The sequence below is a fragment of the Tenrec ecaudatus genome, chromosome 4 (genome assembly GCF_050624435.1).
Source record: "Tenrec ecaudatus isolate mTenEca1 chromosome 4, mTenEca1.hap1, whole genome shotgun sequence".
Lineage (NCBI taxonomy): Eukaryota > Metazoa > Chordata > Mammalia > Afrosoricida > Tenrecidae > Tenrec > Tenrec ecaudatus.
In genome coordinates this window covers 176,594,663-176,814,684 of record NC_134533.1, presented here as the reverse complement: position 1 = coordinate 176,814,684, position 220,022 = coordinate 176,594,663, and the positions used below count along the sequence as shown (strand labels likewise).

The following is a 220,022-nucleotide window of genomic DNA, read 5'->3' as shown; positions in this document are numbered from 1 at the left end:
GAGTCAGGTCATGTACACCCATTGGAGTTTCGTTACTTCTCTGTGTTTAGAATGAGGAATGACCTTTTTGCCAGATCCATCTGGAGAAAGAAAATGAGAACAGTTTTCCTGGGAGAAAAGATAGAAGTGAAGATGTAGAACTTGAAGATGCTATCCATCTTCAAGATGAGCTTTGGGGAACAAACAAAAGACAACCCCCAAACTCGCTGCCAATGCCGTCTATTCTGACAGCAACCTTATAGGGCAGGGTAAAACTAAGCTTTGAGTTTTGGAGACTGTAATTTTTTCCTGGAGTCGAAAGCCTCACTTTTTTGCTGAGAAGTGGATGGTGGTTTTAAACTGTCGACCTTGCAGTTAGCCCAGTGGAAAACCCACTCTACCACCAGGGGTCCTGCTTTGGGGGCAAACAGCAGAATTATAAAACAGAAGTTACATATGCGGTGCCGTTGCAAGACTTATTCTAACTGAAGGGAAGGATTGCCACCCCATGACTGCTGCCAGATCATGAGAAAATGACTGAATCGTCTGGGATTTCAGAGATCCTTTCCACCCTGGTGGCGGTGTAACTGATTATGCATTGGGCTGCGTCGGCCAGCAGTTCAAAACCACCAGCCACTCTAAGGGAGAAAGATGAAGTTTTCTAAGCCCATAAAGCAGTTCTCAACCAGTGGGTCATAACCCCTTTGGTGGTTGAACGACCCTTTCACAGGGGTTGCCTGATTCATAACAGTAGCAAAACTACAGTTATGAAGTAGCAGCGAAAATAATTTTAGGGTTGGGGGGTCACCACAACATGAGGAACCATATACATGGGTTGTGGCATGAGGAAGGTTGAGAACCACTGCAATAAAGAGTTGTAGTCTTAGAAACTGACAGGCAGTTCCACCTTGCTTTATAGGGTCTCTGAGAGTCAGAACTGACTCCGTGGCAGAGTTTGGTTTGGGCTTTTATTTATTCTTTTTTAAAGATTACTTTTATTGGGGCTCTTACATCTATCACAATCGATACATTCCTCTAGTGTCAAGCACGTCTGCAAACATGCTGCCATCATTTTCATTCTCTTTCCTCTTGAGCCCGATATCTACTCTCCAATTCTTCGCCTCACGAACCAGTGATACATTATAGATGATCTCTTCCAATATCTTCCATCATCTTCTATCGCCCCTCACCCACTTTTCCATTATTTGTCCCCCTTGGAGGAGGTTCTAGATTGAGCGTTATGTATTCTTAAACATGTTTAAATTAGCTGGTCCGATGGTAGTGGGTTCTCAGAATTTATTAACATTAGTGTCACTAAAGTTGGTATACAAACCCCCCACTGCTGAATTTGACTGGCTTTAAAAAATGTTTAAATTATGTTTTGTTTTTTAGTTTTTTTACATACTTATTTCCACACCGATTCAATAGCAGTGAGGTTTTTGTTTTTAAATCTCTTCATGGTTTACTGAGTTGTTTTTCAAATGAAACACATCATAATTATTAAAATAGAAAAAAGAATCTAGTTCTTAAACTCTGTATTGCTTTTTCATTAGTCTCTCTGATCTTGAAGTACTACATTCTAATATTTACTATATTTTTTCAAGACAAGCATAGACAAATAAACCACTCAATAGAAGGCACCTTATCCCAGAGGGAAAGTGGGGAGAGTGCCCTTACACTGAGGGGATTGCAACCAATGTGCACAAATGGCTGAGTGCAAAACCAAACTCGACTCTGCAAACTTTCACCCAGACTAGGAATAAAACACACAAAACGGGGGTCATGGAGAGAGGGAGGTGGGGGGAAAGGAAGTGGTGTGAACAAACCCAGAGACAAGGGAACAACAAGTGATCCAAATAGGTGATGAGGAGGGTGTAGGAGGCATGTGGGGCGTGATCAAGGGTAATATAACCAAGAGGAATTGCTGAAACCCAGGTGGGGACTGAGCATGATAGTGGGACAGGAGGAAAGTCAAGGGAAATAAGGAGGGAACTGGGAGGCAAAGGGCATCTATAGAGGTCTAAATAAAGGCATGTACATATGTAAATATATTTGGATGGGGAAATAGACCTATGTGCATATATTTATAGGTTTAGTATTACGGTAGCAGATGGACATTGGGCCTACACTCAAGTATTCCCTCAGTGCAAGAAAGAATACTTTGTTCTATTTTTTTTACTTTGTTCTATTAAACTGGCATTCCATGATGCTCAACTTCCCAACACGATCACTGAAGACAAAGTGGGTGCATAAGCAAATGTGGTGAAGAAAGCTGATGGAACCCAGCTATCAAAAGATATAGCGTCTAGGGTCTTAAAGGCTTGAAGGTAAACAAGCAGCCATCTAGAGCAGAAGCAACAAAGCCCAAATGGAAGAAGCATACCAGCCTGTAACTATCGAAGGGATGAGGTATCAGGCTTCAAAGAACCAAAAATCCTATCATTGTGAATGAGGGGGAGTGCGGAGTAGGGACACAAAGTCCATCTGTAGGCAACTGGACATCCCCTTACGGAAGGGTTACTGGGAGGAGACGAGCCAGTCAGGGTACAGTATAGCCATGATGAAACATATAACTTTCCTCTAGTTCCTAAATGCTCTCCCCACCCCCACTATCATGATCCCAATTCTACCTTACAAATCTGGCTAGACCAGATAATGTACACTGGAACAGATAGGAACTGGAAATGCAGGGAATCCAGGACAGATGATCCCTTCAGGACCAGTGGTGAGAGTGAAGATTCCAGGAGGGTGGAGTGCAAAGGGGGAACTGATTACAAGGATCTACATATAACCTCCTCCCTGGGGGATGGACAACAGTAAAGTGGGTGAAGGGAGATGTTGGACAGGGCAAGATATGGCAATAATTTATAAATTATCAAGGGTTCATAAGGGAAGGGGGAGTGGGAAGAAAGGGGAGAAAATGAGGAACTGATGCCAGGGGCTTAAGTGGAGAGCAAATGTTTTGAGAATGATGAGGACAATGAATGTACAAGTGTGCTTTACACAATTGATGTGTGTATAGATTTTTATAAGAGTTGTAGAGAATTAAAATAAACAGCGAGGAGGACATAGAGATCCTGGGGGTGTTGGAGTAACAGCAATCTCGCAGAGAAGAACTAAGAGGCAGAACAAGGGTATAGAGGTATAAACATAGGTGTGCACATATGCCAATACATTAAATCATAAAAATAGAGGTATTAGCCTATGTACATATATTTATATGCCAATACACTGAGGTAGTGGACAGACTTTGGACCTCTGCTCAAGCCGTGCCTCAACGTAAGAGTACTTTGTTCTAACAACCTGGCATTCTGTGGTGCTCACCCTCCCAGCACGATCAATCACTGAAGACAAAATGGGTGCATACACAAATGTGGTGAAGAAAGCTGATGGTGCCTGGCTATCAAAAGATCTAGCGTCTGGGGTCTTAAAGGCTTGGTTAAACACGCGGCCTTGTAGCTAAGAAGCAACAAGCCCATATGGAAGAAGCACACCAGCCTGTGCAATCATGAGGTATCGAGAGGATCGGGTAACAGGCATTAGAAGACCCCAAATAAAACTCCCACACTATTGAGAATGAAGGGGGTCTGAGCAGAGACCCAAAAGCCATCTGTAGACAATGAGACATCCCCTCACAGAAGGGCCACAAGGAAGGAATGTGTCAATCTGGGTACAGGATAGCACCAATGAGACACATGATACTCTGGTCCCTTGAGGCTTCCCCACCCTCCATTGTCATGACCCCAGTCCTGCCTTTCACTTGGGGCTAGACCGGAGCATGTACCTAGGTACACATAAGAGGTAAGAGCTCAGGACACATGGAATCCAGGAACAGGAATGGAAGTAGCGATCCCAGGAGGGCAGTGGGAAAGTGGGAAGAGGAAGAAGGAAACAAACACAATGACTGACACATAACCCCGCCCCCACCCCAGGGGGACAAACAGAAATCATTGGGGAAGGGAGACAGTGGTATTATGAAAATAATTTATAATTTATCAAGGGGTCACGAAGGTCAGAAGGGGGAGGGAGGGAAGGAAGAGGAGCTGATACTAAGGGCTCAAATAGGAAGTAAATGTGTAGATGATGGCAACATGTACAAAAAGGCTTGATACAATTGATGTATTGTTATAAGACCTGTAGAAGCACCCAATACAATGATCTATTAAAATAAAAGTCTATGTAGCCTAAGCTGAAGCCTAGGTGGTGCAGTGGTTAGAGTGCTTGACTGCTAACTGAAAGGTTTATAGTTCAAACCTGTCCTCTGCTCTGTGGGACGAAGTTGTGGCAGTCTGCTTCCATAAGACGAGGAACCCCATGAGGCAGTTCCACTCAGTCCTACCGTGTGTCGTTGAGTTGCAGTCACCGGAATAGCAAAGTGTGTTTTTTTGTCTGTACAATAACCAGAGTATAGGGATTAAGTTTTCTGGTTGCGGACAGTTCGGAGGTAACATTCTGGTTACATAGTGTCTCAGCTAACCTTTCTCAGGCTGTTCCGTTTTCTGTAAACTGGGCATGGTGACAGTAATGCTAATTCCAACCTGTTTGCTTACGACAAGGTTCTCGACACAATTAGCGTGGCCGTTGGTTCATTATTTCTGGTGGGGACTGTCTAGGGGAGGGTTCTCAAACTTTTTAAACAGGGGGCCAGTTCACTGTCCCTCAGACCCATTGGAGGGCCGGTTTGTAGTTTAAAAAAATACTATTAGCAAATCCTATGCACACTGCACATATTTTGTAATTTAAAAAAAAGGGCAAAAACACCCGGCGGGCCGGATAAATGTCCTTGGCGGGCCGCATGTGGCCCGTGGGGCCGTACTTTGAGGATCCCTGGTCTGGGGCATTACATACAGGATGTTCAGCAACATCCTTGCCTCTGACCCATAGAAGCCAGTCCCCACGGGGACCAGTAAAAACACCGCCAGATGGTGGCAGTTATCTCCGGGAAATCACCACCAGCCTCCATTGAGAACCACTGCTTTGAGAGAATGGAAAAGGAACACATGCTTGCTGGAGTGCATGAACCTGAGCCAGATTCTTAGTTTCTACTTGTACCTGAAGTGATTAACATACACACTTCTTAAGGAGACGTTACTGCCCTGAGAGTCAGAGATAAACCGTGAAGGAACCGAGCCCAGGAGCAGCAGGCATGCTGGTGAGGCTGGCTGCACAGAGCAGCTCCAGTGGGTCCTTTCCTACCCTTGCAGGCTGGCTGCTCGATCACACCGCCCATGTCTGAAGATGCCTTCGTGCACGGCTCCCGTTACTCAGTACACAATGATGGATGTGCCACACACGTTTTAGGGGTGTATCAGGGAAATCAATAACTTAGAAGACAGAAAAGTCCTAAAACATCATAGTCTAAAAATACCGATCAAGGAAGATTAAAGAGTTCATGATGTTAATTCTAATCACATTCTTCTTCTGCTTAAGTCCCAAATTAACAATCAAAGGATTCATCTGAATTTACATCCTAGGGTTATTTTGGGAACAGCCATCGTAGAATGATTACTGCATCATCTTGGGACATTTCTTTTGCTGGAGCCTGTATTTCAGCCACATGGTCAGCGGGAGAGGCACACAGGGATAGTGTGTTTGCTGGTATACTAGGGAAACATTTTGAAATACTAACTAGAACGAGCCATATCTGAATTTTCTTGGATGTGAGGGTGCATTGTTTGGTTGCAGACATTCTTAAGGGAGCGGGGCCCCGACCCTTATGAGAAGCGGCTGTGACTGACCAGGCTTCAGGGAAATCTCCCGATCCTTGTTCCCGTTTTAAGCAGCTGCACTTTGCCACCTTGGCTTCGCTTTGCTCTCTCAACTCTATCACCCCTGGGTGCCTGGGCAGCTGACTACATGGCTGACATTTAAGCAGCGCCTCCTCTAGGAAGCCTTCCAAGACTACCTCCACCTTCTGTTCCCATCATAGCACCTGTGTTTCAATCTGACCACTAACCACTGCTTTGTAGTGATTGGCTATGCTCTGTCTCACTGAAGGCAATATTCAAGTCTGCTGCATTGATGAAGGAGGTAAACTAGAAATATTGATATTCTGTGGCTTAAGTAAAAGCATCTTATTTCCTTGTTCTATTATAGATTATGAACACCAGGAGTCTATTTTTAAGGCAGCAGGATTTTCTATATTTAGCAATTTCAAATGGTCTGCAATTAAATAATTAATGGTGGCAAAGACGTAGCTGCTTCTTATGATTTTCAGCGAAGGTTAGCAATCCCAGATTCTGCTGCGCACAGATGAGGCATACTCGCCTGCCGTCCGAAGTCACCTCTGAAGACGGGGCAAAGGATGGCTAGAAGCGTACACACCTTCCTGGAAAAACAAGCGGTCTGTGAGTTCTAGGCCACCGCTCCTCTGGGAGCGCCTTGGCACTCCGTCATGGCAACATCCCTGCTCTTTACGTGGTGACCATTTGGTTGTTCTGCTTGGGCTCCTCATCATTTTACTGAAGTTTATAATAAAGATGGACACGTTTTTACTTGTTTTTAACAACTGAATTGTATAATCCGGGTCCCCATAGCTGCTAAACACTACTAATTAAAAAAAAAAAAGGGGGGGGGAGACTAAAATCAATGCAGGAAGCAAAGACGGCAGAGAATAAGGAAACCTGCATACTGAGGAGCTACTACACTAACTCTCATGTCCACTTACTGTAAATATTACTCTAAATTAACTAGCAAAGGATACATTTGAATTTATAATTAGATCTGATCTGATGGCGGGGTGGCAGTATTTTACTCTGAGCTATAACTTGATAGGGGGAAGAAACCCAACTTAACCATACGTCTGTAGAAATAACGCACGAGGCAGCTCAACATATCCATGTGAAATGAAGCCGCAGGTTCACCCCAGCCCTACTTTACAATAGCTGAGGCCTGCTCTAGACGCTGCCAGCCCAGAGGGAACAAACACGTCTTAGAGTCCTGAACGTAAGTGCTTTGAATGACCTTAATCTTGAGCACCACAGTAAATGAATGACACTGACAAGCTGTTCAGGGAAGAAAAGCAGGAGGAAAAAATTTAAACAGTAGCTTTTTTTTAAATGACTATTCTTTAATAGCTCACATCTAAATATGTTTCTGAAATGAACAAATTAAAGGTCTGTTGCATATATTGATTTGAATAATCAGTAACAACTTTCTTATGGTCCCATGAACTGAAATAATAGCATTTTAAACAAGAAGTTTCCCTCAGGTTTTTATATATTAGGTTTCACTGAGTTTCGTCACAGTATGCCATACGTTTCTGTTACTTAGTACATTCATTTCGTGAGTACCTCCCTTTAGATGCCCGGTGCTTGATCTAATTTTTCAGTGATTAAAAAATTATTGTTCAGCGTAAGTCACTCTACTTAGTTGTCAACAGTCGTTAAAGCATGTCCTTAAAGCAGAGGCCAAAATTAATTTTAAACCATTATTTTGATTTCAACAGATTAAAAATATCCCAAAGGGCATGGTACATAAAACGGTAGTGAGAATCCAATGTTTAAAATTTTTTTCTTATTTAAGATAGGCTATGATATATACAGGCTTATATAGCTATATACATTTGATTGTTGTTGTTACTCCTGATAAATCTTTTCTCCTTAGATGTACTTATAAAATTCCTAAGAGAACACCATTAATACAAGACCTTTCAAAGTTAGAAACAACAACAAAAAACCCTAGTTATTAAAGTGAATTTTTTTTATACTGTGAGACAGAAAAACAGGGGATATACATTATCCATTTTTCAAGTAATGTTATGTACAGTTTTATTGCCAGTATATGCACAACAGTAAGCATAGAACTCTAAATACACAATGTAACAGTAGAAAACAAAGCTGTAACAGGTAAGGGACGAAGGGATGTTGAGAGACCGTTTTCCTGCTGCTAGAGCAGAAACAAAGGCAGGTAAAAGCCAATGACAGATTACCCATTCAGGACTCTTGCCTGGGATTCTTTACATACATTTTCTACACTTTTTTTCAATAGACAAAGGAAGTATAGATACTATGCCACAGCAAAATGCCTCCTTAATAGCTCTTTGCTTTCCAGTTAAATTCACTTGATGTTAGGATTAAAAAAAGAAAGAAGATGAGAAATCATTAGTAGCCTATTTCCAAATCAATGCGATTTGCCTTTCACCAAAACGTATGCTTTTTGAAAGGTGGCTGCGCAGGAAGAAAATGGGTGTAGTAAAAGGTGATTTTAAAACCAGCCAGAGAATCACCCCTTTAAGTAGTTTTCCAGAAGACACATAGGCAGCAGCTCAGTCGAAAGTCTTAGCCCTGAAGAGGTAGAGAATTTGAGCTGTTACAGAAAGATCGCCGAGGCACCATCTTCTCTCTCATCAGGATCAATGTTTTCAAGTAAGACGACATCATGGTGAAAGGAAACCAGGTTCCACCATTTAAAGAGAAGGTGTTGTTGACTCCATGTCTGTCTAATAATTGGCTTGTTTATTATGCGAGAAACAGAAGACTGCCAAGGACACACATGGACTTGATTTTTTTCCTGTCTGTTTCCATTATCGAGTTTATTCATAAGTGAATTTGATATTAATAAATTAAAAAACCATAAAACATCATTCACAACCTAGATAAACAAACCAAAAACCCTGCAATAAAAACCTCCTATTTTGATAAGTATCAAGGAAACAAAAAGTAAAAACAAACAAAAAACAGGCAGATAATTTGGTGCAGCTTTCTTAAAGGATGATGGAAAGATGATTTTAAATAAAAATGGCAAGATCAAGAACCAATACACAGTATCTGCTTTACATTTCTTTTCTGAGGTCTTCGTTTACAAGCTATAGATTACTTCAAGAAGTTGCAACTAACGGCATGTCTCACCATCACACGACAGAGTCCAGCTGTAGTTCAGGTTAGTCCTGGTTTGTGTTCACATCATTTCAATATTTCTAGCATAGGACATGATACGTAACAAAACTCAAAGTAGCAATAAAATATTATTTTGCAGTTGAATAAAGGCCAAAAAAAAAGAGGTTTTTAGACTGTTAAACTTATAAAGCTTTAAGCATTCCTGTTTAACCAGCACTTAAAAAAAAGTGTACAATCATAACACTGGCAAAGATTATGGGACAATAAAGAAGTACAACGTGTAAGATGACGAATTAGACTAAAAAAGTCCGCTGTATTGATCAACCGGTGTTAATACTGCATCTTGAATTTGGGATAAGCTATTATAAAAGTTACATGCAGACCGAGGGGAGCCCTCTGTTACAGAAAATACAAAACAAAAAAGAAAACTGCAACTGGGGAACAATGGTTATGTTCTAAAAGATGTACTGAAATTTCCTTTCCTTGATGAGGGTGGTCTTTCTGTCCTTTCTGTGGGAGGCCTGTTCCATGTCAATCGGCTTCACTAGCTTTGCCCAGGAACGTCAGCAGTGGGATCAGCTCCTCCTGAACCTGTCTGTGCACGTTTGATGTAGAGATTCAGTAGCTTCATCTGCAGATTGAAGCCGAACATATGACATTTAAGAGGAAACTGTGAAGACTGCAAGTTACTCCCAATTAAGAGAGGCTGATTATTAAAAAGATTATACACATCCACATGAAATTGGAGAGATAAACATTAGACTAGGGAATCATTGTTACGTTATTGCTGATAAGTTATGAAAAAGGTTTCTTAAATTTCAGAATTTATATAGCATATACACTCATGTATAAACCGAGTTTTTCAGCACATTTTTAATGCAGTTTTTGGGGTGAAATTAGGTGCCTCAGCTGATATTTGGGTTGGCGTATACTCGAGTATATATGGTATGATTGACATGCTCCTTAAAAAAAAGTGGTAACAACAACGTAGGAAACATGAAAGCCAACATAAAAATGAGACACCACTGAAACAGCAATGACGCAGTGGAGGACTGTGACCTGCACCTGTGGGCACCTCTTTCCCTGCGTACAGATGAGGAGAGGGAGTGGGACGTCCTCATGTAAGGTCACAGTTGAGGCGAGAAGTAGACTGGCCTGGAGACTCAGGACTTTGGTCACAGAGCCACTACTGTCCTAACCTAAGAAGGTTTTTGATTTCTCAGGGCCTTTTTCTGGTGGTGTCATGGCTAAGCTCTGGGCTCATTCTAAGCCCACCAGCTGCTTCGTGGGAAAAAGATGATTCCTTCTACTTCTTTAAAGAGTCAGAATCTCAGAAATCCACAGGGCGGTCCCCCTTGTTCTGCAGGGCCACACAATTGTGGGAATTGACTAGCGAGCTGGCAGGGAATCTGATTTAGTGTGGTTACTCCTATGAGATTTTCTTTTTTTAGGAGGCTATAATTGGTACACATAAAATTCTGTGTTCTACCTTTTTTCACCCAATATTATTCGCACCTATTATTTGACCATTTTTAGGATTCTAGAGAACTCTTTAAAGGGAGAAGAATGCTTCCTGCTAATAACAAATAATAGTGGAGTGCGTCTTCCAGATCCAAGCTCTTTGCACAGTGAACCTCCTGGATCCAGAAGACAGCTATGCATCAAGAACCAGGAGCCAGAGCAAGTAAAGCTGAGTGTTTCTGTGCAGGAGGCTGGCTTGTGGAGTGAGGTGCCTCTGTACACTGCACTGGGGAAGTTGGGCCTGTTGACCCATGGCCTTTGGTCTGCAGCTTACAGCAGTAATATGACCCTGCCTTGACGTATATTTATTAGCAGCCCTGAAAGAACTCTGTAATGTGTCCTGATAAACAACAACTCAAGTACGAGCATTTCTCACCAGCATTGCAACTTGTTCACTTCCTTAATAAACCACTTAATCATGATTTTGTCTGTGAGTTCTATTTAGCCATTGAAATGGTTATTAAAACCCATAGATCAAGTATAATATTAGTGAAAATAGTCCTTGGGAGTAAAGAAGTGTTCATGCCAAGTGGCCATAAATTACCAGAAGCTGTAGGCATTTTTTGCCTAAAGAAGGGCATATTAAATGCTCAAAAGCAGGACTTAATAAAAGTCAAAGGTGACTAATAAAGTTAACTTTCAGCATACACAGTGAACTACATTTTTAAGAACTTTATCATGGCCATTGCTTTAACACTAGACTTAGGAACGTTTCTTCTATCTCATATACCTCTGTGGACACATGTTAAATTGACACAGGTACGAAACCATCTTATTTAAAAAACACACTATTATAAAAAAAACTGTTAACTATATATTTATATAAAGTATACAATATTTAACATTATACAACATTTGAGTCTGGATTCGACGTATCTAAGCATCTCTTGTCAGTCAGTATGACAATTTCTGCTGCCTCGTCTATCTTTCCATTTGATGTTTACTAAGAACCTTTGACTACACTTATTACTGAAGTAATGCTTTCATGAATGAAACTGACTTACTGGGATTAATACTCAATTTACATTCACATCAAATTGACTTATATCCATAGAGCGAGGTATACCACATAGAATTTCGAGATGTAGAAGATTAAGAATTTGGATAAATATTTGTCTCACTAAATGGATAAAAGCATACATAGGAAGTAAATGTAAATGGTTTCTGTAATTTTCATTGAAGAAGTCAGAAATCAACATGTCAAAATGCCCCATCCTATAAGCTTAATGTTGAAAGTAGTATTACTTACTTTACTGCCCGTGAGTTGACTGAGATGAGGCTTTAGTTCATCACCAATTACCGCATGAACAGCCACGAGGCAGAAGACACAAGCTTTCCGAACGCTGCTCTCTGAATTATCATAGCCCTGGAGAGAAAGGCCCACGGTTAGCATTAGTGGGGCATCTGAGAAAGCGACCTTTCCAGCAGGGACTGAAGATGACCTCAGACAAGCCCTCAAGTGCTCTAAGAAAAGGTTCTGGCGATGTAAGATTATCTTTACAAACAGTTTAGGCATAAAAATGCTCTTTCTGTCCACTTCTCTGTCCCTTTCCTGCCCACCCCGTCCTTTCTGCCTTCAGCTGCCACTCTTCCTTCTCCTTCCCAGGCTCTTTCATATTTATTTCTAGACAGGTGTTCTCTGATGCAGGGCAGTTCCCTTGCTCAGCTCCCCCTTAACACGTCTCGTGATTAATCTCCCCAAAGCATCTTGCTTTCAGGCATCCCGCAGCTTGAAAACTCTTGGCTCTGGCAGCCGAGGCCTTCCCGTAGTTGTCTACGAACGGAAACTTTGGAAGTCTGCGTACAGCAGGCGCCTCAGAAGAAAGGTGACTCAGGTTCGAGCCTCGGAAACCCCAAGAATGGTACTCGGCACACATGGACTGCCCCAAGTTGAAGCTGACTCCACAGCAAGAGAGAACAGTTTTTCAAAGTGCTTATCATCTTCACACTCATGATTACACTAACGTTCAAGGTTGCCTGAGGAATCCACTAGTGTGTGCCTGATTTAACTGTGCTCGACTGCTGGCCCCGTGGTCAAGGGCCTCACTGTTAACAAAAGGGGTGGTGGTTTGTACCTACACCAAATGCTCTGAGGCAGAAAGACGTGGCAATCTCTGTTTGTAAAGATTCAAATTCACAGCCTTGGAAAATCTCTTATCAAAACTGCTGGATAGTGTTGTATCATGACAAACTAGGTATTATAAAGAATGGGAATTCTAGTATCGTGCGCATATAGAAAAATGCGCATGTACTGAACGAGAGCTGTTCAAACAGGACAAAGGGCTACTGTTGAGAATGAAAAAGCATGAACAACAGGGCTATGTCACGTCATCTTATTCAATGTGTACACTGAACAAATACTCTGAGAAGCGAGACTACATGGAGATGGCATCAGGATTGCTAATACTCATTAACAAGCTGAAACATGCAGATGACACCACCCAGCTTGTTGATAATAAGGACAAACTGAAGCACTCGTTGCTGAAGGTCAAGGACTGCATAGCTTACACCTGAATGTGAAGAATATTGGGAGACAGGTGAGGCTGTTTGCTCCTGTAAGATTGACAGCCCAGGAAACCCTCTGGAAGGTCGCTGTACTTCTGAGCTGACTTGATTGATGTTAGGGTTGTTTTTTTTTGTTGACCCTTGGTGAAGCAAATGAAAAATTTTCACAACTAGATCACTAACAATATCATGAAAAATGAAGAGGAAACTGAAGTTGTCAGTGATTCCGTTCCACATGGACCAACTGTCAATGCCTATAGAGGCAAAAGTCAAGAAATCAAATCACATACTGTATAAATCTGCTGTTAAACATTTCCTGAGAGTCTTAAAAAGCAAAGACGTCAGTTTGATGGCTAAGGTGCAGAATACAAGTCGGTATTTTCAATTGCCTCGTGGGCACAGGAAAGCCAGACAATCAGAAAGACAGAAAAGAACTGATGCATTCAAACTGACGAATAGTGTACATAATGTACTTCCAGGAGGACAAACAAACCAGTCTCACAAGAAATACAACCAGAATGTGCCATCAAAGCAAGGATGGCGAAACTTGGTTCACCTACTTACGACATGTTTTAGGAAAGACCCATTGCTGGTAAAAGACATCACGGATGTAAAGCAGAGAGTCGGTGGGAAGAAACTGCTAGTGAGAGGACTTGTACACAACAGCCACAGCAGTGAACTCGGCCTGGATGGCACAGGACTAGCAACATTTCACTGTGTCCTACACAAGGCATCATGAGTCAGAGGCGACATGAGGACAACTAACAACAGAAAGTGTTTAAGCTTGAGATCTTCCCATTACAAGCAACACTGAAAAAACCCTGAGACATTTCCTTGTGGTTTGGGTGAAAGTTTACAGAGCAAATTACACTCGTTACCTATTCAACAAAATTCTTATGAAAGAACTTCAGAAATTTTGAAAATGATGATGGCAACGTATGTACAAATGTGTTTGATACAACCGATGTATGGATTGTTATAAGATCTTTAAGAGGCCCCAATAAAATGATTTAAAAAAAACCTTCAAAAAGTTCATGGAAATTTTTGTTATCTTGTAATCTTCTTTTACATTAACTTCTTACAGCTTTTGATACACATTTTATTCCCTTATTTGCAATCTCCTGAAAGCAGCAGAACCTGTCTCATTCCCTCCCTGGGGTCCCTGTTTACCTTTGTCCACAATTTCTGCCACTTCGGTCTTGTACAGGTATTTTGAGGCCCGCATTCCTCATGGGTGTTACTGTTGGCTTTGTAGGTCTAGTGTTGGGCTGAGAGGTGATCTCTGGGACTGTTTAAATTGCAGGTAGGAAGGGTGCTCAAAGGCCAGCGTCTTAGTGGTCACACCATTTTATCAGACCAGGCTCTTTTCTACGACTCTGATCCACTCTTCTCCTCTGTGCAGGGCTTCCTACTGTGGTCCCAGTCAGAATGGTTGGTAGTTGAGTGGGCACTAGATAGTCTTCTTGTCTCAGGCTAGTGCAGCCTGTGGTCTGCATGGGCCCATCAGTCCTTTGGAGCAATTGCTTGCATCAGTCTTCTATTTTCTTCACTTTTCTTTGCTCTGGACTGTATGTCAGAGATCATTGCTTGTATCTTAGATGGCTACTCACAAACTTTAGGTACCCAGTTATTTACTACTCACCAAAGTAGTATGTAGAACATTATCATACAGATCACATGATGCCAGCTGACCTAGATGTTCCTCCAGCCCAGTGACTCCCCCCGTCTCTCAAGGCATTTGGCTATGGCAGAGATACTTGCAGAGCTTGTGCCTCAGTCGATTTGCAGCACATACAAACAGACATGTTGATAGATCCTCTGCCGAGCCTACATACCCTCCTGGATGTACTCCCATTCACGATCGCACACTTGTTCCACTTTGACATCTGCCTAGGTATCTACTTGTAAGTTCTCGTTTGTTATTACTGCTGTTCCATGATTATTTATAATAGCATTTACTGATGCTACCTTTTCTTGCACTACAAAGAATATTGTATTCATTGTTCAGATGTTTAGGTGCACCAAGTATGACAGGAAAGATCCAATTTTTTTTACCAAGTGCCTACCAAGATACACACTGTACCTTCCACAACAGGACAGTTATAGAATCACAGTGCGGGAGCAGGTACTGTGGGTGAGGGGGGTGGGGTAGCAAATGACAGTCAGAAACCACTTCCCTGAGAAAGGGCTGTTTAAACTTTTTAGACCTAAAAGATGATAATAAACCAAGAGGAAGGAGGTGAGGTGGCGATGAATGTATCAAACAGAAGTGCTTACACAGGGGCCCCCATATGAGAGAAATCTTAGGGTTTTCTATGAATAAAGTTTGTTTTAGTTGGAGTAAATATAGTGGGACAGAAGAGATAGGTTAAGTAGGGCCAAGTTGGGCAAACCTCAGCCAGGCATTGGGGTTTATTTTTCCAGCAAACCCCCCTGAAAGGAGTCAAGAAGGGAGTGACATAACCGGACTTGTATTCAAGAACGAGACTCTGGCAGCAAGAGAAATAAAGGATTCGGAGGGGTGGCAGGAGGCAGGCAGGTGGTACAGAAAGTTACGAATTGTGCAGCTAGCACAAGGTCAGCAGCTGAAACCACCAGCTGCTCCTAGGGAGAAAGAGGAGGCTCTCTGCTCCGTCAGAGCTACATGCAGTCGCGAGGAGTCAGAGGAGATGAGGTGGCAGTGAGGGACAAGCGACGGTTGGTAGAAGGACAATAATGGCCTGGGCTAAAGTAGTACAAGCAGTTAGGAGGTACTAGGTAGTAGAATAGAGATGAACTGATGAATGAGGATTTTTAAAAAGGGGGATTGAAAGGTCTGTTTATGCTTAAAAATAGGAAAAATTTGTTTCATCAATTTCTCCCAAGTTTAGTATTTTAAGCAGTCACTTGTTTCATGTATTATTAATCTTATTTTTCTCTTCTCCATCAACTGATGTCACATTTTAAAGCAAATCCCTCACATCTTTTCATTTTCTCCAGAAGTATTCAGCGTAACATACCTCTAAGTTAGATTCTTAAAAAAAACAAAACAGAATTTGGAAACTGATTGTGGTAGCAACTGTACAATACTGCTAGACATGATTGAACTATGGAATAATCTATGTATTAACTCCCAATTATATATATATATATATGACATCAGTTTGGAAAAAGCTCCAATCACAAAAAACAAGAACCCTGCTTAAATTAAATGTAAGAGCAAGCAACAAATCTATGGTGAATGTGACTGCACAACTCATTCTGAAGGCGACTTAACCACGGGAAGGGTAAGCGCTGAGATAAATGTGGCGCTGGCTGTACAATCCCTTGATATGACTGAATGATGGAACTATTCAATTGTATGATGTGTAAATTGTGCCAATAAAAATGTTGGGGAAAAAAACCAAAAAAGCAGAATAGGACTCATACATAAAAAAATGACAATACCTCATCAGCCTGTGCTTAAATTAGGCAACCCTGATGGCACAAGGGTTAAAGAACTCAAAGGCTAACCAAACGGTTAGTGGTGCACCTCTACCAGCAGGAGAAATATGTAGTCGCTACTTCTGTCAAAATTCACAGCCGTGGAGACCGTTTGTGGGTAGTTCTACTATGCTAATGAGTCACTATGGGACTGATTCGCTGGCAGTGGGCATGGATTTTTTGTTTCTGTTTTAGTGTTTGCATTTCTCCAAGTGCCTCAAATTGACTTTTTGCAGTGTGTGAAACAAGCTCCACATATTACATTTGGTTGATACGCCTTTCTCTTTTTTTGGGCAACAGCCTTTTGGAGATATAAATCACATACTCCAAAATTTACCCATTTAAAGTATGCTTTCAATGATGTTTAGGGTTATCTACAGTTTTGAGTAAAGGCCATAATTTTAGAACCGTGCTGAAGGGATTGCCTCATTATTTTCAAGCTTCAGCCATGCTGTACTATATAGCAGTACTTCTTTTCTATTACCAAGTCAATATTTTATTAAAGAACCCTGTGGCACAGTGGGTTATGTATTAGGCTGTTAACTGCAAGGTCAGTGGTTCAAACCCACCAGCTACTCTGTGGAGAAACGTCAGGTTTTCTGTAAAGAATTAGTTTCAGAAGCCTCATGGAGCAATTCGACTCTGTCTCATAGGGTCGCTCTGAGTTGGAATTTAATCAACGGCTGTGGATTTGTGTTTACTATTCCACTATAAAGATACAAACACACACTTGTCATTGGGGTTGTATCTGTGTCTTTTGATTACCATGAATGCTGCTGCTATGAACATTAGTATGTGAGGTTTTGCATAGAAATATGTTTCCATTTCCCTTGGATAGGTACCTGGGAGTGGAATCACTTGGCAAGTTCATATATATATATATATATATATATATATATATATATATATATATATATATATATATATATATGAAACCTTTCTAGAAACTAGCAGACTATTAGACAAAGCATTCAAGTATCTTAAATTGCAACCAGCAAATATTTGTTATTTTCTGTTCTTTTGATTATAGTCATCTAGTGAGTATGCAACGGTATCGCATTATGGTTTTGATATGCATTACTTTAATGACCGACATCTTTAAGCATCTTTTCATTTGTACAGATTCCTAGAAACATGTCTATTCAATTTTAAAATTGGTTTTTATGTCCCTTTATGGTTGAAATGTAAAGGTTACTTACATATTTGGCATTAGAGATTATTTTTTAAGTTTCTTAATAATGTCCTTTGATGTACAAAATTTAAGCTTGCTGAAGTTCACTTTAGCTCTGCTGCTTTGCTGCTTGTGTTGTGTTAAGCCTAATAATCTATCGCTAATCCAAGGTCACGAAGATTTACACTTTTGCATACTTCTATGAGTTTTAGAGTTTTAACTTTTACATTTGAGTCTTTCATCCATTTTTAGACAATTCTGTGTATTGTATGAGGGAAGAGATCCAACGTCACTGTTCAAGGTTGCTATCCTAGTTCCCATAAACATTTGTTGAAGAGATTTTTCTTTCTTCATTCAATGGTCTTGACATTGTCGAAAACTGACCATAGATATAAATAAGTTTGTATCTAGATTTTCAATTATGCTCCATTGGTTTATATGTCTCCAATTATGCTAGCACCTAACTGTACTGATTACGGAAACCTTGTGCTAAGTCTGAAATGGTAAGTGTCTACTTCTGTAAGGATTATAGCCTTAGGAACCCTGAAGGGCAGCTCTACTCTGTCCTGCTGGGTTGCTCAGAGCTGGCATCTGCTCGACAGCATGAAACACCAACCATCAAAAACCAGTGAATGGAACTCTCCGCTGTGAACACTGCAGACAGAAGGAAGCCGTGAACGCACTACTAGCAGGGCTTGGAAAGTTCCTAAAATCACGGCATGACAAGCATATCAGAGTTTATTTCTTCAAGCTTTAGGGCTTACCTGGATCAGCCCTGGCATAATCTCCGGCAAAAGCAGGTTAAGGGTTTCCTTGGACACTCTCTCTATCACCTTTGTTTGCATTTTGATTGCAGCCAGATTAATGGGGTAGTCTGCAGTTTGGATGATTGGACAAAGCACTTTGATGCACTGCTCTGGACTAATTGAGGTGGCCAACACTGACGCAGCTTCTTCCGCAGCTCTCACCACCTAAAACCAACGAGAAATTAAGCCAAAAAGTAATTTTTCCAATTACACTGGGTCCCGGAAGTACACAATTCATCAAGTATATTACAAGGCACGCACAGTACATGGGACTTGCCTTGAAAATACTCGAGTCAATCAACACTTAAACATAAAAAATCAGGATACAGATATACGACAGGATTTCGGTAACATGCCCATTAACCATTGCCGTTCGAGGATGCATACATATGGCTTTACTACAGTACTGTATACAGTGATACATGATTTAAATTTCCAAAAGAAAATGAAGACCAGCAACAGTGTTACTGCTGGCTGCAGTAATTGTTGCAACTGTAATCTAGTTTGGGCCGAGTGTTCGAGCACACGGGATGGAGCTGGAGCGGGCTAAGGCGAGGCCTGCTCAAGTCCAGGGGTGCTCCTACCTGCTGGAGGATAGGAATGCAAAAGCAAGTAAAAACCCCACCAGTACTGTGTTATCAGAAAATTAACATGCTGTCCCTCCCTTTGTTCCTAAGGATAGTCTTCCCGTCTCATTGGGGATGGGAAGGGGAAGACACAGGTGTCTCAGTGAACAGAAGAAATGGTTATCTTATACAGACGCTTTAATACTAAAGATGGTCTACTAGCTCTTACAGTAACATGCAGAATTTCTTGCTTTTGATTCTACGTTTATAATTTCTCATGAGCCCAATTTGTGAGAATTGCTTAGAAAGGTACTGTATAAAACACCCAGAGGACTTTCAGCTGTAAAGTCACAAGAATGCCCGTCTTTCTTTTGCACAGATAGGGAGGTTACAGGCATTACGTGGGTTATAAAGTTGAAAACTAAACTGCAAGTATTAAGCAGTGAGAATGTGATACAAAGATGTGCCACCACAAACCCAGCTGATGTGCAAAATTCATAGCCAAATCTTTTAAGCAGCAAATTATATGATGCTTTCATTTCTCCGTATCTTCCCACACACATGCAGATTATCTGCCTTATTTATTTCAGCTGTTTTATTTAGTGTGAGTGGCATCTCCATATGGTTTGCATTTCCCAGATGACTAAAAATGCTGAACTTTTGTTCATGTATTTGTTGGCATGATTTTAAAATGTTACTTGTCTTTTTACTGGTGAGCTGTAAGGATTCTTTATATATTCTGGATCCTAGGCCCGTATCAGATATGATTTTGTAAAATTTTCTCAAATTCTGTGGGTTGTCTTTTTTCATACAGTACCTCATGGTTCCCCCAAAATGTTTAATTTTGAAGCCCAGTTCATGTGTTTTGTTGTTGTTGTCGTCGGTGGTGGTGGTAGCTGCTTGTTCTTTTGGTGCTGTATCTAAGAAACCATTGTCCAATTCATTGTAACAAAGAGTTACATTTATTTTCTTCTGCTAAGAGTCTTATAGTTTTAGCTCAGACAAGGGGAAGTCAAAAGTATTGCTAGTGGGTTCCAGGTTCATATATGCACAGGTTTATTCCAAACAAAATCTGTGTAAATATGTCTCTGTGATCATGGGATGATCACAGACAGGTCTGCTTACTAACATGCTCACCTTAGTCTCATTAGAGTGCCTACAGAGAGACAACAAAACACCAAATAAACAAATTTTTATGTCATGGAATAAAATGATTTTGAGATCAGGGTTAGTAAATTTTTTTTTTAAACAAAATTAAAAAGCGAAAATGTCCTCAAGTCATTGAAGCATAGCAGTAAGTTTATGGGAAAGCTGCTCCACATGAAACAAGGCTTTAGAAAAGCAGTTCTCAACCTGTGGGTCGCGACCCCTTTGGGAGGTGTCAAATGACCCTTTCACAGGGGTCGCCCGATTCTTAACAGTACCAAAATTACAGTGATGAAGTAGCAACGAAAATGATGTTATGGTTGGGGGGTCACCACCACATGAGGAACTGTATGAAAGGGTCGTGGCATGAGGAAGGTTGGGAACCACTGCTCTAGAAGAGTCGAGCATTCTAAGGAAGGTTGAGTAGAACTCAAAGACGATTCAAGAGTGGGAAGTCAACTGGGGTGGCAGAGACTAGAATCATCACTAATGTGGTAGCAACTTAAGTTCGGGATCTTCATCTTGACCGCAGCAAGCTTTCAGGTTAATGGGGGCCTAACTAGTCAGCTAATCCAAAGACTTGATCTTTCCATTTAGTTTATTAAGCACGACTGAAACTAATGAAGATGAGTTTTTGGAATGAATCAGAACTGGAGATGAGTCTTGGATTTACCAATATGATCCAGAAAGCAAGGCCCAACTAAAACAGTGGCTTCCCAAGAGAATCTGCTGGGCCAGGTAAATTCAAGGCCGAGAGGTCAGTACAGAGCTTTACGGCAACAAATCCTCAGACCAGGAGCACTGAAGTAAAAACACCTGGGCACCTGTGACGACGGTCCTTAGCACCTTTTGGGTCTGGAACTGAACTCACCTGTGTTAGACTCACACATTGACGATAAAGAGGGTAGCTTTTACCCGATGAAAAAGTTGGGATAAGTGATGGATTATTTAAGGGATTGAAATGGATGAGATGAAACAAAATGTGTATAAATTGTTGAATGCAGAACTGACGATCTGTTCTGTAAACCTTCACCTAATTCACGATGAAAAGTTCAAACAAACCAAAAAATCCAACCTATCAAACAAAAACTTTAGGGCAACTCTTGGGCTTCTAAGGGGTAATACTGGCAGATGTTATTGATGGACACAGGAGAAACACAGGCGTAGCCTGAAGAAACTAAAAACTGCACTGGAGAGAAGCAGCCCAGGAGAGTTACACGGAAGAATGGTTTTCCATCAAGACCATAATGCACTTGCTTGTTGTTTGAAGGTGTCGGGGACTGTCCTTGGGAAACCTTGTTCCATCTACCCTGCAGCCCTGGTCATACCGCTTTGGACTTCTTCATGTTCCTGCACCTCAAACAACAGTTACAAGGAACACAATCTGAGTCCCGTAACGACGCCACAGTAGTCATCTTGCCATGGTGTCTGCTGACCAGTGCAGCATTCTTCGGGAAGGGTTACAGTCTGGGAGCACCAGCTTTTATGAGGCCCAAATGAAGGATATGTCAAGAAACGACAGCGTCACTATATCATTTTTTTAAAAATAAAGATTTCTATAATTTTGTAGCAGTACTTTCTGACCTACCTTTGTTTTTAACTTTGATGCTGTTGTGTATGTCTTAGTTCTGGCTGAGACATTGAATGCTACCAGTTGGGTGCTTTCTCTTAGAAATACAGTCCTTATTTAAAATGATCTTTTCTAATTAATCCTGAGATTTTAAATAAAAATCACGAGGGTGACCAAATCATTGTCACAGGGGGAGGGCGAAATACCACATCTATAAGGCAGGTTTCCAGGGCTCTGGTGAATATTGTCCTCATTATTGACATACCAGTAAAAGATATACGGGGGTTCTTACAAACAATTTATGATATTAAAGTAACAGTAAGTTCTTTTCCTCCCATTAGTTATTTAAAAAGTCAAATATTTAGCACTAAATGAAATGTTAAGATTATGGGGAGCAGGGAAGCAGGGGGAAAAATGAGAAGCTGATACCAAGGGCTCAAACAGAAAGAAAATGTTTTGAGAATGATGAGGGCAACAAATGTACAAATGTGCTTGACACAATGGATGTATATATGGATTGTGACAAGAGTTGTATGAGCCTTTAATAAAATAATTTTCTTTAAAGTTAAGATTATGAGAAAGAAAAGGCAATTAACTAAACATGATTCCTGGAACTGGCCCAATAGCATCGTATTTAATAGGAAAAATAATACATGCTGACATCTCAATCAGTTATTATTCTGAATCCCATGGTAAGTGTTCACTATGGAAATAATGTTTATATACTTCATGTGACAACATTAGAAGTACCGACACTATGTTATAACATACCTCCTTATGAGGATCTTTATGTGCTTCCAATGTTTTCATGACGGTTAGTTCTGCATAGTTTTTAAATCTTGCGGGTTGATGCCTTAGGATTTCTCTTAAAACTTTTAGTGCCAAAGCCCTGATCGTCGGCTACAAAAAAAGTTAAAAGTTTTAATGTTTTGGGGTTGCACACAATCTTTTCAATTGCTGTAACTTAAGGTTAATATTGGGGGGAAATAATATACAACTGCCTAAAATACATGAAATAATTTTTATCTTTAGTTGAAAACTTGAATCATACTCTCCTACTTATAAGAAATCAGGAACTTATTTTGAATATGGACAAGGAAGTTATACTTCTGAAAAGCTCATTTAAATATGCAAACCAAGTCATCTATGTTTTCCTATAACCTTTCATTTTTCTGTGTCAATTATCCAAATTGTCAGGCTTCTTTCTCATTGATACAATTGAGTTTTTATTAAAAAGGGGAAATTTTATAGCGAAAAATCCATGCAGAAGCAAGCAACAGGAGAGCCTGACCAATGCTTGATTCATAGGCATAAGCAATAAAAAAAACAAACCAAGTTATTGTTTAAATTTTCTGCTATTTTACCTCTTTATCCCCAAGGGTTTCAAGCAATAACAATAATATCGTTTTAAAGTGTTCATCCCAAACACTGAAAGATTCTTCTTGTGTCAGTTTCATAAGTTCATAGAGGGCAATCTTTCTTTCCTCTACTCGTTCATTATGATTAGACAGCTCCTTCAACAACTCTGCAACCAGGTCAGAATGATCAAGGGAAAGATCTGTCAAAGGAACATGAAATTATTCGTTACTTTAACGATCAACTCTTATAAGAATTGAGATGTCAACTTTTATAACATTATAAAACAGATATACCTTTCAGATTGTAGTCCAACTTATAACCACTACACCACTAGGGCTCCTTGAACACAGATATATCTAAAGTTGGTTGTAAACCGACAACCAACCAACCACAAATGGGCAATGGACTTGAATAGACAGTTCACCAAAGAGAACATTTAAGGGGCCACCAAACACATGAAAAGATGTTCAGCCTCATTAGCAACTAGGGAAATGCAGATCAAAATCACAATGAGATACCATGTCATTCCCATAGGATGGCTAAGAAAAACAAAATATAAAACACTAAAACAGCCCCAGTAAATAACTGTTGATGAGAATCTGTGAGAAAATCAGTGGACATTTTGTATTGGTGGGACGATAAAACGATCCTGCTATCATGGAAACAGTGTGGTGGTACTTCCAAAGCAAGCAAACAAAAATAAAGGCACCATGTGACCCAGCAATTCCATTGCTAAGTACATACCCCAAACACAGTAATGCAGAAACTCAAAGACACTTGTACACCTATGCTCACCGCAGCGGCACACACAACATCTACAAGATGGAAACAGCCCAAAGGTCCATCAACCAATAAATGGAGAAATGAGCGTGATGTGTCTACACAACAGACTGCTACTCGGCCAGGAGAAATCGAGTCTTGATATATGCTATGGTATGGATGGAGTTTGAAGACAGCATGCTGAGTAAAATAAGTCAGCCACAAAAGAACAAACACGGCATTATTTGACTGGTGTGTACAGAGACCTGTGCTTCTTAGTGGTTAGCTGGGCAGGAGAGTGGCAGGGAAATGAACTGACTGATAGGAAAACTGCATTAAGGGAAGGGCTGTACATTAATGGAACTGCTGTGGATCAGTTGTGCACTATATAAAGTGGAATCAGCAAAAGTTTTGTGACGTATTTGCAACAATAATAAAAAAGCATAGCTGGTGAGATGCTTATGTACAATTAAAAAAAAAACTAGTAAAAGTACATACTTAAATCCCAAATCGGTCATTTCACCTCCTCACTTATCAATGTGTGCTGTGTCAAGAGGGTCACGATGTCTGGGAGCCTGACTTTTGGTCATACTGGACTTAAGTGCTGGTGGCTTGAACAGACCTTTGTAGAGTTCCCCATCAATCTTTTAACTAATAGTTCCATTCATTAATTCTTGCTGAATTACCTTACTAGAGTTAAAGGCGGTATTTGGATAAATGATTATCGAAGAATTTAGACATTTTTAAAAGGCAAAATTATGAACTCATAAATTCTATGAATATTATTAAAGAGCTCTTATTGCTTATTTTTCAAATACAGTAATTAGATGCAGCTTTTAATAATTTCTTCCATAGAATTAAATTTAAATGTTCAAATTAAAGTCTACTTTGTCAAATCAGATGTGACAAAATACATAAATTTCTTACACCCTTCTGAATAAAGATATGATAAATTTACATTGTGAATGACTTGGGAAGTGGTAAACTGAGATTGTCCCATACATTCATTTTCTTCTCATTCTTTTTCTGGAATAAGAGAACACCTGGAGGGTATGCCTAGGGCTCCATCTCTCTCAGGTCTCCAGGAGTCTGCTGGCATGTTGGTCAGATTTGGAAGGGCTGATCTTTGTGGACCCAGCACCGAGAAGAGGAATGCTGCCTACAAAAACCAAAGGGTCAAAAAAAAAACAAAAAACAAACAAACCCAAACATACCAAAGGGTCTGTGAAACCCAGGTTGGGTGAATCTATAGAGACAATAAATAGATTGGGTGCCTGGGGAAGGAGGGGGGCATGAAGTAATGGCAGGGGAGTGGAGGTAATGGGGAGCAGATGTCAAAGAGTCCAAGAAGAAAGAAAATGCTTTAAAAGTGGCTGCGGTAACAATTGTACAACACTGCTTGATAAGACTGAACTACTAAATGGTACGGTCCTAACAGAATGGTTTGAAAAAGAAACAAACAGGTCAAAAGGATAGAGAACTCTTCCCAAAGCTGAATCTGGAGGTTCTGGTTTGCCAGACATCTCATCAACGACCTTAGTACACAGAAGCTACTGTGTCTCACACCCAACTTGCTAGTTGGTCTGTGGGAACCCTTCACTCTAAGTAGGGAAAGAAACGTCTGTTTAAATTATCAGGATTCAGAAACTGAGGAAAAGAATCAAGCTGAACAATTAAAACAAATTAGGGGGTTGGAAGATCAAGAAGGACCCCTAAAACCATGAAAAAGATAAAAACAAAACAACTCCCCATCCTCCCCCTGCACAAAAACAAAATGTGAGTGTGAAGATTAGCTTCTTGACTTGAGAATAAAGATTGCCTAGGAAAAAGCCCTCAATTTCTATAGATGAACACTGTTAGCATGATAAGAACTAATGAGAACGATTGAGCCAGGATTACTAGAAATCCCAGAAAAATCACTCTTGGGAAATTATGGTTATCGGATTCTCCCAGATGGCCAGAGATCATTCTCATAAGAGAAGCTTTCATTTCAGTGGAAAAAGGGCGTTCACAAGAAAGCCCTTTAAAAAGAACCCATTCTCTTCCCTATGAATGTAGGCTCTGAAATTGCTCCAAGGGGTAATTCAAAATGACTTGACCAATCACGATCTGAACAGATGCCTGACAGGAAAATAATTTCCACCCATGAAAGTAAAAAACTGAACTGTTTATAGCATACAAATGATAAACCTGAGGTACTGAATTAATCACGGCAAAATGTCATCGAGTGTAGTTCCTCTTCTGACACAGCGAGGCTTTGTGGTCTAGTAAAAAGAACAGGAGCTTGGCGTCTCACCCGACCTCTGCCTCTTGCCCTCTGGGCAGCTCCTCAGTCACTGTGGCCCAGGCTCAGTTTTCTTAGCAGTGATATGGGAAATTTAACTACCACATCCTGGGGTCCTGGTGAAATCTTGGTTCTAGAATATAGTAAATTCACTGATACTGATTTTCTTGCATCCTTATGACAAACAGTGGCATAATTTTGATAAATAAAGAATAGTCTTTCAACTTGGCAAAGTTTGAAGAACAGTATCACCCTCACTGGAGATACTAGCCTCAAGTTCTTCAGCCTCTGGTAAGCTTTATAAAGGTTATCATCATTGTATGTGGACAAATGGTTTTGTTTGAATTTAATGGGGATCAGCTTATTGTTTATGTGTCTATCTGTAATTTACATAGAACGATCTTCTCATAAAACAATGATTAAATACAAAGAGAGAAGGAGTCACTTCACAATGAGGAGGCCTGGCAGAGAGCACCACAATCAAGTGATCAGAGTAAGCACGAAGCAAGGGCAAGGTCAAATTGTATGTAACTTGGTCGCTGCCACCAGGAACGCAGCACACTTGGACAACTCTTCCTGATCCGCCTGAATCACTGAATTGTAGGACATTTGGAAGAAGTGCTAATAAAACTTTAAAAAGGAACAACAACCCCCAAACTGAATACATCATGAGCTCTGTGATACTAAGGTGAACAATGTGTAACTTTGAGTCCAATCCTAAGGAAACATCAGACAAACCCACAGAGGGAAAGGCTGCAAAGTAAGTGGATTTTAACCTTCACAGCGACAAACATGAAGAACTGTTCCTCCGTGAAGAAGAATGAGGAGCAAGAATGATTAAATGCAATGTGTGATTCTGACCTGGATCTTCTGACTATAAGATATAACCAAGACAGCTAGCAAAACTCGAATGGTACTTGAGATTAAATGGTTATTAGTGTACTAATGACAATTTCCTGATTTTGATGAGTGCACTGTTTGTAGGACATATCCTGAAGTACTTGAGTTGATGGAGCATGTTGGCAACTTTACATTCAAATGGTTTAGAAAAAATAGTCCTTTAACTTGTACCCCACCTTTTAAGGTTTTGATTACTTTAAAATTATATAAATATACACTTGGTACAATTGAGACAAGGAATGTCAGTGGATCTGATTTAGCTGGCTAGTCTGTGACCTCAGAACACATATACATTTTAGTTATTTATTTTTAAAATCATATATACATTTTAAATGAATAAAGATGCTTACTAAAGTCTTAATTTACTGGGCTGTTACCACTACCCAGGGTTCCAAAAAATACTTTTATGCTTGGTCTAAATTTATTTACTATATGGCTACACTATCATGTATCTGTTACACTGTCGTGACAAAACCTAAGCAACAGAGCCAACTACTTGGGGTGGATTAAAATATACCAAAGGACATAATTGTGACTTTCTCAATCTGTAGATATTTATGCAATTTATCGTTTGATTGCTATGATGTCATAGTTTTGGCTTTGTGATATATTAAGTCCTATGAAAAGCTGATCAATAAATCCATAATTGACCTCACTTGCAAGCAAGAAAACACAAATATATTTTTCATGGTATTGTGTGAGAGGATTTTATTATTATAGTATAAAAATTAGCAACCAAAGGAACTGTGTCTAGAGAAAGTAAGCTAATTAAATCCATGAACTCTAAGTGAACACTGGTTTTCCTTGCTTCTACGAGGTTATGAAGGATTTCTTCTCTTTCAAGGATGATCTCAGGATGACTATTTCATTTAGGGGGAAAAATTCCAAATTTCTAGAAATGAGCCCCGAGAAGACAGGGGAAATTCTCATCCCAAGGATTCTTACTTTTAAAAGAGGTTATAATATTACACACCTTTCTTTTGCTTCACTGATTACCAGGTACAGCAGGGAATTAATTACCCAGTTATTAGTAGCATGACTTCATAACCGGTACATACCATCAGGAAACTGGTCTGCGTCATCATCAAACATGGCTTCTTTGAGGGCTGACTTATTGAAGGGACTGATGCCATCTGAATAATTATACGGATTATAGTCTCGGGAGCGTGGAGAGGAGTGGGCAGGCAGTGAGTGGAGCAAAGAAACCTTACTGTCAAGGACACTTTGGCTTGAGTCAGTAGCATCGCCTCCTGCTCTTGGGTCGGATATCCCAGGACCGCCACATACCTACAGGGAAGACGTAGCAAATTAGTTCCTTTTCCATTTCAATCTACATTCTAAAAGGCTGTTTCTCTACGGTTGGAAGACACATTTAAAAAAAGAAATAAGTAAGTTACAGCAATCAACATGAGTAAAGTTCATAATACAGTTCACAGGTACGAAGACAAGAACTACATAGGAATGCTGCTTCGAATGATCATTGCAGAACTCTTGGCAGTGGCGTGACCAAAGGACAGATGCAGTCTGCGTAGCAATCATGAGTCTATCAAACATGTCCTGTAACTGCTGACTGTGCATCATTATTTGGAGAGTATTATTTTTGGCATTATGGGTCTATTAGTGAACAAAAAGGAAAACGCTGCTTGCTTTCATTGAGTTTATGTTCCAGTGGAGGGGAAGAGACAATAAAAGGTGTCTAATACATGAATAGAAGCCTGGTGGCCTAGTGTCTACCTGTTGGGCTGCAATAAGGAAGGTCAGCAGTTTAGAATCACCTCAGGAGACAGATGAGGCTTTCTACTCCTGTATAGAGGGACAGCCTAGGAAACTCACGGGGCAGTGAGTGAGGCCTGTCCTATAAGGGTCACTCTGAATTGGCATCAACTTGATGGCGGTGAGTGAAGAGTATATAGTATTTAGAAGTATATAGTACTTTAGAAGGTGATAAACCAGGTAGTGCATTATCAAAAGCACTCAAGTGGGAGGGGGAGCAGCCGTTTAAATGGAGCGAGCAGAGAAAGATTTACTGAGAAGTCTTTGAGCAAAGACGTGAGGGAATTACTTTGGAGCTATATGAAGGACCAGTGTGTCAGAAGCCCTTTTCTAGACTCTAAGGTGGGAAAGTGCCTGGAAATTTTAAGGAGTAAGGAGGCAGCAGCAGTGACAAAGACAGGAGGATGTTAAGGCGTCATACTGTGTAGACTGGCCTTTACACTGAAGCAGCTTTAGGAAGAGACTACGGGAGATCCAGGACATCAGTCAAGGAGGCCAGGGAGAGCCCTATCTTCGAAACCTTGGTGAAAGAGTGGATGATGACTTGGACAGGAAAAGTCAGGGTGAGAAATGACAATTTCTAAAGGCAGAGACAACAAATTTCTAGCACACAGGGGGGGAAGACAAAGAGAGGAGCCAAGGAACAACTCTTCTGCACCAAGTTTTTCTGGCTGAGCAACTTTGTTGTTTTAGGTGCCATTACGTCTATTCCGAGTCCTAGTGTCCCAGAGTCCATCAGAACAAAACACCGCCGGGGCCTGCACCACCCTTACAATGGCTATGTCTGAGCCCACGGTTGCAGCCACGGTGCCAATCCATGGCCTTGAGGACCTTCCTGTTTTACACGGAAGCATGATGCCAAAAACTGAGATAAGGCAGAGCAGTTATAGGGGTGAAATCAGGAATACTAATAAGCAGCTGGCTGGGTGACTCTGGGGTTCAGGAGAGAGGTTTGGGCCAGAGGGAGTCATGTAGCTTATTAGGAAATACAGTAACTTTTGTGGTGATAAATATCCATATTTTCCTCGAAGTGGTAGCCTGTCTAGCTAGTAACTGCTGGGAACCAGGATTAAAACTCATTTCTGTCAAAATCCCCCACTTGAGCTTCCTGCATTGTGTCCTGCTCTCTCTGGAAGAAAAAAGAAAAAACAAACAGGTGAGTCTCAACTAAGTACTGACTCTCACTGTCCTGTTACTGCCAGGACAGGGGAGTTTTGGGAGGTTGTTGTTTTCACTCAGTGATCCTTACAGAACAAGTAAAACTTCCCCATGGGGTTTCTGGGCTGTTTTTACCGTAAGGGATTGTCAGGCCCCTTTTCTCTTGTGAAGGGGCCCGAAGGTTTAATCCACTGACCGTTCGGTTAGCAGAGTGCTTTTACCATTGTACTACCAGGGCGGAGAACCCAGGAGAGGTAAGGTGGGTCTTGGCCCAGGACCAGTTGCTCTGCCAGACTGGACCCGCAGAGAAAGCAGTGGCAGGAAGGAGCCAGCCAGAGGGCAGAGGAGGGAGCCCTGAAGAGAAGCGCTGACGGCACTACAATCTTCTGCCTTTTCACACATCAGAAACAGGAGTGCAGAGAATGCTCACAGGGCTGCTTTGAGCAGTCCTTAAGATGTTAGAAAGAACAACAAAAAGTGAACAATGTCACAAAGAATGGGCTCGAATGTTCTCCATTAGAGTCACACAAAATAAAGATGGAAGCAGTATCACTGTGCGCAAGAGGGAAATAAACTCTCCTCAGATCCATGTGAGGTGGCCATGTTCCACTCTACTTGTCCCTAAGGCTCTAAGCACATGGATGTTCTTCCGGGGTCTCAATCAAACCAAGTGTGCTTGCGGTTTCTTTCATGGAATTCTGCTCTCCTAGATCTTACATGGGCAGCCTTCTTAGTCTCCCTCCATCTCTTACTAATGATATATATACAATCATTGTATTAAGGGCTTATACAACTCATCACAATCCATACATACATCAGTTGTGTAAAGCACATCTGTACATTCATTGCCCTCATCATTCTCAAAACATTTGATCTCTCCTTAAGCCCCTGGCTCTTCATCTTACCCCTCCCCCTCCCTCCCTCCCTTAAGAGCCCTTGATAATTTATAAATTATTATTTTGTAATACCTTTCACTGTCCAACATCTCCCTTCACCCACTTTTCTGTTGTTTGTCCCCCAGGGAGGAGGCTATATGTAGATCCTGCACCCTCCTGGTATCGTCACTCACACCACTGGCACTGAAGGGATCATCTGCCCTGGATTCCGTGTATTTCCGATTCCTATCAGTACCAGTGTACATCATCTGGTCTAGTCAGATTTGTAAGGTAGAATTGGGATCATGATGGGGAGGGGGGAGAAGCATATAGGAACTAGAGGAAAGTTACATGTTTCATTGTTGCTACACAGCACCCTGACTGGCTCATCTCCTCCCTGCAACCCTTCCGTGAGGGGATGTCCAACTGCCTACAGATGGGCTTTGTGTCTCTACTCTGCACTCCCACCGCCCCATTTACAACGATATGAATTTTTGTTCTTTGATGCCTGATACCTGATCCTTTTGACATCTCGTGATCTCACAGGCTAGTGTGCTTCTTCCATGTGGGCTTTGTTGCTTCTGAGCTAGATGGCTGCTTGTTTACTTCAAGCCTTTTAAGACCCCAGATGCTGTATCTTTTGATAGCTGGGCACCATCAACTTTCTTTAATGATATTTTAAAAAACTAGTATGATATGCGACATATAAAATTTGCAATTTTAATCATTTTTTTACACTCATGATGCGGTTTCCAAAACTTTTCCATCACCCTACATAGAAACTCTGTACCCGAAGCAGCACTTCCTCATTCCCCTCTTCAGTGAGGCCCTGGTTTCCATTAATCTACTTTCTAGGTCTAGGCATTTTTCTGTTCCCAGTATTTAATATAAATGAGATCGTACAATATTTGTCCTTTTGTGCCTGGCTTATTTCACTTGGGATGTTTTAAAAGTTCATCCATGTTACAATATATATTAACCCACATTTCTTGTTATGGAAGAGTAACATCCACTTCCCAAAAGACCCACTGCGACCGAGTTGGCTTCCGACTCACAGGGACCCTTATGTAGTAAGGTTTTTGAGACAGTACATCTTTTAGAGAGCAGACCGCCTCACCTGGAGTGGTTGCTGGGTTTGAACAACTGACCGTGCAGCTAGCAGGCCAATGCTTACCTGAAAGCACCACTAATGCCCCATTACATTTATCCATTGTCCCTCTATTTAGGTTTTCATGTAGCTGTCACCTTGTAAAAGAGGTGTTCTCTGGTTTTTCGATCCAAAATATTTCCCCAAAGCATTTCTAACTTCAACCCCACAAGCCTCATCTCTATCAGAAATCCTTTTGTTTGCTTGTTTTGGCTTGTCTTTGTCCCCACCAGAGCACTAGGAACCCGAGTGCAGAAACTTCGTCTTGAGAATCCGATGGCTAGAACGTGGCCTGGCATATAGGAGATACAAGTAAAGGCAAGTGACGGGACTCTACAAAGTTGTCATATGAAAATGACATGAAAGCCAAGGCTTAAAAACACTCGTTACGAAACAGAAAGTGCAATGTAAGGGCTTTCCAATACTCACCGAGTCGCCATCATCTTTTTTAGAATCCCTTTTCAACGGCTCATTCATGTCTTCTTGACTACGGAAGCTGAAATTCTGAATTGCTTCAGTAACTCCTCTAAGTGAGCTGTAAATATCTTCAGAATTCATGTTTTCTGTGTCATAATCAAATGCACTATGAAAGAGAATACCTCACTTTTACTTACTTGCCGTTATATGAAATGCCAACATTTGAAGAAATTATGGAAGATGTTTATAAGGACAGGATTCCTTATAAGCCACCCACTGCCATCCAGTTGATAACACTCCATAAAGTCTTAGACGCTGCAAGTCTTTACAGGAACAGGCAGTTTCCTTGTTCTTCTGCAGGGTCACTAGTGGGTTTGAACCACTGACCTGGTGGGTAGCAGTCTAATACCTAGCTCACAGACTCACAAGGGCTCCTTAAAGAATGCATATTCCAAAGCACAATTAGCAAAACTAAACCCGGCAGCTCTCAGTGGTTTAAGTACAAGAACTCTGCTGTCTGAAGAACTTTTTAGGACCTCTTTCTATCTTCCGATATAGAATGTCTCAGTTACGGGAAGGGCAGTGCAGCCAGGTAAAGCAGGTCAGAGAGAGGTGGTTCAGGTTCCACCACTACTGCCACTCCCACAGGAATTTCGTTCCTCTCTGCGAGAAGCTTCCGCTTCTCATTGGTTAAGACGGGTGCAACGAAACCCAACACTTTACAAAGGAGCTTCAGAAAGTCCGTAGGGGACAAAGTTCAGGAAAAACTGGAGTGATAAATAATAGATTTTGTCCATGAACTTTTTAGAGCTCTCTCGTGTGGTTGTATATCTTCTAATTTTAACAAATAATCCCAGGACACATGCTATAGTAGGCTATAACTAACAAAAATCAAATTAATATGTAAAAATAGTAATAACGATACGTAATATATTAAGGGTTCGCGAGGATGGCAGGTTGGGAGAGGGAAGGAATTAAGAGGAGCTGATATCAAAGGGCCCAGAAGGAAGATAATGTCTTGAAATTGCTGATGGCACTATTTGTACATGTCCACTTGATATATGGATGTATGAATCATACGTAAGAACCCTCAATAAAATGATGTGTTAATTTAAAGATCAAAGTAATAATTATAAATAAGAATGATTAAGTTTTTTTTACTAAGTCCAGAAAAAGGAAGAAATAATAGTTCCTTAATAAGTTAAGAACTTCATCTGAAATACAGTCCATCCGTGAATTGCACAAGACTGCGAGACTTACACGTGCCGTAACTTTGTAATTACAATCAACCTTAGTCACATTTTTGCCTTAAAAATATATGCAATATGCCATTTTGATTAATTCTTCCCTATTTTCATCTACAAGTTTATTTTTTCCTCTGCTTTTAGTGGTAGTTGTTCAGTATTAGAAATAAAATCCATCACTATAATTTGACCTATTGATATCGGAGAATATAATATATATTAAAGACAAAACATATGCTTTCTCTCCATAGCTTTTTACTATTTACTTGATTTATACAGCATGTCAGAAACCTAAGTATGCCATTCTATGCAAATAAGCAATCTTTACAAAGCTAGGTCAGCAGATTTCCTACTCGCTCACAAAAAGATTTTTCATATCCTACTTTACCATGTAGAATTAGTTTTGAAATAAACTTGATAATATTTAAATCTGCTAAGTTTCTACTTGTCTAAGACATTTGCAGTCAAAGAAGAACTTGATTAGAATTACAGTAATATATTTGTCTTAAGAACTGAAATTTGTAAATAGAAGCCATAATAGAAGATTACCCTTTTATTACCTTGGAGATAAAGTGTGCTGTGACGTGTTGGTAGGAGAGGTGAGAGGACTGGACCAGCTGGCTGGTGAACGCGATGCGGGTCTTGTCAAAGGGCTCCCCACGGAGCTCTGGGAGGGAGACAGTAAGTGTGACAGGGACTTATCTCAGGACCCGCGCTTCAGGAAAACAGCGTCATTAGGCTGCATTGCATGAACGAGTCATAGTAGTAGGTCAGTATATTAAATGTCTAAGTATTTATTTCTGGTGGGGAAAACTTCCCCTCCATTAAGACATGGAACTCTTAGGCGTTTCCTGTTCTCCTCCGCTTCTTTCTGTGCTCAAATATTATCAATACCTTTTTCCTCAAGGACTCACAGATCTCAAACTATCAATTTCCTTTTTTACTCAAGTGCGATTCCTCCTTGAGTTTGCTTTTTAACTCCAAGGGAATAAACTCTGGTTATATTTTAAGAGATAATGAAACAAACCCTTTTCTAGTTAGAGATCTTTATTTCTCAAGGAATTCCCAAAATGATTTTTTTTACTGCTAAAATTTCACCGTAAGTCTGCTTGTCTTCTCTTTTACCTACCACCAAAGGTATGCTTGTCTGTCTTATAGAACCTAAATTCACTTCTTTATGCATATGGTGCAAATTATTCCGCACAAATCAGAAAGTATACAACACTTCAATCTTTCTTTACTCAGCTCTTACTTCTCCAAAATAACATCCCGTCTACCAAACACATACAGCCCAACATGTCTGTAATCTCATGTGAACAATCCTTCTGAACACGACCCACCAGAACCTCATTGTTAGCGCTGCAGTAAGCCATCCGGCTAGTCCTGACGGTAGAGGTGGTTCCTCTAAAGAACATTTGCTTCATGAACATCACGTTCTACAACAGCCAAATAAAGAAGTGAGAAGTACCTGGGTTCCATTGCCCGTGTTTCGAAGGTGATTATGAAGAAGCTTGGTAGCACCATCCTGAAAAGTTTTTGGTAAAGCTCCTAATAACATTGTAAACTCTGGAGTATTGAGTTCAAATAAGGAAATTAGCACTGACTGTGCTGCCTAGAAAACAAAGACACATAGGATGAAGATGAATAAATATACTTTGGTTAGCCAAAGGAGATCTTATGCCTATTTCAACACTTCTGTTGCTATATCTTTTGAATATTTCTTCTATGCTAAAAAATTAATGTCATATTTATTTCACTAGACAGTAGAAAAGGTATAATTCTCAATTTCCCTGTTTAGTTCCTTTTTTTAATTTTTAGAATTATCACATGGCAAGGATTTTATTGAACTCACTAATTAACGAGAATTTGAGAAGATGTCACAACCGGTCTTTTTTTTTTTTGGTCACAACTGGTCTTAAGGAGAACTCAAACAACGTAAATATATTGCCAAACAGTAATGACTATATCAACTGACCAAAAACAAAACAAAATACAAAATTGGATAAATTCCACAGAAGAACAATCAATTGCACTTGCCTGGATACAATTAATTTACATCTCACTGAATTAGCATCAAGTGCACCATTATCAACTTTCTAGACTTCAGTGTTGTTGTTTTTTTCTGATAGTTGGCATTAAATGGCTTATTGAATTATTTAATAGCTTGATATTTTCTAACGATTTCCTACCAAAACAGATGAAGATTTTAGGTTTCTTTTAATATCAGCCCTTTCATTCTCACCTTTCCTATTACCCATCCCACCAGCAGCTGTTTTGTCATTGGAAAACAGAACGAATGGGGCCAAATGAAGCCATTGCTAAAGCCATCCTAAGCCATCCCAAGAGTCCTTGGAATATTGGAAGCTCATTCTTCAATGAAGATGTTGGTGTGCTCTATTATTCTTCTATCCTAATCCAACTGGCTCTTTACCAGTTGTCTACAGACAATCATACAGTTTTGATTAGTCTCCTGACAACATTTATATCTCATTCCCTTTTCTTACTATACTGGACATGGACTCAAGCTCAATTATTAAAGAGTAATTTTATTAGACACTCATGTCTTGTCCCTAGCTTTGGTAGGAATCGTAATACTTGCTCTTATAAACACTGGCTATGGGCTCCTTTTATTGGGCTCTCGAGGTACCCTTTATTCTGTACTTTCAAAAAAAGATTAAATCAGACAATTTCAATCATAGGAAACAACAGTTTACCAGTCCGAGTGCAGGACACACCACCAGTGGGAGGGAGGCAGTGGTGCTGAGCACTGACCCTCGGGTCTGCCCGGTCCTGGGGGAGGTGAAGGCTAGGGGGCAGGAACCAGGGCACAGAAGTCCCTGCCACACTCACCTCATCATCAGGAAGGGGGTGAAGTGGCTATTGGGAAGGGGATCAGAGGCAGCACATCTTTGGTAAGACAACTCTCCCCAAGCCACTGGGTCACACCTGGCAAGTTGTACACACACACACACACACACACACACACACACACACACACGGCACACTGGTCACGAGTGAGGGCCACAGGGGGAGGTGGGTGCACTGCTGGCTCCAGTCGTCCCTGGTCACTGCCTTAGCAGGAAGGGCCCTGGTGCTGTGGGGTGGACGTGGAAGGCAGAGGGGAGGGCCCACACCAGCCCTCTAAGAGTTACACACAGCCTTTTACAAATCCCGAACCCTGTGGTATCGAGGGGCGGGACGTGGGGGAAGGGTGTAGGGGTGGGGAGAAGGACGAAAAGAGGGGCCTCATAAAAAGTCTATGCCAAATTACTGATAAAATTGCAAAATGAGCCCAGGTTCAAGAGTGTCTTGCTGCCTTCCCTCTTGGCTCCACAGGTCCATCTCAGGGGTGGCCAGACCAAGGCAGGTGGTGGCGTCATGTCAGGTTCCTGTGACCAACAAGCCTCAGTGCCTACCAGCAGCAGAGGGAGGAAGACATAACTTCTTTTAAAAATGGACTCCTGTGGAGAGGTATTGCTTTCCCTGTGGCGATCAGGAGGCGCTGGGCAGCTAGTGGGCCAGGGCCGCACCTCTAGGGCCCGCGCCTTCTTCCGCCTCTTCAGTAGCAGCAGGTTGGAGGCATCTTCAATCGGCTTTATCTGGATTTGCTCATAGTCCACACGCATCGTGGCTAAGGCACTGGCCATCTCCTCCTTGACACCTTCCCACCGCTCCTTGTCTTCCTTCTGGATGCGGCTGTTGTGCAGCGAGGTTTGACGGATCTTCGTTGATTGCATGATGCAGGGATGGTTCATAAACTCTGTCACGGTCACCCTCTGAGTTGGCTACGTCCGTCCTCAGCAGGTTCCAGAGGTGCATCTTCCCTTCTCCCGATACTTCTGACCACTCTGGGTTGGGGACTTCATACTGGCCCATTTGGATGCGACTTCTTCATGCCCGGAGATAGCGAGGCCGTGGTTGGAACAGAAAAGGGGGGCGGAGGTGGTACTCACACAGCAGAAGGTACAAGGTCTTTTCTAATTTAAAAACCTTTTCTTTCTGCTCATTCCACTATTGTTCATAGTTTAGATTTTCCCTGAGTCTAAGACTTACTTGCTTATTTCCAATTAAACTTCTAAACTTTACATTAAAACCTACCTTCCGAACATCAGAACTTTTGGGTTCTGTTGTCCAAGTAATGACCCGAGACACTGCCAGACGAGTTTCACTGGAATTTATAAAATCTCCTGGGTCCATCTGCTTGGCTAGAGTTTCTATGTATTTAAGAATAGCAACCTTTACCTGTAGAGGTAAGCACAATGAGGAAGGACAGTTAAATGGTCAATGGAAGGAGACACTGGAGAACAACTTCAGAAACAAGGAGAAGATTATTTCTAGTAAATGGGAAATGAAATGATAGCAACAACATAAAAACAAGTTATATAACCACCTACCTACCTGAGCGACAAGCATCTAATAATGTGTGTGAACAACTGGGGAAGACTTACTCTTCTCTGCCTTAGAAATCTATAGCTGACTCTTGTTTAGCTTCACTGGGTGCCAGTCTTTAGCTCAGTGAACTTCTCCTTGTCGGAGGAGAAAACAAAACACAATAACTAAAGCATTTGTAAGTGAGGCATGGTAAATCAAGTGGGTAATCAAAGTGGCCAATGTACAGGTGTTCTGGTGAAACATGCATTAGTGCCACGAAATGAGAGGTTTCCTTTACAAGTCCATCAGTTGCTAGCACTGCCTTCCAAAAGAAAAGTGTCACAAAAATGTCTAATGCACAGGTGTGACGGAAGGGAGTACTTATTTGTATAAAAGAGTTAGGGTGTGCGGGTCTAAAAAGAATCTCAATTACTCTCCCAGGATTTTTTATGTCTGTGTGGCTAGTGGGCGGTGGGTGGCAGCAAGCAGGCTTCAAAATTAGCAAAGGAAAAGACTGTTTCCTAAGTGTATTTGCTTCTTGCTTAGACTCAGCTTTTCTACTCTGTACAGTAGGCCATGCTCAGGGCCCTCCCTGCTCTCAGTGACGCGGGGGCAGGAAAAAGAGGTGAAGTCACATCTTCCAACATTCTAGGATTTCTAAGTAACAGTTCTTTTAGACTTCACCTTTGCATTTTAGAAATGGCACGTGGCAGAGCACACAGTCCTTGCATCTAGACAAGCACTATATACGTTAAATGCTGATTTGCTAAATAATTAAAAATGATTAAGATGTCAAGTTGGAAAGATATTACTAAAGATTAAGGTAATTAGGTTTTAAATTGCTCATTTGTCCTTTATGATTGATCTTATGGTCATTTTTTTCCTCGTTCACAATAAGGAAATGCTATGCCAGGTAAATATTTAGGAAGTAAGCCATTAAAATAAGGTCCAGAATCTTTCACCACTTCTGCTTCCTACTTCCAGTTAAAAAAAAAAACAAAACAAAAAAGAGAGAGTAGACCAAATTACCTTCTTCATTTCATAATGAACCAAATTTTACAAAGCAATACTGAAATGAGAGAAATGGGTCAGCCATGCTGGGTGAAATATACAGTGAACTGGGGAAGACACTTCAGGTTAGCTTTGAAGTAGCAGATCCCATTAAAGTAAGCAACACACAACACCCTGGATTCTTGGAGCCATGTCACCTGCTATAAGCGGAAATAGTTGAAGGGTGACTATATTAAATCTAAAAAATGACCATCAGTGTATTTTGTTTTTAACTTGTCACAGTAATTGATTATATTTATCTGTCCTATGTGACAGTCAATCAGGGGAGTGACTGGTAAATAGAGGAACACAAAGTTTTCAGTTTCAAGTGTGTTTACTATGCTCACAGGCAAAATAGCCACGATGCGCATAAAATAAGTGTTTTTATTTTAGCAAAATATCACACAAAGTTACAAATCAAAGCCCACTGCTGCTGAGCTGACTCAGACGCACAGTAACCCTACAGAGCCAGTGGCACTGCCCGGAGGACTTCCGAGACGGCACACCTGTGCAAGACGAGGCCAGGCCACAGGCCTCCCCGCTCAGCAGCTCCATGCCTAGCTCTCCACACCACGAGGACTCAGCACAAGGTATACGTGTTCATAATCTTAATAAGGTAATCAACATATTCTCTTTTTCAAATTAGCAAATAAAGCATTATTTTAAGTTCTGTAATCCTTCAATGTATTTGTGAAACCCAGAAAAGGAGACCAAGAAAAAAAATCTAATCTTTACTTAAAGAATATTACTTGTTCAAATAGTCATTTTGTATTGCCATTTCCCCCTAGTCTAGTATTTCCTTTCTGACATTAAATCACATGACACTCTTTTTCTCAAGGTCCTCAGCAAATTCAGTCCCTTCCTCAACTCACCCCACATCTTTAGTTCTTACGGTGGTTCAAACTTCCCTTTCCGCTAGACCATGAAACATCTCTATGTATGGTTTCAACAGCACTTGACAGTATTAATATAACTGTCAGAAGAGTATAACACTAATCATGTTATGGGGAATGATGTACAATATTGAATTCAATGCATATTTATCAATATACAAAGTAAGTTTTATGGTCGGCAAGTCACTTTTCAAAATCAAAACAGATGAAACTTCTTTCATGAAGCAGCTTTGAAAAGACAGTAATTAACATGTTGACGCTAAGTGAATCCTGGTAGGAAGCATAATCGTAACTTCGAGGCATAATCAAATTCAGCCATAAAGGGAAAGCTAAATCAATCTGGGTAATAATGCTTGTGTAAATATATTTCGTGCAGAATAGAGCAGAAAAATATAAGGCTTGTATAGGTATATATGCTTGTTATTTCCCTGACTTTTGATTTCACTTAAAACTCACTAAAAAATATCTTGTATATAACTCACATGAATTCTTTAGAAAAGAATTCAGGACTCATCTTTTATTTCAAAATATTTTTTCTTCTGTCATTCAATCATAAATTCACTAGAAAATGTATGCAAGATATGATTGACAGTCAATTCTCATTGAAAATTTATGCACATATCCAAAATACACCACTTTAAAAAAAGAAAAAGCGCTACTGTTTCACAGATGAGAACTAAAAATAAAATCAAACTAAAATCAAACTTAAATCTTTTCCTTAATAAATTACACAACACTGAAATTTGGCCGAAATATTAAAATTCTTAAAATAAAAATTATTTTAAAGTACAAGTGTTGGGGAAATCACAAACATAGGAGTAGGTAAGGCTTTAAAGAGCGTGTTTGCATTCCTCGCTTAGGGTTAGGTGGCCAGACTGTGATGCCTGATTCTACACAGGACTCCCAGGACGCCTCTCCAAAGGGCAGCCTGGCATTTGGCTAGTATTTAAAGACAAGTCTCTGCACATGCTTGGAAGGCTTACAAAGGTTAGTGGTTGAAAATAGGTGCAGACACACATTATCTGAAACACTGCAGAGGTTGCAAAGACAGTTAAGAAATAATGCAGATTGAAATAAAACCAAAAACCTTGGGGCTCCCGAAAGAGTGCAGCTGGTCCCGAAGTGCTGGCTTGGCTGTCTGAAAGTTTATGAAAACAAAATCCACTGATTGAACAACTTCTTGTGCAGCAGCAACACAATCATTAACTTCAATTTATTTTAAAAGTGAATCATTTCTTTTAAAGTTTTCAGGACTACTAATTATTACCTTTAAGCTTGGTGTTTGGGTCTGATCAACTGTAAATCTCATTAGAATATTGAACTGAAGATCATTTGGAAAAGATTCTCTGAGTGAGGAAAAGAGCAGAAGAGAGAAAAAGTCAAAAACAAGTCTGCAGCAAATGTAAGGACAGAAGCCTACGCTGAGTACCAAAGCAGGTGTCATGGCAAAAACAAGCCCTCAAGAATGTCAGTATGGGTGCACAATAAAAGTGATTCCCCAAAGAACAGAAACAGCTGAGTTGAAACCCAGTATGGTATTAAAAAGCAACAGTACACTAAGTAATAGCTTATTTTGTCTTAACTACAGAAAAATCCATTACATACAAAGTTCCTTTTCAGAGATGCTTTCCTATGCCCAAATTCTGAATCCTAGATGCACTTCAACTTAGTAAATGGATAGTATACATAAATTATGTCAGCAACCTACAGAAGAAAGCAGCAATATATCTATCACTGGTTGAGAAAGAATTGAATATTTCTATGCTATATATTCTTCTTATACTCAGGGAAATGCTTTTTTTTAAAAATTAGACTGGATACAATCTTCAACTCTATTTTGCAGATGTATTTTAATGGAAATAATATACTAACGTGAAATGTTAATAACATTTTTACCAAAAAATGCAGTTTTATCCCAAGACCAATGCTGCATTAAATATGCCATGTAAAGTTAGAATCCAAATGGAATCATACAGTCTAAATAATTCTAAATGATTAAGAACTTTCTATTTTTGACACCCAAACTAAGCACATTTGATACATACAAAGAAAAACAAATACCTCGTAACATCCAGGGCTTTCTGAACTTTTGCCTGAACAGACCCAAGCAAATCGGCACCCATTTTTTTTAGCAGTTGCGTCAGCAGTACGAATAACCAATCTTGAAGATCGTCTTTGTGGACCTGTATGAAGTCCACCAGAGTCTCCAAAAACATGCTGAACACCTGCAGTTGATAAGAAGGGAGAAGGGAAGGTAAAGAGGGGACGGGAGGAGAAAAAGGAGGAAATGTTGACCTCTATGTTTAAGCCAAAACCGCAACAGAAAGGAATACAGGAATCAGAGGCACAGCGATTGGCAGCCAAGCGGAAAAATAATCTCTTTTGCTTTTCTTTGGACTCTGTGATACAAGAGTACATTGAATTGTAATCCAACTTCTGCAGAAGTTCGACATTAGCTATCCCATGCAGCATCACTCGGTAAAGAAACTGGCCATAGGACTGGCACACCTAAATGTTTTCAATGATGTCAACAGCGTACGCTGGCTGAACTGTAATTCAGAGCGGGTACTATCTATATCCTCCCTGGCCCTCAGCTTTTTGGAAGAGTGGCAATGAGTAAACCAGAGGACGGCTACAGTGACAACGACGGTACTTTAAAGTATAAAATTTATACGACACTGTTGTCAAAAAATTTTTTGGCATATGATGCATTATTACAAAAACTGCCCCAAAGGTAATCTGAAAAGATTTGGAATAATTATAACTAAACCTAAATGAAATAAACTCAAGATAAAAATCTGTACCTAAATTTTAATGCTTTAAAAAACGTTCTTGAGCAAGATAGGGCAAGATATGACAAAATAACAATCTATAAATTATCAAGGGCTCACGAGGGAGGGGGGAGTGGGGAGGGAGGGGAAAAAAAGAGGACCTGACGCAAAGGGCTTAAGTGGAGAGCAAATGCTTTGAGAGTGATTAGGGCAAAGAATGTACAATTGATGTATGTATATGTATGGATTGTGATAAGAGTTGTATGGGCCCCTGATAAAATGTAAAAAAAAATTGGATGAGCCCCCAATAAAATGATTTTTTTAAATATTAAAAAAAAGTTTTTGATGGCATTTCTATGGGTGGGGCTTAATATTAACATACTTGGTTCTAATTATTAACCTACATGATAAAAAATGTATTAAAAACATGTAAGCCTTCTACTAATCAGAAGTTGATATATCTCATTAAAACACTTACCAATAAGTGATCAACAAAGTTATGACACTTTACAAGAAATTTAACAACATTCTGGAAAATTTGCTTCTAGATGAATAATTATCTTAAGACAATGTTATAAGACAAATTATAACCCCTAATGAATACAAAAATATTTTTAAATTGTTTTTTAAAGTAGTTGATAATCCTAAAAGTAACCATGCTAATTTTTGAGTTAACAGTGTTGTTTTCAATGTTATTTTATTTCTTGAATTTCCTTTATACTATTATACATTAATTCAATTTTTTCCTCCTATGTAAGAAGTGGAATTTTTATCAGAAATGTAACTAAGTCGACTATTTGAATCCAAGTAAAAAAAAAATTCACATTTTAGCAATTTTCTCCAGATACTCTTTACTTGTGAAAGCAGAGACTGCGAGTCCTTTCCACATTCTCTGACTTTCTGGACCCCTTGTCCCGTGTGCATCAACACTGTCATCATCACTCATAAAGTAGGTTCTCTTAACTCCCACCCAATTAGAAAAAGTTCTAGGCCAAAGACTCAATCAAGGGTTATTAGGTGGATGTGCAGGGGAGATGTCTTTTAAAAAAATTTGTTTTCCCTTTATTTTAGGCGGTGTTATTTGCCCTGTACTGTCAGGGAAGATGTAAAACTGTTTTCCTTCATTTCAGCCAAAACACATTTCTTTCTCTTTCCTATAAACTTTTTGGCATTCCCCAACTTCTCTCTCTGGGCTCATATTGGCTATTCTGTGCACAAATCAAAAGATTATATCCCTGTTTTAACTATTTCTGAACTATTTCCTCCAAAAAAGAGTTCTGTAGGAAGCATTTTCTTTTGGTTAGACACAGTGTGAATATGGCGCACTACAAAAGGTGGGCATGCTGTTTAATGCATTCCCCATATAGGAGAAGATTATTTAAAAAGTCTATCGGGTCAATAAACGCACTGCCATCGAGTTGATTTTGAATCACAGTGGCCTGTAGAGCAGAGCGGAGAGCCTCATCTTTCTCCTGTCGAGCAGCCGGGGCCTCACACAGGTCACCCCTGCGGTCAGCAGCCCAGTGGAGCCCATTGTGGCACCAGGGTCCCACCTTGTTGATGGACTCAATAGAGTCTCATGTAGTAAAATTCATACATGGCATACATATGTAGTGTATCTTCAAATGACACAGTTGGAGGGGATTTCACACAAAAGTTCCCACTTCATTGTTCTCGCACAGTTCATGCCACATGCTGCCATTTCCCAATTTCCTTGTATGCTAATCCTGGGGATAGAAACTACTTCAGAATAGAAAGCTGAGCATCACTGCACATAAACTGCTCTGTCTCTTATGGATGAATAACATTAATAGAAAGCGTATGGGAGGGTCAGAGGCTAACTTAAAAAAAGAGGGGGGCAATGCAGGAAATGCATGTAAATAACTTTCCATGAAGTCAAGTTTTAATTCCATAAACCTCACAGCTGTATTTTAGTAGAACAGAATTAAAATATTTGAGATATTACAATTGAGGCAGTTTTTCCCCTTTAACTTTCTTATATCTTAGGTGTGCCAGTCATCAACTACAGAACAGAAGAACATAATCAAATTAGATTAATTAGTAGATTAAGAAAGCACATCTCCAAACAGAATGACAGTTTGCATAACTGCAAATAGCGTTTCGTGGATTGCAAAGGGTCCAGCACTGCATGAACTCTTTAGGAGAGAAAACAGAGAAAAAGGGTTAATTTCACAGTCATGCAGTAAAGTTAGGTTTCCAACAAATATTGAACCAACTTACTCTCTATTGAGAGTTCCAACACAGGGGACAGCATGCAAAAAGGAAAAAAGAAAAAAAGAAAAACACACAAATTAGTCGCCATCAATGCAAAGTTCCTGTACGGAAGAAAAACACTTAGAAAATAAAAGTGACAAATGCTTTTCAAGGTTTTATGATAAAATTAAAATACTGTAAAACAAGAGTTAAATGAGTATGAGGAAGAGGGGCATGAGGCTTTCCTATGCTTCCCTCACATCCTTGTCAAGAAAATGAAACAACCGTGTTGTCCCGAGCCTTTCATCTCTGAGTCTCTGCTGTGCTTGGGCTCCGTAAAGAGCCCAACACTAACCCTCACTCCCTGTTCTCAAGAGGCCAACGTCTAGTTCAAGGCACGGAATCCAAAATGGCGTCTGTCCTTTCCTTTCCTTATTTTCCCGTCAGAAGCACTTTTATTTTCACAAGTTACCGTTTGCTATGAGGAAGGTAAAGATTGTAACTGTTGATAGCACAACCTTAATTCCCCGATGAGGCTGCAGCCACTAAGGCCTCGTTGGCAGACCAGATGCGACCCTCTGAGAGCAGGGCACTCACTTGTGCCCACGGAAGTGCAAGCTGTAGATGTTACTCCCACTCTGGCGTCCGAGGCTCACACACGGATGTTTCAAAAGGTCGACGCAAGGGCCATAAAATGTCAAGACACAGCGTGCACCACCGTGAAGACTTAGTGTCACGTGCTACAACCACATGGGGTACACATTCTGAAATGTCTCATTTTATATATTGAAAAATTTACGTTAAAAACGTTTCAAACTTATATAGTGTTTGGTATGTTTGCAGGCTTTACTCGTTTAATTTCCATGCCCAGCTTATAAGGTAGGTATGACTGATTACTAATTGTGTTTTACAGGTCCAGAAACCAAGGCACACACTACCAGTATGTAGTAGCGCAAAGCTGGAACTTGACCCAAGCAATCTAAGTCCACTATTCATGCCCAGAAAAAGGGGCCGGACGGCACTGGCCAGTAAGCATTCAAGTGCGAGCCACAAGTTTGGTGGCTCCCGCTCTGCGGGAGAAAAATAAGGCTACTTGTTCCCAGAGAGATTTCCAGTCTGGGAAGCCTTATGCACAGTTGCGATGAGGTGGAGCTGATTTGATGATAGTTTGCTCTCTGTATCACTGAGGACTATTTTGCACTACCTTTTGAAAACATGGTAAAAAGCTTTACATCATGTATTTGCTACTTTATGTTCTAAATTGCTATTGGTTGCAATACCATTGAAAAATGGTTATAGGTTCAACTTGAAAGTATGTCCTCCACTTGATTTAAACTTTTAGCTAGATTTTAGTATAAAGTAGGTTTTTAATATGTTTAAGCAGTGTTGTACGTAATGGACATATAAAAAATGGGAAACATGAAGAAATGATGTATGTGAGAGTAAAGTGAAGACCAAAATAAACCAGAACAGTACAGAAATTTGACGTTTTTCTGAAAATGTCCCTTCTATATCTCCTCACATTTAGGTTGGCGCACCCCTGCAAATGCTTGATATCCTAAGGGAAGATACTGATAATGCTGTACCATTGTCCAACACAATGCTAGAAAACAGAACAAGTGAATACATTTTTATATAGGAATCTCTAGAAATACCAAACAAAATTATCAAATACACATGCAGATCACAAGTGAAGTATTTAATCAAATGAATTTTAATAGCCATTAAAGCCAAGTTTTCAGTCTTTATCAACTATATCTAATGTGCAAAATGCTTCTTTTGTAATACTACCAAACTATGACGAGAACCATAGTTTTTTATTGTTTTCTATTTACCGCAAATGATTTCCTTTACAAATCGTACAAAACTCTTAGTAATACGCAATTACATCCACCCTTGAGTTAAAATGCAGGATAATTTATTGCATGCCTCCCGAGAGTAGTGCTTGTTGTTCTACCCTTCAGCTTCTCCGGTTGGACAATCTACTACTGGACAAGGCTGAAAGGCTTTCAGAGAGCAATTGCTAAAACGCGCCCTGTCACACACTTACTTCCAATCATGTTTGAAAATGTTAGCACCATTCTGAGACAATGATAAAGGAGAGGGAAAAAAAGGCTTCCTGGTTTTTTGGTTACTCTTTTTTTGTAAGGAAGGGGCGAGTAACACAAAGGATATATGAGTAAATAATCTTAAATACCAAAACATACCTTGCCATGAGGATCAGCAAACATCCTTGTAAAAATCTCACATAGTCTTTTCAGTTCAACTCGACTGTCAAAATAATAAGGTGACTAATTAGTATCTTGTTGTAGGAAAAAGCCAAACAATGGTGACCTTACATGTATTTAGAGTTCTTTAAAACATGAAAATAAAAAGAGTAAAAATATTAGCCCTCAATACTGATAATTAAAAAAACATTTAATAGGGCTAAATGGACAGTCTATTAAAACAATGACAATAACAATCTGTTGTAAACCACATTATGTTAAAAGTTGTATGAAAAAAAAGTACCATGACATTTCCCTAATGTAGAACAAGGTCGTTTACAAGTGACCTCTCCAGGACACGACTCTTCTCCTTAGTAAGTTCTAGGATGTTTTCTTAAATTTTGCCATCTAGATTCTGAAGTCTTCTAAAATAGGAGGTCTAGTCCCTTTGCCATTTAAAATGTACACTGAAGCTAATATTATCCTAATCCTGATGGAGTTGTGAACAATATTTTGATGATTTATTTAGTCAGTAATTCCTTGAGTGGAATATGCACACATGAATTTGCACTGGATATTACACAGACAAGCACTTCTTTTAAATTATATAGGTATCATAAGAGTTGTATGAGTCCCTAATAAAATGTTTATAAAAAATTATATAGGTATAATACTCCTTGAAATAAACACACAGCTAGTAATTCAAACTCTGATTTAAAAAGAATAGCAAGTCAGGAAGGAGTCCTCCATATTTCGCCACATTCAAATTGGTTTATTTGCATTATTTGAAAGTAGGTCCTTTTAATAAAACTTGAGAAAAGTTCAATGTTAACAGCATTTTAAATAAAGGTATGCTTCCTTTCACACATGCATTTAAGTATTTTAAAATCCAGCAAACAGTCAAACAATTCATGCAATGTTTTTGTTTGATGAGGTTGATGTCCGCTCACAGGACACTTGATGACAGAGTGGAGCTGCCCTGCAGTTTCCTAGGCAGTCATTCTCACAGGACTAGATTGGCAGGTTCTTTCTCTACAGAGAGCAGTGTGTGGGTTCAAACCAATCATCTTTTGTTAAGAGGCCAAGAGCTAATGCACTGTGCTTTGATATCTCCTTGTATATATGAGGGGAATTCAAAGGGTTGATGGAAAGCACCATTATCTTTTAATTCCATTTTCCACAAATTTTCTTCATGCAGGGCCTTAGTATAGTTAACTCTCATACTGTACAAGTCCTTTGAAAAAACAGTGATACATCTAGCAGTAACGTGTTTTCGTTTCATGATACTAGCAGTTAATGTGTTTTCGTTTCATAAAACATCACTAAAACCCAGTCCAGACAATCACTTAATGGTCTGGCACACAATGATCTATCTGGAAGGTGAGTGTCAGTCACAGAGAGCTTAAACGGAAGCAGTTTCCTCAACTAGGGACTTCAAGAGTGAATAACAGAGGCTTTAAACATTCCACAGGTAATAGTAACGACAATGCTGGATGATGTAGGAGAGCAAAGCAAGCAAAAGACACACACACACACACACACACACACACACACACACACACACACACCTTCCTTCTGTCCTTAAGCAAATTCACTCCAATTTCATCTTCTCTCATATATCCAGTATTATTTCAACACTGAGAACACAGCTTTGTTTCCAAAGAGTGTACACATGGTCCTCTGTGGAAACTTTACCAGAAAGGGACTTCAATAAACCAGCTTTATTATAATCTTTTGAGAGAATAATTTTTAACTTCTATTTAGGAATAAAAAAATTTCCTTAAATATATTTCTTTAAACAGAGCCAATGAATTAATATGCAATTTAGTAAACTATAGTGTAGCTATTCTAAAGGTCTAAAGCAGGCATCCTCAAACTGCGGCCCGCTGAGAACTCTGATCCGGCCCACTGGGTGTTTTTGCCCTGTTTTGTTTTTTGACTTCAAAGTAAGATATGTGCAGTGTGCATAGGAATTTGTTCATAGTTGTTTTTTAAACAATAGTCCGGCCCTCCAATGGGTCTGAGGGACAGTGAACTGGCCCCCTATTAAAAAAGCTTGAGGACCCCTGGACTAAAGCCTAGGAAAAACAACTAGATTGCACTTTCAGAATTTAAGACAAGCCAGAGACGTTTGTCCAACAAGCACCACTGCTTGGGGTCAATGACGACACATAGCAATACTACAGGGCAGGGTAGAACGGCTTCCTAGGGTTTCTGAGACCAAAAATCTTTTATTTTTATCATTTTATTAGGGGCTCATACAGCTCTTATCACAATCCATACATACATCAATTGTGCAAATCACATCTGTACATTCATTGCCCTCATCATTCTCAAAACATTTGCTCTCCACTTAAGCCCCTGGCATCAGCTCCTCATTCTTTCCCCTCCTTCCCCACTACCTCCTCCCTCATGAGTCCTTGATAATTTATAAATTATTATTTTGTCATATCTTGCCCTGTCCGACGTCTCCCTTCACCCACTTTTCTGTTTTCCATCCTCCAGGGAGGAGGTCACATGTAGATCCTTGTAACCAGTTCCCTCTTTCCAACCCACTCTCCCTCTACCGACACTCACACCACTGGTCCTGAAGGGATCACCTGCCCTGGATTCCCTGTGTTTCCAGTTCCTATCTGTACCAGTGTACATCCTCTGGTCTAGCTAGACTTGCAAGGTAGAATTTGGATCATGAGAGTTTGGGGGTGGGGGTGGGAGAGAAAGCATTCAGGAACTAGAGGAAAGTTGTATTTTTCATCGTTGCTACATCGCACCTTGAATGGCTCATCTCCTCCCCTAGACCCTTGTGCAAGGGGATTTCCAGTGGTCAACAAATGGGCTTTGGGTCTCCGCTCTGCACTTCCCTTCCCTCATTCACTACGGTAAGATTTTTTTGTTCTGATGATGCCTTATAACTGATTCCTTCGACATCCCGTGATCGCACAGGCTGGTGTGCTTCTTCCATGTGGGCTTTGTTGCCTCTGAGCTAGATGGCCGCTTGTTTACCTTCAAGCCTTTAAGACCCCAGATGCTATACTTTTTGATAGCCGGGCACCATCAGCTTTCTTCACCACATTTGCTTATTCACTGGCTTTGTCTTCAGTTGTGTCAGGAAGGTGAGCATCATAGAATGCCAATTTAATAGAAGAAAACGTTCTTGCATTGAGGGAGTACTTGCGTGGAGGCCCAATGTCCTTCTGCTACCTTAATACTAAACCTATAAATATATGCACATAGATCTATTTCCCCATCCTCATATATAAATATATTTGCATAGGTACATGTCGTTATCTAGATCTCTATAAATACCCTTTGCCTCCCAGCTTTTTGCTCTATTTCCCTTGACTTTACTCATGTCCCACTATCATGCTCAGTCCCCACCTGGGTTTCAGCAATTCCAACTGGTTACATTACCCTTGATCATGCCCTACCAGGCCTCCCACACCCACCACCTCACCACCAACTTGGATCACTTGTTGTTCCCTTGTCCCTGGGTTTGTTAACACCACTTCCTTTCCCCCCAACTCCCTCTATCCCATGTCCCCCAAACTGTCGGTCCTGTTGTTTTCTCCTCCAGATCGTTCATTCAGCCTATCATATTTAGACAGACCTGTGGAGATATTAACATGCACAAAAACAAGACAGAGCAAAACCAAGCAACAATATACAACCAAACAACAAACCATTGACAAAGAACAAAACACAAGAAAGAAAAGCTTGTAGTTAAGCTCAAGGATCGTTTGTTGGCCCTTAGGAGTGTTTTCCAGTCCAGTCTGTTGGGGCACCCCGCCCTGGCCCCAAAGTCCACCTTCAGCATTCCCTGGGGACCTTGTCACTCCATTCCCTTGCTGTTCTGCTACACTCCCCCAGTGGTTTCCCTCGGTGTGGCTGGATCAGATGGGGCACAATTCCCACACTGGACCACAAATCTTTACGGGAGTTGACAACCTCATCATTCTACCAGGGAGTAGCTGGCAGGTGAGCTCAAACGGCTAACCTGACGGTTAGCAGCCCAACTCCGCCACAAGCGGTCCATTAGCTCTCCATTGTTTGAGTGACAAAATCGAGTCCAAGCATGCAAACATGGGTAGGCCAACTGTTTTAAGACAATACACCTTACCTCAATGTTCTCTGATTTTTGAGTAAATTTTGCAGACCCAGAAGGCCTTCTTTCCTTTCTGACCAGTTGGAACTGGCACATCGGTTGAGGACCTCTGCCACATCTTCGGTCTGCCTCATGTACGTGGGCACGCTCCCGTTGCGGGAGCTGTGCGAGCGCTCCGAGCAGGCGCTGGACGCGTCGCTGTTGGCGTCGTCGTCTGAGCACAGCCCATAGGACTCGCGTCTTCTCCTGGCTGGCTTTCTCTGTCACACACAGAGGATCTCATTAGCGGTGACTTAAACAACTGTTTGCTCAGCAATTTCTACCACCAAAAAGGATGGATTTTTTGCTTTAAAATCAGTGCAAAGCATGCTGCTAATAATTACAATACAGTGTCAATATTTAGTTTTTCTTCAGAAAACGTGATTTAGAAGTTAGTCAAGGTGAAGTATTCTTTCACTACGGAGAGTGGGAGAAGTAGATTAAGACTATATGGAAGTTCACGTATGTGGAACTGAAAATGTGGGCCTTTTCCTTTTTTCACGGAGGGCAAAGAATTGTTGTCTGGTGTCCTCTTGCCGATTACAAGTCCTAGAGACTCTACAGGCCAGAGCAGAACTGCCCCTACGGCCTCCCAGGCTGTAAGTCTTTACGAGATACACTGCCACAGCTCCCATCCACACAACAGCTGGTAGCTTCGGGCTGCTAGGTTTTTGGTTAGCAGAATTACTAGGATGTAAATTAGCAAAATGTAAAGGAAGAGAAACTGTAAGAGAAAATAACATGAACTTTTAAAGGGATGAGCCAGCGGATTGAAAAACTCCTATTTTTCCCTGTGTGAGCTCCTACTTCTCCCTTTTCTCAAGTAAGCCCTGGTGGTGGAGATTCGCATGGAACTGCTCATCACAAGGTCTGTGACTCAAGCCCACCAGCTGCTCCCCAGGAGAAAGATGAGACTGTCTGCTCCGGTAAAGAGTTAAAGGATTGGAAACCCACAGCAGTGATGTTTCGTGTTTTTTCTGACGGCAGTACATTTTGGTGTTTTCAACCTTCTCTTCCCTTTATTCTCCTTTCGCTTTTCTACCACTCTTCTTGCTATTCATCGTTCTCTGTACCCAACTTTAAGGCGTCCGAGAAGTAAACCACAGACAAAGAATGATCTGAGAACCTTCTCTGCTTACTATTATTTTTGGCCTGAAACTGCTTTAGATCTAGTGTATCTGCCTGTTTCTGTACTGTCTACTTCAATAAACATTAGAAAGCATATTCGGATTCCTCTTTTTCTTTATACCTAAGGGTGTTACTTACACCAACCTTATCTTATTTTCACCATGAAGGTGATCAGAGAAAAACATCTTCAAGATCTCCTTGGAAGAGAGGGACATACACTTTTACATGACCTGATACAGGTTTAGGAGGCCTGGCGGCATAGTGGGCTATATGCTGAGCTGCCTGTATCAGGTCACAGTTTGAATCCTCCAGCTGCTCTGCGTGGCACAAAGATGAGGCTGGCCGCTCCAAGAAAGACTGGTGGTCTTGGGAAACCACAAGGAGTGGTTCTACTGTCCTACTGGGTCACTCTGGGTTGGACTCGGCTCAATAGCAGGGAGTTAAATGAAGTAGTTACAAACTCTCCAAAGTCTACAATCAAACAGCAACATGATTTGAACTTAATTTTTGGTAATTCTACAATGATGCTTCTATTACTAAATGCCTGAGATGGAATTAGAGAATGCATTTCAATTTTCTTGGCAGACTCAGGTGTCCAAATTTAGAAAGATAATGCTGTCGTGTTTCTGTCCTAGACTCCAGGATCAGTTTTGTTATGCACTTCAGTGTTAAAGACTTCACCACGCTGATAAGACAGATTCAACAGCCAAGGACCAGCAAGCCCACCGGACACTCTGTTAAAGCCATATCTCCTTATTGATAATTAGATGTGCAAAAAAACAGACGTATGTCTAAGAATGATTACTTCCACTTAAAGTTTTACACAGGACTATCATCTGTTAAACTGAGGAAGCAAAAGAAATAAAATTATGTAATCGAAAGATGTCAGAAAATATCAATGTCTATACCTTAGTCCGTATGTCTCCTAAGAGCTGAGAGCAGTAAATTTTTAAGGAGAAAAATTGAAAATAATGAAGAACATTTTGCCAAACAGCACAGTGAAACAGGCATTACCAACAATGCCCATGATCAGAAACATTTTTTTAGCACAGTGGTACAAACGAATTGCTTTTAGCAAGAGGAATTTTTAATCTTGCCAGTATACTTTAGTCCAAAGAGAAATACTTAAGTGACAAACTAATCCCATAACCAGTTTTCCCAAAGAAGCTCAGGTCTTCTCCGGTTTGGTTTCTTTTGCTGTTTCTGAAGTTCATTTTCAGTCTTATGATTATCTTTTCCTAAACATTGGTAGCTATAACTGGAGTATGCAAACAACAATTATCAGAATCTGTTACTGGAGTGCAGACTTTAACTTTCATGGTCCAATGTCCCTCATATAGTTCACACACACCATTTTAATAGATAATTAACACTGGAAGAATTGCCCATTCAAATCATACAACTGTGTGTAAGCCAGAAATGTAACTGCTAAGCACCCATTTAGAACACAAACAATCTAGAACATTGTTAGTTGAGAAATGTCTTTATGAGGAAAAAGACACCTGACCAATTTTACGTCAGATAACGGCGTGACCCGTGTATCTCATGCCTCAGAGAATGACCATGTCCTTGCTTATATTAATTTATATATTTAAAAAACATCAAATGGCTATGGTAAAGAGGCATAGGATATTAGAGCAGAAACAAATGTCATTATATAAGACCCATTTTTTGACTAGTTTCTTTAAAAGCTTGCTTATCAAATTTATGTGGTAAAAATTATATCAACACTGGTTAAGATGTGAACTACAGTTCTAAAAGGCATAATAAATTTTCAAAATTTCAAAATAAACACAATCTTTAATAAGTCTGCTTCAGAGACTGAGTAAATTCTACTGAAAGTCTAAGTCAAGAGGAAATATACGGAACTGATGGGAACTGGTGAAAATCAAATCTATATATTATTTGAAATGATACTACTTTCATAATAAAGTGTGAATAAATTACAGCGACCTACAGTTCTCTTTAGATAAATGATCATAAATGGCTTTTAAGCCTCAGTGTTTTCTTTATGTGTGTTGGACACAGAGAACCAGGGAGTTATCTTAATTATAATTTGTGAGCTTTGAAACTACAAATTATTGGGGCAAAACAAAATTGTTCCTCACGAGAAAATACTTAACCACTGGTTAAGCTAGCCTGAACTTACATACCTCAAAGGGTGCCTATCCACACACCTTTGCGGTGCAGAACACAGGATTACCACGTGAAAAAGTCACCATTTATACTCCTGACATTTCCCATCAGTTAGTATTGGTCCTGGGTTAAAATCTTAACTAATCAATAAAGATCAATACTTAATTATTATGCTCTGCTTTTTATATTGCAAAAATCTGATGACAGTACACTTTCTCATCTTAGATCTAATCTACGGCAATTCTTCGATCTTCTTCCCCAAACTGGTTAAATGGTTTACTTACACATTAGTTTCCTAATTAGGATATTTAAAATGATAAAGAAATATAGAAAAATACCAAAGCATCTGCTACAGCCTCTTCCACGTCAGAACCTGTGTTCAGGACGCGCATGGCACTGACGGAGGATGACAGTCGGCTTGATTGGCTGATTCCATACCCTGGACCTGTTTCATAGGAAAAAGGAAGTGATCTGTGAGAGAGCCATAAATGTAACAGGGTCAGGTTGGGACACTTTAAGACCTTTAAGAGGGAGAGGAAAAATAAAAATCACAAAAAACAAAAACCAATGGGGCAAAGCATTTTAAAAGCAGTATTGTATTATTCCCTGGGCACATTTAATTTTTTTTGGGGGGGGACCTTTAATTTTTGGCAAAATGAAAAGCTAAGTACAAGTAAGATTTTTAACAATGTGGAAAACAAATTTAAAGAAAAACTCCCTGCCACTGAGTCAATGCTACCCCACAGCAAAGCTGCAGGACGGAGTGGAGCTCCCCTGTGGGCTGTCCATCTTTATGAGAGCAGAACACCGCACCTTTCTCTTATGGAGCAGCTGGGAGTTCAAACTGCTGACCCTGGGCTCGCAGGCAAATGTGCCACTTACTACGCCATCAAGGCTCCTTGGATTTAAAGAACAGCCGCTGTGGTACATTTATGACCAGGAAGATGGAAGAAAGAATAGCTGGCCAAGCAAGGGCATACAAGTCCACAGCCCTGTACTTTATCCAGTGGTTTCAGTCAGGCTAATCCCATCTCTCTGGGGAAGCCAGAGAGGGACCCGGGACAAAAATCAATGCGCATATGGATGAAGATTAGGGAGTTCCCTGAAGCCACAGCAAGAATTGACAAGGACAAAAAGTTCCTTATTATCTTTTCTTCTACAAATTAAGGTGATTTTAATTTCTGTAAATAAGAGATACCATTTGGTGTTTATTCAAAGTGCCTATGTGCCCGGCATTCTAAGACAAACCAGAGATGAATTCTGTTCCCCATTATTTTCTCTATCATAACTTACTATTAAAACACTTCATCCACCATTTTGGTTTTTCTTTTTCATTTTTTAAACACATGTATAGAGATGAAGCACATAACTAAGAACATAAAACAAGTCTAAATTTTAAAGAAACATAAGTTAGGTTATACAAAAGAATAATGTTCATCTGCCAGTGAGGAAAATATTCAAATAAGATTGCTCAGGGGGAAAAAGTTACTTGAAGGGTTAAAAAAATCACAAATGATTTGCTGTGCAATAAATTAATTTAAAAAATGAAAACATGACTATTATTCAATGGAAACTGAAAAGGACAAAAATCTGGGATGGATGCACAGACAGCGAAAATGTAGTCATCCTTCACCTGCAGCCCCGGACACATCGGGGGCGTAGAGGGCACCAGTAGATCTGGAATGGTGTCTGGAGGCTGGAATAACAGGACCACACAAACCTCGTCTGTCACCACAGAAACAGGGAACAGTGGCAGCACTACAGTCAGGAGGGGGAGCTAGCCAACGAGCTGGGGTGACTGTCAACAGTGAAGGGCCAGAATCCTGCTCCATAGGCGACTGAGCATTAGCACTGCAACATTATCCTTCACACACACACACACACACACACACCTTAACACCTGAGTGGACAGACAGAGCCTTCAGAAGACAAAGAAGCAAGTATTCAAATGGAAGGAAATGTCAAAAGTACACATGCGGAACAAAAAAAACGAAAGTCAGTTTAAAAACAAACAAACAAAACAAAACCACTATGGTAATTAGTAACTAACGATATCCTTATCTCCTTTAATCCTGGAACCAAATGAGGCAGTTACTAAGACAGCTCTTAAAAGATGGAGAAACTAAAGCCTAGAAAAGTTAATTAATGTGAACAAAGCCACACTCCCCGTAACTGTTACAGCTCAGCAGCTGTACACTTCCAGGGTACACATCATGCCTTCCTGTTACTCAAAGGGTCATACACTTTGTTTATGTAAACATTCACCTTTCCCACAGCAGTCATAAAAATAAACCTCGCACCTAGTAGATGAAATATTAAAGGATATTTAAATATAAGGGGGAAAAGAGAAGTAATGGGTAACTGTCCCCCTAAAAAGTAAACAAAAAAACCACCCCAAAAACCTCGAAGTGTGCGATGTACTCTCTTGTATATTGCAGTAGAGCCTAAATCCAATATATTTTGCGTTTTAGATTTGAATTGATTTGCATAAAACATAAATCAATTTTTCTCTTAATATAGAAATAAGCCAGGAAATTTTTTATACCTAAGAAACATTATTTTTATTCAAGTTACTTTTCCTCAGATATTTAAATTAGAATGGTCAAAATTCTTTTATAATAAAAATCATTTATTGTCTATAGGAAAAATCTTAATGAGCAGTAAAATGATGAAAAGATTGAAAGAAGGATTAATAGAATGATGCAATAATTTTTAAATCAATCCCTAAATGAGTACTTTAACAAAATAGGCCTCATTTTGAATGTTGGCATCAGAAATAAAAAGGTTAGTTACAGAGAAGTTCAGCTCTGCTCACATTTGCTTTATTTTTGATAGTTTGGGGTTATGACTGACTGCACAGATGACAAGGTGTGGGATTCATCTGCAGAAGAGTAACAATGGGATATGCCAGCAAACACACAGTCAGGACAGCAGCCTGCAGGCACATAGAGCAGAGGACTGGAATCGAGCAGACAATTGAGTCTCAGGGAACGTGACGTTTCACATCTGTGAAGCAGGACAAATCTTTGCTCCATCAACAGTATGTAAGGTAAGTAAAAGAGCTACAGAAATAAATTCAAAGTTTATGTTTTTAAAAGGTTTCAGTATCTTTAGCCCAAACAAGAAGATAGATGCAAATGGAGAAAACCTGCTTCCTCTGGTAATAAAATTTAAGTAACTTAAAACTGTCAAATGGAGGTTTTTTGAGATGAATTTAGAAAACAAATGGCTACATGGCTGATTCTTTTTAAGAAATAAGCACACTAAACATATCTACTTTTTATTAGTATGTGCTTACGTTTTTTCTCTAAGTTTCTGTCCATATACACGCATCAGAGGTTAAAATAAAACAGCCCCCAAGCCCACATTTTGGCTTCTTCTGGAGATTTCACCTTTATTTGATAACGATATAGTATTAGCCTGATACAAATATACGTGTTCTGCCATGCAAAGCTCCTGAGGTTGGTGCCAGCAATGTTTAAAATGGCTGCTTGGGTCAAGATCTGTGCCTTAGGAGGAGGGGCAGCAGCAGCAGTGGCACCCAGGTATTGACTCGCCAATGGGGGGTAGTGGGGGATGAAGAAGGCACAGGCAGCGGTGCTGCTCTGGTGAATTTGTCCTGTGTGCTCTCATTTACAGTCTTCAGGACAATTCTAAGCCACGGCACGGCCACTATCTTCATTTTGCGGCTGGGGAAGTGAGTTGATTATAAACTAAATACCGCTGGCAAAATAGAGATGCAAACAGGCCTTTTTACCCTGGCATCTTCCCACTTGGGAGAGGGAAAGAGGAACAACATGTTGAGGACAGTCCTGTCTCTAGCTTCATGCGATATTCTAGGCTACCACAGGACAGCCGAGAATATATTTCAGCTAAATGGACCAGAGAACAAACAAATTAAGAAATTCTATACTAACATGCTTAAGGTGAAGAAGATTGGATGTGCCATGGCTGTCAGAACAATAAATAAATCTGTCTTGAAAGAAGTACAGTGAGAATAGTTCTTGGAAGTGAGGATGGCAAAACTTTGTCTTAGATACTTTGCACATCATCAGGAGATAAACCAGTCCCTGGAGAAGAACATCCTGCTTGGTAGAGATTTAGGGACAAAGAGGAAGACCCTCAAAGAGATGAATTGAAACACAGGACCACCAGCGATAATGGCACTGAACAGGCTTTGTTTCTGTTGAACAGAACACGGTTGCTAGAAGTTGGAGCTGACCTGATGGCACTTAACAAGAACGTACTAACATGTCTGTCTGGGAAACAAGACTTCAATGATTCTCTTCCTTTTGAGACGTCCAAGGAGAGTCCTTATTCTCTTCGTGGGCACTCTAGAGAAGCAGCTGCTACTTCAAAGACAGTAAGTAGAGCACGTCATTCTATTATCCAATGTACCAACATCTGACGAGCAACTAATACTATCATAAATGGTTTTGTGGAATTAAATGTAAGATTAAGGAATAGCTTCAGGTATGTGTATATAATAACTAAAAATCCAATGCCATTGAGTCAATTCTGACTCTTAGTGGCCTTAAAGGGCAGTGTAGAACTGTCCCTGTGGGGTTCCGAGAGTGTAACTCTTTATAGGAGTACAAAGCCTCATCTCTCTCCTGATAGTTAAAATATTGCAAGATTATACAAAAGTTGTAAGTTCTCAATGTACAAATTTTGTTGCTCAGTTATAGAGGGACTAAAGATAGAAAAGATCCATATTTTTAGAGCTGAGATACTTAAGAGGATCAAAAAGTTGGTGGAAAAACTTTGTCTTAGTTCAATGTTTTCCATGAACTTTTGGAAGCTCCACTGCATAATAGTATAATCAAGTATATAATATATTCTCTATTATCAGGGACAAACAAGTTTTCTATCACTGATGTGACATGAATTAACTTATGAAAAATGACTGTTTAATTATAAAATACTATTAGGATGTTAATCATATTCTTCAAATAGCAGTTCACATGTTTCCTAGCACTTTTTCTGATCACCTAATTTAAGTGGTTTTAGTTAGAATGTCAATCTCTCAGCTGAAAAGCACTTTTTCCGCATGAAATAATGCTTTATTTTAAAAAATTATTATTAATTGGGAATGAACACAGGTATCATGGAAAGATATTTTATTGTACTTGTTTATATTCCTTGAGACTACAATTTTAAACATTAGCTTTATATTTTTACAAGTTTATTTGTTGAGAAAAATATTGAATTTAATAGTCTACAGTTTAAGTCCATGAGATATTTACTTGATTATGAAGTCATTTCTTGTATAAAATGACTGACTTGCTCATTAAGACAAGTAAATGTCAAAAATAATTTCCCAAACATATAATTTCATTCTGAAGTAGGTGAATTCCCAATTATGTTGAGATGAGACGACGTTGAAAACACAGGGGGAAGCAATGTACCTCACACCTGCCCACGTACTCACCGAGAGGCTGAAAAGAGCGAACAGGACTTGTGTCTCTGCTGCTCTCTCGACTAGCTTCCCGGCTGCACCCCTGACTCACACTTGGTCGAGGAATACGGCTGCTTCGGGCTGACGTGAAGCAACAGCAGCAGAGAAAAGGAAAAAACAGAAGGCACAGGTTGTATTTTTTGATATGTGGGCTTTATTTTCTTCTTTCTTGATGAGGCATTACAACAGTGCAACTACATTTCTTGATGGTGGTCCTCTAGCTTCTATGCAAGAAGGGCAAAGTAGTATTTTATTTAAACAAAATGTTAAAATAGATTGAAAATACTGATCTACCTACTCAAATTCAATGGTCTTTGATGGTGACTAAGTTTTATCTAGCACCCCTTTGAAATCGTAGGTCCAGATTTTTATTTCTTTTAACATTATCATAACTTTTATTTGAATAGAAATGTCTGTTCATACAAACTATTAACCCAAAGTACAAAACTGCTCCTTAAGTTTTCACGTCAAGATAAAGAGGGATAAATGAAGCAATAGCTTTTGTTTTTAACTTATATCCCTCTCCTTTTTCCTCACAAATAAACACTCACAAACACAAGTACTAATGAGTGACTAAAACTGGAATTTAAAATAATGCCTGTAAAATGAACAGGAGAAAAGTCATCCTAGATAAAAAAGTTCAGAGGGTCTGGGCATGTATATATAATTATATATATAATATATATCGTATTTATATTCCATCTCCTGGTAAACAACTATCAGGAGAGCACCTATGAAAAGCACTCCCAAGGAAAGGGCCCAAATTCAAAGTATGAAGGGCTACAGGAAATCTATGGCACCTACTAGGTAAAGACATTCTCAGACAAGTGAGGCCCATCCCCTGCCCCCAAAGCTCACTCCCCACACCCAATCTTAGGAATCTGGGGATGTGTCTGAGGACGACAAGGGAGTAAATCAAGAAAAAAGACAGAGGACCCAAGAAAGAATGGGAGAGAGAGGAGGATGACAATAAGCACTGGGTCTCTGAAGGCAAGGCTGATCAATCAATCCCTGCATCAATCGACCATGGCTTAAGCTGGCTTCAATAGCAATGTTATCTGAAATTAAAAGTATTCTACCTGATACACAGAGAAAAAAGTTAATATCTGAACAAGGTTGATCTGGAATTATCTGATACAAGCAGTTAATATATGTACATATAAATATATGTGTATACGCACATAATACGGCAAATGCATTGTTACTTAATAATTCCATGCTTTAAAATGCTAGCTCTATTTTTAAAGCTCTTTATGAATTACACTTTCAAGGTACCTAATTCAGATCATCACCTCTATTTCAACCAATTCTCAAGTTTTTGTTTTCCCAACTTCTCAGTGCCTGATTGTATTCCAAATTCTTCAACACTACCAAAGCTTGAAATAAAAAACAAATTTAAAAAACTGAAGTCACACAGAGAAAAATCTTACCCACAGAGAGCCTTGACGGGCTCGCCTCTCTGCTGCAGCCCTGGCTCCTTGGTATCTTGCTTCTCTTCTGTGCCGAGGCGGAATTAACCAGGACTCTCTGAACACCGGAACTCACAGTGGAGAGGGCAGTCGTGGTCAGAACTCTTCCTGGTGACCCAGACCGGCTGCCAGCTGAACACCAAACACACAAACAATTAACATGAGTTCCAGGAGGACTGCTGAGAGGTGGCTGGAAATGAAAGCCAGACATCCGAAGAAGTGGGATAGAATGGCAGGTTCTGAGTTCTAAGGAAATGGATTGAGGAAGATTCATATAAAATCACAACCTGGGGGGGGGGGACCCCAAAGAAAATGGCATACAGTGAAACCTGTGCAAGTCAGAATGTGATGCAACTGTCTTGTTTTCCCCAAGTCTCGTGAAATTCTCACCTCTGATATGGTGGGATCTTACCATTTTTTCATTGTTCTTCATCAGTGGGAAAAAAATAGTTCCTATAGATTCCCGCATTACACAGATTCTGCCTTTTGCAGGTTTTACTGTACTACATTCTTAAGGATTGAGTAAGTTATGTCAATGATATTTTCAGTTGGGGTATGTTATAAGATACTAAGCTTAATAAGGGCAAAATTTTAATTTTCAGAACACAGAGTATAAAAGATCTCCAAACAAACTATTTATCTCAAAATACAGCTAACGTGTTCTGTATTGAAAAGCTACATATTCAAAAGGGGGGAAATCTGATTAATAAAATTACCAATAATGGTAATATGCTTCATGACAAACTATTTGCCAGAAGCAATAAGTTGAAGTGCGTGGTTAAAAGTTTATCTTACTACTACATACATTAAAATTTTTTATATTAAATTTTCAACTGTTAACAACATTAGACCACCTGGAAAAGAAAATGGAAGGAGATTGTAGCTGCTTTCAAATACAAAAGGTACCTAGGTGGTCACAGTCTGGGATACAGAAGCACTGAGTAGAGACCAGAACTAAAGGTCAACTGCCAAAGATGACAAACCACTTTTGAATAAGTGATTTCAGTTTTGGAAGGGAGGAGCGATGTGGCCAGGTAGAGGAGAGGGGAGGGGACTGATCACTATTGAGTCATCTTGAGTCACGGTGATCCCATATGTGTCAGAGTAGACTGTGCTCGACTGGGCTTTCAAGAGCCAACTTTGGGGGATGTAGACTGCTAGGACTTTCTCCTGGGGCCTCTGCGTGCAAGTGAACCTCCGCTGTTTGTCAGCATTCAGTGTTGCACCCATCCTACAGGGACTCCTTGAAAAGGCAGAATAGGGCAAAACTCTCACAGCCGGAGATGAAGAGTTTAAAACAGGGGGGAGGGGGAAGAAAGACACTTGGTTTTAAACCAGTTACAGTGTGGGTTGGGCGTTGGGCTAACTGTGAGATGGGCAGTTCAAAACCACCAGTTATTCTGTGGGAGAAAAATCAGACTATAGGTTCCAGGGGAGATTTACCGTTTTGGAAACTTGAATAGGATGCTGCGATTGGGAATCGACTAAATGTCCTTGGGTTTTTGGAAACCTTTTAAGGATGGGTCTTGCCAATCAAAGCATTTATGTCTGTATTAGAAAACAGGTAATATAATTCCAAGGTATAATCTAGTCCCAGATTCTGAATTACAACTTTATAGAAAAAAAAAAGCACTTTGCACTAAATGAGTCTCCGTGAAAGCTACGTGGTCTCTTCACAGCACACCGCTTTTTCTACCTAGCAGGACAGTCACTGTTCACCTTGTATGGTCGTACCCAATCATGCTTCAGTTCCATTGAGCAAAGACCCAATACATAGGGGAAAAACAAGAATGTCAATTAAGGCGGGAGCTGAGAGAAGGCGGGGTGTGCCTACCCCTTCCCTGCAGGAGAGGCATTTTCCTAAGGCAAAACCAACCGAGTCTTGAGATGTTTTTAAAATGAAAGCTTCCTGAGTTCAAGGTGTGGTAGGCCCAATCTTCCATCAATGTAAGTAAGCTGTAGAAAGCCAATCTGTAATTTTTGCTATTGTTTTTTTTGCCACGAACTTTTTGAGAACTATTTAGAGTCATGTCTAATTCCTAAACTCTACCAGCAAACAATAAAACATCTCTTATTAGGTACAGTAATATTAACAAAGTAATGGTTTCTGACAAAATTAATCATTCATATTTAAACAGAAGGAAATCTATAAAATTATAAGAAAAATAGGCTACTTGAAATGATGGCTCATTTGAATGTTCCGTGATATTTCTGTGAGAATATTTAAACAGGATTCCTTCAGTTGTAACTTTAATGATACTCATATCTATTTTCTCCATGCAGTGTCTAAACTAAACACACACACGCACAAACACAAACACACACACCAAAACATCCAAAGACTCAACATGCCACAAACTCACAATGCAAGATAAGCTAACGGGATATTTATGGGCAAATCCGCAATAATATAAAAAAGTACAAACAATGAACCGAGCAAACACAATATGGAATTCTGTTACAACCAACAGAAAGTTGGAGGAGAGGGGCTCGTAGAAGAGTGGAGAGTTCTCTGAACCGCGGGTCTATTCAGCAGATAGGTGGCATGTGGTAGAAAAACAAAAGTAACTCCATCTACTTGAGATGTATGGAATTGATCAAAAGTATGCAAGCTGACCGCAGAGCCATTTAAATGTGTTCATGTCTCCCCCCAGGAAAACAATTGGCACAGTCATCCTGCTTCAGTCATCATGATCTTCTCTCAAAGGCGCCCTGGTCTCCACCAATGGTGTGAAAATTCCAATGCCTGTCATTCATTGGGGAACTATGTACATAAACGTGGAATACCAAGGTTCTTTCCACAGCAGAGAACCACCAAAGCTGGAAAACAGTGCTAATTCTTTCTTTGCGAGAAAAGGGAATAGTACATGACTAGAAAATATGCGGATTTGCAAAACTTGAAATTGAGTAATATCTCATTTCTCTTCCTCTGGTTAAAGCTTTCATTTTACGAGCTCTTTCCAAAGCATTACGAATGGTCCTTTGCTTTCATTTCAACTTCCAGAGTTTTGATAATTAAATAAGAAGAGGCCAAAGAAAATGAAAATCGATCAGTTTTGCCTCCGTATGACAACAAAATTATGAAATATTATATATTAAGAATTTCTGCTGAATAGAACCCATAATTTAAAAATGAAAATAGGTGACCAAACATTAGAGATACACATAAAGTCTATAGATTCTTACCACCAATGGTATTAGCAGATTGTGATCCTGAACAAGTGCAAAGGCAGAATGAGGGTAAGGGTTATATTCCATGAAGAGGGAAGGAGCAGATTTTAAATGGGTGGCAAATGGAAATAAGAAACTTTAGTCAGTTCTCAAAAAATAAAAAGCCCTAAGGCAAAAAAGCAAACTTTAAAAACCCCAAACCACAAAGGTGTGTGATAAAAGCAGTTACATTTCGCAGTTTTTGCAGCTGGTAAACTGAAATCAGACATTCATATAAAAAGCAGATGAAATGAAGTTGCAAGAGTAAACGCACATTCTTCAGCTTTTCAACTAGGGATAGTGCAAAATCCAAATAATTAAATGTTTAAGTTTTTATTTTTTAAACATTTAATTTAAAGCAATAGGTTAGGAAGATCTCTATCATTTTACAGCTGAAGAAATAGTACATCAAAAAGCTACAAATTTTATCTTTCTCAAGACAAAGACAGAAACGAGGGGAATAAAAACAAACAAACAAACGGAGGTGGGGTGAGGGACAAGGCTGTGACAGGCTGTGCCATCATTTGGGCGCTGGGCGCTCTGAAGCAAATATGCCTGTCTTACAGAAGTCTCGCCTTGGGCCTGGCTTTCAGACACCTGCTCTGATCCAAGAGATTTCTGTCCCCCTGCTGGTGGTAATATTAAAATTTGAAATGACCCATGCAAACCCTAATGAATCCCCACACAACAAAGTAAAGGAGGCAATACAGTAATATATCTGTGAAAATATGCTGCAGAGAAACTTACATAGGGCCACAATTTCTAGCTAAAAAGCAATTTGGAATGCAACATACAGTTATTTAGATAAACAAGCAACTAAGAAAGCCCATTCTGATATTTAAGCCCTAATTGATTTTTATACTGAGAAAGTCTGATCTTAAAGCCCTACAAGCTCTGAAGGTTCAATCACTATGTTAAGTCTCATGGAGTGAGTCTCAAAGTGAAAACACATACAGACGTGCTTCTAAGAAACCATATAGATGCATGTTTTATTATTTTATCATGGAATAATTTTATACTGTTTGGATCTGGAGTTACTATGTAAATGGGGGCTTCAAAAAGTTAGTGGAAAGATGGAATGAAAAGTTAATGAAAGATTTCCACGAACTTTAAAAAACAATCTTGTACCTAAGAGGGAGGTTCATAAGTCATACACTAAAAATAACATATAAAAAGCACTCTGCCCTGGGTTCAATCTTTAATATTATTATTCGAGAAGCAAACAAAATTAGAAATCTTACATACAATTTACTTCTTTGCCTAATATACTTGTACAAAACCCGTTTCTCACTGCCATTTTTCTTCTTTTAGTCCTTTAAATTCCCTAACTTCATCACTACTTATTTCCTGGATGCCGTAAGAGTAACAGGCAGAAAGAAAGACACAAATAGGAATATAAAATTCAATCCACATAAATGAAGACTAGTGTTTAGGAGAATTATATCCCAGGCATTTTTTCTAAGCTAGGCACTGCTTAAGTATTAAATACACTGCACCATGTAATAGTCATAATGACCCTATGAGGTACAAAGTTTCACTGACGTACATAGGAAATACGGGGTTTAAATAACCCGGAGAGGTAGGACTCACACCTGACAGTATGACTCCGGGATCAGTCTGTCTCAAACGGGTGAGAGACAAAGTATTGGGTGATCTTGTTCAGTAGGAGGGGGTTCTGCTTTGGAAGCTCTGGAGTGGGGCATGAGGGTGTGTATTTCTAACAAGTCCCCAGGTGGCGGTGCTCATCTATAGGCTACAGAGGGAACAACAGGAGCAAGGCTCTCACTGACTACGCTATAATGGTTTTTAGTAGAAAAACTGTTACTATAAAAATTATTGTGACAAACACAAGACTATGGCAAAATGTGATATGGGCAACTCTTAATTGGGTTGCGAGAAAAGGCCTTGGCTAGATGCCATTTTTCCTATTTGCAAACTGATTTTAATTAAGTTTACTGACTATTTGTGCTTCTGTGACAGGACTCTTGCTGGCTGCTCCCATGGATACCTTGCTCAAGCTCTCTGATGCTGGAAAGATCACGATCCTACCTGCCGAGCCTCCGCTCTTCTCACTAGTTTTAAACCAGAGGCTCAAAGTGTCAAGAACCCAGCTACAGAACAGATAAACAGGGCATTCACAGTTTGATCAATCACCTTTTCAGTGGAAGATGTTAAATCCACTTCTTTCCATTACTGAAGTATGTAGAATAATCCTTGCACAAACACTTCCCTAGAAAATTTTCCTTTTCTTTATTTAAAAAAAAATATATGTTCATGAAAATCTCTTGGTAAAGAAGGGATGGGAACAAAAGCTTTAAAATTAATCATGTAAAAATATATATGTTACTATTCTGGAACATGTAGAGATGGGTCATTCATTTTACCTAGACCTCAAAATTGTGCTTTTTAATAATTGTGCTTAATAAGGAAGTCAGCTTCCAATGAAGCAGCAAAAACAGAAATCTTAAATTTAAGAAGGAATACAATAGAAGTAGCCATTTCAATTTATGTTTCTTCCTTATGAACCAGTATTTATCTGTCAATAATGCTGATGCAAAAGGAGGCGTTTGTAAAACCTTTGGGGGAGAGAAAGAAAATGCCATGTATCTGTCCTTGAATAGCATTAATTAGACACAGCCAGATTTTGATGCTAATACATAGAAATTATTTTGCCTCTAAAAAGCACAATTTTTTACATTTGCAAATTTCTGAGTAGACGGTGGAAACCCTAATGCTGAGGATATGTTGTGCTATTTAAAGTATCTCCATGCAAAGGATTTTACAGTAGATGAAGTTTTCTTTCTAGGTGGCAGGAATCAATGATGCAGCCCTAATAACACATCAAAGACAAGACAACACCCACTCCAAAGGATTCCAAAACATGCACAACAACTGACCCCAAACATTGAAAAAATACCTTCATTTTTGTCAGGTGATGATGAACCTAAAGTATAGAACAAGAACTCAGTATGTGGCTCGTCTTTTTTGAAATTAGCTCTCTCTTTATCCATTGGTCAATTTCCCAACACAGTAATATACAAGCAACATGTCATCCAACCATGTTGACAAATACAGGGGGACTGATAACCAATACATACGCTGTGACTGAGACACCATTTTTGTTCGGCTTCGTCCTCTGGAATCTCCCTTAGCACTTCCCACGCCAGCAAGTGGTGTTGAAAGCTTTGCTCTCACCCGGCCTGAGGAGTAAAATGACAAGAGTTCCAGGATTAAAGACAGTTTTCTATTATATTTAGAATTGAGGGGAGAATCGCTGTATTTTCTGATTGAGTGTGCATTTCAAGCATGTGTCAAATTCTGTAACAAAGTAAGTATCAATCAAGTTGCATTTCTTTTAAAATTTTAAAATGCACACTATTTTTTACATGTTGTATAAGCTTCGTTTTCTTTAAGGGTAAGAATATAGTCCAACTAAAAGCTGTCCATTCTCAGTTTCACATTATTAATCCAGTGAAGTGGAATTGCCCACTCTAGCCTAGAATTTTAAATATTAGCCTATTTTTAGAAGCTAAATGCTAAATAACTCTTTTGACCAAAAGGTATACTTCTAAATGGACTACAGAAAGAAACATTAGCAGGTAGTACAATTCATCTTTTGATATGGTATCAAACGCCGGATGGTTTAGATTTATGTGGATGTGTCTATTACTCTTTTCCTCCAAGCAGTCAGTTTCATTTACGATTTGAGGGGTTCTCCAACAGTTGGCACTTTGTTCAATGCATTTTCTCCATTGTTCTGTTCGTCTTCCCTTACTATTTTGTGACCCACCTCCATCAGGCCAGGCCAATTTTAATCTTATTTCTAGAGCACTTGAACTAATGGAGGTAATGCTTATCAAGGTTCTTAAATCATTTGTCATAGATAAACAAATTAAAAACCCCAAACAAACAAGAACCAAGAAAGTTGTGGCACTCTGCTTCCATAAAGAGAGAAACTCGAAACCCTCCAGGGCAGTTGGACCATGTCCTACTGGGTTGCTTTGAAACAGAATCCACTGACAGCAGTGTGGTCAGCTAGTAATCCCGAGATCGCCTAAGGAGCTCTGGAAGTACGGTCAGGTTGTTCAAACCCACCAGCTGCCCATCAGCTTTTCAGAGGGAGCAAAAAGAGGCTAGCTTTTGTAAAGATTTATGGCTTTGGAAACACTCTACATGATTACTGTTTTGGAACTGACTCAATGACAATGGGATATTTTTTTGTTTTGGTATGGGGTTTCCAAAAACAATAATCTCAACCCCTATTAAATTAGGACCAGTATCAAACATAAACCAAGAGCAGGGCTCAGAACCTTTCTAGTTAAATTCAGTTCAATTTATAACACCCACCTAAAATAGTTTGATATAGCTATATTCATAAGAAGGAATACACCAGAAGGGTGAGAAGTTACAAAATGAAGAAGGATGTGATGAAAGATAGGAAAATATGAAGCACGAACAGACAGAGGCAAACTCAAAGTGTAGTTGGTAGAGCTTTAGTATTCCACCACCTTCTTCAAGTCCCCTAATGAGCCCAAAATTCAGGCCTCCTGCCCTCTTATATAGTCTATTTAGAATAGGATAAAATGTTTTTCTGAGTAAGAATAAAATAGAAAGACCATGTTGCTATTTTTGAAATGGAGAAATTATCCACATAAATTCTCTAGATAACCATGAAATTTGGATACGACTGGTACTTTAATATTAAAATTTCTAAATTATAGTGCTACAAATCATGGTTCTAATAGGAGTACTTCATTTAAAACTTTAAATATTAGGATAAAAAATAATTCCATTTAGTTTTACACTGAAAGAAAAAAGTGTCACCCATGTAAAATTTCAAGGGGGATAATATAGCCTCAGGTGGGGTAACTATAAAGATTATATTTCTCTACAAATTCAAAGGCAACCAATAATTATTCTGAAAAGCATTCTGGCTCAGCAAAGGAAGGTCTTATGTACAGTCATTTTGTTGTTATCCTAAACTCAAATAAAATAGCTTAATCCCCTGTCACTAAATCAAAACATAAAAGACATTCAGAGCAGACTAACTTTTAAACTCGAAAATGATATCATTATTAATCAATGGTGCATGCTCTCCCAAAGTACAAATGAATTGGTATAAATTAAAAAACTAAAAACAGAAAATCAAAAGGAAGGCATAAATATCAATACAGAAAAAAATGAAATGATGTTGTAATTTTATATGACTTTGTTATTATTAAACATATTAAGCAATTGTTTTAAAGCATGCGATGATCCGAGATGTAAAGCAAATCAACAAATGAAAAAAAAAATCCACAAAAACACATACATATAACATAAAACTAAACATAAAAATATAGATACAAGCTATTGCACCTTGCAAATTATTTAGATTTGCAAAGATATTAGCCTTTTAAAATATTTAATTCCTACTAATGAAAATATTAATGCAGAGGTATTTATATTACTAGCAAAATATATCATTCTTACCATCTTCAGATGCTGTTCCTAAATAAGAGAAATAAAATAATAGTATTTCAACAAATTCTGCCAAGGTTGATGTTAAGACCTACCTCGAGACCCTCCCCCAAGACTAAATTTAAAGGATGGAAACAAAAGAGCTTTGGTTTGATAAGCCTTACAGTTCGTGTTGAGAAATGGAAATTTCAAGCACTTGACTCTGAGCACACACATAAACACAAGTTAGCATCAGAGAACTGAAAATGGTAAAATTCTAGTGATCCCTTTTATCTACTTTATTTCATTCTTAAAATCTAAAATTGTGATGAAAATGAAAAATTAATCATTTAAGGAAGAGGTAAGGCTATCAGTATGCTTCTTTGAAAATGAAGATTTATAGAAACCTTTACAGAGCAGAAGTAGAAACTCTGCATTTTTACAAGGCAGTCTGTAAGGGAAACAAATGCTAAACAACAAGCACAAAATGAACCCACGACCTTGGCCTTACTAGCCGGCATTTTCCTCAGAGCCAGGGAACTAACAATTCATCAGTTATTGACTCAACACAGACGTATGCCCCCTAAGTTGGCAATGAAAACTAGTGCAAAAGGAAAGAATTGCTACTGCTACTAAACAGCAACTATGCATGTACATATGGGGGGGGGGGGGTCTTCAAAAAGTTCTGCTCCTATTTCACATATACACCTTAACCCTTCCCTTATTTAGGTGTCGTTCTGCATTTACAACAGTAGTAAAAGAACAAACAAACACTATCCAGCAATGCTGTGTGTTAACGACGCATGGCTGGCAGGACATAATGCTGGGGTTGCAAAGAAAGGCTACTGCTGGCTGGGCAATAGGTAAGGTCATATGCCAGTTGGCTGGGCCATGATTCTGTGATCTGGCAATTGTGTAATGATGCAGCTGAGCAGTTGGTGATGGTCTAATATGACTATCCTCCATTTTCACATTCTGACCTGTGGAACCTTGTTAAGAGTGGAGTGAACACACATATACACGTATGTATATGCATGCATACACACACACACGAGTTTCTACAAGTTAATTTAAAAATTCCATTATTTTTCATTCCATTTTCCATGAACTTTTTGAAGCCCTCTTGTGTACCGGAATATATGTACACATGTGTGTAAGTATATCTATATGTACACACACATATATATATACACACATGTATTTTTAAATTTTTATGAAATTCTACAGACTACTAGATATATTTTATAGCATTTCATAAATTTTTTATATACTGAACCCAGATGACCTAAAATCCATTTTATTAAAATGAAAGGCATAATAGATAAATTTTCAGTTTGTATAATGGACAAAAATACATTAATTTTTCCTAAGAAATGCTATTCTTATACTATGACTTACAGATTTAGATCTTATGTTACATTTTTAAGAAAAGGATAAGTTCTTAAGAAAATATTATAATATCCGATAAAGTTAGAGTTGAGAGCATATATCATGCTGTCTAGTATTAGACTACAGAAGCACAGGTTTGTTTTTGAACTAAACAATTACAGGGAAAAAATGTCACTTGAATATTAGGATTAAAAAGGTAAAACTTAAAGTCAATCCTATTTGATTCAACGTTTAGTTTAAAACTTACTCTCAACTTGCACTTCATGATTATAAATAACCATATGAACTTGTAAAAGATGTCATTCTGTCTATGTATCAGTCAGTAAACTAAAGGATTGAATCAATTGACTTAAGGGAGTCTTCTGAAAATTTTAGAGCAAGGCTTAAGAAATAAGAACTATTCAGAAAGCTATTACTACCAGCTCAGGTAAAAATGTTTAAGATATTTTATTTAACTAACAATAATCAGTAACTTCGTATTTGAGTGGATTAGAGTGTATATGCTTCACTGAAAATTTTGTCATAGAACTATGCTGTCATTTCACATAAAACCTGCAGGCAAATTAGTATATTTTTAGAAGTTGAGAAGAATGAATAAGGATAAATCACCCGGAGTCATCAAAATATCTAGTATTAGTATTAGAAAAAGAAGTTCTTACCATCCATCTTGTCAGAAGTATCCTCTTTGATGAAAGAGCAAGCAAAGAACAGAGGAAAACTTAGTATATTAGATCTTATAATCTTATAAGTCCAAGAAAAAAATTTTAAAGATAGAATTCATAATACAAACATTCAAATTTCTTGCTTGATTAAACAAGATTAGGTTGGAATGTGAGCTAAAGATTACACCTAATGTACCAAAAATAGGGAATTTGAAACAGAAGAAAATACTATATCCGATTTTCATCTGCCTAGAGAAAGATTAGGGAAGCCCAGGCCCCACCCTGGATCCTTTTGATCGCCAGAGAAACGCCTTGCTATGGGTCTTTCTCCCAAACACGACCCACTTGACTTTTCTTTGGTAGCTGTAAGAGGCCTCAAAATTCTACAATTTGGTTCGTACACGATCATTCCCTAGAGAAGCTCAGAGCTTGGTAAATTTAACTGTGCTTTCTCTACTAGAGCTGTGGTGACAGTCTCAGAGGTGGTGTCCCTGGACAGAAACCCTGCACATGGGGATGCATTCCACGGTTGACAGACCACCAGCTGTGAAGCCCTTCACCCCACCCACCACCTCTGAGAAGAGAACTTTTAGAAACCTGAGTCTACATTCTTCTAGACTCCGCCTGATGAGACTTTTCCTCCTGGAAGATAGATACTGGACGGGCTTCCTCTACTGTGATAAACTTTAGTTGTGAATCCAACACCTTGGTTTGTGAACTCCTAAAGGTGTGGGTAGCTGTGGACGCCTGAAACCATCCCATCTGTTACCAACCTCCTTACTGGCTATTCCAAACCTCAAGTCACCTCTCACAGACACTTTGTTTACTCTCAGCAAATGATCCTGAATTCTGGAGACAGAAGTATCAACTTCCCCACTATTCTCTTCCTTTCTGCTACTCACCTTCTCAAAAAGCAAAGTCCATTGGAATCTACCTCTGTCTGCATTGTCGTCCCTTCTACTTCTGTAAAGCTGCCTATTGTGGATCTGTAGCTGACCTCTCAGCCCCCTCTAGAGATCCCATGCCTCAAGCCTTTCAATTTCAGCATGAATGAAAAATGATCTCCCTAACCTGGCATATTCAAAGTCTCTTTCTCCACTGATCCTTCTATTATGTGGAAAACTAACAAATGTCAATCCCGCAGATTCTCCTCTAACAGTTATGCTGCCTTAAAGTGCGCACATGGTTGATCTGGTCTCCCAGTAGATCTCCTCCCGCTGAGGTACCCATCACCTCTCACCCCTTACCCCAATGCAGGTATTAGGTTTCCTCACCAGTGAGCTTAGGGGCTTTACTGTGATTACCACCCACCTTGTGACTGATGTAACTCCTGACTGTGCACACTAATGGCTACCTATAAAAGTCCCCAAACAATAGAGACTCTCTCTCCTCCAGTTGGGTCCCCACTCCTCTGGGTCCCTCTCTTCCAGTCCTCCTCCCCACCTTCCTGATCCGTCCCTCTTCCCTCTCTCCTGTCCTCTCCTCCTACATCCCCACATGGCCTATCAGGAGAGGATGAGGTGAGCATGCCACCATGAAATGTGTGCAACTCCTTTATTTTAATCTCCCTCTCCCTTATTCTCCATGACTTTACAATCATCTTTATATAGTATAGTCGTACAATTGCGCCTACCAGACCCGTGGTTATTTGTTAGGGGCTGGTTCACCTCATACAACCGTAGCATGCAAACATTCAGAATACTTCCAACCTTAACAAAATTTTTTTCTTAACCTTGAATAGGTCATTAATGACTATGGGGCAAGTCAGTTATTACATAAGATGAATACCTACTTTTTCATGATAATTGAAAATGTATTTCCATTACCTTTATAAGTCTGATCTTTATTTCTCTGTGGGAGTTGGACACATTACATACCAACTTAGACAATACCAGGAAATAACAAGCAGTTAGCACTATGTCTAGTACATATTAACAACAAGATGGACAACCTGCTCCTCTCCCTCACTGTACAGCTGCTGAGTGTGGTCTGCTGTAACTCAGCATGTCTAAAGAAGAGGACTACCAGCACAGAGACTGCTGCGGGGCTCTTTCGTTGCCCGTCACCATTCAGATTCCGCCTCACTGCGTCCTCGACCAACTAAAATCTGGCACCTGCTCATAAGATACCACGAAACTATTTCCTTTCCATGCATCGAAATAACTTTTGTTTCCCCGAAGCAATCACAAAAGAATAGCACAATTTTACAAACTCGTAACTGTGCATACATATATCAAGGTTTCCTTAATGCAAATTTTTGATCACCTCCCATCACATCAAGCTTTTCAGAACATTCATATTTTTGCTGACAAAAAAGATTTAACATTTGGGGAGGGGCGCATTAGAAAAAGCAATTAAAGGGGAGATTATAATCATTCTCTAGAAGCTTCCTAATCTAATGTCTCTCTCAAGTTATATACTTTTATATCCCAACTGCCTCCTGAATATATCCAGTTTGATATCTTGGAAAAAGTGTAAACTCAAGTAGAGAAAATCCATCCCACTTTTATGTGCTCATTTCTTTCTAGCAACTACTAACAGACTGAGAGACTCGATGGGTGTGGAAGCAGAAACCACCTAAGCAGGGTACCTGGCAAGAACTAAGTGCTTACCGACAATGTTTTTATCTAATTGCTTTATGCTTTTGTTCAACCTTTCAGCCATCTAGCATGTGTTTTTATATGGTATGAATTCTGGCTAAAAATGAATTTTGTACCAAATAGTAAGTCAACTATCTAAACACCATCACTGGGTGGTCTACCCTTTCCTCATTCTTCTGAATGCAGCAGTGACAACTTTATCACATACTCAACCACATTCATAGCAACATCTCTGCACTTCCTATTCTGGTCCAAGGCCAGCGTCGTCCCAATAATCATTGCTTCACAATAAATCCTACTAAGTAGCAAGGAAAGCTGCTTTTCTGCCTTTCATTACCACTCCGGGTTCAAAACTAGAGTCTTAACATGTTTAATTCTACATATATAATGGTTTTAGAATATAGTGATCATAATATTGCGTCTTTCCTTCAAAAAATGTCTTAACAGTTCAAGTATCCATACCAAATTTTGACAGATTTTATAGTCTCTGTCTCTCAAATTTCTTAAATTGTTAATAAGTCTTTAAGGTTTAGGTCGCTAACTTGAATAAACAAGTCAAGGTTGTTTAAATGAATATTACTATATGAGATGCAAGTCTTTATTTAATTATTATTGTATAATAATTTTCTATCCAATCAACAAGCTTCTCTTTTAGTCCCAATAATCTCAAGGGTTTTCTAAAATGTCCTCTTTGCAAATTATGTTAATTTCTTACTCCTTTCCAACAATTATGACTCTCATTTTTATTTGTGCCTTGCAGTACAACACTAAAATAAGAGTGGTGGTGCCAGACAGCCTGATGCTAATGGACTATTGCTGATAAAACATATCCGATGCAAGGACATAAGAAAACTAGAAGTAGCATGATAAAGAGCATCTACGAGCCACTCTATTATGAAGACTTGTTCATTTGTACTCAAGGAGTTTTAGGAACCTAGGAAGATGACTGGGCAATTTTTCTTCATTGTCCAGTGGTATTCCTTCCTGCATGTGATATAGTAACAGCAGTACTAACACAACCACACTAATGACTGAATATTATTTTTATCACACTGCTAAATTATGACGGTCATTTTCTTCTTTAGGATGTCAACCATTTATATTCACACACGAAGCAGGATTTCTTTGTGTGTGTGCGTCAAATTTTGAAATCTCATGATTAAACACACAGGCAGTGAAACATTCTGATTATCTTCAAAGTTGTGAATGTTTCACACAGGTACAGAAACACAAACTAGAACATTAGATTCAAAGAGTTCACAATGAGTCCTTGAACTGCTTTATCTCAATATTCCAAATGCAGATCTTTTAAGTGCTCTGGTACATTGCTGCCCTTGCCAGAAGCCCCCAAACAAACACACAAACAGGAAAGGCAGGTGTCTCTACCAAGGGCACATGGATGATGTCAGAAACACAAACCCTGTGCTCCTCTTACTTGCCTGCTACCTGAGTCAAAATGAAGCAAACTTCAACAATTTCCACATCAAACTCATAAAAACTCACAGGCCTTGGAGAAAAGAGAAGAAATCAAGGATGGAGTGGGAAAAACAGGGTAGCAAGTAAACTTTTAAGAATAAACTCTGAAGGGGGGAATGGGGAGGGAGGGGGAAAACGAGCAGCTGATGTTAAGGGCTCAAGTGGAAGGCAAATGTTTTGAGAATGATGATGGCAACAAATGTACATATGTGCTTGACACAATGGATGTATGTATGGATAGTGATAAGAATTGTGTGAGTCCCCAATAAAATAATTTTTTTTAAAAAGAATAAACCCGAAGGTAAGGGAAAGATATGGTTGTGCTCTAATCTTTTCCCTGTGCATATCCCCAATCAGAATCACATCAGATTGTAATACATCCAAGCTTACTTACTAAAACACACAAGAATACGCTTGATACAATTGATATATGAAATGTTATATGCGAGCTGTAAGAGGCCCCAATAACAAAAACAAATAAGATACACAAGACAAAATGCATATAAAAGTGACTGAGCTCACGTTTCTAAGAGCAAACTACCAGGAATAAATTGAAAGTTACCTCTGCAGTTTATATATCCAAAAGTTCATAGCAATTTACTATACATTTAGGGTATATTATTTCAAATTTGGTTTATGTTAAGAGCAGTTTGAAGGGAAAGAAAAAACAAGCACAGACAGAGATTAGCAATATGGAAAACCAACCTCATAGTTTAAGCTGATGGGTGTAAATATATATTAAAACAAAAAAACCCCTGAATAGTTCAAAAAACCCTGAATAGTTCTTGAAATGTATGCTTAAGCTGTGATTAGACACAGAAAACAGTCCGTTCTCCCAGGTGTCTGAAAGGCTTTAACTTCTCAGTAGAAGAATAGAAGCAGGAGAAAGAAAGGAGCCTTCCCACACTTCCCTTAGGAACCAGTCCCTTTATAGAGCAGCATTACAGAGCTGTGCGAAAATTCTCCCAGCAAATCATGGCCTGAGAATGGTTTTGTTTTGTTTTCAATCAGTACGGGGAGGCAAAAAAACAAGTGGAAATGAGGCAGCTTAACTATGCAGAACTACGTCTTCAGTATGAGTATCTTCAATTAGCAAGAAAAGAATGGAAATCATTCAGAGAGCATCCTGCCTTCTCTGAGACCAGAGAGTCCTCTTCCATAACTGTCTTACCTAGTGATGCATAGGAGCCTGGATTCAGGGCACCTGCCCCCAAGCGCCCACTTCTCACAGACTGCCCAGCGACATGGTGGGCCTTAGCACCAGCAGCAGCATTCACATCAATGTCACTTCGGGAACGTTGCAGACTTCCTGGAAGGGAACTGGTTTTGCTACTGCTGGCTGACACTGAGGAAGACAAAGTAAAAGTAACTAATATTATTTAAATCACTGCCAAGCAAAAATATCATATCATTGCCGTCAAGTCAATGCTGACAGTGACCTCAAAGGACAGTCTAGAACTGTCCCATAAGGGTTTCCAAGGCTATTAATTTTCACAGAAACAGATGGCGACATCTTTCTCCCATGGATTGGCGAGTAGGCTTGAACTGCTAACCTTGTGGCTAGCAGCATAATGCTTCATGACTGGGCTACCAAGTCTCTGATAAATTACTGCAAGCACCATGAAAATGTTAAAAATTTGAACCCATCACCAGCTGTCCTGTGATGACAAATGGTCAATGAGGAAGTAGCGGCACAATGAACAATACCAGAAGTAATTTAAAATCAGAATGTCTGAGTTTCAATCCTAACGCAACTACAGTTCTTAATTTTCTTAGTGGGAAGAGAGGAGAAGAGTGACCAGACAATTGTAGAGATGATGCTTATAATTTATGAAAATTAAGCATTGTATTTGATAAATAGATGGTCACAGCTTGAATTTTAACTATCGTAAGTAATAAGAATAACAGTGGGGATAGATATACTTACTCATTCAATGTAGATGCTGTCACTCTTTAAGTAGTACAAAGTCAGTACATTTTTAAATTTTAGTTTTTCTGTTTAAAAAGCAATGAATTTTCAAAGTGTGAGTCACTATCTACCACCAGTGCTGTGAGTCAGTTCCAATCCATAGTGACCCAGCAGGACAGAGTAGAACTGTCCCACACGGTTTTCCAGAGTTGTAATTCTTTACAGAAGCAGACTGACACATTTTCTCTTGAAGAGGATCTGGTGAGAGCGAAGTGACCTTCTGATTGGCAAGCAGCCAAGTGCTTAATTTGAGCCATATCCCAATGAATAGGCAACGAAGTAAACTGGTGTGATATAAGCAGTATTTTTAAAGACATGAAATAGAATGAAAACAACGGTGTATCACAAGACTGGTTAAGTAATGCTCATGGAACTTCTGCATACAGTATCTGTACACACAGGTATAGTTTATAAGTGTGGTACTGAGTTACTATGAAATAACTTTTTATTGAGTCACACGAAGGCTGTTCAAAAGTTACACTCATATAAACAAAACATGCTGATTCTTAAAAAGGCATCTACCTCTCCCAGCCACAGTGGACGGATTTGCTGTAGACCATTTGGAAGTGAAAGGACGACTGCAAAGCAAAAGGGGAAAACGTTTGTTAGTAAGAAGACTAAATTCACCTGCTTTGATAACAATGACTTATTACTGAGTTTTCTGATAAAAACGAAAGTTAAAATGAGAAGTTCCCAAGATACTTCTAATATTGAATAATTTTACCAATCATTTTAGAACCTATCACTGACGATCAATGGTGTCTCAAAAGCAACAGTAGAAAAATGATGTAACTGGCAGTAAATAGAGCGGAGGGCAGGTTGCTTTTGTTCATCCTGGTCCTCAGTACAGATCACAGAAGACTCAACAGTAGCCTTCTCAACCACCTGTAGCTCAGGACATTTCACTCAGGAGAGAGCCAGAGTAATTTTCAGCACATAGGGAAGCTCAGCCTCACCACAGCCTCTCTCACCTAAGCCACCTGGTTGTGGTCACTGGCAATTCATGAAAGTTACCACATGTTTTGAGTGTTACTGCCTGAGGCCACACCAAAGAGGCTAGGAGCTAAGGAAAAGATTTCTCTCTGATTAGAGAACTTATAAGCAAATTATTTATCTAAAAAAACCCACTTTCTTATATTCTTAATTTATATTAAATGATAAGGGTACTTTAATTATATGTAACAGGAATCTGGAAAGTATATCTATAAATTGAAGAGGATGAAGAAGGGAAGGAAAACCTCCAAATTAGATTATGGCAGAAAATATTAAATTATCAAACAATACATTTGCTAATAGGCTACGAAATCTAACACTCTATTATTTTGATAATTGTTCACTAAAGTTATTACCCTCTTTGATTGAAGCAGATCACTTCAATTGAAAATTGCTAACCACCAGGGAAGTGGGAAGACCAGCTTGGCGATCTGCATCCATCAAGATCACTACCCCAAGAAACCTAGAGAGCAGTTCTAGTCTGTTACGTACCGGCTGCCAGGAAGAGGTATTGACTCGCTTGTAACCATGTTTAAAGAATCTGTACTAAAGGAAAGTTACTTATCTTTTTTTAATTATGGCTATCCCACATATGGTTCACCAAGAAATTGCTTTCACTTTACCTATGAGACTGTAAGTGGAAAAGCTCGGGTCCAACTCCAACTAGATTGAGACTCTGCATTTTAATGATCTCTTTGGGTGATTCATGTATACTTACATTAATGTTTGAAAATACTAAAATAAAAACGAAGAGGAAAAAACCACAAAGCCAGCTCATCTGAAATGAAGTGAATACTACAAAATTCAAATAGGATTTAAGATAAGGAATTATTCCCACAAGAATTATATTTTGAAATCAGACCATATCTACGTTGTTTAAAAATAAAACAGCATGCTACTGGGCTTAAGTACAGATCCTCTAATAAAACTAGGCCCACAAATTACAGGTCTTTCTAAGAGCCTCCAATTGATCCAACTTGGTGGAAATGTTCTATTTAAAATCATTTCAGGATCAAAATTCACTCTCAAGTTATCCACAATAAATATAGTAACACACACTAGAAGAGACAAGTCAGAAATAACTACCTACAAATTTTTCTTTCCTTTTCATGCCACCCCCCACCTCATAAGCAACTACACATACACTGGAGAAATAAAAACAGTAACAAAATTTGTGAAAAATCTGGTCTTTCACATAACATCCTTCACAGAGACTGTAGGAAAATTCCTACAATAAAAAATATAGTAGGAAAAAAGGATTGTAGGAAAATTCCATTATCTTTTCACTCCATGACCACAATGACTTCCTAAGTGCCCCCCCCCCCCGTGTCCTTTGTATGCACGCCCCGTACACATACATAGTGCACCACCCAGTAAGCAGTGTACTGTTTACTTAAGGGTCGGAATCGACTTGATGGCAATGAATTTTTAAAAGCAATCATACCATATATTCCCTGCTTTTTTCATATTGCAAATAGCTCATTTTGTTTTATGGCAATTTATGTAGTTTCTAGTGTTCACTGTTACAAAAATACTAAAATTAATATTTGTTAAAGTGTAATTAAGAATAGGTTAAGTTTATTGTAAAAGTTCTTGGTTAAGACATGTGCATTTTATTCTATTTATTTCTTCTTTTATTAATTTTAATGGAATTTTCTATTACTCATATATGAAATTATTTTATATGAAATATACAAATAACATATGAATTATTCTATGAATAATATATGGGTCAAACATATATGAATGACCCAATAACACCCACATCCATGTAAAGGCCACTGTCGTGGAGTCATTCATTCCGACTCAGAGAGACACTATAGGGGCTTTTGAGATTACACATCTCTACAGGAGCAGGCAGCCTCTTATCCCTTGTGCAGAGCCACTGGTTAGTTTGAAATGTTGACCTTGTGGTTTGCAACCCACACTTAACCAACAGCACCTGGAGCATTTATTATTGCCAATCCTTTCTCAACTATCTCGCCCCATGTAGACAGGCACACTGAAGTAGAATATGGCCCCTCAAACAGAACTGGAACATCACCGTCCCTAAAAACTTAGGGATGTTATTAAGTATACAACCTGAGTTCAAATCTCCCAATTGCCTCAATATTATTAGCTATTTGCTGACATCAAGAGGCCCACACATCAAGGATGCTTCTTAAATCTTTTTTTTAAAACTATAGGTCCTTCTACCTCTAGCCCTCCAACTGATTTTGATATGGTTTCAACAACGTAATTGCTATATAGCAATATATGTGTATAGAACAATTTTAGAACAGAACTTGGGCGGATGCCGAGGTGGAATTTCCTTCCCCTCTGTGTAGCTGGAGGAGGTCAAATGTAGCCTCCACCATTTCTCCGACCGTAATATTGCACGTAGTTATAGGGAAGTGAGTTAAATACTAGATAATTTTGTTCCCTGGAGGGATTTGTTGAATTTGAAGATCGGTAAGAGGTGAGGAAGAAAAGTAGTAGAGATGTCATTAGTCATAGTGTGTTGTGTAAGAACCCTGAAGATGATTCCTGGATTTCCATGACTATTCCCTAAAATAGGTTACTTACTACTGTATAATATTTAATACACTTAAATATGTATATGTAGAAGACACATAAACTAAATGTAATTTATATATAATATGAACACATCTAAATAGATATGTAATATACGTTTAACTGAAATTACATTCATGTATATGTGTATGCATAAACATACACACACATACAAATCAGCGCTTCTCAATCTCTTTTACAGATAGAGCTACACTAGCAACTACCCCTTCCTTTAGATAACAGACCAAAGAAATTAAGGACACTTAAATCAACACCTTTTAGCTTTAAGCCAAAGCAAGCGGATGTCCAACCCTTCCCCATAAGTAATCATGGTGACCCCATTATGTGTGGAGTAGAAATGTAGCAAAGGGTTTTCAAGGCTGTGGCCTCTGAGAAGCAAAATGCTACTTTCAGCCCATCTCCTGAGGCACCTCTGGGCGGGCTTGAACTACTAATCTTCTGGCTAATAGCTAAGTACTATCCTCAATATGGATTGGAATCAATTCAACAACAAGTTCAGTAACTTTGGAGAGCAGAGATAAAAGAATCAGTAATGATGACATATGTGAACCTTACTTGAGACTTTCCTGTGAGCTGGAGGAGGACCTGTCTGATTGAGGAAGAGATGCCACGCTGCCAGAACTCTTTAAGTAAGTTTGAAGACTCTTCTGATAAGACGGCTCAAGGGAATTATACAATGTCTCAGCTTCACCGGGAAAGTGGTTTCTAAGACCCATATACGTCCTGTGAAACAAAAAGAAAATGAAGGGAAAATACGGGACATGATGCAACAGTCTCCATGGTTAGACATGAACCAGGAAAAGTGTGTGCACTCAAGAAGAGGGGGCAAGTGCACAAGCTTCAGACACAGCTCCCCTGTGGGATGGAATAAACATGCCCTCAAAAGGAGACTTCAGCGCATACTGTGGTACGGCTGTGCTGCTTACAGTTTATGTGGCCTTGAGAGAACAGCACAATCTCCAAACCTCAGCTACCTTCTACAGAGGTAAGGCCAATTTTGTAGAATCCTTGTAAGGATCAGAAAATAACATAAATGAAGTACCGTATGTCACAGGATATGGAAAGTCTGTCAAGTTAGGGTATTGGTACAGATTTCCCCCCCCCACACACACACACCAAGGTGCAGACTGAATGGAGAAAAATCAATCTCGATTTTATTACAATTCCTTTAAGACTAAAGAATGTTAAAAGTGTCGTAAAATATATACTATAAACTTACTTTCTTGCCTCCACTCTGGCTTCAGCATCAGCATCATGAATTCCCTTCTTAATTGTTTCAACTAAGACAGCTGCATGTCTATACAATAAACACATGATTAGATTCATGCACCAAGGTATATTTTACACCACAAGAATACTGCCTGTAAGAGGGGGCTTTCAGGGGCAAGGGAAGCACCATGATTTAGTGCATTATAATAAATCTAAGACAGCTGGATTATTCTATGAATTTATCCCATATATATTTCATTTATATATGGTTTCTTTCTAATAATTCATTTACTATAAGTATGAAAAATGTTTTGTATGGAATCCAGATACTGAATTAAAATACAGTACTCAAATTTCATTGTAATTAAAAACAAAATAAATAAAACCTCCTACATAGTTTCTCAGAAATCTACTCTCTGCAGAAAACAATTTAAGAGTATAATTGCTTATGAGCTTACTAAACTGAACAGCATCAGTCACCAAAGAGTTGAAATAAAGCCTGAAATCATATCATGCTTACATTAAATTTTTAAAATTCCATTTTTAAAGAATAGGTTGTAACAGGATAATATGACTTAAAGGTATCCACAAAAATGGAAAATCAGCTATGTACCCAGTGAAATACAGGTACTTCCAAGCTTCATGCTCGAAACTAATGAGAAATATAGCCATACAACTAGCCGGTGACCTGCTGCTACCCACCCATTACCTTCTGTTCATCTCAGAGCTTCATTAAACTGTCAGTATATCCTTGATCAATGAAGCCTGAAAACGAGAAACTAACCAACAAAGTGCCTTATAATATTCCTCTGAAAGGATGCTCCTTCTTTCCTTATTAAAATAATTCTTTGCAAGATTGATTTTATTTCAGAAAACTTATTTCATATGACTACAGATATATTTAAAAATATTTTTCCCAATGCAAGAGGCAGTATCTTAACTATCTTACTTTACTTAACATAGCCTTATGCACCCTACAAAACGGGGAGAAAAGTATATTATTTGCAGCTGCAATAATTAAGAGAAGTACAACACTACATCTTTAAATGAAAACTAATACAAGTAACTTTTGAAGTGTGAAATAATGTCCAGTCAATGCCACTGACTTCCACAGAGCTAGTGCTCATAGGGGCAGAGTGCTAAAGGGCAAAAGAAGAACGGGTCATGCTTACCTTTCCAATGAATGAGTCTGCCACTCTTGTAATAATAAATCTAAAAATTCAAATGAACGTCTGAAAAACAGAAGCCAGATTATAATTGAATGGTACGTTAAGAACTGTATGTATGTATACCTTCCTTCAAGGATATTGCATTTTGTCACCTGAATAACAGTACAAGGTTTTTTAGGTATTGTAACAGGTGAAGACCTCCTAACGAAGTTTTTCCAACTATTCTGATGCTAAATTGTTCAAAAATACCTCAAGAGTTCCTCAGAATTTTAACACTCAGTTTACAGACATTTCTTATATACTTGTCTCAAAGACACATATCAAATAGACGCATGAAGGAAACCTCACATTTTCTTTAAAAAATAACTTATTTATTCAAAAAGAACGTAATTATACATTAAATTATAAACAAAACTGTGATACTATATACTTGTGTAAAATGTACAATATTTAACACATTAAACAATGGGATAGTAGTCATCTCCTTCTCAGTGTAGGGTAGTGGTTCTCAACTTTCCTAATGCCACAACCCTTTCATACAGTTCCTCATGTTGTGGTGACTCCCCTCAACCATAAAATCATTTTCATTGCTACTTCATAACTGTAATTTTGCTGTTATGAATCAGGCAGCCCCTGTGAAAGGGTCGTTCAACACCCCCACCCAGGGGTCGCGACCCACAGATTGAGAACCTCTGCTATAGGGCGTTTCAGTTTTAAGCCCAAGGGAGCATTTCAGTTCCTTTAATTTGCTACAGGTGTATTTTTAAAAAAGTAAAGTTCCGTTTACTCAGTGCAATTCGGATCCTTTGTGGATCCTCCTGATGTGGGCTATGGGGGATGCTGTATTTCTTGACAGCGCAGTCTCTAGTCCTGGTTGTTTGTAGCACATGGCCTGGGCCACCAAGGACTAGACAGAAACTAGGTCAGAAGTGCTCAATTGTGAACATAATACTGGGTGTTATATAGACCCTTGAAGGTCTATACAAGTAATGTGTTTCCCTCAATGACAGGTTGCCACACCTGGTTTACCCACCAACAGAAGTTGATAGCACCTTCTTCGAGACAGACATAACACGAGCCTCCCACCCTTGCCCCATCTTTAGACTTGACTTCTCACTGAAGTTCAATGAGCACCCTTGGAGACTGTGTTGATTTGGGGTGACTGCAGAACAGTGTTCTATGATAGGAACTGAATGGTCTTCTTCCTCTTCCTAGTAAGAGAAGCTGGCCTGAAGTGAGACCTCCACTATCAAAGTAATTTTAAGATGTGCAAACAAGAGGGCGATGTCTAAATCAAGAGCATAAGCACGCAGACCACCTCATTGCTTGGAATGCTGAATTAGAAAACTGTACAGCCTGAGAACAGACCCCTGCCTTTGGCTTGGTGTTTTTCGTTACAGTAGTGATGTCATACAATATTTGCCCTTTGGTAACTGACTAACTCAGCTGTCTGTGCTTTAAAAATAATACTCTTGGGCTGAAAGGTGATCTTCAAGAATGGGTTTAGTTCCCAGTTTGATGGTGTCTAAGGAGCACAGTTTTGGGTGTACACCAATCTCTAATCAGACTAGTAAGTATGGGCTTTCTCAGGATTTCAAATTTCCTTCTACATTTTGCTTCCACTTTGACCAGGACCTTTTATTGTGCAGTATGCTTAAAAACACTAGACAACATACATTTCAACATTATACTTAGGGGTGGAGGCATTTAAAGTAATAAAACCGACAAAAAAGGAAACTATGACAAGGACTCATGGTTTGAGGAAGAGACCTGCACTCAGTGTCCACAGGGAAGTCCACTTTGGACAACTCAAAATCTACAGCATATGTCTACAAATAGCCTCAAAGGCATACGGAAGAGTGCTGACTTTACGGGAAAATATGGGGGGAGGGGAGTCTGCAAACACAGAGCCACACATAATGAGCCTTGATCCTAATTACCCATTGGCCACCCTTTCAGTTCATTATTCTATACATATTTGGGAAGGAGAAACAGGCTAACTTGTCTATGGTCATATCATTTACAAAGTAATGGAGTGACTCAGAATTCAGCCCCAAGCACTTCACGCCTCCCTCATTCATACTTAGTTGTTAAACTTTGCTCCAACACCTTAAATAACTTCATCTCCTTCAGCTATTATCATTGCAGCACTAGTTCATACTCTGGTCTTTGTCTTACCCCAGGAAGAGACCTTAAAACAATTTTTTTAAAACTGAACTAATCTCCCCTACTGGTCCTTAAAAACTACAGTAAAACCCAGATGGGACAACTGTTATCAGTGAAACTTAACAACTGTCAAAGGATCCCATAAATGTCAGAATTCCTCTGAATGACATTCAAAATTTTTCACATTCTGACATCAATCAGCCCCTTTGCTCACTAAAATCTTCCATGTGCTCCCTCCCTCAGGGGCTCCCGAAAGTCTCTATAGCATGCACATAGCTAAGCATCTCCCCTTAAGTTGTACCCTCTCCTTTCCCTACATCTTTCTCCTGTACTTAAGTTAAATCTTTTCTCCCCATTTTCAGAGCAATCTTATGATGCATTCCCTAACTCACACATTGATATATTACTATTTCACCAGTTACTTTTTTCCTCGACCTAAGAAGACAAGAGTACCATATATACTCGAATATAAGCGAACCCGAGTATAAGCCAAGGCACCTAATTATTACCTGGGAAACCAGAAAAACTGACTGACTCAAGTGTAAGCCTAGGGTAGAAAATGCAGGAGCTATTGGTGAGTTTCAATAATCGAAACAAATGAAAATAAAATTACTAAAAATTGAGACATCAGTGGGGTAATGTATTTAAAGATTTGGAATAAAAAACATAAATAAAAGAACAATGAGTCATTTAACATTAGTAAACCAGCACAGTAAGCGGGAAATAGGTTCAACACAAACAAGAGGGTATCAACAATGATACCTTAAGAGTCCTATTCCCTGAGCTCAATCAGCAACCAAGCTAAAATGTAAAGAGTTAAAGTCCTTCAAAACTGGATTCATCATCATCATCCGTATCCCAAGGCAGAGCTTCAGCTGGTGTGAGGTCATCATGGACGCTGTCCTCACTGAGATCGCCGTCATCACCATCACTGCTGTCATTTTCATACAAAGCGCAGTCTTCACTGCCATCCATAGCATTACTAATACTACATTTCTGGAAGGCACGTCGCACCATGTCTTCTGGAATGTCTCCCCATGCATCTCGAACCCACTTTGCTATTAACTCTATGTCAGGCTTCATGGGATTTCCTCCTTTTGTTAGTCGGGCTGGACCAGATGACATCCACTCATGCCACATCCTTCACACATGGTCTTTAAAAGGCTTATTCAAAGATACATCCAGAGGCTGCAGTACAGATGTAAGCCCACCTGGAAAACGGCTAAAGTAACTTTACTACATTTTGCCAATTTTTTTATGTCATCTGATAGGTGGGCTCTGAACATATCCCAAACAAGTAATGATGACTTTAAGGCTGCTCCTGGTCGTCGGTTCCAAATTTCTTCCAGCCATTTTTTTCATCCATCCAGCCTTTAACATGTGCACGCACAGTAATTCTTGGTGGGAAATTTATCTTTTTAGGCAAGGTCTTTCTTTTAAAAATAATGACAGGACGCAGCTCAGTTCCATTAGCCAAACATGATAGAACAACTGTAAAGTGTTTTTTTTTTTTTTCATTTCCTGTGGCTTTGAGAAAAATGTTTTGTTCTCCTAACTTGCCACAGTTCTGTTGCTTGGAAGATAAAAAGTTATGGCAGTTTCAGCCATATTCCCAATATCTGCCAGGTCATAACTATACATCCTCCTTTGTTTTATAATAAATAACTGGAATGACATGATTTTTTCTTCAAGGTCTTGTGGCAATTTCTGGGAAATCTTTGTTCTTTGTCTCAAACATAGTAGGCCAAACCTATTCACGAAGCATACACCATCCTGCTGATGCAGCATTTGTCATCCTTAGCCATTTGTAGAACACGTATGTGGATTCCCATGCATGTTACGCAGTAACCATTTTGACGACACTCCATAACCCATTTATGCAACTCACTCTCTAGAGCACCATAAAAAGACATTAAACCATGGCGAGCTTTTTTAGCTTTTGGAATCTGTTCCAAGTCAGCCTTCATTTTCTGCCACTCCCTCACTTGCTTTTCATCAACACAGAATTCCCTACTTGGAACACTGTTATTGCTCTCTTCTGCTCTTGACACAACCTTCGTTTTGAAACCAGTCTCATATGACTGGTGTTTTTGTTTTGGTTCAAGAGTATCCATTTCTAATAGGATAAAAAAAACAAGACTTTGAAAAAGAACTTTCATGGTAATGTTCCCTCCTCCCACCCCCGCGACTTGTTAGCCGGGAGGAGGGGTGGAGTGCATGCGGGCAGGGGATGCAGGATGTGAATTAACAGAGACCAGAGGGGAAAGACAGAGCACAGCCACAGACACATCCTTACCAGTTCAGCGGCTGGCCACTACAGGTGCTTCTGCGAATTGGAGCCGTCCACGTCATAGGACGGCTCTGATTGGTTAGATGTGAGTAAACAAACATTCAAAGCCCTACAGTGTCAGCGGGGCTTTGAATGAACAGTGGAGAAATGGCAATCACCCGTGAGCTAACGGGCACTTGTCCTGTTACCTGGGCAAGGGGCAGGGGAGGCCCAGCTCGCTGTTACACCTCGCTGGGGCACCACTGATCCGTGTATAAGCCGAACCCCAGTTTTTCAGCACAAACACGAGTATATACAGTAAGTATTTTAGGCTCTGCAGATCACATATGGTCTCTCTTTGTAAAAACTAACCTTTAAAAATGCTAATACAATTCGCAGTTTGTGGACTGGACAAACCCTACTGCTGGCCAAAAATGACCTACTGAGATATAGTTTGCCAAACCCCCACATCAGAGAGAGGCGACTTAACAACTGTTACCAAAATTCGAGCCACTTAAAATAATTATGCCAAATCCATTTTTCCCTATCATTTAAAGTATTTGAATAAACATACTTATCAAGTAAAGAAAAGGAAAGATTTTTAAAAGTAATGTTCTTAATGAATACATTACTCTTGACTGTGCTGTCTGCACTGTGGACGGTGCTGGCACTAAAAGTTGTGAGAGCAATGTGCAGCAATGTGATCAATTAAAGAAAGTTTGAGTCACGTGTGTCTCATTTAATCTTTACACCTCGATGGGTGAATATCATTAATGCTTTTAACATATGTAGACAGTAAGGTTCTAAGCAGTTAAATAATTGCCAAGATAGGTCAGAGGCTCATTGAAGCAATCCAGTGTCCCAAATGAACCAGAGCTCTGTGTGATAAAATAAAATAGGTAATCATTATAGGTGATTCTTGTATTTTCACTTACATAATAAGCAAATTGTGTTATGGTTTTGGAAAGCAAGAAATTAGTGACAAATTGCACCAGATTAAAAATAAAAGGCAATGCAACATTAAGATAATTATATTAAAAAAAATTTTTTTCCCCGGCCAGAACTTACCTCCTTACAGGAACTGATTTTGATGTGCAATTGCTTGTTATTAAAGGTATGAGTCTCGGTACATGAGTATGCTGAAAAAGATATTTTTTTAAAATGTTGGAAGATATTATGATTTTCACAAAATCCTGCCTCACATTCAAATATTTAACTTAGAACAGGGGAGTAAGAGCATAGAATAAAATAAATAAAAAGAGCATAGAATCAAATTCAGAAAGAAATCAAAGGTAGTCTAGAAAAGTTTTAAAGTAATTGAGTAATTATAATATAGCTTCAAAGGGATCTCCGATTGCTATATTGCCAAAAGTATTGCTAAAAATCATTTATGAAGTTATTATTCTCAATATATCCTTTATTCAACATATCCTCCATAAAGGTCTATAAACTTCTGAAGGTAGTGTTTCCATCTCTCTCACCCTAACCAAGCGAATTCTGCCCTCTTCGATTATGCATCTTTGAGGGACTGAAACAGTTTATTCCAATGTTTGAGATTTTGGTGGGGGTGGGGCGGTGGGGGGAGAAGTCAGAAGGAGACAAATCAGGGCTATAAGGTAGATGGGGTAAGATGCCCCAATGAACATCTCATAGGACTGTTGCTGCTATCCTCAAAAAATGAGCAAGAGGTGCACCATCCTGATGAGACAAAATGGCTCAGTCCACTTCTCCTGGTCTTTTCCACACCAACACAGTTTTCAGTTTTTGTAAAACTTCTTCCTAATAAGGCTCCGGGATTGGCCCATGTCCTTTGGAATCCTCAAAATCAGAAGTCACCGTAACCTTTTGAGTTGACCTCTCTGCTTGGAACTGAACTGGCCCACAGATCACCCTGCAAGTTACTGTTTTGACTGGACTCTTGTGAAGGTACTCAATCGCACTTGTCTGCAGCATCCATTGATTACAGGGACATATTTAAACACACGTTGGAATAAACTCATGCCACATGATAACTGAAACTCTAGTAGGAATACCCGCAAGTAAATATATTTGTATAGAAGTTTGGGAAAGTATAACCAGGCGTCCTCAAACTACAGCCGCAAGTCACATGCAGCCTGCCGAGGCCATTTTTCTGGCCCGCCGGGTGTTTCTGCCCCGTTTGTTTTTTCACTTCAAAATAAGACATGTGCAGTGTGCATAGCAATTTGTTCATAGATTTTTATTTTAACTATAGTCCAGTCCTCCAATGGGTCTAAGGGACAGTGAACTGGCCCTGTTTTAAAAGTGTGAGGACCCCTGGTGTACACTAATAGGCTACAGACACTGTAGAGGAGAAAACTGAAAGGGGAAGTTTCATTTTTCTGTTCTCTTGGGCATGTGCAAGATAAATACAACGAGATATATTCAACATGTGCCTGCCATCTTGTATTACTATATGTAACACTTGTGATTTTATACACATGTGTATAGGTATATACATATAAACCAGCAAACCAATGAAAAACCCAACCTTACTGGCATTGAGTCGATTCTACTCACACAACCCTACAGGACAAAATAGTACAATGCTTAACTCACAGCACCACCAGGTTGCCTTAGAGACTCAGTCCGCCTACAGAAAGGAAGAAAAGAAGGGCAAGGGCGCACCCGAATGATGAATCTAATTGCCGCACATCCGGACGTTGCCATGACTTTTGCACTATTGGGGACGAGATTAAAAAGCGTAGGTACAATAGCTTCCGCGCCATGATCGAACTTGTTTCCCAAAACCGTTGAAAGATGGCTACAAAAGAAGCAAAATATACATACTGTTAAGTAGGTTAACACTGAATATAGACAGGATCATAAAAATTTTAAATAATTTAAGGAATTAGTTTATGAATTTTAATTTTAATTAGCTCTAGTGACAGAAAGCAAAAGAGATTAAGTACAAACATTATCGCATCTTGTTTTAAATATTCCTAAAAAATATATTTTTCTCTACATACCATTTGTTTGAAAAGCAAAAATCTTTCATTTTGATGAAGCCTAATTTATCCATTTTCTGTTTTCTTTCAGGGCTAGTGTGTTCAGAGTCCCAGCTAAAAACACCTTAGTTAAAAATTGTGAAGACTTTCTTTTACGTGTTATTCTACAAGTTTTATAGTGTTTAAACTTTTATCTTTAGGTCTGTGATCTATTTCAAGCTAGCTTTTTGTACATGCTATAATGTAAAGCTGAGATTACTCTCCTACCCACCTAAGCATATTAAATTGTTCTAACAACGTTTCTTGAAAAGACATGTCTTACTCAACTAAATTACTTTGGTCTTTTGTCAAAACTTATTAACCACATACATACAGATATATTTCTAGATTATTTGGTTCACCTGAACTATATGTCTGCCTTCATTTCAATAGCGTACAGGCAGTCCCCAGGTAATCCAAGTTGTTCCAAAGTGAGCAATATGATACCATAAGCTGCTCCTAGGGAGAAAGACGGGGCTTTCTACTCCTACACAGTTACAGTCTCGGAATGTCACAGGAGCACTTCTACTCCGTCCTGTAGGGTCGCTGAGTTGGCATCGACTCAATGGCAGTGAGTTTGGGTTTTTGGTAGTTAGTTCCCAAGTAACAAATGTCTGACAGTCAATTCCTCCTTGCCCCTTATTGCAGGATCTCTAACCAGTTCTGTCATGGCCAATAAAGCAGTGGCCATGTGGGTGATTTGGCACAACTAGAACAGGACCGATTAGGAGTCAAGGCCCTCGGATGGAAGACTCAGAAGGGTAGTGAGTCCTTTTAAGCATCTGTGTGAGTGGATTCCTGGTAGGACTGTAAAAGGGCACACATATCCAAAGCAGCTCAAACACCATCTTTGAACGAGTTGCTGTCATTTTTCAATTCCTGCTTTAATGTTATGTAAATTTGTCCTAACTTTGAATAGACAGGACCATCCTTAATAACAACAAATTGCAGTCCAACATGCAACTTCTATCGAGTCAACACCAACTCATACCGACCCTATGGGAGAGGGTAGAACTGTGCCTGTGAGTTTCCAAGGCTATAACTTAAAAAAAAAATTTTATTGGGGCCCCATACAACTCTTATCACAATCCATACACCCATCCATTGTCTCAAGCACATCTGTACATATATTGCCACCATCATTTTCAAAGCATTTACTTTCTACTTTGGCCCTTGGTATAGGCTCCTCATTTTTTTCCCTCCCTCCCTCATGAACCCTTGATAATTTATTTTTTTCATGTCTTGCACTGTCCAATGTCTCTCCCCATCCCCTTTTCTGCTGTCATCCCCCTAGGAGGGGATTATGGGTAGGTCATTGTGATCTGTGCCCCTTTCTCCCCCCACCTCCTTCTTACCTGCCTGGTATGGTCACTCTCAATACTGGTCCTGAGGAGTTTATCTGTTCTACATTCCCTGGGTTTCCAGCTCATATCTGTATCCATGTACATGCTCTGGTCTAGCCAGATTTGTAAGGTAGAATTAGGGCCATGATAGTGGGGGGAGGTAGTATTAAAGAACCAGAGGAAAGCTGTATGCTTCATCGGTGCTACAGAGGCTGTAATGCCTTTTTTAAAAAATCTTTCTCTTTTTTAAAAAAAATATGGAACGCTTCACGAATTTGCGTGTCATCCTTGCTCGGGGCCATGCTAATCTTCTTTGTATTGTTCCAATTTTAGTATATGTGCTGCTGAAGCAAACACAAGCTGTAACTCTTTTATGGGCATAGAAAACCCCATGTTTCTCCATTTTGCATTAAAGCATGGTTAAAATTATGAATTGTTTGCATCAATTCTAGACAGAGGTCTCATATATAACCCCAGCGATGCTGGTATTAACCTCTATAATAAGTCTTAAAATTGGGTTGTCTGAATCTGTTTGTTAATTTATTTAAAACTTGTTGGACCTTTGATAGGAGTTGCAATGAATCAATGTGCCAATAATGTTTTAAAGTCTTTATTAAAGTACATAATTTTTCATGTTTTAAATTGACATATGGTATCTGGGTGTTATCTTTTAATGACCTGTCCAGTAGGCAGGTAATTGAGTTGGGGCTGGCCTGATGTTTTTAAGTGAATCAGGACTGGAAGGTCTACAGGAGCCTTTCGAGCGGGTTAAGTATCTAAACCAGGAGTCCTCAAACTTTTTAAACAGGGACACAGTTCACTGTCCCTCAGATTCGTTGGAGGGCCAGACCACAGTTAAAAAAAATAAACCTATGAACAAATTCCTATGCACACTGCACATATCTTGTTTTGAAGTAAAAAAAACAAACGGGGCAAAAACACCCGGGAACTGGATAAATGTCCTTGGTGGGCCGCATGTGTCCCGCGGGCCGTAGTTTGAAGACCCCTGATCTAAACTATAGCCCATTTTGAAGGAGCCCTTTAATGAACTGGACTGCTAACCACAAGGTCCACAGTTCAAACCATCATCTGCTTTTTGGAAGAAAGAGACGCTTTCTACTCCTGTAAAGAATTACATTATCAGAAGCTCCCAGGGGCAATTCTACCTTCTCCTGTTAGGTTTTTGACTTGATGAAGGTCTCCACTCAATGCTCTGGTGCTCAATAAGATTTCTCAATTCTGGCCAGTCAGCACCTACACCTGTCCCAGCCCCATAGAATTGGTGTGTACTTATCATCTAACTCCAGGGCAACCCTGCTTTTCCTCACACAAGTTCACACATTGCACACGTGCATATCAGTAGTCAGCTAAACCCGTGTGTCTCCTAGGCAGATATTTATGGCTCATCTTCTGTGTATCTTGTCTTCTCTATAGTTGTCTCTGCTCTGCAGAGTCCAACTGCCACAGGCTTCCAAAATCCCACTGCTTCCTCCATTCACTGAGCTGGCCTTGGTCTGCTTGGGTGCTGCTACCTTCACCATGGCCCAGGCACTCCGCTAGCTTATTGCTCAATTTGTTTCTTTCCAAACACAATCCTCTGCAGCCTACTGTCTAATATCTATAAAAAGTAATTTCATGTATGTTTTCCAATTTTGGGTTCTTTTTTGGTGAAAGAGCTAGTTCTATATCAGATATTTTTGCAGAAGCAAAAGTCTTGCTATAGTATTTAAAGCTTTTGTTTAGGTTCCAAAAAACTCTAAACTCACTGCCATCAAGTTGATTCTGACTCAGTCATTCTATCCAGCAGGGTAGACCTGCCCCTGTGCGTGGCTAAGGCAGTCCTGTCTTTCTCTGGAGGAGTGGCTGGTAGTTTCAAACTGCTGACATTGTGGTTAGCAGCCTGATGCATAATCACTAAGCTACCATGACCACTAGCTTAGGCTAGCTATAGGCTAGCTATAAGTGTGTGTGTGTGTGTGTGTGTGTGTGTGTGTGTATAAATCATTTTATTGGGGACTCATACAACTCATCACCACCCATACATCAATTGACTCAGGTATATGTACATATGTTGCCCTCATTCTCTTCTTTTTTTTTTCTTTTACATTTTATTAGGGATTCAAACAACTCTTACCACAATCCATACATATACATACATCAATTGTATAAAGCACATCCATACATTCCCTGCCCCAATCATTCTCAAGGCATTTGCTCTCCACTTAAGCCCCTTGCATCAGGTCCTCTTCCCCCCCCCCTTCCCTCCCCATTCCCCCCTCCCTCATATGCCCTTGGCAATCTATACCTCGTTATTTTGTCATATCTTGCCCTATCCGGAGTCTCCCTTCCCCCCTTCTCTGCTGTCCCTCTCCCAGGGAAGAGGTCACATGTGGATCCTTGCAATCAGTTCCCCCTTTCCAACCCACTCACCCTCCACTCTCCCAGCATCGTCCCTCACACCCTTGGTCCTGAAGGTATCATCCACCCTGGATTCCCTGTACCTCCAACCCTCATATGTACCAGTGTACAGCCTCTGCCCTATCCAGCCCTGCAAGGTAGAATTCGGATCATGGTAGTTGGGGGGAGGAAGCATCCAGGATCTGGGGGAAAGCTGTGTTCTTCATCGATACTACCTCACACCCTAATTAACCCATCTCCTCTCCTAAACCCCTCTATGAGGGGATCTCCATTGGCCAACACCTGGGCCTTGGGTCTCCACTCTGCACTTCCCCCTTCATTTAATATGATATATATATACATATATACACATACATATATACATATATACACATACATACACACACTTATATCTCTTTTTTTTGGCATGATGCCTTATACCTGGTCCCTTGGGCACCTCGTGATCGCACTGGCCGGTGTGCTTCTTCCATGTGGGCTTATTTGCTTCTGAGCTAGATGGCCGCTTGTTCACCTTCGCCCTCATTCTCTTCTACACATTTACTTTCTATTGAGCCCTCGGTACCAGCTCTTCCCCCCCACCCTCATTAAAAGTATTTTTTAAAGTCCTTTAATTATAATACATTATCTTTAGATTCTCTTTTGGTTTTCCACATGGGTAAGTAGATCATTTGTTAAAAATGGCAGTTTTGCTCCTTCGCTTGCAACTTTCAGAGTTTATTGTTATTGTAGAAGGAAGGGCTTCAAAAAGTTTGTGGAAAAATACACTTAACAGATAATAAAATTTGTCGTATTTTTCTTTAAAAAAATCATTTTATTGTGGGCTCTTATAACAATCCATACATCAGTTGTATTAAGCACACTTGTACACATGTTTCCATCATGCTTTTCAGAATATTTTTTTCTACTTGAGCCCTTATCAGTTCCTCTTTTCTCCCCCTCCACCTGCCCTTGAGAACCCTTGATACATTTTATTTTATTATTATTTTCATATCTTACACAATCTGCTGTCTCCCTTCACCCATGTTTCTGTTATTCATCCCCCTTAGGGAAGGGGGGAGCAACAGAATTTTTACACAAAATTTTTGAAGCCCCACCTTCCATAATCTTGATTAAAAATCGATAGTGAGCACTTTTAATTTGCTTGTCATCTTAAAAGGTCTGCTCATATAACAATATTTAGTTTGGGAGTGAGAATTTAAGTGTTCTATTCTTATATAATGGAAGACAACAAAGGTACAGAGTAAATTTAGATTTGACAAGTTAAGGATGCACAGTACAATTCTAGATAATTGCTAAAATACCAAAAATAAAGTGTTTAACAGCCCAACTCATGAAGAGAACGTGAAATATTAACTTTCTTATACTTGTGGAGTTTAACGATTAGAGGGCCCCCAGTGAGTTTTGGAAAAATAAACACATTTGAAGGTTGGCATTAAGGACTGTTGAGAGAAATGACTAACATCTTTGTATGAAAATATTTTGGAAACACGTACTAAAATAAAATTATACCTACTCTTTGCTCAACAAGCCCACTTTAAAAATAATTTTTGCATACTAAAAGTGATTTCAGGATCATATGCGCAAGCTTTTTAGGGTTAATCTGCTACTGCTGTACTTATTGATCACTGAACTGATGAACACTAAATCCATCCAGAAAAGAGCAGTATCTCAGAAAGAAGACACTTACGCTACAGTGATGCAGGCTTCTCTAACCACCTGGGACCGAAGATCCTTTGCTGAAAGTTTTAGGGCACCATCCAATAGGCGCAGATGTTGGAAGAAGCAATCATACTGTGCAGCTCCAGCCACAAGCAATGATCGAATTTTCTTAAGCTAAAACAAAGAGAGTTTTCACGATTGACATAAAAAGTGGCACTGCACAGGGGAATGAAGAGAAGCAACCTAAGCAGAATTTTAAAATTAAATTAAACACATATAATGGTTTCATATATTCAGACATTTAGTAGCACTAGATACACATCACATAAATAATTTAAACTAACGGGAGAAAAGCCTTCTGGAAAAGAATGTTACAGATTACTTCCATGCACAATCACAGATGTAGTAGACAAGTAGATAAGTAAGTGCATTTTACAGTTTTAAGGAGGTCAGTTTTATTGGGGTAAAACATATGCAACATAATTTTAAAATATACAATTAGGTCCCATTAAGTATACTCATAATGCCATGCGACTATTACCACTATCTAGCATGGGAAACTAATTTTAGATTGCCAAATTTGTAAGCTATATTCATCCAGAAGCATCAGTTCAAACTCAAAGACTAAATATTAAACAATCAGCATGTCTATGCTTAAGCATGAGCAGACTCAATTTGTGAAGCAAATAGCGCTCTCTCTATGTAGACCCTCAGCATTTCTTTCTCGTATAGGATTTCCAAATATTCTTTATATAAACACCATTTATACATAATAAAATTACATTTATCAAAAAAGACACACAGAAGTGTCTGTGTCCACACCAAATCTGAAGCTAAAATTTGTCTGTAAAAATCATTATCATAAAAAAATCAATATCATGTATAATTTTACATTAATTTCATGAGGTTTCCTAAAACTATAATTTCCTAAAACATGTAAAAATAAAAACAACATGCTGTAAATACTATGAACAAATTGGAAAGAACAATATTTATGTAACTTTGAGGTATAGGAAAGACACGGAGTCATGGTGGCACAATGGTTAAGCACGCAACTACCAACTGAGAAGATGCGGCAGTCTGCTTCAGTAAACATCTACAGCTTTGGCAGTTCTTCAGGGCAGTCAGACTGTCCTACAGGGTCACTCTCTGTTGTATTTTGGGCCTCATGGACTTGTTTCAATTTTCTTCAGCTTCAACATGCACGTACATATTGAGCAACTGATGGCTTGTTCTACTGCCAGCCCGTCCTGGTTTCAGCTTCTGTCAGCCCCTGGCCGAGACTGAGCTTCTCTATTATCTTTTCCCACAGATGTAGTCAATCTGATTTCTGTGTATTCCATCTGGAGAAATCCATGTGCATAGCTCTTTTTGTGGTTCAAAAATAGGTACTGCCATGAACAAGCCACTGGGCTTGTAAAATTCTATCGTGAGTTCCCCAGCTTCATGTCTACCACCAAGACTGTATTTTCCAGCTACTGTTCCTTCCCCTGTTCCCAACTTTTGCATTTCATTGACCAAAAATTATCAGTATGTCTTGATTGTGTTTGATCGGTAGTTACATAATGTGGTGTCAATTTAAGGTTGAGTGTAGGGGTGGAGTCTAGACTGTCAGCCAATGAGTCCTCTCTGTGGGCATGGCCTTCTCCTGAGGATTCTGGGAACTCCTGCATTTCCTCCTTGGAGGTGGGAGACACTCTCCCTCAGCTCACCCCCAGAGAGACATTGCAAGTGACAAGTCGCATGTAACTACACTAGTGCCCTGAGCTGGAGGGAGGTACCATGTGGAGACCCCTGCCAGCACTGAGCTGTGTCTACCCACACTGGATCCACAAGACTTCCTACCCATTTGCCTGTGATCGTCCTGCATTTGGTGTTATTGCATGTGCTTTTTGAGTCTGAAGAGGACTTTATAGTTAGGTATCAGACATATGGGCTGATATCGGACTTATGGACTTGATGTGGACTGGGTTGGGATGTTTTATCACTATTCAATTGCTCTTGTATATAAAGCGCTTTCTTACACACACAGAAAAAAAGTCAGAATTGACCAGTGGGCAGTGAGTTTGGTTTATATAGGAAAGGGAAAACATCATTAAAAAGACAAAAATTCTAGAGGGTATATAAATAAGGTTAACTTTAAATTGGGCAAAAGAAATATGAAAATGTGATGGATTTTACTGGCAGATCTACAAATACAAGTTACAATAATGATATACTACCCCCCCCTCAAAGTTAAAGAGGTGTAGTATCCAATATCACCAAACCAACCAACCAAAAACCTCTCAAAAACCTCTCAAACAATGTCAGCAAGGTCACGAGTGACTTGGAGCTTTGATCAAATATTTTGGCAGTGAAACAAAATTGCATTTACTCTTTAACCAACAGCCCCACATTTAAAATCTAATCTACAAAAATAACACTACTGTTACAAATGTACACTAGGAAATGTACTGCAACATTTTAAAAAGAAAACAAAACTCCCAAAAAAGACCAACTAAAAAGGAAATGATTTAATAATTGACACATTTACTTTGAACGACAGACTACAGGCACATGCTCACTTGCATTCAATAAGAAGGTAAGTTTGGTTTTTTAAATTAAAAAAATATATATTCTTTATTCTTGAACTCATTATTAGTTCTCCATTCTCACACTACCACAACCTCCTTTGTCATAACCCTAAGGAACTGTTTTACTTTTTTTAAAAAAATAATTTTTAGGGGCTCATACAGCTCATATCACAATCCATCCATTGTCAAGCACATTTATACATGTTACCATGATCACTTTCAAAACATTTTCTTTCTACTTCAGCCCTTGGTATCAGCTCATTTTCCCCCTCTACCATGCACCCTTGATAGTTTATCATTTATTTTCCCTCCATGTCTTATACTGACCAATGTCTCCCTTCACCCACCTTTCTGTTGTTTGTCCCCCTGGGAGGGGGTTATATGTAGGTCATTGTGATTGGTTCCCCGTTTCCCCACCCCACCTTCCCATTTCCCTCTTGGTATTGCAACTCTCATTATTGGTCCTGAGGGGTGTATCTGTCCTGGATTCCCTGTACCAGTGTACATGCTCTGGTCTAGCCGGATTTGTAAGGTAGAATTGGGGTCATGATAGTGGGGGTGAGAAGCATTAAAGAACTAGAGAAAGTTGTGTGTTTTATTGGTGCTATACTGCACCCTGACTGGCTCGGCTCTTCCTTGTGACCCCTTCTGTAAAAGGATGATGGGCAAGTATTATATGGCAGCGGCATTTTTTTTCTTTCCTAACCCCAAAAGGAACTAAGGAAGCCTGGTGACTTCGTGGTTACACATTGGGCTGCTAAATGCAAGGTCAGCAGTTTGAACCCACCAGCCACTCCAAAGGTAAGACTATCTGCTCCTGTGAAGAGTCTGTATGAGTCAGAATAAATGGATGGAAATAGTTTGGTAGTTCTTATCTGCCTGATAGCTTACCTTTTAAGGTATACTGAGTAGGCATGATTAAGGGAAAAGAAGCAAGTTACTAAGTAATATATCCAGTAAGGTCCCATCTGTTGTTATAAAAAGGGTGAAAAAAGAGAGCTGTTTATCTGATTATTTATGTTAGAGTATATATACCTAGAAAAGGAGCTATTTAAAAATGAAAGCATTTATTTACTTACACCAAATCAAACCTGCTGCAGCTGAGCCCATTCTAACTGATAAAGCCCCTACAAAGACAGAGAGTCACACTGCTCCTTAGGTTTCGGAGACTTTAAATCTTTATGGAAGCAGACAGCATCACCTTTCTCTTGAGGAGGAACTTGTTCCCAGCCTGGCACTGAACTCAGAGCACCAAACCAAGCTTTGTATTTCCTTTAGGAGCACGAAAAAAAAAAGCCAATTCCACTGGCATCAAATCGATTCTGCCTTACAGCGAACCTATGAAAGGTTTCTGAGGCTATAAACGTTTCCTGGGGCAGGGAGTCTCCTCTTTCTCCTACAGCACGGCTAGTGGGTTTGAGCTGTGGACCGTTCTGTCAGCAGCCCGACATTTACTGGCTGTGTCACCAGGGCTCCGATATTTTCTTAATAGGAATAAATATTATTATTTTGTTTTATAATCTTCTGCAACTTCATTTAGTGCAATGAGCCTGGGCCACTTTTCTAATTAAAAAAAAAAAAGAAGGATTAAAAGTCCTGTTTCCAAACAGGCAATTTCAAAATAAAATATAAAGTCTCAAGTACAAAGTTCAAGTTATAACTGACAACATTTAATCTGTCAGGATTCTCCACAGATCACCAGCCACAAAAATCTGAATCAGAATAGTCTCAGAACTAAAGGAAGACTAACAAGTTACATGTAACAAACTCCGTTAAAAACAGAACCTTTACATCTTAAGATACGTCAACGTAACAAAGAGAAGAGGAAAACTCCTTGACCATGGTATCAGAGGCCATTCCGATTTTATTCATCAACATGACAATATTCAGTTAGCTCAATTCGGGAGGTTTTAAAACAGAAGGAATTCTGTAAATGAAACCCATTTTCTAGGTTCTTGAGGATTCTTTGATACTCACTCAAAATTTTACATGTAAATTTGTCAAACTCACAGATTTTAAAATAATTCTTTTGCCAATAAAAATTTTAAAAAGAAAAATTTTCCTCAAGTGATTTCCTTGAGGAATTTAGGCTAAATGTAAACATTCTTAATTCACGGACCAGATTTTCTATTTTTTCCTGTAACAAGTGAGAAATATGTACCACAAAAGCTAAGACTTCAAACTACTATGAATGTACATTAATACTATGAAACTATTCAACTCCCAGAGGCAATGTGAACGGCTCCACTGTCCATCCTGACTACAGGGATAAATGGGGAAGCCCTGATGGATAACAACGCAAGCCCATGGAGGTCGTGTACTTTCCCGGTCCACAAGAAAAATGGAAAGTCTAAATTCCTCACTGTGCCATGGTTAGTGCTCGATTATCAATTAAAAAGCTGGCAATTCCAGCCCACCCAATAGCACTATGGAAAAAATAACTGCAGATCTGCTTCCATAAAGATTATCATCAAGAAAACTGTACAGATGAAAAAAAAAAGAAAATGATGAGGGCAAAGAATGTACAGATGTGCTTTATACAATTGATGTATGTATATGTATGGATTGTGATAAGAGTTGTATGAGCCCCTAATAAAATGTTTTAAAAAAAAAGAAAACTATAGAATTGTAATGCATGAGGTCATCATCAGTCGGAATCAAGTGGGTGGCAATGAATTTGAATTTCTGGTTTTGATACAGAGGCTAACAGGTGGAAGGATCGCTTCTATCTGGTCAGCAAGACCAGAATAAAAACTGACGCGGAGCTGAAGCTGACAACATCAACTTGACAGATTGGGAGGCACCTTCGGAGACCCCGAGTGTCTGTTAACGGGGGACGACTTGAAAGAGAAGGCGAGCGTGGCTGCAGAGCTCACAGCGCACAATCCATGTCACTGACCTGCTCGTGTGGACACTGCTGAATCAGTGTATGTGCTGCAGTGTATACTTGCAGCAACAATAAAAAGACAATACATTATTACAAAAAATCTGACACTCAATCAGGAAATGCGAGGCCATTTTATATCCAGGATTGTCTCCATATGCTTTTCAGAAAGAAATCTCACTTAATAGACTATTTCATAACTGGACACCAGCTACTACTGTTAATGAATTTCTACATTAAAAAATTTTTGAAATAATAATCATTGGCAAAAAAGACAAAATAAGAAAAAAAGTTAAACTTACCGCATTGGCACGCTGATCCCAATCATGTTTGTCATCTGACAAAATTTCCCTGATTTTATTTAGTGTTTCTTCGAGTTCTCGACTAGAATAGATCTTAAAGAAAAGATTCAGAATTATAACACAATTTCTTAGCATAAATAACAGCAAAATTATACAAGATTATATAAGATTTTTAAAATAACGTTTCAAGTAATAAAGTTACTTTATTATTTCATTGAGAAAAACATTAAATTATAGGTAATATTTTAAAATTCTTGTCTTTTTATTTTACCTATGTTTTTCTCCCATTTACTATTCTCCTTGTTAAGAACTTTAAATGTTTTCTTAAAATGCTTTGTAATTTAAAAACATTATGTAAGCATTCAGATAATTAATAAAGATAGGGCTAATTTCTCAAAATAACATCAGGTATATAATATAGTTTATTTCAGTCATACACTTACTACAAATAATTGATAAAATGCTAAAGGATGTGTTTTAAGTTAGGCTTGCGTTTTGTTTGTATCCCCTTCCCTGCAGTGTCACGAAGCCAGGACAGCCACATATTTTGCTCCTCTGGAGCCATTTGTTAAGCAGCTAGAGGCTATGATTCTTTCGTTCATTCAACAAATATTTACCTAATTGGAGTGTACTATGCTAGACATTAGGGAAACTAAACTAACATGAGCAGAAACCCTCTAAGTATGAGCTAATATTTCCATTTTTAGATGAAGAAACTCAGTAACTGTCCCAGAGCTGCACAGTGTGGTAGGTAGAGCCGGCTGACAAATTCAGGCAACAGTGGGAAGATGTTCAGGTCAGTCACAGCAATAATTAAGAGGCCATCCGGAGAGGACCGATCATCTAAGTGAATATTACAGTAAGGCCCATCAAGTGGCGCGTATTGAAGGCACGTAGGCCACAGCCCCTCCTTCAAAGAGCAGTGAAATATAACTAAGTTTTACTTAAGGCAAGGATTCGGAGAAAGCCTCTAAAAGCATGAAGCTGCGGAGTTAGAGATCTTGTTGCTTACGCAAGAGTGTTCCACAGGCATAACGGAAGGTGTGGAACATTTGCAAGGTGGAGGCCTGGAATGGGTGACGGAAGGTTGGCTGTAAAAAAAGCACTGAATAAAGTATAAAAAACACCCTCCAGATAACTGACTAGACCTTGGTATCAGGGATATCCTTCAGGTTACTAGGGTGACAGCTTTCATTGAACAATAAAAATTGTTCAAATTCAGTATGTTTTACTGTTGCTACTCTAACACTATCTTTTCCTTGTAAGAAAGACCTGTAGAATACAACAGGAAACAGGGCAAGGAGTATGTCTTTCCTTTAAAAAAAACTAATAATATGTAAAACATCAGAAAGATGGGCCCAACAAAGAGATAATGTAATACAATCAAGACAGAAAAGTCTCTAAATCTTTCCAACAACTTTAAGATCTAGGTATATTAAACTGCTTATAGGACAATTTTTTTTCTTTCAAAGATCTGAAAAAGTGAATATAGAGGGTTAAAGATGGTTGACAAAGATAGTTTGTGGGAGATTAAACTGGTTTAAACCATCCTACAGAGTAACATCTAATTTTAACCCTGTGACTCGGCAGTCTAACAGAAACTTATGCATATAATTTAGACTATATGTACATCAAGAATCTTTTTAATGTTTTGTTTTTGTTTTACATCAAGAATCTTCATTGCAGCACAGTGTAGAATAGCAAAATGTTAGAAACCTAAATATGCATCAGCATCTACTCATATTTGTAAAACAAAATATAATCAGTGAACAAACCCAAATGTGAAATTGTTTGAAATACAATATTGAATGCAAAGCCAAGTTGTAAATTTATACCCATCCGTGCATATGTTCATTTTGCATGTCAATTACTTCTATGCAAAGACTCCCAAATTTCTATTATCAATTAATCTCCAGTATCTTTCTGAGCTCAAAACACTAATTCAGGAATCTAAACCCCAAAACCAATGTAATATGATTCAACAATATGGATCCATATTGTTCACTGAAAGCATCACTTAAAATTCAAGTAGTCCCAACCAATGACAACTGAGTAATAAATTAAATATTTTATTTATGTAGTTACTTAAGAAGAATAAGCAACAAAAATAGTTATAGAAACAGGCATGCGAGCAATATGCATGGGTAATGCCACTCAGCTAAGCTTCTTACTTGAATAGAAGGAACGTCAGTAAAAGCTTTAATAAAATCATCTTCATCAACTGCTCCTGCACCTCCTTCCTTAGATGCACCTAAAAATTTTAAGATAATTGCTGTTTAATGTAAATTTAAAATATTTTACCACAAAGAACATAAAAATATAACCCTTTCAATATGAACAAAAGTATCATTTTAAAGAACATTCTATTTTACAAAAAAGGTAGTATTATTACTTGAAATCCTATTTGACAAATTTAAAAAATGTATTCTCTCTAGGAAAAGAACTCATGTACTTTTTGCCCCTAGAATGAGTCTTGGAGGGTACAGGTGGTGTTTAAATGTTGAACTCAAGTTTACATAGATCTATGAAGGGGCTTTAAAAAGTGCACGAAATTTTTCATTACCTTTGCCCCTGGTATTTCTTCATGTTGAGAATTTAACAATAACAAACAAAAAAGCAAGAAAGAATCTAACAATCAAAATGAACTTAAGTTATACAAGACATCAATCTCCCTTCTAGAGTCAATGGACTTAAAACCCTCTAAACACATCCCCAACGAAGTTTTAACACCTGCCAAAGGAAACAGTTATACTGAAAAATTGGATTTGAAAAATCAACCTCATCATAATAAAAAATATTAACATCTCTTAAAGTATTTAAAAAGTTCAGCCTACAAAAGAAACACTTGTGAAGAACTTGGAGAGATTTAACAGGAGCAAGAAATGGACTGCATGATATCACAACATGAAAGTTTACAGCAACATAAAACTTCAAATTAAAGGTCAAAACAATAAGTTTAATGATCTGAAGAAGGAAGGAATGTACACTTGCTTTAAAAATTTCAATTAATAAAAGTGTTAAATAAATCATAAAGCTATTACTTATATTTTTAAATAATCAATTAATGACTAAAACTAAGCAAGCACACAAATTCCAAATCACTTGTATGAAATAAATTAAGAAAATCTGGAGCCATCTTATAAAAAGTATTAAATTAAAGACGAATCATTAGCTAGCATGAATAGTGCTTATGTACACAAAAATGCATACAGATCCCAAGAGAAAACAAGGATATAATGGGTACCTCAAAAGGAGCATAAAAGTCTAGATTTTCACGAGTTTCCTCACACCTTTCACGTTGTTTGGCTAATGTCACTTTAACAGTACTGTTTTAAGAAACCTGTCCTTCTCCAGTACCTCCCACGGTCAACAGTTCTCATAAAAACAACCTACTGTCAATACTCGCATTTTGTTCATTTACAAACCACTTTCTTATAAATTACTTTGTTAAAATAACAAGTATAAGGACAAACAACTAACACCTGGGAAGCACACACTTCAACTGGTAAAGTGTGCACGTGGGCCAGTGCACAGGACAGAAGTTTCACCACGGGAAGGAAAGAAAGAATAAAGGAGAGATGAGTTTGGAGCGTTGCTACAATAGATGCTATTTATGAGAGATACCACCCAAGGAGCATAATGCACCTCTAATATACTATACAGCCTACAGCCTTACACCAATTCTAAAAACCTTACAGAACATCAAAATAAACTTTACAATACAGAACATCAAAATAAACTTTAAAAACCAGCCAAGAAAAATGCCCTTGATGAAGGACATAAGTAGGAAAGGCTCACTTAATAGCCACAATTAAATTTAATCACACTACAAGAAGCTCCAAATATTACTAATGCAGCCCTAGAACTACATCACATTTTACAACTCATTCTTTAATATGGCAAGAAAGGGCATCATTTGAATAGTTGGTCCCAATCTGCCTCGCTTTTACCTCTGAGAACCACTTTACTTTAAGGAAAATCGCTGCTAATCGGAGTGCATGGGTACACGGATGGTGTAATGATCAAGGTCATGCTGAGCTCCCTCATCTGCAAGAAAACCTTTTAAAAATAGGATCTAAGTTGTGCCTAATGTTTCCACTCACTTTGGTCTTGATTTTATGGCCAGTAAAGTATTTCCACATAAGGGAAGAAGCTATCAGTAAATCCATTTACATCACAACCATCATCTGATTTTCCGACACAGCTCTTAGTAAAATACTATAAATACTTAAAAATGTGATAAAATACTTTTCACGCTAGCAAGGAGGGTGGATATGACAGTAGGAGAGGAAAAGAGGGCAATGGTCCCGGACGGCCAAGTGTTACTGTAAAAAGGAGAAGATGCCCACCACTGGAAGAGTTTAACCAGTAACATTTAAGAGCAGGAGCACACCCAAAGGTTGGCTTCCAGGTAACTAGAGCTCCCTCCAATACAACTGGGTCAACCACTGCATTAGCGCGTACTATTGGGCAGGAGCAAAACAAAAGAGCTTTGTCCAGTTGGCTAGCCACTCCAGAACAAGGGTGTTATGGATGGAACTGTGTCCCCTGCAAATTCTAGTCTCTACATGTTGTAAATCCTGTTTCTATGCCCGTGTTAGCCCATCTGGGAATGGGTTCTCTTTGCTATGTTAAGTAGAGAGGTTGGTGTAGGCCTGTAGGGTGTAGCTTGAGAGCTATAGCAGGAATTAAACAAGCACTAACAAGCAGAAAGGAGAGGAGAGATGATGACAGGTAAAGATCGCCACATCGAGAGTGCCCTGGAGAAGCTCCAAACCTGTAAGGACATTTCGCTACTATTGGAGAGAAAAATCTTTCTCCTAGATCCAGAATTGGGGCTTCAAGCCTCCTAAGCTGTCAGAAAACGCGTGTGTTCGTTGAAATCATCATCTGTGTTATAGCAGTACTGGGTAAATGAAACAGGGAGCTGACACTTTTGCTGAGTTAGTGAATAAAGTAGATGTTGCAGGCCATTTGATATCTGCTGTAACAACTTAACTCTTGTAGTAAGAAAGCAGTCAGACCATATGTAAAAGAAAATGAGGTTGTGTTCCAATGCATTTTATTTATGGACACTAGGCTTTTAATTTTATGACTTTCATCTGCCTTAATATATTTTCTTGTTTTTAATAATTTAATTAGATTTTTTAAGTCCTTAGCTTATGGACATAGCAAAAACAAATGGTTGGCTAAATTCTGACAAACGTGGGCAGTCTGCTACACCTTGCTCTGTAATTCACTCCAGGGTGGCATGTGCGTGAGAAGAGTGTGGAGGCACAGCCGGAAATGCTATTTGCGTCACACCATGGTTTCTAGTGTGCCAGAATAGCTAGAGGGGAACACTCCCCTCCAAAACTTCTCAAATATGATATTATGAGGTTCTGCCATGTAAAGCATTTCTTAAGCATCAAGAGAAAATATCCTATTTCATCCTACTTATAAGGGGAAGTGCTGTACACAACAGTAGTATGTTTCAGATACAGACTCAAGAAGAACAAAATTTCAGAGACGGAAAGGGGCACATTCTCAAGCTATGACGAAGAAACTAGCACTACAGAGAAGGACAAATGAAGAAATAACCTGGGGAAAATACAGGCTGAAACCTAAAGCTAGGCACAAGTAAGCTATCAGCTTGCCCGAAAAGAGACATGTGCCACTTAAAATGCTAAGAGCCTTCTGGACCCCTAGCTTTCTAAGAAAGACACTGAGCTGGCACAGTGGACACTTCTCACACACACAAAAGAATGTCTTAGAAGGTAGAGCCTAGAGACCAGGGTAGATTACAAACAGAAAATTCTCATCAAGGAATGTTCACAACCCCTAAAGACAGGACTGTGAGAACAGGTGCCTGACTGGATTCCAACGTGATGGTGTAATGACTATGAACTGGGCCGCTGCCGTCCACAAGGTCAGCAGTTCAAAACCACCAGCCGTGCCAAGGGAGAACTATGACACTTCCTACTCTGGTAAAGAGTTACAGTCCTGAAAACCTACAGTTCTACCTTGTCCTATAAGGCTGTTATGAGTTGGCATTGACTTGATGGCAGTGAATTTTTTTTTTTTTACTATGAACTTCCTGTTCCTCCCTCTTTAGAACAGGGACATCTACTATACAGTAATCCTATCCCCATGTCACTGCTGCATGTTGGGTATGTGGGGAGTAGGTTACTTCATTTGAGTTCACAGGCCTGGGAAGAAAGCAGCCACACCAAAGGAACCGTCTCTACATTTGGACCAGAGGCAAACCAGAAGACCACAGACGTGCAGACTGATACTGGAAGGCTTTTGGGGGAAATGGGTTCTTTATGTTTATATATGGGAGGCATGTGACTATTGCATTAAGAGGATACAGTGCAATAGATTAGTTCCATGGCTGTCTGCGACATGTTTCTCATTCATGGATATAAGCTCCTTCTACAATGTGATTCTGTACCTCTTCCCAACCAGACGCAGAATTCTGAGCCCAGAGTAACAGAATTAAGAGAAGACTTAGGAGAAGTTTGGTGGGGCCCCTGATTCATGATTCTCAGTGACCTGGAGGGAAGTTCCTATAGTTTCCAGTTTGGCTCCCAGCACTCCTACCAAGTTCAGAAATATGACCACAATGGAAGGTAAGCTTCACAGGAAAGCAACGCATTATGAATTGAAGATCTCAAGAAACTATAGTTTAGAACTAGATATTAAAATAGTCTAATATAGAGTATAGTACAGATGTGCATATGCTTAAAGAATGAAGAATGTAATCACTAAGATAACCAATCTACAAATGAGCTTTAGGAATGAACAAAGTGGGTTAAGGGAAGAAAAACTAAAACAACTTCCATGAATAAGAGAGGACTTTAAAAAGTTTATGGAAAAAACTGAAATAAAAGACAATGGAATTTACCCACAAACATTTGAAACTTCTTTCATATATATCTAATTAGTGACTTAAAAATTCAATAGAGAGATAAGATGTGGGTTGGGGGCAATATTTAAAAGGAGACATGAATTTTCTACAGATTCAGCAAACAGAATACAACCCAAGTAGGATACAAAAAAAGAAATCCACACCTAGTTGCTGTGTGGTGTAACTGCACAGCCAGACAGAGTCCTTAGAGAAAAATGGTATCACCTAAGGGGGTGGAGAGAACTTGACAACAGACTTCTCAAAATTAAGGATATTAAACTAGAGAGATAAATTATCTTTCGACTTTTGTCAATCTAAGATTGTGTAAATGGAGAAACTGACTTTCAAGAGAAGAAATATTTGAAAGAATTAAATGCAGTGAAAATGAAAACAAGACCGCCGTGATCTGCAGAGTAGGTGAATTGTTTAGACCGGAAGTCAGCAAACTTCTTGTTTGGGGCCAGAAAGGTAATGTTTTATGCGACACAGTCCATCTGATCTCTGTTACAATTAATCAACGTACGGCAAACAGCCCAGGTGGTGTAGCAGGTTACACAGTGGGCTGTCAACCACAAGGTGAGCAGTTCAAAACCCTTAACCATTCTGTTGGAGGAAGATGAGGTTGTCTACTCCTGTAAAGAGTTAAAGCCTCACAAACCCACAAGTTCAGGTCTACCCTGTCCTACAGGGTCACTATAAATTAGAATCCATTTGAAGGCAGTCAGTTCAGTTTTGGTTTATTTACAAAACGAGGCAGTAGGGTCAGATTTGGCCTGTAGGCAATAGTTAACTGTACACTGGTCTATATAGAAAACCCAAAGTAACATACAGCCAAATTATTAAAAACTAACTACAACATGTTGATTATAAATCAAAATACAAAAATCAATCAATATTCTGTAAGTTAGCAACACATTATTTTAATTTTAAAAGACTATATATTTTTTCTTTAGAGCTACCTAGGAATAAACCAAAACAAAATAGTGTAAATAAATAAATAAATAAATAGCCCCCTCTCCCCAAAAAAGAATTTATCTTAATGAGAAATATTAAAGAATACCAAAATAATGGAGACATACTGCACATTCATGGACAAAAAGGCTCAGTATTTAAAAACTGCTCAAGTTGAACAACCAAATGTGGTGAAGAAAGCTGATGGTGGCCGGCTATCAAAAGATATAGCATCTGGGGTCTTAAAGGCTTGAAGGTAAACAAGCGGCCACCTGGCTCAGAAGCAACAAAGCCCACATGGAAGAAGCACACCAGCCTGTGTGATCACATGGTGTCCAAGGGATCAGGTATCAGGCATCATCAGAACAAAAAATCTTACCATAGTGAATGAGGCGGGGAGTGTGGAGTGGAGACCCAAAGCCCATTTGTAAGCCACTGGACATCCCCTTAGAGAAGGGTCTTGGGGAGAAGACGAGCCAGTCAGAGTGCAATGTAGCAACGACGAAAAATTCAACTTTCCTCTAGTTCCTAAATGCTTCTCTCCCCCCACTACCCCCTTCCGGCGTGATCTGAATCCTACCTTGCAAGTCTGGCTAGAGCAGAGGATGTACACTGGTACAGATGGGAACTGGAAACACAGGGAATCCAGGGTGGGTGATCCCTTCAGGACCAGTCGTGTAAGTGGCAATACTGGGAGGGCAGAGGGAGGGTGGGTTGGAAAAAGGGACCTGATTTGAAGGATCTGCGTGTGACCTCCTCCCTGGGGGATGGACAACAGAAAAGTGGGTGAAGGGAGACATGGGACAGAGCAAGATATGACAAAATAATAATTTATAAATTATCAAGGGTTCATAAGGGAGGGGGGCGTGTTGAGGGAGGGGGAAAATGAGGACCTGGTGCCAGGGGCTTGGGTGGAGAGCAAATGTTTGGAGAATGATGAGGGCAATTAATGTACAAATGTGCTTTACATAATTGATGTATGTATGGATTGTGATAAGAGTTGTATGAGCCCCTAATAAAATGATTTTTTCAAAAGCTGCTCAAGTAACAATCAAGCCGCCAAGAGTTTCATGAGAAATGTATCAAGCTGATTCTCATTTAAATGAAAGAAAAATGAGCTAAGCATTGTTGAAAGCCCAACATATGAACAGGGTGGAGCAAGCATTGGTTTGTCCTAGTAGATATCAAAGTTTTTGGTAAGCTATAATAATTGTATCATCAAGGTTTTGACAAAGACAGACCATCTAATAAAATGACTAAAAAAGAAAGTGTAAAAACAGAAACATATGAAACTTAGATACAAGACAAAGCACTAATTCAGATCAATGAGGAAAGCAGAAACTACTCAATAAAAATGTCCTAGAAATCCATAAGATACCAAGACAATAAATTATCTATTTAAAATATTAATATAAAAGCATTTCCTAATTAGATATTAAAATATAGTACATTCTCATTTCTATAAAAACATGGGATTTATCCAAATATAAATCATCTCCAAGAAATATTATAAATTCCAGAGAAACACTCTTTCAAAAAAAATCGCATAGGCCCATGCTTATAACTTGAGAGGGAAAAGTAGGGAAATATACATATTTACTAAAAATGTGTAGGGAAATATTAAGTAAGTGGGGGAAATCTCCAAGACCAACAGTTCTAACTCCAGAGCCCTGAATGGAGAGAAAGATCAGATGAAATTGTCTTAATGAGAAGGACCTAATGATGGTGGAATGTACACGTGAATGAAAGCTTACACTTTCTAGAAGAAAGGGTCCCTCTCTAAATGATACTATCATGAGAGCAAAGCATCTGAGATCTTGGGGTCATAGGACTGGCATTGGGGAGAGGAATCCATTAGAAGCTTGGTGAATAAAGAAAAAGAAGGAAGAACGGAAGAGAAAGAGAGCGATTGTATGAGATAAGATAGTATCAAGAATCAACAGACTTGTGATACTATTTAGTACAGACGCTGCATTTTACTATTCCAACAGAAGAGGGAGTTCTAAAACTAAGAAATTGTGTAGTTCATGTTATTTGTGTTGCAGGTAAATACAATAATTTAAACAAAATAATGTAACATCTATACCAGGCTTTATAAGAGAACAAAGAATGAAAAGTTGTTCTATTAATGAAAGTAACACACTTCAAAAAAATATCTCCAGAAGCAACACAAGAAAAGAAAAAAAATTAATAACATGAATACATAAGGATTGAATTAGTATTTATTTGTAGGTGAGAAAGAACATACTTGAATAAATCAGAAATCTTAAAAAATGAACAAATATGAAAAAGGTGGAAAGATGGTTGACTAAACAAGGGAGAGAAGTAAAAAGATAAATATTAAGAGAATAAATATAAAATAAAAGTACAGTAGGGCAGGAGGAAAGTCAAGGGAGATGGAGGAAAGAGCTAGGAGTCAAAGGGCATTCATGGAGGTCTAGACAAAGACATGTACATGCAAATATATATAGGAGGATGGGGAAATAGATCTATGTGTCTATATTTATAGGTCAAGTATTAAGGTGGCAGAAGGACCTTGGGCCTCTACTCAAACACTCCCTCAATGCATGAATACCTTCTTTTATTAAATTGGAACTCTATGATGCTCACTCTCCCGACACAACGGCTGGAGCCAAAGTGTGTGAACAAGTAAATGTGGTGAAGAAAGCTGATGGTGCCCGGCTATCAAAAGAGATAGTGACTGGGGTCTTAAAGGCTTGAAGATAAACAAGTGGCCATCTAGCTCAGAAGCAACAAAGTCCACATGGAAGAACACACCAGCCTGAGTGAGCGAGTGGTCCCAAAGGGATCAGTTACCAGGCATCAAAGAACAAAAAATCATATCATTGACTGCACACCTCCATGATAGGATCGCTGAAGACAAATGGGTGCATAAGCAAATGTGGTGAAGAAAGCTGATGGTGCCCGGCTATCAAAAGAGATAGTGTCTGGGGTCTTAAAGGCTTGAAGGTGAACAAGCGGCCATCTAGCTCAGAAGCAAATAAGCCCACATGGAAGAAGCACACCGGCCAGTGCGATCACGAGGTGCCAAGGTACCAGGTATAAGGCATCATGCAAAAAAAAAAAAAAAGATATAAGTGTGTGTATGTATGTGTATATATGTGTATATGTATATATGTATGTATATATATGTATATATATATCATATTAAATGAAGGGGGAAGTGCAGAGTGGAGACCCAAGGCCCAAGTGTCGACCAATGGAGATCCCCTCATAGAGGGGTTTAGGAGAGGAGATGGGTTAATTAGGGTGTGAGGTAGTATCGATGAAGAACACAGCTTTCCCCCGGATCCTGGATGCTTCCTCCCCCCAACTACCATGATCTGAATTCTACCTTGCAGGGCTGGATAGGACAGAGGCTGTACACTGGTACACATGAGGGTTGGAGGTACAGGGAATCCAGGGTGGATGATACCTTCAGGACCAAGGGTGTGAGGGACGATGCTGGGAGAGTGGAGGGTGAGTGGGTTGGAAAGGGGGAACTGATTACAAGGATCCACATGTGACCTCTTCCCTGGGAGAGGGACAGCAGAGAAGGGGGGAAGGGAGACTCCGGATAGGGCAAGATATGACAAAACAACGATGTATAAATTACCAAGGGCATATGAGGGAGGGGGGAATGGGGAGGGAGGAGGGGGAAAAAAAAGAGGACCTGATGCAAGGGGCTTAAGTGGAGAGCAAATGCCTTGAGAATGATTGGGGCAGGGAATGTATGGATGTGCTTTATACAATTGATGTATGTATATGTATGGATTGTGGTAAGAGTTGTATGAGTCCCTAATAAAATGTAAAAGAAGAAAAGAGAAAAAAATGATTAGGGCAAAGACTGTACAGATGTGCTTTATACAATTGATGTATGTATATATATGAACTGTGAAAAGAATTGTATGAGCCCCAATAAATTGTTAAAATTAAAAAAAAAAGTACAATATAAGAGAGAATATTCTGTGAAAAAGAAAAAAAACAAGGAGAACAAAGCAGAATATCAAATGTAGTTTTAAAAGGATCAAGGGGAAAAAAGAAAAATGTTAAAAATAAGAATAAAAATAAATTAAAAGGATCACAGATCTCCGAAAGTTAAACTTTTTATAGGACCCAGAAAGTCCACTCCTAACCTATGCATGAGAGCTTCAAAAGAGATAATAAAAATTTCCCACAAACTTTTTGAAGCCCTTTCATATATCTAGGCAGGATGAAAACATAGGTTCATTGTAGTATTATTCATAATACTAAAAGTTGAAATAACACCTGGTACCTGTCAACTGATGAAGGGCTAAGTAAAATATGGTATAACCATGTAATGGAATATTATCCTGAAATTCCAATACATGTTACAATGTGGAAACAAAATGCCAATACATGCTGCAATGTAAATCTTGAGAGCATTAGACATAATATGTCACATTGTATCACTCCATTTATATGAGATCTCTAAAATAGATAAATCCATATAGACAGAAAATAAATTAGTGCTTGACAGGAGGTGGGGTGAGGGGAAAATAGGGAGCAGCCACTAATAGGTACCACTTTCTTTACAGAGAGATAAATAGTTCTAAGATTACATAGTGGTAATAGCCGTATTTCTCTGAGTCTATTCTAAAAAAAATTAAAACCTTTAAAGGGTGAATTTTATAATATTTGAATTACATTTAAATAAAGCTGTTCTTAAGATGATCAAAAGAAATAGCAACCAAATGAATCAGAGAACCTTGGTTGGGTAGCACTTGGAATAAGAAACCCACTCACTGCCCTGGAGTTGACTGACTCAAGCAAACTGTAGGACAGAGTAGAACTGCTCCACCCAGTTTCCAAGACTGTCAGTCTTTACAAGATCAGGCACGCCTTGCTTCATCTTTCACACTCAGAGACTGAGTATGGTTAGCAGCCCATGTTTAACCCACTCACTGCATCACCAGGGCTCATTGCATATAGAACCAAAGTGGGAAGATAGAATCAGTTAAAGGAAGTGATGGAGTTTACAGACCACTAAAAGGCTACAAAAGAAGTTAAATAATTACAAAGAAATCACACAAATTCAGAATGTAGGTTTTCTAAAAAACAATTGGCCTACACTCTGCTACATGTCAGTGTCATGGTGGCAAAATTGGTGAAAGGACCATTTTAGATAAAATGATGGAATTTTTTACACATACTGTAACAATATTATTGCATGATTAAGTTTTATTACACATGTTAAATATGTAGGGGCAAAAGGTCATAATGCAGTTACTTTGCAATGGTTGCAATTAAAGAAAAGGCTATATGTAGAAAATAGTAAGAGTTAAAGAAAATATAGCAAATTGCTGGTTATTAAAATCTAGATGATGAGTTTCACTGTACATTGACTTTGCTGTATGCACAAAACTTTTCATAATAAAAAGTTTTGGGCACACAGTCAATACAAAGCTAAAGTAGGAAATATTAGAAACTGATAAAAATACACATATTGGTGTTCCAAGTCAATGAAAGAATGTTCTATTTAATTGCATAAGGCACAAGAAAGAAAATAAACACCATCACTGCTGCAAAAAATAAATTCTAGATATACTGAACAAACTAGATGTAAAATATTAATGAACATTTTAGGTATGTTAAAACTTTGGAACTAGACAGTGGTCCCCATTAGTCAAGTAAGAAAATGTGAAGCAGAAAAAAGTAGCTAAATATTTTATGTATGACAATTAAAACTTAAAAATTTGTATACAAAATATTGGCAAACAATAGGTATGTGTAATTCATTCAGAGTAGATAGGTTCTTATTCATGCCTGTACATATTCTGAACATTAGTATAATAAAAAGCACCTTGAAGACAGTGTGTGTGTTGCTTTTAACTAATATTTCCTAGAGATTACTAAAATTGTAGCATGCTAAAAGTCTTTAATATAAATTTGCTAGATCACGGGCTGGCTCAATAACCAATGAAAATTTAAAGAAACACTTTTTTTAACTTATCAAAACAGTAATAATGAATGAGGCCATTACATTCAGTGCTGTAGAAAATAAAATAATGTATCTTTAATTATTAAATTTTAAAAGACACTCCACTTCATACACATAGCTTCTGGTTGAATAATTCCATTTAGATGTATCTATGCTACAAAATAAAAGAATCAGAATGTTCAAGTATTTAAATACATGGAGATAAGCATTCTCTATAATAATAAAGTTGAAAGCCAGCTAAATGAAAATGTTGGGGTGGGGGGGGAGAGAGAGAGAGAAAGAGGAAAAAATATATAGAAATGTGTAGCAGGGAACAGGGCACTAACTCACCCAACCATAGAGTATTGTTTCTATCTCCACAGGGAAAGAAGGACCAGACTTCAACCCGGGTGTTCCAGGATATGAGGGTTTGGCCCCAATCCCAACTACAGGGACAACTGCCCCTTCCCTGAGAAGAATTTACTTTAGAGGACAGCACTGAAGCTGCAGCTCCGGGAGAGGGGCATGTCTGATCAGAGCACACAGAGCAAATAAGGGGGAGGAAGAGAGAGTGGAGCGCATCCTGGCCCACCAAGCCTGGAGGACGATCTCCCCGCTCGGTGCAGCCAATGCACAGAGTGGACCATATGGCTGGCCCCACTATGAGACACAATGTCCCTCGCTGACCCATGGCCCTATGGGGGACAACAACAGAGACACAGTGTCAGGACTAGTCCAGTCTGGTCCCACCACACAGAGGGAAAACACTAAAGGCCTGTGGCAGAGCTGCGGGGGAAGAGAGCAGGGAGGTCCTGAGGGAGTGCTAAGGATAGACTTTGGGGTCAGGGTGTGGCACCCCATCGGACTTGACCAGAGGACACTCCTAGCGGTCAACAACTAGACCTTGAACTATTTACAGGTTTTTCTTTTTATTTACTTTGCTTAATTAATTAATTTGTTGGTGATCGTTTTGTTCTCTTTTGTTGCTTTGTTTTGCTATGTCTTGGTTTTTTGTGCACATTATTATCTCTGCAGGTCTAGCTAGATAAAATAGGCTGGATTAACAGCCTGGAGGAGAAAACAACGGGACCAATGGTTCCCGGGGGACATGGGAGAGGGGGAGGTGTGGGAAAGGAGGTGGTGTTGACCAACTGAGGGACAAGGGAACAACAAATGATCCAAAATTAGTGGCAAGGAGAGTGTAAGAGGCCTGGTAGGGATTAATCAAAGGCAATGTAATGGACAGAAATTACTGAAACCTAAATAAAGGATGAGCATGATAGTGGGACAAGAGGAAAGTAAAAAGGAAATAGAGGAAAGAACTAGGCAGCAACGTGCATATTTATAGAGGTCTAAATATAGGCATGTCCATATGTAAATATATTTATATATGATGATGAGGAAATAGATCTATGCGCATATATTTATAGGTTTAGTATTAAAGTAGTAGATGGACATTGGGTCTCCACTCAAGTACTCCCTCAATGTAAGAACACTTTGTTCTATTAAATTGACATTCCATGATGCTCACCTTCCCAACACGATTGCTGAAGACAAATGTGTGCATAAGCATATGTGGTGAAGAAAGCTGATGGTGCCCGGCTATCAAGATTTAGTGTCTGAGGTCTTAAAGGCTTGAAGGTAAGCAAATGGTCATCTGGCTCAGAAGCAAAAAAGCCCATATGGAAGAAGCACACCAGCCTGTGTAATCATGAGGTGTCGAAGGGATCAGGTATCAGGCATCAAAGAACAAAAAATCATATCATTGTGAAAGAGGAGTGCAGATTGGGATCCCAAAGCTCATCTGTAGCCAACTGGACATCCCCTTATAGAAGGGCCACGGGGAGGAGACAAATCAGTCAGGGTGCAGTGTAGCAATGATGAAACACACAACTTTTCTCTAGTTCTTAAATACTTCTTCCTCCCCGACTATCATGATTCCAGTTCTACCTTACAAATCCGTCTAGACCAGAGGATGAACATTGGTACAGATTGGAACTAGAAACACAGGGAATCCAGGACAGAGGATCCCTTCAGGACCAGTGGTGTGAGGGAAGGCAGAGCAGAAAGGAGGAACCAATTATAAGGATCTATATATAACGTCCTCCATGGGGATGGACAACAGAAAAGAGGGTTAAAGGAGACATCGGGCAGTATAAGGTATGACAAAATAATAATAATTTATAAATCATTAAGGGTCCATGAGGGAGGGGGGAAATATGAAGGGCTCAAGTAGAAAGCAAATGTTTGGGGATTGATAAGGGCAACAAATGTGCTTGACATAAACAATGGATGTATGTATGGATTGTACCTCTACAAATTTCCATTTGTTCACCAGTAAAATTAAGAGAATAATGTGCTTAACTCAGGAATTTTGAAGTTTAAATGAGAGAATATATGTGGGAACACGCAGTAACTTTCAAAAACTAGTTACTTAAAATATTGTAGAGGTAGAGGCATTTTTAAAAGTTAGACACCAAATCATTGTGTCAAAAGAAAAGGGTCTTACAGTTTCCTACTCTGGAGTTCTAGGTGTTGTTCACAAATTGACTGTGTGGGGAAATTCACCCGATTCCACTCCAATTAGTAAAGCACCAAGGTGACACTTTTGACACCAACGTGGTGAGTTCTCATAGCAATTACATATTTTAACTACTCTTTGCTTAAATGGCATGATTCCAATAGGAGACCAAGTCTGGCATTCTAAGGTCAAAGAACAATATAATATAGCAAAGATTAAATATGTGTCTTATAAGACTCAGTTAACTGGATAGAACACTGTTAAAAATACCATACCATCTCTTTAAACATGGTATACATCTTTGTAAACTAAACTTTAACATTTCAAAAAGTAGATCCAGTTATGATCCCATAAAAGCACGTTTTTAAAGGGCAGGGCTACTCTGAGCTAAAAAAAAATTAGTCAAAGTCACTGGGTTGTGATTATTTTGTGCCACTAATATACAGCTACACTGCCATATTATTTTAATTAGAAAATAACCTGGCTGTTACACAGAGACCCAAGGTAGGAGTAGAAATAAAATCCTCCCTGAATCATCATCATTCCACATAAGTTTATAAGGTACAAATGTAACAGAAAAGTTATATAAGAGATTAAGCCAATTTAAAATATAGGAAAACAGATTAATAAATTATTTGTCCTTTCTGTATAAATTACAACAAAGCAGAATTACATAGAATACCAAAACCAAGTATTATATCCAGATTTGGGATGAGTTTAAAACCTTCTAAAGTACACTTTTCCAAATTGAAACTAATTGGCATCAAGTCAATCCTGACTAAAGTGACCCTATAGGACAGGGTACAATTGTCCTTGTGGGTTTCCAAGGCTGTGGAGTAGAAAGTACCATCTTTCTCATGTGGAGCAGCTGGTGGTTTCAAAGAGCTGGGCCTGAGCTTAGTAGCCTAACTCATAACCACCAGAAAAACCTAAAGCTGTTGTTTCCAAAGAAAGTTTGGTACCCAACAATGACATTAGTTCAAGAAGCAACATCAATTATCTTCTCACTACTAGCTCTTCCTAGATAGAGAAATTTAAGGCAATGGAATGATACTTCTTATTTTACTCATAACCAAAGACCTTGAAGGAATGAGTATCACTGGGCCTGAGAGCTGAGGATCATAGTCTTTGAGGATCATCAAGGTCAACTAGCACAACACAGTATGCAAAAAAAAAACAACGTCCTGTATCTCAGTGAGTAGTAACTAGGGTCTTAAAAACCCATGAGTGGCTATCCAAGGTAGAAAATTTGGTGTCTCCTTGCCTAGTGCAAGAGTGAAGAAAATCAAAGATGCATGCAAACAGTTCAAAGACTCGGTGAGAACTTTGGATTCCAGGACCCTGACACCACAACTAGGCTGCTCTGAAAGGGGTCACCATAGAAGGTCCTGGAAAGAATGGAAGAAAGATGTGGAACAAAACTCAAAAATCATTAAAAACAAGCCACCAAGTTTACTAGTAAGATATGGACTGGGGGAGCACCTTGTGACTGTGGCCCTTGGTAATCCTTCAGGCCTGGTATTCAACTCACCCCCATGATACAATTTTCGGTCAAATACCCAAACCCACATCCATTGCACTGAACTGATTCTGCTACATAACAACCATATAGGACAGAGAAGAACTGTTCCCTAGGAGCAGACAGCTTTCTCTTTCTCAGTAGCAATGAGAAGGTTTGAACCACCCATCTTGGGTATAGTGGGCTAATGCTTAGTCACGGGACCACCAAGGTCCCTTAGCCAAGGGATAGATGCTAACACCAGGAGGGGTACAGACTCCTAAGAACACGCAATCATTTGAGATCAAAAGGGTATTATTTACTCACCAACAAGTTGAGAAGGTAACAAAGAGTTAGGAAGGGAGGAGGAAAGGAGATGGGTAATAAGGAGGAAAAGGGGTGAGGAACGTTATATTGTGAGGATTGCAATCAATGACATGAAACAAAATGTGTATAAATAGATGAACGGAAAATGGATTAACTATATGAACCTCACTCAATTCACAATAAGTTTAAAAAAGAAATGATGGTCTGGGTAAAATATAAGCACAAAAACTAATAAATAGTGTCATTTTTGTCAAAGAAAGTATTATAAAGAAGGTGGGTGACAGTTTATAATTTATTAGTAATTATGCCAATATGTAGTGGTATTACAGGTGTGTTTTATTCTAAATTTTAATCTATGGGCATTTGTTAAATTAATGAAATGATGAATAATATTTTGTCATGAACATTATGAAAAAGAATTTTATATTTGAATAACTTGAATTATATGACTTGCAAGGTCCTTTTCAACTTAAAGATTCTACAACTCCAAAAGTTTTTACAACTAATCTAAGAATTCAAGACTTATATATGCACCTATGTTCATCAAAGCACTATTCACAAAATGCCCATCAATGGAAAAATAGATAAACAAACTACTTTGCAATGCTAATGAAAAACAATGAATCTGTGAAATACTTCATAACATGAATGAACCTGAAAGACATCATGCTGAGTGAAAGAAGTCAACCACAAAAGGACAAATATTATGTGAGACCGCTATTATAAGAAGTCAAGAAAATGTTCACACACACCCACGACCAGAAATAGAGAAAGCTGGTTTTCAAAGAAGGTTTGGTAGCCAAGAATGGCATTAATTCAGGAAGTGATATCAGTATCTTCTGGCTAGTAGCTCTTTCCTAGATAGAAAACTGGGCAGTACACCTAAATGACCTGTGGCAAATGGAAAGAAAAAAGGAATAATTCTGATACAGACAAAAAAGAAGAAAAAGAAGGTGGGGGGAAGCCCTTTTTCCTATTTTTCTCGAAAGATTTGCTGCAGAGAAGCTAAAGACATCATCTATATGACAATTACTAACACAATGATAAAAGCAACCAGTGGGGACATAAACTGTAAAATTTGTAAAAGGCGGAATAACGTGGGTTAAGAAAGTTTCTTTTTTTAAAAACGTATCTGATGGTATTAATTTGAATAGCATCAGGATTAAGTTCTTTGGTAGGTAACACAATCTCAATTTTCAGCTAAGGAAAGGCAGCAGAGTATGAAAAGCATGTAATTATAAACTCCTGGCCTAGATTAATAAACATGTTAAATATTACCAAGTATTCAAAATATTAATCAATCTGAAGTCAAATATGTACATTTCATGAAAGTTATAATAAAATAACAGATTAGAATCTGTAATCCAAAATCAAGAAAAATAAAAATAAACTTCTTGTAATAACTGAAGGTAGCTATTTGTTACAAAAGGAAAGTCATAAAATGTTATATACTTTTTTTAAGAGGGATGTAGAAATGCTTAACACAAAATATCATAATAGTATATCATTACTAAAAACTGAATAAAAATATGTGCTTATAATTTTTAAAATAAAACAATTAAGTTTATAAATGATTATTTAAGATATCCTAGATATCACTAAGATATTTTTCTTTACAGTATATTGGGATTTTAATTTTATGTTTATATATATAAACACACACACACATATATATATCCTAGAATCTTGCTAGTTGTGTGGCACATAAGATAGCTAAAGACAGGTAAAACACTTGTGATTTTACCCAGTTAGATTATCATATAACTTTGGTAAAAATTGTGGTTATATAGAAAAACCAAGGACACTTAAGTTCTTTCAAAACTGGTCAAATTTATAGTTCATCTTTATTTCCCTTTAAAAATAAATTAAGTAAAGACCAACAGAGAAAAACTAAAAACTATGAAGAGCATGATTTTCCCATCACTTAACACCAATAAGGAAACAAATCTGTTCTCCCAAATCATATTTAAAACACAATTAAAAAGAAAAACCGAGTGCAAAGAACAAAGAGTACTGCTGTTGAGGCCCTGACTGTGTCTCTTACAGGATCACTCTCCCAAAGTACATCAACGCCTGGATGTGGCTGCAGATTAGGGTGGGGTGGGAAAGCTGAAGGAAAAAAATTTAATATAAACAATATGCTAGGAAAACATAGTTCTACTGTGAAGACTAAACAAACTGTGCCTTATATAATTTCATGAAACTTGCTTTTCCTACGTACTTGAAGCAGCAATCATCTGTGAGACAATTGTACTTGACCACCACCCTTTTCCTACTGTGGCAAACATGATTCAATACCCAAAGTCTCCAACCATTTTTTTCAATGCTAAAATACTGAAGACTCTCTACTTAAAGGATGTGTGAAAAATCTGACAGACTTAAGCATCTCTATAACAGCTACAGTATCTGAAAATTAACAGTCAAATCTGAGAAACCTATACCATCCTCAACAAGGTTAAAAAAGGCAACAAAACCAACTCAACTATATCTCTCCCTTTAAAAATGGCATCGGGAAAAATACATATGCTCTCAAGAAAACACTACTTCACACATGTTTTGCCGGAGATAGTAATATGCAATAATTTCAATATTATTTAAAAGGTACAGTTACTTCCATGTGTTGCAACACACTCTCAGGATCTGCAGCTGTGCTGCAGTCATGAATAAACATATTGCTCTGAAGCTCTAAGTATGCATGGCCATATCAAGGGCACGGGCCTGGACATGAGGTCTGAAATGGATTTACATTACCTCCAACCTTAGGGCCACCTGCTGAACCAGGCTTCCTTGCACTGCTGACAGGATTTCCGGCTGCTTTAGGTGCAGGAACCTTGAAGGCTGAAGCAGCTGATGACGGCCTATTTCCATCCACTGATTCTTCATCATCAAAGCTTTTATCTGCAAAACCGCCAGAGAATTGTATTTCAGAGAACTAAGCTTTGCTCTGTTTTTCACAGAACTCAAAATTCAAATCAAGCTATACATAAAATCATTGATTTGAAAAGATACATAAAATAAATCTCCTCTGAATGAGCATTGATAATATTAGCTAGCAATATATAAAATAACCCTGTGTAATTTCAAATCAGAATGCAATATTGTTAATATAAAAACAATCTATTAACTCTAAGGATAGTAAAAAGCTATTTTTTTGTTACTCAAGTAAGCATATTCCGCCAACTCCTCCCATAGTGCATCTTCTAGCACGCCCTGCCTTATTCCTTACACCCAGCTTCTGCAACTTACAATCACAGATCCGTTTGCAAATCAGTCGCCTCATTCCTCTGAAAGCTCTTTATTTTCCCTCAACCCTACGATGCTCCCAATAGCTCACATGGCCAAATACAGTAGATTCAATACCAATCAAAGAATCTCTCAAAAATAGGCAGAAACAACCACAGAACCACCACTGAGGTTTGTGCCGGCATTTTTCTTTCTCTTCCCTTCCCTAGGTGCTGCAGTAGCCAATCAGCTACAAGGTGACATCATCTTATGGCAGCGACTGCCAGATGAAAGGTAAAAATTCCCCATGCAGCTACAAGCCTTATTTTATACCAGATTTCAAAGGCATTAAATACTAAATATTTGTAAACCTTTGTTTTTCTCTTATTTACATCCTGTGAAAAGTGACACGGAGGAGAAAACAGATTTTATGCAATGTTCTGCAGGGGTGGGTACTATTGCATCAGGAAAGCATGGACTCTCACAGTGCTCATTACTGTGTATAATTAGCTCTGAACTCTCACAATTTGCTGTTTATTTAGAGCATGGAAATTAATGATTGCACCATGTTCAGCAAGCTCCTTTTATATATTTATGAATGACCACACTATTATCATTTCCTTGGCTATAAATGAAACGTACACACCTCAAAAGAGGGAAGCATTTTACTCTGGCCTCATGAGAAGATGGTTTTCTCTAGGACCCTGCACACACCAACCACGACAAACAAGATGGGAGAGGCACGGAAGCAGTTTGGCCACAGGCTTTAGATCAAGAGGCGAGGATCTCTTCTTTTTCTGCTTCCCTCACCTCCGCACATACCAAAATCATCTAGAATGAAATTGTCCCTAAAGTGGGATGCTTTGAATCTGTTATCGAGCACATTTTAAAGAAAATACAAATTTCAACATGTGTGTTGGGGTGGGGGGCATAAAATAGACAATCTAATATAAAGTCACACTCCATTTTGGCATGTCTTTCTTAAAGAGTACAATTCATAGGGAATATAAGGATCTCCTGGTTAGAAACCATTTGGGGTGGGGGTGAGCCCATGACCCTGCTATGGAGCCAGCTTGGAGAATATAATGCTTAAATGCACTGTTCTGTTAGAAAATGCATAAAATTCCCAAATAACCTTTCTGGCTAGCAACATATAAAAATAAAAATGCAACTGAGAGAAACACACAAATCTAGAGAAAGACAGACACTGAAACACAGAGTAGCCAGAAGTTACCATGGAAACAGTATTCCGTTTGCAAATCAGTTGCCTGTTCCAACACTTAAGAAATGAAAGAGTAAACTTCTCTACCATTAAAAAAAGATTAACTCTTGACATTCTCAAATCCTGGGAAAATGAATTTTTAACAACATAAAAAAGAGCAGAAAAATATACCAGTCACAACAGCTCATGACATTTCACAAAATGAACGTGCTGGTGTGACCATAACCCTGAGCAATAAAAAATTAGTGACATTGTGTAAGTACTCCACTCCTAATCTCCTACTTAGAGTGAACTAGTCTTGAAATAGTTGGGAGTACTGATTTTTGAACTTCACATAAATAGAAAAATAAAATGGGTATAGTAGTGCTCTCAGCTTCTTTTTACGCATGTTTGAAAGATTCATTCATCTTTACTGCTGTTTGGTTTTCAACTGCATGAATGCACACTGATTTATTAATGTCCATTCTCCAGTTGATGGACATTTGAGTTGTTTCCACTTTCCAGCTATTATACAACAGTGCTTCTAGGAGATTAGCATACAGAGAGACAGGGCTTAGGGTTTAAGCATGACTAGGAAAGTAGGATGGTCTTTTAAGTGCCATTAGTTCCCAGACCAACAGCTGATGATCACAAGGTTCCAACCGACCGAATCGGAAATTCTGAGGAGGCTCACCCTCTGTGTTTTAACTTCCAGGTGATTCTATGGCAGGCTCAAGTTTGAAAACTGCTGCCCTAGGGTGGGGTTAGCAAGCCTTTTTGGTAAAGGGCCAAATAGCTCTGCAGGTCACACTGCAATGTCTCTCTGTGCAACTACTCAATTAAGCATGAAGGCCGTGATATAAAGTATGTAAACAAACAAGCCTGGCTTTGTTTCAGTGAAATTTTATTTACAAAAACAAGAAGGCAGCTGGATTTGGCATTCAGGTAATAGTTTGTCAACTCTTGCTCTAGGTTAGTGCTTCCCAAAGTGTACTGAAACCAGGGGGGCTACAAAAGCAGATACATATCCTGGATTATGGTCTATGGCACAAAAGTTTTTAACTGCTAGCGAGGCACTGAGGAATTGTTTTTCTGAAAAGGGGGCAGTAAACCAAATAAATTTAAGAACGCATGTTCTGGGGCAAGGGTGGGGAATTTCCAGCCAAAGGGTCATACAAAGCCTGAGAAATCATCACTACCAGCTATCATTACACACCTCACCAACGAGAAGCAGCTCCAGCCATCACATTAAAAAATAAAACCAAATTCACTGCCATCAAGTCAATGCTGACTCATAGCAACCCACTAGGGGTTTCTGAGGCAGTTACTGTTTGCGGGAGTGAAAAGCCTAATCTTTACCAGAGGAGTTGCTGGTGATTTTGAACGGCCTACCATGTGGATCGCAACCTAATGCGTAACCATTACATCTGCAGGGCTCCTAAAAATCATCCCGTTAGGCACCAATGAATGAAATGTTTTAAGGCCTGGGAATGTTACAGATATCCAAATGGTGGTCCCTGGCAGAAAAAAAATCTCCACTCCTGCTGTAGTGTAACCACTAAAAGAAACGTAAAACTATATGTAAATAAACTAATAGAAATCATTTGATTAACTGAAAAGAGCAAAGGCAAAAAGAAACAAAGTGAATAGAAAGTAAATATTAGTAAAATACAAAACCAAAATAACAGCAATTATTTAAAATATAAATGCACTAAATATTCAAAGCAAAAGATCAAGACTATAATATAGTATATAACTTATTTAAATGCGGTATAATTTATAAGCTCACCAAAAGTTTAAAAAGTCATTGGTGGTACACAAGCAGCAAGCTTGACTGCTAACCAAAAGGAGGATGGTTTAAATCTACCCAGAAATGCCTCAAAGAAAAGCCTGGAGATTTACATTAATCACTGGAAATCCCATAGAATACAGTTCTACTCGGACACACACGGAAAGGTCTAAAGTTGGAATCAATTTGATGGCAACTGGGAAAGATTAAACGTATAAGATACAGGTAAACAACGGCCAACCCTGAAAAGAAAGACTGGTGTCACTGTAAACACACACACACACGCACACACACTACCTGTGTGTAATAATTTTAGACTCACAGTAACCCTAGGTGACAGAGAAGAACTGCCCTTTGGAGTCTCCATGTCTATACTCTTTGTGGAAGCAGAATGCTTTCTTTTTCTCTTACAGAGCAGCAGCTGCCGGGTTAGAACTGCTGAACTTTTGGCTAGGTATCTAGCACGCTAGCCATACCACCAACAGGATTCCTTTCTAATTTCAAAGTAGTATGAAGAAGCATTATTAAGATATAATTCCTAAAGTTAATTCATCATCACAGACACTAAAATTAAAATCTTGTTTTAAAATTTATAGGTTGTGTATTAGGGTTCTCTAGAGATAAAACCAGATTGCTGATAATTATATATATATATATTTATTTATAAAGATAGTTAGATATATAATACAATAATATGAACAGTTAAATTATAAAGCAGTACAAATGGCTCAGTGTAACTCACTCCAGTGAGAGAGTTGTGAGACACTGGCAGTCCTTCAAGTCTTGAGGGCTGCCAGGTAGTCCTTTGTAGAGAGAGCTAGGCTATCCCAGCACAGGCAGCAAACAGCAAGGCAGGTCACCAACTGTCAGCCAGGTCACCAACAGTCAGTCCCCAGCTCAAGAGATGTAAATTCCAATCCTGTGGTCTTAAAGGCACCTCAACTTACAGCGATACAGTCCACAGGCTAGGCGTACCACAGGTAGTGTAGCCTGTAAATTGAGGCACAGAACAAGCAAGGCAGCCGCACACTGGTCCAATGATCAAAGAGCGAGAGCCAAGAAAGGCGAGGCTCACTGAGCCATTATTTCTCCGCCCTTCAATTAATCCCACTTGTGTTTATCGGCCAGGCTGGCAGAATACACTATCTATCTCAGGTTGCTAACAGTATTCTTGGTTTGAACTTACAGAAACTCTATAGACACTGAATGAAACACTGCCTTGTCCTGCTCCAACCTCACAATTATTGCCATTTGAGCCTATCGTTGCAGCCATCTGGCTGAAAGTCTTCCTCTTTACCTAGCAGGAGGACTATTTTCAGGGACTGGACTTGGACACTACTGATAACATGTCAAAAGTATATGAGATGAAGTCCTTGCTTTTAAGAAATATTCTGGCTGTATTTTCCCCCACATATGGGTTTGTTCTAGTTGTCCAGGGCATACTTCAATATTTTAGCTGACATCAAAAGACTAAGGAACCATTTCTTCTTTGGTCTTGCTTAGTCATTTTCAGGCTTTCGTGTGGATGTGAGGCAACTGAAAATACAACTGCTTGAGTGCAGCTGTAATCTTTGAAATTACAGGTTAAGTGTTGGACTGCCAACCATAAGGTCAGCAGTTCAAATCTACCAGCCACTTCTAGGGAAAAAGAGGAGGCTGTCTGCTTGTGTAAACATGTTTAGTTTCAGGAACCCTGGAGGATCTCTATGAGTCTGAATGCATTCGTAATGCGTGGATGGCAGTGGATGCATCTAGTGCACCTTAATCTTCAACACAGTGACATCTTTGCTTTTTAACATTAAAAAAAAAATCAAGTGGTCTTTTACAGATTTCCCCAATGCAATATGTCATTGTGATTTCTTTTAAAATTTTCACAATTTAGTATTATTGTTTTTTACATCCTGTTAACTATATAGCCTGAATCCAAAGAAAAAGAGCTACCGATGCCCCCCAACCCCTCAAGAAAAGCTTTCAGTTCCTACTTTATCCCCTGGCTTCTCAAGCGTTCAGAGAGCACAGCTTCTAGTGCAGCACTAAGAAGCAGTGTTACAGTTCCAGGCACATTTCACTGCTCTCCACCCCACTGGCTCTCCTTGCATACCTGGGTTTCCTCTTATTCAGTCAAGTAGTCTTTTGATATTGAGGGTCTTGAGAATCCTCAGGAGTTTTCCCCTTGATCATATTGGCAATGGTCTCGCATGTAACATCAGAGCAAACCTTTAAAGTCTAAGTAGGTGGTAGCCAGATTAAGTTCAAAATGGCTTCCCTGGTCAACTTTCAGAAATTCTTGGTCCCAAACTGGGATACTGTCTATTCTTATGCACCACAGAATGCTGCACTCACATATGGTACATATCTGGATCATCAGCTCCTTCGTCATCCATTCCCAAATCTTCCAACATGGTCTGGACAGTCACAGATTGTTTGGCAATTTCAGCGCCAACTTCAAATATCTATCCATCAGAACTCGGCAACTTAATTGAAGGGATGGTGATCTGTCTCCAGTAGGCAGCAGACCCAAAGCTGGTGAGAACTAGAAGGCGTCAGTACTGACAGCAGAGAAAGGTAGAGAACAAGGCCACTACTTCATTTGACTTCCTGGCTGCTGCTTTTAAGTGCATTATAATTGTAGATCCAAGTAAAACAAAATCCTTGACAACTTTTTTTCTTTTAATCATTTTATTGGGGGCTCATACAACTCTTATCACAATTCATATATACATCAATTGTCAAGCACATTTGTACATTCGTTACCCTTATCATTCTCAAAGCATTTGCTCTCCACTTAAGCCCCTGACATCAGCTCATTTTTATCCCCTTCCTCCCTTCATGAACCCTTGAGAACTTATAAATTATTATATTGTAATAATTTACACTGTTCGATGTCTCCCTTTACCCACTTTCCTGTTGCCCATCCCCCAGGAAGGAGGCCATATGTAGATCCCTATAGTTGGTTCCCTCTAGTCTAGCCAGATTTGTAAGGTAGAATTGGAATCATGATAGTGGGAGGGGTGGGGGAGAGGAAGCATGTAGGAACTAGAGGAAAGTTGTATATTTCATCGTTGCTACCCTGCACCCTGACTGGCTCGTCTCCTTCCCGAGACCCTTCTGTAAGGGGATGTACACTTGCCTACAGATGGGCTTTGGGTCCCCACTCTGCACTCCCTCTCATTCACAATGATATGACTTTTTGTTCTTTGATGCCTGATACCTGATCCTATCGACACCTCATGATCACACAAGCTTGTGTGCTTCTTCCATGTGGTCTTTGTTGCTTCTCAGCTAGATGGTTGCTTGTTTACCTTCAAGCCTTTAAGACCCCAGATACACCCAGCAAATCTGTTTTCAACCACATAAATGGCAACAAACTGCAGATGGACATTGGGCCTAAAGTACTCCCTCAATATAAGAACACTTTGTTCTAACAATCTGGCATTCTGTGATACTCATCTACTGGACATGATCATTGAAGATAAAATGGGCGCATAAGTAAATGTGGTGATGAAAGCTGATGGTGCCCAGCTATTGAAAGACCCCAGCATCTGGGGTCTTAAAGGCTTGAAATAAACAGCTGGGAAGCAACAAAGCCTGCATGGAAGAAGCATACCAGCCTGTGTGATCATGTAATATTGATGGGATCAGAGACCAAGCATAAGACCCAGAACAAAATCATCCCAAGGTAAATGGGGCACGAGGGGAGGGGACATGGAGTGGAGACCAAATGCCCATCTGTAGACAATTGGACATCCCCTCACAGAGGAGTCACAGGGAAGAAATGAGCCAGTCAGGGTGCAGTAAAGCATCGATGAAGCACACAACTTTCCTCTAGTTCTTTGCTGCTTCCTTCTCCCCACTATCATGACCTCAATTCAACCTTATAAATCAGATTAGACCAGAACATGCACACTGCTACCGACAAGAATGTCAAGGGGACTTGAAACGCTTATTGTTGAAGATCAAGGATTAAGCATTTAGTATGGATTAAAACCCAGTATTAAAAAAAAAACAAAGTTCTTACAACTGGAGCAACAGACAATATTGTGATAAATGGAGAAAAGAGTAAAGCCAAGGACCTTCTTTGATTTGGATTCTCAATTAATGCTCGTCGAAGCAGCAGCTAAAAAATGGAAGGAACTGCTGCACTGGGTAAATTTGCTGCAGGAGACCTTTTTAAAGAGGTAAAGGACAAAGATGTCACTTTGATGACTAAGGTGGACCTGATTAAAGCCATGGTATTTTCGATTGTCTCATATGCATATGAATGCTGGACAATGAATTAGGAAACCTGAGGAATGAACACACTTTCATTAAGGTGTGGGGAGTAGGTCAGATGCTTACAGACATCCTCCCAGAGGCAGTTAGTCACCAGACTATATGGCATGCCTCACTCCCGCTACTGGGGGCAAAAAACTATTCCTCCCTGAGGTCTGCAACCAAGCATTCACACTCTACCAATAATGGTCTCTATTAGTTGAGCCAGGGAACAGGCCAAACTGGCTCTGTGACATCCAAAGTTAAGTTGCCATTCTAAACCTAGGATCCGCCCAACTTGTCACATGTATACCCCCAATCCCTCCTCTTCCTATTGTGTGTTATGTCCCTAGACCACCTCCTCTCATTACTGTATTACCTATAGCACAGCCCCTTCCTGTGACGTATGTCCTCACCTGTAATTAGGGGGCTTGCATGTCCCCAGAGAATATAAAAAGCCTGGACTAGCATTAAAATCTCTCTCTCCCTCCACGTGGACCATCAGGCGGGGCTGAGGTGAGCATGCTACCATGAATTGTGTCTGACTCCATTTATTTCAATACTTCACTTCTATCTCTCATGCTCTCTATAACTTTACTATGATCTTTACTTATTATTGCTGTACAATTACGCCTACCGGAACCGTAATGAAGTGTTAGGGGCTGGCTTCCCCTGACATTAAGGTGTTGGTAAAAAAGTGGCATGGACTCCCTGAAGAACAAACAAATCTGTTGTGGAGGAAGAACAGTCAGAACTCCCCTTAGAAGAGAGGATGGTGAGATTTCATCTTCTGTGCTTTGGACATGTTTATAGGGAGGGTTGAGGCCCTGGAGAAGGGTATCATGGTAAAGTATAGAATCAATGGAAAGGAGACCCTCAATGAGATGGACACTAACACAGTTATTTCCATGGGCTCGAGCAAACCAAGAAAACTGAAGGGTGGCAGAGGACCAGGCAGTGTTTTGTTCTGTTAAAGCAGAGTCACCATGAATCTAAGCCGACACAATGGCACAATAATAACATACCCCAATACCTCGAATAATGCCCAGAACAACACATATTTTAGTAGGGACACTTAAGTCTCCAGGACTAGCATTACTAGGTTATTTCAAATAAAACTCTGAAGACAAAAAACTATTAAAACAATACATAATTTTAAAAAAACCTTCTTAAAAGCATTAACTGACAGTAAAAAAATATAAGGATAAAACTGGTAGAGCTGAACTTTGATTCTGAAAGCTTTAACAAGAGAATAGAATTCAAAACCCACAAAAGGTTACAGAATCTAATATAAAATCTTTCCCATCAAAAGTTGGATTTCCCCACCCCCCAAATTACTATATTTACTAGGTTAAAGTAAACCAAAAGCAAATCTTTACTATAATCTATTCTTTTCCAATATATCTCAAAGAGTAAGAAAGATGTAAATCAAATGGACTATATCAGGAGGACATTTTAAAAATCATTTTATTAGGGGCTCATACAACTTTTTAATCACAATCCATACATACATCAATTGTGTAAAGCACATTTGTACATTCATTACCCTCATCATTCTCAAAACATTTGCTCTCCACTTAAGCCCTTGGCATCAGCTCACTTTTCCCCTCCCTCTCCGCCACCCCTTCCCCTCATGAGCCCTTGATAATTTATCAATTATTTTGTCATATCTTGCACTGTCCGACATCACTCTTCACCTACTTTTCTGTTGTCCGTCTCCCAGGGAGGAGGTCACATGTAGATCTGTAATTGGTTCCCTCTTTCCACCTGACCTACCCTCCACCTTCCCAGTATTGCCACTCACACCACTGGTCCTGAAGGGATCATACGTCCTGGATTCCCTGTGTTTCCATTCCTATGTGTACCAGTGTACATCCTCTGGTCTAGCCATTTTTGTAAGGTAGAATTGGGATCATGATAGTGGAGGTGGGGTGGGGGAATAAAGCATTTAAGAACTAGAGGAAAGTTGTATTTTTTATCATTGCTACATCGCACCCTGACTAGCTAGTCTCCTCCAAGACCCATCTGTAAGGGGATGCCCAATTGCCTACAGATAGGCTTTGGGTCTCCACTCCACACTCCCCCATCATTCACAAAGATATGATTTTTTGTTCTTTGGTGCCTGATACCTGATCCCTTCGACACCTTGTGATCGCACAGGCTGCTGTGCTTCTTCCATGTGGGCTTTGTTGCTTCTGAGCTAGATGGCCGCTTGCTTGTTTGACTTCAAGCCTTTAAGATCCCAGATGCCATATCTTTCAATCGCCGGGCACCATCAGCTTTCTTCGCCACATTTGCTTATGCACCCATTGAGACACAAGCTTTTAAACTCAGTAGATTCATGTTGGCAGTAGCACTAAACAGCCAAAACAAATGGATTCTCTCTCTGAAAAATGGTATCTAGTCTCAAATTATTCCCACTGGTAATTTCTCAAAGGCTACCAAGCACGACAGGAAACAAGATACCATGACTAAGAACTAATAAAAAGCAGACAACAGAAACAAATACAGAATTAAATAAATCATAGATTTATCAGACACAGACTATAAAATGCTCATGCTTGAAAATAACTTCAAGGAACAGGAAACATTATAAAAAGTGACAGAGGTTTGAAGAACACACCAGCCTGTGTGATCACGTGGTCCCAAAGGGATCAGTTATCAGGCATCAAAGAAAAAAAAATCATATCATTGGCTGCACACCTCCATGATACGATCACCAAGGACAAACGGGTCATAAGGAAATGTGGCAAAGAAAGCTGATGGTGCCCGGCTATCAAAAGAGATAGTGTCTGGGGTCTTAAAGGCTTGGAGGTGAACAAGCGGCCATCTAGCTCAGAAGCAACAAAGCCCACATGGAAGAAGCACACCAGCCTGTGCAATCACGAAGTGCCAAAAGAATCAGGTATAAGGCATCATCAAAAAAGAAAACCAAAAAACCATAGTAAATGAAGGGGGAAGTACAGAGCGGAGACCCAAAGCCCATTTGTCGGCCACTGGAGATCCCCTCACCAAGAGGTCTAGGGGAGGAGATCTGAGTCAGTCAGGGTGCGATGTAGCACCGATGAAGAATACAGCTCTCCCCCAGATCCTGGATGCTTCCTCCCCACCAACGACCATGATCCGAATTCTACCTTGTAAGGCTGCATAGAGCAGAGGTTGTACACTGGTGCACATAGGAGCTGGAGGCACAGGGAACCCAGGGTGGATGATACCTTCAGGACCAGGGGTGTGAGGGGCGAGTAGAGTAGAGGGTCAGTGGGTTGGAAAGGGGGAACCGATTACAAGAATCTACATGTGACCTCCTCCCTGGGGGATGGACAAAGAGAAGGGGGTGAAGGGAGATGCCAGATAGGGCAAGATATGACAAAATAATAATCTATAAATTAAATTATCAAGGGATCATGAGGGAGGAGGGAGCGGAGGGGGGAGGGGAGAAAAGGACCTGATGCAAAGGGCTTAAGTGGAGAGCAAATGCTTTGAAAATGATTAGGGCAAAGAATGTACAGATGTGCTTTATACAATTGATGTATGTAAAAAAAAAGGGATAGAGCTTTAATAGCCAAACAGAACTTCTAGAAATAAAATATAAGTGAAAGTTAAATCCAGTGGGAAGCCATAAATAACAGCCCAAAGGATCACTAGAGGAGTGGAAGATACATCGAGTTTGAAAATAACAGGTGTCACATGACTTACCGAACAAACACAAGAAGGATCAACCATCGAAATGACAGTAACTTAGGACTCTGCTGCCACAGCTGCCCTCACTTCATGAAGACAATACCAGGGTAGCATGATGAAACGGAAGGCAAGCATCAAAGCACAAGCGGTCGAACACTAGTAAAATGAGCTGACTACAGTGTCTGTTTATATTATTGAGAAGAATAAAAGCAAGGGGACATAGTAAAGATAAGGGAGAGGTGGAAGAGGGAATGTGGAGAGTAAAGTGTTAAAGATGGAAGGAAGACATGACGGATACAGGGAAGGAAGACAGGAAGATAAAAGAGAGGAAGAGATGTAAACAATTAAAAATAAGTGGAAATGAGAGAAGAGATGAAAAGGAACCAGTGGCGGAGAGGATGGAAGATGAAAAAGAAGAGAAGATAAAAAGCAGTTAGGCGGGGTAGGGGTGGGGGTGGAGACAGAGGGGCAGAGAGCCTTCATTTATTGTCTCTTACTAGCTTTACAAAACACCTAGAAACCGTACTTAGTGATCACTGATACTATATGAGCACAACTGCTTATTGGCACATTAAAAATTCAAAAAAAGTTTCTGTTTCATTTTGCCTTTAAATCCTCATTTAATTACAAAATCTGGATTCAGTTAATGGCACAACATCATGTAAACTGGCATGGTCATAATTTAGAAGTTGTTATATATCGTGTATGACTGAACACACACACACACACACACACACACACACACACACAAACACATTTACCATATCCTGAATTTCAAAGCTCAGCTCTCTCTCAAGGTTTCAGGTGTTTTGAAAATGATGATGGCAACATATGTCCAAATTTGCTTGACACAATGGATGCATTTATGGATTTTGGTAAGAGCTCTAAGAGCCCCCAATATAATAATTTTTAAAAAAAGATTTCAGATAAGGAACTTCGGATGTTACCTTAATCAAGTCCCTCAACCCTCCCCATTTGAAGGAATAACATTTCAGTTGGCTTTTTAACTTTCCCCTTTATTTTTACTAGTATATGTACTCTAAAACCTAACATTTCTGCTTCTGTATTTAGATAAAGAATGAAAAATGGCTTCCTCTCACATGGCAGCAACTCTTTACAAAGGATAAATCGAAACTTTATACCACATCTCATAGAAAAGAAATCTATTTTGTGTGTACATTTTCCTTAGAAGAAACCAGTGAGAAGAACCCCCAGCACTGTAGCTTCTCATTACAAGATACACTTTATTTCCTACAATCAGTAGTATCTAGGAGCCTGGTGGCATCGTGGTTTTACAAGGGGCTGTTACCTGAAAAGTGAGCAGTCTGAAACCACCAGCTGTTCCTAGGGAGAAAGAAGGGCTTTTCTCCTCCCAGGACATCAAGCACCCTGGGAAACTCACAGGGCAGCGCCACTTATCCTACAGGATCACTGTGCGCCAGCATAGACTGGATGGCAGAGTTTGGTGTGAGAAGTCGTTTCTTAAACTACAGTTCCTCTTTTCACTTGAAGCTATATCCTTCCTGATTCTAATTAAAACCATGAGCGACAGACTTAGGATTCCTGAGCTGTTTTACACATTCGTGAATTTCTAGTAGTGATCATGGTCATATCAAAGAGCTAAATTAGTGACTGAACTCAAGAAACAATAATTCCCCAACTGCTGTAGTCTGGGTGCTCACAGAACTTGACCAGTTTTAATTGCCTGCCCTCCGGACCTTGTGCATCTACAAAGAGATAAATCCCTCTGACTGTGTTTCTTCGGTGGACCGCTCCTCCTCATGTAGTTAATTCCTTCTGGCAACGTGACGTGTCCAGGAGAACTACTCCACAAGGTTCCAGGCCGTCACCTCTCTGAGGTGCCTCTGAGTGCTAGTGATTGAAGCTTAACCATTTATACCACCCAGCGACTTCTCCTTAGAGTACTCCATGCAACCACAAAGCACAGAATACTCCCCTGCCCTCCAGACTGCACACTCTTTAAATGGCCTCATCCATTCACAGTGGTTTTAAGCATCTTTATATGCTGATAACGCTTGTCTATCTCTATCCTAGACTACCTCCCCTATGAGTCCCAAACCTGTGTATCCTCACCACCTAGTTGACATCTCCCTGATGGACAGCTCCACGGTGTCTCTAATGTGACACAGGTAACACCAACAACCATCTCTAAACCTGCTCTCAGTAAATCACATCACCATCTACTTTGCTACCGAAACTCACTGGCCCAGCACAAACAATTTACCAACAGTTCTTGAGTGTATAACTCCAAGTTATATCTCAAACCTACTTATTTCCCATTACATCTCTGATATTGCTTCTAATCAAAAGTCAGCCCAATATCTCTATCTATATTTACTTAATGACAATGTCATTTTCTGATCTTTGCATTTACAACAGTAAAAATCAACTATTTCTTGCATTAATGAAGCAAATCTGGTACTAGCCAAGTCGAAGTCCCTAATAGGGGACTCTGGACAGCAGACACTCTGTGCATGCAGAAAAAAGCTGGCATCTGGAAAGGAGAGGGGGGTGCTCTTCCCAAACCAACAGGATACCAGGTGGAGGAGAGCCAGGGCTAGTGGACATGGAATGCTGCCTAGTGGATCCTGAGTGCCCACAGGTGGCTGAAGCAGGCCAGTGGCAGCCTGTGTCCTGAAAGTAGACTACCCAGACAGCCAAGGAGGAAATCCCTGGATCTAGCTCCTAGATCTGAGGGACAATAGGTCAGGATCACTGAGTGTCACCTGTGTAGCCCTTCACATGTTCTCAATCTCACCTTTTGGATGAGGATAGGAGAAGGCAGGGTGGACTGCCTGGGTGGGGGTAGAGTCAACAGGTGAGTGGCTATGAACTAGAGTGGTTTAAGGTCAAAGGTAGAGGCCATCAGAGCCTCAGAAAAATCTCTGGATTGTCCATGTTCATGGAGTCAGAGAAGAGCAAGGTCACCCAGTGAAAGCCGAGACGTAGCAAGCAGCATCCACCCCCCTCTGTCGCACCAGTCACTCCGGCCCATAGACAAAGTCACCCAGGGCATTTTATGGTAATTGAGGGAAGAAGCCGGGGCTACTCCTCCTGAAATTATGGTGAAGGAGAGAAGCTGGGGACCCTAGGAGCAGTGTTTGGGCCATCCTGGCTCAGGAAGACTAGGTAGTCTTCCCATGTGGGAAGCAGTGGGAGCTGAGCAATCCTGAGGGGATACGGGGGAGGGAGATGTGGTAGTGGCAGGTGGCTTCAGCAGGGACCCAGCATGACACTCTAGTACTGGTGAGGAGGTTACATGATATGGTCATTATCATATAACCTTGTTAAGTTAGGAGTATTACAACTACTTTTAAGTCGTCTACTTGCTTCCATTCTTGGCCTCCTTTAAAACCTACTTCCATAAAGTAGACAACATAATTATCTTAAAAAGTAATGTGGCAAGTGGCTCTGAATAGCCAGAGCGATCTTGAAAAAGAAAGAAAAAGGAGACAGAAGGCATACTTAATGATTTAAAAATATATTACGGTAATCAAAAATCTGGTACCAACCAGTACAATAAACATCAATGGAATATAATTGAGAGTTGAGAAACAAAGCCATACATCTGTGCTAAGTCCATCCTGTGGACTATTCATAAACCGTGCAGGGACATCTGGATTTCTACCAAAAAATCAACTTTGGCCCCTACACCTCACAGTATAGGTGAAAATTATCTAAAACTGAATCAAAGACCTAAATTTAAGCATTAAAACCAAAAAAGCTCTTTGAAGAAAGCTTAGCAGTGTCTCAAGACCTAGTTTTTAACAAGGAATTCTTAAATATAACACCTAAAGAGCAACCAACCAAAAACAAAATCAATAAATGAGACCCAAGAAAATTAAAAACTTTGGATAATCAAAGGATTTTTCAATAAAATGAACAAATAACTTATAGGTTAATAGAAAATCTTTGGAAATCATGTAAAGGTTCACCATAAGGGTTTAATATTAAAAATATAGAAAGGACTATTATACTCAACACCAAAAAGACAATGAAATCTAAAAATCTATTGAAAAATTTGAATATACATTTCTCTAAAGAAACAAGCACAAGAAAAGATTCTCAAGCAGAGAAATGTAAATCATAACCACAATAAGCTTTTCCTTCACAACCACTAAAGTGACTGATTTAAACGAACAGTAACAACAAAGTTATTAATAGGGTATCGAGAAAGCAGAACCCTCACCTATCGCTGGTAGCACTGTAAAATGGTAATAACCACTGTGAAAACCAGTTTGTCAGTTCTTAAAAAATTTAAACATAGAACTATCACACGATCCAGTCATTTCATCCCTAGGCACCAACAGCAAAAAATTAAAAACAGAAACCCAAACAGATAGAGCCCTACTGACCACAGACAAAAACAACAACAACCTGAATGATCACCAAGAGATGAGCAAACAAAATGTGGTAAAAATACAATGGGATATTATTCAGCTATAAAGATAAACAAAACACTGAGCATATCACAACACGAACGATTCTTGAACACATTACAATGAGTGAAGTCATTCAGATATGAAACGGCATATATTATAAGTCTTAAATGAAATATCTAACACACACACACACACACCAAAGTTTATAGTAGTGGTTGCCAAAGACAAGTGAAAAAAAAGAAAATGTGGAACTCATTACTTGGGGACACAGCTGCTGTTAAAGGCAATGGCATAATTTGAAGACAGATAAAAATGATGACTGAACATGGTAAGTAAAATTAATGTTAGTAAATTGAATATGTGAAGACTGTAAAGAAGCAAATGTTTTGTTAAATATATATCTGTCACAATATTTTTTTAAAGGCTACTATGGACAATGGCTTCTGAAACCATTAGACAAAAAGGCTGATGGGAACTTGGTAAAGGACAGAGCACACCTGAATCCACTAATGCAGTGATATCACAAAAACAAAAACAGGAATATACAATACCATCTATGAAAATATTCAGACTAAAAACTAAACATTTAAAAATTTTCTGTTTATACTACTAGAACAATTTTCAAAAAACACAGGAGGTACAGAAACAGTAATCAAAACACACAAACACCACAACAACATAATCAGCAGAAGCTGGTGTGCAGAGAATTTCATCTGACCGATGACCTATTTCGTCGGCACATAAATGGCAAGATTGGGGGGGGGGCTGTTACAGATTAAAAGAGCATTATCAACCAATGTTGAAAACACAAATTCAAACAAACTCACTGTAAGAATATATATGAAATAACAGAAAGAACTGAATATTTGATACTAACAGTTAACTTTTTCTGTGCAATAATGGTGATGTTTTTAAAGGGCAGCTTTCCTCTCGTTTATGTATGGGCATGGAAGCAGAGCCTGTGCCATGCACAGACATCTCATCCCAAGAGCAGGAAGGGCAGGGGAAGTTGGGATAATAACTATGAACAGGTATTAACAGGCCATGTATCGATAATTTGTTGAAACTGCATAGGTGGAACGTGGAGGCTTATTCTCTTTTTCTTGAGATTTTTCTTTAAAAATTTTAATAATTTGAAACACTTTATTCTCTTGAGTAATTCTTTACTAGAATCGGAATGAAATGATAAGCATCATAAAAACAATGAAAATGATATAATCATTACAGCAATGAACATGCAGGAACATAAAGTATATGAACTAAGTAACTGAAATGTCACTGCAAATACTTTAAAGATGCAAATAAAAAGCATGAAAGATTGTTGAAAGAATAACACCATAGCAAAACTGCAACTAAGAATTATACATACCCACCACCATGACCACCACCACCACCATCACCACAACCACCAACACCATGACGCCACCACCACAACCACCACGACCACCACCTCACTGCCACTGAGCTCTTCTGACGCATTTCAAGCTGACAGGCAGAGCAGAACTAATCCTCTGTATTTCAGAGGCTATAAATCTTCACGGAAACAGAAATTCTCATCTCTCTCCTGAGAAGTGGTGGGTGAGTTTGAACAGACCAACACGTAAGCCACTAGGGGTCTACAAGAGCAGAACTATCGATTGGGCAGAATGACCCCTACTGCCCCCAAAGTGACCGTTTCTGAGCAAGGATAGGAAGGAGCAGCGAAAAACAAATGAAAATCTATGGAATGACTTCATCAGTAAGCTTTTCTCCACATTCAACTCATGGTGCTCGACATTTCACAGCACACGCGCGTACACACCTGGCCTTGTAAAAATGGAACCGCCAGAAAGAGAAGTTGCTGAAACATTTAAACTTCATTTGCAAAAATAAACTTTTAATAGGATTAGAAATTATGATGAAATCTCCCAGAATAGAGTAAAAAAGAAAGGTATAAAATTTGAGAAGATAATATAAAAAACACAAGAGCTTTATTTAATGTTCAACAAATGGGTTTGACAAGGTGAAACTGAAGTTACTGCAAGGGTAAAATTTATCCAAAATTATAAGCAAGTTAATCATTCATTTTGCTAGTTTATTAAAAATGTTAACTTTTCTACTCGTGTGTGAGATTGATCTGTATTTGCAGGGTGGAGTGGAGCGGGAGCATATGCATGAGGGCTATTCTGTCAAGGCTTTGGTGCCAGTTATGTTTCTTTGGTTTAAAAAACAAATAAAAAGGGAAATACCTATCTTTTAAATGTTCTATAGTATTTTACATAACTACATAGCATTGGAGGTTTACTTGGCTATACTTGACCCTGATTGTCCTCACCCTAAGGCATTTGGGCTATAGAAATCTTTAAAGTAGTTATTTGAAAACTTTATTCCTCTTGCTCTTGCATTACTAAGTAATTCTGGGATTAAAAAAAAATAAAGTTTGGTAATACTAAGCACACCGACCTATGTGATCATGAGATGTCAATAGGATCAGGTGTGAGGCATTAAAGACCCAGAAAAAACCCCAAAAACATATCGATGTGAATAAAAGGGAGGGAGGAGTGGGGACCCAATGCCCATCTGCAGACAGTGGACATCCCCTTACAGAAGGGTCACAAGGAAGAGACAGCCAGTCAGGGTGGGTATATCATCCATGAAACATACAACTTTCCTCTAGTTCTTTAATGTCCGCACACACACTATCATGACCTCAATTCTACCTTAGAAACCTGGCTAGACCAGAGCATGTACACTGGTACAGAGAAGAACTCGCAACACAGGGAATCCAGGACAGATAAACCTCTGACCAATAATGAGAGCGGGGATACCAGGAAGGGAAGAGGAGGGTGGGGGAGAATGGAGGAACCGATCACAATGATCGACATATTAACCCACCCACGCCCCCAAGGGGACGAACAGAAAAGTGGGTGAAGGGAGACAGTGGATAATATAAGATATGGAAATAATAATTTATAATTTATCAAGGGTTCATAAGGGAGAGAAGGGAGGGGAGGGAAAGGGAAAAAATGAGGAGCTGATACCAAAGGCTCAAGTAGAAAGAAAATATTTTTAAAACGATGATGGCAACATATGTACAAAAGGGCCTGGCACAATGGATGGATGCATAGCTGTAAGAGCCCCCGATGATACTTTTTAAAAATTGAGTAATACTGTTTAAAAAAATACAAAGTCTTGGCACATTTTTAAATAGTGGATTTGTGGAGGTATAATTCAAATACCATGTAATTTAGCTATTTAAGCATACCACACAACATCTTACAGTCAGTAGTCTATTCAGCGAGTTCAGTAACTATAACCACAAGGAGGTTCAGAAGATTTTCTATCACTAAGAAAGAAACTCTAAACCAGTAAGTCACATTCCTTTTAACCAAGTCCTAAGCAACGTTCTTTTCTTTTACTTCCTTTTCTATAGATTTGCATATTCTGGCCATTTCACATTAAAAGAAAAAAAAAAGAAAGATTATACCTTTTTTAAAAGGGAGAGATTTTCTTAAAGAAAATCACAACCCTTCACAATGAAAATAATTAAATGTTCAAAAACCATTTTCCAGATAAATAAAAATTAAACTCTTTGGTAAAATGATTAGAAGTTGAAAATTCAAGTGCTTCAATAAAAAAATAGCTAATATGACTGAGCTATTGAAGTATATGAAGGGGCACCCGAAAAGAATCGCATTTTCTTTTCAAAGCGATGTATCTAATTTTTTTTACAAGGCAACCTCACCTTCAAAGTACTCTCCCTTACACTTACTACATTTGTCAGATCTATGGTTCCATTCTTGGAAGCATTTTTCAAACTCATCTGTTTGGATGGCTGATAGCATCCAAATGATGTTTTTTTCTTCACCACTTCTATATCTAACCTGGTGGAATGAACTCCAAATGTGCTACAATTTGTCATTTGTCCCTTCAGCAGTCAACATTTTCGTCTGCTTGGGAAGCTGACAGATGTCCAGAATGAGGTTTGTCATCAAACAACATTTTACATTTTTTGAAACAAGAAAATCACTCACACTTTTTTCCTATAGTGCTGTCCTTGTAAACTGTGTTCAATGTCACAAGTTTCTGTGGCAATTTTCCCAAGCAGGAAACAAATTGTTCTCTCAAATTGGCCATTATAAAAAAAACGAAGTTCAAGTGAAAACCTCTGGTATGAAAAATTCACTGTGACCAGAGGGAACCTTCCGAGGCAACACCACTGGGTGCACTACGAGCAAGTTGTTCTACAAAAGCTCCGCCCAGCAGAATGTTTGGGGTTTTTTTTGGGGGGGGTACCCCCTCATATATGTGAATTATGTTTCAATAAAACTATTTATTAAAGGGCCAAAATTTATCATTACTATGAAGAAGCTGTTATGAGCAACACGGGTAATCTTACAGTTTACTATTTTAATAAACTTATTTACTTGTAAAAAATAAGTCTATCCTATACGTTATTATTGTTAGACATCATCAAGTATGTCTGACTCATAGCAACCTATGAAAAACAGAACAAATCACTGCCTGGTCCTTTGCCAGACTGACAACTGTTATGTTTGAGGCTATTGTTATGTTCATTGTATCACTCCATCTTGTTAAGGGTCTGCCTCTGTTTGCAGCCCCTCCACTTTACCAAGTATAACACCTTTTTCCAGGCACTGGTCTCTCCTGGCAACATGTCCAAAGTATGTAAGATGAAGTCCCCTTGCTGCTAAGGAACATTCTGGCTGTACTTCCAAGACAGGCCTGTTTGTTCCCTTGGCAGTCCTTGGAACTTCCAATATTCCCCTCCAGCGCCATAATACCAATGCAGCAATTATTCTCTGGTCTTCCTTATTCAATGCCCAGCTTTTACATGCATATGAGGCCATGGAAAATACCATGACTTGGATCAGGCGCACCTTAATCCTCAAAGTAATATCCTTGTTTTTCAACACTCAAAAGAAGTCCAGTTCAATGTGTTATTTGATCTCGACTGCTGCTTCCATGAGCACTGATTGTGGATTCAATCGACATAATTCCTTTACAACGTCAATGTTTTCTCTCTTTATCATGACGTTACCTGTCAATCCAGTTATGAGGATGCTTGTTTTCTTTATATTGAGCTGTGATCCATTTTGAAGGCTGCAATCCCTGATCTCCATCGTCCAACTGCTTCAAGTCTTCCTCACATTCAGGAAGCAAGGTCGTGTCCTCTGCATGTTGCAGGGTGTTATTAAGGCTTCCTCCAACCCTGATGCTGCCTTTTTCTTCATATGGTCCAACTTCTCTGATTATTTGCTCAGCATATTGATTAAATAAGTATTGTGAGAGGATATAACTGACACCCTTTCCGATTTTTTAAAACATTTTATTAGGGGCTCATACAACTCTTATCACAATCCATACATATACATACATCAATTGTATAAAGCACATCTGTACATTCTTTGCCCTCATCATTTTCAAAGCATTTGCTCTCCACTTAAGCCCCTGGCATCAAGTTCTCTTTTCCCCCTCCCTCCCCGCTCCCTGGCCTCCCTCATGCACCCTTGATAATTTATAAATTATTATTTTTTCATATCTTGCCCTGTCCGGTGTCTCCCTTCACCCCCTTTTCTGTTGTCCATCACCCAGGGAGGAGGTCACATGTAGATCCCCCTTTCCAATGTTAAGCCATACAGTATTCCCTAGTTCTGTTTGCACAACTGTCTCTTGATCCATGTACAGGTTCTGCATGAGCACGATGAAGTATCCTGGACTCCCCATTCTTCTCAAGGCTGGCCAAAGTTGGTTATGAGCCACACAGTCAAATACCTTTGCAAAGTCAATGCAGCACAAGTAAAAATATTCTCACGTAGTTTACAAAAAGCCATGGACTGTGACAAAGCACCTATATAGGTTGCAATTAACCAGTTAAAATACATTTATACAAGTTTACCATTTTAAAAAAGGTATCCTTCTGTGGGGGGAGGTCAGATGCTTAGACATCCTCCCTGGAGGCAGACTGAGGTCTCCCACACCCCAGGGATGGGCCTGCTCCCTGCTGCTGGAGACAATGGATTATTTCTCACTGAAGTTGCAGCCTTTAGCTTGGTTCCTGTAAGTGCATTTACACCCTACTGCTAATGGTTCCTATGGAGATCCAGCTGCCATCCTGACTCTAAGATCTGCCCATCTTGCCACATGTGTACCCCCCCATCCCTCCTCTTCCTATTGCGTGGATACCCCTCCATCATCCCCTTCCCTTACTGTATTACCTTTAGCAAACCCCTTCCTGTGACGTATGTCTTCACCTGTAATTAGGGAGCTTGCATGTTCCCAAAGAATATAAAAGCCTTGTTTAGCATTAAAGATTCTCTCTCTCTCTCTCCCCCCACGTGGATCATCAAACATGGCTGAGGTGAGCATGCTAAGAAGAAATGTGTCTGCCTCCATTTATTTCAATATTTCTCTTCTATCTCTCATGATCTCTGTAACTTTACTATAATCTTTACTTGTTATCGCTGTACAATTGCACCTACCGGACCTGTAATGATGTGTTAGGGGCTAGCTTCCCCTGGCATCCCTCAAGACCCTTAATCAGTCCATGAAGTAGACAATCACAATTTTAACTGTTATAAGATATTAATAAAAATTAAACACAACAAATGTTATAAAAATTATAATATAGAACTATATAATAAGTTAGGCATACAATTATATTTATTCAGACTCTTTAAAGAATCTAGTAAGTTCAGGTACTTGCTGATCCTAACAGTAGTTAAAAGCATTGACTAGTCCATTCTGTATAGACAAAGAAAACACGTCAACCTCTCCTTGAAGATTCAGGTTGATTACCAGTCCTCTGGAGCAGTTCTACTGTGTAACTCATGTGTTTCCCACTAGCCTGGATCAACTCATGAAACCTAACCACAAGAACAGCAGCAATAAAAAGTTTGAGGAGATACTGCTATAACTCCTTGCACCCAAGCAGGCAAACAGGTGTGCACCAAAGATTCTAGATTCAAAGGTCCAGCATAGGTGGGTAAATAACAACAACACTGAACCAGGCCACAAGATCGCTGTCTAAGGTCTTCAAGGGTTAATAGAGGGGTTACTATGCATGTGGGCTCTGACAGATACCAAGAATCAAGCCAATCACAGAAGTAGGAAGAGACAATGGAGATGCTCAATATCATCGGTCAGAACCAGGCCAGGGGCCAACTGCAGAGCAGACCATCAATTGTTCATATGCAAATTGAATCCAAATTGAAGAAAATTAAAACAACTCCACGAGATCCAAAGCAGTCTTAAGCCTAGCGCACTGCCTGCTGAATTTAAGACTTCAAGAATAGATTTAGATATCACAAACAGATCTGAATCAACCGTTTGGATCGAATCACAATCAAAGGTCCTTGACCCAGTGGGAGAAAAATGTACAAAAATATTCAAAATAAAAATAAATAGATCATGCTCACTGGTCTGATAGTGCCTGGTGGAACCCCTGAAACTATGGCCCTTACACACCCTTCAACCTGGGACTTTGTCCACTCCTCAAGGTATCTTTTCAGATAAACAACAGACAAGTTTATAAAGTGAACAGTAAGACTAATGAGGAATGAATGCAGTTCTCAGAACAGAGCAAGGTACTCTTCAGAACAGTCACCCATATAAGAGCAAAACTGGAGTAGCATTTGCCCCCACAAAAAACTTTAGAAAGACAGAGGGCTGAGAAAGATGGACAAATGGAAATGAGAAACCAAAGAAAGAAGTAGGAAAAATGCTGCTAAATTGAGGCAATTGCAACGAATGTCATAGAACCAAAACATGTATAAATTATTGAAAAGAAGCGAATTTTCTTTGAAAATTTACACTGAAGCCAATTTTAAAAAATTTAAGAAATAGATTTGGCATAATGAATTTAAAATAGAAAAGAACAAAATAGATGTCAGAACAAAAACCCAAACTTGCCCTTGAACATAGAACAGGCAGAGGCAACAAAACTAAGTGACGTAAGAGAACTGGACCAAAGATTTCAAAGAGTGGGTAGGAAGATGGGGTAAAATATTCAGATAAAATGCAGTTAGAAAACCAAACAGGAAAACATACACCACATAAATAAAGACCTCAAGCCTCAAGTTGAAATATTGGCAGATTCTATAAGTAAAATGTACTAGAGTCGCTGAGTCAGCATTGACTCGATAGCAGTTGAGTCTAGGGAGTTATAATCAAAATATTGAATTAAGCATGATGCATCAAAAGAAGACAGAAGAAATACATAGTCATTGTAACGAAAAATAAATTAGTCAACATTTGACCATTTCAGGAGGTAGTAAATGGTCAAACCTGTTGGTATTCAAAGCAAAAAGTCCAAGATGTACTGAAGACATTGGTGAAAATAAAGCTCCAGGAATTAAAAAATACCACTGAGATCTTTATACAAATGGAAAGCTCTCACTCATCTATGTCAAGAAATTTGCAACAGACTGCAAGCTTTCTGTATCTGTGTCCATTCTGAAAACAGATGATCAGACATAAATCAGAAATTACCAGACAATATTAATATCTTATGCAAGTAAAATTGTGCTGATAATTTTTAGTTACAGCATAGCAGCAATAAGGAAGTGCCACAAATTCGAGTCAGATTCAAAACAGCATGAAAACAGTGACATAATTACTGACATCATCAGAAAGAAGTTTACCTGGATTTTAATGACTATGCAAAGGTATTCAACTGTATAGATAATAAGAAATCATGGATAACACTGAGTTATTTCATTGTGCTCATGAAGAACCTGAACATGGAACAAGAAAACATGTATGTCGGAACTACATCCTTTCATCATACTTATTCAACCTGTGTGTTGAGCATATGATCCAAGAAGTTGAACTGTAGGAAGAAGAAGGCAACAGCAGGAGAGTAGGCAGGTTCATTAACAAGCTGCTATAAGCAGGTAACACAACCTTGTTTGCTAAAAGGTCAGAGGACTTAAACACTTACTGATGGAGGACTATAACCTCAATACAGATTACGCTCCAACATTACAAGCAACATCATGATAAATGGAGAAACACTGACGTTTTCAAGAATTTAATTTTACTTGGAATTCACAATAAAAATGCATGGAAACATCAATTTTTAAAAAATCAACACTATACTAGGCAAATCTGCTGCAAAAGATCTCCTTAACGTGTTAAAAAGCAAAGTTCTCACTTTGAGAATACTAGGTGCACCTGACTAATGTCATGGTATTTTCAATCACCTCATATACATGTGAAAGTTGAGACAGTGAATAAGGAAGACTGAAGAAAAATTGATGCAACTAAATTATAGTATTGGTGAAGAACAATGAATATGCCAGGAACTACTATAACAAAGAAATACAGGTAGAATGTTCCTTGGAAGTGTGGATGACAAGACTTACACATTGGACTGTTAGTCTCAAGGTCAGCAGTTCAAAACCACCCACAGCTCTGTGGGAAAAAGATGAAGCTTTCTACTCCTGTAAAGAGCGCCAGGCTCAGAAACCCAAAGGGGCAGCTCTGCTCAATCCTGTAGGGTTGCTGAGTCAGTCAATCTGATAGCAATGGGTTTTGCGTTATCTGGAAAGATCAGCTCCTAAAGAAGGGCAAGCTTGGTAAAGCAGAAGGTCAGTGAAAGAGAGAAAGACCCTCCGTGAAATGGATTAGCACAGTGGTTCCAACAATGAATACAAACACAGTAAGGAATGTGATGAGGAGGCAGGAACCAGCTCAACAGCAAGTAACATCAAAAATAACATAGGGTTGCTTTATTTTGGCTCCTGTCTGTGTTACTCAATGTCCAATCTTCAGTCCCTTGTAATTTACTCTTTTCTCCTCACAGATGTTTCGGTGCTTTTACAAGAAATGTTTAGACATTTATATGTGCCAGTGAGTCAAAGGATTGTTTTAGTCATTTAAATCTCCCCATCATAGAATATCCATAGACAATTCAAAGACTAAAAGAAGAGTTGCAAAATAATAAAAGATTAATTTCACTGGTCAGGGAGAGATGGATAAGAATCTCCAAGAGCCCGGGTCATTCTTCAGGTCAAGTGGAATGTACCCTGTGTTACAATATGCAACCATTTAAGGACAGCATTTATCCAAGGACAAAGTTTATAGGGTAAGAAAAGGAGGAGGCGTGGAAACAGGAAACAGGGAGGAAGTGAGCTAAGTGATAGCACACTGAAGTGATTGCAATGGATAAAATGAAAAAAAAATGTGTGAATTGTTGAGTATGAAACTGATAACCTGTTCTATAATCCTTAACCTAATTCACAATAAACAGTTAAAAAGAAAAACTGAGAAAAGAGAATTTTATTCAGTATTAACTTCTTGCTATTATTGTTCCCTATCTCCTAAAATGATAGCTCTTCACTTTGTGTTAGAAAAAGGTCAGAAAACGTAGAAGGTTGACCTCTTGAGAACCGTTTTTATGATTACTTATATAAACACACACATATTCTTAAGACTGATAGAGCACACTACATTGAAATATTCAAAGTTTGAAAAGTCTCTAGATTACAAAATCATGTTTCCCTATCAATTGGTAGCACAACAAAAGGGCAAATTCTTCTTGTGCGCTTTTGAGACAGATTACAGGACTCAGCACCACATAGTAATCCTACAGGTTTTTAACTCTAGCTGGGCTGAATGCCCAGCACTCTGACACAATCATTTAGCTGCTTATTTTTAATATTCTTTGGTTTAGATGAAGGCAACCAAACAGAAACATACCCTCAAGTCATTCCTCAAAATTCAGTGGATAGCTACTATATTATTTCATAAATCCAAGTTTGTTTAGAAATAACACTTCTAATAAAATAGTTGTAGCCCAGAACTTATGTTCTTTTAAAGCGTATTATCTATATTACATAATGCACAGTACACGCACATCAAAGCAAACCCACTGCCATCACGTAGACTCTGACTCAGAGACCCTGAAAGTATTTTATATACTGTAAATCTTTATAAGGATCAGACCGACTCATCAATCTTCCAAAGAGTGGTTGGTGAGTTTGAACTACCATGTGAGCAGTTAACAGCCCAATGCATATCTCACAGTGGCACTGGAGCTCTTCCAGACACACACACACACGCACATCCTCACACACACACACCCCGTATATAAATAGCTAATATAAACAAGCAAACATATATAAATAGCTAATATAAACAAGTCAAAGCACCAAGAATGCAATCCATGGGCAAGAAAAGCATTGATGTTTTTAAAAGGATGATGATTCTTTTATGCACATGAAAAGCAAATTAAAAGGATTAATAGTAACCAGTACTGGAGGAAATGAAGTCCAGCAGACACTCTTGGTGAGAACGTTAGTGGAAAAGCGCTAGGAAGCAACGTAGCAATAGCTAACACAGACAGGGCAGCTCTGAGCCGGAATCAACACAATGGTACACAACAAGAACCTGGACCACAGATTTTAAAATGAACACAAACTTTGCTCTAGAAACTCCTCTTCTCGACTGCTGTAACTATACATACACCTGTGCGAGTATTTGTCTGTGCACCCACCTGGTTTATTTCAGAACCACTTTGAAAATTTATAATGTAATAATCAATCTAAAAACCCACCAAATGATTATTTTCAAATGAGACAGAATTATACATGATGGCCCTAAAAAAAACCCTCCATGTTTAAGTAGATACACTAAGCGACAAAAATACCTTTGGTGCAATATCATGCATGTAAACACAGTAAAAACAAAATCAGTTATTTAGGTACTAAATTTGCAACAGTACAATAAAAGGTATAAAAAGATATTCTGCATTAATAAAGGTGTTCATTTCTTACATCTGGGTTTGGGTGTTAGCAGTGATTTTGGAAGAATTTTTACTTATCTGTATTGTTCAAGTTTTGAAAAGAAGAGGAAAAAACACAGGCTTAGAACACTATAATCCCATATGATCTAGTGTACTGTATGTAGAATAAGAGTTATAAATATAGACAGAAATATATTCTAAGCTGTTAGGAACTGTAAATATTGAGATAAATCTACTCCATACATCTTTTATTTTGGGTTGTTTGTTTTTTATAAAGGTATTTTACTTTCATTATCAGTATAATTCAACAAAAAATTTTAAAGAGAACAGATAAAAGGTTAAAACTCTAAGACTTACAAAAAGTTAGCTTTTGTTTAATCTAACACTTCTAAGTATTTGAATGTATTTCTATATTACTTGGAAAAAACTAAGAAGTATGCATACTAAACCTGTAATGTTAAAGAAAGAAAATTAAATCTAGGTATGGCTCAAACCAGATGTAAATTTAAAGCTGTCTGCAAATTAAGTTTTGTTTTTGTTTTTAACAAAAAGAAAGATGTCCCCTAAGTATACAAGAACTTAATTTGCCAATTTATATCACTTTTGACGTAAACTTTACGTTAAAATTATATTCTTGCTCCTTACTGTAAGGTCATATAAGACAATTACATAAACCATAAAAATAAGCAAACATACATTTACTGTCACGCTTCAACTCAATTGTATCTGACAGTCTGAATGACTGCTTATCAGTAGCATCCATCCTTTTGGTGAGCTTGCATAACCCCAAGAGAGCAGAGGCCATTACAGAGTGATAAGAAAGAAAGACTGAAACAGAGTTAAAATCCAAAATACAAACCAGTCTTGTGTGAAAAACCACACAAAACATTTGGGAGGAACCTCAAATGTCCCTTTAGACACATCTCTGGTGTTGATGCAATTAAGAAGTATATGCCTCCGAGGATGTAACAGAAGTTCAGTGATGAAAACAAAACCTCAAGAACCAAATGTTATGAAGGACAAAACCAAGCGAACACTTAGGGATCTACATGGAGGTCTGGTTTGCTCTCTGGGTCTAGATCAGGCCATCAAAGTGCCCGCCAGCTTCAGTTTCCCGGTCCACGTAATGGAAACACTAAAATACTCTGTACATTTTAGTTATTTGTACCTGAGGAGTTAATGTCTACTTAATATACACAAAAGTGCTTTGGAAAGCTGTAATAAGACACTGAAATGTATATGCTTTGAAAATATCTTCATCACAATAAACACTGGTAAAAATAAAATTTTAATCAGATTTAAAATTTCTATAGAATTCTAACAGGCTAAATGTTTTCTAGAGAACTGTTTACTATAAACATTGACAAATCACAAGCACATTAATTAAAATAGTGCTCACGTCAAACCATTTGGCTTCTTTAAATATTTTATCACCACAGAATTCTACCTGGTATCAAATACACAGGGAAGATGTCAAGCCAGCTACCCAAACCTTGTTACCATTCCTCTGAAGGCCATGTCCCCACTTCAAAGCTTTTGCATATATTACACATTTCTCCAAATATCCCTCCTTTTCCCTACTAAAGACTGAGGTCTTTATTGGTTACAAGGTAAATTGTCACCTTAGACCTGCCAGATTCAGACATATCATGTGGAAGCGATACCAAATGACAAGCAAGCACACACGTGTATGCATGCACACATGCGTGTCCACCCACGCACATACACAAGTGCCCTTCATTCTTCAGGAAGAAATATGCTTCTGATAGAGCAAATGATCGTCATCTTAAAAGGGAGTGCATTACACCAGCAGATAATGGAGGAGGAATCCTACTCACCATCTCCCATAGCCATTCAGATGGTCCAGGGAGCTCTCGCAAACCAAGAGGTCAAACAGCACTGCAAATAAGTGCAGCTCGGTGCCTGCGCCACGGGGCTCGGCCTGCAGCCCGCAGACACCGGGAGTACTGTGTGACCCAGGCCGTGCTGCAGCTCTGCACCGCAATAGCCAACAGCTGCTACTCCACTTCAAAATAAAAGTCTGGGGTCTTGCTGAAAACCCTCCTTTATTCAGCAGAGCCTAGCAGGGCTTGATCAAGATTATTCTTTAACTGCACATATGCTGTTAGATAGGACTTATGAAGTCTCTCCTTGTACTAGCTGCCTGAAATTTAATGTAAGAAAAGCTCAAGGAGCCAATAAATGCTATCCCGCTGGGGGACTTTTAATGCAATCATCAAAACACAAGGCATGTGTTCAGCAATCATTCTCTGCTTCCCTAAAGATATCCGTGTAATCAGTAGCAATCACATGATCCGATGGATTAACTGATTTGCTCTTTTTTAAAAAGGTTTTCATCTCTTTGTCTTTACCTTGTAATATTTACAACGGAAAATTGCTAGAAGTACGCAAACAGGAATAGCCCGTTTCCATGATTTACTGCTCTCATTATGCAGGAAGCATTTCTGGCTGCCGTAAACAAATCACGTCAAAGGCAGCCCATCAAAGGCTGTTCTGTGTGTGGACAGCAGGGCCACACGGAACAAAGCTTGCTTCTGGGGGAGACAGAACCTCAGCAGTGCGCAGCTGCAGGGGTGCAGAACACCCCCCATCCAGGCTGTACAACCATCAGAATCTTGTGGAGCTCTGAGAAGGCCCTGGGGTCACAAACATCCATTTTCAGACCATCCCAGAAAACAAAGCCCCTTGCTTTTCACAAAGGGTATGTTACAGACATTATATATTAAACTAGGCTGCAGCCACTGCCTTGTTGCCTCTGATAAGTCAAATACCATTTTAAAGCCCAAATTTCAATGTTTTCTGTTATTGCCAACCTGCAAGAACAATTCTTTTCCTAGCAACTGTTTCAGAGGGGAAAAACTGGACAATATTTTACAATGATTATTGTAAAATTATCATTTTTAACAATGGTGGCACTAGGGCTTGTCCTACACACACCTGCACCCACACAAAGCAGCATCAGGGCTAGCTTTTCAAGGGGGGACAGGGAGGAAGGCTGGCGGTCAGTGCCACCAGCAGTGCTGGTGTTTACATCTTGGTTATGGTAGGAGACTGTCTAGAAAGGGCCATGAGGACACAGACCCTGCTGTGATCACAGAGGGGCTGCAACTTGCAGTCTTTTCGGTCCTATCGGGCAAGGGCTGACGCCTCCCAGCCACTATCCGATTAGATTCAAATCCAGCGTCCTTCTCATGGCAGAGCTAATTCCACTGCATTTAGGGATTCTCCCGAACTGCCTTTGTAACGAGAATGAAAACACCAGGTTTAGAAAACCCTCAAGACAGAAAAATGTTTCGCACTTCTTACTATTCCAAATGAAATGATGTTCAAATTTCTGATATAGCTTACTGGGTGTTCTGAGTGGGCTGAATAAGTGCTCAAGAAAATCAAGTTAAGGAATTCAATCAAAACTGCCATTAAAAGTGTATACATATGGCAATTATCAAAGAAAGCACATAGACAAAATCAGGAGATGTAAGAGGTGCTTCGGAGTATGTATATATGGAGAACTGGTAAGATAACACACACCACCACCACCACCCCCCACCTGAACTGGCAATGTGAGATGAGAGTTAGACCATGTCCCTCCCACTCACGGCTCAAAACCTATACAGATCGCCTTCCCTAAAAGTCCAACTCAACTCTGCCACATGCTCTGGACCTGTTCTCCAAGTACATCTCACACATGGGCCCCTGTCCCTTCCACCCCACCCCACCCCCACCTCTGTCATCACAAGACTCTCGCCAATCTTGGCCCCATTTCTGTTCTGCAAACACACCAGGTCCTTTTCCATTCTGGGGCTCATGGGTACTCTTTTTTTCCCCTCAGCTGTAACATTTTTTTTTCTATTGCTCATTCCCAATTACTACATCTCAATCCAAACATGCCATACCCCTCTCAGAGGCTTGCCCCACTACATTCTATCTTCAATATGTTGTATACATGAACCATTTCCACGCTTTGGTGACTAGTCTTTAATCTTCCCTAAGGCATTTTTCAGTTTTAGCTTGAATGCAACGTAACAAAGAGCTAGCTGAAAATTGTGTGTGTGTGTGTGTGTGTGTGTGTTATGGGGGGGGGGACTGTGCAGAAATTTTTTTAAAGGCGCACAATAAAATCCATTTTATCACATTTTATGTGTAAATTTACTTGCATTTAAATTTATTCATGAGAATTTTGTTGTTAGTGTTCAGTTGGTATCTTCTGCTGCTTGTGAAGGCTAAATGCGTATGTTGGGATAAAATACATCATTAGAATTTTTCTAATATTATTAAGATTTTTTTTCTCCCGATATGTTTTTTTTCACTTAGAATAGGGGTTCTTAGAAATAACATAAGGGTAAGGTATTTAAACAAAGAATAGTTCTATTTCCTCCATTACCAACTATACTCACCTATTTATCCATTTGTGTACCTGTTTACAATCTATCTCCTTGAGGCTCCTTGAGGACAGGAACGTTACCTGTCATCTTCACTGTTATGACATGATCTAATTTACATTTTAATAAATTCACTCTGACTTCTGGGTGGTAAACACATTACAGAGGGACAAACATGAAAGAAACATGTAGTGCAACTGTCCAGGTAAAAACCAATGGCAACTAGAGTGGGGTGTTAGCAGCAAAAATGTAAACAAATAAGCACATTTGGGACCTATCAGTATTTCACAGGTAGAAAACGGCTGACTCATTAAAATGGCTGATTAATAATGACCTTCAGGTTTCTGGCTTAATTGAACAGTGCATACAATTAGATAAGACTAGAAGAGGAACAGATTTGGAGGGCAAGAAGAGACAAGACAACAGGATTTCACTTTTGGATATGCTAAGCCAGAGACACCCCTTAATAAGCATCTAAGTGGAACTGTGACCAAGGCCACCAGCTACCAAGTCTGGAGCACTGGGGAAAGATGAGTCAGGCCTAGAACTACATATCGTGAGTCATCAACAAATGATGTCATTTACGGTGGATTAGATCACTGATGGCCATAGGGAGAGAAAGAGAAACAAAAAAACATGATTGGAGACAGGGAAGAAGGGAGGTCAAAAGTCTGGACCCTAAAGCCTGCCAACATGATTGATGATGTTTCCTCCTCTATATAATCTCCCTGTGATAGGTGTTTTGTGCCAACAGGGCACTGGTAAGAAGATAGGAGTTGGAGTTTAGCCTGTCAATCAGGTTGCAGCTTGATGACATCCGGACGTTGTGACCTAGATAAATGGCTCACTGGAGGCTGGCCCCTCTCTTTCTCCCTGGTGACCAGACCAGCATGCTGTCTGATCTACCGACCTTGCCTCACCATGTGTGCTGTGCTCTCTGTGGGGCAGACCACCTGGACCGCATTGATATTCCGTGCTGTTCCACGGCATGGCACCCCTCACCTTGCTGTGTCTGTTGCCTGCCGGCTGACTCCGCTTGTCTGTCACCACTACTGGCCTCTGCTATACCTCCTCCCTTCATCTTCCTACTGGCTGCGAGTTGGAAGGACCTTCAGTATATTAACTGTCCCGTGAAAGAGTTGGACTGAGCTCTCTGTACTGCTGCATGGACTAATCTGCAGTTTTAGTCCTTTTCATTATATAAACATCTATATATGTTTATATATATGATATATATAATCATAATTGTCTTGATTTTGCTTCTCTAGCGAACCCTGCCTAACACAATCCCTTTGTTAACTTATCTATCATAGTAATTTCAATAACAGCAACAAAAATATCACAACCAGTTTCTGTATTTCAATGCTTATACTATAAACTTATTTTCACACTTACTGTGTATATATATAGTGGTATATATGTAGCTCTGTATAAGCAGAGAATATATATATATAAGTATATCTATAAATATAGGGAGAAATAAGTATAGGTATAGAAATATATACACGTGTATTGTATACGTAGACATGAAGAGAGAAAGTAAGTAACAGGGGTAGCTAATAGAAAATGAAAGATTCTATTTTGAAAGTAAGAGACGTAACTTCACAAAACATAAGAATAATAATGCTTGAAAAATAAACTACATCCAAACAATATCCTAAAAATTATAATACAGTTTACACTTTTTCTCTAGCGTTTTAATAACATATTCTGGAATACGCAAACGACTATATTGTAAATGTTATGAAAACACACAAATTTCAGTTCAAGGAATTTTAACAACTCTATCTTCCTGCTGTTTCTGGTTTCTATGGAAATGGACAGAGGTAGCTGCTTAAAAAAAACAGGATGAAGTACTTAAAACACCTCTATTCAAAGAAGAGAGGTGAGAAACAGCTGGCAGTCAGGGTGAATACTGGTAGCACAGAAGTCGATGTAAAACTAAATCCTCACTCCATCTGCCTTCATATAACACAACTACATTTAACCTTGGCTTAACCCAGAGAAAAATAACTAAATAAAATTAGTAAATAGTTTTCCAGTATTTGACTACACAGGCCACGTATCAAATTTATTTTCCTACATCATTTATATTTCCAACCTAATCACTTTCTTTGATATGAAGCCCCTTTGCCAGCTGGAAAAACCACCTATATTACCTTTAGAAATACCACATAGTGTCAATTAATATTTAATCTAGGTAACAGTACCCAAAAAACTAAACACAATTTAGTAAGCTTACAAAAGGGAGAGCAACTGAAAAGTAAAATAAATGCCAGGTATGAACCTCGTGGTCCCCTACATTCCAATTAGGTCTCATTTGCATTAAGAAATCAAAGATGATCATGCTGGTGAAGTTCTTATGCACGGGTCTCCTCACAAGTATCTTCACTGTTAATAATCCATGTAACAGCCCACTCCCTATAACAGCCCACTGCCACAGATTCCAACTCATAGCAACCCTATACAGGGGTTCTGAGGCTGTAAATCTTTAAGGAACAGATAAGAGTGTCATTTTCCTTCCCTGGAATAACTGGAGGGTTTGGACTGCTCACAGCCCAACATGTAGCTGACAGCACCACCCTACTAGAAAGACCTAAGTGAAACAATTACTATGGGGATAAAATAGATACAACTCATGCATGGAATGTGGAGGGCAAGAAAGCCATCAAACCTTCAACCAGGCAAACAGACCCCAAAGTGTAAAAAACACAGCATCATTTTACACGGCTCAACTAACTGCTGTTGAGTTGATACCACCACATAGCAGCCCCAAAGTTCAAGGTAGGACTGCCCCTTGCGTTTTGGAGACGGTGATTCTCTACAGGAGCAGGAAACCTCATCTTCCTCCCAAGTCATTTTACACAAGTGACCCCAAATGAAATTTTCACTTACTCCCAGAGCCAGGTGATGAGTAATGATTAACAGGGTGGAATGACTACTGCAGCCCAACTAAAATTTTTAGTTAAGCAATCAAGCCTGTTAAATCAGTGATAGAGCAGTGGACTTGAAGACATTTCTGGAACGAAAACTTTGCCAAATAAGCTTAGAAATTTTTGAGAACTGGAATAACTTAATTATTCTTACCTTTGCAGACACTCAAAATCATACCATCTGAATTTTGTACTTCATCAAATTTGGCAAATATCATTTCTAATCTGGGAATAAAGAATAAACTTTGTTTGTTTGTTTGTTTTTACATACAAATTAAATAGACACACTTTCTTCACCATCTTCCTTAGAAGCAATTCTAGGACCTTCACCTGATTTGTCTGTACACCAATTTTGAGGTTAATTCACTGACTGAAAGGAGGCAGAGGAAAGAAGCTCAGCACACGTACTGGTGGCACTCCATATACCCACAGTCGTATTTATGAAACTCTTTTGCAAAGCAGTTACATGTGTTTCTTCAGGAAAGGATTCCTCCAGTTCCATCAGAAATAGTCTAGTTACAATTTATAATAAATCTACTCAGTCACCAAAGCGTAGAAAAATCATACTGAGGAAACTTAACACACCACATTAAATAGCAGAAACTAAGCAATGCTGACCCAATTGATAGTCTGATGTTATCCCTATTAGCCTGACTACTTTCATACAACACCAATTCTATTAGCACTTCTAATTTTATATGCAGGATAATTACCCTTTCTGCACTTCACCTATCACATTTTTAAAAGTTAAAAACGTATTTCTTATTACAAAATCAATGTACTCATTATAAAAGAACATATAAATAAGAACAAAGTAGAAAAATCACAATTCTACCATCTAGAGAATTTAACTGTGTCCTTTCTTTTACATTCACATGTAGATTTTCTTTCAACCAAAGTGGTAGCATGCTGACAAAACTAATTTTCAATTTGCCTTTCTTTTACTTTACATTATATATCATCTTGGCATTTCTTCATTTGAGGGAGAAAAGGTGATTACCATGTCGTCTTAAAATGTCATATGGCTTACTCCAACTTTGCCAATGTTTCCATCAAAACTTAACTTCTTAAAACCTTAGTTAAACTTTGGTTATTTCTGAGTGTAATTCCAGGAGGCAGGTATTTTGTGGCTTCAACTTTTTTCTGTAGGAAAACCGCTAAAAATCATTATTAGAATTCTAAATATTTCACTCACTTTCTGCCCCCACTAATATCAACACACACAAAAAACTCTTCCCACAGCAGCCATGTCAATTGAAAGACAGCCACAATGACCCTACAGAGCAGCATCAACAGAGTTAAGCAGACAGCAGGCATGTTTCTCAGAGACAGATGTGGACAGGAGATGGGGAAGGGAGCACGGGAACTTAAAGGTGAGCTGTATGCGGACACAACAGAATAAACATTAATGAACAAGAGCTTAACACTCAGCTACAGATTATGAAAATGGAAGTTGGAAATGTAAGACAGAATGCTCAGACAGAAAAAGCTGGCAGGGAACTGATGTGGGGGAGATAAAAAATGCAGGCAAGGAATGGAGTCGTGGGCAGCTTTAATAAGAATAGGGCCCAATTGAAACACTAAACTGGAAAGAAAACAAACTCACTGCCATTGAGTCAATGCCAACTCGTAGGGACCCTCTGCTGATTTCAGAGATTGTAACTGAGGGACTGCTGGTGGTTTTGAACTGCTGAGCATGTAGATCGCTGCCCAATGTGTAACCAATACACAACCACGGTTCCTTATAATAAGACTCACTCACTGCTATGGAGTTAGTTTTAAGGTAGGAAGACACCATCAAAGAAGGTCTCCGGGCTGACAAGGCCAAAAATGCTTTGTATTTCACACCTCTCACCTCGTTGCCAGCCTCCAGTACGTACGCTGTACTCTTTCTTCCCGTGACTGTCCTCCTCGCCACCCACTGCCCCTTCCCTTCAGGTGGTTCTCACTTTGCTAACTTTCATAAATCTGACTTTTGTTTGGGATTTATTTACTCCACAGGATTTAATTAGAAAGCAACTCTAACCAAAGTTCACAGATAAGTTTAGGGCAAGAATAATCAATCACAAGTACAGTATGCGAGAGAGATGATTAGAATCTCAAAACTCATCTTTTATAAAATTTAATAATTTATCAGGGACTATAAGGAGTCCTAGTGGCATAGTGGGTTACACACTGGGCTGCTAACCACAAAGTCAGCGGTTCAAACTCACAAGCTGTTCTGCGAGAGAAAGATGAGGATTTCTATTCCCGTAAAGATTTACAGTCTTGGAAACCCAGAAGGGCAGTTCTATTCTATCCTATTGAGGCAAATGAGGTGTATTTTTCCATTGAAATAGCATTCAAGCATCATATAACTCATCCCCTTTATTGTTCAGAGATCTATGTAACTATCACCATGATCAATTTTAGAACATTTTTATCAGCACAAAAGCAATAGCATGCCCATTAGCAGTCCTTCTTTATTTACCACAACTCTTCCAGTCTTAGGTAACCACTAATCTACTCCTTGTCTACAGATTCACTTCATCTAGCCACTACCTATAAGTAGAATCATGGTGATATAGCCTTTTGTGACTGCCTTCTTTTGTTACCAAATGTTTTCAAGGCTAATCCATATTACATAGCATATGGCTGTTTGAGCCCATATAAGTACATACATTTGGCTATGGTTAGAAAGTAGCTGACTTATTTTGGTAAGGATATGAAAATATTAGTAAACTGCCTGTATACAATAAAATCCATAATAGCTTGACTCTGATGGGAGTAAAAAAATCAAATAGTTCTCTCTAGTAACAAAAATTACAAATATAAATTAAGAAATCATGAATTATAGGCCAATCTCACTTTGAGCACAGAGGGAAAAAAAACCCCGAACAGGGGAGCGCTAAAGGATGATCTTTCAATTAAGTGGAACTAAGTGAACAGGTCACCAGCGAGTGCTTCGATTCCTCCTCACTCTCAGCGCTCTGAAGCACTTGCTGATGAAAATCAAGGATGGTAGCCTTCAGTATGGATTACAAATTAAGGTCAGAAAGACCACAATCCTCACAGCTGGATCAAGAGGTAACACCAAGATAAATGGAGAAGTTAGCATGGATCTTGTCTTGCTTGGATCCACAAGCAAATGCTCATAGAAGCAGCAGTCAAGAGATCAAAAGACATATTGCATTGCTGCACAAGACCTCTTTAGAGTATCAAAAAGCAAGGATGTTACTTTGAGAACTAAGGTGTGCCTGACCCAAGCCATGGTATTTATTCTCCACTGCATCCTATGCATGTGAAAGTTGAATACTGAATATGGGAGACCGTAGAAAAATCGATACATTTGAATTGTGATACTAGAGAGTAATACTGAAAGTACCATGGACTCCCATAAACAATTAAAACAACAAAAGACTAAAAACCCAATATAAATAGCTGGAATAAAAGATCTGGAAAGATATTTCACAAAAGAATATATCCAAGTGACTAATATGGAAGAGTGCTATTTTTTGTAATCAGAAAAATGCACATTACATTCACAGTGAAAGCAGCAAAACATAGCCAGAAGCCTAAAATTATTGCAACTGTTCAAAAATGGCACCGTACCATCAGACTTCCTCAAACTTCACAAGGGGCAGAAAGATAATCAAGATCATGCATCATCAGCCCAAGATGACTCCAAAGCTACCTTGACTCAAAGGTGGTAAAACATACTTCCACCTTCCAATCTTTTGACTGATTCTGACACCAACCATCCCTCCCACAATACTCTTCTTTCTCTGCTGTGTTGCAACGACACATAGAACTCAATTAATCACGCTTATGAGATTTGATAGCAAAGTAATGGGCTAAATTCCTCATCAGGAACAATCAGGATATAATTCTTCAATGAGGACTTCTTAGCCATGCCCACAGGCAGAGATCCCTCTGGCCCTCAAGCTCTTAGCCCAGCCTCTACTCTACTCTGCAGTGAAAGTGTTATAGGGCTCTTGAGTTTGGCCAAAAGTGCCTGGACACACTCTACCCGCAAGCCTCAGTCCCAAGGTGCTCAGCTGTCTCTTGCTCTGTGGTTCCATGACCCTAGTTCCACCAAGTGTCTGGAGACACTCCACTATGTCAGTAAGCCTCTAGCTGAAGGTGCTTAGCTATCTCATTCGATGGATCAGTACACCCACTCAGCAGGGAAGCCATCTCACCCCAGTTTCTGGATTCTTCTGCCACTGTTTCTTTGCTGCCACTTCTTGCTGTGTCATGCCATCCCCTGTATTATAGCTGTCACCTGGGCCTAGGAGATTCTCATTAGAGGAACTTGAGTCCAAAGGACACCCACCAGTTCAGAATCTCATTTCTTGGTGGCCGTGAGGTACCCTCTTTCCACTCTGGGATGGCTAATATGAAGTCCAGCAGGTCAACAAAACTGACCAATCTGCTTAGGGTTCCATAAATCTCATTTACATAGTCCTCCTCCAACAAGAGTGCCAAACATTCTATCTGCCTTATTAGCAAGTAATCCAATTCCCTGGTTGGGTTACAAGCATTTTATTTGTACAGTCTCACTCCTCATTTAGTCGAAGTTAAAGGAACATGACAAGAAAGATCCTAAGAAATGGATCTGTCACATTACAGCATGAGACTAGCGGCACCAAATACTGGTGGGAGCACAAAATAAAGTGAAAAGTACCAACCAATTTTGAAAACTGTTTGGGGGAATCAAGTAAAGATGAACATATACCTACACAAATGCATACATACATATACATATATGACTCAACAGTTCCATTTAAAAATATATTCTCAAACAAAAAAAATAATTATGCATACCAAAAGCACGCATGCACAAGAACGTTATTAGCAACACTATCCACAAAAGCTGAAAACTAGAATGCACCCATATGTCCATCAACAAAGTATGATTTAGGTATACAATGGAAAACTATATGGCAACAAAAATACACAACTGCAGATGGATCCAACACCTTCTAAATAGGCAGAACTAAAATTCTACAAGTCAGAACAGTTGTTACCTTTGGGAAAAGCGCAACATGTAAAAAAGGGGGTATGGACAGACTTCTGGGTGATGTTATGCCTACTTCTTCGCCTACACAGGAGACATGTGATGTATTCACTTTGTAATAACTTGCAGAGCTGTGTAACTATGATTTATGCACTTTCTAGATAACTATCATACTTGAATTAAAGGTAACAATAAAAAGCTAGAAACACATAATGTACATATATACAAACATACACAAATTTGCTCAAATGAAATTATGTAGAATTTACTCAATGCAATTTGTTAGCCCTGAAAGTAGAAAGTAGATAAAGAAACTTATAAACAAATCACCAATTTATAGGATAATCTTGTTATCAGAAAATAACTGGTACTATAAACAATCCACATAATAGAAACAACTAGATATTGTGAGACTCTTAATAACTCAACATACCCCCACCATCTATGAAGTCTTACCCCTATCCTACTCTACCTTCCCCTCCCTAAGTAAGCTTTTAGATGTAGCTATCTGTTTACAGAACATAATGAAGAGAGAATAACATGGTAAACAACCAACGAAACACCAAATCTACTGCCACTGAAGCAATTCCATCTCATAGCGACTCCATGGTAAACCACGTCACAGGACATAATCTACAGAATCTGCAATGTGAGGAGCTTTTCAGCCATCCAGAATATTCAACACATAAATGCAAAGGATTTTTGAAAAAGAGTATGCTGGGGTAACGTAAAGCTTTTAAAAGGCTTATAAAACATGTCAACTAATTTTATGCAGAGTATACTTAGATCCCAATACAAACCAACTATAAGAAGCATACACATACTTATTTATAAAGCAACTTTAAATTTGAATCCTGAGTATTTGGTACTATAGAGTTATATTAAAATTTTTAAGGAGTTATAATGAATGGCACTGTGGTTGTGAGTTTTTTTTAAAAAATTGGAACAATATCTTAAATAAAAATATATACTTTGAGAAATATTAAAGATCCTTATGGAAAAATATTCTAGTACACTAGAACCTTTTCAACAAGACCTGTCACCCAGCATTCTGCATACTACATTTCAAAAGGACGTACTCACAAAGTATCTGCTTAATGAATGGATTACTATGAACTATAACTTTACCATGCACCTTTCGAATAATTAGTATCACCACCTAGTATCAAAAACAATGCTATCTAATTACATACAAATAATACAAAAATAGTAAATGAATATAAAAGAGTGACCAAGAATATAAAATAAAAGAGTGGCCAGGAAAGTTAACAGGGTTTTTTAAATGTTCTAAATGGCAATAACCATTGTATTCTTTATCATCTTTAAATTTTCAAAATTTGAAAATTTTGACTATTTAAAATAAACACTTGAAATTAGTTTTTTTTTAAACCATAGCAAAAAATTAATCCGTGAGACTCACCTAGCAGGGAGAATTCCTCTCTTACAAAGGTCCACCCTCACTTTCTCTCCCACATGTCTATAAATCTCCACTATGGCCAAAACTGCAGCATCTCTCACCTGTCAAAGAATTCAGAACTTTACAAAAAAACCTTAAATTCGATCAACTAAAACACCTCATCTTAAGGTAACATTACATGAACAGACTATTTACCAATCTGAAGCGCCAAGTTGATTTTACTCCCTCAAAGCCCCTTGGAGATTATTAAACCAAGAGAAACTGCCAAGAAATCTCACAGCAGTGGTTCTCAACCTTCCTAATGCTGTGTCCCTTTAATATGGTTCCTCATGTTGCGGTGACCCCTCCCACCATAAAATTATTTCGGTTGCTATTTCATAACTGTAATTTTGCTACTGTTATGAATCGGACTACCCCTGTGAAAAGGTCGTTCTACCCCCAAAGGGGTCTCGACCCACAGGTTGAGAACTGTTGCTCCAGAGAATCTTTATGAAAAGTTTTCACAGAAATCTAAGAAATCTGTAATTAAAAGTTATTAATCTGTCCTTTAAAAATCTTTCATTGGTAATAAGATTGTATAAAACAATGACCAATAATTATATGAATAAAAATGATCATTAAGATTAATATACCTTCCTCAAAATTCCTTTTTTGAGAATGTGGTCTATAGATAGGAATTTGTATGACAGCGCTGGTCCCCACGCCACAGCTTCCTGTCAGAGAGCGAGCAGAGAGAGAGCAGAAGTCTCTCCTCACAGCCCCCACAGGGGAGTCAGCGCAGGAAAGCAGAGGAAAAGCGTGACCAGGCACACTCGCAGTGCCCACGCTGTGCCAACAGTTAAAGCCAGGCTAACCTCCAGCAGGGGGATGAGCTCGAGAAACCCACCCCCCCACTCAGCCTACAGCGTGTGCCGCTCAGCTAGCAATGGGACAATGCAGAAGCAGTCCATACCCAGCAACGAAGAAAGGAAACTGTCACCCCTCTCCGACAATTAACACAGGGGAGGACCACAGAAAGGAAGCTCGGGTCTTTGTTACTCATCTCTCACATGCAGTGACTAGCCATCAAACCCTATCTACAATTAATACTAGCCAACAGCTGACAGGCTTAGGGAATTTATGGGAATATAATACGCTATTTAAAAAAATTAACTTTGGGGGACACCTCCCCAGAAAAGGTACTTTAATTTCACCTTTTTTTAATGGAAGGTAAACATTAGAAAAGAATCCCCTTTAAAAACAGCCAACTGTAGTTAAATAGATACAACCTGTGAGACAACGTAGAACTGCCCTAGTGGTTTTAAGACTAAATCTTTATAGAGGCAGGCTGTCCCATCTTTTCCCTTCAGAACACAGGGTCGGTTCAAACTGGTGACCTATTGATTAGCAGCTAAGTATATTAACCACTGCACCACCAGGACTCCTACTAGAAAAGAAAGGGTGACCCAAAAAGCAAATTCTTAACTGTAAGTCAATTTTTACCTGACTGTTGGAATCTCCAAGGAGTATGCACAAATGTGGTACCAACTTGCTGAGAACTAACGGCTGAGCTCCAAAACTATTTTGAAGGGGGGAAAAAGAGAAAAGGAGATGTAATCAACATGCAAACCAAAGTGTCCTAATAGTTTCTTCTTATCTGTATCATTAAGACAAACATTATGGAAAAGAGCATAGGCATACATCATTTAAATATCATGGACATTCAACACAAGCAAAAAAAAAATCTAAACAATATGAAATATACAAATTTAAATAACCAAATTGTCACCACAAAATGCAAAGAAAGCAAAATGTTCGCCTATGAACATAATGACACAGTAACCTACCCATCAGTGTCTGCTTTATATAAAATCTTTTTGTTGTGGGTCCTTACAGCTCTTATAACATACCATACATCAATTGTATCAAGCATATTTGTACATATGCTGCCATCATCATTTCCAAAACATTTTCTTCCTGAGCCCTTGGTATAAACTCCTCTTTTCCCCCCTCCCCCATGCTCCCAATTATATATTGTTATTATTATTTCATATCTAACACTGGACTCTCTGCTTTTGAAAGTGATTTTCTTTTTAATTAAGATTTTGAGTTCCACACAAATTTTCACTCGAGTGAAATACAATGTTAAAGGAAGTAAAAACATGGTAGAAAAACACAAGAGTAAAATGAATCAAAGTACACAGGTATTCCTTGATTATTGCACTTTGCAGAAATTGCCTTTAAAAAAAATGAAGTTCTGTGACAGCCCACATTAAGCAAGGCTTTGGAACCATTTTTCCAACTGAATGTGCCTGTGTCACATGTTGTTAATGCAGTAGTACTTCATACCTTTTCATATTGCTACCAAATACCTTAGAGTACAACATAGTGGAGACAAAACTTTTATATACATTGGAAGACCAGTTCACGTGGACTCGCCATGTTGTGATATTCACTTAGTCGCAGTGGGAGTCTGGAACCAAGCCCAAAATATCTCTGAGGCATGGCTTTGAAGAAAAGGAAGTCACACTTAACATAACTGTCATCCAGTCAATTCTGACTCAGTGACCCTACAGGACAGATAGCAGTACTATTGTTTTTAAGGCTGTAAATCTTTCTTCCACAGAATGGCTGATGGGTTCACACTGCTGACCTTGTCTGTGCTTAGTAATCTAGCACGGAACCCATTATACCACCAAGACTCTTTATTATACTGCATCAAACCAAAACTCATATTAACCCTGTAGGACAGAACTGCCCTGTGAGTTTCCCAGACTGCAACTCTGTACAAGAGTAGAAAGCCCTGTCTTTCTCCTTCGGAGCAGCTGGTGGTTGTGAACTGATGACCTTGAAGTTAGAACCCCAACTCTTAAACCAGTGGTTATCAACCTGTGGGTCGCAACACCTTCGGGAGTCAAACAACCCGTTCACAGGGGTCACTGAATACATCCTGCATCCCATATCTTTATATTACGATTCATAACAGTAGCAAAATTATAGTTATGAATTAGCAACAAAAATAATTTTATGGTTGGGGGTCACCAAAACATGAGGAACTGTACACTAAAGGATGGAGGCATTAGGAAGGTTGAGAACCACTGTCGTAAACACTGCATCACCAGGGCTCCAGTACTATATTATACAGGAGCTGGAAAGATAACCTAAAATGAGAACAAAAGTCTCCAGTTTATTCATCCCTCAGATTAGCAGCTCTGAGCTATGTGGCATCTACGCAGTCAGAGCTCGGCACATCGATGGCGCCCGATCTGGTAGAGTCTTGTTCAAACTATGACTCTGGTAATCACTCATCCTGCTCTAGAGAACCTAGGAGCTCACTGGCAACCGAATGACAGGGAAACAAGGCAATGGCTAATCACCTGAAATCCCACTGAATTAATAAAACAATTCACATCAGTACAAAAGTAGATCCTAAGGTATCAGCCTATCAGTTATGTGACCATCTATTCTGAGTTACTACACTAAAAGGAAAGCAAGAGAAATGTTTATCACAGAATAATATAGAGTTAACGTGAAGAATAACTATATACACACACACAAAATAAAAGTATCAAATAAAAACTCTTATTTGGAAGTCAATTACCATTTTAAATTTTCATAGCAATTTCCATAGCTTTCTGTGCACTTTGTGACAGGGATTTTTTTAAAGACAAATAGAATAACCTAAGATGGTTGTTTTAAGTAATCATTAAACTTACATGTTTAAAGTTTCAATAAGACACAGACAGATGCCTTCTCGTGACCGAAAATTCTTGTGCTTAAAACCAGAAGCCAACTGTTCCCAAATGTACTATCAGGAGAGAAAAAAAAAAAAGTTATCATGTATAAATAAAAAAATTAAAATTACTGTTGTATCTTTTATCTCTTTCCAATCTTATTACTACTAATCTATTAGCAATCTTATTAGTAATTGAATTTTCTCACTGGCTACTTGACGATGTACAAGAAGTTTTTCTAGGCCTAATTTCTACTGCAGTTGCTGTATGCTAATTTTTAATCTCTTAATATTATGTTTCATTTTTATTTGTATATGCTTTCATTTATTTTCAGGAGGAGCATGTCCAATAGCTAAAAACTTCAGACTTTTAAGGACACAGGATTTCTTCTAAGCGTTAGAACCCTTCACAACAATGCTACCATTATAAGCTCGGTAGTCCAGCAAGCATTTGAAAGGTCCAATGTTTCCTAGCAACTGCTACAGACCACTTACACAGAACAGGGTTTTTCAACATTTCATAATTCCACTTATTCTCCTCTTAATATGAGATTCAAATAAAGAAAAATATTTGGACGAGTCATTTAATGGCTACCTGCTGTAATTTTCTTTTTAGAATAAGCTCTTATAAACATATAAAAATAATCCAAAACAAGTACATAAGTTTGGTGTAATAAGGAATCCAACTTTATTTTTCCAATGCTTTCCATCCTTTCTCCACATCTGCAAACACTCCCTTCACTTTACTAAAGCATGAAGTTTACTAAAGTCATTTTTACCTATAATTCGCCTCTTTCTGGGCTGAGTACTCAATTGTAATTATCTATTTCTCTATTCATAATGAACTCTTTGGAAGGTAACTTGGAAGTAGCTATGAATAAACTGATTCAGCAATACCAGCTCTAGAACTTTATAGTCCATAGAGATATTTCTATCTGTGCCCCAAAACACTTAAGTATTTTCTATAGTACTTTTTGCAATAGAAGAAAAGTAAAAAGCAACATAGAAATCAATATAAGGATATTCCACATTTTGTTGTGAGGTGTAGAATATCACGGAAGACAATTCACTTTTATAATACAATACTATCATTTTTTAAAATTAGTTTCATAGTGCATTTTAGATGAAATCATATTATGCATATTTTACTACACTTGATCTTAGCCTAAAGGCCGAGAAGCAACATGCATATTTTATATTCTGTTCTCCTATTTAATATGAGTTACTTTTTAAATTTCTGTAAATATATCAATGGATTTTACCCTGCTTTAAAAACACCTAGGTAAGGGTACATATTATTCCTATTGTATTTATAAGACACAAATGTTATCAGAGAGTAAATGCCTTACATAATTAGGAGCCTTCACTGCTAAAATAAAAATGTTCTTCCTGTCTCTGTGGCAAACATTAACAACATTCAGAGTTCTCAGGATAAGCTTTTTCAAACACTTTATAACTTGAAGATAAAGAAAACCAAAAAATACTATAGTATAATATGATCAGTGTATTGTCAAGTCACTTAAAATTTTAGGCTAGTTTAAAAAAGGCACTGAAGAATAAAAAAATAAGAAAAAGCTGAAAACAACAAAACAAAATATTGGCATCTACTACAAATTTCATCAAAGCATGAGCAACAAATTATGTTTTAAAAATTCAACTATCATGCGACAACTAACTACCTACCTACCTTTGGTAGTATTTCACTATTAGTTAGAAAAACGTGAATTTTAAAGTTACACCTACCATAGGTGGTGCTACTTGGTCCATCAACTTCAATAACAGAGTCACAGCTTCATCTCGAACCTTGTCTTTGGCATCTCCCATTCTGTCTATTAAGGCTACAATCACTACAGAGACAGAAAGATGAAAAATGTAAATATTTACTAAGGTACTTGCATGGTTTTTGTAAAATTTTGCAATTTTACAAATATACAAATGGCAATTATTTCTATAAGTGAAAAGTTAAGAGTTAAAAATTGAAATTATTTACTCATGAGCTAAATCAAAGCAAATATCTGAGAAGCAAATTTCAGAAGAATACAGGGGATTCACTTAAAACAATGCTCAGAGCAATAGATGAAACAAAGTGCTACTATATTTAGGGATGCATATAGATGAATATGTAAAGGCATGCTCCTTCCCAAAGGTCTGCACATGGTACTGTTGGGAGGAAGGGAAAGTACCATTGGGAAATGCAGATGGAGTTTCTAAGGAACTGGCCATCTTATTTTCTTGACTTGGGCAGTCAGGAGTCAGTTTTATAATTAATTTTTAAACTGCACATTTTATAAGTATTCTTCTGTATGTCTGACATATTCCACAAAATTAACAAACAGAAAGACGAGGCCTCTGGGGTTGAAGATGTCCTTTACTACCTCCTCAACGTTGGCTTTACTTCACAAGTCAAACCAAAACCACCAAGTCAATTCTTGGTGGTCAGTTCTGACTCAAAGCAAGCGTGCAGAACAGAGAACTACCCTCTAGGGTGTCCAGGTAGCGACAGACCACCACGTCTTTCCCCTGAGTACTGTGTCGTGTCCCATCAGCAAGTGAAAGACCCACAGGCTTAACCCTTCACGTCACCAGGGCTGACTTCACTTTGAGAAGGCAATTCTTCCTCAGTCAGATTCTCAGTGACTTCTGGCCTGACACGACCTCTGACAATGTTCTGCTTCTTTTCAAGAGGTTTTCCCGTATCTGACAATGTTTTGATGCAATCCGTAAGGTTTTCAGTGGCTAATTCCTCTGAAGAAGACAAGCTATTCTTTCTTCGTAGTCTGTTTCTAGTCTAGAAGCTCCACTACAACCTGCTCCCGTTGGGCGGCTCTGTGGGTATTTGAACTGCCAGTGACACAGCATCCAGCAGCACACAAGTCACCGCACTGGGACAAGTGGTGAAGCCAAATTACAGGCAGGCCTAGAAGGTGAACATTAGGATGGAATCAATCCTTAGAACCATCGACCATACAAGATCTAAAGAGGAGAATTTGCCCAGAAATAGAGCTCCGAAGGCAGAAAGGGATAAGAAAGAAGGATGAAGGAATAATAGTAAACACACGGAGGAAGTGGGGAAAATGTTACTTTGTGGGGATTGCCATCCCCACGACAAAACAAAATCTGTTGTGAACTGTTGAATTGAAAACCCATTTGTTCTGTAAACGTTCACACAAATCATAATAAAGAGATTTTTAAAAAGAAAATACAAGAATTATATCTTGTATTGGAGGAGGGGGAAGGAGGAAGTAGCACTCAAAGGGAACATGTTTTAAGAAGAAACATTAATCTACTTAGTGTAGAGGTATTAGTGACCTTGTGTAGGTTATTAAATGTCTCTCTGTGTTTTATTTGCTCACCCATAAAGCAAAGGTGAGCAGTACACAATTCAGAGAATTACTGTAAGACAACATATATAAACAACTCACAGTGACAGGCACAGAGTAAGCACTCTCTCTATAAAACACTGCCTAATTTTGAGATCGGCACTATCCTCATGCTGCATGTCCAAAAGCAAAGAAATGAATTTTTCTTTCTCTTTTGACATTTCAGCAACAATTTTTCATTCTTTGAAATAATGGAAGTTAGAAGTATAAACAAAAGGAAAAAAATCAAGAAGGGGACTTTGCTCTAGTTTATTTATATCAGAAACAACAATTACAGGGGGTGGGGGGAAGCAAATCCATTGCCATTAAGTCAATTCCAACCTATGGCGACCCCTGTGTTAGAGAGCTGAACTAGCCCGTAAGGTTTTCTTGGTTGGAATCTTTACAGAAGAGACTGCCATACCGCTCTCCTACAGCACTGCTGGGCAGGCCTGAGCTACCGAATTTAAGTTGGTAGTTGAGTGCAAACTGTTTTTGCCACCAGCAATCTCAGTTTATTTAGATACAATATAATTAAACATGTCAATTTATTTGATGCTAATATATATGTCTAAAATGAAATAGCCAGTCTTATGCTATCATAATAACATTTAACAAGCTTTTAAAAAAAGTTTTTAATTACTTTTTTTTAAAAAGAAAATGACTAAGTTGAGAACCAACCAGTCTAAATAGAATGAAATCTTCAAGGATCTATGATTAACCATGAAAATGACTGTGTAAACAGAGGCCTTGCCAACAAAAAAACAAACCACGAGGCAACTGAAATACCTGTCAATGGGAACAATATACACACTATGCATCATGCTCAGATATACTTTTAATACCAGAGGAAGTGATGGGCATCTATAAAATTGGCTATTGTACTACTCCAGTTGGGAAAATTTTTAAGAGGCAAAAGACAAAATGCAAAATAAAGGGTAGGCATTACTATGTACTAAGCACTGCATTATCTTTTAATCTCCCAACAATCCTATGCAATAGAGCTGGCCGACTTGACAGAGAAGGCTCACGGAGATGAAGCACCTTGCCCAAGGTCACACAGAAAGTGGCGAAACCTGGATTTAAATAAGCTAGACAACATGCGGTTTCAATTCTAGCCACTTCTGTTTACTTGCATGAGGTGTTTGAATGAATGTGCACTTGGGCTTTGGCAACTGAGATGTAGTTGATTCTCTAACAGGGTCCTTCTCACCAGGAGCCCGGTGGCCTATAAAGTCAGCAATTCAAAACCACCATCTAGGTGCTCCATGGGAGAAAGGCCTCTGCAGTTTTCCCAGCAACCAAATAACTACAGAGCAATAATATGCGGGGGGAAAAACAGACACTTAATTCCAGTAATAATAATAATGCTGCCGCATACAAATTCACTTTGATATTAAAAACTTATTTTGTAAAACACGAACAACAAAAACAAAACAACCTGACACAACAACAAAGAAAACATCACTGCCATCAAATGGAATCTGACCTACAGTTACTCTAAAAGACAGAGTAGAAATGCTCTTCCGGGTTTTCAAGATATGAAACAATTCTTCACATAATCCAGCTTCCAGGATTATGTGCACAACGCACAGATTGAATAAGTATGGTGAGAGGCTAGCTACAGACCTGATGCACACGTTTCTGCCCCTTGCTTTATGTACAGGTTCTGCATGAGTACAAGTAGGTGCTCTGGAATTCCCATTCTTCACAATGCTATCCTTAGCTTGCTATAATCCACAGTGCTTTACTGTATAGTCAATGGAACACATGCAAACTTTTTTATTTTATCTGCTTTCAACCAAGATCCATCTATCTGATCTTAGTAACGATATGCCTAATTCCACATCCTCTTCTGAATCCACTTAAAATTTCTGGCAGCTCCCTATCAGTATACTGATAATTCTGTTTCTGAATTATCTTCAGTAAAATTATAAAATACAAGATATTTTGCTAAATTAAGTTATAAAACGAGGATAGCTATCAGTTTTAAATGCAAGTTGTATATCTTTTCGCTTGAAAATGTGATTACGTGTAGTCACAACAATTAAAAAAATATTTTTCTATTATTTATTAAAGCATTACCTTATTAAAGCTCATACCTTTTGGAATTATATTTGAAACTAAACACAACTCATCCACTTTTCATGCAGAAGGACATTAAAAACACCTATAAAGAGTATTAAAGCCCTACACAGACCAAAGCAGTTATCACTCATACTAAGTTACATATATCTGAGGTTACATTAACAAAACATTTTCAAAACATAATTTTATCTAATTCCTTCCTTTTACAGAGAAGGGCCTAAAGCTTGGGTGGCTTGACCAAGGATTGAGACACAGATGGAACAAGAAAACCAATTATGGCCTTTTAGTCCACAGTGCACCTCTTTTGTTAGCTACCACACAGAAGTGCTGTCTATCTTGCAGCCTAGTTTACAAGTCGAAAATACGGTGGGGACAATCTTTTCCATATAGTATCTAAGCCTGATAAATGTGTAAAGAGTGGACCTGCAACAAACGGTACCTGCACTCTGATGAGACTTCCTATTATACCACACTAACCCTCTAGTAAGACCAAGTTCACATTTCATGAATGACAGTGTTGAGCAATTACAGAGCAAAGGAAAACCAATACTAACAGAATAGCCAGGCAAATCAGGAGATTTAAAACAAAGAAACTACATATGCAAAAATGTGTAGTTATGTGGCATAGAACACAACAAACACATGAAAAATACTAATAAAGTAACAATGTAATTCATTAAGTATTTAAGGATATAGGGCTCAATACGTAAAAAAAAAAGATGCGTTTGGGATGAGGTTAATCTGAAAATGTTTGAGATCCTGATATTTGGATTAAATTTTTAAAGGAAAAGAAAGAACCACAAATAAGAGAAAATATGAAAACTGAAATAACAGCCCAGTAGAGGCACAGACATGCATAAATTTCCAATTAGCTAGAGAGAAAAAGAGAACACCTGGGAAGGATTACAAAGAAATGAGAGCACTAAGAATGGAGAGGGGACAGACACACTTGGACGCAGTAATCACCAAGGATCCGCAAAGTGAACGTAAGAGTGCTCACTGCCACGGAGGTGATTCTGACTCATAGTGAGCCTAGGTGCAAACAGGCCTGTGAGGTTTTGAGATTATAACTGTTTATGGGAGTAGAAAACCCCATCTTTCTCTTGAAGAGCTGTTGATGGTTCCAAACTGCTGATCTTTCAGACACAAGCCCAGGGCTCAAGGGGAGTACTAGGTGTCAGCGAAGTAAATTATGCTCTCAATAATCCTACCACCTCAATCTGAGTACATCAAATCCCATCTGGCCCTTCCATTTCTGAATATTAAGTGACACAATTACGTAATACCTAGAATTACTCTCAAACCTATAATGTTTTAACTTCTACTCAAAATAGCACAAATGCCTATCGCCAAGGAGGTACAGGAAATGCTGAGACTGAGCCAGGTTCAAGAAATGCGGTATGTCGATCTTACTGCATTGCAGCCATATTCTCTGTTGTGAAATAACAAGGGGAAATGAAAGGGACTTCTGAAGAGTTCATGTCACAGCCCACAGTGAAGCTATGGCACAGCTTCAGCCAGTAATCACATGCAGAAAGGAAGCTCAGAGATGCCACATCAGCCAAAGTGTTCAATATAAAGAAATCAAACGCACTATGCATAACTTCCCATTTTAAACACGGGCTCAGAAGGTTTTAAAACAAAGACACAAGCAAATAAAATGTTTCCAGAGCATGGTTTTAATATCTGTCACAAGACTCTAAACAGGAGATTGGCAAAGTGAAAATCTTTTCAGACTACCATATGTACTTGAATATAAGCCAACCCGAATATCAGCCAAGGCACCTAATTTTACCACAAAAACTGCATGAAAAATGTGCTGGAGAACTCGCCTTGTACACGAGTATATGTAGTGTATCGACAAGGGGATGAATTAAAATGACAAAGATAGGAAATCTGCTGGGATACCTTTAAGAAAAGGGTAGCTAGGAAGAAAAGACTGGCAGAATTTGCTGACTCACCAAACATGAAAAAGCTGAAACTAAGTGTGACAGAGCGATTTTCTTCTGTATATTAATACTTAAAAAGACTTAATTAATTCTTAATCTACAAAAGAAAACTCTCATATCTGAAGTCACCCTTACATGATACTGTAGAAAAGGACCAAGTCCACTCTCCAGAGCCATCTAGAAGGCAGGTGAAGGTCACTCCGGTTTACAACACAGACAAGACCTACTTCATAGCCCTAACTACTAGACAAAGAGCAGCCCTGTTCCAGCACAGCGCTCTGCACGAGGCACACACAGTGTAAGAAGGGCTACTGACGTAGCCAGAAGTAGGAGAGGGAGTGTTCATAAAATGTTTTGAGGTAATCTGACCTAGATAATTTATATCTGTTGACTGCAATAATAACAGTAATAAACTGAGCCTTCGATATTCATTTCATTTCATTTTTCTTGCAATTGATTTTTATCGTATTTTACAAAATATTGGTCTGCGAAATTTCCATTGGCACTGAATGTTTTCATTAGGCACCGCAGTCGCTGCTCTGGAAAGCACTGCTGCAAGTTATAGTTTTAAATTTTCATATCCTACAAAAAAGATTTGAAAACACTAAATAATTATTTTGCAGTGTAATTAGGAAGTTTTGGGTTTGTTGTTGTTTTACCCTGTTTTTTTAAGTCTCATATGGGATAGAATCATCTATTTAGAAAAACTTAAAATCTTTCATGTCTGGACATGCTAAATGATAAATAACAACGCCAGATTGTACAAGCTCTTTGCACTAACAGACTGAATTGTACCAAATAAAAACTAAGATCAAAGAAGTATTCAATTACAAAAAAGTAATTATATCAATCCTCAGTAATTTTTTTAAATAAGCAAAGTTAACTTACCCATCGCTACATAGGCTTTAAATCGGGTGGATAATCTGTCCACAAAGGCACTTAAAAGCTCCAATCCCAGTAGTGACACCTACAGGCACAAAGAAGTTTTCATGAACACAAGTTATGACCTTTAAAAATAGTCACATAACGTACGAAGTTAAAAAAATAAAATAAAATTTAAGTAGTTAAAGGTAAACTATGAGTTTAGCCCTCCTTATTTTTAAAAGTTTGATAATTACAGTAATAATAACTCATAAATACAAATTTTCAGTTACTTCTGTGGCTATTAACATTGCGTATCAGGGATTACAAATTAATACTACCACATACACAGCAGAACGCTAAAATTACAAAGGTTGACAATACTAATGTTGAAAATAAACTAGAATTCTTCCCTCCCCTTCTTAGGGGGTGTATACACTAATACAATCACATGATAAAAACCATTGAAAATATCTTTAAAAATATTGCTGAAATAACCAAGTGGCCATCTAGCTGAGAAGCAACAAATAATCCCAAATGGAAGAAGCTCACCAGCCTGTGTGATCATGAGGTGTCGATGGGATCAGGTATTAGACATCAAAGACACAAAACAAAAAATCATACCAATGTGAATTAGGGGGAGTGCAGAGTGGAGACCCAAAACCCAATGTAGGCAATTGGATATCCCCTTACAAAAGTGTCACAAGGAAGAGAAGAGCCAGTCAGGGTGCAGTGTAACACCAATGAAACATACAACTTTCCTCTAGTTCTTTAACGCTTCTTCCCCCAACTATCATGACTTCAATTCTATCTCAGAAATCCAGCTAGACCAGAGCACATTCATGAGCTGTAAAGATGAGCTGGAAACGCATGGAACCCAGGACACATAAACCCCTCAGGGCCAATAATGAGAGTAGCGATACCAGGGAGATAAGGGGAAGGTGAGGGGAAAAGGGGGGAACAGATCACAGTGATCTACATATAACCCCCTCCCAGGAGGATGGATGACAGAAAAGTGGGTGAAGGGATACAGCAGTTGGTGTAAGACATAAAAAATAATAATAATTTATAAATTATCGAGGGTTCATGAGGGAGGGAAGATGGGTGAGTGAGGGGGGAAATTAACCGATATCAAGGGCTCAAGTAGAAAGAAAATGCTTGGAAAATGATGATAATAACATATGTACAAATGTGCTTGACATAATGTATGTATGTAACAGCCCCCAATAAAATTATATATATCCAAAAATAAAAATAGGAAAATCCAAATGTGCACTGACAGAAAATGGATAATTGATATATTTATATAATGGAATGCTACACAGCAGTAAGAAAGAACTGCTGTAGGATGTAACATTAGCCAAATCTCAAAGATATAATATTCATGGATAGAGCTACAAAAATGCTCCACAAAATGCAAAGCAACACCAGAAAATGTAAAATCAATAAGATATCATGTACAAGTGGTGTTTATCCCAGGAATGCAAAGTTAGTGTAATATTTTTTAAAAATTCATGTAACCCATCAATAAATAAAAACACACGAATGTTATCAATAGATGGAGGGAAAATATTTGACAAAAAAACACTCAGCATAAGTAGGAAAGAAGAAAATGTGCTTGATTTAATAAAGGACACTGATCAAAACTCCACGGCTAACATCACACTTACTGGTCAAAGACCGGACCCATTACACCTAAAATCAGGAAAGATAAGGATATTTGATCTCATTGCTTCTATTCAACACTACACTGAAGGTTTAGCCAGGCTAATTAGGGGTGAAAAAGAAATAAAGGGCATCCATAATGGGAAGAAAGAAGTAAAAAACCTCTATGAGGAGGTTTCAGAAAGTTCATGAAAATTTAAATATCATGAAATCTTACCATGAACTTTCTGAAGCCTCTCCTAAATATGACAGGAAATTACTATCTATAGAAAATCCTGAGGAATTCACTAAAATAAAATTAGTGCCAATAAATCCATTCAGTAAGATGGCAGGATACAAGAGTAATATACAAAAATCTATTTTATTGTTAAATACTCAGTGTAACAGTCCAAAAATAAAAGTAAAAATTTTAGCAATACTTTTAACAAAAAAAGTACAAATTTATAGTCTGAATACTACAAAAATTATTTTAAGAATTAAACAAAATCTACATAAATGTGGAAATACCCCATGTTAATTGATCAGAAGGTAGTACTGCTAGGGTAATAGTACTTCCTCACATTCATTCACAGATTAAAGATTCTATCAGAATCTAGCTGGTTCTTTTGGAAACTGACAAGTTAAGATTAAAATTCAAAGGGAATTGCAAGAGACAAAATAATCTTCAAAAAGAACAGAAGAGTTGGTGTGGGACCTACATTTCCTAGTTTCAAACGTAACAGTAATCCAAACGACGTAAAGCTGGCATACGGATAAATGCCACTGTTGTGTTGTTAGTGGCCGATGGGTCACTGCGCCTTACACACAACAAGAGGAAACATTGCCTGGTCCTGCACACTGTCACAATCACTGGTATGCTTGAGCCCTTTGCTGCATTTAGGGTTCCCTCATTTTCAGTGGCCTCTACTTTGCCAAACGAGACCCCTTCTAGTGACTGGTCTCTTCCAGATGACATGTCCATGCTTCACCATGATTGATTCTAAGTAACACATGGGTTCTTCCAAATTGATCTAGTAGATATTCTGGAAGTCCACAGGATATTCATTATGTTTACCAACCTTCTAATTTAAATACATCAATTATTCTATCTTTTTTCTTCATTGTCCAGCTTTCTAATGCATGAGGTGATTAATAAATAATAGCTTGTATGAGACACACCCTAGTCATCAAAGTGACATCTTTGCTTTAGAAAACTTTAGAGGTCTTTTATAGCAAATTTCCCCAACATAATCCATTGTTTTATTTCATGATTGTTGAGCACTAATTATTGATGAAAGAAAAATGAAATTACTGACAACTTCTGGTCCTCCAATTCATCATGTTTGCAATACATGGGTCCCTAGTGGTGTGATGGGCTAAGTATTGTACTATTGACCACAGGCCAGTGCTTCAAACTCATTAGACCTTTCAGGGGAGAAAGATGAGGCTGTCAGCTCCCATAGTTACAAAACCTCCGAAACTAAGAGTCAGAGTCGATTCTGACTCATAGCCGTGGGTTTCTTTATTGTTTCAGTTGTTTATATATATATATATATGGATGTATATATATGTATACATATATATAAATGCAGAACTGAAAATGTAGAAGTAAGTTCACTGATTTGTCTATAGTCAACTGCCAAAGGATGCCAAAACCATTGTTCAATAGGAAAAGAATGACATATCAAACCCCTAACTGGATGCCAGTCACACTCACTAGGGGATCTAGATTTAAGAAGATGGTAACAACTCTTGACAAATTCGTGGAGCTATTAGAATCTCCTACACTACTGGCAGAAACATAAAATGATACAATCCTTCAGAGAAACAAAATACCGTCTTGGCAGTTTTTCAGTCAAAAGTTCCATGCCACTCAGTGAACTCTGACTCATGGGGATCCACAGAATCAACGTAGTTCTTTCAAGTCTCTCTACTCAGTGTCATCTGACTTCCATGACCATCCCACACATCTTATCGCTCTTCTCTCACAACACTGCATCTTTACAAACACTTGTTACCTGAAATTATCTCACAAAGAGATATTCATTCCTGTTTGTCTGATATGATCTCTCTTTGACAGCAAGGATCTCACACTCCCATCTTTGTCACAAAGTAAGTTGGTCTTCAATACCAACCAGTTAAATTACTGGTTGGTCTTTAGGACAAGTTTAAAATACTGGTGGGTCTTCAATACCAACCAGTTAAATTTCTAACACCCCACCCCCAACACGCCCTATTCCCGTCACTACTTTGTCTCCAAAGCACTCATCACCAAATTAAAAACTATTTAACTTATTTCTATCCTCAACTAAAATCCAAGTCCACATGGTCAAGGATTTTTCCTTTTATTCACTATTGTATCTGTAGGCACTACGTGCCTGAACATTTGAAAAAGAAAAAAAAATTAACTGCCATTGGATCGATTTTGACTCACTGGGGGACTTATGGGACGGAGTGAAACTGCCCCCTTTGGATTATGGGATTCTGAGGGTTTAAATCTTTACAAAAGTAGACAGCCTCATCTTTCTCTCGCAGAGCTTGCAGTTAGTTACCAGCTCAGTGCACACCCCACTACCCCACAGATTAGCCCCTGAATGGCTGACTGTACTCACAAATGAATCCTCCACAACTAAAACAATGTCCAACATATAAAAGACACTCTATTTGTTAACTCAATGGATGTTAAATACCCTCTAAGTTAAGACACACAAATTCTGAAATATTTTGAAGGACAAAAAAGATAGATTATAGTTTAATAAGCATGATTTAAAATGTAAGTGCCATTCTTTTAGCTTTTGTTCAAATTTTTCTGTAATACACTTTTAGAAAGTCAAATAAATTTTAGTGTATATTGAAGAAAAAAATTGACTTATCCTGGTTGGGTAACCAAGGGGCCCTGGAAGCCTAGCGTGAGGGGTGAGCCCATGAAAGGACCGGGATTGCTTGAGCCCACCAGCCACTCTGCTTCCTAAAAGGTTGTCCTGCGGGAAACCCTATGGGACAGTTAGTTATACTCTGTTCTATGGAGTTGCTAAGCATATGAATGGACTCAATAGCCATGGCTTTTGTTTTTTTCTTTCAGTTGGATAATTTAGTTTATAAAACTAATAAGAATCACACCGACAGAAAAGAGTTTTTAAATTACAGAATTCCGTCAAAAGGCGAGAACTGATGGTTGGGGGGGGGGGGAATCAGAAAGGATAGAACAATGTTCCTGAGCAGGCGGGGGATGGGATCTAATACACATTATTACTGCATTAGTAAGGAACATGGATCATTCGGTCATTGTAACGGAAATGAAAGATGAGTATATGGGCACAGCTACACGGTGGTGTTCAATGAAGGCGAAGGGAGCCGGGGCAGTTCTCCTCTGGTGGCTGGCTGTCTGGGACCACAGACTCTATAATGAGAGACTGACTGCACAGCAAAAAGAGATGAGAACCTGGAACAGACCCATAATGGATGAAGCCCGGGCACTCTGCTTCCATAAAGATGATGGCCGAGAAAATCCTCTGGGGCAGTTCAATCCTGTCCACATGGGTTGCTACACATTGAAAGGCAACTAACAGCGACTAGATGGCACCTAACAACAAGGCCAATCTAAAGGAGAAACAGCACAGGGAGGAAGTAGTGCTTAGGGCACAGAAAGAAAAACTGGGATATCCTGTACCCTAAAAGGCAAGAGTGTTTCCAGAGAAGGGGCTGCCCAGCTGTCAATCACTGATGGACCAACTGAGGAAAAGGCCAAAAGCCAACTCATAGACAATGTAGAAGAGGAAAGCAAACCAGCCTTCACTTGCAAAAGGAAGCCAAACATCACCAAAGAAAGAGCTGTCTGCAGCGGCCTCAGCTACAGTATAAGATCAACACTGCAGCCCGCACACGCCTTTCTTACAGGGTTAGCTCTTTCTTCCAGTGATCACATATTATTAACTACTAGCTTTTTCCTAACTTAAGAATAAAGATAGGATGTAATAGAGCTCAACGCAGTTAACTCAAGCTGTTTATTCTCCTTATGAATTAAAAGTCTAACCCTTCCAAAATTCATGCAGGTGTCACAGTATATCTGCATAGTGATTCTAGGGTTTGCCTTCCTTTTCTACCCGGATAAGAGTTAAGCCTTCAAAGTACAGCCTAATTCCCCTGGGTTACAAAGAGGTCCTGTGAAGAATCTCTTCATTCACAGGAGGTTTGAGCCAACATTTTAAAGCAACACTGCCACCAGAAGACTAGAAAGAAAAGTAACTGCTAACAAACAACACCAGTGTACACTAATTATAGAATTTTTACATTATCGCTCAACGTGGCTACAATAAAGCTAGCCTAATACTGCCTCCAGACGCACTCATTCCTTCTTCTACCTCATCTTTTATCATTTTTCAGCCTTAGTCAAACCCACGACGGAATTTCAACTCCTGATGGAGTCCTCAATGCGGCAACGTAAAAGCACTGCGAGCGTCCAACTGCTAGCCGTCGTCAATAAACTACAAGCTAATAATAAATAACGCCATGAGGTCAGCATCTTTTCGTTATATTTACGGTAAGCTCGATCAGGCACCGGAATCGTACCTAAAGATGCTTGAGACGAACATCACAACCGCCCAGGCATTAAATATATATATTTATTTATTTATTAAAATTAAAAAAGTGAGATATTAAGATAAAAATCATTCATCAGGAGGGATTAACTTTTATATACCTTTCCATTTAAAATATGTGCTATGTATAGCTTCTTCGTCTGGGTGGTGTGTACACGGAGATATGCAAATATAAAAAGTCTTTTGAATCTCTTACTTCATGCACATTACCAGAGACTTCTTTTAAACTCATCATCAGGGTGCCCTCGTCCCAAGTAACTGCAGATTTGTCACAATTGTGTAAAAACTTGGTCGCGGCGGGAAGTGAGTCCCCGCGGCGGTCCGGCGCGGCCGGCTCGGCGGCGGGGGCGCGCCCGGGGCATCCCGGATCTGGGGGGCTCCCGCTTCGTGGGTGGACCTGGGGCTCGGGATGCATCCCACCCCACCCCCGGCCCGGCCCCCGGCGGGATTAAAGGGCCGGCCCGGGAGGGCGTGCCGGCCGCGCCGCCACCTACCCGGTAGTTGCTGGAGCCCACCCAGCCCGTGAGCGCGTCGACGGTCTTGCTCAGGCTGCCCAAGTCCTCGTCCAGGTCCCGGATGGCGCCGGCGCTGCCGAGGTAGAGCAGCAGCTCCTGGCCGACCTGCAGCCGGCCGCCGACGTCCTTCTGCTGCACCTGGGCGCTGAAGTACTCCATGCTCCGGGGCTCCATGGCCGCCGCCCCCCGCCCGCCCGCCCGCTAGGGGCCAACTTTTGCCGAGCACCGCCCAGCCGCCCGTGCGGGGCTCCGCCGGAGCGGGCCGGACGCGCTCGGCCCGGCCGAGGCCCGGCTCCCGGGGCGCTGCGGGCGGCGGGAGCAGCGCCAAGCTCCGGGCTGCCCCCAAACTAGTCAAACTCGGCGCCCCCCGAGCCCCAGCCCGCTTCAGAGACCGCGGCCGCCGGCAACGTCAGCACGCGCGTGACGTCAGCGCGACGCCGGCGAGCCCCGCCCATCCGGGCTCGAGCGCTGCGGCTGCCGCTGTGGGAACCGCTGGGAGCGGTGGGGGCGGGCGGGGCGGGGCGGGGTAGGGGTATAGGGGGCCGGCCGAGGGCCGTGGGGCCCTGGGAGCGTTGGGGATGGACGGGCCGGTTCCCAGGAGCTTGATCTCACGTCGCAACCCACTACTTCTGGATCCTGCTGGCGCTCTGGGAAGGGTTGGAACCCTTTCCCCAAACTAGGGAAGGTTTCTGCTGCTGGGATGCTCGTGCCCCACACCCACAAGCAGTAAAACATAAATGCCCTGCAATATGCTTCTTCGTAGGAAATAGAGGGATGCCACAGTCAAGTCACCTGTAATACTTTTCAAAGTCGAGATTTAGCTAAAGAGGGAGATTTCGAATTGTGGATGTGTGAAAATAAAACGCAAAGTGTGCATCGCTTTAACAACTTCTACATCTACAGTTCTTTGACTACATTTGTTACCTTCTTCCAAGTTGTGGGACCTGTCTTATCAACCTTATCCAAACGATTTCACCGGTTATTGCACCATTTTTAATACAAATTCACTGACACGCCCCCAACCTCTCCCGTCCATCGTTGTAAATTGTTAATTTGACCGCATATAGATAATTCTTTTAAAGGGCTTAAAATTTACTGCAGGCATTCTTTTCTAATAAGACTGAATATTATTTGATCCAAAGATGACTTCAATTCCTGGCTTAAAAGTTTCCTCCAGGTAATAGTTTCAAAGGATCGTCCAGTTTCAATGATTCCAGAAATTCTGGATTCCATGAGAATTTGAAATTCTTTGCTGCAAAATAAACAGATTTTATGCAGATAGTCTAGGAGGTTTGACTGATACCTTTACCCAAATAACCCAGATCTAGCCCATCTCTTATCACCCCAGGAGTTTCCTTGATGGGGATTCCCAGTTAATAACCACCCTCTTGCCAAGCAAGACTATTATGATTTCTATCACCATAGGATGGCATTACTTTATGCAGCTGTGCTTTCGAGTTGGACTTCTTCAGCTTAGCATAACGCTTTGAGGTTGATTCCTGTTGTTGGTTCATCAACCCCTTTTTATTGTTAAGTAGCGGCCCATTGTACCGATAGACCATAATTTGTTTATCCATTTGCTTGTTGAAGGACATCTGGGTTATTTTGAACGTTTGATAATTGAGACTAGCCAAACACACTGCCATCGAGTTAGTTCCAACTTATGGAGACCCTATGCGGCGTAATAGAACTGCGTCTGTGGGTTTCTGAGACTTAACTGTTTACAGTAATCGTAAGCTTCATCTTGCTACAGGGGAACAGATGGTGGTTTAGAATGACTGACCTTGCAGTGAGCAGCATAGTATGTAACCCACTCTGCCATCAAAAACCAAACTCACTGCCATGGTGTCGATGCTGACTCATAGCGACCCTGTAGGACAGGCAGAACTGCCTTCTGTGTTTCCCAGTTTTTCCCGGAGTAGAAAGCCCCATCCTCCACCTTTCTTCCGCATAGCGGCTGGTAGTTTTGAACCGTTGACCTTATAGTTAGCAGTCCAGCACGCAATCACTCATTCACTCACTGCCAACAAGTAATTCTGATGCATAGCGATCCTTTAGGACAGGGTAGAATTGTCCCTGGGAGTTCCCAAAACTGTAACTCTAAGGTTCTCCCATGGAGCTGGCTGGGTGGTTTTGAACTGCCAACCTAGCAACCTAACGGGTAACCCCTATGCCACCAGGGCTCCTTTTAATAAGAATAAAGCTGCTACAATCATTATCAGAGATGTCTTTGGTGAACATGTTTTCAGTTCTCTCCAGTGAATACCTAGGGTTGGAATTATTCGGTCTTAGGGTAAGCGTTATAAGGAGCCCAGGTGGCAGAATGGACAAAGTGCTCAGCTGCCAACCAGCTGAAAGAAAAATGCAGTAGTCTGCTTCCATAAAGACTGACAGCACTGGAAACCCTCCAGGGCTGCAGTCTGCAGTCCAACATGTAACTCTCTACCCAGTCAGGGCTCCTTCTAAGCCCAACTCAAACTCCAAACCCACTGCTTGAATTCTGACTCATAGCAACCTTATATAGGGTTTCTGAGGCTATCAATCATTAAAGCAGCAGAAAGCCTCGTCTTTCTCCTGAGAAGTAGCTCATGTGTTGAAACTGCAGCCCTTCTGGTTAGCAGCCCAATGTGTATGACACCACGACTCCTTTAGAACCTCCAGAGAACCTATTTATTGGTTAATCTCACCCATATATACCAGACCTATGTTTCATTGATTCACTCAGCACGCAGCTTCTGAGAACAGTGTCATATGCCAGACCTGGTACCAGATGACTTAATCGATACCAAGCTCACTTAGACCTGATCTCTGCCCACAGCAAGCTCAACTAGAAACAAGAAAAGCAACATTTCCAAGATGTTCTGATTAAGTGAGGGAGCGCTGGTGGAGCAATGGCTAAGCACCCAGCTGCTAACAGAAAGTGTGGCACTTGAAACTCACCCAGTTGCTCTGCAGAAGACAAGACCTACAGATTGGCTCCAATAAAGATTACAGCCAAGAAGACCCTTTGGGGAAGTTCTACTTTCTCATATGAGGTTGCCAAGGGTCAAAATCAACTTAACAACAACAAGATGAACAAGCAGAGAGTTTTTGAAAACCTGGGTGAGGTACCTTATCTGGATGGAGCTGAGAATGGAGAAAAAAAGAGCTGCAAGTCAGGGAATAATTTCTGGAGAACCTTATATTTGAATTAAATTTGGACAGTAACTGGGAATGAGCTGATTAAAGAAGTGGGGAATGTGAGGAAGAGTATGTTTATCTACAGCACACAGCCTTGGCTCTTTTAATTGATCATTTGTTATTATTATATGCTTTCCCCCAAATCTACATCTTTATCACTCTATCGAATCTATCCGTATGACTGTTGTCTGTTTTAGGTTAGAGGACTTCGAAGCAGAAAGTTCCAAACTTTCTAGCTCATAGCACGTCTAGGGACTCAGTCACTTTTCACAGCATTCCTAACGCAGTACATACGATACTGCTTACTAACAGTAAGATCGAAATAACTCAATCATTACACACGTGACACATGCTGATTAAGTGCTGGCTAATACCTGAAAAAACAGTGGTTCAAACACGGACAAGGTCTCCATCGAAGAAAAACCTGGCAACTGGCTCCCATAGAGTTCTCAGAACTCGAACTCCGAGCCGTGGAGTTGATTCTGACTCATAGCGACATTGTGGGTCGACCTGCCCATGGGGGTTTTCAAGACGAACTCTTCATGGGAGTAGAAAGCCTCGTCTTTCTCTCGAGGAGCCACTGGTGGTTTTGAACTGCCAGCCTTGCTGGGAAGAGCCCAACACGTAACCTCTATACAACCAGGGCTGCTCCTCGTACAGCCAAAGCTCCTTCCCATAAAGTTATATCCTAGAAAATTTTATGAAGCAGTTCTCTTGTTGTTGTTGTTGTTGTTAGGTGCCAGCTAGTCAGGTCCAAACCATTGTTACCCTATACACAACAGAACGAAACACTGCCAGGTCCTGCGCTATCCTCACAATTGTCCCCAGGCCTGAGCCCATTACTGCAGCCACTGTGTCCAGCCATCTCCTCGAGGGCCTTTCTCTTTTGCAGCCCCCACCCCATTTATCAAGCAGTCCATTAGGGACTGGTCTCTCCTGACAACATGTCCAAAGTATGTAAGGCACAGTCTTCTTGCCCTCCTTGCCTCTAAAGAACACTGGCTGTGTTTCTTTGAAGACGGACCCATTTGTCCTTTTAGCAGTCTACAGTATTTTCAATATTTTTCTACAGCACCGCAATTCGAATGAAGTAATTCTTCAGTCTTCCTTAATTGATGTCCAACTTTCACATGCATGTAAAGCAATTGAAAATACTGTGGCTTGGATCAGGGACACCTTAGTCCTCAAAGTAACATCCTTGCTTTTCAGTTCTCTAAGGAGGTCTTATGAAGCAGATTTATCTAACGCAGCCAGTCTTTTGCTCTCTTGACTACTACTTCCATGAGCATTGATGGTGTATCCAAGAAAGACAAAAATCCTTGACAACTTCAACCTTTTTGCTGTTTATCATGGTTTTACCTACTGGTCCAGTTGTGAGGAGTTTAGTCATTGCATTGACTCGTGATCCATACTGAATGCTGCAAACCTTGATCTTCATCACCAAGTGCTCAAGTCCTCCTCATTTTCAAGGCTGTGTCATCGGCATGTTGCAGGTTGTTAATAAGCCTTCCTCCAATCCTGTTGCTGCATTCTTCATAAAATCCTCAGATTCTTTGCTCTGCATACAAACTGAATAAATACGGTGAGAGGATACAATCCTGAAGTAGGACTCCTAATTTTAAACCATGCAGTATTCCCTTGTTCTGTCCACACAACTGCCTCTTGATCCATGTACAGGTTCCACATGAGCACAATGAAGTGTTCTGGAATTCCCATTCTTCTCAAGGCTATCCGCAGTTTGTTATGATCCACACAGTCAAATGCCTTGCCATAGTTAATAAACAAGTAAACATCTTTCTGATATTCTCTGCTTTCAGCCAAGATCCATCTGACATCAGCAGTGACGTCCCTTGTTCCATGTCCTCTTCTGAATCCAGCCTGAATCTCTGGCAAGCTCCCTATAAATGTGCTGATACAACCGTTGTTGGAAGATTTTCAGTGAAATGTGACTTGCATGGGATATTAATAATATTGTTCTATAGTTTCTGCAATCTGTTGGGTCACCTTTCTTTTGAAAGGGTAAAAATATGGATCTCTTCCTGTCAGTTGGCCAAGTAGCTGTCTTCCAAATTTCCTAGCACGGACAAGTGTTTCCAGTGCTTCATCAACTTGTTAAAATATTTCAGTGGGTATTCCATCAATTCCATCAATTGGGAAATGCTTTCAGTGCAGCTTGAACTTCTTCCTTAAGCGTCATTGGTTTTTGCTCATATGCTACCTCGTGAGATGGTAGAATGTTGACTAGTTCTATGTGGTACAGTGACTCTTTGTATTCTTTCCACCCTCTTTGAATGCTTCCTGTATCATTCAATAATTTGGCCATTGAATCTTTCAGTATTGCAACTCAAGGCTTGGATTTTTTTTTTTTTAGTTTTTTCCATTTAAGATATGCTGAGCCTGTTCTTCCCCAAAAGTTTTCTAACTCTAGGTCTTTTCATATTTCAGTATAATATTTGACTTTTCCCCTAGAGCCATTCTTTATAATTTTCTATTCAGCTCTTTGAATTCATCATTTCTTTCATTTGGTTTAGCTACTCTACAAATAAGACCTAGTTCTACTGTCATAAAACCCAAACCAAACCCAAGGAAATCATGTCAATTCTGATGCATAGCCTCTCTATAAGATCCCTATAGGGCTTCCACGCCTGTAACCCTTAAGGAAGCTGACTGTCCCATCTTTCTCCCACAAAACGACTGGTGGGTTCAAACTGCTGACGTTTTGGTTAGTACCCAAGTACTTAGCCACTGTGCCACCAGGGCTCCTCTACTCTCTCACAACCCAACCACACACCCGCTGGCATGTCCATGTCAATTCCCAGGGACCCTGGACAGGGTGTCCAAGGCACTAAATCTTTACGAGAGCAGATAGCCTCAGCCTACTGTAGAGTAGCTGGTGGGTTTGAACTGTCAACCTTGAGGTTAGCAGCTCCACACTCACCTGACCGTGCCATAGGGGTTGCCTGAAAGACATCTAACAACAACTTTGTAGCCAGATGAAGAAAAAAAGTACACATAAATTGAAAAATTTTAATTTCATTCTTAAATAACCACACTTACATATCGTGGGATATCATGATGGAAGACAAGGCCTGCAGGTTAGAAGGCACTCAGAATACAGAGTGGCTGCAGCAGGGCAGTTACTGCCCCAATCCTGAAACCGTGGGATCAGATTCTATACCACCATATCTGATTACACATTGGTTTTCACATAGTACTTACATTTTATCATAGCAACTATAGAAAACGCAGCCTTGCAAAGATAGGAAAGCATTGAAAGAAATGAACCACAATTCATTGTTGGAATTGTGAATGGTTGGAAGCCAGTAACTCACTCCATGTCTGACAGATGTCAATAGCACCAGTTTCCTTTTCGATTTTAAAATATCCTGGTGTGCTTCTGGTGAGTTTGTTACAGCACCCTGGGGTGGTTAGGAACCATAGCAGACAGATGTCTGACAATTTTCAAGTTCTCAGAGAGACAATGAGAGGAGCTCAGGCAGGGAGAAGGCATGGTTCCAATTAGAACTGGATTTCACAAGGCTACTTGCCAAAAGAACTCAGCTTGACATGTGTTAGGTCTTTTATAATCCTCCAGGCAACCTCATATTTTAGAAACAAGAAAGCTGAGGCTCAGAGGTTAAGTTCCAAGCCTCAGACATGTAGCTCGAGAGTTTCAAATCCATGATTCAAACCCATATGTCTGGCTTCTGTGATTTCCCAGATAGATAGTCTTAAGGAAAGACACCAACTGTGGTGGTTGACATGTTGCTATGATGCTGAAAGGCATGCCACTGGTAACACCAGCAACGTCACCCACGGTGGACAGCTGGTAGTAGCACTTTCAGACTGAGACAGATTAGGAAGAAAAACTTGGCAAGCTACTTGTGAGAATTAACCAATGAAAACACGGTGAATGGGACCCTGCCAATGGTGTCATCTGGGTCTTAAGCAGTTGGACACATGCACCAAAGACAATGGCCAAGAACAAACCAGGAGGACAGAAGGCCAAGGATCTCTTGCACATGGAGACACAAAAAAAACTTTAAGTCTAAAAACAGCACAAATCTTAGGAAGATGAACATTGTGAATGATGAAAACAGTAAGAGTGTGTTAGTCTGGGAAGACTGGAAAAAAAATCCAGGGACACTCATATGTGTAAGAAAAAGTTTTATTTCACAGAGTAATTGTATATTGAGAAAACATCCCAGCCCAGTCCAGATCAAGTCCACAAGTCTTATGTTAGCCCATAAGTCCATTACTAGTCCACACATCCCTCTGTAAGTTCACACAGCACAAGCAATAATGCTGAATGCAGGAGATCACAGACCGGTGGTAGAGGTCTTCTGGATCCATTGGCAGCGGAAGCATCGCAACCCTGGTGCAGGTCTCCATGTTGATCCTCCAGCTCTCTGAGTGTCCCCTCCACAGGAAGGTGAAGCAGAGAGAGAGAGTGTGTGTGGTCTGTCTCCAGGTAAAAAGAGAGGAAGTTCCCAGAATCCTCATGAGAGGCCACGCTCATAAGGAGGCATCATCAGGCTATGACCTGATTGACAAGCTAGAATCCACATTTAGACTTCTTTATCAAGTTGACATGAAATTATATAACTACCACAGAGAGTAAAAAAAGCTTTTGTCAATATACAAAAGGAACTCACGTACTTCTCAAAAGGCTTTTCCCTTGAAAGCAACTGGTCCCTCAGCAGCATCAAGAAAATGGACCAGTGAACGCTGACAAGGCTACGAGTTTAACGGCTTAGTTATAATTCACAAGTGACATATCTAATTCTCAAGGGGGAAAAGAGAGAGACCAATAAATGTAATGTTTTATGCAACTTAAAAAGCCCACTGTGGTACACAACAGAATATTGTTCCATACAGTGATGGAAGATGACGCCTTTAAGTTAGAAGGCACTCAAAATACACAGCGCGGCAGTCGTGGCTCTCACCGTAGTAAACATGGTACAGGACTGGGCCCCACTTCATGCTGTTGTATGTGGAGTCGCCAAGACTTGCTGTGAATTCAATGGTAACTAAAAACAACAACAAAATGGAAAAATCAAATTTTGCAATTAACTACCCAAGTCATAAATCTCCCTATATTTAAGTACCCTAAGGTTCCTTTGTTAACCTGCTGACTCACGCTTCTGTATTGTTCCTTTGCTAAACTGCTGCCAAGCTTGCTATTTCTGCATTAGTTTTCCAGTCCAGAACCACACAATTCCAAATGTTGGTAGGCTGCTGCCCATACCCATGATGGATACCAGCAGGAAGTTCCCTTGCTAGTCCATCCCCTAGTCAGCGTGTGCAGTTGTGATTGGAAGCAAAAAGTCACCCATCCTCTCACGGTTTGTTGCTTTATAAACCAGTTTGCGTAGCACTTCGGACCGAGATACGCTGAGCAATAGCTGCCTCCTAGTCGCTGGCTCCAATAGAGCTCCTCATTCAGCCAGCTCGGTGTGGTCTTGATCAACTTGGAACCTGGCTACAACAATATAACGTATTGTATCTCTGAATGTCTGTATAGCATTTTCTGAATTGCTGTTGAAAAGAAAGGAGATAAGGAGTAGAATTTCAAATTTCCTTTCTCTTTTTTTAAATCAACTCTTATCACAATCCACACACACATCAATTGTATAAAGCACATCTGTACATTTGTTACCCTCATCATTCTCAAAACATTTGCTCTCCAGGTAAGCCCCTGGCATCAGCTCCTCATTTCTTCCCCCTCCCTCCCTGCTCTCTTCTCCCTCATGAACCCTTGATAATTTATAAATTATTAGTTTGTCATATCTTACACTGTCCGATGTCTCCCTTCACCCACTTTTCTGTTGTCCATCTCCCAGGGAGGAGATTATATGTAGATCCTTTCCATCCTACCCTCCCTCCACCCTCCCTGTATCGCAACTCTCACCACTGGTACTGAAGGGATCATCTGTCCTGCATTGCCTCTGTTTCCATTTCCTATCTGTACTGCTGGTCTAGCCAGATTTGTTAGGTAGAATTGTGATCATGATAGTAGAGGGGCAGTGGTGTAGGGAAGGGGGAGGAAGCATTTAGGAACTAGGTGAAAGTTGTATGTTTCATCATTGCTACACTGTACCCTGACTGGCTCATCTCTCCCCCAGACCCTTCAGTAAGGGGATGTCCACTTGCCTACAGATGGGCTTTGAGTCCCCACTCTGCACTCCCCCGCATTCATAATGATATGATTTTTTGTTATTTCATGACTGATACCTCATCCCTTCGACACCTTGTGATCACACAGGTTAGTGTGTTTCTTCCTTGTGGGCTTTGTTGCTTCTGAGCTAGATGGCCACTTGTTTACTTTCAAGCCTTTATGACCCCAGATGCTATATCTTTTGATAGCCGGGCACCATCAGCTTTTTTCACCACATTTGCTTAAGCACCCATTTGTCTTCAGCGATTGTATTGGGGAGGTGAGCACACAGTGATATGATTTTTTTGTTCTTTGATCCCTGATAACTAATCCCTTCGGGATCTCGTGATCACACAGGCTGGTGTGCTTCTTCCATGTGGGCTTTGTTGCTTCTGAGCTAGATGGCTGCTTGTTTACATTCAAGCCTTTAAGACCCCAGATGCTATATCTTTTGATAGCCAGGCACCATCAGTTTTCTTCACCACATTTGCTTATGCACCCATTTGTCTTCAGTGATAGTGTTGGGAAGATGAGCAACATGGAATACCAGTTTAATAGAAAAAAGTATTCTTGCATTGAGGGAGTACTTGAGTGGAGACCCAATGTCCATCTGCTACCTTAATACTAAACCTATAAATATATGCACATAAATCTATTTCCCCATCCTCATATATAAATATATTTACATATGTACATATCTTTATTTAGACCTCTATAAATGCCCATTGCCTCCTAGCTCTTTCCTCAAGAATTTCAAACTTTCGTAGACTCCAGACTTGCTAGGGAACATTGAGACCCCAAAACAATTGCCTTGAGATAAAATTTAAACCTAAACCTTTAATAAAAAATATTTCCTGAAATTTTCTTTAAATCAAATGATAGTTCAGCATAGTTAATAAAGAATGTCTCCGTTAAGCACAGTATTTTTTTTTTCTGAGCCCAATGCCCCAGTGTTTTGGTTTTTTTAAATCATTTTATTAGATGCTCAAACAACTCTTACCACATTGCATACATCCATCCATCATGTCAAGCACATTTGTATATTTGTTGCCATTGTCATTCTCAAAACATTTGCTTTCTACTTGAGACCTTTGTATCAGCTCATTTTTCCCCTCCCTCCCGACCCCACCCTCATGAACCCTTGATAATTTGTAAATTATTATCTTGTCATGTCTTACACTGTCTGCCATCTTCCTTTACCCACTTTTCTGTTGTTCGTCCCCCAGGGAGGGGATTATATGTAGATCCTTGTAATCGGTTCCCCCTTTGTACCCCACATTCCCTCCACCCTCCTGGTATCAACACTCTCACCACTGGTCCTAAAGGGATCATCTGTCCTGGATTCCATGTTTCTAGTTCCTATCTGTATCAGTGTACATGCTCTGGTCTAGCCAGATTTATATGGTAGAATTGGGATCATGATAGTGGGCAGAGTAGGGGGGAGCATTAAAGAACTAGACGAAAGTTGTATGTTTTATTGGTGCTATACTGTACCTTGACTGGCTTGTCTCCTCCCTGTGACCCTTCTATAAGGGGATGTCCAATTGCCAACAGATGGGCTTTGGGTCCCCAATCCACACTTTCCCTCATTTACAATGATATGATTTTTGTTCTTTGATGCCTGATACCTCATCCCTTCGACACCTTGAGATCACACAGGCTGGTGTGCTTCTTCCATGTGGGCTTTGTTGCTTCTGAGCTTGATGGTCGCTTGTTTACCTTCAAGCCTTTAAGGCCCCAGATGCTATATCTTTTGATATCTGGACACCACCAGCTTTCTTCGCCACATTAGCTTATGCACCCATTTGTCTTCGGCAATAGTACCATGGAAGTGTGCACCCAATGATATGATATTTTGTTCTTTGATGCCTGATAACTGATCCCTTCGACACCTCATGATCACACAAGCTGGTGTGCTTCTTCCATGTGGGCTTTGTTGCTTCTGAGCTAGATGGCTGCTTGTTTACCTTCAAGCCTTTAAGACCTCAGATGCTATATCTTTTGATAGCCGGGCACCATCAGCTTTCTTCACCACATTTGCTTATGCAGCCGCTTTGTTGGGAAAGTGAGCATCATGGAATGCCAGTTTGTTTGTTTGTTTGTTTCCCATTGGCTAATTTTTTAAAAATTAATCACTTTATTGGGCCTCATACAACTCTTATCACAATCCATACATACATCAATTGAGTTTACTTATGCATTCATTGCCCTCATCATTCTCAAAATTCACTTTCCACTTGGGTTCCTGGAATCAGCTCATTTTCCTTTTTCCCTCCCCCTCACTCTCTGCTTCCCCTCCCTCATGGACCCTTAATAATTTATGAATTATTATTTTATCTTCTCTTACACTGCCCGGCGTCTCCCTTCTCCCACTTTCCTGTTGCCTATCCCCCGATAGGAGGTTATATGTAGATCCCCAAGATCGGTTCTCCCTTTCTACACCTCCTTCTCTCCGAGTATCGCCACTCTCACCACTGGTCCTGAGGGGTTCATCTGTCCTAGATTCCCTGTGTTTCCAGATTCCAACTGTGTCGCTGTGCAGGTTTGCAAGGTAGGATTGGGATCATGATAATTGGGGTGGGGAGGAAGCATTTAAGAACTAGAAGAAGGTTTTTCAGTTTCATTGTTGCTACACTGAACCCTGAGTAACTCATCTCCTCCCTACTACCCCTCTGCAAGGGATGTCCAGTTGTCTATCGATGGGCACTGGGTCCCCATCACGCACTCCCCTCATTCACGATGATATGGGAATGCCAGTTTAATAGAACAAAGTGTTCATGCATTTAGGAAGTACTTGAGTGGAGGACCAATGTCCATCTGCTACCTTAATACTAAACCTATAAATATATGCACATTGATCTATTTCCCCATCATCTTATATAAACATATTTACATATGTACATGCCTGTATTTAGACCTCTATAAATGCCCTTTGCCTCCTAGTTCTTTCCTCTATTTCCTTTGACTTACCTCTTGTTCCACTATCATGCTCAGCCTTCATTTGTGTTTCAGTAATTCCTCTGGGTTACATTGCCCTTGATCAAGCCCTACCATGCCTCTTACACCCTCCTTACCACTGATTTTGGATCATTTGTTGTTCTCTTGTCCCTGGGGTTTGTTCACACTACTTCCTTTCCCCCACATCCCCCTCTCTTATGTCCCCCCAGAACTGTCAGTCCTGTTGTTTTCTCCTCCAGATTGTTTATCCAGTCTATCTTGTCTAGATAGACCTGCAGAGATAATAATATGCACAAAACAAGACAGAACCAAAAAAAAGTAACAAAAGAAAACAAAACAACAACAAACCAATGACACAAAGAAGAAAAGACTGTTCAAGGTCTGTTTATTCACCTTTAGGAGTGTTTTCCAGTCGAGTCTGATGGGGTGCCACACCCCTGGCCCCTAAGTCTATTTTTGGTACTCTCTCAAGACTTCCTTGCTCTGCTCCCCTTGCTGTTCTGTTGCATGCCCTTAGAGTTTGCCTCCATGAGATGGGGGTCACATCGGGTGCAATTCCACACTGTGTCTCCAGTGTTGTCCCCTGTAGGACTATGGGTCAGTCAGAGATGTTGTGTCTCCTAGTGGAGCTGGCCATATAGTCCTCTCTGTGCATTGGCTGCTCTGAGCAGGGATATCATCCTTAATGCTTGGTGGGCCAGGATGTGCTCCACTCTCTCTCCCCCCCCTTCACTTGCTCCTATGAGCACAGTACTTTCTTAAAGAACTCTCTACAAGTGTCCATATTGACTATAGAAGCTCAAAACCATAAATAGAAAGCTTGAAGGGGAAGTGAGTTTATGTTAATAAAGGAGGGGCAATTTAGAAATGAAGGTAAGAATGGTATACAATGTGATTAATGTAATAGAATTTTAGAAAATAATATGGTGGTGAAACACCTATAATCTTTTATAATCCATTACCAAAATGCTTCAGAAAGCACAAGTCTATTTTTAACTGGCAACAAGACCAAAATAAATCTTTAAATATAGGAGTCTGACATCATGAACTATTGTTCATGATTGGTGATAATCGTGGAAACTCGGAGTAGACTTTGTTCTGACATTGGGTTTTATTTTCTGTACCAAGGCTAAGAGACGGAAGTCACTACACTGCCAGTTTGAAATCAGACTTCAACAACTTGCCATCCAGAAGTACCCTGTATCAGGTAGTGCAAGTACTGAAGTTGGGGGTTGGGCTAGGTTACCAAGGATCTGTCACAAACATTCCTCAAAGGCTAAGAGAGCTACTGATAAATAAGCATGGGTGTTCATAGCAGCTTTCGTCACAGTAGTTTGAACAGGAAGCAACTCAATGTCAAATGTCTATCAACTGGAAAATAGATAACCACAGTATCTTCATAAAAGGAAATTCTACAAAGCAATCAAAAGCAAGTGAACTAATGATGTACTCCACAATGAAGATGAATCAGAAAAACAGCATATTGAACAAAAGAAGACAGAAACAGGAGAGTATATCGAAGATGATTACCTTGAAAGATGTTCTAGTTTGCTTAAAATGTACTTTTGGTGACAGAAGTTAGCACCGTAATTATTGCTAAGGTGAAGTTGGTGGGTGCTAAGAGAGGGTTGGGCACTTCCTGCAGCGCTGGTGGTGGTCCACATCTTGACCTGGGTGGTAATTATAGGAGTGTACCCAGAGGGGAAATTCGGCAGACATATGATTAGTATATTTGATGTATTTACTATATGTCCTAGCTAATAAATACACAAACAGAAGGTTACAAGCAAAAAATTAAAAGAAAAACAACAAAGGGACAAGAAAATTAGGCTTTATTTCTTAGAACAATGTCCAATTGGAATATAAAGAGAGCCAAAAATGTCATTTAAATTTATAATAGTCATATTTTTAAATAAAAAGAAATACATGAAATAATATTTAATACTACACAAAGATAGTTAATAAAATCAATAAATACATACTGTCTCATATGTAATATTTCATAAACAATGTTGGTGCTAAGTGCCGTCGAGTCAGGTCCAACACATAACAACCTTATGTACAATAGAACAAAGCACTGCCTAATCCCACCCCATCCTCAAAATTATTGTCATGTTTGAGTCCATTGCTGCAGCCGCTGAGTTGCTGCATCTCCTTGACCCATCTTTTTCGCTGACTCTCTCCTAAGCATTTTATTCTTTTCTAGAAGCTGGTCTCTCCTGAGAGCCTGTCCAAAGTATATGACGTGAAGTATTGCCATCCTTGTTTCCAAGAAGCATTCTGGCTATACTTTTTTCCAAGATAGATTTGCTTGTTTTTCTGACAACTCACTGTACTTTCAATATTGTCTCCAATACCATAATTCAAATGCACCAATTCTTCTTCAGTCTTCCTTATTCATAGCCCAATGTTTACATGCATAAATGGCGATTGAAAATACCATGGAGGTCCTCAAAGGGGCATTCCGGCCCTTCCACACTTCAAAGGAATCTGATTTGGCAGATTTGCCTTAATCAGTGAGTTGCTAATTTAGGGGGATACATAGAGACCTGCTAACTACAAAACCAGGGATTTGAACCCACCAACCTCTGAGAAGGAAACAGATGAGGCAATCTAATCCCCTATAGATTTAAAGTCTGAGAAACATCTTAAAGGGGCAATTCTAGCTTGTCCTCTAGGGTCACTATGAGTCAGAACTGACTTCATAGTAGTGAATTTGGTTTAATACGTCATTTGGTCTCTTAACTGCTGCCTCGCTGAGCACTGATTGTGGATCCAGGCAAGATGACATCCTTGACAACTTCAATCTTTTCTCCATTTACCATGGTGGTGCATATTGATCCACGTGTGAGAACTTGGGTCTTCTTTACAGTGAGCTGTAATCCATGCTGAAGACTGTAACCCTTGATCCTCATCAGCAAGTGCTTTAAATCCTCACTTTCAGGAAGTAAGGTTATGTCATCTGCATATTGCAGGTAAATGAGCCTTCCTCAAGCCTTATGTTTTTTTTGTTTGTTGTTGTTTTTTTACATTTTATTAGGGACTCATACAACTCTTATCACAATCCATACATATACATACATCAATTGTATAAAGCACATCCATACATTCCCTGCCCCAATCATTCTCAAGGCATTTGCTCTCCACTTAAGCCCCTTGCATCAGGTCCTCTTTTTTTTATCCCCTCCCTCCCCTTTCCCCCCTCCCTCATGTGCCCTTGGTAATTTATACATCGTTATTTTGTCATATCTTGCCCTATCCGGAGTCTCCCTTCCCCACTTCTCTGCTGTCCCTCTCCCAGGGAAGAGGTCACATGTGGATCCTTATAATCAGTTCCCCCTTTCCAACCCATTTACCCTCCACTCTCCCAGCATCGTCCCTCACACCCTTGGTCCTGAAGGTATCATCCACCCTGGATTCCCTGTACCTCCAGCCCTCATATGTACCAGTGTACAGCCTCTGCCTTATCCAGCCCTGCAAGGTAGAATTCGGATCATGGTAGTTGGGGGGAGTAAGCATCCAGGATCTGAGGGAAAGCTGTGTTCTTCATCGGTACTACCTCACACCCTAATTAACCCATCTCCTCTCCTAAACCCCTCTATGAGGGGATCTCCATTGGCCGACACTCGGGCCTTGGGTCTCCACAAGCCTTATGTTTTGTTCAACTTCATATAGTCCAGCTTCTCAAATTACTTGCTCAGCATTCAGATTGAAAACATATAGTGAAAGGCCCCAGCCTGGTGCACAGGTTTCCCGATGTTAAACCACGCGGTGCTCGCCTTGTTCTGTTCAAACAATTGCCTCAAGGTCCACGTACAAGATACTCATGAATACAATGAAGTGTTCTGAAATTCCTTTTCTCCTCAATGCTATCCATAGTTTCTTATGATTCACACAGTTACACACCTTTGCACAGTCAATAAAACACAAGTACACATCTTTCTTGTATTCTTACCTTTCAGCCAAGGTTCACCTGATATCAGCAATAATACTCCTCGCTTCATCTCCTCTTTTAGCTTGAATTTCTAGCTGCTGTCGGTATACTGCCATAATCATTGTTGAGTCATCTTCAGCAAAAGTGTATTTGCATGTGATATTAATAATAATGTTTAATAATTTCTGCACCTGGTTGGGTCACCTTCCTTTGGAATGGGCAAAATGCCTATCTCTTCCAGTCAGTTGACCAAATTTCTTGGCATAAACTCAGGAGTGGTCCCCGCACTGCAGCAGTTTGTGTAAAGATTTCAAATGCATTCTGTCAGTTCCTGGAGATGCACTTTTTGCTAATTCCCCTCATGTAGCTTGAGCTTCCTCTTTTAATACTATTGGTGTTTGAGCATATATGTCTCTCTGAAATGGTTGAACACTATCCAGTTCTTCTTGGTATAGTGATTCTGTGGATTCTTTCCATTTCCTTCCGCTGTTTCCTGCATTAGTCAATATTTTGCCCACAGAGTACTTCAATATTGGAAGGCTATTGAGGCTTGAATTTTATTTTTCAGTTCTGTCAACTGGAGAAATGCTGAGTGTGTTCTTCTCCTTTGGTTTTCTCTTTCCAAGTCTTTGCATATTTCATTATAATATCCTGTCTTTTTTTAAATCATCTTATTGGAGGCTCGTACAACTCTTATCACAATCCATACATCCATCCATTGTGTCAAGCACACATATGTTGCCATCATCATTCTCAAAACATTTGCTTTCTACTTTAGCCCTTGGTATCAGCTCCTCATTTTCCCCTCCCTCCCCACTCTCTCCTCCCCCATGATCCCTTGATAATTTATAAATTATTATTATTTTGTCATATGTTACACCATGCGATGTCTACCTTCACCCACTTTTCTGTTGTTTGTCCCCCAGGGAGGAGGTTATATGTAGATCATTGTAATCTATTCCCACTTTCTCCCTTACTTTCCCTCTACCCTCCCGGTATCGCCACTCTCACCACTGGTTCTGAGGGGTTCATCAGTCCTGGATTCCCTGTGTTTCCAGTTCCTATCTGTACATCCTCCGGTCCAGCTGGATTTACAAAGTAGAATTGTGATCATGATAGTGGAGGGGAGGAAGCATTCAAGAACTAGAGGAAAATTATGTTTCATCATTATTACACTGCACCTTGACTGGCTTGTTTCCTTCCTGCAGCCCTACTGCAAGGGGATGTCCAATTTCCCACCGATGGGATGTGGGTTCCCAATCTGCACTCCCCCTCATTCACAATGCTATGATTTTGTTGTTGTTGTCTTTGATACCTGATACTTGATCCCTTTGATGCCTTGTGACCTCACAGGTTGGTGTGCTTCTTCCATGTGGGCTTTGTTCTCAGTTAGATGGATCCTTGTTTATCTTCCAGCCTATAGAACCCCAGATTCTATAACTTTTTACAGGCAGACACCATCAGCTTTCTTCATCACATTTGCTTATGCACCCGGTTTGTCTTCAGTGATCGTGTCGGGGTAGGCTGGTGTCCTTCTTCCATGTGGGCTTTGTTGTTTCTTAGCTAGATGGCCACCTGTTTATTTTCAAGTCTTTAAAACCCCAGATGCTCTATCTTTTGATATCCAGGAACCATCAGCTTTCTTCACCACTTTTGCTTATGCACCCATTGTCTTCAGCGATTGTACCAGGAAGGTGTGCATCTCAGACTGCCAAACTGTTAGAACAAAGTGTTCTTGTGTTGAGGGAGTACTTGAGCAGGGGCCCACTTTCCATCTGCTTCCTTAATAATAAACCTATAAATATATGTATATAGACCAATTCCCCCTCATCGTATATAGATATTTACATGTATATATGCCTGTATTTCTATCTCTATAACTACCCTTTGCCTCCTAGTTCTTTCCTCTATTTCTTTGTACTTTTCTCTTGTCCCACTATCATGTTCAGCCTTCATTTGGGTTTTAGGAGGTAAGCTCAAAAAATTCAAAAGGGGCATAGGGAAGATGCTACTGTATACATATGTCCCTGGGGTGATGGCCAGGTAATATGGCAGGTAATACTTTGTCTTCTTAAGCTGCAGGTTTAAATTTTCTGTTTAGCTCTTTTACTTTATTATTCCTTCCACATGCTTTAGCTAATCTACTTTCAAGAGCAAGTTTCAGAGTCTCTTATGACTTCCCTTTGATCTTTGCTAACACTAACATTAGTGTTCAATGCATCGGATTTGATTCGAGCTACGTCTCACTTACTTTGGACATGTACTCAGGAGTGATCAGTCTCTGGAAAAGGACAGCATGCTTGATAAATAGAAGGGTAGTGAAAGAGAAGAAGACTCTTGACAAGATGGATGGGCACAAGCCTGCAACAATCGGCTGGAGCATAACAATTGCTAGGATGGCACAGAACAGGACAGTGTTTCATTCTCTTGTACAGAGGCTCACTGTGAGTTGGAACCCACTTGAGGGCACCTAACCATAACAGCAGCAGCACACCCCGACTGGGCGTGGGAGGCCGGTGGAACCAAAGCAATTATGAAGTTCATACTGTTTGCTGTGCTAAGAGCAAAAAAGTCCTTTGTCTCTGACCCACGGATCTTTTATCTTCTGCCAGTGTCCAAGAAACAGTAACTGGCAAAGTTATTAAATATTATGATTAAAATCAAATTCCATAACCCACAACCAAAGACTTTTTATTCCTTGTAAAAATCAAGAATATCCATTTAAAAACAAAACCAAACTCACTGCCACTGAGTCAGATCTGATCTCTGGTGACTTTATAGGACAGGGAGAACTGCCTCTGTAGGTTTCCAAGACTTTAACTCTTTACAGGAGTAGAAAGCCCCCATGTGGAATGACTGGTGGGTTTGAACTGCTAACCTCATGGTTAACAACCCAACCAGGACTCCTACAGGAAATCCATTAGGAGATGAAAAGGTATATTGCATGTAAATACCAATATTAGACAGAAGGTAATTAACACCCGGACAAACGAAACACAACTGTTAAGAGAGTCCAGCTCCAAAGGAAAGATTCCTAGACTGCACTGAAGCTTAATAACTGATGAAATATTGATGTCCCAGAATGTAGATGCAATATTATTCCTGGAGAAAATATTATTCTCCCATGGATTTCCAATGCAAGAACACAATAGATGGTTTTGCAATGAGCAAACACTTGGTTGAATAAAAGGGCCAATTTTTAAATTGAGGACTGAGTTGAAGATGCTCTTTGTATTTTTGGAGTTTCCATCCCCCTGTCTAAAGATCCCTGCTGGTGTGTTGGGTTGAAAGGTCAGTTTGAATCCACCAACTGTTCTGCAGGAGAAAGACAGGACAATCTGCCTCTGTAAAGGTGACAACTTGAAAAGGCAGTTTTATCCTTTCCTATAGGGTTGACTCAGTGGCAATGGGCTTGGTTTTGATTTTGGTATACCTCTGTCTGTTGGGAAGGTGCTGTCTAGCTTTTTACCACCAATGGCTTCAGTTCTCCCAACTTCACACTGTATCCCTTATTCTTATCATCCTTTAATTGGGAGGTATGTTTAGTCCCCCTACCACTTTCAAGAATTTGATCTGCAAACCCAAGCCAAAGTTGCTGTCATGAATTGATTCTGATTCATAGTGACCTTATATGACAGGACAGAACTGTCCCTATGGGTTTTCAATACTGTATCTAAAAAAATTTATACTTCAGTGGTTCAACCATATTCAAAAGAATTCTGTAACCATCAATCGCTGATGATGATAAATGGAGAAAAGATTGAAATTGTCAGGAATTTCATCTTTCTGGGATCTACAATCAATGCTGTGGATGCAGCAGTCAATAGACCAAATGACAAGTTGCATTAGGTCAATCTGCTGCCCAGGACTTCCTTAAAGGGTTGAAAAGCAGGACTGTGAGGACCAAGATGTACCTGATCCAAGCCATGTTATTTGAAATTGCCTCATATGTATGTGAAAGTTGGATATTGAATAAGTAAAACCAATGAAGAATCAACACATCTGAATCACAGTACTGATGAAAAATATTCAAAGTACCACCACCTGCCAAAAGAACAAACAAATCTGTCTTGGAAGAGGTAGGACCAAAACACTCCTTAGAAGCAAGGATGGCGAGACTATTTCACATGCTTTGGACATGTTGTCAGCTGAGACCAATCCCCGGAGAAGAACATCATGTTGGTAAAGCACAGGTGAAACACAAAAGAGAAAGTTCCTCAAGGAGATGGATTGGCTCCCTGGCTGCAACAATGGACTCAAGCATAGGAATAACTGTGAGGACTGGACGGTGTTTCAGTCTGTTGTGTTTGGGTCGCTGTGGGCCAGAACTGGCCCAGTCCCAACTAACAACAACAGCAATCATCTCTACAAGCAATTTTAGAATATTTTCTTCTTTCTTGTACACATTATTAGCTTCTCATTTCCCCCAAACTCCCCTGCCATAACTGTAAGAAACTATTAGTCTGGTGACTGACTCTTTAGGTTTACCTATCCTGGATTTCATATACAGGAAAACATATTAACCAACCAACCAAACAAACAAACCAAAACCACTATGATTAAACAGAGAAAAACGAATAGGAATTACCCAAAAAGAAAGCAAAAATATTAAAAACTAGAGCAAATATAAAATGGGTCATAAGGGAGAACCACTGACAGAGTGTTAAATGGTAGCCTAACTACAGCCGCATTAATCCACCCTCCAATGCATTCTGTGTGATACCTGAGCTTTTTACACACCTGGTCAATGGTCGTAGGGGAACTGACTGGAGGCTTAAATCTTGTAGGGATCCGAAAAATGGATTTGGGCCTTGTATTGTCTTCTATAGCCTTCTACATGAGTCTGTAACTCTTTACAGGGGTAGAAAGCACCCTCCCTTTCTCCCTAAGAGCAGCAAGGGTTTTGAAAGGTTAGAAGCCCAAAGTATAACCTACAGAACTCCTTAAGAATTAAAGTTAAGGCATTCCATGATGCTCACCTTCCTGACACGATAACTGAAGACAAAGCGGGTGCATAAGCAAATGTGGTAAAGAAAGCTGATGGAGCCTGGCTATCAAAAGATATAGTGTTCAGGGTCTTAAAGGCTTGAAGATAAACAAGTAATCATCTAGCTCGGAAGCAACAAAGCCCACATGGAAGAAGCACGACAGCCTGTGCGATCACAAGGTATGGAAGAGATCAGTTATCCGGCCACAAGGGAAAAAATCATATAATTGTGTGCTCACCTTCCTGATATGATTGCTGAGGACAGATGGGTGTATAAGCAAATGTGGTGAAGAAGGCTAATGGTGCCCAGTTCTTAAAATATATAGCATCTGGGGTCTTAAAGGCTTAAAGGTAAACAAGCTGCCATCTAGCTCAGAAGCAACAGAGCCCACATGGAAGAAGCATACCAGCCTGTGTGATCACGAGGTGTCAAAGGGATCAGATATCAGGCATCCCAAACAAAAAAATCACGTCACTGTGAATGAGGGGGAGTGCGGGTTGGGGACCCAAAGCTAAGGTGACCAGATTTTAACATTGGTAAAGCGGGACACCAGTGACAGGAGGGTTGGGTGGGGGGGTGCTCTTGATTAAAAATTTGGTCTATATGGAGCAACAAAAATGTTCAGAGAACACAAAAATGGTATTTTAATATATATTTTTAATTTCAACATAAGTACAATTTACAAATATAATACATTAAAATTATGTATAGTATTATTTTATTCTTTGGCATATTTCTCATTTGAGTGAATTTTTTTAGTAGATTGCTGTCATTGTTTAAAAGGTCAGGTTTTCACAAGAATTTGTTAAATTATATTTCACACATAAAATGGCTTTCAAAGTCTCAACACTTAATTGTGATTTTTCTGATGTCCACTTTATTCACTGTAGAAAAAATGTGTTATGTCGCAGCATTAGTTCCTGGTAAGGACAGTGCGTATTCCACAATTTTTAGTGGATTATTGTATGGAACATGGTTTGTTTCAAAATGATGAAATATTTCTAACCATTTGTTCTCTATTGTGATTTTTGCTGATGCCCAAGATTTAACCTTTTCCTTATCAATATATATATTTAATAATGATACCTCATTAAAAAGATCATTTTCAGAAATATTACTATATGGGAAATTTTGAGTAATAGGATCGAATGATTTTTACATATTATTCCAATTAAGTTCTTGTTTTAATGTAACCCAATGAAAATGCTCAATATCAGTGTTATGTACCGTCCACTCTTCTAAATAATCTATGCAGTTACTATAGAACTTTTAAGCATGATTCATTTTATCTGCACAATTTATTGCACCTTATGATATCTGCATGATTTATTGCACTTTGTTCTTCTAGCAGACTTATACTATTACGGATAGTTAATGGAAGAAAATTATTTTCTAACTGCTCTTGACCCTGAAATTTTAAATTATTAACTTCATTTGCTACTTTGATTACGGAAATTTTGTCACTTCAATAAGTTTTATAGCATTTTGAAAACAAGCTGCTTGATTGTGTACAAACTCTAGCCAAATTTTTGAAGATTCTTTTTCAAAAAAACTCTTCTAAAATTCTAGGACATTTATCCTGTGATAGAAAGTAGGAGACAGTTACAAAATGTTTCCGTCGTTGCCAATGCCAAAAAATGTCATTGTTCATTAAGTCCAAACAATGGTGGTCGAATTCTAACAACTGATCAACAATGCGAACTTTGATAGGCAGTTCTCGATAATCAGTTCTCAACAATTATTTATTATTAAAGTATAACATCATAAAATTAACAAAATAATACATAACTCATATCCTAGCGAAATAGCTACATGGCAGTCGAAAACCGTATATTCCCTTTCCGTTCTCCCGCGGTTCCCTAGCTTGTCGTGTATTCTTTCCAAAAAACAGGACTTTTTAAAACGCCACCGGATGCAGGACAAATTATTAAAAATCGGAACTGTCCTGCCAAAAGCGGGACGTCTGGTCACCTTACCCAAAGCCCATCTGTAGGCCACTGGACATTCCCTTATAGAAGGGCTGCGGGGAGGAGATGAGTCAGTCATGGTGCAGTGTAGCAATGATGAAACATACAACTTTCCTCTAGTTCCTAAATGCTTCCCCGCCCCCTTCACCCCCTCCCCCCAGCCCCACTATCATCCCAATTCTACCTTACAAACCTGGCTAGACCAGAGGATGTACACTGGTACAGACAGGAACCAGAAACACAGGGAATCCAGGGCAGATGATCCCTTCAGGACCAGTGTGAGAGTGGAGATACTGGGAGGGTGGAGGGAAAGTAAGGTAGAAAGGGGGGACCAATCACAAGGATCTAAATATAACCCCCTCCCCCTGGGCGACAAACAACAGAAAAGTGGGTGAAGGGAGACATCAGACCGTGTAAGACATGACAAAATAATAATTTATAAATTACTGTGGGTTCATGGGGGGGGGGGAGGGGAAATGGAGGGGGAAATTGAGGAGCTGATACCAAAGGCTCAAGTAGGAGCTGATACCAAAGGCTGATACCAAAGGCAACAACACACCTCTCACCTCTCACCTGGAAACTCCTAGGGAAGAGTCTTTGGAGGGAATTCCAGGCTCGGGGAGGAAACTGGATGCAGAGACAGCATGGAGTGCAGCTGGTTCTCAGGTTCTTTTTGAAAAATTTCTAAGTCCTAAAAAGATTTTACGACATGAATTCAGTAAGGAAAATAATCACTTTGTCAAGACAGCCAGTCTCTTGTTTTCTAGAAACACCTGGAAAAGTCGAACATTTTGATGTGCGATGAATGACGGCTATGAAAACACAGTGCTCTAACTCCAATGCTATCAGGGAGCCCAGCAGTGTTTTCCCATCGGAGGTGACAAAGGTGTGCTGGCTCGTGGTAAGACAAATCGTGGAAATGTCATGGGGACACATTGTATTGATGTGACATTTCTTGCTGAGCCTGCAAAACCCCACCTATCCAGTATTTTCTAAAGTGAATCCTCAATTTACGAATGACTGCTTTTATATTTTTTATGGAAAAAAGTATTCATTTCCATAAAAATCATTTCCTGCCCCAGGGGCCTGTGATCAGATGCTCTATCTCTAAATGACACTTTTCCATTTCACTTAGCAGTGAATTTTCCTAGTTAAGAAATTACCGAAAATACAGTGTTCTGCAACCCCATTTCTGTCCGATTTTCTGGATTAATTATTGTTAGCAAAGTACCACAAAACGCAGTGGTTTAAAACAATAAATATCGGGGAGCTGATATCAGGGGCTCACGTGGGAAGAGAATGCTTTGAAAATTATGATGGCGGCATATGTGCAAATGTGCTTGCCACACTGGAGGACTGTACGGATTGTGATAAGCGATGTAGAGCCCCCAATAAAGGATTAGAATGAATAAATAAAATTTTGCAAGACACTAAATATCTCACAGTTTGGGTGGATAGATCATGGATACAGGAGCACCTTACCCGATGGCTTTGGCTTCAGTTCTGTCATGAGATTGTGTAAAGATAGTAGCTAGGGCTGCACTCATTTGGGAGCCCCTGGATGTGGCGTTGTACTTATGAGTGGAGCTACTAACCATAAAGTCAGCAGTTTGAAACCACCAGCCACTGTGGACAAAGACAGGGCTTTCTACTCCCATAAAGGGTTATAGTCCCGAAAACCCACAGGAGCAGTTCTGCCCTGTCCTTCTGGGGCACTATGAGTGTCCATCGACTGGATGGCGGTCAGTGGCACTGACGTGAAGGCGTGTCTGGGATGGAGGATCCATTTCCATGCTAGCTGCCTGATGATGTGTCTCCCAAAAGTTAGATTAACATTCTAGCCTCAGTACCTAGGCGGTTTCTTTATGAGAATGAAGTCCTACCAGAGTAGGCTGGGTTTTAAACCAAATCCCTTCTGATAACAAGAGCAGAAGAGACCCAGACACATACAGGGAGAAGATACTGTGTGGTAATGAACACAGATGAATCTACAAACCCAGGAATTCCATGGATTACTGGCAACTACTAGAAGCTCAAAGAGATGTTTGTTTGTTTGTTTTTTAATCATTTTATGGGGACTCATACAGCTCTTATTACAATCCATCCATCCATCCATTGTGTCAAGCACATTTGTACATTTGTTGCCATCATAATTTTCAAAACATTTTCTATTTGAGCCCTTGGCATCAGCTCCTCGTTTTTCCCTCCCTCCCCCAACTTCCCTCCCTCATGAAGTCTTGATAATTTATAAATTCTTATTATTTTGACCATATGTTCCACTGACTGATGTCTCCCTTCACCTACTTTTCTGTTGTCTGTCCCCCTGGGAGGGGATTAAATGTAGCTCATTGTAATTGGTTCTCCCTTTCTTCTCCCACCTTACCCTTACTCTCCTGGTATTGCTACTCGCCTTATTGGTCCTAGGGCAGTTATCTGTCCTGGATTCCCTGTGCTTCCAGTTCTTGTCCATACCCATGTACATGCTCAGGTCTAGCTGGATTTGTAAGGTAGAATTGGGGTCATGATAGTGGGGGAGGAGGAAGCATTAAAGAACTGGAGGAAAGTTGTATATTTCATCAGTGCTATACTGCATCCTGACTGGCTAATCTCTTCCTGTGACCTTTCTGTAAGGGAATGTCCAATTGTAGATGGACTTTGGGTCTCCACTCTGCACTGCCCCTCATTCACATTGATGTGGTTTTGTTAGGTAGCTAGCACAGGGACTGGGGTGTCCATTGCACATGCTCAGAGACTTAAGCTTCTGGACAGAAAGGGGTGGTACACCTAGGTGGGCGCTACACCTGATTGACCCAGCTAGGCCAGGTGAATTCAGTTCAGCCAATGGGGTCGACCAGTACTGTCGACTATACGACCTCCCAGTAGAGGACCTGAAAAGTCAGAATCGTGAGCCTACAGGCCCCTTCTGCTTCTCAAGCTGCTCCTCAGAGGTCACACAGTGATCTCCTCTGGCCTTAGGACCCCACATGTGGGGGTGAAGTGCCCTGAAGGTGCCTGTGTAAAACCTGAAGCTTCTTCTGTCCTTTATTAAAAAACCCACTGGGATCACAATCCAGGCTTCAGAGTGAATTCTTTCTCTTGCGAAGTCAAGGAGGAGGTATTTTTCCTACGAGAGATCTAACAGTTTTTTTGTTCTGTATCTTTGATGCCTGATATCTGATGCCATCAACACCTTGTGACCACGCAGGCTGGTATGTTTCTGCCACATGGGCTTTGTTAATTTTTAGCTAGATGGTCGCTTGTTTATCTTCAAGTCTTTAAGATCCCAGATGCTATAGCTTTTGATAGCCGAGCACCATCAGTCTTCTTCCCCACATTTGCTTATGCACTCATTTGTCTTCAGTGATCATGTAGGGAAGCTAAGCATCACAGAATGCCAGGTTATTAGAACTAAGTGTTCTTACATTGAGGGAGTACTTGAGTAGAGGACCAAAGTCCATCTGCTAACTTAATATTTTACCTATAAATATATGTACTGAGATCATTTCTCTATTGTTATATATAAATATATTTACATCAGACCTCATAATTGCCCTTTCCCTTCTAATTCTTTCCTCTATTTCCTTTTACTTTCCTCTTGTCTCAGTATCATATTCTGCCTTCATTCGAGTTTCAGTAATTCCTGTCGATTACTTTGCCCTTGATCAAGCCCCACCAGGCATCCCATGCCCTCCTTGCCATTGAAGCTGGGCCACTTGTTCTCTTGTCCCTGAATTTGTTAACACCCACTTCCTCCCCCCCCCTCTCCTGTATCCCTACCCCTGCCAACCATCGGTCCCATTGTTTCTCCCCCAGATTGTTTCTCCCATCTATCTATCTATCTAGATAGACATGTACAGACAATAATACGCATTGATAAAAGACAGAGCAAAAGAAAACAAACAACAACAACAACACAAAGACCCCAAAATAAGAAAAGCCTATAAATAGATCCAGGTCTATTAGTTGACCTTCAGGAGTGTTTTCAGGTTTTACAGCAATATACTGAATTTAGATTTCTAGCTTTCAGAACTATGAGAAAAACAAATTTCTATTCTTTAAAGTCTCTCACTTCTGGTATTTTGTAGTGGTAGCAGTAGGAAACTAAGACTTTCTCTCTCCTGGCTATTGGCAAGAGGCAAGAGGCCTCTCCCAAGGATTGTTCGATTCTTTTCCTGACATACCACTTTAAATGAGGGTCCCAAGTGTTTGGGCCGGGTCCAGAGAGCTGCACGTCTCCCAGACGCCAAAAAAGCTCAAAATGAAAGTGATACAAAATAATACAATGTCTCATATGACTTTGCCTCAAAAGTCAAACATCCTCAATTTCACAATATTATATTATTTACATAGGTCATCCCTATTCAGTATAAGAGGAAAGTAATGATCATCTTTAATTGTAATGCTTTTAAAATTATACTTTCAAATGAGAACCCGGGTCCTTCCCTAGCAGGAGAATGCTTTCATTAGAAGTTTTAAGCATTGAGAATAAGAGGTTCAGAAAAAACTGGTTATTGATGCTACTGGCAGAATAACACAAAATACTCTATAGTTTTTATGATAGTGATATATTCTAACCACCACGCTAACCCGCCAAGGTCCAGCTAAAATGCACAGGACATGCTCAAATGTTGTTGACAGATAGATGAGCCTAAATCTTAATATCTGTTGTTCAAGAAAACTGAGTATGTACTGCCTGAAACCTTTACACTTGAAGGAACATTTAAAAAATCATTTTGCTAACTACTTAGGAAGACTATACATATATTTTTTAATTAGAAAGAGGAGCATTACAATTAAAAAGTGCAATTAGAAATTGCACAGATATTCAAGACCTATTTTTTAATCAGTTTATGGGGCTCATACAACTCTTATCACAATCCATCCATCCATCTATCGTGTCAAGCATAATTGTACATCTGCTGCCATTGTCATTCTCAAAACACCTTCTTTCAACTTGAGCCCTTGATATCAGCTCCTCATTTTCCCCCTCCCTCTACGAAACCTTAATAATTTATAAACCAGTATTATTTTTTATGTCTTATACTGTCCAAAGTCAAGACCTATTTTTAAAATTGCCATGGAAACAAGTTTATAAAAGAGAAACATTGATGATGTTCTGGCTGGTCCAAACCAGCCATTGAGTCAATGCCGACTCCTAACGACCCTCTCGGACAGATCAGAACTCCGTTGTGTGTTCCCAAGACTGTAACTTTACGGGAGTAGGTGTCTTCTGTTTCTTGAGGGGCTGCTGGTCAGTTTGAATTGCTGATCTTTCTCTTAGCCTCTCAGCACTAGACCCCACTACACTGCCAGTCCGGTTGGTACTGTTTGGTGCTCTTGAGTCGGTTCGACTCGACGCTACCTACTCTATGTACCACAGAACTGAACACTGCCCGGTCCTGTGACAGCCCCACAGTTGTTATGCTCGAGCCCATTGCTGCAGCCACTGGGTCAAGCCATCTGGCCCAGGGTCTTGCTCTTTTTCACTGCCCTCCACTTGACCACGGGCTCCTCCAGGGATTGGTCTCCCCTGATGACATGTCCAAAGTACTGGTGGATATTTGTACAACTTTTTTCCAACAAGCTTTCAACCTGAAATTGCCATCCTTATAAAAACAATACAGTTAATAAAGACATTGGAAAGTATTTTTGTTTTAAAGTCAAATTCATCCTACTTCTTATGGTTGGATAAAATATGTTTGTTATTGATCAGGTGGTTGTTTTTCTATTTTAATGGTGATGTCTGTAAAATTGTGTATTGGCAAGATTACTGGGGAAAATATTTCCAACCAAGTAGGAAAGGTTTAAGTACACGGTATATTCTGGAAACAAATGTATATGAGAATACACAGAGATGACCAAAGATGTGCCAAAAAGAGAACTCCAATAGTGGTAAACCACATCAAGTCTATATATTCCAAAGCATCAATAATTGATTGCCTCATTGCAGAATTAAATTTTCTCATGGACTTCGGCTAGATGAACCTTTGAAACTATTGCTCTAAGATCATCTTTAAACCTTAAGCCAAAAATACCTGCTGACGTATTTTTTAAACCAAGTTGTTTTGCCTAATTTGTGGAGAATGGCTGGCTTGAAGATTCTAGCCTTCTAACTATCTATAGGGCAGTGACCTGACTAGGCTTGGCATCACCCATTGGAGTAGCTCATGATGTTATCCTTAGGATGGACCTCCCACACTGGACCACAAATAAAATTTCTTAATACTTATCAATTTAGTCATAAAAGTGATAGATGCAGTTGTAAATTTATTAAATGTAACATTTCTTAGATTATAGAAATACTAACACATTTGTTTTATGAAATCTCTCTACAATGAACTACATTATCATTCACAATATTATTAGTAGCGAAACAGAAGGGGGGGTTAGTTTGCTTTCTCCTCCTTTTCTGTTAGGAGACTTGGTAGTGTAGTGGTTGTTCATTGGGCTGGTAGTGTAGTGGTTGTTCATTGGGCTGCTAACCAAGAGGTCAGAAGTTTGAAACTATCGGCCGATTTGCCAGAGAAAGATGGAGCTTTCTACTCCAGTAAACAGTCCCTCTCATAGAGGATTGCTATGAGTCTGAATTGACTTGATGGCAGTGAGTTTGGTTTTAATAGGGTAGTGGGGTATGGTGTAGTGGGGTATGAGTTGGGCTGATAAACTGCAGTGTCAGCAGTTTGAAACCAGCAGTCACTGGTAGGAGAAAAAGAAGACTTTATGTTTCTGTAAAGATTTATAGCCTCAGAAAATCCCAAGAGCAGTTCTATACTGTCCTATATGTTCACTATGTGTAGAATCTACTCAGTGGGATGAGTTTGGTTTAGAGGTATTCAAAACTATTGATATAGGTTCACAAATATGAAACATATCTATATTATAGCTAAAACACTATAAAATTGACAAAACCAATCACTATAAAACTATCATAAAAAACTGTCATCAACAGTGAAATCAATAGCATGTATCTGTAGCTTATGCATAAGAAACCACATGATTTGAAATGTTAAGTGTAATTAGGCAATATCAGAAGGGTCAAAGAGTATATTAACACGTTTTTAGTCTTATATAAATTGACACATTTAGCTAGGCTTATTTTATAACTTCAGGAACATTTTATGAACTCTAGTAGATTTCTGCTGAAACATTACCTGAACTTTTACGGAAAGTCTTTTAGGAGATATCATCTCTGATAATGTCACCTGATGTGGCCTTCACCCCTACCTCCCTGGTGACACCAGTGCCTCTAAGATCAAACTGACAACAGCCACTCGAAAGGGCAGACGGGAAGCTTAAAGAGGTATTGAGCTTATATTAGTGGGGCAAGAATGATTTAGAAAAGGATGATGAGACTGTTTGCACAACTTCAAGAATGACAAGAAATCATCATCCCTGAATTTTACATGTAGAAATTGTTCATTGGTGGATGGTCTGCTGTGTATATATCTCAATGAAATATCAATTATTAAAAAAATATGTAAGTGAACAGAGTTCACAGAGTTTTTATTTTTATATTTTTACAGTAGTGAAAAAACAAACTCTGCTTTTTAAAAATACATGGTTTTCACAGTTGTTCTTTTGAATTTATAATGAACGAATGGATTTTGAAAGCTTGCTTTTCTACAGAGATTCTATGCAATGGTCAGTTTTCCACCTCAAGGGTGAATTATTATTTCCTTTCTTTTTTATTTTTACATTTTTGGTCAGATTTTCATTTATTGTAAAAGAAATATGAATAATATGATTAATCCTTTGCTGTCTTGCTTTTTTTGTATTTTTAAAAACATTTTATTAAGGACTCATACAACTCTTATCACAATCCATACATATACATACAACAATTGTATAAAGCACATCTGTACATTCTTTGCCCTAATCATTTTCAAAGCATTTGCTCTCCACTTAAGCCCTTTGCATCAAGTCCTCTTTTTTCCCCTCCCTCCACACTCCCTGCTCCCTCATGAACCCGTGATAATTTATAAATTATTATTTTGTCATATCATTCCCTGTCCCGCGTCTCCCTTCACCCCCTTTTCTGTTGTCCGTCCCCCAGGGAGGAGGTCACATGTAGATCCTTGTAATTGGTTCCCTCTTTCCAACCCACTCACCCTTTACCCTCCCAGTATCGCCCCTCACACCCCTGGTCCTGAAGGTATCATCAACCCTGGATTCCCTGTGCCTCCAGCTCCTATCTGCACCAGTGTACAACCTCTGCTCTATCCAGACTTGCAAGGTAGAATTCGGATCATGGTAGTGGGGGGGCGGGGAGGGGGGAGAAAGCATTTAGGAACTGGAGGAAAGCTGTATTCTTCATCGGTACTACGTCGCACCCTGACTGACTCATCTCCTCCCCTAGACCCCTCGGTGAGGGGATCTCCAGTGGCCGACAAGTGGTCTCCACTCTGCCTTTTCCCCTTCATTCACTATGGTAAGATTTTTTTTTTTGATGATGCCTTATACCTGATCCCTTCTATACCTCATGATCTCACAGGCTGGTGTGCTTCTTCCATGTGGGCTTTGTTGCTTCTGAGCTAGATGGCCGCTTGTTCACCTTCAAGCCTTTAAGACCCCAGACACTATCTCTTAATAGCCAGGTACCATCAGCGCTCTTCGCCACATTTGCTTATGTACCCGTTTGTCCTCAGCGATCATATCGTGGAAATGTACACCCAATGATAAGATTTTTGTTCTTTGATGCCTGATAACTGATCCCTTCGGAACCACATGATCACACAGGCTGGTGTGTTCTTCCATGTGGGTTTTGTTGCTTCTGAGTTAGATGGCCGCTTGTTTATCTTCAAGCCTTTAAGACCACAGACACTATCTCTTTTGATAGCCGGGCACCATCAGCTTTCTTCACATTTGCTTGTTCACCCGTTTTGGCTTCAGCAGTTATGTTGGGAGGGTGAGCATCACAGAATGTCAATTTAATAGAAGAAAGTATTCATGCATTGAGGGAGTGCTTGAGTAGAGGCCCAAGATCCTTCCGCCAATTTTATACTAAACCTATAAATATAGGCTCATAAATCTATTTCCACATCTATATATATATATATACATATATTTGCATGTACATGTCTTTGTCTAGACCTCTATAAATGCCCTTTGCCTCCTAGTTCTTTCCTCTATTTCCCTAGACTTTCCTCCTGCCCCACTATCATACTCCGTCCCCACCTGGGTTACAGCTATATCTCTTCGTTACATTACTTTACCCTTGATCATTCCCTAACAGGCCTGCCACTCCCACCTCACCACCAATTTGGATCCCATGTTGTTCCCTTATCCCTGGGTTTGTTAACACCACTTCCTTACTCTCCACCTCCCTCTATCCCAAGTCCCCCCAGAACTGTCGTTCCTGTTGTTTTTCCTCCAGATAGTTCATCCAGCCTATCTTATTTAGACAGACCTGTGGAGATAATAACATGTACAAAAGAATTGTTTTTTTCTTTATGGAGAATAAGAAAATGCCATGACAGAAGGTGTCCTGGATTGAAATGTACCCCCTCCCCCCAAAATTTATAACTTGGCTGGATCATAATCCTGTGTTTTGGCAGTTATGTAATGGTGTATCATGATGAGATCTGACATGATAAGCCAATTAATTGCAAGAGGATTAAGGATGGGATGCAACACCCTTAATTCCACCACAGCCATGAACCCACATAAGGGTGTAGTCTGCAACAATTTTTATCTCATACGATTTCTTGAGGGGATCCAGGGGAGGACTGTATAACCTGAGAGGTCATTCTCAAGATACACAGTTTAACGCCACATTTTTAAAGCAAAAAAGAGAGAGAGAGAGAGAGAAAATGTTAGCAGCGAAGAAAGCGGGCTTGCATCATGATTATTAGTCACTCAGAGCTCCTGGATCAGCAGGAGAGAGCTTCATCAATGTACAGGTAACGCTGCTAAACACATCAAACCATCCCTCGGGCTGTATTATTAGTGACAACTTGGTTGATGGCTAAACACTCAAAACGTATTAAGGTAATAATTAAGGACTTGCACTTGTCAGGGTAAACTTCAGTTAAGTAGATGGAGAGTATCTCTGGAAATCTATACTGTAGTTGGAAAATTGGACGGCCTTTATTATGTTTGGCATTGGCATTCGGTCAGAGGTGAAGTGAAAGGCATGCTAGTTGTTCAGTCTACTTGTGGCAGCCTTGAAATGTGTCAGGTTTTCAGAGAACTGAAATGGGTTCATTTAATGAAGGTTATTTGTGAATGATGGAGGGAAATTCATAATTATAAACACGGGTGAATCCTAACGTCTGCTGGGGGTGGGGGGGAATAAATTGCTTCTTTTTTTTTAAAAAAAAGGTAACTAATAAGGAAAAAAATGATCACATTTTATTAGGGGCTCATACAACTCTTATCAGAACACATACATACATCGATTGTGTAAGCAGATCTGTACATTCATTGCCCTCATCATTCTCAAAACATTTGCTCTCCATTTAAGCCCTTGGCATCAGGTCCTCATTTTCTCCCTCCCTCCCCGCTCCTCCCTCCCCCCTCCCTCATGGGCCCTTGATAATTTATAAATTATTATTTTGTCATATCTTTCCCTGTCTCGCATCTCCCTTCACCCCCTTTTCTGTTGTCCGTCCCCCAGGGAGGAGGTCACATGTAGATCCTTGTAATCTGTTCCCTCTTTCCAACCCACTCTCTCTCTACCCTCCCAGTATCACCACTCACATCACTGGTCCTGAAGGGATCATCTGTCCTGGATTCCCTGTGTTTCTGGTTCCTATCTGTACCAGTTTACATACTCTGGTCTAGCCAGACTTACAAGGTAGAATTGGGATCATGATAGTGGGGGGAGGGGGGATAGAAGCATTTAGGAACTAGAGGAAAGTTGTATTTTTCATCGTTGCTACATTGCACCTTGACTGACTCATCTCTTCCCCTAGACCCCTCTGTGAGGGGGTCTCCAGTGGCGGAGAAATGGGTTTTGGGTCTCCGCTCTGCACTCCCCCACCCTCATTCACTATGGTAAGATTTTTTTGTTCTGATGATGTCTTATACCTGATCCCTTCGACACCTTGTGATCTCACAGGCTGGTATGCTTCTTCCATGTGGGCTTTGTTGCTTCTGAGCTAGATGGCTGCTTGTTTACCTTCAAGCTTTTAAGACCCCAGACACTTTACTTCTTGATAGCTGGGCACCATCAGCTTTCTTTGCCAAGGTGGTCCCTCTTTTAGCCTGAGCGCTCCAGTTGTCCTTTCTCTCACACTTGGCTGGGGAGCCACCTTTGCCGATGGCTGACTTTTGCAAACAGTAGACCTTGAAGCGCCCGGGCGGCATAAGGTTTTGTCTTACTGAGACCCTCGTTGAAGGATGGTGTTCCCTTGGTCATCTCGCTTCTGCGTACCAGACCAAAGAGGCCGGAAGAGGTGTGACTGTATCTTTATCTTGAACCGCAATTTCACAAAATATGATACCTAGCAAAAAGAGGTCTACTCTAATAGTCCTTGGGTGGCCAAATGTTCATGGGCTCGGTGCTAATGGAAAGGTTGGCGGATCGAGTCCACCCACGGATGCCTAAAGAAAGGTCTAGTAATCTACTTTCAAAATTTCAGCCACTGAAACACCTAGGAAGCACAGTTTTACTCTGACGTGCTAGGGATCCCCGTGAGTCAGGGCCTACTCTGCCAGCAGCAGCTAGTGGTGGAAGTCAGGTACCCACAACCGGAAGGCTGGGAAACCTTTGTTCTGAATTCCCAGACTCTGATATCAGGCTCTCTGATGCCTGCTTCTAAACCCAAACTAAACCAAACCAACTGCCATTGAGTTGATTCAGACCTTGTACAGGATTTCTGAGCCTGCAACTTTTTTACAGAAGTAGAAAGCTTCCTCTCTCTCTCCCTCTGAGCAGCTGCTGGGTTCAAACGTTGGGGCTAGCAGTCTTTATGACCCGTGAGACCCCCCAGAGCTCCCTTGATACCTGCTTCTAGGTCTCCCTAAGAGGCAGGACACCCTCACCCAACGCTGCTGCGCCCCATCAGCCTGAGCTGCTTGCACTGATTTAGCAGAAATTACCTGCTTCTTCCACTGCCCATCCTTCCCCCCTCACTCTCCACACCTGTCAGGTGCATTTGGTGTGTCGCACTGATTCCTGCGTGGTTTTGGTCACCATTGCATTTGCACTATCGTTGCAACTGTCCATGCAATTAAAAAGGTAAATGACATCTTAGAGGTGGAACTAGATTGACTCCTTTTCAGAACCACTGCCCTAGCCATCTGTACGGAAAGGTGTGACTCTCTAAAAGATATCCCAGTTTGAAACCCTGGAACCTGTGAATATGGCTTTATTTGAAAGAAGGGACTTTGCAGAGGTAATTAACTTAAGGATTGCGAATTGAGATCATCTTTAGGGTGGGACATAAATGCAATACCAAGTGTCTTTATGAAAGATGATTTGGGAAGAAGACAGACATAGAGGCAAGAGACCACGTGAAGATTAAGGCAGATATTGGGGTATGCATTTTTAAACCCGGGAACACCAAGGGTTGCCAACAGCCCTAAAAGCTAGCAGAGCGTTGTAGAACAGATGTTTTCCTCTGAGTTTCCAGAAGTACCCAATCCTTCCGGCATTTGACTTTGGACTTCTAACCTTTAGAATCGCAGGGGAACACATTCCTGCTGTTTAAAGCCACCCACGAGGCAGTTTGTTCTAGAAACGAATATGCCATTCAACCCCTTGCTTCCTTCTTTGACCAGGTTCCTGGTCCTTCATTCCTGATTCTTTGTTACTCTTCCTAGCCATGAACCAAGATAGATAAGGGGCAAATGATTTTTTAAATAGTAGAATCACAGATCTCATCTTTGCGGGACCTACTCTTCTAGATAACTCAGAGTACTCAATATGTTTTATCGTGATTACCTGGCCTCCACTCCACTGTGACTGATTTCAGGATCGGGTTGCCTATTCCATCCTTTTATCTTTAGAGCCAAGGCTTGGCACAGCAGGAGTTTTCAATAACTTAGCCGAGAAAAGAAATCAGAGGCCACACATTGTGTATTGTTTTGCCAGCACAGTGTCATTTTCTTCCTCACTGGAGTTAGGTTTCAATCTTTGAAATATAGTGGATCTCGCATAGAAAGCTGGGAAATGAAACAAGACCGAAGACGACCTGATGCCTCTGAGTTATGGTGCTGGTGCAGAATGTACGAGATCCAGCTTGAACTGCTCTCTTGACCCAGCCACCGACATGCTGTTATAGTTGCATCTTTTTAAAGGACTTGTTTTAAAAGTCTCCTTGTCAATCCTTGTAAGATTACTTTCTTATTAATAAATGTTGCTTCTAGGAGCTC

General features: G+C 39.6%; 1 protein-coding gene, 1 non-coding gene and 2 pseudogenes across 3 annotated transcripts; 1 reads left to right on the top strand and 3 right to left on the bottom strand.

The window, feature by feature from the left end:
* Positions 1 to 9,097: 9,097 nt before the first annotated feature.
* Positions 9,098 to 183,919, bottom strand: CLASP2 (cytoplasmic linker associated protein 2). 2 transcript variants are annotated; one of them, XM_075547082.1, is made up of 38 exons: positions 183,501 to 183,919; positions 176,792 to 176,870; positions 170,251 to 170,354; positions 168,491 to 168,582; positions 166,278 to 166,353; positions 164,799 to 164,896; positions 158,534 to 158,604; positions 123,505 to 123,651; positions 104,798 to 104,877; positions 102,627 to 102,719; positions 96,896 to 97,041; positions 91,089 to 91,224; positions 89,511 to 89,581; positions 84,011 to 84,070; positions 82,849 to 82,926; positions 82,185 to 82,352; positions 78,585 to 78,640; positions 77,265 to 77,438; positions 67,626 to 67,727; positions 61,279 to 61,449; positions 59,822 to 59,929; positions 54,729 to 54,835; positions 51,103 to 51,347; positions 46,986 to 47,049; positions 45,354 to 45,356; positions 41,855 to 42,018; positions 41,061 to 41,139; positions 40,881 to 40,931; positions 37,578 to 37,721; positions 34,948 to 35,091; positions 34,040 to 34,146; positions 32,248 to 32,401; positions 27,924 to 28,152; positions 22,928 to 23,121; positions 22,335 to 22,463; positions 18,240 to 18,446; positions 11,587 to 11,703; positions 9,098 to 9,447 (listed from the first exon to the last, which is right to left on the bottom strand). In XM_075547082.1, exons 1-38 carry the CDS (start codon positions 183,693 to 183,695, stop codon positions 9,361 to 9,363), a joined length of 4,530 nt encoding a protein of 1,509 aa, XP_075403197.1. In that variant the 5' UTR covers positions 183,696 to 183,919; the 3' UTR covers positions 9,098 to 9,360. The 2 variants fall into 2 exon arrangements, with proteins under 2 accessions (XP_075403197.1, XP_075403199.1); XM_075547084.1 differs by lacking the exon at positions 40,881 to 40,931.
* LOC142447489 (U6 spliceosomal RNA) lies at positions 93,042 to 93,147 on the bottom strand. Its single transcript, XR_012784188.1, has one exon. It is a non-coding gene; the product is annotated as a U6 spliceosomal RNA (small nuclear RNA).
* On the bottom strand, positions 129,031 to 140,718 carry LOC142444636 (S-phase kinase-associated protein 1 pseudogene; annotated as a pseudogene).
* Positions 183,920 to 190,675: 6,756 nt separating the features above from the next.
* Positions 190,676 to 191,458, top strand: LOC142446128 (ribosomal biogenesis factor-like; annotated as a pseudogene).
* Positions 191,459 to 220,022: the final 28,564 nt, after the last annotated feature.

Excerpts from the sequence above, each read along its gene's own strand:
- CLASP2 (XM_075547082.1), bottom strand. The coding sequence starts at position 183,695 with ATGGAGCCCCGGAGCATGGAGTACTTCAGCGCCCAGGTGCAGCAGAAG. Across the intron at positions 164,897-166,277 it reads TTGGAGATTCCAACAGTCAG|GTGAGAGATGCTGCAGTTTT; the intron begins GTAAAAATTGAC and ends ATTCTTTGACAG. Across the intron at positions 61,450-67,625 it reads AATGGTGTCTCAGTCACAGC|CTGGCAGCCGGTCTGGGTCA; the intron begins GTATGTATTGGT and ends TTTGGTGTTCAG.